We start from the raw sequence: 245,695 nt of genomic DNA, 5'->3' as shown, positions 1-245,695 counted from the left end.
GAGGGGAGCAGTGAAGAGACAGCCCTCCAGCTAACTCCTGAAGGAGAGTTGGGGGAGCCTTCCAAGCAGAGGTGCACCAGGGAAAAACTTTGCTTATGTGGAAGAAGTCAGTCCCATGCAGGAGGGCCCCCTCATTTAGCATGGCTTAAGCAGAGGCATGGCCACCAGACCAGGGTGGGGAGCTCTGGGAGTGATGAAGAGTGTAGGCAAGGAGGGTCTTGGCCCGGCATTCTGGAGAGGTCACTTGAGCAGGAGTGAGAAGGGCAAAACGTGGAGGGGAGACGGGATAGGGAGGTAAGGGGGACTGCTAGGTTGACTGCTGTTCGGTTGTGTATGAAGTTGAGTTGAGAAATAAGCAATAGGTATTTGGAACTTCTTTTCTGGCTGCTCTCACAGAGAGCGAACTGTATTTCCAGCGGCTTGGGAAAATTTAATCTACTCTGCCCCAGGAAGATCCTTGAGATTAGGGAGCTGGTCCTGGGAGGTGATGCTGCCTTCTTCCAGGAGGCGGCGCTGCGTGACAAGCCTGGATCCCAATGCAGACAGTCACCCCGGAGGAGGAGAACCCAGCTGGTTTCCTCAGCCACAGGATCTGGGTGGGGGATGGCCATGGGCCTATGCTCTGGGGAGTACCGACAGAGGACCCCAGGGTCCTCACAAAAGTAGCTCTACACCAAGCCCACTGCCACTTGCCTCAGGACTTCTGGGAACCTGTCTTTGTAAACAAGGGGTTTGCTGTGGAGCCCCATGAAACTTCAGTAGTGCCACTGTGGGTCAGCAACCTGGCTCTTCCTTAAGTAAGAGCACCTGTCATGTATGACGGACACTTGTGCTTTCTTAGTAAATACCCCAATTTAGGAAGGCTCCCATCATCCTACTAACACACAGAGGGACTGACCTGGAGCTGAGCTGATCACCCCAGGAAGAAGAGAGCAGCCTTTCTTTCTTTCTTTTTCTTTAAAGTAGGCTCCTCACCCAGTATGGACCCCTGTGCGGGGCTGGAACCCACAACCCCAAGACCAAGACCTGAGCTGAGATCAAGTGTCCGACACTCAACTGGCTGAGCCACCCAGGCACCCATCCACCCCTTCCTTTCTAAACTCGAGCGGCATCCTGCCTTGTGGGCTCTCTCTGCAGTCCACCTCCTGGCTGAGGCCTCACTGAAATTCCTGCTGCAAAGGGAAGGCAGTAACCTGGCCGGGGCCTGAGCAGGGATGGGCAGGGCCTGGACACTCGGTCTCTGAGATCTGCAAGTGCTGGGGAAAGAGTAGTCCAGGGTCAGGCTCTGTAGTCAGATGGTCAGATGACCCTGACCAGACTCCTTCCTGGTTCCATCACTTGTAACTTATAGGAAGCAAGGAACTTTGCCCCTCTCTGCCTCAGTTTTCTGATCTGAATAATGAGAATTTTCGTAGTGGTAGCCCATAGAGTGGTTTGGATATTAAATGAAGTAACACACATGAAGTGTCTTCCCCAGGAGGCAGGGGGCGGGCAGCATGCAAGCAGCACACTCCCCAACACTAGCCGCTGCTGTGTTGTTGCACAAGGACAAGGTTTAGAACCAGAACAACACATAGGAAAATCAGCCTGACGAATTCCAGAAAGGGTGCCAAGAGGAAGAGGGAGGCTTCCCTGAACCTTTCTTCCTCTGGCAAGGAGCCCAGGGCAGGGAAGAGAGAGGAAGTTTAGGGAAGGGAAGGCTTGGGTTTAGGCCTAATCTGGGAAGGCTGGCGGAGGAAACAAAGGGGTGCGTGTGTCCTTTACCTTGACATACCTCACCTCTGACATGGTTAAAAGGCGGTCCCAGTGTAGACCAGTTAATAAAAGCAAGGCTGGGGTGCCTGGGTTGCTCAGTGGGTTAAGCCTCTGCCTTCAGCTCAGGTCATGGTCTCAGGGTCCTGGGATCCAGCCCCGCACGGGGCTCTCTTCTCACTGGGGAGCCAGCTTCTCCCTCTCTCTACCTGCCTCTCTGCCTACTTGTGATCTCTGTCAAATAAACAAATAAAATCTTTAAAAAAAAAAAGGGGGGGGGGAAGCAAAGCTGGTGACCGACTGTCTGGGTCAGGCGGCCTTTGGCTATACCCACTCCATGGGGCAAGACGCAGAGCCATCCTCTAGTTCATTCCATCCAGGTTCCCTGAGAGCACTCCTCACTTCTCTCCCAGGGCTCTCCAGAGCCAAATCCATGGTTGCAAGAACAGAACTCTTCCTGACCTCCAGCCCAGGAGGGTTCCTAATTCTCCCTATCTCCCTGAGACGGCATGCGTGACAAAGCACAGGTTCCTGTCTCGAGTCCTGTTGTCTGAGAAAAGACTTTTCCCTAGAGGGTTCCTGGGATTCAGTCACAAGGGATAAGCCCACTAGACCGTGATGGATCCAAAGCAGGCCAGAGCTGCTGTGGAGCCACAAGGAAAGAGAAAAACATAAACAATCTGTAAGAGTAAACAAGCCTTTCATGATTGAAGAAACCCAACTCACCAAACAAACCACCAGCAACTACATGACATAGTGTCAGATTTTCTGGTTTATTTATGAACATTTATCAGATGTTCCAGAACCCTCCCTATCTCCTCTCTGCCAAGTCACAGGCCCTTTTGCCCCAGGTCAACAGCCCCTGAGAGCTTACCTAATGAACAACCCCTCCTCCCTGCCAGGGAAGGGCAGCCTAGAGGCTGGAAGGGCCTGCTCACACGGGAAGGAGGACAGGTGCGGATCCCTGAGGGATGACTGGATGCCCTCACCGTTCCTGAGATGCCCTAGCCCAGGAAGGGCATGAAAACAAGGCTTCTTGTCATTTTTCCTCAGGCTGAGGAACCAGCCAAGCTGGGTTCTTGCCATGCTTCCTCACCTAGTTAGGACCACCAATTGGCGAAGGCAGCCTCCAAGTCAAGCTCTGGCTGGCTCTGCTTCCCAGCGTGACTGCGCAGAGAGCGGGGGCAGCTCCAGCCCGCTTCACCGTGCTGGCCCTCAGCTACATCAGCACCCTGCAAGTGTGAGGAGTAGATGAGCAGTGGTGGGGGCGTTTTCCTAGGGCCACCTTGGGCTTCACCTGGGCCCTGCCCAAGTTCACTGGTGAAATGAAAGACACTGTCTGAGCTCCGGCCGAGCCCTCCCACCTCAGCTTCTCGTCCCCCCTGCCCCTGGCCCCTCCACCCCGGGGCAGGGAGCCCACGCACAGGCTCACAGGTTATTCCGCTGGAGCGCCTCACAGAGGTTCTGGTTGGCATCAGGTTCTTCCGTCAGCACCTCCACAGCCTCCCACTCCCCGGATCTGCTTGACCTTTTGATGGCATCCACCACACTCTGCATGTACAACCCATCCTCGAACGAGGCGGCCATCGAGACAGGGGTGTGGTCCCAGGTGCGGCGGTCCCCCTGCCCCTGGAAGGACTGGCGCAGGGCCTGCACCATGTAGACCATGCCCTTCAGGTAGAGCAGCGGGACATCCTGGGGCCCCTGCTCGGGCAGCCCTGCCCCCACGGCCAGCGAGTCCCTCAAGAGCAGCTCCTCTTGCATGGCAGAGTTCTTCTGCCCATAGAGGTCCGCTCCTCGGGCAACGAGGCGTCCTGCAGAGCCCACCACCATGACCTCGTGCACAAAGGCGCCTGGCATGTTGAAGTTAAGTGTTACTGTGCTGCACACCCCCCCGCCCATGAGCATCTGGAAGAAGCAGAAGTCATCACTGGTGACATGGCGGATGCCACGGATGGCTGCGTTCTGCCTCACGAAGGTCTTGAGCAGCCCGTGTACTTTCTCGGCTCTCCGGCCGGTAAGGTGGGTCAGCAGGTCCACAATGTAGGTGCCCATGGTGTGCAGGCCCCCGCCGCCCATGAGCTCGTCACAGATCCAGCCATAGTTGGGGCTGAGCAGGCTGCCTGAGTAGATGCGGGCATCACAGATCATTACTGCACCCACGTAGTGCTCCGCGATCAGCTGCTTCATGCGCACAAAGGCGGGCAGGAAGCGCAGCACGTTCCCCACCAGGCTCATCAGCTGTGGGTAGTAGCGTGAGGCGGTCACCATCCGGAAGGCATCCACTGAGGTTGCTGCCTTCTCACAAACCACATTCTTCCCAATACCTAAGAACAAAACACACCAGAAAATCTCAAAGTTCCAAGAGATTTACACTGGGGGGGAAAATCTTTTCCTGAAGGCACATGAGCTCTGAAAGCCTCCTATTATCAGATGGTGGCCTGGGACAAGAGGAAAGATGATGGCTTGGATAAAAATGGTACACTGTGACTGGGACTGAAGAACAAGTTATAGGCTGGAGAAAGACAAGTAAATTCTTTTTTTTTTTTTTTTAAAGATTTTTATTTATTTTTTTATTTTGAGAGAGAGGCAGAGAGGCAGACAGAGAGAGAGAGGAGGAAGCAGGCTCCCTGCTGAGCAGAGAGCCCGATGCGGGACTCGATCCCAGGACCCTGAGATCATGACCTGAGCCGAAGGCAGCGGCTTAACCACTGAGCCACCCAGGCGCCCAAGACAAGTAAATTCTTAAGGGAAAATGAAAGTAAAGGCAGAAGGTGCAAACCAGGAATCGGAAATAAATAGAGGAGGTATGGTGGGTAATTTACATGCCAACCTGGTTAGGCTGTGCTGTCCAGCAAAAACCAGTCTGGACACTGTTGGGAAGGGGTGTGTGTGTGTGAGTGTGATTAGCATTTAAACCAGTAGATTTTGAGTACATCAGATCACCCTCCACAATCTGAGTGGGCCTCAAAATCAGTTGAAGGTCTTAGGCAAAAAGACTGAGGCTCCATGGAGAGGAAGGAATTCTGCCTCCAGACTCAATTCTGCAACATCAGCTGTTGCTGGAATTTCCATCTTCTTGTCCTGCTCTGTAGATTTCAGATCTGTCAGCTCCTACAATCATATGAGCTGATTCCTTAAAATAAATTTCTCCCTCTCTCTGTATACCTTCATTGGTCCTGTTTCTCTGGAGATCACTGCCTAATATATGTGGGCTGGACAGATGGACATGCCTATGTACTTTCATACATTTATTAGATCAGCTCGGGGCAAAAGCATCTAATCTCTATTCTAGGGGACAGGCTTTGCCCTCTCAGTTTTAACTGCAGAAAGATTGTTCCAAAGATTATTCTCTGAAAACACTGGTCCAACAAGTTAGTGTAGTCAAAAGGTCAGAAAATGTTTGGTTGGCTCTAGTAGCAAGAGAAAGGGAATAAAAATATTCCTTTTGCCCTAATGACTGCTCTGATTATACTATAGCTGGGATGTACAGAGAGAGCAAAACAAGGCTAGAAAAAGACCTGGAGAGAGAGAGCTAGAAGACTGAGCAGCTTCCGTATTAGGAAGCAGAAAGAATCAATACTCTTCCTTGTGTTAAGATGAAAGCTCATGAGGGTATGAGTAGTCACAAGACACCAACACCAGGATACTCCTGTGAGCTTGGGGTGGTTTGAATGGAAGTCCTATGTTAATACCACCACAGATGCAGGGTTGGGGGCAAAGCAAAGGGGAGGTCCTTGCACTCAGGTCTGGCAGGAGGGCACCCTACAAGAAGAGTAGCACGTGACTGTTATCATCATCTGCTCCTAAGTCTCCAAAACTTCCCTATATACATGGATTTTAGGGTTAGGGACTGGAGAATCACAATCTTGGGTGACAATCTGGCCACGTGGCTACAGAACATATATGGCTGATCAGGGAAATAATGAGGAAATTAGATTCTCAGACACAAACACCCCATCTGAGGGCTGCAGCTCTGACCAACCCAGAAACTACTTCTAACTGATTCATGGCAGGGATTGAGTGGACACTGCAGCATGGAGCAGAGGGGAGACAGGGCGGGGGGAAAAGAACTTTTGTGGCTGCTGGGAGTTTGGTGATGATAAAACCAGGATAAGGAACCTCTGTTGCAGGTCAAGAGAGGTCAGGGAAGGAGGAGAGACCTCCCATCTTGAGCCCGAACAACAGGAATGCTTTTGAACGTAAAACCGCATAGTATTATCTGTATGGGAGTTAAAGGCCATCATGAGTTAAACAGGTTCCTGCAGGTCAACTACACATGATCTTTAACTTTAGAGAACCTGGGTTGCCCTGAAAGACATATTTATTTAAGTTATCTAGCATTCCTGCTAGGAAGCCAAAGGAGAGATTAGAGAAGCTAGGGACTGCTTTTTCTTAACAGGGAGTGGGAAAAGCATGGATGCTGAATGCTTATTAGTTCATATTTTTTGGAGTGTGAATAAATTTCAAGCTATAACCCTTTCTCTAGCTCATATTCCCAGATTCCCAGGACTGAGGTGCCAGTGAACAGCAGAGGCCCAGTGAGGCTGCCCCAGAATATCTCTTTGTTCCCTATTAACACAGCACCGGTTCAGAGCTCTAGTACCACGGCACCCTGGTTAGCCCATCTAGAGACATGGGACTAGAGAAAGGAGACTTCAAACACTAGGCAGAGAAGTAGCTCAGGAAGAGCACCACTTTTCCGTGCTTCCTAAATCCAGGAAGTCTGCTTTGGTGGCGAGGGTAGGGGTGGGTGTACAAAAACGTTTCTGCTACTAGAAAAACAAAGTTGAAAGCCACAAGACTGAATGACTCTTGTCTTCTCTTTCTCAGGTCACTGGCCCTGCTAGCCCCCTAGGTCACACCAGACTGGGGGTACATGAGCAGAATTTGTGTGCCAGGCCCTGTGCTATGCCCTGGGGACACAGCATTGGGTTTGGTCTTTACTTTCAGAGGACTTAAGGTTTAGTGGGAAAGGTAGCTATTAATCAGATTACCATATAAATACATGTAGAACTGTACTTGTGATAAATGCAGTGAAGATGAAATAAATGGTAAAATGAGAACATATACCAGGAACCTGAACTTGACTGGGCAGGGAATAAGAGAAGATGTCCCCAGGGACCAGGATTCCAGAGATTAAATTATTTGGGCTCTTTGAAGAACAATATCTCTTTTTATCTCACAAGTCCATAGGAAAGGGTTGGCAAATTCAGTGTTTTTCTAATGAAGCACACTAGTGCCAAGAACTGGACACAGAAACCTACCTTTCAGTGACAGATTTAAGAAAACATTCAACTGTGGCAAAAGTGTTGGGGCATTTTGCAGACTAGAATACATTTTTCCGAACCACTTCTAAACTGAGAAATAAAACATGTTAGGGTCCCTCCCTCTCCTTTAAGGAACTCATGGAAAAGCTTTAGGGGTAACACTGAAGGCAAAAGAAGATGGGGGAAAAAAAAAAATAGAAAATAAAATGCCACAAAAAGAGCTGTGATATGAAAAGGATACCTCCGGAGGCTAAGTCCAAGAGTGAATTTTAGAAAACCATCAGTAAGAGCAAGGGCAAGAAACAATCTTTATGGGGGCACCCGGTGGCTCAGTTGGCTAAGTGTCTGCCTTCGGCTCAGGTCATGCTCCCAGGGTCCTGGGATCGAGCCCTGTTTCAGGCTCCCTGCTCAGTGCAAGTTGGCTTCTCCCTCTCCCTCTCCTGCTCCCCCTCCTGGCTAGTGCTCTCTTGCTCACTCTCTCTCTCAAATAAATAGATAAAATCTTAAAAATAAAGAAAAGAAAAAATCTTTATGGCCTCAGAGGTGAAGTAACATCTAAAGATGAAACAAGCTGGGGAAAAAAACAAGCTTACACCACTAAGACTTAATGAGATGTAACCCTAGTGTTTCTGGGCTTTGGTTTCTTTCACTGAAAAGGAAGGCGCTGGATTAGGTCAGTGGTTCTCAAGTCTTTAGTGTGTGTCAGAATCACCTAGAAGGCTTCTTCAAACACAACTGCTAGGCTTCACCCACAGAGATTCAGAAGGTCTGGGATGCGCTCTGAGAATCTGGATTTATAATAAGTTTCCACATGATGCTGAAGGTGCAGGTCTGAGAATCACATTCTGAGAACACTGGCCTGGAGGTTCTCCTCATAGAAGTCACAGGCCTGAAATTTCTATGATTTTATGCATGTGAATGCCAGGAGAAAATACAGTCCTACTGGCCAGTATGAAAAATTTTAGAAGAATATACAGTCTGTCATATGTCCCCCCCCGCAATGTAATCTTTATGTACAACGTGGGGCTCCAAGTCATAACCCCGAGATCAAGAGTTGAATGCTCTACCGACTGAGCCAGCCAGGTGCCCCATCATCATACACGTCTTCACAGATGCAAATCTCTATTGGTATTTTTTAGTCTCTAAGATTTATCTTTTATAATGCTTAGCACAGTACAATGCAAGGAGGACCCTTAACTAAATAGAGTCTTTAGGGGCGCCTGGGTGGCTCAGTGGGTTAAGCCGCTGCCTTCGGCTCAGGTCATGATCTCAGGGTCCTGGGATCGAGTCCCGCATTGGGCTCTCTGCTCAGCAGGGAGCCTGCTTCCTCCTCTCTCTCTCTGCCTGCCTCTCTGCCTACTTGTGATCTCTCTCTGTCAAATAAATAAAATAAAAAAAAAATAGAGTCTTTATCATTTATTTATTTATTTATTTACTAAGATTTTATTTATTTGACAGACAGAGATCACAAGTAGGCAGGGAGGCAGGCAGAGAGAGGAGGAAGCAGGCTCCTCGCTCAGCAGAGAGCCTGATGCGGGGCTCGATCCCAGGACCCTGGGATCATGACCTGAGCCGAAGGCAGAGGCTTTAACCCACTGAGTCACCCAGGTGTCCCTAAATAGAGTCTTTAGATGATTGTGGTAAGTTTCTCACAGGTTCAAGATCTGATCAGATCAAAGGTGATCTAGAATTAAGAGTATGTCAATAGCTATATAGCTAAGTAATTATATCACTTTCCCCCAGTTTTTAAAAAAAAGACTTGAGGGGGCACATGGGTGGCTCAGCCATTAAGCGTCTGCCTTCAGCTTGGGTCATGATCCCAAGGTCCTGGGATTGAGCCCCGCCTCGGACTCTGCTCAACAGGAAGCCTGCTTCTCCCTCTCCTACTACCCCTGCTTACGTTCCCTTTCTCTTCCTGTCTCTCTCCGTCAAATAATGAATAAAATGTAAAACAAAACAAAACAAAACAAAAATAAAAAACTGAGGATTGTTCTGTCTTCTCTGTCCTGGAAGCAGCTCTCCTGCCACAGCCCCTCAACCTCTGAAAATGTCCGCCTGTGCAAGGGTGTCTCCAACTCTTTCTTGGTCAGGAGCACCTCTCAGGTGTTGAGCCAATCACTGTCTGGACTAGCCACTGGAGACACTGACAGATGAGAGCCTCGGCAGCTTGGCTGCCCCACATCTCCTGACCTTACTTATTCCTAGCCATAGCTTTTGAACCAGCGCCATTTCAAGGGGTATCAACATAGAAGTCAAATTCATCGGGCTGGGGCTGCCACGGTAGGGGTGGCTGGCTCTGGGGATGGAACTGAGATTTTGCCTGGGAGCCTCATCAATGGTTATGCCAGGAACCCCTCTCTGAAGCAACAGCTCTTCTCCTACCCCATTCTGGGTTTTGCCTTCTTGGGGGGCCTTGGGGCTCTTCTTTCTCATCCTCTTCACCATGTGAGGAGCTTTCACCTCTTATGTCTCACCTGCTCTGTACAATCCTTTTCCTTTATCTACCTAGGCGCCACCTAGGCTCCCCTATTTATTTATTTATTTGTTTGTTTGTTTACTTATTTTTAAAGTGAATTTGGGACACCTAGGTGGCTCAGTGGGTTAAGCCGCTGCCTTCAGCTTGGGTCATGATCTCAGGGTCCTGGTCCCCTGCTCGGTGGGGAGCCTGCTTCCCCTGCCCCGCCTGCCTCTCTGCCTACTTGTGATCTCTGTCTGTCAAATAAATGAATAAAATCTTGGAAAAAAAGAAATAATTAAAAAATGATTTTAAAAATAAAATGAATTTAACTTAGGGGCAACTGACTGGCTCAGTTGGAAGAGCATGCAACTTTTTTTTTTTTTAAGATTTTATTTATTTGAGACAGAGAGAGATCATAAGTAGGCAGAGAAGCAGGCAGAGAGAGTGCGTAAGTGAGAATTCTCAATTTAAACAAAAGGAAAAGGTGGGGGCACCTGGGTGGCTCAGTGGGTTGAGCCTCTGCCTTTGGCTCAAGTCATGAGCTCTGGGTCCTGAGATCCATCCCTGTGTGAGGATTTCTGCTCAGCAGGGAGCCTGCCTCACCTCTCTGCCTACTTGTGATCTGTCTAATAAATAAATAAAATCTTAAAAAAAAAAAAAGGAAAAGGAGGCACCTGGTTGGCTCAGTCGTGAGGCATCTGTCTTCAGCTCAGGTCATGGTCCTGGGGTCCTGGGATGGAGCTCCATGTCTGGCTCCCTGCTCAGCTGGAAGCCTGCTTCTCCCTCTCCCACTCCCTCTGCTTATGTTCCCGCTCTCGCTGTCTTTCTCTCTGCTAAATAAATACAATCTTTTTTTTTTTTAAATGATTTTATTTATTTATTTGAGAGAAAGAGAGTGAGTGAACATGAGAGGAGAGAGATCAGCAGGAGAAGCAGACTCCCAGCCGAGCAGGGAGTCCGATGTGGGATTCAATCCCAGGACTCCAGGATCATGACCCGAGAGCCGAAGGCAGTCGCCCAACCAACTGAGCCACCCAAGTGCCCAATAAATAAAATCTTAAAAAACAAAACAAAACTGAGGGGCACCTGGGTGGCACAGTCGCTTAAATGTGGGACTCTTGATTTCAGCTCCAGTCATGATCTAATGGCTCATGAGATTGAGTCCTGTGTAGGGCTCTGTGCTCAGCAGGGAGTCTGTTTGGGATTCTGTCTCCCTCTGGCCCTCCCCCCACCCCCATGCTCTCCCATGCACGCTCTTTCTCTCTCTCAAATAAATGAGCCAATCTTTTTTTTTTTTTTTTTTTGTAAAGATTATATTTACTTATTTGACAGAGAGAGAGATCACAAATAGGCGGGGAGGGGGCGGGGAGCAGGCTCCCTGCTGAGCAGATTCCTGATGCGGGTCTCAATCCCAGGACCCCGAGATCATGATCTGAGCCAAAGGCAGAGGCTTAATCACCCACTTAGCACTACTTAATCACCCAGGTACCCCAATAAATGAACAAATCTTAAAAACAAAATGGTGAAAGGACAAGGGAGTGAACTTTGAGGTTACAATATGCTCAGCAACTCCTCTGGGGTTTGAGTGGGCATTACCTGAAGGGAGCTCGCATGAGCTCTCCGAGACCCACCAACCTGGCCCTGGGACTGTGTGCCTACAACAGAGCAAGGACTCTCATTCACACTCTTATCTCCTACGACAGAGCTGCAGAGAGAGAAGACAGAAGACAGATGACGCTGGTTCACCAAGGGCTGAAACAGAAGATCCCAGAAGTCTCTGTTCATCCCTGTCCTTCCTGTTTATATGAAAAGCAAGTCCAGCGTTTTCCTGTACCACAAACCAGAAAACACAGGCCTTTGGCCAAAGAACCCTGGAGTGTCCTCTTTCTTCCTATGCAGCTTGGCAATAGTTTCGGGGGGGACCCTAAATTCTAAGAAAACCGAGAGCCTCTACTACTCTGCCTCTGGATACACCTGGCTTCACCAGCCTGCATTTGTGCTACGGGGATGGCAAGCAATCAAACGGCCACGGTAGCTTGATCCCCTGGCACTAGCCCTCTGTTAAAGGGTTGGCTTAGGCCAACTTCTAAACTAAATCTGAAAGTCATTACCTGCCCTCCTAAGAATCTAGTTAGTGTCTACACACATCCTTAGACACTGCTCTCTGAAAAAGACAAACCATCTACAATATTTGGCCAAAATGTACATGCCCCCAAATTAACCACCAGCCTCACATTCTTGCAAACTCCAATGACCATTTATCTTTATGAACACACTGGGCCAGAGATGACAGACCTTCTTTTCTCCTCAGAACAAGGGAGACAAGTAGCAGAGGCTTGGATTCTCCACCATGGTAGTGGCTAGGAGGAGTGGTCAAGCCTCATGGCATACGAGCCCCTGGGCCCCAAGATCACTGACTGCATCAGGGAAATATTTTGTTCCTACCACTTTACATAACACAACTTCCCTGTCAATTAATTATATGTTACTTGAATTGTGACCCAAGTCTTTTCTCATCTACTTTGTAACGTATGTGATCGCTAGTCTCTTCAATTGAACTGTAAAATCTGAAGGCAGGTAGGGCTCTGATTCAACACTGCTCCGAATGTACAGAAAGACATCAGGACATTGCCTGTGTAGGCAGTGCCTGAGAAGGCAGTGTAAAAAAAAAAAAAAAAAAGTAACTGCTGGATAAATATTTACTGGTTTGTTTTCCTATTCAATTAGATTCTGATTTACATAAGAAAAAGAGAAAAGTCACCTACAGTTGTCGGGGAAGAGTAGCCCAAAAGCAATTGCAGGAGAACAGCTCAGGAAGCCCTGCCCTGTCTACTGCTTCCCAAGGAGGCAGAGATGTGAGCAGACAGCCCTGTGGACCCTGTCAGAGAGCCTCCCTGCCTTCCCACACACAAGATTGCAAAATGCGGCAGGAAGGGTGTGCACTTGATCTAGCGAAGGACTGACAAAACATGGGAAATGGCAGCCTTGCTACACACCTTCCTGTCCTCTCTGTGGTGCTCTGTGCCACGGAAATGGAAGAACAAACACATCAGTTACAATATGTTTCCTACTGCCCAAGTCTTGGAACTCTGACTTCAAACAGGCCAAACTGACATGCATGAAATGTCTGTGTGCTGCCAAAGCGAGTACCACATTGCACGGCATGTAATGATCTCCAGCTCGTGTGAGAGGCCAACTCTTAAGATGTTTGCTTCATTTTTGTTCAGGGAGTTACTTATGGAGGTGAGGAAGGCTGGAGCATTTCTTCCCACAGCTGTAGCACGCCCCCCAGTGTGCCCTCCCCAGCACAGAGGAGAGCAGTGACATACGAGGACCACCCAGAGGGAGACACAACCTGCCCTCGCTACGGCCTGACTGTCCATACCTAGAGCCTTCACAGATATCTGCCGGGTCAGTGGAGGGGGGATATTGATGCACACAAGATCCACGTCTTGATGCAGCAAGACATCATCGGTCCGGCTGGTGTAGAAGGTGATGTTCATCTCCTCGGCAAGCTGCTTTGCCTCCTCCTCAGTCTTCCCCCACAGGGCCTCCACGGTGAACCCTTCTGCCCTCAGCAGTGGGACCAGAACCCGGGCGGAGCTGCCGGTCCCAAACACGCCCACTCCTGGGAGCATCTTCATGCCGGTTTCTCTGTTCACCAACTCATCTCCTCACAAGAGCCTCCAGCATGAATACGAACTTCCCACAGTCCTGGTCAAACATGGCTCCTGGAACAGCAAGCATTATACTGGCTATTAGTGGACGGCACCCTCAGCTGAGGCTACCTTCTGGACTTATTCGGAAGCAACAAGTTCTCTGCCACAAAAGCACAAATGAAACACTGCTCTAGAATGAAAAGCTGCAAACCTTTCTCCACTGAGACTTAAGGATATGAGCAATATCCATCTACTGGCAGAAGGAAGAACGAAAAATGAGGAAAGCTGAGTTCAAATCTCTCTTCTGTTCTGTTTCTTTATGTTTTGTGTTTTGTGTGACTATGGTCTAATCATTTATCCATCAGGGCCATAACTGTAAAAGTTCATGAAGCTATGATATTATATTGGGAAAGGAAAAGATGGGAAACAAAAACCAGTACAAGCTGGAAGAGAACTACCTAGGCACTACACAGATTATAACTTAAAAATTTATGGTAGCATAGGAAAGTATTCATTATAAACAAAAAATAACAATAACAACAACAACAAATGATTTCAACTACCAAACTGGCAACAACAAGTTTAACATGTTATTTTTTGTATAAAGACATTTTTATATAAAGACTCTACCACTGGGGCGCCTGGGTGACTCAGTTTTTAAGTGTCTGCCTTCAGCTCAGGTCATGGTCCTGGGGTCCTGGGATCGAGCCCCGAGTCGGGCTCCCTGTTCAGCAGAGAGGGTCTGCTTCTCCCCATCCCTCTGCCACTCTCCCTAGCTTGTGCACGCGCGCTTTCTCTCTAATAAATAAATAAATAAAATCTTAAAAAAAAAAAAAAAGAAAGAACAAAACTAAACAAAAGTCTGGACACCGAGGAGGGCATGTGATGTAATGAGCACTGGGTATTGAGTCGCAGGCCTGTACCTCTGAAACCAATAATATAGTACATGTTAATTAACTGAATTTAAATGAAAAAACTTTTTAAAACTTAACAACAAAACAAAACAACAACAACAAACCTAAAGAAAAGTCATCCTGGAAACCAAGATGAGATTTGGGTGTGCTCAGGGTACCTGGTTTCCCCCTACAGCAGCCCATCTACTAACCCAGTGGTCCCAACTCTGGCTGTGTATTAGGTACTGGTAACTCCAGACCCACCGAGTCAGAGTAGAGGGATGAGGCTGTGTCAATTTCTTTTCAAGTTAAATTCTTTTTTTTTGTGATAAAATACACATAAGATTTACCATCTTAACCACTTGTAAGTGTACAGGTTCAGTGATATGAAGTGCGCTCATATTGTACAACTGTTAACCACCATCTACCTCCGAAACTCTTCATCTTGCAAAACTGAAACTCTGTACCCATTAAACACTAACTCCTCATCCCAATCCCTCTCGTCACCCCAGGCAACCACCATTCTACTTTCTTGTTGTTTTAAAAAGTATATATATATTACTCTAGGTACTTTGCAGAAGGGGAATCATACAGTATTTGTCTTTTTGTGGTTGGCTTATTTCACTTAGTGTAACGTCCTCCAAGTTCATCTATGTTGAAGCATGTGTCAGAATTTCCTCACCTTTTAAGATCAAATAATATTCCATTCCATGTATATACCATATTTTGCTTAACTATTCATCTGTACACAGACATTTGGGTTGCTCTCATGTTTTGGCTATTGGAAATAATGTTACTATGAACATGGGTGTTTGAATCTCTCTTCAGGAACCCCCCGCCCCAAGACTCGGCTTTCAATTCTTTTGGGTTTATACCGGGATATATAATTGCTAGATCATATGGTAGATTCTTAATATATTTTTAAAGATTTTATTTGTTTATCTGATAGAGAGAGATCACGAGTAGGCAGAGAGGCAGGCAGAGAGAGAGGGGGAAGCAGGCTCCTTGCTGAGCAGAGAGCCTGATGCAGGACTCGATCCCAGGACCCTGAGATCATGACCTGAGCCGAAAGCAGAGGCTTAACCTACTGAGCCACCCAGGTGCCCCAGATTTTTAATATTTTTTAAAAAGTATTTTATTTGTCAGAGAGCGATCAAGCGTGCACAAGCAGGGGGAGCAGTAGGCAGAGGGAGAAGCAGGCTCCCTGCTCAGCAGGGACCCTGATGTGGGATTCCATCCCAGGACCTTGGGATAATGACCTGAGCTGAAGGCAGATGTTTAATCAACTGAGCCACCAAGGCGCCCCCTTATAGTAGATTTTTAATTTTTTGAGGAACCATCAAACTGTTTTCTAGTGGGTCTGTACCATTTACTTTATTTTTTAAAGATTTTATTTATTTATTTGACAGAGATCCCAAGTAGGCAAGAGGCAGGCAGAGAGAGAGGGGGTGGAAGCAGGCTCCCCGCTGTGCAGAGAGCCCAATGTGAGGCTCGATCCCAGGACCCTGAGATCATGACCTGAGCTGAAGGCAGAGTTAACCCACTGAGCCACCCAGGCACCCCGCTTTTTTTTTTTTTTTAAGATTTATTCATTTATTTTAGAGAGAGAGAGAGTGTGTGCAGGAGGAGGGACAGAGGGAGAGATGGGGAGAGAAGCAGAATTACCACTGAGTGAGGAGGCTGATGTTAGGCTTGATCCACAATACTGAGTTCATGACCTGAGCTGAAATCATGAGTTAGATGCTCAACCGACTGAGCCACTCAGGTACCTCTGGAATTGTTTTCTTAATTTCATATTCAGGTTGATCATCTCTTTTGCTTCTAGTGTAGATACAAATGTACTATGTAAACTACATGTCTATCCTAGGGGTTGGTTTGTCAGTACAGCCTGCTTGGCCCCTACCTGAAGGACACCTGTGCTTTTGTGAACCAATGATATAAGTATGACTTGGGCTGCCTCTAATTCCAGATCCCTATCAGCTTCCTGGCCTTGTGTCTCTACTCTCTGGGACTGTAGATCTTGGCTTGCCCCCTACACTCTTCTGGTGGGTTTTATCTCAGTCATCACTCTTTCTAATAATGATGAATAATGTCTATAGACTCTCAGCTGTTTTCTTCCTCTTTGCTGATAAATCTGCCCTTACAGACTTCCTGTATGGCTAGAAACAGGTCACAGAGTATCTTTATAATTATCATGTCCTGGACTTCTTCAGCTATTGTGGTCACCTTCTGCATTTGCAGTTTTGTTTTTGCTTTGTTGTTGTTTTGGCTACTTACCTATCATTAATATCCTGGGAGCTTGAAGTTTCTGCATAAGTTTTATGGGTCATTAATTACCATCAACTTTAAGGGCCAGAGGAGTGACACAACTACTATAAACAAGGACATCCATGTTCTCTCTAAATTCATGCCCAGGACAAACTTCCTCCTCTCTCCCATCTCATTTCTTTATGCTCGAGTTATATTTGGGTGTATGTATGCATTGGTGGCTTAAAATAACAGAATGGATCAGAAGACAATTTAATAACCTCTGTTTTACTGACAGTGACTTAAAGGGTAGCTTCACCAACACCCATAAATGGGCATCAGCTGGCCTCTGAGGAAGCCAGATGGCATGAAGCTAGGCAGGCTTGATCACTAGGTATTTCCTGTTCAAGCAGGCAGAGCTGGTTTCCCTTATTTCAGTGACTACCCTTTCTAACCTCTAAAACTTCCCTACTCCCTGCCTTTAACATCCTTACATATATACCTTTTTGGGTTCTCCAGAGATCTCCATCAGGTCAGTCTGCCTAGCTCACATGCACTCTAATCACCACACGCTGATCAGGAATGAAGGACTTTGCAAGGCTGTGGGGAAGATAGCACAGAGGGGAGATGCACGGAATCTGCAGTCACTTGGCCTGGCTCAAGTCCTGGCTCTACCACTTATCAGCTAGGTAACCTCAGGTAAGTTTTTAAATCATCACGCTTCTGTTTCCTCAACTGTAAAATGGGACAGTTGAATCTACCTGATATGGGAGTTAAAGATTAAATGAGTTAATATTTGTGAAGCTTTTATAACAGGGCCTGGCCCATAGTTAAGTCTCTGCATACATCATTTTTGAAAAGATTTCTCCAACTTCAAAAGCCGTGTAGGAACATAAAGAATATTCTGAGCTATGGGACGCCTGGGTGGCTCAGTTGGTTGGACGACTGCTTTCAGCTCAGGTCATGATCCCGGAGTTCCGGGATCGAGACCCGCATCGGGCTCCCAGCTCCATGGGGAGTCTGCTTCACCCTCTGACCTTCTCCTCGCCCATGCTCTCTCTCAAATAAATAAATAAAATCTTAAAAAAAAAAAAAAAAAAAGAATATTCTGAGCTAAAATGCAGCGAAGTACGATAGTGTAACAGACAGTACATCTAAGTCCACACAATCCCGTTCTGCAGATGACGATACAGAAGCTCAGAGAGGCTAGGTAACCTTTCTAGGGTTCTGCAGCTGGCTGTATGTGACCGAACGGCCATAACCAGCTGTGAAACCCTGGGCAGGCTACTTAGCTCCCCTGACCCTCTGCAAAAACACAAGTTTTATATGTGTGGAACAACTCTTCTTTCATTCTTTTGTGCTAAAAAATGAGCCAGGAAAGTTCATCCTGTTGTCTGGCTTGGCAAGTGCTCGCCTCAGATCCACCACTCAAACCAGTGCTGATTGTTCATAAATCACACCTTTACTGAGGGCCCAATGGGAAGGCTGTGGAGACAAAAGAATGAAAAAGAGCCCAGATTTTGGGGGCAAAAGGTCAGAAAGGTGTGCAGGAGCCAGAGCTGGTGGCACCAAGCACTAATCTTAGGAATTTGGGCTTTCATAGGTGGGTGTGCTTAAATGCTGGTGTGCCCCACCTTCCCCACCTGATCCCCTCTTGGCCCTGCTCTCTCAGAAGTCATAAGGCCAATTTCTAAGGCTCCATGCTATGGGTTCACCCAATGGGAAGCACCAGGAGGAGATCAGAGAGCAGGAAGAGAGATAAATGGATGGAAGGATCCATCCATTCTCTGCCTTCTCTCTAGCAGGATGTGGTTCTGGCAGGGCCTGTGTTCCTTGACAGGGTCACAGTACCTACTAAGGACCCCTCTCCTATAGCAATAGCTTTTACTGGTTCTGGTATCTGTACCCTCTTCCCACTGTGCTAGAGGCGGTAACACTGACTCCTAGCGGTAGCCAGTTCCTGGGTGTCCCACCATCCCTTGTAGGTTTGTTTCCTTCACTGTTCACACCACTGTAAATAGCCCCTTCATTAAAGACTTTTCAGTGAACCCTTTTAGTGTGCTGCCTGGACTCTAACATAGAAAGCAATTAAGAACCACTCAAAATTTTTAACGTGAATTAGGTAGAAAAGAGTTTAACAGACTGTAGACAAAAAGTCAGTTAGGGTACAAGTAAAAGATAAGGAGGGTTTGATGTAGGGAATGAAATGGAGCAGACTGTGTGCATTTGTCAAAACACTCAGAACTGTAAGAAGAGACTTACTCCCCACCACGGAGGGCAAATCCAAACTGACCCCCCTGGAACACAGTCACATCCATTCCTTTATCTATGGCTACTTTTGTAATACAACAGCAAAAGTAGATGACACATTAATCAAACAGCCCACAAAAATAAAAGATATTTACCATCTGGCCCTTTACAGAAAACGTTTGCCAATTCCTGCCATATCCCATGGGTTATGAAGCTAGGAGCTCCAAGTGACAAAATGTGGTCATGAAGGTAGCCAGGATTATGATAAAAAGAACATCCTAGGGCGCCTGGGTGGCTCAGTGGGTTAAGCCGCTGCCTTCAGCTCAGGTCATGATCCCAGGGTCCTGGGATAGAGACACACATTGGGCTCTCTGCTCAGCAGGGAGCTTGCTTCCCCCGACTCCTGCCTGCCTCTGCCTACTTGTGATTTCTGTCTGTCAAATAAACAAATAAAATCTTAAAAAAAGAAAAAAAGATAAATATAGGGAAAAGGCACCATCTGGTAGAGCTTCTGGTAATGTTTTTTAAAGGAGGTACTCTCCACTGACAGGGGGTATTTTCCCCTCTTTCTGTCTGAAATGCAGCCAGTGTGGCTGGAGTTGCCATAGTCAGATGACCACCAGGAGGCAACCTGAGGTTGGAACACAATTTCCTGCAGACATTGGCACAGAGATGGTGAATCACCCTCAAGGAACTCCCAGACAGCCATGTAAAGACATTTGTTACTCACTATAGGTATCTGTCATTCAGTATAGGTAGAGCAACAGAAATCTGTGTGTGGCACAGACAACAGCCATCCTTAACAGGTCCACAGGTAGTGTGCAAGCAGGAAAAGGTTTCCTGGAAGAGAGGATGTGACAGGTCCAAGGTGGTCAGAAAGACAAGAGGTCACTCAACCTCTCCAACACATCCAATGACAAGACCCTCCCTTTACTGTTGGCTTGCTTCTTTTCTGGGGCCATTTCAGCCAGAAAACTACTCTGTAGATGGATCTGAAGTCATTGGTCTTTTTTTACATTGTGGAATTACCTGTGATGACTCTTTTTTTTTCTTTTATAAGATTTATTTCAGAGAAAGAGGGAGTGAGCACGAGTGGGAGGGGCAGAAGGAGAGGAACAGAATCTTAAAAACACACTCCAGGGACACCTGGGTGGCTCAGTTGGTTGGACGACTGCCTTCGTGTCAGGTCATGATCCTGGAGTCTGGGGATCGAGTCCCGCATTGGGCTCCCAGCTGCATGGGGAGTCTGCTTCTCCCTCTGACCTTCTCCTCGCTCATGCTCTCTCTCTCAAATAAATAAATAAAATCTTTAAAACAAAACAAAACAAAAACCACACATTCCAAACTCTAGCATGGAGCCTGACTGGGGGGGCTCAATTTCACCACCATGAGAATTATGACCTGAGCTGAAATCAACAGTTAGGACACTTAACCCACTGAGTGACTCAGGCACATCTATCTGTGATGTTTTTTGTTTTTGTTTAAAGATTTTTATTTATTTGACAGCGAGAGAGCAAGTGCACAAGCAGTGAGAGCAGCTGGCAGAGAGGCAGGCTCCTCGCTGAGCAGGGAGCCCAATGTGGGGCTCGATTCCAGGACCCTGGGACCATAACCTAAGCTGAAGGTCGACGCTCAACCGACTTGAGCCATGCAGGCAACCCCTATCTGTGATGTTTCTAATGAAACTTTTCTGTTTCCTTTATACTTCGTAGGTGGTCATAGGTCATTTGCACAATGGCCACAATAACTACCTTTTTTTCATGCCATCACATAGTGAATCACCTCACAATGACTCTGGACTTATGGCATAAGAGCAAAAACCAAGAGGTTTGAAAAATACATGTGTGTGAAGGCTTGCTCTCTTACTGCTCTTGGGTTCTCTTGGGCCACCACTATGTGAATAAGCCTAGGCCATCCTTCTGGATCACAAGAGATATGTGACCAAAGTCATCCTCACTGACACAAAGCCAACTGCCAGTTATACAAGTGAGACCACCCCCAGGCCATCCAGTTCCAGCTGAGCAGACCCAGACCAGAACTACCACCCAGATTCCCCAAAAAATCATGAGAAAATCAAATCAGTACATTGTAAACCTTTAACTTACACAAGGTTATATGTCAATTACATCCCCATAAACCTGGGGAGAAAAGAATCATGAGAAATACTTGTTTTGTTTTGTTTTTTTTAAGATTTTATTTATTTATTTGACAGAGAGAAATCACAAGTAGGTAGAGAGGCAGGCAGAGAGAGAGAGGAGGAAGCAGGCTCCCTGCCGAGCAGAGAGCCCGATGCGGGACTCAATCCCAGGACCCTGAGATCATGACCTGAGCCGAAGGCAGCGGCTTAACCACTGAGCCACCCAGGCGCCCGAGAAATACTTGTTTTAAGCCACTAAATTGTGATGTTTGTTGTAACTGTTTGTTATACAGCAAAGCTTACTCATACACTCCTATACAGACAGAACTCCATAATTCCCTCAGGTCTTCTTCATACTCTCTATCAGAAGGGTAGCCAAGATCAAGGCTGCTCTGGTTTGCCCACTCTCGGGTTTATCAACAATCCCCTGAAATAAGACCCCCCAGAACTAAATGCCATATCCTGAGCATACCCTGCCTTGGCCTTCTTCCTCTGGTTACTATACTCCTATCACGCAGTTTGCCTTCATTATAGACTTTGGACAGCCATGGCATCCTGACACATAGTAGGATCTTTCACATGGCCTAATAAATACTCTCTACTTCTGTCATCAGGTTTTTATAATTTCTAATTGTGGTTAAATACATATTAACATAAAATTTACCATCAAAACCATTTTTAAATGTATACTTTGGTGGCACTAAGATCATTCATATTGTTGCACAACCATCCTCACCATTCATCTGCCCAACTCTTTTTACCTTGTAAAACTCAAACTCTGGATCCATTAGACAACATCCTATACCCCTCAACCCCCAGCAACCACCAGTCTACTTTGTCTCTAAAAGTTTACTCTAGGTAGACTACCTCATATAACTGGAATCACATAATACCATACTTTTGTGACTGGCTTATTTTACCTAGTATCAGGTCTTTAAGGGTCACCCATGTTGTAGCATGTGTCAAAATTTCCTTCCCTATTAAGGCTGAATAACATTCCATTGTACAGACACCACAGTTTGCTTGTCCATTCATCCGTCCATGGACACTTGGGTTGCTTCACATCTTAACCACTGTGAATGATGTTATGCACATGGGTGTACAAATTAGTTTTTTTAAATCAAAGTTTATTTATTTATTTTTTTTAAAAGATTTTATTTATTTATTTGACAGAAAGAAATCACAAGTAGTTGGAGAGGCAGGCAGAGAGAGAGAGGAGGAAGCAGGCTCCCTGCTGAGCAGAGAGCCCGATGCGGGACTCGATCCCAGGACCCTGAGATCATGACCTGAGCCGAAGGCAGAGGCTTAACCCACTGAGCCACTCAGGCGCCCCATCAAAGTTTAAAATTTTCCTCTAATAAATGTCATTTAACTTGGGCACTTATTTACCAGTTGAGATCTTTTTCAATATTTATTCACTATTTGTACCAGCTTCCTATCAGTTACAAACTTGATCAGCACGCTATGTCTTCAAGACAAAATAACTAACTTACAATATTATATTGTTACCAAATGCACATACAGAGTCTGAACTGACCAAATCTCAAGGCCAGCAACCAACTGTTCATAGGTTAGGCACCCAGCACAATTAGTCATCAATAAATTTTTAGATAATGTCCTTTATAAACCCATATACCTTTCAGTGTTCACCAGTTGTCTTTCCCTGTGTCCAGAGGCCATTTGTTTAATAAAATGTTCTAGTCTTCACTATCAGGCTTACCTTTGACAGTTGGGACAACTGTTGCATGTCGCCCATCTTGGGGCATCTCCCTTTGCTTCATAATGCCTCAAGATTTTACTGAGAGTAAATGGGGATATAGCATGGTCACCTGCTAGTTTTCTCAGACCACAGCGATATAATTCAGATGGATCAGGAGAACAAAGCTGTTCTGAGAAGTGAGTATTCTACCTTCCCTGACCCTGCTTTTTCCAAATAGGTTCCTCTCCCAACCCCACAGCTAGGTCTTTGATAAAAGGAGGAATATAACAGAGGTATTGAGTAGTTCATGTTTTCACTATCAGATTATTCTCTATTTACCCTAAGTACCTCTTGATATATTTTTAAGAATTCTTTTGGGGGTGTCTGGGTGGCTCAGTCATTGAGCGTCTCCCTTTGGCTTGGGTCAAAATCTCTGGGTCCTGGGATCAAGCCCCAAATTGGGCTCCCTCCTCAGCAGGAGCCTGCTTCTCCCCTCTCCCACTCCCCCTGCTTGTGTTCCCTCTCTCGCTGTGTCTCTGTCAAGTGAATAAATTAACATCTTAAAAAAAATTTTTTTTTAATTAACTGCATGTTTTTTAAGTGTCATTACTTGTTCTGAGATTGTGTCTCCCTGATCCTATTAGAAGCATCCAGCTCTTCAGAAGCTTGCAGATGGATAGAGTGTGGGTGGTTCCAGCCAAGCTATTTAAAAATGTATCTATAATAGTTTGCCCTGTAACTATTCTTTTTTAAATTACAAATTATGCTTTCTATTTTTCAGTGTCAGGTTTTAAAAAGAGCCATTAGGGATTTCTATAGACAAAGTTACTGCCTTGTAATACTATCTCTACCCTGCAAGTCACACAAATGCAGTCCAATGATTTTCAGCTGAAGTGTTTTTTTTTTTTTTTTTTTGGTTTGTTTGTTTTTAAAGATTTTATTTATTTGACAGAAAGAGAAAGAGAGCACATAAGCAGGGGGAAGGGCAGATGGGGAGAGAGAAGCAGAGGGAGCAGAAAGCCTGATGTGGGGCTCCATCCCAGGACTCTGGGATCATGACCTGAGCTGAAGGCAGACACTTAGCCAACTAAGCCATTCAAGCACCCCTCAGCTAAAGTATTAAATCATTAGTTCAATGGGGGAAAGGAAACTCCTAAAGAAATGGGTGTTTACAAAGTTTCTAGAAAAACATATCAGAACATTTTTTTAAATTTTTAAAAAAAAAAATTTTATTTGACAGGGATCACAAGTAGGCAGAGAGAGAAGAGGAAGCAGGCTCCCTGCTAAGCAGAGAACCCGATGTGGGGCTCGATCCCAACTTTGGGATCATGACCTGAGCTGAAGGCAGAGGCTTTAACCCACTGAGCCACCCAGGTGCCCCAATAAATAAAAAATCTTAAAAAAAAAAAATAAACTGTATACAAAAAGGTAAAAAATAAAATTAAACAGGTCCAAAGGAAGTAGAAGTGTAAAACATTCAAAACCTCAAACTGCAATTGTGCAACTATCTTATGCTATATATTCAAGGCATCATGGCCAACAACCCAACAGTACGGGTCATAAATACTTTAGCTACCTGGTATTTGTCAAATACTATTAAAACGTTGCAACATCCAAGGGCCAATTTTCATTCTCATCCCACTTTGATGCTGACAGCAGCAGCATCTGATACAGCATGTTTGAGTCTCTTTGAAACACTCTTTAACTTCCAGAACACAAATTTCGCCTGTTATTGTCTCTGGCTACTTCTCAGTCCACTCTGCTAGCTTCTCCTGATAATGACTGTGGTAACCATGATGATCCTAGTTAGTCTTATGGCTTAAATATATATACTGTCTATTTTCTGAGGGCTCCCAAAGGTTTTAGCAAGTCCTCATTTTTTTTTTTTTTAAGATTTTGTTTGTTTATTTGACAGAGAGAGATCACAAGTAGGCAGAGAGAGAAAGAAGGGTAAGCAGGCTCCCCACTGAGCAGAGAGCCCGATGTGGGGCTTGATCCCAGAACCCTGAGATCATGACCTGAGCCGAAGGCAGAGGTTTAACCCACTGAGCCACCCAAGTCCTCTTTCTTAAGCTTCAGACTTGTTTAAGCAACTGCCTATCAGATACTTCTACTTGGGACTTTTTTTTTTTTAAGTAGGCTCCAAACCCCATGTGGAGCCCAATGCAGGGCTTGAATTCATTACCTTGAGATCAAGACCTGAGCTGACATCAAGAGTCAGATCCTCAACCAACTGAGCCCCCCAGGTGCCCCAGATGTTTATATTAACAGGCATCCCAAACTTAAAATGTCCAGAATTAAGCTTCTGGAATCCCCCATCCCCCACAATGGCTTCAACTCAGAAACTGGTAACACAAAATTTCCAACAGTGCAACTTAAAATCTTGGAGTAATCCTTGATTCTTATTTTTCCTCTCCCACTTCACTTTTGATCCATTAACAAATCTTGCTGGCTCTCTACCTTTAAAATATATCCTGAATCCAAGCACTTCCCACCACTCGTGGTTGCTATCACCTCAGTTTAAGTCACAACCACCTCTCTTGCCTACACTATTGCAAAAGCTTAACTGACCTCTCAGATTCTACCCTGTCCCTCTACCCCATACTATAACCCAATCTATTCTCAACATAGCATGGAGAGTGACTCAATTAAAATGTAAGTCAGGGGCACCTGGGTGGCTCAGTAGGTTAAGGTCATGATCTCAGGGTCCTGGGGTCGAGTCCCGCATCGGGCTCTCTGCTCAGCAGGGAGCCTGCTTCCCTCTCTCTCTCTCTCTGCCTGCCTCTCTGTCTACTGTGATCTCTCTCTCTGTCAAATAAATAAATAAATAAAATCTTTAAAAATAAAATAAAATAAAATGTAAGTCAGAGCAAGTCACTCCTCTGCCCAAGCTCTCCACAGGCTTCCCATCTCTCTTGGAATAAGTGCCAAAGTCCTTCCACTGACCTACAAGTCCCAGACAATCTGTCCTCATCCCCTTCTTCTTCTTTTTCTTTCTTTCTTTCTTTTTTTTTTTTTTTTTTAAGATTTTATTTATTTGAGAGAGAGAGAGAGCATGAGAGGGGAGAAGGTCAGAGGAAGAAACAGACTCCCCAAGGAGCTGGGAGCCCGATGTGGGATTCCAGGATCATGACCTGAGCTGAAGGCAGCCGCTTAACCAACTGAGACACCCAGGTGCCCCCCTTCTTCTTTTATCTTTCTTACCCTACATTCTATTTTTCTTCCCCTCGCTCACTCTGCTCCAGCTACATGGTTCAGTACTGAATGCATCTCAGACATGCCAGGTATTCTCCAACCAGGGCCTTTGTATTTGCAGTTCCCTTTTCTGTACAGATACCAATTGGCTTACTCTATCTCTCACTTTCTTCAGGCCTGTACTTAATGTTACTGTATGAGAAACAAGTTATTTCCTATTTTATTCATTGTTGTATCCCCAGTGCCTAGAACAAGGCCTGATATATAGTGGCTGCTCAATAAATATTGCTAAAAATTTTCAGATCTTGTTCCTGCATGGTTAGTTAATAAACCAAGATATATATACTGAACTCATCAAAACTGTATACAATTCAGTGGTGTCTTGTGATTATGTTCACCAATATAATACAGATTACTTATGTCACTAATCTAAGTAGTTTGGAGTAAAATATGATTAAACAGTTCAGGAAAGAAAACACGCATATGATAACAGAATAGCTTTGCCTGTCACTTGGGATTAGGAAAATGAGAAGCTACTCAGTCTTCAACTACAACTTGACCTGCTAAGAGGGTGCACCCACCTGAACTGTCCCTCCAACTAACATCCCTCCTCCACATAACATGACTCATGCTTTCTAGTCAGCTCCATCCCCCTGCAGTCAAGTTTCCTCCAACAGAGACGCGTACTGTATGGAAAGGGCCTTGTGACCTCAATGACCCAGCACTAAGAGATTATGCTCAAATACCAGCAGACAACTGTGAAGGGAAGGCAAGTGAGAGGAGACTCAAACAGGTGACAGTTCCTAAGGACCCACTCTGCCTGCAGTGAAGCCTGCCCACCCCCACAGCCAGTCCATCACTACACTTCACCAACTGGACTCAATGTCCCTGAAATTCACCCACTGCTCTGGTTCCTGAACACAAACCTAATGTTTCTCCTGGTCCTGACCATTTCCTTCCCTAGACTTTAAGTGCCCCTAGGATAAAGCCCAAATTCTTTGATGAGGTTCAGAAAGCATCTCCCAGTATGAGTGGGCCCCTTCTTCAACTCTCTACCTGATCACTTTCCCCTTACACTGGATTTAACATGCTAGCAGCTACCATATCTAACTCCTTTAGTCTTGGTCTGAGATTTTGGTCCAAGCTGTCTGCTGTGCTTGAAACAATCTTTCTTGATTTACTCAGGCTAACTCTTTAAGGTCTCCCCTCAAACACCAGTTCTTTAGAAGCCCATGCCTAGGCGGGTTAAGCGATTCAGCTCACAATTCACACAGCAGCCTGGGCTTTGGTTTTCAAAGTGCCCATCACACTTCACTGGGATCACCTACGTAGTGTTTGTCATGATAGCAGGATCTTGCCTATCTCTTATACAATGCTGTCACTAGCACAAAACACAGTGGTTGACACGAAGTAGGTGCTCAGTAATGACTGAAGAATGAACCTAGGAATGAGTAAGTTCGAGAATGAATGAATCAGGAAGTTAGGTTAAAGCCTATCTAGGTGGTGCACTGACAAGAAGGCAACAACTTTTCCTGCCTAATTCCTTATTGGTGTTTCTAATTTTAAATAAATATATTTTTTAAAGATTTTATTTATTTATTTGAGAGAGAGACAGTGAGAGAGAGCATGAACGGGGAGAAGGTCAGAAGGAGAAGCAAAGTCCCTGTGGAGGTGGGAGCCCAATACGGGACTTGACCCCGGGACTCCGAAATCAGGACCTGAGCCAAAGGCAGTCGCCCAAACAACCAAACCACCCAGGTGCCCTAAAATAAATATTTCAAAAATTACTTAAAATATTTAAAAATCTTATGAGTATAAGCTACTTTGCTCTTTTTTTTCCCCTTTCTTTGAAGTAACCTCTATGGCCAACATGGGGCTTGAACTCACGACCCCCAGATCAATAGTCACACACTCTACAATGCAGGTCCAGGCACTCCAATTACAAGCTACTTTGAAAGATGCCCCAAAACTGATACTGTGGAGAAGTATCAGTGCCTAGGAGAAGGGCACTTGTGACTGAAAACCCAGGGGCAAAAGGATCTATATAACATGAGACCATAATTCTTGGGCATGATAAAAGAGATAAAACTGTGAAAGCCAATTTTAATTGTTGTTTCGCAAAACTCAGGGCCTGTTGCGGAAATAAGCAGGAATGCCTTCTATGTGGCCTTCAACATCAGTCAGGTATCAAGAATTAATTAGGATGATGCATCTAATTGTCCCCCAGCCTGCCTTTTGGCACCCCGACATCTGGAATTGAACCAGTGTGGCAGACAGGCTGTCAATGTCAGAAGAGAAGAGTCAGACCCAAAGAGTAAAGACAACCACACCCCCCATCATCATAGCCTGGGCTGGAGAGGAAAGGGGACAGCGGGGGTGGGGTGAGGTATTGGCCTGCAGCCTGAGTTTGAAACTGCATGTCCATAGCCAAAGGAATGAATACCTACAGCAACAGCATGAATGCTTTCAGCAGCACTGCTTTCAGACAGATTGAAAGTGTATCTTTAACTGCATTTATGTTACCACTGAAAAAGCCAAACTAAAGAAGCAGGTGTTGAGTTTTACAAATTAGTTATGATAAATGTTTTGGTCCCTGGGTTTCAAAGATGCAGAGGCTCTCTGGAGAAGGTTTCCTCATTTTCCTAGGATTTGTTTATTTTAACAGTGCCTCCACTGAACCAGCGACATGGTCACAGATCCCTGCCCTCTCATTGAGAGCAAAACCACCAATAGGACAAAGGAAAGAAATGCTATTCCCTCAGCTCTACAAGCTGACATGGTGGTAAATTGTTAGGCAGCTACCACAGGATGAGAGCATACCCAGCGCTGACCAAAGATGCCAGTTCCCTGTCCCCCTGCCCAGTCCGCACTGTCCGCCCTGGAAGGCACTAATGAAAGACCTAACGACCTGTCCAATGAGGCAAAAGTACCCAAAGTACAAAAGGGTTGTACTAAATTGGGTCATAAAGAAAAAATTTAACACCCACAGAAGTATCTAGATTGCCTTTAGGTCTAAAAGTTAGCTTCAGCTGATGATTACAGTAGGACAAAGTACTTACTTACCCACTATATTAATTTTTCATTGCTTTTGAAAATCCGGCAATAACAATTTTTTCCCCCCTAAGACTGCTTTAACAATGAGTTCCACATTGACATCCCTCTGAAAATTCCATCCTCAGCTGTACTCTCTACCGGAGCAATGTTAAATAATCCTTCAATTTCACTATAACCTTCATGCAAACATTCCTAACTTCCAATTTCCAGCCTCAACAACTTGTTCCACCTATAGCTCTACTAAATGTATCTGTATCTACCAGAAATCCTCACTGAGTGACCTACCAGCTGCTCCCATCCTGAACTGTCTTTCCTCTCAAACACGAACCTCATTCTATCACTCCCACCCCTTTTAATGGCACACTATTCAGTAACCAGAGTTCTCTTCTCATTTGCTCCCCAATATTTAGAAGTGCCACAATGAGTCAGGCATTGTGCCAGGAGGTGGGCACAGAGCAGTGATCCAGACAGGCGAGGTCCCTGGAGTTTAGTTTCCATTTCCTCCTACACCCACAGCTGAATACCAGGACTGATTCGACACAGGAACACAATGAGTGGTCAGAGATCTTTCACTGTGGCAGGCACGTGAACAAAGACTCTGCCTTTACTTTTAAACCACTGAGGTAAAGCACATTTGGCCATGATGCATGTGAAACAGTCAACCCTAGAGGGAAGAGTATTACATACTTTCGTTTTGATCTAGGGCCCAAGAAAGAAGAGGGCGAGTTTTTAATGATGATAAATGTTTTTCAATGTGCACACCTAATTTACCTAGTTTTCCAAGTGCTTTCAATCTTCTACTTGGATAAAAATACTCCTCTTCTGAGAAAACTGGTATTTCTGTGGCAGAAAGAGACAGTCTAGAGGGTCACCCATCTGCTTTCCTTCTGGATTTCAGGTATAGGACACCCCCCACCTTTTAAAAGATTTTACTTTTGAGTAATCTCCATACCCAACATGGGGCTCGAACTCACTGAGATCAAGAATCATATGCTCGGGACGCCTGGGTGGCTCAGTGGGTTAAGCCGCTGCCTTCGGCTCAGGTCATGATCTCAGGGTCCTGGGATCGAGTCCCGTATCGGGCTCTCTGCTCAGCAGGGAGCCTGCTTCCCTCTCTCTCTCTTCTGCTTCCCTCTCTCTCTCTCTCCTGCCTCTCCATCTACTTGTGATTTCTCTCTGTCAAATAAATAAATAAAATCTTAAAAAAAAAAAAAAAAAAAAAAAGAATCATATGCTCTACCAACTGAGCCAGCCAGGCACCCCTTGGACATAGGACATTCATAGGGCACTCTGGAGCACAACAACACAACAGCTCTGACTGGCATTCTCTACTCTGTGTTCCATGGCCTCTGGTCACCAAAAAGATTAAGTATTAAGTAGTTACTGGTGACTGGAAACGCCCAATGCCCTTCACAAGCATCTCCTTCGCATATGCAGCAAACTGCTTACTAGCTAGGCCATGACCACATTCAGCTGTGATTTCATTTAACAATCTTCCTGCTGCTCAATGTATATCTAAAATAATCTCATCTCAGGTCTTTGCCACACTATCCTCTTTCTTCTTTTATTTTTTATAATTTATAATTTTATACATGAATGTATAATGAAGGAGGCTGGTTATAAAATAAAATGAATATGAGACATGCATTCCTGAAACAGCCATTCGTTTTATGTTTTAGGATTTTCTGATTATTGTTTAAATAAATACAATGTCTTGTCCGCCACTGAGACTCTAAGCTCTTCTGGGACCAGGACTGGGTTTTATACAGTATTAAGGAGATAATAAGTCTCAAAAATTTCACACTTCAAGGTATTTTGGTAACATATTCAGAAGACTTTGGAAATTACTTAGACATTTAAATGTTTTTTGATTAACAATCTTAGTATATCAGGGCTATAAAAGAAAGAGAAACAAAGGAAAAGAGAAACAAAGAACATTTTTAAAAACCACCAAGACCAGAAGCAAGTCCCTGCCTGGAGGAATAAAACAGCCATTTAAACACAATGATTTAATTTTGAAAATAACATCAGATAAGGAATTCTATGTTCATTTTCTCCACTGCTCCAAAATAGAAGCCATTGGCACAGGAATGTCAATGCAAAAGCCTGCAAAGTAACAGGAAATATGACTGATGTCTCTACCACTCCCCTTCTCCCTGACAATCAGAGGATGCCTGACAAGACAAATATTCTATCTCACATGCTCCCAGAGCCACTCCCAGAGAGGCCCCCCAGAGATAACCATTTCCTAGCAGTAACCACCATAAGGCTGCAGAAAACATTAACCGCATGGAGCATTCTCTAATATGCTTTAGAACACCGTGCTACAAAAACATCCATCAAAACACACCAAAGATACGCTAAGGGTCGTCAAGATTATCTGTCAACAAGCACCAAACAAACAAACAAAAACCCAAAACAAAACCCCCCTAAAAACAAACAAACAAACAAACAAACAAACCAAGTCTTAGAGGTACTTAGCTGGCTCAGATGGAAGAATATGCAACTTAACCTCAGGGTTTTAAGTTTGAGCCCCATGTTGGGTGTAGAGATTACTTAAAAATAAAAAATCCTAATAAAAAAAAATAAGTCTTCAAAAGCCACATATGCTGTGTACAGTGTACCCTTCGATTACACACGTGTAAATTCATTCTCTAGGTAACCACATTACTGACTGGTTCGGACACCTGGGATAGGAAACAGCAGTGTGGTCTTCTGCCAGCCCTCTCCCTCAGCACTTTAATAGAGTCACAGCGTGAGAACGGGTGAGGGCCTGCGAAGAGAAGTGGTCCTGAATCATCTTTTACACCAGCAAAAAACTCTTAGGAAGGTTTTTTTTGTTTTTTTTTTTAAAGATTTTATTTTTTTTATTTGTCAGAGAGAGAGACAGAGAGCGAGCATAGGCAGACAGAGTGGTAGGCAGAGACAGAGGGAGAAGCAGGCTCCCTGACGAGCAAGGAGCCCGATGTGGGACTCGATCCCAGGACGCTGGGATCATGACCTGAGCCGAAGGCAGCTGCTTAACCAACTGAGCCACCCAGGTGCCCCAGGAAGGTTTGTTTTTTAAAATACATACTCATTGGGGCGCCTGGGTGGCTCAGTTGTTAAGCGGCTGCCTTTGGCTCAGGTCATGATTCCGGAGTCCTGGGATCGAGCCCGCCTTGGGCTCCCTGCTCAGTGGGAAGCCTGGTTCTCCCTCTCCCTTTTCCCCTGCTTGTATTCCCCCTCTTGCTGTGTCTCTGTCAACTAAATACATAAAATCTTAAAAAAAATTATATATAAATGTATGCATATATATATAAAATGAGTGTGTATATATATACACTCATTATAGGGGCCCTGGGTGGCTCAGTTTAGTGTCCTACTCTTCTTTTTGGCTCAGGGTCCTGAGATCAAGCCCTGTGTAGGGCTCCACGCTCGATGGGGAGTCTGCTTGAGATTCTCTTCTTCTCCCTCTGCCCCCTCTTCCCCTGGTCCCTCTCTCCCCATCTCAAATAAATCATAAACACACACACACACACACACACTCATTACAGAAAATTACTGTTTTTCTCATTTTTCAAAAGATTTATTTATTTATTTGACCGAGACTGTGAGAGAGGGAACACAAACAGGGGGAGTGGAAGAGGGAGAAGCAGGTCTCCTGCTGAGTAGGGAGCCCAATGCGGGGCTCGATCCAGGACCCCAGGACCACGACCCAAGCCAAAGGCAGATGCCCAACGACTGAGCCACCCAGGCACCCTCTCATGTTCTTTTTAAAAGTTTTTATACTTAGTATACTTGTGATCAAACTGTATTCATAACTTTGTAGCCTGATTTTTTTCACGTACCTATTTTGACATAAGCATTTTTTATGTTAACCACAGTTTTTAAGGGTTATGTATTTCATGACTACATGAACCAGCTTTTCATTTCTCTAGTGTTAGACAACTATATTATATTCAATTTATTTTGTTATAAATTACACATTTAGATATTATAGTACCGAAGTTATAGGATTTGCTTAACAGTACCATTCAGTTTCCCTTTTAAGATATTTATTTTTAAGTAATCTCTATACCCAATGTGGGGGTCAAACTCACAACCCTGAGATCTAGAGTCACATGCTCTACCAAATGAGCCATCCAGGCTCACCAGCATTCTAAGTAAAATATAATTGTGAAAGTAAATAATAAAAGATTTTGAGGTTGTCAAGTGATATGGTAAATCTCAAAGCCAAGTAGAAGTGTTTCCGGTTCTATTTTGGGGTTATCTGCTCTCATGAGAAACTAAGAGTTGACAGTTTGAGAGCAGCACTGTTACCCTCTGCCAGAAAGGAGGACGGCATTTTAGATACTCAGTTCCATTCGTGGCAGGTTTCATTCCTGATACTTCCGGGTACACAGTGGATAGGATAGAAACCCTTATTAAATAAGAGTGAGGTGGCAGGAGTGGGAGGGGAGAGGGGGGATGAGCAATTTCTGTCTATGCTGGGTCCCAAAAAGTGTGGCCTTGTGTCACTGGCTACTCTGAGAAATGCCAGTATCTAGGACAAAGGTAACTCTCCTACTTGCAACTCTTTCCTTCTAAGAGAAGGACCTAAAGAACAGAGTTTGCGTGTATTCAAGTAATGCAGGAATATTCACCTTTTCCTTCGTAATGGTTAATCTCTATTGTCTGGGTGTTTATTCCCATCACTGTGAGACAGAAATATTTACTTCATTTCTCATTTCTTTTCTCTCAGTTTAAAGAGATAATACTTCAGTGAGCTCATTCCTGACCTAATGGCTAATTCACAGTAAGTGTTAGTGGAGGAAGTCTTACTGCTTTCATTTTTTTCTCAGTATCTCTTCCCATTCTGACTTTCAGGAGCCCAAGTCTATTTCAAGTATCTTTCAATCCCCACTTTTTAAAACACCTGGCATTTAAATTTTTCAAGTAATTTGGATATTTGGACTCTCTTGGAATATAAAGCTGCTACCTTTTAAGAAAAATAATGTCCCCTTACAATACTGTATATGAATTCTCAAAACTAAAACTAACAAAATCTGAATTTTTTTCCTAGATGCTGTCCAGTTCCAACAATGAATTTATCCTGGAATTGGACCTCCTAAAATAAATATGTGTGAGTGACTTGTCCGACATCAGAAAGGCTCCTCTCCTACTTCTCAGTGGGCTCTGATTGATTCTTAAGTTTTCTGAACACCAACATTTGTGTTACAACTTATGTCAGCTGGCACTGCATCTCCAGCTCATTCTCCTCTTACCATGTAACTAGAAAATCAGTTCAGTGAAAGTAGATCCTGTTAGCATTACTGGTTTATCTGGTATGTTGGCCTGTTAAATACTGTTGATTACTTTATTACAGGTCAGATTTGATAACTGCCTTCAGCTGCCCTAGAAAACGGAGTGGATATTAAGTAATTATTGGTGAAAAGTTTCTTTTTTTTTTTTTCTTTTTTTTTAAAGATTTTATTTATTTATTTGACAGAGAGAGATCCCAGGAGACAGAGAGGCAGGCAGAGAGAGAGAGAGGGAAGCAGGCTCCCTACTGAGCAGAGAGCCCGATGCGGGACTCGATCCCAGGACCCTGAGATCATGACCTGAGCCGAAGGCAGCGGCTTAACCCACTGAGCCACCCAGGTGCCCGAAAAGTTTCATTGCTATAGCGACAAAGAAACACTTCTAGAGTCGGTGAGTCCATCTTTCTCTTTTGAAAGCAAGTGACTTTCTGATTATAGGAGCTCAAAAATTGCACACCCATCAATGGAGCACACTCTTCACCTTCATACAGTATCTCCTTCAACAAGAAAGTATTTTCACTTACATTCAAAGCAGCCTCCCAGGTCCAAAGACAGTAATTGTTCCCTTCCATCTTACCTTGATTTTGGCCTACTAGTCTGTCTTCTATCTGGGCCAGCACTAAGGTAACGAGGGTTTCTATAAAGAATTCAGTGATCTTCATAAAGCTTTCTGACAGGATTTGATTAACAGTGCCAATTTCCCCCACAGATTACAAACACTTTTGATAATACTGCATTATATCTCTTAAGGCATTTGTACAAAATATTTCCACAGATTAAAGAAAAACCAATAAAATGTATAGCCACATTAAAGATATGGTATGGCATTAATTTATAAACCTCAGACAAAATTCTGTTACTTAAATTAATCTGACCTATTATTATCACCATATTTTTTCATTTTTTTTAAAAGATTTTTTTATTTGGGCGCTTGGGTGGCTCAGGTCATGGTCTCAGTCAGGGTCCTTGGATTGAGGCTCTCTGCATCAGGCTCTCTGGTCAGCAGGGAGCCTGCTACCCACCTCCCTACCTGCTTCTCTGCCTACTTGTGATCCCTCGCTCTGTCAAATAAATAAATAAAATCTTTAAAAAAAAATGAAAAAAAGAAAAGAAAGTGAAGAACATCTCTTTAAAAAAAATATATATATATATATAAAGATTTCTTATTTATTTACTTGAGAGAGAGAGAGCTGGAGCAGGATGAGGGTCAAAGAGAGCAGGGACTCTGAATCATGACCTGAGCTGACAGCAGATGCCTAACCAACTGGGCCACCCATGTGCCCCTAACATCACCATTCTTTAAAGGTATCTTATCACTCTGAGGGGGAAAGAAACCTGCTGAAAAATCAAATATACATTGAAAATTAGTTGTTGTTGTTGTTTATTTATTTGTTAGAGAGAGAGAGAGAGAGAGCACAAGCAGGCAGAGGCAGAGGCAGAGGGAGAAGCAGACTCCCTGCTGAGCAAGGGGCGGGGAAATAGGACTCAATCCTTGGGCCCTGGGATCATGACCTGAGCAAAAGGCAGCTGCTTAACCTACTGAGCCATCCAGGCGTCCTTGAAGATTAGTTTTATCAGAAAGAAAGAAAGAGGGAGGGAGGGAGGAGTATTATCAGAAGAAAGAGGAAGGAAGGAAGGAAATTAGTTTTATCAAGCTAGTAAGAAGTTGATTTTATTGATTAGAATCAGGGACCATCTTTTTAAAAATTATACACTTCTTTTTACCATACTACAAATCTTTGTCTTTTTTTTGGCGCGGGAGGTGGGGGGGTGGGGAGAGGCGGGGAGGGCTGTCATTCCTAATCCTGCTACTAGCGGATTCTAGTAAGACTTACAGCAATTTTCCCAGCAAATAAAAATAACTGATCAGACCCAGATCGATCATTCCACAGGAAAAGTAGAACAACCAGGTGGTAAGAGAAAACCTGACAACAGAATTTTTATCCGTAAAATGGGGAGCCCACCAACAGAACTGTCTGCTGAAAATTTTCACCTCTATAGTCCAGCCTTTAAAATTCCTAGTCCAAAACCAGTACTTCTCCACATTTTTCTGTAAAATGGATGGCCTTAATTGAAACTCTTTTGTTCCCTGGGTGTATATAGCTTTTCAGAAGAAGAGGAGTTTCCTTAAGAAGAATCAATCTAGCTTCCCCAACACAACCATCTTCTCCATATCGCAGTAACATGTCTTAAGTGTTCTTTATAATTTAAATAGCTCTTCCCTTCAAGTGAAGGGTCATACACCTTCTGAGACTGTGCCCCAGAGTTTACAAAGAAGACTGGGCCGTGCCCCAACTCGGTTCTGGATACTCAAAAGGACACCCACTTTCTTCTATAAGATGAGATATATCTTTCTTGCTGTCTAGCCAACGCAGCTTTAAACTTTTCCATTCGTCTCCCATTCTTCAGATTCTGCTGCAGTTTGGGAGGTAAACTCCTCACACAACCATTCACAAGTCCTGATCTCCCCGCCCCCATTTCCTTCCTCCCCATTCATGTGATAACGTCTTGATGGGAACACCTTACCTCACCTTTTGTCTCCGCTAGTCCTTCTGCTTCCTTCCTGAGCTTCGAAGCTAGGCCAGGGTCACTAAAGACGTGGCCTGTGGGCATTCGGTGACTGGCAGAGCCACTCGCACTCTCTGGAGTGTCCCTTCTCCTATCTACCACCTGAACCCTCTTTCCTTAAATAAAGATTTACCCTCTAAAAGTCCCATCTCCCTCTGAAAGACGAAGGACCAGCGCCCTTTGTCTGAAGCTTCCACACCTCCTTGTCCTTGTCCGCAAAGCGTCAGTCCACACAGGTAGGGTCTGCTCGGGGCAGGACAGGGGAGCCTAGGTTTCCGCGTCCCGTAAAGGGATGAGTTATGGCCGAGGTCCTTCCAGGAGCTAAAATTCTACAATTACACGACAAATCTATAGATCCTATTTCTGAGGCTGGGAGGACCAACTCCGGGGCGACCCCCCAACTCGACGACCGCGCTGGCAGTTAGAACGGCCCCCTCCAGCCCCGGCTCTGAGCAGCCCCGCCTCCGACCTCGGGCGCCGGGCCGCGGAGGAGGCCCGGTCAACGCCCGCAGGCTGCCGCGCCATGCCCTCCTTCATCCTCACACGCCGCCGCGGGCCCGCCTCTCACCTGGCATGCTGGCATCGCCCGTCCCGCGCTGCACTGGAGACCATGGGTCTAGACCGGTCTCGGCCACCACCCGCCCGCCAAGAGGGAGGCTGGCGGGGACGCGCGGGCCCCGTAGTCCAACGCAGAGGCACCGGGTACGCGCCGCCTGGTTTCTAAGGAACCGGGAGCTCTGGAAAGGGAGGGGCGGGACGGCTGGAGGTCTGCGCATGCTCCCTGTAGGGGGTGGACCTGCGCTGGGAGGGGCCGTGATAGAAGATTGCGCATGCTCGCACATTAGGGGCGGACATTAAGTGGGTTAGCCGAGGGGTTGGTCCTTTATTTCCGGCGGTGGAGGCGGCCGGCCGAATGCTTCTTTTTTTCTTTTCTTTTTTTTTTTTTTTTTAAGATTTTATTTATTTATTTGACAGAGAGAGATCACAAGTAGGCAGAGAGGCAGGCAGAGAGAGGAGGAAGCAGGCTCCCTGCTGAGCAGAGAGCCCGATGCGGGGCTCCATCCCAGGACCCTGAGATCATGACCTGAGTGGAAGGCAGTGGCTTAACCCACTGAGCCACCCAGGCGCCCCAATAGCCTCTACTTCTTTAGGGCCCTTCCATCCCGCATCAGTAATAAGGAGGTTCTGGGAACTGTAGTGGGCCTTGGTCTGGAGCTAAGGAGGGACTGGTGTTGGACCCAACTGTTGTTGTAGAACGGTAGTTCTCTTGAACTCGCCGGACTTCTTGGCCTCCTGATTCCTGCGATAATGACTCTCTTCTGTATTCTGCCCTGTCTGGGCTTTTCTTCTCTGCATGTTCTTTGGTTGTTCCTTAAATTTAGTGCACCTACTGTGACCTCAGTCTCTCAGCTCTCTTTACTGGAATCTGTCTCCCCAAGTAAATACCATTTTGTAACAAGACTGCTCTTTACTTCACCATTACTCTGTCTGCCAGAGTAATGAAACGTGTCACCTATAATCCTTAGCTATGTTAAGTAGGCTATGTTGCAGAGGTAGGATTAGGGGTTATTTGGGCAGGGGGAGCCTCTCCTCTGCTATTGACTCCTGGTGAGAGTCTGGACCCCCCACTCAGCTAGTATTAGAACGGTGTGCCAGCCATCATTCCAGAGCAGCTTGTGATGACAGAACATGTCAGTTGAGCTGAAGCTATTGTTCTTGCTGAGAACTGGTGGCCAGCAATGCTATCCCTGGTTTGGAGGGAGACAGGACTTCCTGCCACTGCTGCCACCTTAGGAGCATGAAGTCTCCAAGAGTGATGGGTAACCTCTAATCTCCCTCTTATGAGGTTTTAATCCCCTTAATCTTTTCCCCCGGATTCTGAACAGCCATACAGACTCAAAATGCTCTTGTGTTTGATGTTTCTTACCATCTCAAGATTCATTCCGGAACAGGGTTTTTCAACAGGGGCACTGTTGACATTCTGAGCCTGATAGGTCTTTGTTGTGGGGTGCTGTCTATGCATTGTAGGATGTTTATAGCATCCCTGGCCTACCAAAAATATCTTGAGTCATTGCCAAATGTTCCGGGGGGGGGGGGTGCCAAAATCACTCCCTGTAGAAACCACTAGTCTAGAGAGAAATTAAAGGTACTCTGGCTTTATGGAACCAGGACTTTTTGCTTAACATTCCATTCCTCCCTCTTCAGTGTTCCCTAAGAGAGTCCTGTCGAGTAATAGTCCTATAAAATAACCAAGTGAAGCACACATGTACTATATATCCCTCTATGTCAAGCCTCCCCTACATGTGCTATAATTCTCTGTCTCCACGGGGTAGAATTAGTCACTTAAAAAAAAATTTTTTTTTTATTAACGTGTATTATTAGCCCCAGGGGTACAGGTCTGTGAATCGCCAGGTTTACACACTTCATAGCACATACCTTCCCCAATGTCTATAACCCCACCACTCTCTCCCCCCACCCCCCCAACCCTGTTTGTTTTGTGAGATTAAGAGATTAAGAGTCTCTTATGGTTTGTGTCTCTCCTGATCCCATCTTGTTTCACTTATTCTTTTCCTACCCAAATCACATTTTAAGGGTGGGGAAACTGGAGCTGAGAAAGGTTAATTTTCCAGTTACCCAGTTAGTAAACAGCAGAACCAGGATTTTGAGCATGAGTACTTTCTCTTCAGAGTGACAAGAAGCTAACTTCAATTAAGCCTCAGAAGCCCTCTGACTGTCCAGTGTTTGGGACGTGTGTGTTTGGACTACATTAAAATCTTATTCTGAGGGGCTCTTGGGTGGCTCAGTTGTTAAGCATCTGCCTTTGGCTCAGGTGAGTGATCCCAGGGTCCTGGGATCGAGCCCCACATTGGACTCTCTTCTTCCTCTCTCATTTCCCCTGCTTGTGTTCCCTCTTTTGCTGTCAAATAAAATCTTAAAAAAAAAAAAAAATCTCATTTGGAGGACAGGAGGACTTGTGACCACCTTTTTGAAAGTGAATTTTCTCCTTTTTCTTTGTCTCAGAAGGAAGCTGTTTGCGGGGAGAGAGCTGAAGCCCAAGCGCCTATCCTCTTTCGGGTCTCACAAACACCTGAAGTCTTGAGGGTCCCTGAGGGGTACCAGGGGCCTGGGAACTTGAGAGGTGGGCTGAGTAAGGGCCAGACCCCCAGGACAGAGCAAGCCACACAAGGGGTGCCAACCCCAGTAACACTCAAAGCAGAGACCAGACACTCATGACTACTCATGGATGTGTATTTTAATAAAAATAATTCTGTCAAAATACAACAGGAGTTTTTTCATCTCTCAAGTACAATTTAATAGGATGTTTTGTGTTAGATTTCTCTCTAAACCCTCCCACACCCACAAGTTTCATGCTAATGCCAAGTAACTTGCAAGGACAAAGGCAGAACCAGTGTGCACAATGTGGAGGACATCTGTTTCAGCTGTAGTTATTAATGGAGGAAAACCCTATGCAAAGAGGCGGCACCTGAGGCATCCAGAGTCCATGAACTGGCCACAGGTCTGGTGCACAGGACCGGTGGTCAAGTAGGGCTCTGCTGCCTGGCTGCCACATGGCATGCATACCTGAGTTGTGTGCAACCAAAGGAACTTTCAGCTCTGACAGTTCTCTGCCTCATCTTCTTTGTGCTTGCTTAAGGGGTAGGAAGGCGCTGGGTGGGCTGGGCAGTCCCCCCTTCACCATCTCTTGGTGTCCCTGTTCTGGCGGCCTACCCCCAGCCACAGATTCATGTGGGTAAGGATCAGAGGTTCTGGCTTTCTTTGCAGGGTCTGCCAGGGTCCACTCTGGAAGGAGTGACCATTTGGTGGCACAAGGGGGAAAGGTAAATAGGGAAGGCTGGTCCCCCAGGGCTGGACAACCCAACAGAGCCAGGTCTTCTTCCTGTCCCCTTAGGTCGGGTCCAGCCCTTCACTGGGGCTCCTCCCAGGTGCCTTCCCCACTGTTGGCTCCCGAAAGCAGGCTGGTAGGACTGGGTGTGCATAAGGGGCTCCTCTGGCTGGCAGGCAGCCCTGAACTATCAGCAAGATAGTGGACTCAAGCAGCTTGGTTTTGGTCCTCTCCACGGCTTGTGGGGCAAAGGCTTATGTCCCAAAGGCAAGCTGTCCAACTGGGACAGAGAGCCCCTCTGGAGAGGAACAGAGTAAACAACTTGGACTCAGCTGAAACAGTGAGATAAGGCACAGAAAATGGGGAGGTGGCCATGGGTACTGAGAGTGAGCCAGGAGGACACCCAACCCCAAGCAGCACACAGCTGTCCCAGACCCTCTTGGGCCCTCTCTCAGACACTCCACAACTCAAGCCCATGCACCCGTCCCCATCCCTGACACACCCCTGAAAGTACCAGCTGCTCAGACACTGCTGGGGGCCTCACCAGCCTAAGCCCTCACCTGCCATTTAGCTTCAGGACTAAACAGTGTTGCACAACCCCCAGGGATGAGTTAGTCCAAGCTCTGCCACTAATTTGCTGTGTGACTTTGGCTAAGTCATTTAATCTTCTGGGCCTGTTTCCATATCTGTAAAGGAGAGGACTGGTGGAGTAGATGTTCTCTGAACCCCACTCCAGCTGCAAAAGCCTCTGGTTTAAATTTCCAATCCTGCTCAGCTCTGGCCATTTTAGGAGCTTGATGTTTCCAACCTCTGGGTTTGGGAGCTAGACATCCTCAGCCTTGCACAGGATGAGTTTCCTTTACAGACATGACAACACCTCCCCAACAGGCCACGGTCTGGGGTGCCAGCTGGAGCCCTGGTAGGGACCAAGAAAAAGCAGCAGCTCGTAGGATCATGTCCCAAGGCAGAACTCTGGGAGAGCACAGGGTGAGGGCTCCAACCCCGTCACCAGCAGTTGGTCCAACTCAATCACTTTTCCTGTCCAGCTGTGAGCCCGTCAGGCAATGAGTATCTCAGGCTGTACCACCATGCCTGTGTCCACTGCCAAAGAGCAAGAGCTTACCCAGCCCCTGCCCAGGCATGAACTAGAAGTTCAATTTCTGGCCTTGCCCCTTTGCAAGGACTGCCTGTGTGCTCCCTCTCACTGAAGCAGGTAGGGAAATCGCGACCCCTCCTGGTGCTCCTCTGGGTAGGCCTCCTCCCTTCTTCCTCCTGGGCAGTCAGTCCTCTCCACGGATGGCCTGTCCAAGTCCTAGCAGTCAACTCAGCCCTTCCTCTCCTGATTCCCTGATGGCAGTACCAGGACTGTTTTTGCCCCACCAGCTGGGAGGATCCATCTGAAACAGTTGGTGGGACACCTGCAGAGCCCATGAGGTCCCTTCCTCTGGCCAGCAAATACTCATAATAGTCTTTTCTAAGAGTGGCCGGGGCCAAGCTGCAGGGAGCTGCGTGGCACAGCTGCAGTGAAGCCTGACCTAGTAGGTCAAGAGTTCCATCCCCTCCAGCAACCGGCAGCCCAAGAATCTGCCTCCACAAAGTCCTAGCTTCTCAAGAGAAAGCACTGATTCCATGAGAGCTGTGCAGAGACGGTGAAGATCCAGGCAGAAAGAAGGCAGCCCCTGTACTCAAGGACTTCTGTCCTGGAATGGACACACAACCTCCCCACAGCCTGACACACAGCAGCTCTTGGGTCAAAGGCAGGTAGTTTCCAGGCAATCAATTTAGAGTAAATGAATTATTTGGCCATCTTAACGACAAGGGAAAATAGGATGTTGAAAGGGAGAGAAAGGAAGGGCAAGGCAGGCAGTGAGAGGCAGGGTAGAATGGTAGATAATGTGCTGGCCAAGGACTCCCTACTCCCTTGCTTTGCTGAATAGCCCGGGGCCAACTCATGCCTTCTCTGAAGCCTCAGCCCTGTAGTTCTCCACTCAGCCCAGCTCTCAGGGGCCCAGGGACCCACACCTCTCAGCTGCTAACCAACTTAGCCTGATCTGCCCACTAACTGGCCCCCAGTGCCTACTGGGCTTCCCTGGGCTGCAGCTGGGCCTGTGGCTCAACAAAGGGGAAGCCTGAAATAAACTTATTACTTGGCTGAGGTGACAGAGATGATTCTTTTTTAATGAGTTGGACTCAAATAAGAACATATGGTGTCTGGACAGCCTCACCCAAGAGGTGCTGGACCACTAACACTACGATAAATACTGTGTCTTTTTTAATATATATATTTATATATATAATCTCATTTTTTTTTTTTACTTATGAAAATAATAAGCTATCACCAATTCGGATAGGCTTCATCACTAAATTAGCAGAAACCAGCTCAGCACAAGCTCTCCAGAGATAAATACTGGTGGCTCAGTCAGGAGGAAAAAAAAAAAAAGATTAAAAAACCCAAACCCTCCTCAAAACAAAACCCCCCTTTCAAAGTAGAAGGCGCTACATGAGAGTAACCAGCCAATACTGTGTCAGAGGCCGCTGCACATGAAAGGGAGAGAGAGACTGAGGGCAAGAGTAGGGGAGGAAGGAAAGGAAAAAGGAAAGAAGGAAGGAAGGAAGAAGGAAGGAAGGCGGAGAGGGAGGGATGGCAAGGAAGGGAAGGAAAAGGAAAGGAAAAGGAAAGGGAGAGGGAAGGAAAAGGAAGACAGGAAAGGGAATGGGGAAGGCCAGGCAGGAGGAATGGACTCTGCCCATGGCTTCTAGGTCCCTCCACCAGATGCCTATGGAGGGCAGGGCTGCTCTAGCTTTGGCTAGAGAGGGGCTGAGAGGGGCCAGGTGGGGCCAGCCAGCGTGGTCAGCTAGTGCAAGTAGTCGTCGACTCTGGCAAAGGAGCAAGATCCCAGGCCCGCTCGGGCCATGAGCCGTAGACATTCAGATGCCTGACCCAGGGCGAGCATCAGAGGGGGCTGCTTTGGCAGGTTCTGAGACTCTGTGGAGGAGAGACAAGGCCTGGTCACTGCTTTGCCCAGGAGTTGGCCTAGATCAAAGTTCCCTTGAGAGCGTAGGGGCAGTGGACAGAATCTCTGGGAACAGTGTTCATGTGTCCCTGTGTCTGTCCCAAGCATCAGTCTATGACCCCGCAGCCATGCCAGGAACCTGAGGACCTTAGTTCTCTTCAGAGCCATGAGCTGGCCAGGCCCACAGTCATCGGCCAGGGTCTGTCATGATCTAGCCAGCCAACTCAGCTGGGCAGAGGGAGGCCAGGATTTAGGTTCAGCCATGGAAGCCCAAGTGCTATGGGCTACCAGAGAATGTCCAGGCAGAGCTCACTACCCTGATTTGGACAAACATCAGCAGCTCCTAGGGAGAGAGGGGAGGTAGGCTAGCTCAGGCACTCACGGATGAGCTTCTGTTTTGGTAATATCTACTTACCTAAAATGGCGCTGTTGAGGGCAGCACACACAGGCTCCCTCTGGATGGGGTCAAGCTGCTGGCCAACTGGGCAGCTCCAGGGGTCTGAGTATGCCAGCAGGCTAAAGGCATCCTAAGGGATAGGGCATTCTTGAGAAGAGTGTGGCACATACCACACACATACATATCTCCATGGCTCCAGGGGGCATACAGGGCCCTGCATGGTGCCCAGTGAGGGCACCACACACCCTGAGCATAGGGTCAGGAAGGACTGTGCCCTCCCCAGAGCCTAGAGAGGGCTGCATATATCCTGGAAGTCCTGTTTCCCATCGTGGACTTGACGAGAGCCCACTCTGTCCTCTTGCTGCTACCCCCAAGGCCCTCCCAGAGTCGACCTGTCCCCACCCCTACGTGGGAAGCCACTCTATGAGCGCCTGGCTTGTTCTATACCTGCAGCATCTCCGTGTGGGCCAAATTCTTGCCGTACTCCCGGCCCAGCTGCTCGCTCAGTGCCTGCAACTCGCGACCAAACAGGATAATCCTTTCTGTGGCAGCCTGGTTGCCCCCACAGAGCTGCCGCCGAGGATGCCCATCATCTGCGCCCAGAGCCCAGCAGAGAACAAATCGTGAGGGGTAAGGAGACAAGGGGAGGACTGGGGCGGGGACCCCAAAAAGGAGAAGGCAAGAGGGACCTTGGGGCCAAGTTAGGTGGACCAACCGTAGCTGAGGGGCTTTTAGTCCACCTAGCACATGACGTAGGAGTCTGGATTCGACTTTCCCACTTCCCACCCGCTAGAGTGCTCGAGAGAATTCCCACTCTCACCAAGTCGCTCCAGCCTCAGACGCAGCAGCCCTGGTCTCGGCATCAGGCCACGGGCCCTCCCACTCCAAGCACGTGTTCCTGACTACGGTGCCAGTGGATCAGGTCCACTCAGAGCTTCTCAGGCTGACAGAGCCTGCCCATGCCAACCCAGTCCCAGGGGACAGAAGTCATCCAGGCTGAGCCACTACCACCCCTGCAACACCATACCAGGCCATGGTTCTCACCCATGCTGGACTCATCTGTCTGTAGGTCCTCATGCTTGTAGGCACCGTTGACGATGCGCGTGGCTACACTCTCCAGCACACCATTGGGGTAATGCTCTGCTTCCATCTCCATCTCACTGTCACTGTGGAGAAGGGTGCAGATAGGAGCTGGCCAGGCAGATATGGTTGGGAGCACCCTGGCTGGGCCTCCATTCAGGCTTGCCACAGGTCGCTGTGGGTAAACCAGGCTCTAACACCTGGCCCCTACTCTGACATCAGCTATCCCCAGAGGCCTGTCACCTGATTCTAACTCTTGTCCCAGTGCTGCCTCTGTGGCTCTCCCCTCCTTGGCCTTTGTGTGAGTTGACACACCCCTTCCACCCATTCCTCTCCCAGCCCCAGGTACCAGAGACCCTTGAGAAGTATCTCTAGGCACCAGACTCAGGTCCAACCCTGAGGTATGCCTGGAGGCAGCAGAAAGCCACTGGTAGTCTACAGCCTAAAATCTCAGCTGCTCCATCTGTCTGACTGCAGGCCACACCCAGTCAAAGCTTCTTCAGTGGAGAACCTAAGGGTTTTTCCAGGCTCCGCAGGAGCAGTGCTTATTGACAAAGTCAGGGCTGAGCAAAATGACAGCTGGATCACAGGCAGGGCCAGAAGCTGGAGCCAATGCCTGGCCTGGCAGGTCAGCAGCACCACTCCAGGCAGACCTGGGATGGAGGTGGGCGGTTAAGGGCAGGGGTGGCACTCGGACAGGCTGCAGTGAGCCCAGCTGGTGCAGAGCAGAAAGGAGGAGGAAGAAGCAGAGTAGGACAGGCACCTGGTCTCCTGGTTACTGGTGCTGCTGTGGGGCTGGGACTTGGTGGAATCTGTTGAGTTGGACTCGGAGTAATTGACGGAGGATGGGGATGAGGAGGACGAGGAGGACGAGGAGGAGGAGGAGGAGCTGGGTGCAGGGTATTTACTGTGGTTCTGTTTGCTTTTCATGGATGCGACGCCATTGCTGCAGCTGGGACTGTCTGCTCCTGGAAACCAGGGAATAGTCACAAGAGGAGGGGTGGTTTACCATAACGGGGCCCGAGGAATGACCACAGTGGTCCCATTTCCCTTCCCCCAAATCCAGGAACGAGCCCTGAGCCCAGCCCAGGGAAGGGCATGTGGGTGGCCTTTCTTCTCCACACCAGTTCTTCCCCGAGCCCTCTGGAGAGTGGCTGACCTGTGTTGTGCATGTGGGAACTACTAGGGCCGTGTCGGGGGCTGAGGCTGGGGGAGCCAGGGTAGCTGTCCTGGGACTTGGGGCTTCGGGAGCTCAAGCTGCGGACCTCACTGTCGGTCCCATTCACCATCTCCACAAATTGTCGGCACCTGCAGAGGGAGCAGAGCGGCAATGCTCTGGGCTTGGTCTAGGCTGTATGTTCCCACCACCAGCTGAGAGGGACTGGGTTAGGGGGGAGATGGTGGTGCCCAAAACTTACTTGAGCATGAAGAGCAGGTTAGGGTTATGCTCCAGCAGTCCTGGATAGAAGCGCTGTGTGGTCTCAATGGCCTCACCCACACGGCCCTCCAGCACCAGCTTCTGGATCTCTGCAGAGAGCAAGAGTATGGCAGTGAGTGAGGGGCTGCAGACTTTCTTCACAGCCACACGCCTGCACACTACCAGCCCCAAGCATGGACTAGCCAACGGTCACGGGCTGGCTCAGAGTAGCATGTCTGGTTGAGATGCTCAGAGAAGCTAAAGAAAGAACCTGGCCCCCAGCCCCAGAATAGACCCTGGTTTCTGCCAAGTGTCAGGGAGTCTTCAAAGAACAACAGGGGAAAACAGAGGCAGGACTCAGTGCAGAGGCAGGAGAGCAGATGTGGAGGCCTCCTCCTACGGAAGTCAGTCGCCAGGGACCTGGGCACGGGGAGGGGTTTTGGCTGTGGGAGCATGATCTGGGGCTGGGCACCCAGGCAGCTTGGTGGCCCTAGGGGCTCCTCTTCAGACAGACTTCTCTCTTTTCAGGCCTCACAGTGGGGTGGCAATGGGAACACAATGGTTTCTGGGCCAGGGCCCAAGTCTTGGCAGTCTTCAGGGGCTGCAGCGTGCTCCCTGCTGGGAGAGAAGGCCATCCTCCTCATAAGGGCATCTCTGACGTTGACACCTCTCAGGCCATCAGCATCTTGCTCTTGCTCTGGGGCCTGGTGCATCTTGCTGGGAGCGACTTCTGGGTCTGAGGCTCTCATTCGTAGATCCCAAGTCTGGGATCCCTTTCCGTCTGTCTGGCTGGGCGTAGCTTCTCTGGGAGACACAGACACATGCACATACACAGAGACGACAGGCTCAGAGAGACGCAAGCAGGCACACACAGACACACACATCCACAGACGCCCATTCTCCTTCACTTGCCTCTCCTCTTCCTATCTCCTTTCTGGGCTCGGTTTCCTCTTTCCCAACACCCTCCTTCCACAAAAGAGCCCCAAACACACAGTATATAGGCCAGTATGTACATTAACAAAGTTTCCTTTGGCTCCTTCCCGTGGTTGTCTGCAAAATGCAGGACCAGAGCGGGGTGCGGAGAGAGGTGCTACCACAACAGCCACAGAGGACCAGCCTTCTCCCTGTCTAACTACTCAGTCCTTCCTCTGGCCGGGAGCCAGCACAACTACTAAGGCTGAGTAAATGGCAGAGGCAGGACATTGGTCTGAGAAGATGCAAACACACTCTTCAGAAGACTATGAACACGAGGCTGAGTAGGATCCAGGATTCAGGGGAAGGAAGCAAGCATGGAGGAGGGGGATCCAGCCATGCCAGGCCCCAGCCTCTGCCGGGCCACCAGAGTGTGCAGCAGGGAGGCTGCACGGAGGCATTCATTCCCATGCTGCCAGGCCGTCCATCTGGGCAGTGTTGTCTTGAAGGAGGGACAGAAGCAGAGCCTGGGGCTGGGCTGGGGCTGTGGGCTGGTCTCATGGTAGTAAGGACCAGAGCTGAATAGACTCCTGATAGGTTACCCAAGGCTGGCATGAGCCTGAGAGCAGAGTTAGGGACGGGTGAGGGAAGGAGGGAGAGGGGAGAGGAAAATCAACCTTACTTTGTCTGTTCTTTATGGATGCTTGTTCTTCCTGAATCGGGGTTTCAGTCATTCGGGCAAAAGCCGTGGCTGTGGCACAATACCCATGATGCACCAGGTAAGATGAGACCATGCTAGAAGAAAGGAAATGCTCACGGTGACACTCTAGAACTGCATTTCTCATTGATCACCTGATGGAACAAACTATCTCCCTATCTGGGCTTCCTTACACATGTGAAGGTGCAGCCTTCACAGAATGAGAATAAAGAGGCTGCAACAAGATGGAACACCCACCCTCCGACCCCAGCGCTCACGCAGTCAGGCTAGGGAGGAGCTAGTCACCACAGCTGTCCTCACAGCTTGGAGGAGGGGCTGCAGTTTCTTTGGAATATGCTGTCCACAAGCAGGCGAGTATGATAACAAAAATACACGCACAGGCACGTACCGTCTCCTTACAGCAGCGGCTGCCTCTTGTGAACTGTGGCGAGCCCAGAGATGGCTGACAGTCTCTCAGAGTCAAGTGGTCTAGGAGCTGCCCAGACCGAGGCGATGTGTGCCGTGTGTGTGCCTTCCAGACACACAGCAGCTCCTCTGTAGACGGCCCCACATACCCAGCATAAGCATTCCAGTTCAGCAGGCGAACCTGGCCCTCAGGAGTGCTGTCTCTAGTGGCTGATGGGCAGCTAGCCCATGACCCAAGTCACTCCACAATACACCCAGCCAGGGGCCCAAGAAGCCAAGAAATAGGCAACCCAGAGGCCAATAGGAGCACAGCCTCTGGGGAAAGGCCTGGAGAAGCGCAATGCCCAGTCGCCATTTAATTGCACCGGCAGCTGGCTCAGCGGTGGCACATGTGTGTCTGTGTGCATGCACACACACGGAGAGCAGAAGGGTGAGCCCTCACATCAGATGTCCACAGACCTGAGTACCTTGGTGTAACATGTATCCGACACCATTACTGTAACTGCCAAACACCAATGTGAAAGGCACAGAAGTTCAGCTGTGCGTCTCCTCATGTTTTAAGGGTTAAGTGAGATGACACATAGAAAGTGCCTAGCACCATCAGTGAAATAAACCTCTGATAATGAAATTATGTATTTATATTATACTATGAATAAAGATAACTTATGAACACAAGGGCAAACATTTTGGACAAAACATGGTTCAGAGGAGTCCACGCGCAGGTCAGATACCACTAATATATATGGTCCACTGACTCATTAATCCCACTTCTTGAAAGGACACCAAGAAAATAATCTTAAATATGAAAAGCACTTTACTTACAAAAGGGTTGCCCACACAAGCAAAACAGAGGAAATAACCCCCCACCAAGGCGGGTAGGTGCTGGCAAACACCACATATGAATACACACCGGCACACGCACATGTCCAAACACACTGCAAGCTGAGAGTATCATTCCCTCCCTAACATGGCTGGGGAAGCTCCACCTCTCCCCTTGCCTGTCCCAGCAAGCCTGCTTCAGGGACTGGCATTGTACTGGCCAGCTGTCCAAGGAAGAGCTTTTCAACAGCTCTGAGCACTAAAACCAAAACAGTGTGGCTCTAAGGATCTGGCCACATAGTCCCCGCCGCACCCCTCGCCTCTAGCTGCCTCTATACCCATCCTTAAAGAAAGGAAGACTGCACGAAGAACCCAGTGTGCAACCCAACCCCACCCAAGGGACCCTGCTACCTGGGTGCCTTTGCAGGCCAATAATCAGGGCTAGTGGAAGCCCAGCCCTTCTCTGCCCACACTCGTGAGTCAAGCTAACAAGCTAGCCCACCTCTGGCAGAGTGGGTCCTGGTTATTGTCTCACTCAGGCCTGCAGCTGGCGAGAAGAGAGACCCAAACCTTGCCTCCCTTCAGATTCTCAGCAAGCCTGGCTTCCAGGATGGTCTGAAAACTAATCATCCAAGAGCCAGATAGGCTGGCCTCAGGAGGATTCTCTTCCAGCCATCACTGCCATGGATGCCTGGGACTTAGATGGATGATGACCCTGAGAGATGACCTCAGGCCAGAGTCACAGCATGATGGATACTCCCTATGGTGCAAAAAAAGTCCACAGACGAAGAGACCACCGGGCATCCTAGTACATCCTCCGCAGAATGACCTGGAGAAGGAAAGCAGCTCTGCTGGTGATAACTACATGCAGAGCCTTCCAACCCAGGTGAGGGAGCAAAGGCTTAATTAGGAACAGATCTGGAGAACTGAGCAGAAGCTGCTCATCTGGTAAGAGGGAAGGAGGACCGCTGCAGGCAGAGTTACCCCAAGAGTGCTTTCCAGAAAGAATGGTTACCCACTGGAGTTCATAAGAGCAGCTTGAAGCAGTACAGGGGCCTATGGGAGAGTGAAGCCCCTGTGATGGGCCAGGGCTGGAAAGGGCAGGAGTGGGGAACTCACCTCTGCAGCACCGCCTGCCACTCGCCAAGCCGAGCACTAATGGGGAAGCAGTGCACAGTGCCTTGGACCTTGGCACGCCACTCCCGCATGTAGTCCTCAATGTCAAACAGGAAGGGCTGCTGCCCAAAGTTGGCGTCCACAATCTCCCCGGGTGTCTGCAGGCCTACGGTGGGGTAGAGGTTGGCCTGAAGAGGAGAATGAAATGTCAGTTGGGCCCTGAGGGCAGTGGGGCAGCAGGGCCTCGCCTTACCTCTGGTGCAGAGAGGGAAGGCGCTGGCTCCTGCGGGCCACTACTCCAGCTTTTGAAAGAATTGCAGGCTGAAGGAGGCAGGGCTGAGTCACATTCTGCCCACCTCCTTACCAGAGACACCATTCCCCAAAGCTTAAGGACAGAGAGCAAAAGAAAAGCAAGCCAGGCTCAAAGTGCCTGCATCAGAGGCTATGCGCTCCCCAAAAATCCAAGGTCCCCGTTTGGGGGTCAGGCAGGGCACACAGAGGTAGACCAAGCTCCACAATGCTACAGGGATGCCCATGAAGATCTGATACATGGGTGGACAATGGCTCCTTTCCAAATGATCTTGGACCAAGGATCCCTTTGCCACCAAAAAAAAAAAAAAAAAAGGCTGTATGACAGGGCAGGAAGGGATGAGGTGATAGAAAAGGAAGGTGGGGAGGAAGACAGCTTGGCCAAAGTGGGTAGGTGGTTTGGACCCCCAGAGGCTGGCAAAGGGTAAAGAGAGGCCACTGTCCCTCCTGTCAAAGGCACACTAAGAGGAGGATCTTCTGCCTAGTGAGGTGTGGGCATGCCCCTCTATGTGTGGTGGGGCTCCCTGCTTTCCCTCTATCCCCTGTCATAGCCAACTTTTGCCAGAACACTCCCTCACTCACTGTTTCCTGTGGCTCCCTGCTGCTACCGAACAGTGTCTTGCTGGCCACCTCCCCACTGTCACTGGGCCCCCGTCCTCTCTTCCATTTTCCATCCTCACGCCATGTGTCATTCCTGAATAGCCTATGTCTTTACGCATGCTGGGTTCAGCCTGCCACAAGCTCTGAATCCTAAGACTTCCATACCATAGGCAAAGCCTACCCGCCCCAAGCAAGCTTTCCCTGACCGTCACCACCCTCGGTGACACTGCCCACCTTACAGCAGCCGTACACTTCCTAGCACTTGGCAACTGGCTATATTCATGTCTGCTTATCTCATGTTACATCTCCACAACTAGACCATTCCCTAGCTGAGACCAGAATTCTCCTGTCTTTCTCTTTGCCTAGGACCAAAGCCCCTCTCTGGGCCTTCCAGGTGGGACAGGAGGATTCTGATCCAAAGTTAAGAGTCTCTAACAGGATCCTGAGTGCTGCAGTCTGGGCTTCAGAAGGCCACTCAGATCACAAGGGCCTTTCCCAGGGCATCACAGGGGTGCTCCAGATCCTAAGGCAATCACCAGAGTCAGCAAACCTCTTCTCTTTCCAGAGCCCAGCCAGGGCGCACAGAGCCCAGCCAGACTCCCAGCAGTCTGGGTGGAGGCCTTGCATGTGACGAGATCTGTGATGACTCATAATAATGAAGGACTGGGGTGCAGAAGATGGGGATGATCTGTGAACTAAGCCAACAGGAAACCTCACCCTTTTCTAAAAAGAGAAAACCCCACAAAGCTCACCTCTTTGGCTCGCGCATACCCTGTGTGGTAGCAGACCTAGTTCCCTAGGATAGCAGCCTTCCTTAGGAATCTCTGATGAGCAGTCACCAGGACCGGGCTCACTAACAGTTGAGAACGATGCTCTATATACACCAGTCCACTGGCTGTAAGGCACACAGAACTGGCCCAGACCGGCTGAGCCATGGAGCTACCCTCATCTCCACCCAAACCATCCCCCCAGCTGCCTTTGGAAATGCCACAAATCACTGTCACCTGCTAAGAGTCATGGAGGAAGAGCAGGCCTTGCTGCTGGAGAGAGAGGAAGGCCACGAGATACCCCTACTGGTACTCTCAAGCTGACAGCACAGCATACATCCCTGTTTGGGGAAAGGGCCAGGCTCCACACCCTGCACTTGCAGGTTCCACCATGCTCCATCCCAGTCAGCGCCCAAGAGCCCAGAGGGAGGAGACCCACCAATAGTACTTACCGGGAGGTCTGTGAAGGCTATACCTGCAGAAGGAAAGAACAGAAATGAGGCCACTTGGTCTCCTATGCGTCTGTGGGACCGCAGAGGGTCCATCACAATGCCTGGGGAGGGGCTGGTCAGCACACATCTCTCCTACAGTAGAGGCCAAGCAGGTGCTGGGGCCTGGTAGGTTTAGACCCTGGCATTCCCTTTGCTGGGTGGCCTTGCTGGAAGTAAAGTCAAATACTTGAATATTTGCCCACACATCTTCCACTCTCTCAGGGAAAAAGCCTGCCAGGAAGGACTAAACCCAAATAATGTACCCTGAGGCCTCCGCAGGCCTGATCCTTCTTTTGATCCAACAGGTATTGACGGAGATTTACTGTATACGCCAAGCCCTTTTCCATCCATCACTGCATCTGATCTGTATACCAGCTCTCAGGAGCAGGCGTTCTTATCCCCATTTTACAGATGAGGAAAGTAAGCCTCAGAGGTGAAATGATTTGCCAACAGTCATAAAACTAGCAGAAGCGGTACACCCAGACTCTTTCCTAGCCCGAGGCTCCAACATCATCTCTAGGCTGACAGAGAAGTGGACACAGGGAGGGTGGCAGCTGCCCATCTCCAGCCAACTCCCATCCAGAGTCTCCAGAGCTTTCAAGTTGACAAATCCTAGGTTAACAGGGGCCTATTTACCCTCTGACCCTTCTGCCAAGGGAGGGGGCTGCTTCCAGGTTCTTCGGCCTTGAGCTGGAAGTGAGAGATGAGAAAAGCTGCCCAAATATGTGAGCAGAACAGGCACCTCAAATTATCCACCAGAGCATTCATGTTCTATAGATCGAGCAATGGCTCATGGAGAAAGGTGAGCCTTCCAAGGACTCACAGCCCTTCCATTTTTTGAAAATTCTTATATCTTCTAGAAGCTCCTGAGCTTTTGGACTGAGAAGTTTCCAAGCCACTCCTTAGAGGTCCCAGTCACCTTCCCTAACTCCTGCCCAGAAGAGAAACCGAAACCCAGAAAGAGAGAGGAACAGGTGAGGGTTTCATGGTAGGTCTCCCAGTGAACCCGAGGCCAGAATCCTGTCAGGCAGCTGGCACATACCCTGTGCCTGCTCTATGCTGGGTCCTGGTCTCAGGGCCTCCCAAGGAACCATTTCATCCTCAGAACAAGCTTAGAAGGCGTATACAGTCTTGAACATTAGTTTACAAAAGAAAAACCAACGTGCAGAGTAACTGCTTACATTCTTTGCCAGGCTATTTTGCTCCTGAGTGAGGGAAGTGCACAAACCCCACGATCTGCCTGCCTGAAGCCACTTCTCAGCCCCACATGCAGAGTGGCAGTTACAGAGCTGGCAGAGCGGAGGCTGGAAGCCCCTCTGCATCCAGGAGAAGACCTCAACGTCCACCCTTCAGGTCTGCACAGGAGCTGCCCGTGCAGAGCTCAGTGTGGGCAGGCTGCAGCTGCTATACTCTCTGCTCATGCAGAAGACCCACGGGCCCCGGCAGAAGGAGGTCCAGACTCCATCAGTATCTGCAGAGTGACCGTGGCAATTGACCCAATCTTTCCAAGCCCATCTGAAATAAGGGGGTAACACTAATCCTGACACTTCAAGAAAGAAAGGAGAAACTGAGATACCTCTATAAGAACTGCTTCCAAAACTGTGAGGTTTTAGTACAAGCTGGTTGCAGTTGTGCCACAGGGTGAGGCAAGTGCCACACTTCTGGGCAGGGGAAGACCCAGCCTGGCGTGCCTAGCTCTACCTCACAATGGCACTCAGGAAGGACAAGGCCTTGAGGTGCTTCCAGGAAGATGAGGATAGAGGTTACTCCACCCCCTATTGCGCCGGACAAGGACAACATGGCTCCCCCAGACCTGCAGGTCTCTGGGAGCCTCCACAAGGCCAATGTGGTGAGATCTGGGAAAAAAGTCAGGCAAAGATCCAGGATACAAACAGAACATTCAAACTTGCTGATAAGAAGTGCTCTGAGCCAAACAGACATAGGTCAGGGGTTAATGAGGCTGAGGGTATAAAGCCTCTAAGAGCACATGGATGTATAAAAATGACTGTAAATGTGTGGACCCCTTGTAGGTGAGACATCATTTCCTGTCTCCATTCATTTGCTCATTCATCCTTCCATCAAGTATCTGCTAAGACTTCCCAAGAGCCAGGACCTCAAAGTGTTGCCAGCTCCATGCAACTAACAATGACACAGACAACTGACCACTGACACAAGGGCAAACGCCGTGACAGAGGAACGATGGAGCAAAGAAAGCAAAGGAATGGGGGAGGTCAGAGGGAAGAAACATGCTTCTACTTCTCTAAAGGGGAGAAGGTAAGGGTTCGGGTTCTGAAGATTAAAAAGCAGTGACTGATCCCAGGTGAGATTCTAAAGCACATTACTGATAAGCTGGCTTATGGAAAGGAAACAAGGTCATTAGAAGATTCACCAAGTAGTCTATTAATCCAAGTTCATTGCCCTTCCATTAAATTCTGTGATCTAGAAAATGCAGGGGACGGGCCATACATTTTTCAGTAAGGTCTCAGTAATATCGATGTGGCCAAGACAGAAAAACAAGACTTTCAAATGACCATAATTAAGTGATTCTTAAATAGCTACACCCTGAAGGACTCAGATCTCAGCCTTGTTCTCTTCGAATATTTTTTCAAGACCTTGATGAAAACATACATAAACATGTTTATCAAATTTTAGGTTAGTACAGTGCTGACAAGGCTATCAAATATTTGAGAAAGAACAAGCAAGATCACAGACGATCCTGACAGGTTGGAAAAATAAACAATATCCTCTAAATGAGTGAGATCTTGCATGAGGTCTATAAAACAGGTGGAAGTGGGAGATAAGAGTTTAAAAACAATGTGAGGGTTTGGGCTGGCATAAAGATGTCTGAGAGCTCCTTACAGACCTAGGTACCTGACTGACAAAGAGCCTGGGGGCTTGGCATGCCCACAGGGCCCAGATGAGAGAGATGAAGGTGGAGAGAAGACAGCAGGGTATGCCCCGGACTTCATCCCATTGCCCTGTACCAGGCAAATGTGGACAACCTGGAGGGATGTGACAAAGGCAAGAATCCAGAGCACAGACGAAAGACTGAGACTGGGACAGGAGAAGAGGGACATGGGTAAAGAGGCCACAACTGAAGCCCCTGGGACTCTAACAGCAGAACAAGAGCCAGGAAACAGCTGGAGTCAGAGAGCAAAGTGGGTGTAAGAAGCCATCTTGAGACCCTGTCCTTAGCTGCCAGCTCACCAGCTGGGTGCCACCACCAACTACAGCCAGGTGGCTACAGATTTCAGAGGATGTCTCCGGATGTGCACCTGTTTCACCTCTACAGGGTTTATGCTATGCTCTTGGCTGCCCACTATGGGCAGTGGCATCTGACTGTCCTGTTGAGGAATTCTGACTCCTGGAATGCCTGGGTGGCTCAGTCATTGGTGTCTGCCTTCGGCTAGGGTCATGATCCCAGGGTCCTGGGATCGAGCCCCATGTCAGGCTCAGCAAGGGGCCTGCTTCTCCTTCTCCCACCCCCTATGCTTGTGTTCCATTTCTCACTTTCTCTCTGTCTAATAAATAAATAAGGGGGCGCCTGGGTGGCCCAGTGGTTTGGGCCTCTGCCTTCAGCTCGGGTCATGATCTTGGGGTCCTGGGATCGAGCCCCACATCGGGCTCTCTGCTCAGCGGGGAGCCTGCTTCCCCCTCTCTCTCTCTGCCTGCCTCTCTGCCTACTTGTGATCTCTGTCTGTCAAATAAATAAATAAAAATCTTAAAATAAATAAATAAATAAATAAATAAATAAGATCTTTAAAAAAAGAAAGAAAGAAAAGAAATGCTGACTCCTGGCCTCTCGGTCCCAGCCACCAGCAAACCCAATTCCCACTCATGCAGCCTAATTCAGCTGATGTTCATCTCATGGAGAACCCACACAGAAGTCATCTCTGCCACCTTCTTACTGCCCCTCAAGCCAGAGGATGTAGGCTTCCTAAAAGTTAGGTTCCTTTTTTTTTTTTTTTAAAGATTTTATTTATTTATTAGACAGAGAAAGACAGTGATAGAGGGAACACAAGCAGGGAAAGTGAGAGAGGGAGAACGAGGCTTCCCACCTAGCAGGGAGCCTGATGCAGGGCTCAATACCAAGGACCGTGGGATCACGACCTGAGCCGAAGGCAGACACTAAACAACTGAGCCACCCATGCACCCCTACAAGTTACGTTCTAAGGAAAATATCCAATTCCCTTTTCTTGCAAGGCCTGTGGCCAGCCTAGCTGATAGGATTCTGCCAGATCAGAGACCTCTGCAAATCCAAACAGGCAGGCCCAGCAGTTAGGCACTACCTCAGGGCCATTTTGGCCAAGGGCTCCTCTCACTCAAGAGTCAAATACCAAATACCAGTCAGCCTCAGTAGGGCAAGACACCACAATAACCAATGTCTCCCTATCTCCCAGGCTCTTATCCTAAATCTCTCCACATGTACAGGGTTGCTCTTCCAAGAGATCCTTCAGGGCCCCCATCACTCCCCACTGACTGCTGCTCCTCCCGGCTTCCTGATCCTGGCTAACAGCACCACTATCCAGCCTCTTTCCCATCCTCTCTTCTTGCTAGTGCACCCCATCTGTCACTAAACCCTCCTGGGCCACCCTGGCCTTTGTCAGGCTTGTTCCCCATGGCCTGAACCAATCGCCACGACCTTGCCTTAGGTTATCTACCTCTTCCCCAGGCCCTCCCTCACTCCTGTCAGTCTCTCCTTTGCAGTTGCACTGAAGGACTCTTTTATTTTATTTTATTTTATTTTATTTTATTTTATTTTATTTTAAGATCTTATTTATTCATTTGACAGAAAGAGACACAGCAAGAGAGGGAACGGAAGCAGGGGGAATGGGAGAGGGAGAAGCAGGCTTTCCGCTGAGCAGGGAGCCCAATGGGGGACCCAATCCCAGGACCCTGGGATCATGACCAGATAAAGACAGACACTTAACGACTGAGCCACCCAGGTGACCCCGAAGGACCCTTTTAAATAGAACTCTGTCCAGGTTGCTATCTGTTAACCTGTGAAAAGGCCAGAAAAGACCTGGCCCCATCTGACTCCAGCCTGTCTGTTTACCTCCCATACGAGAGCAGACCTCTTGTTGCTCCATAGCAATCAGCATCCTGCACGTTGGAAGGGCCAGCCAAAGTCAGGACCCAGGCCACCCACGTGCAAACCACTACCACCGGCAGGTATATACTTCTTACCAAGACCAAATCCAACTCCACCAAGTGTTACACAGGCCGGGGCATGACCATGACCCTGGTCTTTTCTCAGCACCAACCCTAGGCTTGACAAATACTGCTAAATGGATGGATTAACAAAAGAAGCACCTCCGCTACCTTCCCTTCACTTCACAGGGCTCCAATGCCTGGAAACGGCGTCAGTTCCCCAGAGCTCGGCAGAGGATCAGTGACCCTGCTCTGGTGTTCCAGCCTGCCTGTGGGCCGCTCACCAATCAATGTGGCTCTATGGGGTATAGTCTCTAGGTCCCCTAGGCACCCACCAAGGCTGTGGCCATTCTTGGTGTAGAAGCAGGTGCTGTTGATGAGGTTGACACAGCAGCCAATCACATCTCCTGTGGTGAATGTGGGACCATAGGGCTGGCCAGTGCCAGAGGAGCAGAATGAGTGCCCATCATCGCCATGGTAACCATAGGAATGTTTATCCCAACCTGTGGAGGAAGAGAAGAACAACAGGTGAGTGGAGGTAGTTGAGTCAGCCAGACACACCACCTGGGTCTGAGCTCCTGTTCCCAGCCTGCTACCACCTCAGTCAGTACTCCTGGCCTCTTAGAGCCGGCTGTGGACAGGGGTAGGGCTACGCCCAAGGAGCAGGGAGTCCAGCACATCAATGCACTTGAGGAGCTGAAGCAATCAAGGGGCCCAAGCTGTGGTTAACAAGAACCAAAACCATGAGTGACCTGGAAGGGACTTACCAGAAGGCCATGTGTATGACAAGGAAGCGGTCAGGGAAAATGTTATGAAGGAAAGGGGCTTAAACTGACCTTTGAAGGGTTTTTAAACATATTTTTTAACTGAAGTATAATATACATGTAATAAGATTCTCCCTTTTTAATGGACAGTTCAGCAAGTTTTAACAAGTGTTACCACCATGATCAAGACATAGAAATTACCGTTGTTCCAAGAAGTTCCCTCATGCCTCTTTGCAGTCAGCCCCACTCCACCCGCCCCAGTCCCTGGCAACACTGATCCGATTTGTTCCTAAAGTTTCACCTTTTCCAGGATGTCACAGAAATGAAATCACAGAACACAGAGGGTCCTGTGTCTGACTTCTTTCACTTAGCACAACACATTTGAGATTCACCCACATTGTTTAGGTGTACCAGTATTTTGTTTCTTTTTATTGCTGATGTAGTCCTCCATTATATGGATATGACACAGTTTATCCATTCATTAGTTGATGACATTTGAGCTGTTTCGATCTTTGGCCATTGTGAATAAAGCCAAAAAATACTTACATACGGCCTTTGCGTGGACATATGTTTTCATTTCTCTTGAATAAATACTTAGAGGTGGTATTGCTGGCTCATAAAATAAGTGTATGTTTAACTTGATAACAAACTGCCAAATTTTTTCCTACGTGGTTGTACTATTTGCATTCTCACAGCAATGTATAAGGCCCACTTTCTCACAAACACCTGTTATGGTCAGATGGTGGGGGTTTTTATCTTACTCTTTTAGCCATTTTAGTAGGTATTAGTAGTTTCAATGTCATTGCAGCTTTACTGTGCATTTCCCCAATTACCAAGGATCTTTTGAGCATCTTTTCATACACTGAATCATCAGTTTGTTAGAAAAACTATTGAACTATGCAAATTTTTAACCAGGTTTTTTTTTTTTTAAACAGGTTTTATTTTATTATCATTTTTTAAAAGATTTTATTTATTTATTTGTCATAGAGAAGCGGGAGCGAGCACAGGCAGACAGAGTGACAGGCAGAGGCAGAGGGAGAAGCAGGCTCCTTGCCAAGCAAGGAGCCCAATGTGGGACTCAATCCCAGGATGCTGGAATCATGACCTGAGCCGAAGGCAGCTGCTTAACCAACTGAGCCACCCAGGCGTCCCTTAAACAGGTTTTAAAAAAAGATTTTATTTATTTATGAAAAAAGAGACGGGGGAAGGGCAGAAGGAGAAGACTCCCTGATGAGCAGGGAGCCAGTTAAAGGGCTCAATCCCAGGATCCCAGACACTTAACTGACTGAGCCACCCAAGCGCCCCTTTAAACCAGTATTTAAAATTGGGCTGTGTGTCTTATGAAGCTTTAAGGATTCTAGATATAGTCTGAATACAAATCCTTTTATGTGTTTCACAAATATTTTTTCCCAGGGTATGGTGTGTCTATTCATTTTTTTAACAGTATTTTTCTTTTCTTTTCTTTTTTTTTAAAGATTTTATTTATTTATTTGATAGACAGAGATCACAAGTAGGCAGAGAGACAGGCAGAGAGAGAGGAAGCAGGATCCCTGCTGAGCAGAGAGCTGGATGCAGGGCTCAATCCCAGGACCCTGAGATCATGACCTGAGCTGAAAGCAGAGGCTTAACACACTGAGCCACTCAGGAACCCCTTAACAGTATTTTTCAAAGGACTGCTGGGATTTTGATTGGGATTGGGTTGAATCTATAGATCAATTTGGAGAGAACAGATAGCTTAATAATAATGATTATTTCAATTTCTGAACATGGTATATCTCTCCTCTTATTTAGGTCTTTAATTTCTCTCAACAAGGTTTTGACCAATTTTTCCCTACTCTATTTTTCATGCTATTCTAAGTGTTATTTTAAAATTTCAATTTCCAGGGCGCCTGGGTGGCTCAGTGGGTTGAGCCGCTGCCTTCGGCTCGGGTCATGATCTCAGGGTCCTGGGATCGAGTCCCGCATCGGGCTCTCGGCTCGGCGGGGAGCCTGCTTCCCTCTCTCTCTCTGCCTGCCTCTCCCACTACTTGTGATTTCTCTCTGTCAAATAAATAAATAAAATCTTTAAAAAAAAAAAAAATTCAATTTCCAATTGTTTTTTGCTATTACATCAAAATATAATTGATTTGGGGATGGGAGTATAGGATCAAGGTTTCTTTTGGAGTGACAAAACGTTCTAAAATTAGATGAAGATGATGGTTGCACAGCTGTGAACATGCTAAAAATCACTGATTTGTATACTTTAGATGAGTGGTTTTTATAGCATGTAAATCTTATTTTGATAAAGCTATTAAACATATACACACATATATTGGACTTTTTATATATTCACCTGGTCTCCTGCAACCTTGTTAAACACACCAATTAGTTCTGGTAGCTTTTATGAAGATTCTTTGGGATTTTTAAATATATTGTCTGAGAATAAAGACAGTTGCATTCTTCCCATCTACTCTGCATGTCTTCTATTTCTTTTTCCTGGCTTACTGCACTGACTAGGGCCTCCGTACATGTTGAGTAGAACTAGGAAGAGCAAAAGTGAGACCTCTGAAGTATACCACAGTTTTGTACAGGGAAAAGAGTGGAAAAGGTCACTCCGGGAAGGTAAAGGCATGGGCACAGATGGCACCAGAGGGTGTGGGCTGCAGAGGGCCTGTCTGCCTGCTTGGCTAAGGAAAAGGAGTAGAGCCCACAGGGCTATGGCAAGCCAGGACCTGCCAGGGTAGGCGAGCCTGACAGGCTGGCAAGCAGGTCTACTTCCCAAAGCAGCCCCTTCAAATAGCTTTCCCAGTCTTTGCTGCCTCCTTTGGGTCTAAGCAGCATGCCTATGTGAACATGCTTAAACATACCCCTCCCTTCCCAAGTGACGTGGGTAGAAGTTCTCCGCTGGGAGGGAAGCTCTCTCCAGAAAGGCAGAGAGGTTGAGGATCTGAGTAGCTGAGAAAGGAAGGCAGGGCTCAAACATTTTCAGTATGTGCAGATGTGTGTGGTGGGGAAGGGGAGGTTAGGCCAAGGGTAGCGGGATGTGGGCAGACTGTAAGCAGAGGTATGGGGGTGAAGCAGATGGATGACAAGGACAGTAGTTGGCAAAGGAGACAGAGGGCATGGATGGAGAGGCGGAACTGATCAGGCTGCAGAGCCCAAACTCTGCCCTGCATTTGTACTACTGGGCTCAAGGACAAGTTGCTTCTCCTCATCATATTATCCATCTCAAGCCTTATGTACCCTGAGCTTTCATTTCTTTTCAGCCAGGAACCCTCTGGTTAAACAAAGCTTCCCCAGAACCCACAGTGGGGAACACACCAAAGCTGAATGGCTCTCACTACTGAGTACAGGACTCAGAGACCTGCTGCTCCCCTCTCAATAGCTTTCTACCACATCACAAGGAAACTATCTTGAGAACTTCCCAGGGCTGGCTTCAGAAGGCGCAATGCCTAGAGCCAGGCTCTGTTCCCACATTTCCCATTCTTCAGAGATACTGGAGATAGGGGACAAAGCTCAGGGGACAAAGTGCTATTCTGGGCATCAACAGGCCCAGGCATGAAAGGAGTCTTTCCACTGCTGGTGGGTTCATAGATCATCTGACTTCAGGGAAGCACTCTTCTGGGGCACAGCGATGCCCATTCCTGCCCAAGGGCTGGCTGATGAGGCTACCAGAGGCAATGGCTCTCCTCGGGCCTCCATACAGGAGGCCATAAGGCTCTGCAGCAGCACCTGCAACTACAGAAGGCCACAAAGGAAGGGGGTCCAGCTGAACAGCAAAGTGACAATTATCCCTCCAGGTCTGGCTCAGACTGTGCTTAGGGCCCCAGGCCTGTCCACCAGCTTCCCCTGCCTCAGGATCCTCATCCACACGCCATACCAGTCACAGCCATCCTCCCTGGATCTTTCCGATGGAGCATGGGCGCTCCCCACATGCGACACAGTAACTGACCACACTGGGGCAACCTGTGAGGAGAATGTGGCAATAACGCTGCGTATTTGTCACAACAGGTACTGCCACTTCCACCTCGAGACCAGGGGCCTTGCTCACCAGCCCACAATGCTGAGAAATAGCTGAGCTGGGATTTGCACCCAAGCCTTCAGGTTCCAAAACCCACGTCTTCCCTGTCATGGGTCCTATCTCATTTGGTGTGGTAACCACCGGGGCAGTAAAACCGCCCCCAAGCCCTAGACCCTCCACAGAAGGCAGTGGTTAGATGCACTGGTTTTAGGGCTCTGTGGACCTCAGATCTCTGACTTGCAGTGACTCAGGAGGCCTCCAGGCCAGAAATGGGGAAGGGCCAGATCTCAGCCCTAGAAGAAGACAGAGGCACTGGTGCCTCCTGCCTGAAGGCTGCAGCTGCCTGTCTTGGCTCTCCAAGGTGTCCCCACCTTTCCACCTCACCAGGCAGCCACGGCCACCAGACCAGAACACACATTTCCACCCAGTGCCCACTGGAAAAGGGTTCCGAACCAAGAAGTCACACTTCTCACATACAAAGAACATGCATATGATCCAGACAGAAAGATAGGAGCCCTTCACTTTAGGCCACAGGCCTAAATTCTCAGCATGGAATCCCCCAGGACAGGCTGTTCTGCTAAGTACCCTACCGCTGCAAGAAACCCAGACTTCCGCTCCAGGGGCCTGGGATGCCAGGGACAGAAGTGTGGCTCTCAATGGTGCTTGAGCAGCAAAGCTTTCCCTAAAGCCAAGCTCACCACTCACCACCTCCTGAGGCCAGGTGGTAGTGGGGGAACACTGTCGAGGAAAGCCACTGCCCATTCTAGCCCTCTGCAAGAATCCTTAGGGAGAGCAGCTTGCTGTCCTATGGGTCCTCTCAGAACTCTGCCCACAGCTGTTGATGTTCACTGGGTCCTCCCTTTGTACCAGTTCATCATGATCCAACTCTAAAGCCTGCCCCTTCAAGTTTTCCATAACATTACTTGGCCCCCTCTCCCCCAGCACACTGCTCACATCCCTGATCAATACTGATTCCTACTGAACCTTTCAAGTCACCAGTCACTGTTCCTGACAATGCCCCCTAACTATCCTCTCTGGCCAAGACATGAGGTCCTTGGGGCATGGGCCATATGATCTCATCACCATTTCTTCCAGGCCTAGCACATCAGGAGTCTGAGAAGTAGTACATGTATGTACACACACACACACACACACACACACACATCTGTGTGTTCACGTGCAATGACCAGTTCTAGCCCATTTTTCTCTCACACAAGGATGCCCCCGCCGGACAGATTTTGTATGCAGATTTTCTGTCTAGAAGATAGAAAACTTGAACTACAAGATTTTCTTTCTTTTAGCTTTCTCAGATTAAAGCAGTAAGTACTCCAGAAATCCTAATAAAAATGTGGCCATTTGGGGGCGCCAGGGTGGCTCAGTTGGGGAGCATCTGACTCTTGGTTTCTGGTTTCAGCTGGGGTCATGATCTCAAAGTCATGAGATCAAGCCCCAGGCTGGCCTCTATAATCAGCAGGGAGTCTGCTTGGGATTCTCTCCAGATTCCTCTGACCCTACCCTCCATGTATTCTCTCTCTAAAATAAATAAATAAATGTATTTTGTTTTAATGTGGCCATTTGATTTATCAAAAGTAGTAAAATCACCCAGAACTATTTCCTTAATGGTTAAGCCAAATGAATCAAGGATAAGTGGGAGATATTTTTGTCTCCATGTATGGGAGCTCAATAACTATCACCAAAACAACAGATGCTTACATTTCCAAAGGGCTAAAATAGAAATTTAAGTATTTTGAATGCTTTTCTTAAAAAATAAATTATGTAATTATTTTGACAAAACTACCATCAAGCTATAAATACGGATTTTAAATTTTAAAAACACGAAGAGCTCAATTAAAAAAAAAGTATTTAGTTAGAATCAATTCAAGAATCACCTCAGGCTGTCTGGAAAATATGTAAGTTTTCCTGTTTTTGTTTCCAATTCCCAAATGATTTATCAATTATATAGATTTACCCAAAGGAAGAAAATTTAGAGTCCCCATGGTACACTGAATAAAGCTTCCCCAAAAATGTCCATGTCCTAATCCCAGAACCTGTGAATATGCTATTGAAGATTTTGCAGAAGAGATTAAGGGAGGAAAAAGTGATTAAGATAAGGCTCTTGAGGGCGCCTGGGTGGCTCAGTGGGTTAAGCCGCTGCCTTCGGCTCAGGTCATGATCTCAGGGTCCTGGGATCGAGTCCCGCATCGGGCTCTCTGCTCAGCGGGGAGCCTGCTTCCCTCTCTCTCTCTCTCTCTCTCTGCCTGCCTCTCCATCTACTTGTGATTTCTCTATGTCAAATAAATAAATAAAATCTTTAAAAAAAAAAAAAAAAAAAAGATAAGGCTCTTGAAATGGGAGACTGGACTGTCCTGTATTACCTGGATGGGGAAACAATGTAATCACAAGGGTCCCTGTAAGAAGGAGGCAAGAGGGTCTACTCAGGAAAGGTGATGTGGGGGTGCCTGGGTGGCTCAGCCATTAAGTATCTGCCTTCAGCTCAGGTGATGATCCCAGGATCCTGGGACTGAGCCCCGAGTCGGCCTCCCTACTTGGTGGGAAGCCTGCTTCTCCCTCTCCCACTGCCCCTGCTTGTTTTTCTCTCACGCTCTCTGTCAAATAAATAAATAAAAATCTAAAAAAGAAAAGAAAAGAAAAGCTGATGTGAAAGCAGAGACCGTTAGATGCTATGCTGCTGACTTTGAAGATGGAGAGATGGGGACACATGTTAAGAAATTCAGGTGGACACCAGAAGCCAGAAAAGGCAAGGAAACTTATTTTCTTCTCTAGAGTCTCTGAAAAGAAGGCCACCCTGATGACATCAGGAATGATCAGTGTAGAAAATAAACACCTCAGCTCTTTGTCTCTTGCTCATCAGAGTGCTATGAAGTTAAAAGCTTTTGCAAGAAAAACACAGAGCTATAATGTATCTTCAATTGAAGCCATGATTTTATAACCAATGTTTTTTCCAAACACAATTAAGAGCCTGTATGTGAGGAGAAGGTACAAATGTGTGTGTGTGAAAGCTAGCTTGGGGTGAAAAATGGAATGTTAATCACTTCATTTAGTAACAGTGGCTGTGGCAGTGGCTTGGCTTAGGGACACCATGCTACCTTTCCATTCTCTGGAAAGGACAAGCAACCAATCCACTTAGACGACTAACAAAGGCCTGCCTACTTCATGGGGCTGATAAATTAGGGGCGGGGAGAGGTGTGAATGCAACAGAGAAGACATAATATATGTATTTTTAAAGATTTTATTTATTTATTTGACCGAAAGAGATCACAAGTAGGCAGAGAGGCAGGCAGAGAGAGAGGAAGGGAAGCAGGCTCCCTGCTGAGCAGAGAGCCCAATGTGGGGCTTGATCCCAGGACGCCGGGATCATGACCTGAGCCAAAGGCAGAGGCTTTAACCCACTGAGCCACCCAGGTACCCCGAGAAGACATAATATGTAAGCAAACCAGCAAGCAAACAAGAAAACACCTGATAGACACAATCTGCTCTGAAGGAAACAAAGCCAGGTGATGGGCTAGAAACGGGATTGGGGATGGCGATAGTGTAGTCAAGTTAGACCTTGCCAAGCTCTGACCCTTACACGGAGGTGTGCTTAACGAGAGAATCAGAAAAAGAACTTTGGGGGCAAAGGGAATGAGCTCACCATATCTGAGAAACAGGAAAAGACGACCAGTGAGGCTGGAGCTGAGAGACTTACAAAGAGTCAGAGCAGAGTCAACAGGACCCACTGGATGCGCGTGCTGCTGGTCTGAGAGCAGACAAGGATGCTGCTCAGGTTCTGTCTGGGACAAATGGGTGGATGGTAGTACTGCCTACTAAGAGAAGGAGCAGGCCTTTCAGACACGTTAAGTCAGAGCAGGTGGGTGGCTATACAAGGCCAGTGCAAGACTGTGGCTCATCCCAGATGCTCAAGGCTGAGATGGGGAACACTCACTAAACAAACAGTGGTATAGACAGAAAATTTAAAATGAAGTCACTGGAGGATTTTCCTACTGTGTTGTCCTGATACAATGGCTTTCTGTTTTCCCTTTGGGAGAAAAATTCAGGCCAGTCAAAGACTAGAAAAAGCAGAACAAACACAGAGAACGGCACCAGAAGCCCAAAATAGATGAGGAGATGTTAAAGGGCACGAAGTTACTCTCGATGGATTAAGTTACCCCACTTGCAATGAATCCTCTCCCCAGGCCTTGAGAGGCTGTATGGCAGAGAGAAGTTAGTACTACCACTGCTGATCTTGAGGAATCAGGCAGACAGGAGAAAAAAACAAAAGGCTACGCCTGATTGCAGTTGTACATTCTGCAGAGAGTCTGTTGTCAGTCTCAAGCTAGGGTCCTACAGAGGGCATGTGGCCTGTCAGGAAGAGACACTGTAGCCCTGGGTACCAGGGCAGAAGTGTGGCCTGAAGGGCTTCTGCAGGCTGGTCCTGGATACAGCCTTGTCCTTCCAAGATGGCAGGCCCTGGGCAGTCACTTGCCTCCTTGGACCTTGGTTCCCTTCTCTACCAAGTAAGGGGGGATCAGTTGGAAGGTCTTGTCAAATAGCTCTAAGGTTAACCTTAAAAAATACTGAGTCTCCAAAATAATCAGAAGGTACCATAAACCCCATCTGAAGGTTGAGGAAACTGAGGCCCTGAGAGGCTACAGGAGGGCTAGTGGTCTTGTAGATAACACTCCCAGAAGCTCAGTTCTCCTTTCCTCTGAGGGACACTCAGGTGAGAACCAAGCAGGTGCCCACAAGGGTGAAGCTACTACCTCCTCCTTGAGGTGGCTCCCAATCCAATCTCAGGGAAAAAAAGCAAGATGCTCTGAAAGTAGAACACTTGAATTCCCCAAAGACAGGGCTCCATTTAAAAAAAAGAAAAGAGGGCGCCTGGGTGGCTCAGTGGTTTAAGCCGCTGCCTTCGGCTCAGGTCACGATCTCAGGGTCCTGGGATCGAGTCCCACATCGGGCTCTCTGCTCAGCAGGGAGCCTGCTTCCCTCTCTCTCTCTCTCTGCCTGCCTCTCTCTCCATCTACTTGTGATCTCTCTCTGTCAAATAAATAAATAAAATCTTTAAAAAAAAAAAAAAAAAAAGAAAAGAAAAGAAAAAAAGAAAGAAAGAAAAGAAAAGAGAAAAGCTTGAAGTAACCCCTACAAGGTTTTTGGACCCCAAGCTAAGCTGACCTGACCAGTACTACTTCCTCCTGGTATCTGGCTGAATTCCATCAACTGTGAGAAGGGACTGGGCACAAAGCCTTCTAGCACCCCTCCCTGAAGGCTGCAAGAACAAACAGTAGGGTAGGTGAGCAACGAATGCTAGGATTTGCCTGCAAGCCCCCCTTCTTTAGGGGATAGCACTCACCTTCTCTCAAGTAGCTCCTCCCCGTACCCATCCTGTCTGCAGTGGGAACTGCTAATCCTAGTAACTCCTCCTCCCTGACCCAAACTGGATCAGTAAGAGAGCTTCCTGGAATTTATCTACAAGGATGCTGGGAGGAGAGTGGGTCTCAAAGCTCTGGGCTGCCATTGTTCCCATCTTGTGTTGAAGGTTTGACAGCCTAAAGCTAATAAGCACAAAGCAGGTGCAAGAGGCAGAGAAAGAAAGTCTCAGCCTTTGAGTCCCTGAGACCATACTCCTCTGTTTTACCCTGCCTGAGTTCTGGCAGACCAACCTGGTTAGAGATGGGTTTCTCTCCCTTAAAGCAACCAAAGTCCTCTGGCTAAAGGGCCCATGTCTAAGCATCCTTTTGTTCACCTTGCATAATACCTGGTCCACAAAAGATGCTCAAGAAATGTTTGTTGAAGTAAAAAGGGAAACATGGTCGAGGGCTGGCGGGAAGTCTGAAGTACAGGATTTCAATGGTCAAACCACTTCATGACACACTGCCAGTGGACAGTCCTGGGCTTGACTGTGACAAGTTTTGTTGTCATTTTTCTTTTTTAAGAAAAGAAAAGCAATCAGAGCTGTCTGCCTGCATCCTGTCCCCAGTTATACAGATTAATGGTGAAGCCACTTCTGGGCCCGGGAAAGAGGCCTGCAGATAGGCGGTGGACCTGGCTCTATACCTAAGTCAGTTATTTAGCTCCTCTGGGTCTGTTTCCTCTTCTATGAAATAAGGCAGCTGATACAAGTATCTCTGCCCGCTCTGGAAAAATCCATGAATCTAAGCCCCCCTTCCCATTAAGAGGGTCCAGCAGCTATGATGACTGTCGTACCTCTGCCTTGGTAGCCTCCCCTCTAGCCGTACCACCCTCTGTTTCAGAAGACAACTCCAAACAGAACCCCTGCGGCCAAAGCCAGCACCTTCTAAGTTGGTAGAAGGAGCAATAATCACCCTCTCTGGGTGTGCCTGGTGGAGTGATAAGGCCAGGAATGAGAGCTGTCACCCTTACCATAGGACTGTCTACAGAAGCCAGCTGTCTGAGAGGACACTGGGATGTGAGGTCCAGAAGGAAACAAGGGAGCACAGCTGCCTGGGTCAGGCCCTGTAGGAAGTCAGGTCCAGGTAGTTCTGAGGCAGAGGATGGCTGGAACTGCACAATGGAGACAACACTCTGACCGAAATGCTACAACTAACCATTCTTCCCTGTCTAAAGAGAGTAAGCCTGGTCACTCCCAGAGAGAACGAATGGGGAGCCAGCCTGGCACCCACACAGAAAAGCCTGTCGTGTCAGACACCTATCAGATGCCAGTGACGCAAGGAAGGGGAAAGCCAAACCTCACTGGGGCCAGGAGGCCCAAGGTGCCCACTTCAGACGCTCTGGCACCACCCACTTCCCCTTCCATGATCACTCAGGGCGGCACAGTCTCCCTCCCAGAAGTGTGGGGGTGGCTGCGGGAAGGAAATGGTTCGTCATCTCGGCGCTCCCAGACGCCATCCCTGGTTACAGTGCCCTGGAGGAAGGAGACTCCCGCGGGGCTGCCAGGGACTCCAGCACGATTGCTCCAGGCACCCACCCCATGCAACTTCCCTCCGCAAGACACGTTAGGGGCCTCCGTGCAGGGGAACTAGGAATGGAGAGGACTCTCCCCACTAAATACAAAGATTTCTCCATCATCACCACGTTAGCACAGAACCTGGGAAGGGGGCTGGAGCTGTGCCTGCCCATTAGCTTCTGGCCCTGGCCCATGACTGACCAGCATACAGAGGCCAGCCCATACCCCACAAAGCTAGCCTAAGCCTTGGCCCCCATGCCACCAAGCCAGCCATCTCTCCCCAATAAATGGGTCCCAGTCAGAGCGGGGCTTTGAGTTTGAATCCCAGTTCCGCCACCCAGCCCTCTGGGTTCTCTCGACTGAATTCTCTCAGGGTGGATGAGAGGATCACACGAGAGCGGCTATGGAACGGCAGCCTGCAGGAGGAACTCACCCTCAAGTTTCCCTCCCTCTCCATTCCTAGCACCAGCTTCATGGTCAATCCTGGGCACTTGAGACTTCCTGCTTCCTTTATTCCCGAGGGAGCAAGGCGGGTGGACCACCCATCTGTCCGAATAGCTCAACAACGGCAGTCCCAGGCCTGCTCCACTCTTGCTTATCCCCGGTTTCCTGGAGAGGCCGCTCGGCTGGCCTTCAGCGCACTTTACAGACCTCAGCAGCCATACCTGGTGACTCTCAAAAGGTCACTCGTGAGACTGGCTATGGAGGGAAGGTACTGGGCTGGCTGGGCCAGGGTGCTTGTTGAGCCTGAGGCTGCTGCGGAAGGAACACATGTGTTCTGGGAGACCTCCTGGCAGGGCTGCTTCTCAAGGATGGCCACTTACTCAGAGCCATCCCTCCCCAGAAATGCATCAGCCAAATGTTTCTCCCCAAACCTCAAGTACCTTAAAAAATCTGACAGACCCATTGCCCGGAGTAGCTCAACAATGGGTAACAGGAAAGCAAAGGACAACTTTTTACTCAGCAGAGGCAGCGTGGTGGCATCAGAGAAGGCCCATCATAACACTCACATGGCTGCTACCCCAAACTCTCAGAACCCTGGGACCAAGGAACAGGATCTACACAATCCTAAGGCTAGGTCTCTGGTACCTCCAGGCAAAAGGGCTCAAGGGTACCCTGGGAGTCTGCTCTGCATGGAAGCCAAGGTAAGGAGCAGGAGAAAAAGGCTCTGCAAGTAGATGGCGACAGCGGAGGCTGATACCGGGTGAAGCCTGCCCTCACAGGGGGATCCAGGCCCTCTACTGAGAAGAAGCAGGTGTCAGTTTGAAACCATGGGCAAGGCCAGGGGGTGCATAGCCAGCACCCGCATAGAAGGGGCCTTCCAAGAGTCACACTCTTTCCCTGCCCCCAAAGAAATCAATACCTGATAGCCAAGGGAGGCGCAGGGAAGCCAGGGGGAGTCTAGCTAGGTCTGTCTAGGACATGGCTCAAGTAGCATCTGCCATATCTAACAGTGCTACCTGCCTTTACCTCAGGCTCCCACAGGACAGACTCGGTCTGTCACCCATGCTGAATCAGGCTAAGGAAAGGGGTGGCACTGTCCCACAAAACTGAGAGGCAATCTCAACCCCTAGGCCTTTGTATCTCTCCTCTAGAGTTGGGTTTGCCTTTTCCTTGTCTCCAGTGAGCTCCTTCTGAGCCTCTGGGAAAGTCGGTGGATGGGTGATCCCCAATAGTGCAGGGGCCTGTGACTTCGCACACACTGCCAGATCCTGAGAGATGGGCATGCGTAAAACCCTTCCCCAGAGGAGGCCCAGGTATGGTGGTGCAGTATTTCCAGGACACCTAGATACAGACTCCTGCCCAGCACGAGGGAAGCAAGGTATTGAGCAGTAACTAGTCCCCACTCAGCTCCACCCTGAGGTGACCCCAGCCTGCAACCATACCAGAGGACACTTGAGAATCTCTGTTTTCAGAGACTGACAAACTCAGGTTTCAGAACTGGCCCTTCTGCTGTTGATGAAACCTCTTACCTCAAAAGACTTAACTTGTCCTGCAAAACAGTCTTAAATTGAGAATTTTCACCTCTGCTACAGAAGTGGGAGCTGGTGTTTGGAAGAAGAAAATAGGATACTATAGACAAGAAATCTCCAGGACCAGGAATAATAATTTCCATGCCTGACTTGAGTTGCCTCACTTCACAAGGCTGCCAAGCTGTCTTGATATGTTAAGGTAATACAGGTCTCCCTGTGGCTAAGGGAAGAGGTCCACAGAAAAGGACCAGGACTCAGCTGGCTACAAGGCCCAGCACATTGCTGCCCCAGGGAGGGGGAGCCCGGGAACAGAGGGCCTCTCACATGAAACAAGCTGCACCGCAGGGACCACGGCGGCTCCTGTGGCACCGGCACCATTAACTACCACGGGAACCACCAGGGATTCCAAACAGATACCTGGCCTTTGGGCCCCAACTGCCAAACCACCATCTGCTCTGGACATCCTAGTGGAACCCGGGTTATCTTTCCCTCCACTCCCAGCCAGGTCATTTCCCTCATCTCTGCTATCTGCTATGCTTCTCCCATGGCACATGCAAATGAGAAATACCGGCTATTTGTAGAATCTGTCCCACCCAGTGGAAGCAGGCCCTAGCCCGAGATCAGGACACAAACACTCCTGGGGGCATGCCCCTAACAGACCATTCAGGGTAGGCTTAATTAAAGTAAGTTCTAGGGGGAGGAAGAGATGTTCACTTGAACATGACCATCCTGTGGGAGCAAGGCAGACAGTTCCCTTACTACCCTCTCACCCCCTACCAGTGTCTAGTTGCGAGGTGCCATCTGCTTCAGGAGATACGCATCCCTCAACCCCCAGTCCTCAGCTGTGGAGCTGCTTCTTTTCCGACAGTATGAAGGAAGTTTGCTTCAAGGGTTCTCCTGAGGGGTTGTAGTAATTAAGGTCATACATGCCACACTAAGACAACAGCTGCCTCCTGCACAGAAATGGCAAAGAGGAAATTACCAGCTACCCAGCTCTGAGGCAGACGGGGCTACCAATCCACACAGCTTGAATCTCCCTGGCCCTCTCTGAGGTTCGAGGCACAAAAGGAGAATCTGTCTTATCCTCAACCCCTTCAAAGCCCTCAAGATTAGGAGAAGCCCAAATCCCTCCCTCTGTCCACGCCTCTGACTTTTCCCCCTGCTTCCTCAATCCAGGGATCGCAGCCCACACTGCTCGCTGCCAGCTCAGGGATGGGAGGGTCGGGCTGAGGGCACTCACCTGTCTGTAGACTATCTGCCCTGCTTTCAAGCCGTTTGTCCATGAATTCTGACATTCTTATTTTGGACCACATGTGCTCCTTGGTTTCACATTTAATGGAGGTCAAAAACACCTTACAAAAGGTAAACCTCAAAACTTCTGACCATGCAGAAACTTCTGACTGTGCAAGCTGAGACAGGCCCAGATGTTCCTTGGAAAGTCTGACCACCAGCCTCATACTGAAGGTACTCTGTTCTTGTCTGCTCCCAGGACCAAGTGAGACCCCAAGAGTGGCTACACCCTGCTCCTGACAGCCCCAGAAGCAAAGACGTCCTTGCGGAGCTAGTACAGGAAAACCTACAAGAAAACACTTGAAACATCAACATCCTGTTTGTTTGCTATGCCATCTTCATCCTCCATAACTCAACTCCAGTTAACATATACTAACATGGCTACTCAAATACAGAAAACACAAGCACTGGAAACAAAATGTAGTTTCAATTACATCTAACTCCACTCTGATACACATTCATAAAAGAACTGTATTTATTTAGGAATGAGGGGTGGCTCAGTTGATTAAGCGGCTGACTTCAGCTCAGCTCATGATCCCAGCGTCCTGGGATCGAGTCCCACATCAAGCTCCTTGCTCGGCAGGGAGCCTGCTTCTCCCTCTGCCTCTGCCTGCCTCTCTGTCTGCCTGTGCTCACTTGCTCTCCCTCTCTCTCTCTGACAAATAAATAAATAAAATCTTTTAAAAAACTGTATTTATTTATTTACTTAAGTACTTCAAATGTATAGGTTCTTCCTTCCACAGTTAGAAAAAACACTTTTTCTCAATTACAACAAAAGCTAACATGTATATACCCCTTTTTTATTAGATACTCTTCTAATCACTATACAGGACCTCACTAAATTCTCAAAGCCATTCCATATGTGAGTTACATACAAGTATCGTTTCCATTTTACAGATGGGGAAAAGAGAGGCACAGAACAGTTAAGTAACTTACCTCAGGTAACACAGCTGCCAGGATGCAAATGCAGACCGTGTGGCTCCAGAGTCCATGCTCTTAAGCACTGAGCTACATACTGCTCCACAAGCTGACCACAACCCTAAAGATGTGTTTCCTCACATGACTAAATGTGAGCCCAGAGCTGATTCAACGACACTGAGCCCTAACAAACAGAGAAGGGGGGACGGTCACTCCTCTTTCAGGTAGAAGGTGGCAGCAGAGCCCCCATGCACAATCAGTGCCACAATAGTTAGGGCAGAGTAGGGAAGCTACCATCCAAATAAAGGCATCTCCCAGCCAAGTGCAGGCTGCAGGCCAGCAGGGACCTGACTCAGGAATGGTTCCAAAACCACACTTGGTTTACTGAAGCCACAGTAGTAAGGCAGAGCTCAGCAAGATGCAGAAAGAGCCCACGGGCATTATACTCGCTCTGGAAGCGTGGTGATAAAAAGATGTGGTCCAAGTCCCAGTGAGGGTATCGTTGGGTAAATATGAATAAGTCACACAAGGCAGAGAGGTAAATGTCATGAGAGAAATGTGGTCAGAACCAAAAGAGTTAGGCGGTATTACACAGGGGGACATAAGCAGGAAGGATACCCCCACAGTAAGAAGGGCACCTATGAAGAGGCAGAGCAGAGAATGTCTGCAGTCTATCTTGGGCCTCACAAACATGCTGGTGTGCAGCCCCTGTGGAGGGTAGAGAGGGCAGAAGATGCCAAGCAAGGCTTACAGGCCTGTGTCCCTGGCAGACAGGCAAGGGACAGGAAGTAGAGAGCAGAGACCTGAGATAGAGCAATGAATCAGGAGGCCATGGAAAGAGCCCAATGGGGAGGTAATGACAGTAAGGACAGAGAAGGGGACCAGATTAAAGACATACTTGGAGAGCGGCAGAACCATGGGATGGATGTGGAAAGGGACAGGGTGAAGATTAGTCTAAAGAGTGCCACCTGGGGGCTGGGTGAACAGCAACTGTCAGTGGACACAAGGAAAGCAGGAGGATCTGGGTTTTGCAGTCGGATAAACTTAGTTTGAGGCAAGCAGGTTCACTGTGTGCTGGACTGTAAACAAAGCACTGAGGTTTCAGGAGATATGACCTGCTCAAAGACAGAGAAGAGCCAGAGAAGTGAGTTGTATAACTGCCTGGATGGCTCACAAGCTGCCCTTCAACTGCACTTTCAGGCCTTGGCAATGTACAGTCAACCATTCACAGGCCACAGTGTCTTGGGGCCCCTCAAAGAAAGAGAGAACTGCCTCTACCGCCTCCACACCTACTTCACGCAGCTACCATAAGGTCTACTCAGCAACAAGATGCAAGCAACCAGAGAAACCAGCAGCCCCTGGCAGAGGAGAAAAGAAGGGTGGGGTGGGGTGAGGGGACTCTGTGTGTGTGTGTGTGTGTGTGTGTGTGTGTGTGTGTGTGTGTGTGTGTGTGTGTGTGCAGGCGCTCGCGTGTGTATGACAGACAGAGGTTATCTCCTACAGTCAAGAAGTAGAGAGGGGTGGAGGCTCTCTCTCAGTCAAGTCCATCTTCTGTTGATACTGGTTTCACTCAACCAGATCAGGAACTATAAGAAAAGGGGCTTCAGTTCTACACTTGGGCCTCTCCTTTCTCGTAAGTTTCTCTTCAGGGACCTGTGAAAGGCTGGACTAAGCCAAAGACCAGGTACTTCTTGCAGCAGCACCTGGGCAGGCCAAGGCTAGACTTCCCAAGTTACCTTCTTCTTAGAGTCACTCGGACAAGGGCGGTTCGATTTACACTCTTCTACTTGCTCTGAATGACACTGAGACTTGGCATCTAAAATGGCCATCACCAGGCCATTTTATTAATAAAAGGATTCTAAAAACAAATTATCAGCAAAATCCTATAAGCACAACATAGTAGTTTGCAGTCTGTTCACCTACTACTCAGAAGATACCAAGCTGGATGAACTACTTCCACAGGGCCTGTCCTCCCCATCTCTCGAATCCCAGATACCACCATGCTCTTCTGGACCGCCGAGACAGTCCCTAACTGGCAACCTTGCACCTGCTCCTGTCCCCTCCAACCTGGACAGATCACACCACCACTTAAATCCCTCAGTGGCTCCCTGTAACACCCAACCCACTGTCTCCCTGACCCAGTAACAACCATCAGGCGCAAAGCTGCTTAAACCCTCCAACCTGAAGCCCTCAGCCCTTAAGCACAAGATTGCAGGTGACATTATTTTCAAAATTTCTTTTACCCTCTAATAACAAATTCATAAAAATAGACTGATATATAAATGAATAAGAAAAAACAAATGTACAGAAAACTCGATGGTGGACTGGGAACAAACTCTGTACCTACATATTTCACAAAACCTGATGTGCTAGAGTATAAACGAGCATTAAGCAAACTTTTTCTTTTTTTTTTTTTAAGCAAACTTTTTCAAAGTACAGACCACATCATATTACTGGTCATGATGGAAAAAGGCTAGGCTCAGCCAATTAAACAAATAGTGCCCGATCATGTGAAAATTATTCAAGCATTCTATTGTCTTAAATACAATCTGGGTCAGGAAGAACAAGAATAAAGAATATAATAACTATCTTAAAATGAAAAGCTCAAACTAAAACAGCATATCAAATTCATAAAAAGAGAGGGCACTAGGGTGGCATAGCTGGTTAAGCATCTGTCTCTTGGTTTTGGCTCAGGTCATGATCTGAGGGTTGCGAGACTGAGCCCCAAGTCAGGCTCCACACTCACCGTGAGGTCTACTTAAGACTCTTTCTTCCTCTGCCCTTCCCCCACATGCACTCTCTTTCTCTTCTCTCTCTCAAATAAATTAATTTAAAAAATTTTTGTGAGGGGCGCCTGGGTGGCTCAGTGTGTTAAGCCGCTGCCTTCGGCTCAGGTCACGATCTCAGGGTCCTGGGATCGAGTCCCGCATCGGGCCCTCTGCTCAGCAGGGAGCCTGCTTTCCTTCCTCTCTCTCTGCCTGCCTCTATGCCTACTTGTGATCTCTCTCTGTCAAATAAATAAATAAAATCTTTAAAAAAAAAAAAAATTTTTTTTGTGAGGGGCACAGGGGTGGCTTAGTCACTTAAGCATCTGCCTTTGGCTCAGGTCATGATCCCTGTATCCTGAGATTGCATAGGGCTGCATAGGGCTCCCTACTCAGCAAGGAGTCTGTTTCTCCCTCTCCCTCTGCCCCTCCCACTACATGTGCTCCCTTACTATCTTTCTCTCAAATAAATAAATAAAATCTTTAAAAAAAAATTGAGGCATAAAGTAGTACTTAGAGAAAATATGTAACAATAAACACCTATCTTTATTCTTTTTAAAAGATTTTATTTATTTTTGACAGAGAGAGACACACAACGAGAGAGGGAACACCAGAAAGGGGAGTGGGGGAGGGAGAAGCAGGCTTCCCGCCGAGCAGGGAGCTGGAGATGGGTTCGATCCCAGGACCCTAGGATCATGACCTGAGCCAAAGACAGATGCTTAATGACTGAGCCACGCAGGCACCCCTGCTGAAGGAAATTAAAGAAGATCTAAACAAATGGAAAAACATTTCACATTCATGGACCAGAAGATTTAACATTATTAGAATGACAATACTTCCCAAACTGATCTACAGATTCAGTGCAATCCATTAAAATCCCACCTGATTTCTTTATAGTAATTAACAAGCTGATTCTAAAATTCATATGGAATTGCAAGGGAACCGGAAGAGTCAGAGCAATCCTGAAAAAGAAGAAAAAAGTTCAAGGACTCACACTTCCCAATTTCAAAACTTACTACAAAGCAACAGTAATCAAGACAGTATGGTATAGGCAAGGACAAATATATAGATCAATGGAATAGAATTGAGAATCTAGAAAAAAAAAATCCATACATCTTTGGCTCAAATGATTTTCAACACAGGTACCAAGATCATTCAGTAAGGAAAAAATAGTTTTTTCAACAACTGATGCCAGGACAATTGGGCAGCCACAGGCAAATGAATGAAGTTGGATCCTTACCTCACACCATAAAAATTAAATGGATCAAAACCCTAAATAAAATTTGTTACCACATGACCCAGCAATTCCACTCCTAGGTATACAACCAAATGAAATGAGACATGTGTCCACACAAAAACTTGTACACAAATGTTTACAGCATAAATCATAACAGTCAAAAAGTAGAAACAATCCAAATATTCTTTTAAAAAAAAGAAAACAGGGTGCCTGGGTGGCTCAGTGGGTTAAGCATCTGCCTTTGACTCAGGTCATGATCCCAGGGTCGGGGGATCAAGCCCTCTATTGGGTTCCCTGCTCAGCAGAGAGCCTGCTTCTCCTCTACCTGCCGTTCCCCCTGCCTGTGCTTGCTCTGTCTCTCTCACTCGCTTGCTCTCTCTGTGTCAAATAAATAAAATCTTTAAAAAAAAATCCAAATACTCACCAACAGACACATGGGTAAGCAAAATGTGATATACCCATATAACAGAATATTATCTGGCCATAAGAAGAAGCGAAGTTCTAATACACACTACAACTTAGATGAAGCTCAGAACATTACGCTAAGTGAAAGAAGCGGTATGCAAATATAACACCTGCTGTATGACTCCACTGATATGAAATGTCCAGGAAAAGGAAAATCCATGGAGACAGAAAGTAGATTAGTGGTTTCCAGGGGCTGCAGGGAAGGAGAATAAGAGAATGATTGCTAATGGGTATGGGGCTTCTCTTTGGGGTGATGAAAATGTTCTGGAACTAGATAGAGGTGATGGTAGCACAACTCTGTGAGTACATTAAAATCACTGAAATGGGGCGCCTGGGTGGCTCAGTGGGTTAAGCCGCTGCCTTCGGCTCAGGTCATGATCTCAGAGTCCTGGGATCGAGTCCCGCATCGGGCTCTCTCCTCAGCAGAGAGCCTGCTTCCCTCTCTCTCTCTCTGCCTGCCTCTCCATCTACTTGTGATTTCTCTCTGTCAAATAAATAAATAAAATATTTAAAAAAAAAATCACTGAAATGCATACTATAAAGGGGTGAATCTTATGGTCTGGTCAGCAGAGAGTTTGTTTAAGATTTTTCTCCCATTTCCTCACCTTCTGCCCTTCCCCCACACTCTCCTTCTCTCTCTCAAATAAGTAAATCTTTAAAAAAAAAATGTTTTATTTATTTAAGAGTAATCTCTACACCCCACATGAGGCTTGAACTCATGACCCCGAGATCAAGAGTCATGTGTTCGGGGCGCCTGGGTGGCTCAGTGGGTTAAAGCCTCTGCCTTTGGCTGAGGTCATGATTCCAGGGTCCTGGGGCCGAACCCCGCTTCAGGCTCGCTAGTCAGTGGGGAGCCTGCTTCCTCCTCTCTCTCTCTCTCTCTCTCTCTCTCTCTCTCTCTGCCTCTCTGCCTACCTGTAATCTCTGTCTGTCAAATAAATAAATAAATATTTTTTAAAAAAGAGTCAAGTGCTCTACTAACTGACCAGCAAGGAGCCCCCCCTGCTTTTTTTTTGTTTTGTTTTGTTTTGACAATATTAATTAGAGCCATTTTCCCATAAAGAGAATCCGATGGCCTAAGCAGAATATACGGAAAGTGATGCCACAAGAATGAACTTACTTGAACAAGCTAACAAGAAGGGAAGGGAAAGTCTTTAAAATGTCCTCCCCAAAAGCCCAGCTGGCCCTGATAGATTCGCTGACAAGTTTTTTTAAACTTACAAATCAAAAGTAATCTACATACACAGTCATGAAAATAAGGAACTCCTCCCAATGACCTAGCAGGATTCTTCTTAACTACACAAGATAATACTGAGTTATCTCAATATACACCCATAAGGCACATATAAATATAACTGTCCACTTATGATGAAATGCTTCCAGTTAAGTATTTCAAAATACGGAAAGGAGTCCTTTTTTTAACCAAAATCTATCACCTTCCGAAGTTCCATCACATGTCTAAGTTCTTATGATTCCTACTGCCCAGGCTGCCCAGCTTAGCCTCCACCCCCTCTGGAAGGTCTCCTCTACAACAGTTCACTCTTGAACTAGTTACTTATTAGCAAATCTGATCACATTTTGCCTACGTTCAGAACACTCCTGCAATCCCCACTGCTTAAATAAAGAAGTCCATGCCCCTTGGTATATGTGCTGCCGAAGCGAGCACAAGTCCATGCCCCTTGGAATGGAACATAAGACTCTTCCTTCAACTGGGTCATTCTGACTGGCATCCCATCACACAAGACAACTTACAGACCTACTCACAGGCCTTACTGTACCACCACACAGACCCACCTGACAAACTCCTGTATGTCTCTCAACACCAAGCCAGAACACCCCTGTAAACCCACAGTAACCACCACTCTCCCTCAGACACAACAGTATCTATCAAGAAGATACATCAACACTCAATTATCTCACCTGAAGTTAACACCAAAGTCTCAAATTCTAGACCCAGACTAGGCTACCATCATCACTCACCTCCCACCAACCATATATCCTAACAGTGCCAATAGCCTTCATCACAACCAAGGGTCTCTTGGAAATCAGAAGCCACAGCCAGAAAGGCTTTAGCTGCTGCCATCCTCCATCTCATGTCCCCAGTGGAATACATGCTAGTAGCTTCAGGTCCAATTGTTACGAACGATGATACTTTCAGTTTTGGATAATGTGTACCTCCACCCCCTGCATATGTATGTACACATACCAAAAAAAGCAATCCCAGAAAATGAAAAGTGCCAAAGGGGATTCTGATCTTCCAAATCCAGCATTGGGATAAACAAGCCCACCATCATTCCTAAGAAAAACGTCTTCCCTCTACCCCTACATCTATCTTGTGCTAGGTCTTTTCAGCCATTCAGCCAGTCCTGTCTCCTGGGAAAGCCAGAGGCATCCATCCTTCCTAGAGAGAATCCCTATCTATCTGCAAACTGATTCCTACTTTTTTTTCTTTTCTTAAGATTTTTACTTATTTATTTGACAGAGAGACACAGTAAGAGAGGGAACACAAGTGGGGAGCGGTGAAGGGGGAGAAGCAGGCTTCCCATCAAGCAGGTAGCCCGATGTGGGGCTCAATTCCAGGATCCTGGGACCACGACCCGAGCCAAAGGCAGATACTTAACAACTGAGCCACCTAGACACCCCTGATTCCTACTTTCTACCTTAAGGAATAATCAGGGAGATTATCAGAAATGACAGGAAGATGGGGGGGGGCACCTGGGTGGCTCAGTGGGTTAAAGCCTCTGCCTTCGGCACAGGTCATGATCTCAGGGTCCTGGGATCGAGCCCCGCATTGGGCTCTCTGCTCAGCGGGGAGCCTGCTTCCCCCTCTCTGCCTACTTGTGATTTCTGTCAAATAAATAAATAAAATCTTTATTTAAAAAAGAAAGAAAGAAAGAAAGAAAGAAAGAAAGAAAGAAAGAAAGAAAGAAAGAAAGAAATGACAGGAATAAAAGCCCTCAGAGCCGGCAGCCAGAGTGAAATGAGAATAGGTGTAACTCCCAAAGGGGCCCTTTTCTCCTGCCAAACAAGAGACGCACCACTCAGGACGTAAAAAAAGGTGCCAACTCTCCAGATACATTAGTGTGGGGACCAACACCTCATCTACTGTCTCCAAGCCCCTTCTCCTATAGGCCCACATCTTGGGCCTAGACAGGGTCTAACTGCATAAGGGCCCCAAATGCACTTCCCCACAATATTACATTCTCAATATCAAGGCACATGACCAGCAGCTGGCCTCCAACTGGTGCAGAGGGAGTCAAAAACTCCATCTTATGAGTGAGGCAAACAGATGTGGTTCCAAATGGCTCTATCTCAAAGAGACTCAGGTCAGACCAGGTAGACCTTGAACCTCCCCCTCCCACCTCATCTGCTCCACTCCATGGATCTCAAACCAAATGAGCAATGCAAAAAACGGTTCTTACTAAAGAAGGATGAGCAGTGAAACTTAGAATACCAAGCCTAGTGCATGGTAAAAAGCTGTATTCCAAATCCATCTGATAGATGTGAGGACTTCTTGATACAAGGGCATCTGCTTTTGCTTATTTTAATTCTACTTAGACTTTTTAAACAAATAATATATTCACAAGAAAGAAAATGTGAAGATTTTGAAAGTGAAAAATTTCTTTCCCAGTCTTATCCCTAGTCACCCTATCACTTCCCAAGGGATAGCTGATATTACAAGTTTTTCTATAGATTTCCAAAGATGTTCAATGCATGCATAAGCAGGTACAGATATGCTCAATTTGCCTTTTTAATTTTTACACACGTCATAGCATATCATACACTGTTCTACGCCTTATATTTTCCACTTAACAATACACTCTAGAGATTACTCTAAATCAGTACCTAAAGAACCTCCTCATTCTTTTCATGGCTGCATAGTATTCTTTTCTGTAGATTAATAAAAATTCATTTAACCAATGTTCAAGTTTGCTTAAAGTGACAGTTAATAACAGATTATAACAGTTACTTCTACATAATAAGCCTCTTCTTCCCTGCCACCAAAGCAGTACAAAAGTTCAAAGAGCACATTTGGCATAAGAAAAAGATTAAGGGGCATCCAAGTGGCTCAGTTGGGTAAGCCACTGACTCTTGAGTTCAGCTCCATGATCTCAGGGTTTTGAGATCAAGCCCCTTGTCCCTCTTCTTCCCCCTCTGCGCCTTCTCCCTGCTTTGCAGGCATTCTCTCTCTCTCTCAAATAAATAAATAAAATCTTGGGGGGGGGGGGATTATAGCCACATGTTACACAAAGAAGTCAATATGCCACACACATCCTGATTAATAACTAAAGGCCAGTTTTCCCTGAGATCAAAGCCAAAACATTTCAGACTCCTTACAAGTAGGTGAATCCTGAGCAAGTCTAGATTTCAAGTTCTTGAAATTGGTCAATTAGAAAAAAGATATCTGTGTCTTATATTAAACATAGATGGGAAAAGATGTAACATTTAAGTGTTGCTCTCTCTTTGGAAAAAGGCAGCTGCCTTCTCTCGGTGTCTGGGGCACAAAAAGTAGAGAGAACCAGGGCAGAGACACAGAGACTTTGCCTGCCTTCATGTCAATGCCAGGGGCTTGCACCATGTCACTTAGGCCACTGAAGGAACAGATGGACTTCGGACCATCTTCTGATGGAGGTTTCTATCCCTTCAACTGTACATAGCCCAAGTGGTTGAAAGGGTGCCTGGGTAGTATCGGAGGACCATGTGCAGGGCCCAGAGCATTCCACAAATCTGAGGTTACTGACTGCAAACCCAAGTCTTACATACTTCATATTCATTAAAAAATTGCCTCAACCACGTTCCAGATGGGAGGCCACTTAAAAACCGATTCTTAATAATGGTAAAGTAACAAAGAAGCCAGAGTTGGCAGCAGTCTCCTTCTCCATATATGCCAGAGTCCCAGGATGGTCAAATGCCAATGGGAGTGAGGGCTTCTAAGGCGTATCTCCACTAGGAGCAAGCTCGGGTTGGTTTTGACTGCCAACAGTTCAAATTCCAATTAATTTTTGGAATGGAAGCCCATACCATACCATAATTTTTGGTATGGAACCCCATACCAGCCCATACCAGCCATGGCCATGTTTTAGGATTTTCCATCCAATGACTTGGCTTTAGGTAAGATAGTCTCCAACCTCTTAGCTGCCACCATGATTCTCATCACAGAATGGATCAGAAGAGCAGAACAAATATTCTCTTAACCAATGACTCACCAGGAAGTCTGTTCATGTTGACGCCTTGAGCTGAGAGTCCTATTCCCATGTACCTTCAAAAAATCACACACACAAAAATTTGGTTAGCAAATGATTACGCATCTCCCTTCTAAAACATTCCTTGGTAAAAGAAAAACAAGAAAAGCAATGAATATAAGACTCTTAACACAGTTCTTGGAGACCCTTCATATTTTGATTTTCTAATGAAAATCTAAAAAATCATCTAAATGCCTTAAGTAGCTGGAGAAACAAGAGGTAGTATCTGTAACCAGGAACTTCAGTTTCAGATGAAAGTTTCCTGAAATCACTGTTTCCAGTCCCTTGGTTTCTGGCTCCAACTAACGCAGCGGAATCTATCCTCAAGAAGTACCTAAAGTAAGTATTTGAATCCTATGTAGTGCTTGGCAGAACGACGCAAGATCAAGCCCACGGGGATAAGCCACTATTCAGCAAGGACCAAGACATGGAAAAAATACAGCCAGATTGGGTCTGTATAGAATCATCAAGACCCCAGGGTTCTTCTCTGGGTATCTCCAAACTCACTAACGTAACCTAATACATGCACTCACCACTGGCCTCCCTGATCATCCAATGTTGAGGCAGGGTGTCCTTAAGTCCTAAGGATCCCCCTACCCCCACTCCTCCCACCCAGGTATCTAAACACCTAAGTTATCCACAGCAAAGCAGGGCCCATGCTGTGTACCTCGGTCAAAGATGTCTCAGTGGAATTCATGAGTAGGAAGGCCAGAAAAGGAAATGAACAGAGTTTTTTAGTCTGCTTGTACTGTGCAAGGAAATAGTGAGGTCTTTCCCCTAGAACTAAGAGAAATAGGTCATTACCTTCTAACAGTACAACAGGAAAAACCCACACATGATGGCTGATATTAACCATCTGTGAGTGCCAACACGTAGTTGAGAAGCTCAGAATACTAAAAACACCAACCAAGAGGGCTGAGATATAACTTTATGGTTGCATAAAAACCAAATGTACTTAAGGCCACTAAACTTATACTTTAAGATAGTGAAAATGGTCAACTTCATGTAATATATATTTAACCATACACACAAAAAAAAAGTGTTTAAGATTTTATTTATTTATTTGACAGAGAAAGAGCATGAGAGAGAGCGCAACCAGGGGAAGAGGTAGAGGGAGAGAGAGAAGCCAACCTCCTGACACAGGACTTGACTCCAGGACCCTGGAATCATGACCTGAGCCAAAAGCAGACATTTAACCGACTGAACCACCCAGGCGTCCCCACACAAAAATGTTTTTTAACACAGGGTTGCCTTCTTTCGACCATTTCCAAGTGGCTGCACATTTACATTCCAACTGTTGCCTGTTGTAAATGATTCTGCAAGGAATACTTCCACATACATGTCCCCATCTTGGATTATTACTCTTTCCCCGACATGCTCCATGCACCTATGTACCTGTTTCCTAACACTACCTGAGTTCCGACAACATGGCACTCCTGTCTCTGCAAGTCCTTCATCTACAGCAAACACCCTTTTCCCTTCTCTGGCTGGCTGTGCCACTGCCTTTTGGGAGAGCAGCAGCAGGAAGGCTCTGACCCACACATCTTCCTCTGAAACCCCATTAAGCTACCCCATCATGCTGGCAGGAACCAGGATGACACGGACCAACACATGACCCTGGAAACTTGGCCTGCAGGAGTTAGGGGAAAGAGGAGGGAAGGGAAAGGAACAGCACTTCAAAGAGGGGCTTGCAAGGTTCAAAGGACTGAGACTTTCAAACTGCCTGAACTCCTGCCAAAAATGGACCTTGAAGAAGCATCAGGGGCAGAATCAGTGTAAGCCCGCTGGCAGGATTCTTATTAGATTAAAACATGTACTTTTCCCCAGAAAAAACAGCAGCCCAAATAATCAGCTTCCTTACTTCACTTGGTAGAGGCTGCCACAAGCTGGTCTTCATTCTCTCTCTCTCTTTTTTTTTTTAAGATTTTATTTATTTATTTGACAGAGATCACAAGCAGGTAGAGAGGCAGGCAGAGAGAGAGGAAGGAAAGCAGGCTCCGTGCTGAGCAGAGAGCCCGATGCGGGGTTTGATCCCAGGACCCTGGGATCATGACCTAAGCCAAAGGCAGAGGCTTTAACCCACTGAGCCACCCAGGCGCCCCAGTCTTCATTTTCTTAATGCCTTGACTGACCAAGCAGCAAACAACCTTAACTGCTCTGCAGTCATCAGTCTAAATAATCATGTACAACATAGCCAGGGGTTTCCCTGACTTGGATGTCAGCCCACTCATCCTGCCCTGTTTGGAAGGGCTGAGTCCCTGCCTAATATCACATGTGATCCCATTCCTGCCATACAGGTTTCCTGACACTAAAATGAGGGTTTGTGTTTAGAGCACATTTTTCCTGGATAACCCTTAGCCATTTAAGGTTAACGCAAATAGGGAAGGTCAACCAGCTTGGCCACCAGCAACAAGGGTCTAATTCCATAAATTTCCATAGGAATAAGGAACTACTAAGGCACATGTACTCAAACACAAGTTGCTTAGGCTTCTGCACTAGGGAAGCCATTTCCACATCCAGCAGCCAGCCCTCAACACCTACCTATAAACTCTCTACCCCATAGGTGGGATAGTGTTTACCAGGTCTGCAAGCCTTTACATAAACCTTAAGGTCAACTCCTCCTCTCCCAGAGGAGATCTTATACCCACACTTGGGTGCCATGTCACCTGCAGGTGTCAATGACACAGAGAGCAACTCCACAGGAACCTAAGTTGCATATTCATATGATGCTGGAGTTGAGTCACTGTTCAAAAGAAATGAGTCCCAACTCTTCAAACAATGGGTGATATTAAGTCTTTTCTAAAAGTCTGATGTCTAAAATAATAAAAACACACAGCCTTATACCTTCCAGCAAGTCTTCATGCACTTGAAAACTATTCTCCAATCAGTCTGAGATAAGCAGGGATATAAAAGCTGTAAGGACACGGTGAATATACTGAAAAACACTGAACTGAACACTTTAATTGGGGAATTGTATGGTATGTTAAGTTACATCTCAGTCACACTCAACAAAGTAGGAATAAACAAAAATTATCTCAACATAATAAAAGCCATATATGATAAGCCCATAACTAACATCATACCCAATGGTAAAAGACTGTAAAACTTTTCCTAAGATCAAGAACAAGAAAGATGCCTGTGTTTGCCACTCTATTCGACAGAGTGTTAAAAGTTCTAGCCAAAGCAATTAGGCAAGAAAAATAAAGGGCACCCAAATTGGAAAAGAATAGGTAAAACTATCTCTGTCCACAGATGACATGATCCCATATGTAGCAAACTCTAAGGATGCCACAACAATGCTATTAGAATAATCAAATTCAGCAAAGATGAAGGATACAAAATCAACACATGAAAATAATTGTTTTTCTATACACTAACCATACACTAACAGTGAATGACAAAAAAAGGAAATTAAAATAATTCCACTTATAATAGCATTATAAAGACTAAAATGGGGGCACCTGGGTGGCTCAGTGGGTTAAGCCTCTGCCTTCAGCTCGGGTCATGATCTCAGGGTCCTGGGATTGAGCCCCACATCAGGCTCTCTGCTCAGCGGGGAGCCTGCTTCCTTCTCTCTCTCTCTGCCTGCCTCTCTGCCTACTTGTGATCTCTCTCTCTGTCAATAAACAAATAAAATCTTAAAAAAAAAAAAAGTCCATCATCACAAAAAATCACACTAAAAAAAAAAAAAAAAAAGACTAACGTGCTGGGAGTGGGCACACCTGGGTGATTCAGTCAATTAAGCACAAACCTTTGGCTGAGGTCATGATCCTGAGGTCCTGGGATCAAGCTCTGTGTTGGACTCCCTACTTGGTGGGGAGTCTGCTTCTCTCTCTCCCTCTGAACCTACCCCTTTCTGGTGCGCTAACACACTTTCTCTTTCTCTCAAATAAATAAATAATATCTTAAAGATGAAATAAAATGAAGTAAAATTTAAAAAATAAAATAAAATAAAATAGGGGCACCCGGGTGGCTCAGCAGGTTAAAGCCTCTGCTTTTGGCTCAGGTCATGATCCCAGTGTCCTGGGGTCGAGCCCCACATCGGGCTCTCTGCTCAGCGGGGGGCCTCCTTCTCCCCCTCTCTCTGTCTGTCTCTCTGCCTGCTTGTGATCTCTGTCTGTCAAATAAATAAATAAAATCTTTAAAAGTAAATAAATAAATAAAATAAAATATCAGGGTGCCTGGGTGGAACCCCGTGAGTAAGATATCCAACTCTTGGTTTTAGCTCAGGTTGTGATCTTAGGATTATAAGATCTAGTCCTAGGGGCGCCTGGGTGGCTCAGTGGGTTAAAGCCTCTGCCTTCGGCTCAGGTCATGATCCCAGGGTCCTGGGATCGAGCCCCACGTCGGGCTCTCTGCTCAGCAGGGAGCCTGCTTCCTCCTCTCTCTGCCTGCCTCTCTGCCTACTTGTGATCTCTGTCTGTCAAATAAATAAATAAAATCTTTAAAAAAAAAAAAAAAGATCTAGTCCTAGTCCTGCATTGAGTTCTGTGATCGGTCTGCTTGAGATTTTCTCTCCTTCTGTCCCCGCCCCCTCTCTAAAATAAATAAATCTTAAAAAAAAAAAGAATAAAATACTTGAGAATAAACTTGACGAAGGAAACAAGACTTGTACATTAAAAACTATAAGATGTTGCTGAAAGAAATTAAGAAGACACAATAAATGGAAAGACATCTGTGTTCACAATCAGAAAACTTAATATTGTTATGATGCCAATACTACGCAGTGCAATACACAGATTTAATGCTATCCATATGGAATCTCAAGGGACAATGAACAGCCAAAACAATCTTGAAAAAGATGAAAAAAAGTTAGAGGACTCACACTTCCTGACTTCAGAACTTACCACAAAGCTGTGATAATCAAAACAGTATTGGTACTAACATAGAGACAGACATATAGACTACAGTAACACAATAGCACAGAAATGTACCTTCCCATACATGGTCAACTGATTTCGACAAAGATGTTAAGACCATTCAAGTCTTAAGTAGAAAATAATAACACTTGGTGCTGGGACAACTGGATATCCACATGAAGAAGAATGAAGTTGGGCCCTTACCATACAACATATGCAAAATTAACTTAAAACAGATCAAATAAACAAAGATCTAAAACTGTAAAGCTGTTAAAAGAAAACACAGGAGAAAAGGTTTACATTGAAATTGGCAATGATTTCTTGGATATTAAACCCAAAGCACAGGCAACAAGAGAAAAAAGTAGGGACACCTGGGTGGCTCAGTTGGTTAGGCCACTGCCTTTGGCTCAGGCCATGATCCTGGGATTGAGTCCTGCATTGGGCTCCTTGCTCTGCAGGGAGCCTGCTTCTCTTTCTTCCTCTGCCTGCCACTCTGACCACTTGTGCATGCTCGCTCTCTCTAACAAATAAATAAATAAGTAAAATCTTAAAAAAAAAAGAAAAGAAAAAGAGAAAAGTAAACTACATCAAAATCTTAAACTTTTGTATCTCAAAGGACACCATCGGGGCACCTGGGCAGCTCAGATGGTTAAGCGTCTGTCTGCCTTCAGCTCAGGTCATGATCCCCACGGTCCTGGGATTGAACCTCACTTTGGGCTCCCTGCTCGGTGGGTAACCTGCTTCTCCCTCTCCTTCTGCTGCTCCCCCTGCTTGTGCTTTCTCCCTTTCTCTGTCAAATAACAAATAAAATCTTAAAACAAACAAACACCATCAACACAGGGAAAAGCAACCCATGGTATAGGAGAAAAACAAAACCAAAGAGAAAATCTATTAAAAACGGACAAGGACTTGAATAGTTACATCTCCAAAGAAGAGACAAATCACTAATAAGCACATGAAAAGTTGTTCAGTATCACGAATCACTGAGGAAATGTAGATCAAAAACACAACTTCCTACGCTTAAGGACAAACAAACAACAGAAAAAAGAACAAGTGTTGGTGAGGATATGAAGATTAGAACCTTTGTTCATTGACGGTACAGCAGCTATGGAAATAGGTATGGCAGTTAATCATATGGTAACTATAAGTTTAAAAAATTAGGGGTGCCTAGAGGGCTCAGTTGTTAAGCGTCTGCCTTCGGCTCAGGTCCCTGCTCAGCAGGGAGCCTGCTTCTGCCTCTCCCACTCCCCCTGCTTCTGTTCCCTCTCTCACTGTCTCTCTCTCTGTCAAATAAATAAATAAAATCTTAAAAAAATAAATAAATAAACCATGTTGGGGCACCTGGGTGGCTCAGCTGGTTAAGCATCCAACTCTTTTTTTTTTTTTAAAGATTTTATTTATTTATTTGACAGAGATCACAAGCAGGCAGAGAGGCAGGCAGAGAGAGAGTGGGGAAGCAGGCTCCCCACTGAGCAGAGAGCCCGATGTGGGGCTCGATCCCAGGACCCTGGGATCATGACCCGAGCCGAAGGCAGAGGCTTAACCCACTGAGCCACCCAGGTGCCCCAAGCATCCAACTCTTGATTTCAGCTCAGGTCATGTTCTTGGGGTCATGAATCAAGCCCTGCAATGGCCTCCATGCTCAACGAGGAGTCTGTCCGAGAATCTTTTTCCCTATCCCTCTGCCCCTTCCCCTGTTCATGTTCTCTCTCTCTCTCTCAAATAAACAAATAAAATCTTTTAAAAATTACACTTTAAAAAAATATTTTATTTGTTTATTTGAGAGGGAGAGAATAAGAGAGAGAGAATATGAGATGATGAAGGTCGGAGGGAGAAGCAGACTCCCTGCTGAACAGGTAGCCTGATGTGGAACTCAATCCCAGGATCATGATCTGAGCCAAAGGCAGTTGCTTAACCAAATGAGCCACCTAGGCAACCTACACTGTTTTAAAAATGCTTAATTTTTAAAGAAAAATTACCATTTAATCCAGCAATTCCACTTCCTGGTATATATCCAAAAGAACTGAAGAGGCACTTGAACAGATATTTGTACAATCATATTCATAGCAGCATTATTCACAACAGCCAAATGGTGAAAGCAAACCAATCCAAGTGTCTATTGCTGAATGGATGAACAGACAAACAGAATGTGACACATATATACAATGGAGTATTACTGAGACTTAAAAAGGCATAAATTATGGGGTACCTGACTGGCTCAGTTGGCATGAAACTTGGGGTTGTAAGTTTAAGCCCTATATTGGGTGTAAAGATTACTTAAATGAATATAACTTTAAAAAAAAAAAAAGGGAAGGAAATTCTGATATATAATACAACACGGAAGACAAATTCTAGGGGCACCTGAGTGGCTCAACTGGTATCTGACTTCAGCCAGGTCATCATGATCTCAGTGTCCTGGGATGGAGCCCAACATGGGGCTCCCTGCTCAGGGGAATCTGCTTGCCCCTCCCCCTGCTTGTGCTTACACACTTTCTTTCTCTCAAATTAAAAACAAAGCAAAACAAATAAAAAATGTTAAAAAAAGAAAAAAAAGACAAGGGGTGCCTGAGTGGCTCTGTTGGTTAAGCATCTGCCTTCAGCTCAGGTCATGATCCCAGAGTGCTGGGATTGAGCCCATGTCTGGGCTCCCTGCTTAGTGGGGTGTCTGCTTCTCCCTCTCCCTCTGCCTGCTGCTCTCCCTGCTTATGCACTCTCTCTCTGCCAAACAAACAAATCTTTTTTTAAAAGACAAATTCGGCTTGATTCCACTTATACAAGGCATCTAGAATAGTCAAATTCATAAAAACAGAAAGTAAAATGGTGTTTGCCAGTGCCTAGGGGGAGAATCAAGAGTTACTGTTTAATGGGGACAGTTTCAGTTTGGGAAGATGAGAAAAGTTCTGGAGATAGACGGTGGCGGTTGCACAACAATGTGAATATACTTAATGCCACTGAACTGTGCATTTCATGATTCAAATAATAAATTTTTTATGTTACATAAGTTTTACTACAATAAATAAATGAATATATGTATCAATGCAACTGCCCTTCCTCCCCAAAAAAGGTTCAAGTTCACTATCATCAGCTATAATATTTGTTATTACATAAAATCTCTTCCTCTCTTTAGGCTGGGGGATTTAGAATCCAGGAAGACAATACCCTCACCTGTTCATTCTTTCAGAGGTGTCACCTCTGGCCAAAAACGCAGCAAGTGGGTATATGTTTATTCAGTTCTGATAACCCCCAAGCCCCCAAATCATCCAAACACAGGAGATGGAGCTTAAGTTTACAGGTTCAAGCCCTATATCTTATGCCACAATGAACAGAACTGATGCAAGGCCTGTTGCCTACCTCAGGATACAGGAGCTATAGGAAGGAGCCCTCAGCCCTCAGAGGAAAAGCACACAGCCACAGCAGTACTGGGCACATAATGAACATTCAACAAACTCCTATTGTTCATCCACACGTGGTCTGGTGAACTTTATCACCAAAGTCACAGGATCCTTCCCAGCCACACTGAAAGGGAACCTATGCTTCTAGCTGGTGTGAAAACATAACAGAGCTACATAATAGGTTAAGTGAGCTCTGAACTCAGCCACAACACCCCCAGTACTACTCTCCCCTCTTGCAGACACTAGACTTCAGCAGTGAGATTAAATGACCCATACTCACGAAGCTAGTGACATTATAGGCATAGGGGAAGTCTATTTCTCCATCCACTCATGAAAAATCTAAGGAGGCCTGAGGTTCCTTCCTTGTCAATCACCAACAAAGGACGCCTGTAGTGCTTTGCCAGGTTGTGGACTCACGTGGTCCCAGCTCTCTGATAGGCCGACAAGAATGAGGTAAAACAATAAGGAAAGAGCATAATGAAAATCCAAAACCTACATATGTTCTCCTGGGCACATACTTAGATGCAAATTATCTTCGCATCTAAGCAGCAATAATAACACTACCTCTCCTCTGCAGATCTCTGGTGGCATTTGAAAATGAATGGGTTGTTAGGAGCTGTTGAGTCCTGGCTAAAGTTGAGTAATTCAGTAAAAACAGGTGTGATAAGTTTCTTTATTTTATAGAGGCCCTTGAGATCTTCTGTGCCCAATATGGTGCTGGGGACACAAGGGTAGGAGCCTGAATTCAGTCTCTGCACTCTGACAGTTTCCAGTGGCAAGTCAGGGGCAGGGTGCACTGACTCAGGGATTTCCAGAGGAAGTAAAGGCTGAGCCAAGACCTGGTAAGCAGTGAGGGGGAAAAAAGGAGCACGTTCCATGCAGAAGCAGCAGAATGTGCTGAGGTGCAGTGGCAAAAACGCAGCCCCAAAGTCAAGGAATGGAGAGAAATTAGTATGGCTGGGTCACAGCTTGGGCAGACCTAAAAAGAGCCAAAGCTGGCACAGGAAACTGGCTATCCATGCACAGCTTGCATGCTAGCTAAAGGAGTCTGAACTTCATGGAAGGTCAATAGGAAGCTGCAGAAAGGATTTAAAAAAGGGCGGAGCTGATCAAACCCACTAATGTTTGTAAAATGGATTGAAGTGGCAAAACTAGAGGCCACCCAAATCATCCCAGCCAGAGATGACAGGGCTGGACAAGGACAGAATATAAATATATATATATATATATATATATATACACATTATTCCTTAATTAATCTCTACTCCCAATGTGGGGCTCGAACTTACAACCCTGAGGTCGAGAGTTACATGCTCTACTGACTAAGTCAGCAGCCAGGCACCCCCAAGCCAAGTGCTCTTTAGAACACAGTGAACTTATGCAAGGGGGAGGAGCTGCTCTGGACACAGCCCAGCACAACCAGTCACCACAGAAAGGGCAATTCTCTGAGACCCACTGGCAAACTCTGGAGCCCAAGTGCTTGGCCTGTCAGCAGTAGCCTTTCTCCAGTTCTCCTCCAACCCTAACATTTATACTGTGTGCAAACAGCCAAACAAAAAACAAAAAACATGCATCAGACCAAAGTATGAGACAAGCCCAGATTCAAATCTCACCCCTGACACTGAGTTCACCCTATGCCCACATCAGCTTGTCAGACTGTTCCTCAGCTATCACCATCAGTCCAGAGAGGCCTCAGGGTAGCCACTGAACAGGATCCTGGGCATGGTGCCGGGAGGGCTGCTGGGGGCTACTGGACAACTCCACTGTACTTTAGTTCATGCACTATAGACTTTTCTACCATTGGAATTGGGTAAAATAGGACATTTCTGATGGTCTGAATCTTGGGACTTCTAAAAACAAGCACCTCGGGGTGCCTGGGTGGCTCAGTGAGTTAAAGCCTCTGCCTTCGGCTCAGGTCATGATCCCAGGGTCCTGGGAGGGAGCCCCGCATCAGGCTCTCTGCTCAGCAGGGAGCCTGCTTCCCTTCCTCTCTCTCTGCCTGCCTCTCTGCCTACTTGTGATCTCTGTCTGTCAAATAAATAAATAAATCTTTAAAAAAATAAAGATAAATAAAAAAATAAAAACAAGCACCTGTTTACTGGGGAATCGCTGAGGAAAAAGGAGGTGAGCATCTGCCTCTTTCTTGGTAATATGTCAGATAATGCTAGAAAACTAACAGATACAAGCTGCCTTGGTCACCTAGGAGGGAAACATGAGGGGTTCCCACTCCCTAAGCAGGTAACTGGAATAGACAGAGCTTACCTCCCCTATATTTAACATCTCCACTAGGGCTTTCTTTTCGAGCAGGAGGATATATCTGAGGAGCTTGGGGGCAAAGTTATTAGCCCACATCATGACTTAAAGTAGGGTAAACCCCTCTGCTTTACTCCTTTCTTCCATATGGCAGCAAAATGGAGAAACCATTTTTCATAGTGATGAGACAACCAGTTAGGTATAGAGGGACAATAGATGGTAAGTTCTTCATGGCAGTGAGACCAAGAGCTGGCCTCTAACTTCTCAGTTTCTACTTCACTGCCAAAACCATAACACAAGCTAGAGCTAGAAGAGCAACTCCAACTCTCTGTGGGGCTCCAGGGAGAAAAGGGCAGCAAGTGAGCACAGCTCCAGCCAAGCTGGAGTGCAGGACGGAGGATGAGCAGCAGCTACGGCAAGACCCTTAGCTGACCACACGGCCAGGTCCGCCCTGAAGCTATCACCATACACCGCAGGCAGCGGGGGCAAACTGGGGCCCTGGAAAATGACCTACAGTGAAAATGGACTGGTGGTTTCTGGGGCCCATGCTGCCCTCCACCCACCTCTGCTGACTCTCCCACAAAATCAACAGTCTGCTGAAACCCTGCAGTCACGCGGAGAGCTGAGCACAGTCAGCTTGGATTCTTCTTTTTTCTCTTTGGCTTTCCAGATGTTCTATAATTACTTTGATAGTCACAGAAAAATCATTTTCCAGAGCCAGCTGATGGCCACATACTTAGGAGGCTGTTGGCTCTCGCCCATCAGACTCTCCCTAGATTATCCCAGGGCACATTTCAGTGCCAGAGGGGCACAGAGGGGGACCTAGTTTTCACCGTCAGCTCCACAGTACCCCCACTTGTCTTTGACAGGAGTGCAGAGGCTGCAAGGGAAGAGCACACCTTCAGAAACAGGAGGAAATTGTCAAAATCCCTGCTTTGGTAGAGGAGATGGGGCTCTGGCTCACACAGTAGCAGGTGAGTCCCAAGCGCGCAACCCAGAGCACACAGCAAGGAAACCCTCCTGCTCAGCACAGTGACACTGGCTCAGCACAACTCCAGCTGACTAGAGATTCTTCTATGGCCCAGACAGGTCTGGTGGTGAACAGAGGACAGGACCTTAGAAACCCGGCCTCTGGAGTCTCATACCCTCCAGGGACATACCACAAGGCCTGGGGCAAGGAGACCTCGCTTTGCTCTTATCACCCATCCAGTCCTGAGAGATAGCCTGGAGCACTCTCCACTCTACACAGGCAACCTCTCTGGCAGCAGAGGTCCAGAGACAACATCCCAGACTCTTGAAGCCTGGTCTCAGACACTCCAGCCTAATTCAGGACTGGGCGTCTCGGATTTCACCCCACATCTCAAGTTCCCTATCAGAAGAGGAGAGGTTGGACTAAAGGGCTCCTAAGATCCTTCCCTGCTCTGACCTAGAGACTTCAATTCTTGGCAGAATAAGGTCCAGATACGGTTACAAATGTGCTGTACCCAGATGCAAGCCCAAGAGGGGGTAGACCCTGAAACAGCAGTCAAAAAGCCACCAAGACAACAAAAGAAAAGGAAATTACAGACCGATATATACTTTATAGATGCAAAAATCATCAACGAAATTGTAGCAAACCAATTCCATCCAGCAATGTATTAAAAGGATTACAAACATGACCAAGTGGGATTTATCCTACGAAGGCAAGGTGGTTCAACATTAAGAAAATCAACCAATATAATAAACCACATTAACAGAACTAAGGAAAAACACACTCATGATCATCTCAATTTATGCAGAAAAAAAAAATAATAATCCAACACCCCTTCATGACACAAGCACTCACAAAAGTAGGAATAAAAGAGAACTTTTTCAAAATGATAAAGGGTATTTATGAAAACCCAATGGTGAGAGGCTGAAAGCTTTCCCCACAAGATTAGAATAAAACAAGTATGCCTACCTTTTACCCACTGCTATTCAACACTGTACTGGATGGAAGTCCTTGCCAGAGCAATCAGTCAAGAAAAAGAAGTAAAAGGCATTCAAATAAGAAAAGGACAGGTAAGGGCACCTGGGTGGCTCGGTGGATAAAGCCTCTGCCTTTGGCTCAGGTCATAATCTCAGGGTCCTCGGATAGAGGCCTGCATCGGGCTGTCTGCTCAGTGGGGAGCTTGCTTCCCCCTCTCTCTGTCTACCTCTCTGCCTACTTGTGACTGACCTCTCTCTGTCAAATAAGTAAATAAAATCTTTAAAAAAAAAAAAAAAGAAGAAAAGGATAAGTAAAACTATCTCTATTTGGAGATGACATGATTTTATAAAAAATCCCCAACAGTACACAGAAAGCACATTAGAGCTAAAAAATGAATTCAGCAAAATTGCAGGATATAAAATCAAACAAAAGGCAGTTGTGTTTCTATACACTAACACTGAACAATCTAAAAAGGAAATTTTTTAAAAATTCCATTTATAGGGGCGCCTGGGTGGCTCAGTGGGTTGGGCTGCTGCCTTTGGCTCAGGTCATGGTCTTGGGGTCCTGGGATCGAGTCCCGCATCGGGCTCTCTGCTCGGCGGGGAGCCTGCTTCCCTCTCTCTCTCTCTGCTTGCCTCTCCGTCTACTTGTGATCTCTCTCTGTCAAATAAATAAATAAAATCTTAAAAATAAAAATTCAATTTATAATATAGCATCAAACAAGTAAAATACTTGGGAATAAATTAAGCCAAGGAAGCAAAAGACTCCTACACTATAAACTACAAAACAATGCTAAGTTAAATTAAATTTAATTAAAGAAATTATATTAAGGAAGACAAATAAATGGAAAGACCTCTTGTGTTCATGGATCAGAAGACTTAATATTGTTAAGATAGAGAGTATTGTGAATAGTCTCCAAACTGACCCAAAAAGTCAATGCAATCCCTACCAAAATTCCACAGTGTTTTTTGCAGAAATGGAAAAGTCAATCCTTAAAACCATATGGATATACAAGGGACCCCAAGTGTCTAAAACAATCTTGAAAAAGGAAGAACAAAGTTAAAGGATTCACACTTCCTGATTTTAGAACTTACTAGAATACTGCAGTAATCCAAACAATGTGGTGCATAAGGTAGACGCAAAGACAAATGGAACAGAATTTAAAGTCCAGGTATAAACCCATATCTATCACGAAATTACTTTCAACAACGGCGCTGAATCCATTCAATGGGGAAAGAACTGTCTCTTCAACAACTGGTGCTAGGGGCACCTGGGTGGCTCAGCTGGTTAAGCAACGTACTCTTGATTTTGGCTCAAGTCATGATCTCAGTGTTGTGGGATAGAGCCCCACCTAGGGCTCCACACTGGGCTGGGAGCCCGCTCGGTATTTTCTCTCCCTCCCCTATTCTCTGGGGGCGGGGAGGGGGGCACAGTTGGTGCTGGGACAACTGGACTTCTACATGCAGTTGAATGAAGTTGAACCCCTCCTTCATACTATATATGAAAATAAACAAAAAATGGATCAACAATCTAAATACGAGAGCCAAAACTATAAAATTCTTGAAAGAAAACAGGGAAAAGCTTCATGACCTTGGATTTTGCAATGGATTCTTAGATGAGACACTAAAAGCATGAGCAACAAAAGAAAAAATTAGATAAACTGGATTTCATCAAAATTAAAACTTTTAGGGCACTTGGCTGGCTCCATTGGTACAGCACACAACCCTTTGATCTCAGGGTTGTGAGTTCAAGCCCTACATTAGGCATGGAGCCTACTTCAAAAAGATTTTTTTTCATTAAAAAAAATATTAAAACTTTTGTGCATCAGAAAACATTATCAAGGGGCTCCTGGGTGGCTCAGTGGGTTAAAGCCTCTGCCTTCGGCTCAGGTCATGATCCCAGGGTCTTGGGATCGAGCCCCGCATCGGGCTCTCTGCTCAGCAGAGAGTCTGCTTCTTCCTTTCTCTCTCTGCCTGCCTCTCCACCTACTTGTAATCTCTGTCAAATAAATAAATAACTAAAATCTAAAACAAAACAAAACAAAACAAAAACCACATTATCAAGAAAGTGAAAAGATAACTAGAGCATGGGAGAAAATATTTGCAAATCATGTATCTGATAAGGGTTTAATATCCAAAATATGTAAAGAGGGGCCCAAGGGGCACCCAAGTGGCTCAGTTGGTTAAGCGACTAATCTTGATTTCAGCTCAAGTCTCAGATTCATGAGATAGAGCCTTGTATCAGGGACTCTGCTTTTCTCTCTCCCTCTGCCCCTACCCCACATCACACCCTCATGCACTCTCTAAAATAAACAAATCTAGGGGCACTTGGGTGGCTCAGTGGGTTAAAGCCTCTGCCTTCGGCTCAGGGTGTGATCCCAGGATCCTGGGATTGAGCCCCGCATCCTTCCCCCCTCTCTCTCTGCTTGCCTCTCTGCCTACTTGTGATCTCTGTCAAATAAATAAATAAAATCTTTTTTAAAAATAAATAAATTAAATAAAATAAACAAATCTAGGGGCGCCCAGGGGGCTCAGTCATTAAGTGTCTGCCTTCAGCTTAGGTCATGATCCCAAGCTCCTGGGATCAAGCCCTGCATTGGGCATCCAGCTCGGCTTCTCTCTCTCCCACTCCCCCTGCCTGTGTTCCCTCTCTTGCTATGTCTCTGTCAAATAAATAAATAAAATACTTAAAAACAAACACAGAAACAAACAAACAAATCTTTTTTAAAAAGAGGGACTCAAACAAATACTTCATCAATGTTCACTTCTATGTACCATTATTCACAATAGCCAACAGATGGAGGGAAAAACCCAAGTGTCTATCAACAGATAAAAGATAAACAAAATGTGGTTTATACATACAGCCATAAAAAGGAATATTTCTGATATAGATCACAACACAAACCTTGAAAACATTATGTAAGTGAAATAAACACAAAAGGACAATATTGTAGGATTCCAGTAATTTGAAATATCTAGTATAGGCAAACTCATAGAAACAGAAAGGTTGCCAAGGGCTGGAGGAGGGGGAAATAGGGAATTATTGCTTAATGGGTACAGAGTTTCTGTTTGAGCTGATGAAAAAGTTTTGGAAAATAGACAGTGGTAATGATTGCCTAAGATTGTGAATGTAATTAATACTACCGAATTGTACACTTAAAAATGGTTAAGGGGTGCCTGGGTGGCTCAGTGGGTTAAAGCCTCTGCCTTCGGCTCTGGTCATGATCCCAGGGTCCTGGGATCGAGCTCCGCATGGGGCTCTCTGCTAAGCAGGGAGCCTGCTTCCCTTCCTCTCTCTCTGCCTGCCTCTCTACTTGTAATCTCTGTCAAATAAATAAATAAAATCTTAAAAAATAAAATAAAATAAAAATGGTTAAAATGATACATGTCATATATATATCATACACTGCACAGCACACACACACGTGCACACAGTCACCAATAACACCCCCCACGGCCCTGCATGCCAGCATTAGCCTCATCTGACTTTTCCAAATGAAACAAGGAAGCCTTGGCACAAGGCGCAGTGGAAAGCATCGGAGTATTCTGGCCTCCTGTCAGGGCCAGAAGAAAGAAGTCCTTCACCATAAGCAAACAGCAGATGACAAGGGTGAAGAACACCCACCTAGCTCTTTTTATTTTCTATCAATTTCTTCTTAGAGAGAAAGTGGATTTCATGGGCTGGCAAGCCCACAGGGACTTTTTTTTTTTTTTTTTTTTTTTTTTTTTTTTGAGAGGGAGAAAGAGAGCAAGCAAGAGCACAAGAGCAGGGGGAGGAAGAAGCAGACTCCCCAAAGAGCAGGGAGCCTGACATGGGGATCGATCCTAGGACCCCAGAATCATGACCTGTGCCTAAGGCAGACACTTAACCGACTGAGTCATGAGGGTGCCCCGGGCACTTTTAATAAATACTGCTTAAGATATATGAACCAGGGCGCCTGGGCTCAGTGGATTGAGCCTCTGCCTTCAGCTCAGGTCATGATCTTGGGGTCCTGGGATCAAGCCCCGCATCAGGCTGTCTGCTCGGAGGGGAGCCTGCTTCCCTCTCCCCTCTGCCTGCCTCTCTGCCTACTTGTAATCTCTCTCTCTCTCTGTGTCAAATAAATAAATAAATAAAATCTTAAAAAAAAAAAAAAAAAAGATATGACCCAATGGGCGCTTAGGTGGATCAGTTGGTTAAGCGTCTGGCTTCAGCTCAGGTCTGGGATCCGGGACCTGGGATCCAGGCCCTGGGATCCAGGCCCACGGCGGGCTCCCCGCTCAGCAGGGAGCCTGCTTCTCCCTCTCCCTCTGCCCTTCTCTCCTGTCCATGCTTGCTCGCTCTGTCTCTCAAATAAATAAATAAAAATCTTAAAAAAAAAAAAAAAGATATGAGCCAATGACCATTGCACCTGAACATATTTTTTTAAGATTTTATTTATTTATTTGTTTGTTTGTTTATTTATTTATTTATTTGTCAGAGAGAATGAGAGCACAAGCAGGGGGAGCAACAGGCTGAATATCTCCAGGCCCACAGAGCTCTGGTAGGAAGTAATGAAGAGGAAAGAAAAAAAAGACAAGCTCCTCGGTCTCAGAGCTGAGATAGCTCATGGGGGCTGAGGGAAGGTACCAGCTCTGCTGCCAATCCTCTCGGTCACCAATGCCTCTGTCCCTTGCCCCAGACCCCCGTGGAGCTACTGAAATCTTACCTGATAGCTTCATCTTGACATCTAACACCTTAGCCACAGCTCAGCAGGCTGGCAATCTTGTTCCTATCAGAATCTGCCCTAGATAAAGAAATCATCAGCCTCCGTAACAGAGATCTTGGGGACTATGGTTACAAAATGGTCCCTGGGAGACATTTCAGGAAAAGCACCAACTGATGTTTAGGTCTGAAATAAGGGTTAATATTTGGTGCTAGGAATTTTATTTCATACTCTGATGGGCCTGCTTAAAACCACAGGCCATCAGGACATTGGCTGCTGTGTGTACATGCTGCTCCTCCAGCAACCACACCCCCACTTGGCAGAGGATGCAGTTACCCACTGAGCCCATATCTGTGCAGGCCCCTTACTGAGAGATGGTCCATAACAGAGATGAATGAACCAAGCTCGGCACCACCCAAGAAAAAACAGGCTTGAAGGAAAAGGGGCCTAGAGTCAAAATGTGCTTGTAGGCAGGAAGGTGGTTCTGAATGTGAGTCTGGAGACCCTCATACATCCACTGTCAAGAACACCATCAAAACACCCAGAGACCCCACAAGACAGGGAGGGGCAGAACAGTCCCCATGAGTAACCCTAAGTAGGTTACTCACACACTCTAGGTTCTGGCTTTTTCCCTAAGAGTCTCAAGCACCAAGACTTTCCAGAGCCTGTCACATTCAGAAACCAAACATACTGCCCTTACCAGAAGGTATACCTATTGGTTCCCCAGCTTAATATGAGTCTCGACACAGTAAATGCCCTTACTCAGACATTACCCTTAATCTGCTAGTTACAGGTATTCATCCAGAAATGGGCCTGGAGTTTACTGGTTTGTAATTTAGCATCTTTCATTATTTTCAGCAGGGGATCTTATTCAAGTAACTAGCCCACCATTACCTGGAAACTCTAAGGCCCAATGAGTTTGAAAACATCAAATTCCATGTATTAAACCCCTTTCTGCTTAAAATATCTGGAATGGTTTCTGTTTTCTGCACTCACCTCAACTGATATACATAATGGCAATAAACTACATTTGTTTAAACCTGCATCTCTCTATATATTTTTTTTTAATATTTATTGATTAATTGAGAGAGAGCACATGCACAAGTTAGGGGGGCAGAGGGAGGAGAGAGAAACTCAAGCAGACTCTGTGCAGAGCCTGTCCCAGGGCTCGATCCCATGACCCCAGGATCACGACCCGAGCCAAAACCCAGAGTAGACCACTCAACCAACTAACTAAACCATCCAGGTGCCCTGTCTCTCTGCTATTTTTTAAATGTACACTGTGTCAGGTGTTGAAAAATGTTATGTATTATTTACATTTTGGCACATAAATAAATAAAAGCAAATATAACTACTAATAAACTCCTAGAACAACAGCTATTATTAAAAGAGAGCATTCTGTAAAAGAGCCAATGTCAATTTCAGATACATGGTTTTGTATACTGGGTGATAATTAGTTCTACCCAGCAAACCATCCCCTCTGCCTCCCTTTGGTTCAGTTGCACCTCGGCAATGTCCTCCAGAAGAGACAAGCTGAGCCCTGACAGCACCTGGGCACAACTGCCTTTCTGCTCTCTCATCTTCCAACTGCCTCCATCCCTTTGACCAAAAAAACATCAGCTGCCGGGTGCACTGCACATTAAGAAAACTCCTGGGGCTCTGTCTAGATAAGGATGAGCACTGTTATCAATCAGTAACATGTGCCACAGAAGCTGAGTGGGCAGATGAGGTATCTGAGCCTTGAAACCTGCCCTCCCCATAACCTTAAATAAACTTCCCTGGAATCCCAGGCCACTCCTAAGGTTCAAGAGGTAGGAGGGGAAGAGAGCAAAAGACTTACCCAGCCCCTCCCCCATTGCTCTACACAGTCCAGAGCTGTTCTTTCTGGCAGCCTCATGAGAGGGGCTGGGTTCTTTTCTATCACCAAGTTTTCCAGCCTCATTTCCAGCAACAGAATCATGACCTCATATTTCAACAAAATGCCAGGATCCTGGAGCTACAAAGACATTTCATATGGATTTTGAGCAGAATTTCTGGAGAGGAAGAGTGACAACCTGAAGAGAGGTGACATTATCCACCCCTCTCTAGAGATCCATCCTTTCTTTGCAATTTGACCCCTGCCCACAGAGACCCAAACTGGGAACCTTTATTCTTTCCTAACAGCCCCAGAATAAGATGACAGACACCCCATGCTTCCCATGCAGAGCTACTGAGTCCATCCTCCTGTGTTCCACACCAATGGGCTCCTGCTTCCCCTCTAACAGGGAATCTCTCTTACATAGTGACCCATTTAGGGAAAAGAACAAACATTCCAGAAAACAAAAAAAAAAACAATGAGGGCAGGAATTGGGGAGAAGGGCTGTGCAGTGAATTTCAGGAATCTCTCCAGAGGCTGATGCTCGACTAAGGAAGCCCCCAGTTACAAGAAGGCAGCCATACTCCCCACTCTCAGCTTCCAGCTTGGAGCCTGGGGGTGCAAGACACAGTGAGCAGGGAAGTCCAGATGTGCTCAGCACAAGAAAAAGTCCTTCCAGAAAAGTGGACATCGTGTAGACTCCAGTATTCTCACCCTGAATCAGAGCTACACCTCAGTGAGCCCAGCTAGACCTGGGCTTTAATCCCCAACACAGGTAGGCAATACAAACACTCGAAGATGTTCCAGACTCTACATACTCCATGTCTCCAGAAATGGTGCAATGTGTTACCAGGGAGAGATGCAGCCCACAGTTCAGCATCTGCCCGTGATGCCATCAGAACTGGAGGGCAGTCAGGAAGAACAGGGCACAACCACCATCTGTACCTGCCTTGGGCAAAGACAGAACCTACTTCTCAGGACAGGCAGGACAAAGCCTCCTCCCCCAGGTCCAAAGATGACCACCTACTTTGCAATGGCACTGCACAATACCATTGTGCATGGAGCGAGGGAACCCAGGGGCCAGCCACAGACTGTCTCTAGGCTGGAGGGCCTGAGCTCAAGTTGCTTTACAGATCACAAACATGGCAGGTGAGATCGTGAATGAGCGAGCGGCTCTCTGGGTCTCCATGGAAAATTATGGACAGTGTCGTCTTTCAGGTGGGACTTGGCAAAAACCAAATACCAAAGACCAAGCAAAGGCGGAGTGCTTTCACCCCCAGGAAGCCTCTCTGGCCACCAGTCTTCAACATCCCTCCTCTGTATCTTACCATACAGGAAAAAGACCAACCAAGAGAGAGAAGACACAGGCTTCAGGAAAACCATGCCTGGAGTGTGGGACCTAAAGCTACTGGCACACGCTGGACAGGGCTCTCAGCCTGAGAGGCTGACTGAACCAGAGCAGCAATCTCTTCTGTCCCATCCACTCTCAAAAGTTTGGGCAGATCCAAGTCCTCAAACACTGCTACCACCCTCAGGATAAAGCCCATGGTCCTTAGCCAGAGCATACAAGATATTTCTGATCTGGCCCTTGCCTACCTCATACTCTGTGCTCCTCAACTTTTTATACACTACTCCTTCTGCCTGGATGACCTGCTTCTCAACAAAGTGAAAACCTGGAACCCTCTAATTCATCCTTCCAAATTTAGCATTATCACCCCTTCTATGAAGGTTTCCCCAAACTTTCAGGTACAGAGAAAGCCCAACCTCTGGGCAACCCCTGGGTATAGCACACACTATGGAATGGCCTTTTCTAGACCACCCTGTAAGGCTGTATGTGTAGGCATATCTGCCTCCTCCCTAGATGAGCCTCAGGCCTGTGCTCCTGAAGGCCCGGCCTGGCACCGAGACTAAACAATGGGTGCCTCACTGTGGTATACAGAATTAATGATGAGTGCTTTGCTGCCTGGCCAAAGGAAGTCAGCTGCAAGTTCAAGCAAAGGCAGGCTGGCTGTGGCCAGCACCTGGGCCTGGGCACTAGTTGCAGAGAAGAGCCACCCCCCCACACCTTAACTCCATCCTGTGCTCCAGCCCAGGCTTGCTGGTCTTGGGTAGAGCCACCCATCACATGTCAGGAGGCTGCTGCTGCTGGGATGATGTTACAGTCTATTTTGAGGGTCACACTGGAGCATCTGTCAGCCTGGCCAGCCACACCCTCCATGTGTCATCACTAAGAGCTGGGGACACCCACAAGTCCACAAACTCTGCCTGAGCGAGTCATTTCCCCAAGGAACCCTCAGCCTCAGGGCCTCAGTGGCTTTCTAACAAGATCAACCTGAATGCCCTTATCTCCTGGCACCACTGGCAGGGCTCTGATGTCTCCTCACCCACCAGACCCAATTCCTGCCGTTCCCAGCACTGGTGACTCGGCAAAATGCAGCTGAAGCCCATCAGTTTGTACCAAGCTCTTAGCTTAAATGTAGCCCCCCCTTCTTTAGCTCTCTCTTACATTAAGGAGTGCCCAGAAAGCCCAGGACCCTGACTTCAAGCCAGGTACTAAGCAGGTTCATTTTAGGTCCAGCAGGTCTCACCTGCTGATAAACTCCTACTCATCCCTCAAAACCAAACCCACACTCTGCCTCCTCTTGCAGAGAATATTTCCGTCTACTCTCTGCTGAGTGGCCAAAGGCTTTCAAAGCTGGTCTGTGCTGGCTTTACCTTTATTCTCCCTGTACCCAGCCTAGCACATAGTAGGTATGACTAAATACTCAATGAACCCCTGAAATGAAACTACCTAACTAGACTAGATTAGTACGTTCTACAAAAATCATCAAAACAAAGGCCTTTCTGGAAAATGACATTGATAAATGGGTTCATAAACATTTTTAACAAATGTACTCAAAACTACAGAAAAACAAATTTACAGATTCAGTAAATCAAGCCCAGTACAGAGTATGCCACATTTCTCTGGCCCCATTCAGCACTAAACACCTTGTAGCTCTGTCTCTTAAGGACACTGTGATCCCCTAAGAATCCAACTGGACATTCCTTCACTCTACCCAGGGAAAGAACTCAATGGGGAAAGGCACCAGCAGAGACACATATGTCTAGGATCAGGCAAAGACATCTAACAAGTTGGGCCACTCAAAGCCGTAGTGCCAGGACGGGTCACCAAACATTCTAGGGGTTCAGGACTAACTCACAAAATAGACACATTATCAGGGTGCCTAGGTGGCTCAGTTAGTTGAGTGGCTGACTCTTGATTTAGACTCGGGTCATGAACTTGGGGTCCTGGGATAGAGCCCTGCTTCGAGTTCCCTGCTTAGCAAAGACTCAGCTTCTGCTCCCTCTCCCTCTGCCCCTCCCCAATGAGGTCATATTCTCTTTCAACTAAATAAATAAAATCTTTTTTTAAAAACTATTTATTTATTTATTTTTAAGATTTTATTTATTTATTTGACAGAGATCACAAGGAGGCAGAGAGGCAGGCAGAGAGAGAGAGGAGGAAGCAGGCTCCCTGCTGAGCAGAGAGCCCGATGCGGGACTCGATCCCAGGACCCTGAGATCATGACCTGAGCCGAAGGCAGCGGCTCAACCCACTGAGCCACCCAGGCGCCCTAAAAACTATTTATTTATTTGACAAAGAGAGAGAGCCCAAGAGAGAGCACATCCACTGAGCCACCCAGGCATCCAAAGACGATCTTTTTATTAAAAAGAAAAAGGATTTGGGAGTGCCTGGGTTAAGCCTCTGCCTTCGGCTCAGGTCATGACCTCAGGGTCCTGGGATCGAGTCCCACATCAGGCTCTCTGCTGGGCAGGAAGCCTGCTTCCTCCTCTCTCTCTCTCTCTCTCTGCCTGCCTCTCTGCCTACTTGTGATCACTGTCAAATAAATAAATAAAATCTTAAAAAAAAAAAAAAGGATTTTCTGGGACATCTAGGTGGCTCAGTCCGTTAAGTGTCTGCCTTCAGCTCACATCATGATCTCAGGGTTCTGGGATCAGGTCCCACATTCAGCTCCATGTTCAGCACGAAGTCTGCTTCTCTCTCTATCCCTCTCCCCTACTTGTGCACACATATGCACGCACTCTCTCTCAATTAAATAAAAATAAAATCTTAAAAAAAAAAAAAAAGGATTTCTGTCTCTCCCTCTGCCCCTCCACACCCTTGTGTGCACTTCTCTCTCTCTCTCTCTCCCCCTCCCTTTAAAACAAAGACATATTTAAAAAAATAAACTCTAAAAACAAACAAACAAATTTAAAAAGACATATTAGGGTGCCTGGGTGGCTCAGTTGGTTAAGCAACTGCCTTGGGCTCAGGTCATGATCCTGGAGTCCCAGGATTGAGTCCCACATCGGACTCCCTGCTCAGCAGGGAGTCTGGTCTGCTTCTCCCGCTGACCTCTCTCCTCTCATGCTCTCTCTCTCTCAAATAAATAAATAAAATCTTTAAAAAAACAAAAAAAAACCCACCACATTATCATCTGCTCCAGCCACTTTTCAGAGACGCCGTAAGGCTGGAACTCCAGCATACAGGAAAGCTATACAACACAACTGGTTAACACCTGGGTCACAGACCAAACCTAGGTTAGAAACTCGCCTGCACTATTGATGGGAAACAAATAATGAGCTGATCATTTTCTGCCGTTCGCCTCCTCGAACCCACTATCTGGCTACATTCTAGCCATGAGACAGCTTTCAGAGATTCCATAAAGAGGCCACGAGGAGACATTCATATACTTGCTATCTGACGGTGGTCAAGTGAAGCAGGCCACTACAAACACAGACGACATGAGGCCTTATTAAAACTGAGGTTTCAAAAAAAAAAAAAAAAACAAAAAAAAAAACTGAGGTTTCCAGGTCAGCCTATTGGTTATATTAACCACATATAAAAATGCTGGCTACAGAAACTGACAGAAGATAAGATGCCCAACTTTCTTTAAATCTGCAGGCAAAAACTATAGTAAAGACAACTAACAAGACACAGGGCCTCTTCAGCAAGATCCGCTTACAACGGAAATGTGAAAAGCCAGTTGAAGGAATTCAGGTCTCTACATTTAAACACTCCCCTTCTGAAAAAGTATTCTCTTTTCTCACTAGCTCAGCGGTTATCTATGATTAGGACTACATAGAAAACAATTGATTTTCCTCCCTAAAGTCCAAGTAATGCTCCTCGGTCTCCTTGACAATATAAGACTCCAGCCACTGCCATTTTAGTCTCTACCAAAACTATTTTTGCACTGTTTAAGAGGCCATTCTCATTCACACTAGTTCAAACACTTTGTGCTTTGATCAGATGATGGGAAAGGAAAATAGAAACTTTAAAGCCCTCCAATAGTATGTTTCCTATCTTTAAATTAACTAGACAGGATAAAAGTTAAAAGATGTAATAGCATGCCATGATCAGAATTTCAGAATCATGGAATCCCGGGGTTAAAGGCAGCTTAGGTGCTGGCCTAGCTCTCCACAGCACAGACAAAGAGACTGAATCTGCGCCATCTACCCATGGCCACACGACCATCCCAGGCAAGGATGACACAATTTCACTGAGGAAGCAGGCAAAGCTCTTGACTATAGCAGTCCTCCCCCAGCACAGCCCCTTGGGTGGGCATTTTGCATGCACCACAAGAGGGGCAGTCCCTAAGAGAGAGGAAGTATTTTGAATGCTCAAAAACACATATTCAGGATTGGCACGAAGGTCACTGGTGTAGTTGGCAAACTTCCCACATCAGACCTAGGGTCTGATGAGGAATGCCTTTCCAAGACAGCCGAAATCATGTTATTTCATAAGTTAAACACCTGCTATGTCACAATCAATGGGAAAAAAGAGAGTAGGAGAAAAAGGGAAAAAAAGAAAAATGAGAAATCTCCCCCTCTGACTTCCAAGTGTCTGCTTAGATCACCCTAAAATAAGGAGCCTCCTTAATGCTTACTTTAATGAGGACCTTCTTAAAGCTGGTCCAACTGGTGTTCAAGTCCCTGGACTGAAAAACAAGTTTATGAGCAGCGAGGTCACCTGATTCTGACCATGTGCATACTGTTTACCCTGAGATGACAGGCCAGTGGCTGCCACAGCTATGATGAATGCTGTTAAGACTCTACGATCCCTTTGAAGCCTTACAGAGGCCTCTACATGACTAAATGCCATAAAAAAGAACCCTGAATGCAGCAAGAGTGTGAAAGGAGGGAAGTCACAAATGCCAGAGGACAGTGAAGAAAATCCCATTCTGGATACTGAATTGTTAATGTAAACTTGTTACTGGTTTCCCTGACTTGTGAGGTATCTCATTACATAATCACCTTAGAAGTGTAATCACTAAATCTCTTTAGAAGTCCCCTCCTCTACCTGTTGATGGCAATGCACCTACTTGCTACTAACAGCTGCCGCTTAAAACCAGGCCATACCAACAGTCAGGTAACAGAGGCAGCCCCACTATTCAACCCTCTGTAGCCCAGACCCATAGAGCTCAGGAGCTCACATCAGTCACAAGTGTCAACCAGGAGACCTTGAACTCTGACCACAAGGAACAGTTCAGTGCTGGGGAAAAGAAGATGGTAAGAAGGGGCTTACCCATCTCTTCCTTTGCTGACAATCTTCACCTCAAAGTAATAAATGCCACAGGCAGCAGGTATGGGGTGAGTCGCACGCACTGAGGCAGCATCTTTGTGATTTTTACCATGACCTAATAGGAGAGAGCAAGGAAGAAATTTCAGCAGAAATGCAGATAGAAGCCTTGTTCTTTTCTGCTCCATGGCAACTTCACCCCTTCATGGCCAGGGGAAGCCCTTACATAGTTCAAGGAATAACTAGAGAACAACTGAGCAAACACATAAGCCTCCCACTTTTGGCTCACTTCCTCCTGGGAAATGCAGCCCTGCCAGAGACACTTTCTCCCATACAAACCAAAGGAGGGTACAGGCAATGTGGATGCATGTGAGAGATTCCCAAGTGCTGCTGGCAGTCTCTCCAGAATATAGAGAGCCCACCTGGGAGATCAGGGGAGGAGGAGGCAGCTCTGGAAGTCCATTCCCCTTAACTTTAATAAAAAACTCCAAGCTCTGTCTGTGATGTCTGGCAGGTGAGCAAGCCCAAAGGCCTCTGGCCAATGAAGGGGATGTGACCACCCCCTTCTTCTGACACTCCCAAAACTAAGCAGTGATGAAAGGCCCAGCTGGCATTGGAGCTACCCAGGATAACCAAAAAGGCCCTCGGGTGGAAGGTCCAGCCCTGCACTGGGTTTGGACACCTGTTGCAGTTCTCTTGCCATCGGGTGTCTCAGGGGCACAGCAGTCTAGAGAGTCGACCCTCGGCCTGGTCAGCCTCAACACCATGGACACCCCGCAGGGGCCAAGGCCTAACCTGGAGCACCCAGGCCAGGGAAGGGACGTGATATGGCAGGGGTCGGGCAGCACAGGCGCCCGGCAAATGCTCCGGTCATACCCCAACCACCCTGGGTAGAAGAGGCCGATACCTTTGTAGTGGACGCGGAGGTTGCCCTGGGAGAGGCCGATGTAGTTGTACTTGTCCTTGGGGCTCCAAGAGCGCGGCAGTGGCGTCTCATGCTGGTTGACCGCGGGATACAGGCGCTGAAGGCGCCGGCTCAGCTCCTGCTCCCCCGGGGACGGCAGCCCGCCCCCAGCGCCCCCACCAGAGGAATCTCCAGCCTGAGGGCTCCCAGCTCCCGGGTCCACCGTCGCCGCCGCCATCTTGGAGGGAGCTGCTATTGTGTCACTGGGGGCGGGGAGGAGCGGGACCAGATCCTCCCCGCTCAGCCAATGGCCGACGAGCCTACCGAGGCCGCAGGGAAACCGAGTCCGAGTCCGACACCTCTCTTTGGACATTGCCAGCCCTCGCCACATTGAGGACTCCATATCCCACAATGCAGAGCTTTCCAGAGGCGGGACAACCCGGGCTCGTAGGGAACTTTGGGAGATGTAGTATATATCTGCTCAGTCATAAGCCTGTTCGGCGAGACTTCGAGAAACCAAAAACTACAATTCCCGCTGGCAAGGCGGATCCAGGCCCTCAGTTCGCCGCCCTCCCCCATAGCCTCTGTTTATCACCCCGCCTCAGTTCTGATAGCTAGAGTCAAATCCACTGTAGTGATTGACTGAGGGGACCCTACTCCCGGGTCTGAGGCCACCTTTGCTAATTGGCTTCCCTCCCAGCCTGCCTGCTCGGGGAGCGGGGGTGTGGCACAACCGTGACCCCGCCCCAGCCTCTGGGATGCTGGGGCCTGGTCGCCATAGCGACGGGCTGTACACTACCACAGCTTCCCCCGCGGCGGATGCGGGCTGCCCGGCTGCCTGAGGGTCATGGCCTTCCAGAAGCCGCGGTCCTCCAGCTTCGCGACCACATCGAGGTAGGCACTGACCGAACTGAGGGTAGAGAGGAGGGTTTGAGAGCTTCCAGAAAGAGAAATGCCTCTGTCCATTTGTCCAAGGCTTCAGGCCCCACAGAATCTGTGGTGCAGAAACTGAATCCGGGCTAACTTAGCCCGCTGAGGACATTACGCGCTAGCAAAAGGGCCGGCGCCCTTGATCATTAGTAAGAGCCAGCATGTGTTAAGCATATATTATGTGCCAAGTGCTTTATATATGGCACATTTAACCTCACAACTCTATGAGGTAGTAATATCTCCGTTTTACAAATGAGTAGAAGCCTGGAGAGATCATGTGTCTTACGTTTATAAGTGGTGGAGCTGGGATTTGAACCCAGCCATGTAAGACTTCTGAACCTGAGCTCTTAGCCACAAGGATAAACTGCCTCTTCACCCATTGGTTTATGGCAAAGATGCTTGTCGAATCGCTGTCTATTCAGGGATTGCAGCCTCTGGGCACTGCAAAATATAACAACAAGATCTATTAGCCAGGAAAGCCACAAAGTGTACATATTAAAACAGAAACTTGGGGCGCCTGAGTGGCTCAGGTGGTTGAGCATCTGTCTTCGGCTGAGATCATGATCCTGCGATCCATGATCACGGTCCTGCGATCAGCCCCAGGTGGGCCTCCCTACTCGGTTGGGAGTTGGCTTTTCCTTCTCCCTCTACCTCTCCCTCCTGCTCATGGTCTCTCTATCTTTATCTCTATCTCTCTGTTTCAAATGAATAAATAAAATTTTTGTTTTAATTAAAAAAATTTTTTTTAATTTGGCTAAATATCTTTCTAGCTTTGGGAACTTAGAGAAGTCTAAGTCCCAGCCCTCGGGTCACCTGAGTGGCTCAGTGGGTTAAACCGATGCCTTCAGCTCAGGTCATGATCTCAGAGTCCTGGGATCGAGCCCTGCATTGGACTCTGCTCAGCAGGGAGCCTGCTTCTCCCTTTCTCTCTGCCTGCCTCTCTGCCTCCTTGTGATCTTTGTCTGTCAAATAAATAAATAAAATCTTAAAAAAAAAAAAAAAGTCCTAGGCCTCTGCTTCTGTATCTCAGACATGGGGATGGATACAACCCACTTCACATTGTTGGGAAAACTTAGAATAAGTAAAGCTGCCATTGCAGCTCTTGCATATACTAAGTATTCAGCAAATGTTCAATGAATATAGTTTCTCCCTTCTAATCAGTACCAATGTAAAAACCTGATCTTACCTAAACTTTAATCCTTCAAGGTTTGCTGCCCCAATAAAGAAAGCCTACAAAAGTCAGGAGGGGCGCCTCGGTGGCTCAATCAGTTGAGTGTCTGACTCTTGATTTTGGCACAAATCATGAATTTTGGGGTTGTGGGATCCACCCCACATCAGTTCTGTGCTGGGCATGTAGACTGCTTAAGATTCTCTCTCTGTCCTTCCTCTCCTCTCTCTCTTAAAACAAACAAAAAAAAAAAGTAAATTATTTGCCAGAGCTAAAATGAATCTACAAGAGCCATACAGCAGGCTTGAGAAAGAGTATAATTACCCAGCACAGGAATGATAGGAAAATACAGTCATGTTTGAGAGGGATATGAAACAGATTCAGGAGAATAAATGTTTATCTATTTTAAGAAGGAAGCATAATGGGGGTACCTGGCTGGCTTGGTTGGTGGAGTATGTGATTTTTTATCTCCAGCTTGTGAGTTTGGGCCCCACATTAGCTGTAGGGATTACTTAAAAATAAAATCTTAAGAAAGAAGAAGAAGAATGTAATTGCTGAGGCTGAATTTGGTAGCAGTACATAATATCATTGATTCCTGTCCATATCCTTCACCGGTATTTAGAAATGAATACTGGGCCAAGCTCTTTCCCTTAGAGGCACAGTATGGGTGTCCTCCTCCAGCTCCCCTTAGAGCAGAGCCAGGATGATGAAGGATAGGCCAGACCTTAGTACTACAAATATGTCAGCAGATCCTCTTAAAAGGGACCTTCAGATTGTGTATTTCCCAGGGTGCCTGGGTGGCTCAGTCGGATGAACCTATGCCTTTGGCTCGGGTAATGATCCCAGAGTCCCAGGATCGAGTCCCAGGATCAAGCCCGTATCCATAGGGGCTCCCTGCTCAGCAGGGAGTCTGCTTCTCCCTCTGCTTCTCCCCCTTGCTCATGCTTGCTCACATGTGCTCTCTCTCTCTCCCTCAAATAAAGAAAGTCTTTAAAAAAAAAAAAAAAAAGAAAGAAAGAAAGAAAGAAAGAATTTGTCTCTGTTTCCTTATGAGCAAACTAGGCTGAGAGAGGTTAAATGACCTGCCCCGGGGTTCCTGTTGGAACCCCAGATGTCGGCTCTATGCCCTTCAGCCAGTAAGTATGTGCAAGATAGGAACTGGCGCAACAAGCTCCTGGCCCTGTGCTTCTTGTCCTATAGCACCTGCCTTTGGTATGACACCCCCAGAATGTGTCAGAGTCACAAACATGAAACTCATCCGAATACTGAATGAAAGTGTAAGCCCACAGAGTTTTGTGGGCTCGTGGTGAGGCTTTCCTGTCACTGCAGGAATTGGGGAATTGGTGAGATTCTCAGCATGAGAAGGTTTCTGGGAATATAGGGAAATGTTTTGGGCCCAGGGTCAGGAACTTGTTGGCAGCATCCCTGGGAATCTGTAGGCAGTACTGGGAAGACCCAGAGCCTAGATCTGCAACAGAGAGAAGAGGCCATCTCTCTCGTAGATCTAGGAAGGGTGGAGGTACTATTCCCACTCAGGGCTCAGGGCTCTGTCACCTACCACTGTCTTCCTCTTTTCTGTGCAGAACACACATGCGGCCTTCAGGAGGGACCATAGATGACTCCTTCCTCACAGAAATCAAGAACACCCAGAATCGCAAGCTTTCTCAGAAACAGAAGACGCTGGTTAGTGCCAATGTCTTGTTGGAAACCCTGATGTCAATTCTCAGACCCTATCTGCCTTCCTCTCTGCAACCCAAAAGCACCATGCATCTGAAATACGTCTCCCAGAGTGGCTTCTCCCCAGTTAAGGGAGTGCAGCTCATGGAGGCCAGGCCCATCGGGCTCTGAGGTAGGTGTGTGCACACTCCTGCAGCGCACCTGAAAAGCCCGTCCAGACCTCTCCTAGCAGAGAGAGATGCAGCTGATGTCCATGGATATGCTTCCCCTGCAGCTCAGCATTCTGGAATGGATCTCATTTTTTCATTCAGCCTGACATGTGCCAGGCATTATGCTACGTGCTGGGATGGTCACAGATCTGCCAAGGTCCTTCAGGGCTATGACTGTATCTTTTTTATATATGTCCCTGGTTCCTGAAAGGATTCTTGAGTGGTAGGCATATGTTGAGAGCTCTATAATGCTGTGAGTAGATAAGTGAAGGCAGGAGTGAAGGGTTGTTCCCACTTCGTGTTGCTGGCTCTGGGTTGGAAGCAAAGACTCTACTAGCCTCAGGAAATGTCCTTCCTCCATTCCTGTTCTTTTAAGTTTTTATATAAAAGTGAATGTTGTCTCTATCTTGGGGCACCTGGCTGGCTTAGTCAGTAGAGCATGTGACTCTTGATTTCTGGGTGGTTAGTTCAAGCCTTAGACTGGGCGAAGAGCTTACTTTTTAAAAAAAATCAATGCTGTCTCATTAAGTACATTTGGGTTTTTGTTGATATGATCATAGGATTGTAATTATTTAATTAGCAAACAGCCATTATTGGAATCAAATGAAGAAACACATTTTTTAAAAGATTTTATTTATTTATTTGATAGACAGAGATCACAAGTAGGCAGAGAGGCAGGCAGAAAGAGAGGAGGTAGCAGCCTCCCTGCTGAGCAGAGAGCCAGATGATGAGCTCAATCCCAGGACCCTGGGATCATGACCTGAGCCAAAGGCCGAGGCTTTAACTCAGGCGCCCCAAGAAACACATTTTTTATTTTTTATTTTTATTTTTTTTTTAAAGATTTTATTTATTTATCAGAGAGAGAGGGGGAGAGAGCGAGCACAGGCAGACAGAATGGCAGGCAGAGGCAGAGGGAGAAGCAGGCTCCCCGCTGAGCAAGGAGCCCGATGTGGGACTCGATCCCAGGACGCTGGCATCATGACCTGAGCCGAAGGCAGCTGCTTAACCAACTGAGCCACCCAGGCGTCCCAAGAAACACATTTTTTAAAAAATTTTAAAGATTTTATTTATTTGACAGACAGAGATCACAAGTAAGCAAAGAGGCAGGCAGAAGCAGGCTCCCCACTGAGCAGAGAGTCAGATGATGGGCTCAATCCCAGGAGGATTTAACCCAGAGCCACCCAGGCACCCCTATTTTTTTTTTACTTTTTTGAAAAAACAGTTTAGCGGGGCGCCTGGGTGGCTCAGTGGGTTAAGCCGCTGCCTTCGGCTCAGGTCATGATCTCAGGGTCCTGGGATTGAGTCCCGCATCGGGCTCTCTGCTCAGCAGGGAGCCTGCTTCCTCTTCTCTCTCTCTGCCTGCCTCTCTGCCTGCTTGTAATCTCTCTGTCAAATAAATAAATAAAATCTTAAAAAAAAAAAAAGAAAGAAAGAAAGAAAGAAAAAACAGTTTAGCAAACTTATAACTCCAGCTCACAATGGAGCTTTATGGGCTGTGTGGTGGTTTTCTTTGTGTGTGTCCTGTGTGGGTAATTTGGGGACACATGGGCCCCACACATTGTTAGACTGGAGACTCCCAATATGGGGATCCCGACTCCAAAGAGGGAAAGGGGTTCAGTGCGACTCTTCGCGGAGACCAAGCGCGGGGCCACGGCTCCAGAACACCGGAGGACTTGGGGCACATGTTCCCCACTCCACTCAGCTGCCACCCACGCAGTGTAGCTGGGTCCCAGCCCTTTCGTGCAGCCGCAACACCGCCATTTTTTTTTTTTTTTAAAGATTTTTTTTATTTATTTGACAGAGATCACAAGTAGGCAGAAAGGCAGGCGGGGGGGGGGGGGGGGAGGGCGGAAGCAGGCTTCCTGCTGAGCAGAGAGCCCGATGCGGGGCTCGATCCCAGGCCCCTGAGATCATGACCTGAGCTGAAGGCAGAGGCTTTAACCCACTGAGCCACCCAGGCGCCCCAACACCGCCATTTTTAACCACCAGGGGGCATTGTTCCCTCCAGCCGACCTGCAACTCCATTCTCCCCGCCCCCCACCCGTGGCCTCCCTTCCCATTTCCACCAGCAAGAAGAAGCAGAGATCATGGGGCGCCCGGGAACACCTCTTCACACCCACCTACTGGTGGAGGCCACCGGATAATGATAACCAAGGCCTGGAAGCCGCATTCGCCCAGGAGTCCATGTAGGGTGACCACGTTTTCTTTCCACAGAAAGGGCAGATCGAACACAAAGACTGGCCTTTGAAAGTCTGAAAAACGTATTAATTAGCTAGGGTCAGGTGCTTATCTGACAAATTCCCAGGTGTCTTTCAGAGTTACTTGGCACTTTAATAAAAATCACATCCAGGGGCGCGTGGGTGGCTCAGTGGGTTAAAGCCTCTGCCTTCATTCACCTCAGGTCATGATGCCAGGGTCCTGGTGACAGAGCCTCTGCATCTGGCTCTCTGCTCAGCGGGGAGCCTGCTTCCTCCTCTCTCTCTCTCTGCCTGCCTCTCTGCCTACTTGTGAACTCTGTCAGATAAATGAGTAAAATCTTAAAAAAAAAAAAAAAATCACATCCCCCCAAAAAAAAAGTCACATCAATTTTGACAAATTTCAAAAAACACTTTTTTTTCTGGTTTGATTTTTTTTTAATTTTTTAAAAATTTTAATTTTTTTAACATATAATGTATTATTTACCCCAGGGGTACAGCTCTGTGAATCATCAGGTTTACACATTTCACAGCACTCACCATAGCACACTCACCCCACCCATGTCCATAATCCAGCTACCCTATCCCTATCCACCCACCCCCCAGCAACCTTCAGTTTGTTTCCTGAGATTAAGAGTCTCTTATGGTTCATCTCCCTCCTGAACCCATCTTGTTTCATTTTTTCCTTCCCTATACCCCACAACCCCCACCCTGCCTCTCAAATTCCTCATATCAGAGAGATAATTGTCTTTCTCTGATTGACTTATTTCACTCAGGATAATACCCTCTAGTTCCATCCACATGTTGCAAATGGCAAGATTTTGTTTCTTTTGATGGCTGCAGAGTATTCCATTGTGTATATATACCACAGCTTCTTTATCCATTCATCTGTTGATGGACATCTAGGTTCTTTCCTAGTCTGGCTACTGTGGACATTGCTGCTATAAATTTCTGGTTTGATTTTTAAGTTTGACTTTTCTCATTTTCCTAATTTGTCTATTTATACTTTTATTTATTTTTTATACTTTTATTTATCTTTTAAAAGATTTTATTTATTTATTTGAGAGAAAGACAGGTAGTGATGGAGATAGCAAGAGATAGCAGATTCAGAGAGGAGAGGGAGAAGCAGGCCCCCGCTAAGCAGGGAGCCCGACATAGGACTTGATCCCAGGACCCTGGGATCATGACCTGAGCCCAAGGCATGTCCTTAACTGCCAGAGCCACCCATCTTTGTTTTTTGTTTTCTGTTTTTAATTAGAGAATGCACAAATGGGGAGAGGAGCAGAGAGAGATGGACAAGCAGACTCTGCACTTAGTGCAGAACCTGGGACAAGGCAAGGGGCTGGGGGCTGTAGGCTCAATCCCACCACCCTGAGATCATGACCTGAGCTGAAATCAAGAGTCAGGCACTTAACTGACTGAGCCATCCAGGTGACCCCATATCTCTTTACAAACAGAAAGAAAGCTTAAAGCTTTCTTTTCTAATAGCAGAAGTATTTTAAGCAATTAAAATAAATACCAGGGTCGGCACCCCGGGTACTCAGTCAGTTAAACATCTGCCTTGGGCTCAGGTCATGATCCTAGGATCCTGGGATGGAGCTCCCCCCTCCCCCGCCCCTCCTGCCCCTGCAGTCAGGCTCCCAGCTCAGTGGGGAGCCTGCTTCTCCCTCTCCCTGTGCCTGCTGCTCCTGCTTGTGTTTTCTCTCTCTCTCTGTCAAATAAATAAAATCTTTAAAAAATCTTTAATAGGGCGCCTGGGTGGCTCAGTGGGTTAAGCCGCTGCCTTCAGCTCAGGTCATGATCCCAGGGTCCTGGGATCGAGTCCCGCATCGGGCTCTCTGCTCAGCAGGGAGCCTGCTTCCCTCTCTCTCTCTGCCTGCCTCTCTGTCTACTTGTAATCTCTGTCTGTCAAATAAACAAATAAAATCTTTAAAAAAAAAATAAAAATAAAAAAAAAATAAAAAATCTTTAATAAATAAATAAATACATTCATACCAGGGTACTTGGCGGGCTCAGTCAGTAGAACAGACTACACTTCATCTCAAGGTCATGGGTTCGACCCCCCACATTGGGGGTAGAGATTACCTAAATAAAGGGGTGCCTGGGAAGCTCAGTCGGTAACGCATCTTACTCTTGTCAGAGCTCAGGTCTTGATCTTAGCATTGTGTGGAACCTAGTTAAAATTAAATAAATAAATAACTTCAAATTTTTTAAAAATTAAAAAAATAAAATAAATACCTTGCGAGTGCTGCTCTGACCATGTCCCAAACATTTTGAACGTGAAATTTTAAAGATTTTATTTATTTATTTGACAGACAGAAATCACATGTAGGCAGAGAGGCAGGCAGAGAGAAAGGAGGAAGCAGGCTCTCCAATGAGCAGAGAGCCCGATGCGGGGCTCGATCCCAGGACCCTGAGATCATAACCTGAGCCGAAGGCAGAGGCTTTAACCCACTGAGCCACCCAGGTGCCCCTGAATGTGAAATTTTAACATTCTTTTTTATTTATTTATTTTTAGTAATCTCTACACCCAATGCAGGACTTGAACTTATGACCCTGATATCAAGAATCCCATGCTCCCCCAACTGAGCCAACCAGATACCCCAACATTATTTCTATACATTGTATTCTAAGAAGTTAATGGGTCAAGAAAAATAGGAATTGCTTACTAAATTTCCAAATACTTAAGAGGTACAAAGAGGGCTCTTATATTGAATGCAACATTGAATTCTAATTCAATTTTCTTTTATTTTCTTTCTTTCTTTATTAAAGATTTTGTTTTTAAATAATCTCTACACCCCAGCATGGGGCTTGAACTCACAATGCTAATATCGAGAGTCTCACGGGCTACCAATTGAACCAGCCAGGCACCCCCAATTTTCTTTTAAATTGGAAAGTAATTTTTGTGCATTGTAGAAAATTTGAAAAATGTTCAATTATAGAAAAATAACTACCTAATGGCCTATCATTAGAGGATAATAATTGCTGATAACCTTTTAGGTTATTTCTTCTGTCTCTTCTGGACATCCATTTTTACCTAGTTGTGCTTATTCCCTAGTTTCAGGCTTTACTTAACCCTTAGAAATACAGCATTAGCATATTTCTGTGTTAGGCCTTTATGTAATCATTTCATGACTGCTTCTATTTTTAGACACTTAGGAGTTTTCTAATTTCTAGACATTTAGGAATTTTCCAATTTTTTCACAGTCATAAGGCTTTGAGGACTGCCCTTCTGCATAAAGCTGCTGCTCCATCCCTGTTTCCATCCACACTGGCCACCCCAGGTCCCAGCCTCAGGAAGCCTGCTGTCCTTGGGCATTCATCCCTATTCCTAGCTCTTTAAACCACCTGCCCTTTCCCTGAGGTGTTGGTGCTACCAGGGATGCCTTTGCGCCCCACCTCTAACCCTGACACACACATCTTCTCCCAAATGACCTCAGCTCCTCTCATATAGTACTCTTATGTACTGAATGAACATCACAGACATCACCACCTCCTACAAGATGATTAGCTTCCCCTGGTCCCTTCCAATCAAGTCTTGTCCCCTCCTGGTAATCTGCATTGGCTTCAGTCACTACCCACTGACTTGCGATCATCAGTTCATTTGTCATCCCACCTCCGTCATACCCCCAGCTTCCTTCATGTCCCTAGAACCCAGTGGGTTGAGAAGGTACTATGGCTCCAGGAATGCCTGATGAACAAATGGATGACTGAATGGATGAACTATAGAGGTGAGATTTGCTGGATCAGAGGCTTATTTTTCCCCCCTAAGTTTTGAGTATTTCACTAAAAGATTAAAAAAAAAAAAAAAAAAAACCAGCCTATGGGGCACCTGAGTGGCACCCTCGGTTAAGCGTCTGCCTTCGGCTCAGGTCATGATCCCAGGGTCCTGGGATTGAGCCCTGCACTGGGCTCCCTACTCAGCAGGGAGCCTACTTCTCCCTCTCCTCCCTACTTGTGTTCCCTCTCACTATCTTGTTGCTATCTCTCTCTCAAATAAATAAATAAAATCTTAAAAAAATAAAACAGCCTATGCATATTAACTGTTTCCACTCCCTACCCCTCCTCAAGGTTCAAAATCAGATCCCACTGCTTGAGGACACTCCCACCCACCTTCCCCCCTCAGGGGGTACAGCTCGTCTCCTCTTAGGGTCCACAGTTACCCCTGCTGCATCTCTGCAGTCCTGAGTGTCAGTCCAGGCACAGGGCTGGGCCTGCCCTCCTCTGTCTTTCACTGGACTGTGCTGTGGGGCAAGGGCTGATACGGATTGGTACTCACATCTGTTTTCATGGTACAGATATCCAATACTCACTGACATACCTACAGAAGAGAAGGATAGCTCACCTTTACTGAGTTCCAAGGAGGTGTCTGAGTCTGCATAAACCAACTTCATGTTTTCTCACTGCATCTTCATGTTAATATAATGCAATGGGAACTAAAACCAACCCCATTTTACAAATGCAGAGACTGAGGTTCAGAGCCATTAAGCCTGTGGTCACACAGCCAATAAGGGATATCTGGCTTTTTAACCTAAACTCTACCTCTAGGGCCCATGGTCTTCATTATGAACTATATTTAGAGACGTTGGGGAGGGGTACCTGGCTCACTCAGTTGGTGAGACATGTAACTCTTGATCTCAAGGCCATGAGTTCAAGCCCCATGTTGGGTGTGGAGCCTACTTAAAAAAGAGACAGAGAGATGTTGGGGGGAAAATCAAGAATAGAGGGAGGTGGGGTTCATGGGTGGCCCAATTAATTAAGCAGTTAAGTGTCTGACTTGTTAAGTGAGCCTTGGTTTTGGCTCAGGTCATGATCTCGGGATCATGGGATTGAGCACTTTGTCCAGCTCCATACTTGGCATGGAGCCTGCTTGAGATTTTCTCTCTCCCTTTCCTTCCCCCTCTGACTCTCCCATGCATGCACGTGTTCTCTCTCTCAAATAAGTAAATAAAATCTTAAAAAAAAAAAAAAGAAAAAGTAAGGGCTCCTGGGGGGCTCAGTTGGTTGAGTTTCCAACTCTTGGTTTAAGCGCAGGTCATGATCTTGGGGTGGTGGGATCGAGCCCCACATGGGCTCTGTGCATGGGTCTGCTAGAGATTCTCTCCCTGTGCCTTTCCCCCATGCTTGCACATGCATGCGTGGTCTCTCTATCTCTCTCTAAAATAAATCAATCTAGAAAAAAAAAAAAAAAAAGGTAGAGGGAGGAGGATGGAGAGGAGCATTAGAAAAGGGAGAAGTGTTGTCATGGTAACCCCACCTGTCTCTTCCTGCAGTCCTGTCAGTTCTCCATTGGTGACCAACTGTCCCCATGGCCCACATACACCACTGATCAGACCATTCTGCATAATCGAAAGCCCTGTTCATATGATTATCGGAAACGAGCAGGGTAAGCTGGGGTCAGCCCCCTGGTGGATGGGTTGGTACAGACCCAACATTGGATCCAGAGGTAGCATGGGAGTGTGTGCTGCCCCAGACTAATGATGCAAGAGCCCTGTGGGGTGCCCATCACATCTCATCCCACCATCCCCTGCAGTAGCTGGCAGAAGCAGCCCCTGGGCATTACTAAGCCGAGGTACCTGGAGCAGCTAGAGAACTACCTGCGCAAGGAGCTCCTCCTGCTGGACCTGAGCACAGATTCTACCCAGGAGCTGAGGCTGCAGGTTAGAGTCATGGAATAACTGTGGGGAGGGTGGGAGAACAGGTGGGAGGAAATCTTACTCACTAGGACTGAGCAATTCAGACTTCAGGAGAGACCAGTCTTGGGGCACCTGGGTGGCTCAGTCCTTAAGCGTCCGCCTTCGGCCTCAGTTCATATTCCCAGGGTTCTGGGATGGAGCCCATAGGGCTCCCTGTTCAGCAGGAAGCCTGCTTCTCCCTCTCCCCCTCCCCCTGCTTGTGTTCCCTCTTTTTCTGTGTCTCCCTCTGTCAAAGAAATAAATAAAATCTTTAAAAGAAAAAAAAAAAAAAGAGAGACCAGTTTCTCCCAGCTCTTTGGGTTCCCCATTCCTGGTAAGGGGAACGTGTTCTATGACAAAGTTAGTGAGCAGGCAAAGCTGCCAGTATAAAACCAAAATTCTCCTGAGGTTTGATTTTCCTCAGCTGAGTCAGGTAGTAGACTGGATGTTGTTTCCAGTCCCTTCAGCTCTGTGATCTTCAGTGACTAGCATGTGTTGTTGGACATCAACCAATAGAGCCTGAATTCTGGCAGTTGGACAAGAAGGGGTCACACAGTGTTCACTAGCCTAGGGATGACAGACCCAAGCTTGAGGAGCTTAGCCCAGATACCTAGAAAAACCTAGATGCAGATTAGATTCTAATACATACTAAGGAGGGAATCCCCAAATTCGTGCTCAAACAAGGATGATGACAGGGAACCCCTCACTTCTGACTTAGTTACTGACAGAAGCATTTCCTGAGTGTCATCTGTGTGCCAGGCCCTGAATGGGGCCTTGAATGCAACCTCACAGTCTGAAGGTACTTCATTAAGGAAGCAGAACTTCAGAGAAGACATATAGCTATGAAGTGGTGGGGCTGGGTTACAAGCTCAGGGCTGATTCCAGAACCTGTGCTAATTCCAGTACATAATGTTGCCTCCAAAAACTTCTGTGTCCAAATGGAACAGGAAATCACACCTCTCTTTGGTCAGAATACAAGGCTGGGGCATTTGATCTCCTCCTGCCTCCATAGGTCTATAAGATAGCAAAAGGTGAGAGGCCAACTAAGGCACAGGGCTTGGAGAAGGCTGGCTGCCTGGAGAGCCAGAGTGAGGTGGCCCTCACCCAGGTTATTTGCCAGACTTCAGAGATAGTGAGAACAGTTGAGAGGGAAAGAGCTGCCCCTCAGCTTCCTGGCACTGAGAGCCCCAGGTGGTGCCCTGGGGGATTTGTTTGAATATGGGTGACCTTGCAGCTTCATGCTACAATACTTCTAAGCTTAAGAGAGTGACAGCTAAAGGCCAGGAGGTGACAGGTCCCCTTTTTTTGCCAGCCTTACAGAGAAATCTTTGAGTTCTTCATAGAGGACTTTAAAACATACAAGCCATTGCTATCCTCCATCAAGAATGCGTATGAGGTGATGCTGGGTAAGACTGCAGCCTCTGTGCCCGGATCCAGTCTGGAGGGCATGGAGAAGATCCTACTCTGACCTTCTGGGGCTGTGCAGAAGTATTGGGGCAGCTACTAACTGGGTCTAGAGGTCACCAAGCGTTGCTCAGCTGTTTTTACTTATACTGTCCTGTGTGATAAGAGCACCTGACTACCTCCTGTCCTTGGGAAACATGGCAAGGCAATATCTGTAGGAAAGAAATCAACTTTACTATTGAGAGTAAGGCCCAGGAGGGAGTGAGTACCTCTGGGAAGTGATGAGCCTCCCTAACCAGACATGGGAGGTTCTGGGCATGGTACAGCTGCTGGACTAAAGGCTGTAGGAAGAAAGGGCATAGATGAAACCCCACTCCTCAGACAGACTCTGTCTTTGGTTTAAAAGCAAATGCAGAAAGAAAAAAAAAAGAAAAAAAAAACAACCCCAGGGACGGGGGGAAGGCAAATGCAGGGAGGCATGAAACAGGGTCCATGCTTTGAACAAGGCATATGCGTAGACTCCTGGAGTTTGCAAGACATAGCCACCCACTGTGACCTTAGGATCAGTGTCTCCTGACTGTTTTCTATGGTCCCAAAGGGAGTCTCCCACCTGTCCCTGCCTAGCCTACCAGAGGGAGAAGATTCGGGCTCTGGAGCCCCTGAAGGCCAAGCTTGTCACTGTGAATGAGGACTGCAATGAGAGAATCCTGGCCATGAGGGCTGAGGAGAGATATGAAATCTCCCTGCTGAAGAGAGAGAAGATGAATTTGCTAAAACTCATTGACAAAAAGAACGAGGAGAAGATCTCATTGCAGAGCGAGGTGAATGGGAGTAGTGTGGTGACCAACTCCCTGAATTCCTGCTGCCCCCACCCCAGGGGTGATCTGAGGCCCTGGGCACTAAGGTGACTCCCTAACTCTCTACCCTGCTGCCTGGATTGATATACTGATTGGCCACCTTGTCTCCTTCTCCCTCCAGCTTTCCTGTTTCCAGGCCCTGATGGGGCCACTCAGCACCCATCCCATGCCCTTTGATGGCTAGCTATGTATAGCCCCTGACCTCACAGCCACCTTCCCAACAGGTATCCAAACTGAGAAAGAATTTAGCTGAGGAGTACCTGCGCTACCTCAGCGAGCGAGACGCCCGCAAGATCCTCATTGCAGACCTGAATGAGCTGCGGTACCAGAGGGAGGACATGTCACTAGCCCAGTCCCCAGGTAAGCCTGAGGTGGTTTCTCTCCACTGAGGAAGTACTAGAGAGGAGTCTTGCCACTCATCCCTATTCATTCAACTCTCTTAGTGTCTGTTCATCCATGCCCATTCACAAAGTGGGGATGTTCCTGCTGCTGCCCAGGTCTATAGATCTTTTTGAGCTGAACTGAGAATCATAGACTCATTGTTTAAGTAGGAAGCCATTGTGGCCTGCTGGGACAGCCTGGACTCCCTGAGAGCAGGACAGGCCTGGTACCCCATGTCCTGGGCTTCTCTATTTAAGCCTGAAGTTCTAAGCTGTTAGCACTCTGGGAAAGACCCAGGGCTTCCCAATCAGGGAGAAAAAGACGTGGGACCAGGCCCCGAGGGACACTCTAAACCTGCCCTGGGCTACAGGCTCTGGAACCAGGGTAACACAAGATGGCGGGTACTCTGGCAGGCATCTGGGGGGAGGACCCTGTGAAGTTAACACTGGCTCTGAAGATGGCCCGGCAAGACCTGACCCGCACACAGATGGAACTCAACACCATGAAGGCCAACTTTGGAGATGTGGTGCCCAGGAGGGACTTTGAAATGCAGGAGAAGACCAACAAGGATCTGCAGGAGCAGGTATAGGTACTGGTGGGCGGGTAGGGCAAGGTAGGGTCATGTGGGTAGGTAACAAGCTGTTCCACAGCTGGACAGCCTGAGAAGTGATTATGAAGAGGTCTGCAAGGAGCATGAGATACTGCTGCAGTTGCACATGACCACACTGAAAGAGCGGGACCAGTTTCATTCTGAGCTCCAGGAGATCCAGCGTACCTCTACGCCACGGCCTGATTGGAGCAAGTGCGAAGGTAATGATGGCCACTGTGCTCTCAGGGACTGCTCAAGCATGTGATTCGAACTCCAGCTCCCTCTTTCCACATGCAGATGTGGTGGCTGGGGGCCCAGATCGCTGGCAAAAGCTGGCTGAGGGCAAGAACAGTGACCAGCTGGTGGATGTACTCCTGGAGGAGATTGGCGAGGGGCTGCTCCGGGAGAAAGACTTCTTTCCTGGTCTGGTAGGGGTCCCTGGGGCTTAGGAGGTTTGAGGCCAGATTCAGAACAGCCAGGCCTTGCCGCTAAGACTTGAGGTTCTGGGGGAACCATCTGGGGCTCTCCCTGGGCCCAGAGATGAACTGACACTCTCCTTTCCAGGGCTATGGGGAAGCCATCCCTCCTTTCCTTCGATATGATGGCTTTGTGGAGAACAAGAAGCCAAGCAAGAAGGATGTGATAAACCTCCTCAAGGATGCCTGGAAACAACGTCTTGTTGAGGAGGTCAGATCTCATGGGCCATTTTGGCTTGGTATGGCCTTGAGAGTCTTCCAGGGGGTTCCACTGGGGTGTTAGAGAGAAGGGCCAACCCACCATGGGGTAGGCTTACCAAACAATCATCTCCCACCCACAGAAAGAGAAATTCCCAGATTTCTTCTTCAGTTTCCTGGAGCATCGCTTTGGACCTAGTGAAGCCATGGCTTGGGCTTACACCATTTTTGAAAATATCAAGCTCTTCCGCTCTAATGAGGTCATGAGTCAGTTCTATGCAGTCTTGATGGGAAAGGTGAGGTTGGGGCTGGCCCTCCCTTTGTCCCAGGCATAGGCCAGCTCTATTGCCACCACTCCAGGAAGCAGCAAATTAGTCAACGCTTCCTTCCCTGTAGAGGAGTGAGAGTGTATACATCAAGCAAAAGGAGACAGTGGCACAGCTGCTGAAGGAGATGACAAATGCCGACAGTCAGAATGAGGGGGTGATAACCATGGAGAACTTAAGGTGAGAGTCTGGTCCAGCTATCCAAACTCCTGTCCAACATTTCATCTGGCCAGGCTCCCAGATATGCAGGGGATAGGGGAGCCTGGCAGGAAGGGCTCACAGCCTCAACACTTGTCCTTTTTGAGCACTGGTGGGGCTGGCAGAGGGGTACAGGAAGATGGGTGAGCAGGCCTCAGCCAGGTCTCTTGGCCCTTGTGTCTCCCAACAGCACAGTCCTCAAGAGCAACTTCCCCTTCAAGAAGGAAGAGAAAATTCAGGAGTTGATGGAGGAAGGAGGCTGGCATCCCAACAGCAGCAATGCAGACTTGCTGAACTACCGCTCGTTATTCATAGAGGTACCCACCTCTACATCTGTATATGTTGGGCAGGGGTTGTCCAGGATCTTGCCAAGCCCTGCCCTAGCCTCTGCTGGACCTGGACCCCAACCAATGTGTTCTCACCCTGCCTTGTGGCCCCTCCCAGGATGAAGAGGGCCAGAGTATGCCCTTTGTACAAAAGCTGTGGGAACAGTACGTGGATGAAAAGGATGAATACCTACAGGAACTAAAACAGGAACTGGGCCTAGAACTGTGAGTAACTCCTGAGCCCTTAGGCCCACTTAGCCATAGGCAAGTCCCTATGCCACAGGGTGGCATCTCAAGGCCTTGGGTTTCCCTCTGCACTGCTGAGCTTGCTGCTGGGCACTATATACAACTCAAGTTCAGCAGAGGACACCTTGGGGGTCTGGGGTGCAGAAAGGAGAGGTCAAGGCCTACCTCTCTTTCTTTGTGGGGGCAGCTATGATGAAGTAACCCTACCCAGGCTACGTGAAGCCCTGATGAACATTGATCCCGGGCTAGACAAGCAGACCCTAAATGGCTACTTGAGCCGGGCCTTCCAGCTCCCCATGACAGAACTGCCTGAGGAGGGTGAAGAGAAGGAAGAAGGCATTGTGGTACGGCTCAAGATTGCCCTGGAACGGCTTCAGATGACTGACATCAGGCGCATGGGGTCTCGAGAGCAGGAGCCTACAAGCTAGGGCCACTGTGGGCAGCCTTAGTGCTGCTAACCTCTAACTTTTAGTATAAAATTATTTGTCTGAACCTGTTCTCCAGGTTATGTTGGGGAGTTGAGGGGAGGGAAGGCGGGGAATTGATCCTGGCCTGGCTGGCCCCAGGATATATACCAAAACACAGCACATTCTGTTTGTGACACTTTATTGATGCTGGGGAGGTGGGGAGGAGATCTGGAAGAATAGGTGGACCAGTCCCCTAGGCGGGGACTGGACAGGTGTTGAGGCCTGGCCACTACTGCGCAGGGAAGACAGAGTTGCCACTGAATGCACAAGGGATGAGCAGCTGCCGGTACTCCAGGGGCAGATGCCGCTCCACAAGCACATGCAGGGAGACTTGGTCGTTGACCAGGCCCTGCCTGTAGCAGAGGGGGATAGAGATAGAATCAGGGCCAGCACTCCCACACCCAGCACCTCCCTGCTTCTGCCCACTTACCGTCGCATCAACAGTTCCAGGTCCTCTGGCCTCACAGTCTTGCGGCCAGCATGAGCAGAAAATACCTCCAGGTCATCACAAAGATGCTGGAAATACTTGTCCAGGCTGCCAAAAGGGTTGGGGTAAAAGACTCAACAGTCTATTGATGATCTGAGGGGCTCCTCTCCCCACCCTGCGTGTCCAGGACTCACCACTTCTCCACCATCTCAAGAGCCTTCTTCTCCATGGGCATCTTAGCATAGAAGCTAAAGAGTTTCACATAGTGGCTCAATCCAGTCTTGTGGGGATCTTGACGGGCCCTGGGGCCATGGGTTCGGGCCCTGGGGGAATGCCTGGTAGGTAGAGGCTCCAGAGGCTCTGAAGATAAGCTGGGGGCAGGAGTGGATAGTTAGCTAAAATGCTGCCCAAAGTGGCCCCTAATCAAATACAAGTCTTTTCTTTTTTTCTTTAAGATTTATTTATTAGACAGAGAGAGAGATCACAAGTAGGCAGAGAGGCAGGCAGAGAGATGGGGGGGGACAGGCTCCCCGCTGAGCAGAGAGCCCAGTGCAGAGCTTGATCCCAGAGCTCCCGGCATGACCTGAGCCGAGGCAGAAGCTTAACCCACTGAGCCACCCAGGTGTGCCTCAAAAACAAGTCTTACTAGCTCCTGTGAAGACTAGGGCCCATGTGCTCCTTGGCTAACCTGGACAAATAGCTCTAACTATCTGCTGGGGGGCAGTGGGGACCGAGGGCCACACAGAGGCCTGGTCTTTCCCTGTGGCCCTGATCCTCTAATCAGGACCCAGAGTCCCAGTCTAGACTCATTGTATAAGCTAGTACTTGCTCAGGCCCTTGACCCTCAGGCCTTTGCATGGACATTCTTTCCCCTCAGCCTGTTGCTGCCTATCCGATTCTGCTAATCATCCCCCAGGAAGCCTTCTCTGACTATATACTGACTTAGGCACTTCCCCTACCCAGCTTCCTCTAAGAACCTAGAAGCATGCACTAGGACAACACATGTACTCAGTGAGCCCCACCCAGCCCACCTCAGGGTGCTCTCTTGAGTGATCATCTGCATATCAACAGGAAGGGGGATAACTCTTTGGTGCTCAGTGCCAAGCTCAGAAGCCTGCCCCTTCCCAAGAGGTCCATGCAGTACAAGGTCATGGGATCTTACACTGTAGTGCTAGGCGGTGGGGCTGGCTCAAGAAACTGAGGTCGCCTGGCCTGAAGAAACTCAGTGGTGCTGGAGGCCAACTCTGGACTTGCTGTAGAGAAAGTGCAGGATTAGAGGGGGCTCAGGCTTGACTATCTCAACCCACTGTTAAGGCCCACAGGTTCCTTGTCCTGTTCCTCAAGAGCCCCATCTAGCTCTGGTCAGTCAAACAATGGGCCCCTCAGAGTGTCCCTGACCCAACACCACTTGTGCCCAGAAACAAAACCTAAGGGTACAACTCCTCAGATTAGAGACTGAACACAGCTAACCTGAACACAGTCAACCACTTACTCCCCTGTGCCTGCACTGGGCTCTTTACCTGTCCTGCCAGAGATGTCCTCATCTTCTGAAGATCCTTCTGGCTCCTTGGCCTCAAGAGCTTCTGTCATTTCTCCATGTCCCTTAGACTTTTCTGTCCTGACAGAACCTTGTGTTCCTGTTGAGCCCATCACTTCACTCACACTCAAACTTTCCTCCATCCTTTCCTCTGCCTCCTCACCAACTCCATCCTGTAAGGGCTCTACTCCATCTTCTCCAGAGATAGCACTGCTATTGTTTGGGAGGCTCACAGCAAGGACATCAATTTTCTTTGCCTTTCCTGCCAGAAGTTGAGCTGGTTTTCCAGGATCTGAATCAAGGGAAAGAATATAGTTTCGAGAAGCAGTAGCCCAAGGCTATAGCTCTGAGAAGAATAAGGGTAGTGTAATAAACCCAATCTAGCTCACTAAGGAAAAATGTCCAGAAGCAGACCCTGGGTATTTGTTTGGATTATCTTGGTCCAAAACCAACTCTGCTCTGACATGTAAAAGGAATCAATACCCAGGGGACTCTGCAGGGCACACATACAGGCCTGAGGAGGGAAAAGCACCAGTGCCAGTTTTCATCCAAGGCTTATTTCTGGGCCATGTGCCCCACATACTCACTGTGGTTCTGCAGCCTAGACCCACTGCTCTGTGTCCTACGACTGACAGCCCTCTCAGAATTTTCCGCCTCAGTGTGAGAGAGAAAGGGCAGGGAGTGGTACACACTGGGGGAATGGCCAACCAAGGGCTGGGAGAAGGGCTGAGTGTCCTCCAAAACGGTATCCGTTGGCAGGGTGGCAACAGGGGTTCTGAGGCTGTCACCTGGAAATGAAAGGCCAGTTGACACTGTTTTCCAGGCCCATTTGCTGCTAACCAGTCACCAGGGCCTGGGAAGCAGACCCCATGAGTCTGCCCCAGGTGCCCTTCCGAAAAAACTACCTAGACTTATCTCCTTCCACAGCTCTCTTTACTTACCTTCCTGCTTCTTTGTCTGGCATTCCCACCCTCCACAGCTTGTCTCACCAAAACTGCTCACCTATGCCTCTACACTTCTCACTCTACTAAGAACCCTCCTCTTAATCTATCTAGTGAACTTGACTTGTTTCCTGGAATCAGGCTGCCTGGTCAGTCCTGACTGGCCAGCTGCTCCTGAAACCTGACCGTTACCTATGTCCCAAGAAGCTCCAGCCACCACACCACACCTTTCCTACCCTCAGCCCTGTAGCTTCTCGGGAATATGGGATCCTAGAAAATACTGGGCCCAAGACTACTAAAGATGGCCCAAGTCCACTAAAACATGGACCTTGGAGAAAGAAAGCAGAAACTCCTCATAGATCTACTAGCAAGCTTGCACACTGTCCTTGACCTGACAGAGAGAGGAGTAATCCTGGACTCAGCAGCACCTCCTTCGGGAGGGTGTGTGTGTGTGGGAGAGGGAAATCTCAGTCTTACCTGGAGAAGCCAAGGCCAAAGAAGTATCTCGCAGATCCTGCAAAAATGCACCCACATCTACAGCTCGGCGGGTAGGAGGTCTGCGAGCCAAGCCAGGCCTCTGTACTGACTGTGGTTGGAGAGGTGAGGCAAAGGTCAAACTGAGGGAGCTGGTGGGAGGGAGGAGGCACAAAAGAAAGTTAGGTATCTAAGGCCCAATTTTCAAGGGAATTCCCCCATCTGCCCTGGGGATCTCATTTCTTAGAACAGAGCCATGATGCCAGAAAGCTAAAACTTGCAGGGATCAGTATAGTCAGATTCCATCCCAATCAATACCTCCCTCTCCTAACCTTTCCACCAACCCCAGGATAGGCAACAGCACCTGGTGAGGGAGGAGGCACTGGCATTCCCACGAGGCTCTGCTAGAGAATTTAAAAAGAAACCATGGTAAGTTACCAGGCTCATGAGAGCCCTCTCTCAGACCTCATCAGCCTCTCTAGAGGGCAAGAGAGGGTGGCCAAAGATGGTGTTCAGGGTCTTACCTTGGGAGAGAGGCAGTCCCTGGTCCATTTCTTGCTGAAACACTGACAATCTCAGCCTCTGCTTCCTCCTGCCAGGAGCCAGAAGACCTAGAGCCAGGGTTGTGGGGGGCTCAAGCTCAGGAAGTTGCAGCTCCAGGCTACAAGGATGGAACTTATCTCAGACAGGCCAGGAAGCCCAACACTGGCTTCTGGGGCCCTCAAGAGACTCCCTTATCAGAGCTGCCCAACAGCCCAGTGCAAGGGAAGAATTCACTGTGCACCTGCCCCGACTGCTTTCCTGTCTAGAGGACCGGACCACTTGCGGTGTCGGCACTGGCTTCACCACAGATTTTGGCGTCATGATGGAAGATTCTGGGGCTGCAGAGACAGCAAGCAAAGGGCAGAGTTGGCAGGGCAGGCTGCACTGAATGAGGGATACCAAAGGACTGGTGTCTAACCCTGATCAGCAAGTTACTCACCAGTTAGAATTATGTTTTTCAGCAGAGTCCGGGGTGTCTGTTCCTCCAGGTTCCCACTGGTATGAACATGGGCCAATCTGCCAATAGACTGGGTAAAAGCACCAAGGGAGTCAGTCCGTTCCTTTGCCTTGAGATTCCCTCAAGGCCCCTGAAGGCAGCAAGAGCCCTGTAGTGGTCAGTGGGCTGGGCACTTACCCTAGCTCTATGGGAACCTCGCCTCACATTCATCTTTGTTGGGGTGCTCAGCCTCCTGGAGGAAGGTGTTTCAAGTAGAGCTTTCTGGGCACTGTGTAAAGACCAATAGCTCAAGTTAAGTAGGGAGGGGGAACTAGGGGATGCAGAGATATGCTTTTATCAGGGATTTTGGCCTGAAGCCCTTTTCCCTCAAGGCCAGGGACCCAGAAACCACTTGCCCCTCTCACAGACTCTGTTGCAAGCTCTGTGTCAACAATTCTGTGGATGAAGGGAACCTAAGGAATATGGGAAGAAAGAAGGACTATAATGATCCAGCCAGAGGCAGGGGCTGAGGAAAGCTTTACAGAACCGGCTCTGTTAGAAGTAACAAGAGGAGCAGTTAGAAGAGTTAAAATTAATTATTTATTAATTATTTTAATTCCTGGCATTAAAATAACAAGCCAAGAAGGATATTTAAATATTTGGAAACCTTTTAAGTACTTGCCAGGGTTTCACAACAACTTCTACATTGGTCACTCCAGCCCTAGTCTTCATTCCAGTCCCTCTCAGATTCCCAAGGCACAACTCCCACCTTATCACTTATAGGTCTAAAACCTACAGTAAGGGGTGCCTGGGTGGCTCAGTGGGTTAAAGCCTCTGCCTTCGGCTCAGGTCATGATCCCAGGGTCCTGGGATTGAGCCCCGCATCTGGCTCTCTGGCTCCGTGGGGAGCGTGCTTCCCCCTCTCTCTCCACCTGCCTCTCTGCCTATGTCTGTGAAATAAATAATAAAAAAAAAGTCTTAAAAAAAAAAACAAAAACCTACAGTGAATAGCGTCCCAGGGGCCTATAAAAGAACTGCACTGGAGTGCATGGGTGGCTCAGTGGGTTAAGCCTCTACCTTCGCCTCTGGTCATGATCTCAGGTTCCTGGGATGGAGGCCCTCATCGGGCTCTCTTCTCAGCGGGGAGACTGCTTCTCCCCTCCCCGCCCCTGCCTGCCTCTCTGCCTACCTGTGATCTGTCAAATAAATAAAATCTTTAAAAAAACAAAACAAAAACAAAAACAAAACTGCACTGCCCCAGTCTGGCAGATACAAATTTCCACACCCTCTGCACCAAGAGCTCACCATAGCCCTCATCCACTGATACTACCAGGAGGTCAGGCCAAATTCCCTGCTCTCTAGCAAAGCATCTTTCTATTTCCTGCCTCCAGAATTCTGCCCAGGCTGTGCTCTCTACCTCCTTTCCCATCTTCCAGCTGGGAGCTACAGGGAAAGGGAACTGAATGTGCAGGGAACGGTGGGGACCACAAACGAAGCAGTTCAGGGAAGACGCCTGGGAAGGTGTTGCCCAGAGAACAGGACAAAAGGCCAGATTCTGAGCGCCCAGAAGCAAAAATACCCAAAGAAGCGAGCAGAGTTGAGCTCTGTAGTCCTGAGAACTGTCAGCTTGAGTCTCGCGGGTAGGGACAGAAACAGCTGACCTGAACCCGGTAAGCGGTGGACCCAGTTCTCAGAACCCTGGGCCCTGAGGCTCTCCGAGACTCCGTTTCCCTCTCCAAACTGAGGTCTGACCCCCTAATCCCTATGGCTGCTCACACGCTCGGGCAGCTCCCCGCCATACCCAATTCTAGCACTCCGGCGTCGCCGCGGGGTGTGCGTATCCGCAGTATCCAGCACGCGCCGCAAGAGCGTGCGCGTCGTAGGCTCGCTGTCGCGATTGTAGCGCTCCGCCATCGCCTCAGCCATCCGCCTCCCAACCGCTAAGGTAGCCGAAGCCGCCGCCTTCCCGCCGCAGCATTTAAGTCAACTCTCGCGAGGCTGCCGCACGGCCTCACGGGAGTTGCAGTTCTAACCCTACTGCTCAGAGGCGCGAAGAATGTGTTGCGATGGTTGTAACCTGGTTTTGGAGGCACTTTTACTTGGGAGTGCACCTGGACAAACGTGTCAACCCGTCAAAGCCTTGGTTTCTTCATCTGTAAGTTGAGTATGATATGCACTTATAAGGGGATTGTAGTACTTAAGTGAAATATTTATTTTTAAGTGTTTACTTACTTAAGTAATCTCTACACCCAAGATGGAACTGGAACTCACCACTCCAAGATCAAGAGTCCTTTGCATTACAGACTAAGCCAACCAGGAGCCCCTCAGTGATAGGATGTTTAACTCAATGTACGATATATAGTAAGCTCCATCCTCAGTAAGTAGCAGTCATTAGTATTAGAATGTCTTATTCCTAGCTCCCTCTGGAGTTGAGGCGGGATACCTAGCCCAGGAAAAAATTAATTTTACCCTCAATGTGACCTGGTCAGTTCGCAAATTTGCATTTGCATCTCTGCCTTTGAAGAGATCAGTCTGTGGGCCAAAGACTAGTGTGCTACTTGTCAACCAGCAGAAATGTTATGATCTCCAAACATGTGCAATTTGGAGATGAATTTTGGCTCTCAAAAGTTCTGGTAACGCTAAAGACTCTTACCATATTTTCACCAAGACAGCCTCCCCATCTTTTTAAAATTTTCATGGAAACTTAATTAGAACTTGAGTTCTGAGTCTCCCATGGAGTTATCCTTTTGCTCCTAGATCAGGTGCCTACATGTTTTACATAACTGATTACATTTTATATTTGCTACTTGTTAAAAAAAAAAAATACTGGGTGCAGGAAGTGAGAGGGAGGAATGAGAGACTAGCAAGAACCAGACCATGTGGTGTCTCACAGGCTCTGGAAAGGAGTTTGGACATTATTCAAAATGCAATAAGCCATTGGAGGGATTTAAGCAGAGGAATCATATATATGGCATAATATATGGCTTATCACATATATATATATGTCTATCCATATGAACAACAGATTTTGTAGAGAAGACAAGATTGGAAACAGGGAGGGATGTGACAAGGTTCTACCCATTCTCCTGAGGTGACAAGATTGAGGGTGGGTAGGACCTTCAGGATGGGGAGAAAGCTATGCATTTTAGATGTTATAAGTGTAAAAGATTAAGTGTAGATTAGAGGTGATTTTATTTACTGGAAGGTAGAATTTTTTTAAAAGATTTTATTTACTTGAGAGAAAGAAAGCATGAGCTAGGTGAAGGGTGGAGGGAGAAGCAGATTCCACACTGAGCAGACACCCTGATAGGGCACTCAATCCAGGGACTCAGGGTGACCTGAGGCAAAGGCAAATGCTTAACAAACTGAGCCACCCAAGTACCCTGGAGGTAAAATTTTACTGAGCATAATCTTCACTGTGTGTATATGAAGAAATGATATAAATTTGATCTCTCATTAATATTTTATTTTTTTTTAAAGATTTTTATTTATTTATTTGTCAGAGAGAGAGAGAGCGAGAGCGAGCACAGGCAGACAGAGTGGAAGGCAGAGTCAGAGGGAGAAGCAGGCTCCCTGCGGAGCAAGGAGCCTGATGTGGGACTCGATCCCAGGACGCTGGGATCATGACCCGAGCCGAAGGCAGCTGCTTAACCAACTGAGCCACCCAGGCGTCCCTCTCATTAATATTTTTTGAGTAAGGTAGGTTTTGAGACAGGAACAGAACTCTACTGGTAATAGTAGGACGATAAAAATACACAATAACAGATAACAGTGATCTTTTGCTTAATTTTGTCTCTACTGCACACATTTTATAAACATTTTTTTTAAAAGATTTTATTTATTTATTTGAGAGAGAAAAATCACAAGTAGATGGAGAGGCAGTCAGAGAGAGAGAGAGAGGGAAGCAGGCTCCCTGCCGAGCAGAGAGCCCGATGCGGGACTCGATCCCAGGACCCTGAGATCATGACCCGAGCCGAAGGCAGCGGCTTAACCCACTGAGCCACCCAGGCGCCCCTCATTTTATAAACATTTAATCATATAACTAAGTGTGTATTCATGTTTTTATTGTTGTATATTCATCCAAATGAATGCACATCTTTCACCATGGACTGCATTCCTAAGTTTGAAGGGGTTCAAGCTGTGGACCTCAGCTGCATAGACCAAGAGCAGTGGGATGTTTTCTTCTTATGGGTCTGTGAAGCCCTTGCCAATAACCACAGAGCACACTGACTGTAAACAGAAAACGCAATGGTGGTGTTTGGATGTAGGGACCAAATAATTCACTTCCCATTGTCCTGTACTTTTCCAAAACATTTTAAGTTTGGGATTCTTTTATAATAAAGCACTTTAAAAAAAATAACAGTTAACTTGGGGTGTTGTATTTTTTTCTTTCATCAGCTTTTAAGTTGCCGGTCTTTGGCAGCTCTTCCTGCCCACGGGTCCTGTCCCTGTGCTTTAAATAAACCACAATTCTGCACCAAAGATGTATCAAAAATTCTTTCTTGGTCATCGGCTCTGGATCTCACCCACCGAACCTCACCTATATTCTAGAATTTATCAATTCTAGGGTCCTGGGATGGAGCCCCAAGCCAGGCTCTCTGCTCAGCGGGCGGGAAGCCTGCTTCTCCCTCTCCCTCTGCCTGTCTCTCTGCCTACTTGTGATCTCTCTCTGTCAAATAAATAAAATCTTAAAAAATAATAAAATAAATTGCCGGTCTTTTTTGTTTTTATGTCGAATAAGTAGAAATAGTATACACTAGGGCACCTGGGTGGCTCAGTTGGTTGGAGGACTGCCTTCGGCTCAGGTCCTGATCCTGGAGTTCCATGATCGAGTCCCACATCAGGCTCCCAGCTCCATGGGAAGTCTGCTTCTCCCTCTGACCTTCTCCTCGCTCATGTTCTCTCTCACTGTCTCTCTCTCAAATAAATAAATAAAATCTTAAAAAAAAAAAGGCTTCAATTTCATTCCCATGGTCTGTAATCAGGAGGGAAAAAATGAGAAGGGAGAGTCTGGAGAAAGGGTGAAGAAAGGCAAGAAGTGGGAGAAAGGGGGAACTAAGCAAAGGAGGACTAGCTTGTAGGTAAATCCCCAGAACAACTGCCCGGCCTTTCCGCTTCATTTTCCACAGCCTCTCTTGCCCTTTAGAACATTTTCTTCATACAAGTGGTGGGCTGGAGAGGTATCTTATTACAATACAAATTCTGTCCATCCTCTGGTTCTTCAACAGCTCCCAGTCATCTGCAGAATTAAATCCCAGATCTTTTAATTTAGCCCAGTTTGGTATCTTTCAGCGCTTCAGCTACCCTGCCAGTCCTCTTCCAGGCTTTTTCTGGGGGCCTAACCTAGTTATTTCCTCAGGACCAGCTACTCCCCCCTCACTCAAGCTTTTCACCATTTTTTCTTCCTTGGCTTCTGCTTCCCATTTTCTTCTCTGTCCTATTCATCAGTTTGTAGCACTTATTTCTGTGATCAGACATCCATTCGGGTGCATTCACATCTATTAACCACAAGTCGGACCCTCATCCTATGTAGTCAGGCCTGATCGGCTGCGCTCCTTCCTCCAGCAAGGTTCCCAACTCAGTGCACTGTACCCTCCACACAGTAGGCACATTCTGGTGACTGTGTTTAGGCGAGTATGTGAGTCAATTCAAGCAGCAGCTGAATTAGACGAGTCCTCAACGCAGAGAAAGGGGCTCCTGAGGTCTTTCTGGGTACTGAAGCTCAGGTTCCCCCACCCAATCCCTGTGGGAATGCCATCAATTCACACCCCCCAGGATTGGGGGAAGCGCTTCCGGCGGACACACAACCTCACCCAAATCCCAGTCCCCGTAACCCATCCTCTCCCTTAGGCGGCGCTCCAGGCCGCAGTCGCCGAGCTCAGCGCACGGCATTACGGGAGTTGTAGTTTCCGTAAGCAAACGCCCAAGGCGCTTGCGCACTACAGAGGCGCGCACCGCACGACCTCCCTCCCCCGCATCAAGATTCTGGGTCCTTGTGAAGGGCGGTCCAGGCGACAGCGTTCCAACTGAATACGCCTCTATAGTCGGCCGGGGATAAGCCGGGTGGTAAGAATCTGTTCTGCGTGGGCCGTCACGGTGCCCTGGAAAGCGGCCGGAATAATCACGCCCCCGCTCCGGAAGTGAGCATCTTCTGGCGCGGTGCATTGTGGGGGGCGTAGTCCTCCTTCCCAGGCGGTCCTTCGCGGCGTCCCCGGGGCCGACTCCGGAGCGCAGGCGGGCGGCCGGGCGGGCGGCGCAGCGCGGGCCGGCGGGAAGCGTATTCTGGGCACGGGGCGCCGGGCCAGGCCGGCCGCGCCGGGCGGCAGTAGTGGGAGGCCGCCTAGGCCCCGCGCGGCGCCGCCCGTCGAGGGGCGGGCGGCGGCAGACCGACCGGGCCGTCGAAGGGCTCAGGAGGCCGGTGGGCCGGGCCGAGCCGGGCCGCGCGGCGCAGCCATGCCAGGCTTTACGTGCTGCGTGCCGGGCTGCTACAACAACTCGCACCGGGACAAGGCGCTGCACTTCTACACGTTTCCCAAGGACGCTGAACTGCGGCGTCTGTGGCTCAAGAATGTGTCCCGCGCTGGCGTCAGTGGGTGCTTCTCCACCTTCCAGCCCACCACGGGCCACCGACTCTGCAGCGTCCACTTCCAGGGCGGCCGCAAGACCTACACTGTGCGGGTCCCCACCATCTTCCCGCTGCGCGGCGTCAATGAGCGCAAAGTAGCGCGCAGACCCGCGGGGGCTGCAGCCGCCCGCCGCAGGCAGCAACAGCAGCAACAACAGCAGCAGCAGCAGCAACAGCAGCAGCAACAACAACAACAGCAGCAGCAGCAGCAGCAGCAGGCGTCGCCCTCAGCCTCCACAGCCCAGGCCTCCCAGCTGCAGCCGAACCTGGTGTCTGCCTCTGCTGCTGTGCTCCTCACCCTTCAGGCCGCTGTAGACAGCAGCCAGGCTCCGGGGTCCGTTCCCCCAGCGCCCACCACTCCCACCGGCGAAGACGTAAAACCCATCGACCTGACCGTGCAAGTGGAGTTCGCCGCTGCAGAGGGCGCAGCTGCCGCAGCCGCCGCGTCGGAGCTAGAGGCAGCTACTGCAGGGCTGGAGGCCGCAGAGTGCCCTATGGGCCCCCAGCTGGTGGTGGTGGGGGAAGAGGGTTTCCCTGATACTGGCTCCGACCACTCGTACTCCTTGTCGTCAGGCACCACGGAGGAGGAGCTCCTGCGCAAGCTTAATGAGCAGCGGGACATCCTGGCGCTGATGGAGGTGAAGATGAAAGAGATGAAAGGCAGCATCCGCCACCTGCGTCTCACCGAGGCCAAGCTACGAGAAGAACTCCGTGAGAAGGATCGGCTGCTTGCCATGGCTGTCATCCGAAAGAAGCACGGAATGTGAATGGGTCCGTCCCCCTTTGGCTTGCTGGGCTCCTGGACCCCTCTCAGCCTACAGGGACCTTAGGCCGCTGCTGTTGAACTCCCCTATACTCCTGGGGCACTGGTTGACAGTACTGAAGCTTAGGGCAGCTGGACTCTCTTGCTGGTGACCTGACACCCTCTCTTGTTTTCTCCTGAAGCAAGGTCCTGAAGTCTGGGATCTCAGACTCTGCACAGGTGACACCAGCAATTATGACTTTGTCCCCCACTCCCCACCTCACCTCCAGTTTATGTTGCAGGATGTGCTTAAGCAGAGGCTTCAGAACCACTGACCTTGAAAATGACCCACTCAGGATGCAGGTCGGATGCCCAAGACTATGGGTTTGGGAAGACAACTGCTTGAGGTTGGCCAGCATTGAGACAACTCTTCCGGGTGTAGTGATAAGAGATCCAAGTAACATCAGTTCTCCTTTTAGTGCTTTTCCTTCCCAGGTGCAGCCTGTGATTCCGATGGGGACTGGCAGATCTGTGCCTCTGCCTATAAGGACCTCCCTCCCTCCCCAGGAGGCCATCTACAAGGGGATCTAGGTGACCTGCTGATGATCCAGCTTGCCAGGGACTTAGGTTTATCCTGTTATGTTTGCTACTGGTTACAAATTCTATTTTCTGTACAATTAGTCAGACTAAAGTTTTCACTGTGTTTGTTTGGCAAAACGAATTAAACAGAAAGTAAGGTTTTAATTTGAGTTTCGCCATTTTATTTTTATAAAGGCTCATTTCAGTATTTTTGAAAGGTTGGGAAATAGACCCTCTAAACAAGCCTCTACCTTAGGTCTCAAGGACCACACTGATCCTAAGACTAGCAATGCTTCAATGACCATGTTTGTCCATAAAGGGACCCTGAGCACATGGACCCTGGCTCATAAGGTTTCACAGAGTTCCTGGCCCAGCTTACTCGGAAAGTGCACCGAACGGTCCCAGTTTGCTGTGGGTTAGGAGAAGGAGCAACTGAGAACTAAACCAAATTGTGACTGCTCACTTCTCTTGACGGTTTTGAATTCCTCATGAATTTTCAGCTGCGGTTGAATTTCACGCGCCATTTTATCCCTGGTACAGTGGCACACATGGGCTTGCAGCTACTTAGTGAGGATCATGGCTGAAAGTAGCCATGCTTCCTGCACACATAAGAACTCTTGTATAGATACCTTGGCCTTGGTATGTTTTCGTTGTGGAAAAGTTGGGATTTGTGATCCCTTGATTCATTTCTTGTCTGTTTCTATGCTTTTTTTAAGATAAGGTAGGGGTGAGGTGACATTTTTTATCTCTAGGTCCAAATAATTTAGCTCAAAGTCAATGGGGGAAAGGCAAGCTTGTAAGTCTAGCCCTATTTACTATAGGTGTTCGGGCACAAATGGACACTTACTGGGCTCCATAAAACATGACTCCCTTCTCTCTTACTTTAGAAAAAGCCACTTCCCAGGGGGCTTTCTCTGTATCTGTGAACGGAAATAACAAATGTTTCTTTAGTCTCTGCTCTCCTCTTGGCCCCTTGGCACTGACTTGAGAAGTCTCTGGTGGGGAAGTGGGGTGGAGTATAGGTTGTACAGGTGCCTGATTGGGGAAGGAATTGGATCTCTGCCTTCCTAGCATTAGTTCTGGCTTATAGTAATGTGGTGGAAGCACAGCATTGCCCTTCCAGGCCAGCTGGGACTGAAGCCCTTTGTGAGCAGCCATTGAACCACTCTCCCACGTCCCCACTCTCCACTAGGAGTGAGGGCTTTCCCAGGCTCAGTCTATGCTGTTAAGCATATCCTAGCTCCTGTTTGTTGAAGGCACACTATTTCGGCTTTGTCTCACTTGCACCTCTCAGCAGCACTCCTAGGACAGGTGAAGGCCAGGCTCTGGCCAAGACTCTTGGTGTCTGGAGGTTATTTGCATACAGTCTATCCAGAGTTTTCACTTCTAGGGTGTGGGGGAATGACAGAACAAGGGAGGTCCCAGATGGACCACCAGAGTTCTCACTGGCTAAGTAATAAGTATCGAATTAGGCTAAGTAGTGCAGACCTGGTCTTACCAACCATCCCCAGGAAGTGAATGTTGTGTGTGTATATTGGTGAAGGTGCAAAACTTATGGAAGAACAGGAATACTGAGATCTCTGGCCAGAAGGGAAAGCATGGAGCTGCCAGCATATTTCCCTTACCTGTGGCCCACCTGGGTTAGCTACAGAGCATTTCCCCAACAGGCCTGACTTAGACACAGGCCTTACTTCAAATGTTTGTAATGCCCAGGAAACGATGGAAATGGGATTATTGACAATCTGGTCGCTTAAGTCACGGGGAAAGTTTGGGAGAGCCAGTTCGTTTTTCTTGTTAATAAAAATGAAACTCTTAGCTGCCTTGCCTGCTGCAAAAACCAACAAACAAAAAAACCCAACTTGGAATGTTTTGGAGAGCCCACGTGGTACAAGTGTAAGAGTAATCATGTCTCCAGCCGAGTCCGACTTGAGCATTTGCGTCTCCAGCCCAAAGGAAAGCTTCGACTGCTCGAAATCAGGTTTGGGCCTGGTAGGGCGCTTGAATGCTGGGACAGCAGACACTACGGGTTCCGCCCTGGCTGACTTTAGAGCACCGCTCGGAAGAGTGGAAGGGCCAGAGGTGGGAGGGGTGGCTAGAGGACCAAATGGGAGGAGAGTTCCGGAGCGGAAACAGCGCAGGGGCCCCGGGAGGGGCGGCTGGGCCTGCTTGGGGCCAGGCGGGACTCCCACGGAGGCGGGGCCTGCTTCAAACCACGGCGCAACCTAGGCGGGGCCGGACCAGCTGGGACCTGGCGACAACTAAGCCCTGACCCCAGCCTGGCGCCAACCTCGGGTGTTCCAGAGGCTTCCGCTAGACCACAATTCTCAGGGGCTCGCCCTGGCAGCCTCCCTCCCCGGCTTAGCCTCACCTCCCGCTCTGCGGGCCGTGGCTGGTCCTCGGCGCATAGCACACCGGGAACTGTAGTTTTCTCCTGGCACACTTATGCCAGAAACGAACTCCGAGGGACTGCGTTTCCCAGAGTGCAGCGGGGTGGCGAGGGAAGGCAGGGGGGAAGGGACAGTCGGTCGCAGACCGCGCTGGGTTGCCGCCGCCGCCGCTGCCGCCATCGTGCCAGCCCCTCGGGTGAGTGTCGGGGCTAGCGCGCCGGGGCGGGGGCTGGGCCGCTGGAGCCGCGCTCTGGGCCGCTCGGAGCCTCCGCTGCCAGTCTCCGGGCGCTCCCCCCGCCACCGGCGGCCCGAAGCCGCGCGGGGACGGGGCCATGTGTCGCGCGCGGCTCCGCCTCCCGCCGGTCCTCTGAGGCGGCGGCCGGGGGGAACAGAGAGAGACAGCCAGGCGCCTATCCGGCCGTATCGTGTCCATGGCGGGTGCAACGGACTGCGCGGCGGCCGGGCCTTTTTTTCTCTGGTCCAGACCAACCCAGATGGGGCTCTCCGGGCCCCGCCCCGTCTGGCCTAGCCCGGCCTGCCCGAGTCCTACAAGCTCTGCAGGCAGGCTAGCGGGACGACCCCAGCCCCACGTCCTGCCACCCGCCAGCGAAGGATCCGGGGATGGGCAAGCGCCACCCGGCTCGCTCCGGAGTCAGCATTGGGTAAGGGCGCTTTCCTGCCGCAGCCCGGGATTAGGACTCTCACCCGGTTTCTGAATATAGACGGGCTAGGATGTAGGTGAACTCTTCCCCTGCTTGTCTGTCCGTTGGGAGTGCACAAAACCTAACTCCCACTCTGGAATTGATGCGTGGGTTCCTGCGTGGAGGGCAGGTCAGGGAATCAGGGGCGGGAGGGGGGTTCCACATGGGACTTCACCCCCCGGCAGCCTTGGAGGATCTGGCCTGATGCGATGAGCTGCTTCGGCCTGGTAGGCTCAGACCCCGCCCTTCTACTGGGGACCAGGCCCCAGCTGTGGGTAGGTTGGCCGGCCCATTTAGTGAAGGAGGGGAGAAAAGAAGCCACGGAGGTGAGGTTGGATGTGTGAGCCCCCAATACGTTATTAGACCCCAGGGGTAGCGTAATCCTCACATCTGTCCTTCCCAGAGTCATCTGCCCTCCTCCCACAGAGGAGAATGATTCCAGGAGAATGGTGGTGACAAGGTGGGTTTTAGTGGAGGAGAAAGTAGAATCCAGTCCCGAGGACCATTGCCAAACGAGAGACTGGATTTGAAGCTACATTGATGGTGTGCACATTTTGGGTGTGGGGCTCAGATTCAGACTCTGTGGGACCCTCCTGAAGCTTGGGTGGGAGAACTAGAGCTGAAAGCTGCAGAAAGTCAGACTCCCCTCACTTGTTCACTTCCTGCTAGCTGGAGTAACCTGTGTACAGGCAGGAGGCTGCTTGAGCCTTGGGAAGTTGCCTTCAGTGATCATTCCAGCTACCCCTGTGAGTCCTGGGAGAAGAGAAATATCTAGCTTTAAAGTATCTAATGGGCTTTATAAAGGCATTTCTGATTGACTGATGATGTATTAAGGGACCAGTCCAGAGAGAACCTTAGGACTTGGGGAAGAAACAGCTTGTGGAGCCTTGATTTCTCTGACCCAGTATAGCTTCTGAGCCATAATTCTTGCAAAGATTAACACAGCAGCTTAAACTCCGCAGGCCTGGTCTCAGCAGCAAGCAGTTCTCCTAGGAAAGTTGGGTTAGGCCCATGAGGCAGAAAGCTGCCACCCTTGGACTTTTTCTTCCTTGAGTATTTCCTCAGGTGATGTTTTTCTGGTCTTTGGGCTCTGGCCTTTGGAAGTTTTCTTTTTCCTACTTTGTCTAGTCATTCTCCTGGTTAAGGAGGACAGGCAGAGATCTGTCCAGACCTCCTAACCAGCACTTCCCTTCTCTCTGCACTCAAAACCTCCTTGTCCACCTCCTGGCCAGTAAGCACATGGAAGTCGGGTTCATTCAGCAGGCTTGGAAGGGTCTGGTTTGCTAGTGGAGATGGGCAACAAGGAAGGATTGCCCGCAGGACACACATAGGATCCCTGTGATAGAATCTCATAGTACTGGAAGCAGTTGTTTAAGGATCCTCTCTAGATTGTCAGGATTGGTTCTGTCTAGGACACAGGTTTCAGGTGCGGTAGGCTTATTTCTGTGGATTAGTTTGCATATTTTACAGCCTTAGGTGACTTGATGACAATGGTTTGCTTCAAGGTCAAAAGATACTTTTCCTTCTTGATACTGTTCCTTCACCACTGGCAGCAGCATCAAGAGTAGGAGGAATTCTGGTCTCTCCCTCTCATTCCAACCCTAGAAGTTTTCTATAACTTCTGTGTCTGGGCTTAGCTAGGCATTGGTAGGCATCCTGACCCCCAGAAGTCCTTGACCTTTCTGGGACTTGGCAGGCCATCTGTATCTCAGAGATAAGAGGAGAGTCCTGAGGTTCTTCAGAATCTATCTGCATCTTCTATTCGGGTAGGCTGACTTGGAAGTGGGGCCTGGCATGGGGGAGTCAAAATGTGGCTGTATAAGCATGGCAGGCTGTGAGGGTGCCTGCGTTCTCTGCTCAAAACTAGGTCCTTTAGTGACATGGAGTGTACTTCTCCTCTTCAAGTCACATCTCACTTTATTCTGCTGTCTTTGCAGTTGGCGGGTTGGGGTGGCATGAGTGGTTTAAGAATGACCAGAATTCTCAAATTACAGAATTGCAAAGCACTTGTGTAAAAGAAAGTCTGGGATTCCCTTAGTGGGAATCCCTATTAGTATCTTAATCCCTATTAGTATCTTAATAGGAATTTTTTTTCTTTTCCTTTCTCACCAATGATTAGTATTATTCAGCAACCATTCTTTGGGCCTTTTGTGTGTTAGGCTCTGGGCTGAGGCTGAAGGTAGAAGGATGAATCTTACCCAGTGCTGGTGCTGGGGAAAGGAGTAATGTTGTTATGTGCTTAGGGCTGAGTTGAAGGGACCTACAGGGGCTCTTGGTCCTGTGCAGAAGATGGGGCTTTGCATTGATTAGAGCACTGAAGAAGAAAGGTTGTTAGTGAGCCTTTAAAAATCTTTAAAAAAAGAAAAAAATTGAGCAGGATTTCTAATGGACTTGGGTTGAGTTAAACCTCCTCGTGGAGATTTTTGGTTTTTCAGGTTTTTTTAATTTAATTTTTTTCTTTTTTTAAGATTTTATTTTGTTTTGTTTCAAAGATTTTATTTATTTATTTATTTGTTTGTTTGACAGAGAAAGAGAGAAGAAGCATGGGGAGCCTCAGAGGGAGAGATAGAAGCAGGCTCCCTGGTGAACCATGAGAGACTATGGACTCTGAAAAACAATCTGAGGGTTTTGAAGGGGCAGCGGGGGAAACCAGGTGGTGGGTATTGGAGAGGACACGGATTGCATGGAGCACTGGGTATGGTGCAAAAACAGTGAATACTGGGCGCCTGGGTGGCTCAGTGGTTAAGCCGCTGCCTTCGGCTCAGGTCATGATCTCAGGGTCCTGGGATCAAGTCCCGCATCGGGCTCTCTGCTCAGCAGGGAGCCTGCTTCCTCCTCTCTCTCTCTGCCTGCCTCTCTGCCTACTTGTGATTTCTCTCTGTCAAATAAATAAATATAATCTTAAAAAAAAAAAAAAAACAGTGAATACTGTTACGCTGAAAATAAATTAAAAAAGAAATGTTAAAAAAAAAAAAAAAGGAGCAGGGAGCCCCATTCAGGACTTGATTCCAGAACTCCGAGGTCACGACCTGAGCCAAAGGCAGATGCTTAACCAACTGAGCCACTGGCATGCCCCTAAAGGAATTTTTATATGTTAAAGTAGACTTACAGGATCCTGGGGGTTGGGCTAAGATTGCTTTTTGTGCTCAGAAGAGTATTAATATTAAGTCCTTATATGTTGCTGGTATCTATTATGTGCCAGTTCCCTAAGCCCTGAGACTAGAGAGGGGACTATCTCAGAGGAGGAGAACCTCCCTCTTATGAGGCAGGTATATTTGACGTGCCTGGGAACTTCAGCAGACTGGGGAAATTATGGAATGATTTTTTCTTTTTTTTTTTTTTTTTTAAAGATTTTATTTATTTATTTGTCAGAGAGAGAGTGAATGAGAGCGAGCACAGGCAGACAGAGTGGAAGGAAGAGTCAGAGGGAGAAGCAGGCTCCCTGTGGAGCAAGGAGCCCGATGTGGGACTCGATCCCAGGACGCTGGGATCATGACCTGAGCCGAAGGCAGCCGCTTAACCAACTGAGCCACCCAGGCGTCCCGGAATGATTTTTTCTTAAAGCCTCGCATACTTCATCAGAGCCCCTGGGTCTCACCAGGGCAGAGACTGCTGCCCCCCAGGAGTGATGTCTTTGTGTAGAGACATTGGTTCCATTGGCAGAGGTGGTTTCAGTCCTAGGTGAATGCAAGTTCTCCCTTGGTGTAGTTCTACTTTGATCTGCTGAGCATGCACTCGGGCTTTCTCTCCCGAGAGGTGTAGAACTTGCTGATTTCAGAGGGCAAGAAAAGGCCAAGGCTCCATTCCTCTCTGTCTCCTTTGTTACCTCTGTACTTTTTGCTACTTGACATTGGCTCCCAGCTGTCCTAATCCCGGCCATTTTAGTGGACGTTTTAATGCTGGCTATGCTAGTGACCTTGCATCGTCTTGAATTCTTAACCTCTTGGAATTTTGGTTTCCTTGTCTAGAAAATGATGATACTCATACTAGCTTTAAAGCTGTGAGGCTCAAATGAGAGCACATTTGTGACTGTTTGGCTTACAGAGAAGGCGTTCCATTTAGCACCCAGGGGACTCCATGTGCATCCCTTTATTCCTCTGCTCACCTCAGTCTGGGAGTGTCAGGACAGTGTTCGCCAGGCATGGTCGTAGCAGACCACAAGGATGGTCACATAGGAGCTTCAGGCCCAACTGGAGAGCCAAGTCCATATATACCTGATATGCAGTTTCATACTCTGGGGTTGAGTTCATGGATGGGAGCTGTCTAGGACAGGGGCCCAGAGATCTCTGAGTGATGTGGGAAAGGGAGGCTACTCAGGGACTAAGTACAGAGCAGAAAGACCAGAATGCAAGTCTCAGGTTTCAACTTTTGAGCTACCCAGGGCAGCCCTAAAGCTCTGGATCCCTCCTCTAGGCAGAAGAGAAGGAAAAGCCTCTCAGAGTGCTGGGGGCACCTAGGCCTTGGGTCTGCCCCGGGGAAGCGTTCTGTCACCGCCAGCCATTCAGGCACCAGACCTTGGCTGATTGCTCTCCAGACTTCAGGCAGGAGAGTGATGGATTAGGCAGTTACCAGTCTTCTGTCTGGGCCGCTCTATGATGTGGTATCCGTGTAGGAAGCTGAGGTAACCACCTTTTTTCTAGCTCTTGACCTGGGGCTTCACTTAGGACTTGACTGACTCCTTGTAGCTGGGTCTTGCTCTGTACTCTCAGTTGATTACTCCCAATAGCCCCACAATTACTGGTGGGGAGACAGGGTCAGAGGGTGATAGAATGAGGGAGAGGAGCAGTAGGCTAGACCCCAGACGTTGAAGCTGTGGTTGTGTGCCTGCTGTAGAGCCACAGCTGTGCCTCAGGTGACGGGGCGGGGGGGGGGGGGGGTTGGTCCAAGCCCCACTTGCCACACCCTCAGACAAACAGGTGATTAGTGACAAAGGGTTGTTTCCTGATGACTTGAACAGAAGGTCTAGTTGGAGGGAAGTGGGTCACTTGGCCACTTAAATTCAGCAGGGTTTGTCCAGAAATCTCTCCTCCAGAGATGCAGGGCTGGGCCAGGTACCATGGGAACAGGGCTGCCTAGGTTAGGGAGAAAGATCATAAATGGATACATTAAGTGTGACTATTTCATGCAATGATAAGTGGTAAGAAAACAAAACGAGATGGTGAAATGAGTAGCTGGGCAATTACTTTAGACTGGAAAGAGAAGGTGTCGGTGAGGAAGTGACATTTGAGCTGACACATATGTGGCAAGGAGCCATATTCTTGAAGATCCAGGGAGAATAGTAATCCAGGTAGAAGGATAGATAGTTGCAAAGCTCTTGGGTGAGAACAGGCTCAGCATATTCCCAGAAACAGGGAAATACCTGACTGTAGAGGAGGGGAGAGAGCAGGTGGCAGGAGATGAGGTTGGACAGCCAGGAGGGCAGGTCACCCTGGGAGCCTTGAAGGCAGGCTGAATGGTTTAGACTTGTGAGGGAGAATAGAAAAGGAAGTAACTGCGAACATTTGAGGGCCATAGGACCTATGAGGATAACTAACGGCCATGGTTGATGCCGATTTCAGGGATCCCACTAGAAGTTCAGCGTGTCTTCTGGCATTCCCTACAGGCCTTGGTGATGGGTACTCAAAAAAAGACAAGCATGGGTCTTCCTGTGTATCTGTTTGGAGTTTGTGGCATCTTCTTCCCTATCACTTTCCTGCCCCCGTCCCTGCCCCAGGCCTAGCTAGGATAGGATCTATCTCTGATTTGCTGAGATGGTAGAACTGAGCTGTGACTTTGTGGGTTTGGGAAAACTGTGAGATCATCCCCCATGAAACGCCTATTGTTGAGTTTGGTGTGGAAATCTGGCCTGTGCCTTTGTTTAGAGGCAGAAGCCCTGGTTCAGTCCTATCTTGCCCCTCTCTGAGAAAGTCAAGGTTAGAGGTCAGGGCTTCAGCCTTATTTGCCCAGGAGCACTTCTCTCACCTGTGTGTTTGCTCATTTTTTATCTCTGCCCTATTGTCTCTGGGGGTGCTTGTCTCCGGAGTCAGCCAGACCTGGTTCCATCTAGTTCCACCATCCATTAGGCTCATGTCCTTGAGTGAGTTAGCTAACCTTTTCTAAGCTTCATTTTGTTTAAGTGTAATGTGGGAGTTGAGTCACAGGGTATTAGGAGCAAATGTTCGTAAAGCTCTTAGCACATTTCTGTGTCTGGTACACATTAGGGAAAATGACATGTTATCAGCTGGACACTGCTATTTAAGTTTTGTCACTGGGAAAGACCCAAAATTTGAGGATAAAAATTAAAATTTTCCGTTGTCTAATGGGCTCTTCTGGGCAAGAGGTTTTAATCTGGGGTCTATGGCTGAACCTCAGGGAGTGTGAACAACTTGAAATTATTCACAAGGCTGGGTCATCTCTACCATTGTGCAAATTTATTGGGAGAGGGCCACAGTTTTTGAGACATTCTTAGAGGGTCTTTGCACCCACAGAGACCTAAAGGTCAGTGAAGGCTGATGCTCAGTGGGCGAGAGGTCATCAAGGTCATTTCTGCTCCTCGAGGAGCCTGGCCTCAGTCAGCCTGCGGACTGTTGGGGTGAAGCAGGAGATGGCGTGGTCAGCGGCCCTCTTGGAAGAACTGTAGGAGAAGCCGTCATGAAGGTCAGTCCCCGATCTGATGTGAGGCTGCTCTAAGCCTTGGCATTTTTCTTTTCAGACTGTTCTTTCTGCAGTATATGTATTAGAAGCAAGATCAGGGCTTGCTGGCCATCCTGGAGAGCATCGTCCTAGCCTGACCCAGACCCCTCCCTGTGTTGCATGGGGATAGATGGGGGGCGCATTGCTCCCTACTTCTTTTTCTGGATGCAGGAATGCTGCCTCCTAGCCATGAGTTGAAAGCTTGTGGGAAATTTGGAGTCAGAAACTAAATCCTATAGTTTGCTGAGCCACTTCCTGTGCTGGTGTGGCAACACCACCACTGGAACCCTCTTAGCCCAGAGCTACAGTGTTTCGGCAGAGGAATGGGCCCTGGCTGTGTTGATAACAGTTTTGCACATGGGGTTGGGATCAACATTTAGTCTGGGAGGGAGGACCCAAACAGATGGAGTCTGAACAGTGAATTGAAGGAAGAGCAGGAACTAATCAGGCAGATGTGGGGTGGGAGGACATCCCAGCGGGAGGATGCATGGGGTAGGGGTGGGGCAAAAACCAGTGAGCAAGTGCACAGTGAGGTCTGGTCATTTGTGTGTGGAGCTGGATGAAGGTAGGAGGGAATGGTAGGGACATAGGGAAGGGTGTGGAAGACCACCTGTGTAGGAGCTTCAGGGTCTAATCCAGAAGTGAGGCTGTTATAGAAAAGGGACATGGCCAGCTTTGTTGTTTAGAGCTTGGGGACAAGGTTAGCAGGAAGAAAGCCCTGGCTTTAACCAGGGGACCCAGTATCAGTTGGGCTTGGGGCAAGACAGATTGCTAAACCTCAGTTTTCCTATCTGTAAAGTGGGATGACTGTGGGATCTGACCACATGGCTGTCATGATTACTACAAGGAAATAAACACAACAGGGTCAAACAGGCCAACAGGTTGGTATTGACTTCAGGGGCCCTACTTGGAAAAGTCCTTTAAACCATATGGTTTTGAAGGTTCCTTTTCACACTTTCTAGGAGCCCTGAGCAGTCTCATTCCTTAGAAGAGCTCACTTTGCCCTGTTCTGCCCCACCAGACCAGAGTGCCCTCCTGTCCCTTTAGTCCTCCACCCTCTTCACTCCACCACTACTTCTGCCAAGTAGTTTTAGTATTGACAAGTTATCACACCTTAAGAACAATATTGAAAAAGAAATAAACACCCCCACATTTCCTCTGCGTCACTCTTCTACCACATGGCACCACTTTTCTTGTCTTTGGATCTGCTTTTATTTAGCCTTTTTTCTTGCCACACTTCATCTCCAGATTCCTGGTTTCCTGCCCTTCCCTCTTTTCATATGCCCAGACACTTGCTTATGCTTTTTCTTTCAGTCAGCCATGTACTCTTTCTCCAAGACCTCTCTTGAGGGCTGCCCCATCTTGGTGAGTGAGCAATGGCCCTCATCCATTCCTCCAGCTTTCCTTTTGCCCCAGAGCTCTTCGGGACTGAGTAAGATAAGACATCATGGGGTAAGATATTGTAGTGCTGGGCCGCAGTGAGTGAACCAAACATAGTGAATACTAGGGTAGAAGGGCTAGAGGTTTGAGATGTGGCAGAGAGATTGGGGAGTGGGTATAGCCACAGTTTCACCCCTTGGAAATGTGACCAAGACAGCAGCTGAGACTAGCTGTTGATCCTATGCTTTTCCCACTTGTTGATTTGTTTCTTGGCAGAGGATAAACTGGGACACACCTTGTGTTCCTGTGTAGCAGGCGTGGCTGGGTCCAGGCTTTCTCTTCTACTTGTTTTAGACTTTCCTGGACATTTCTTAGTCATCCCAGCACTGAGCTCCTATTTTTAGTGCCACCACCTCCTATGGGACCTAAAATAAAGTTGGCTCATCTTCCTGGCCCCTCATTGGCTGGAGTTTTGGTCATAGGATAGGAGATTGGCTAGATTGGGAATAAGCCACTGCCCCCGTACACTATCCATCCCAGCTGGCTCCTCTGGCATTGGGTGAGGTCATAGGGACTGGAGCGAACTAGCAGGTTCCCTTAGTGAGGCTTTGCAACCACTGGCAACATCAGGGCTCCATCCCCTTACAGTGGAGGAAGGTGAGGCCCTTCTTACGGCAGTTACTTGGATCAGATTCCACCACAATTAATCGTAGTCTGGTAGGGTCGAACCCAGCTCCTTACCTCTTTGGTTTAGAGTCCTGTTACCAGGAGATAGGGAGATAGTCCCAACTACATAACAATGGACAAGTCTGGTGTCATGGGATTCTTCAGTGAGATGTGGCCTTCCTATGCCAGGCTAACAAAGCCAGAGTGCCTCTCATCTGGGGCTCAAGTTTGCCATCTAGTACCCTCAGAGCTGTGATGTTTGTAGCTATGAGGGGGTCTCAGGGGGTCTCCTTTCCTCCTTTAGAGACCAGAGGGGGCCGCCCCTTCCAGCAGAGACAGTGCTGGGATGAGGAGTATGAAGAAATGACATGTTTCCTTCCATAGCCTCCATTTCCGCTCCCAACAACCCTCAGTATTACTCTCTGATCTTTTGAACTCATAGCTGCAGCTCTGAAGTGGGTAGGGGTAACTCTCTGTTCATGAATATATGGAAAGATTTTCCAATGCTCGAAGAAGCAGACTGCTCCCAAGACTAAAATGGAGGGTCACTTGCTGTTTTGTTGCAAGTGGGGCATTGAGGAGCCGTCTTCGCCTCTTTCACTGGGTCTTCCTCCACCTGCCAGTACAGCCCTGGGGTGGTGTTGATGGGACTGAGGACTGCAATAGAAGACACTCCACACAGAGACATCTAGTTTCTGACCTGCAAAGTGGGAAGAATGACAGTAACTCTGGCCTTGAAGGTTGCTGAGAAGATCAAATGAAAAGATGTGGGAGAGTGATGTGGTTAGCTCCTACTTAAAAGCCACCCGCCTCCCAGCCCCACTCCCCCACCCCGCCATTAGGCATTGAAGGGCTTACTCTGACTTGTCTTTGTCTTGGCTCCACCCTCAGCTCCCATCCTATATGCTTCATATCCCCGTCACCTCTTTGTTTCATCATTCAGAGCTCCTCAGAGGAGGGGCTGAGTGTGGTCCACCTCTGGGCTCCCTGCGCTGGTCTGTATTGGGAGGGGTCTCCTGCCAGTTCGCCAGGGCTTGTCTGTTTCTTGGGAATACAGACCTCAGCAAAGGACTTTCTGCTCAAGGAGGGCAAGAGGGGTGGGGGTCAGTGAGGAAATAGCAACTGGCTACCTCCCGCTACCTTGGTACCAACACTTCCCTCTCTGTCTCGCTGGTCTTGCAGGTCTCAACGAGGCCGGGTGACGCTCCAGAATGGGAGACAAGCCAATTTGGGAGCAGATTGGATCCAGCTTCATTCAACATTACTACCAATTATTTGATAACGACAGAACCCAACTAGGCGCAATTTATGTAAGTCTTCAGCTCTAGGGCCTGAATGGGACTCCACGGGATCAATTCAGATATTGGGCTAGCCTGTCCAGTTCACACATTCTAGCAGCCCTCACTGGATTCGGCTATACCTTTCTATTTGAGTTTCTGTCCGTGGGATAGGGGGCCTGAGGCCTAGCCCAACCACCCGCTCTGCACATTCCTTTCAGTCATCTTCCATAAGAGTAGGGGTCCAAGTATCCTTGGCAGGGTGTTCAGGGCTTGCCATTCCATGGTCCTGGGAATGCCTCTGGTTCCAGATTGGACAGCAGCAGGCAGATGCGAGGACTCATGATGCTCTCTGGAGGCGGCAGCTATGGGCATCATAAGTGCAGAGCTGTCTCCTGGAGGCCCTAAGTCTAGTTTCCTGTACTCATGGTAAACAAATGAGGTTACCCTGGGGAGGCCGGTGTGTCTTTTTTTTTTTTTTTTTTTTAAGATTTTATTTATTTATTTCAGAGAGATGTCGCAAGTGGGTGTGGGGAGCAGTAGAGGGAGAGGAAGAAGCAGACTTCTCACTGATCAGGGAGCCTGACTCAGAGCTCGATCCTAGGACCCCAAAATTGCGACCTGAGCTGAAGGCAGCCACTTAACTGACTGAGCTACCTAGGGGGCTGAGGGAGGTTCATGTGTCTTTCAAGAAGCCCTTCTAGGCAGGCATTGCTTGGTACTATTTTAATGATGTTCGTATACACCAAGCACTACTTGTATCTGACCTGTCCAAGACTCAGTCACAGAAGTTGATGGATTGGGCCATGCCTAGCAGGTCTGCGCAGAATGGAAGTGATAGGAGTCATCTAGCATAGCCTCAGAGCCTGACTGTGAGTAAAGCACTCCTTATCTCTAGAAAGTCAGGGTCAACTGTGAAGAAAAAAAAAGGATTTTACCAGTGGAAGGTCAAATTCAGCACCTTAAATTATTTGGTTGTCATCGTAGGTAGAGAATTTTAAAAACTTGAATTGACCTGACCCTGGAATCCTGACATTTCTGCCTCAGTGCCTCTCAAAATCAATTAAAGCAGTCCTGACCCAGAGAAGAGAGTCAGCAAGGTCCTAAAGGAGTGCTTTATCTTTGTTCTTTCCTTTTTTTTTTTTTTTAAAGATTTTATTTATTTATTTGATAGAGAGATAGAGTACAAGCCGGGGAAGTAGTAGGCAGAGGGAGAGGGAGAAGCAGGCTCCCTGCTGAGGAGGGAGCCCAATGCTGGGCTTGATCCGAGGACTCTCAGGTCATGACCTGAACTGAAGGCACATGCTTAACTGAGTGAGCCACCTAGGCACCCTTATCTGTGTCATTTCATATAATCTTCAGCACACGTCCCCTTTAATGATCAGGAAATGGGTGCCTGGGTAACTCATTCAGTTAAGTGTCTGCCTTTGGCTTGGGTCCTGATCTTGGGGTCCTGGGATTGAGCCCCGCATTGGTCTCCCTGCTCAATGGGGAATCTGCTTCTCCCTTTCCCTGTACCCCTCCCCGTAGTTCCACTTGTGTGCTCTCTCTGTCTCTCTCTTTCAAATAAATAAAATCTTTAAAAATATATAAATAAATAAAATCTTTAAAAATATATAAATAGCCTAGGTGGCTCGGTTATTAAGAGTCTGCCTTCGGCTCGGGTCATGATCCCAGGGTCCTGGATTCGAGCCCCACATTGGGCTCCCTCCTCAGTGGGAAGCCTGCTTCTCCTGCTCCCACTCTCCCTGCTTGTGTTCCTCTCTTGCTGTGTCTCTCTGACAAAAGAATAAAATCTTTTAAAAAAATTTTATAGGGCGCCTGGGTGGCTCAGGTCATGATCCCAGGATCCTGGGATCGAGTCCTGCATGGGGCTCTCTGCTGAGCAGAGAGCTTGCTTTCCTCTCTCTCTCTCTCTCTGCCTACTTGTGATTTCTGTCAAATAAATAAATAAAATATTTTTAAAAAATTATATATATATATGTATGTATATATGTATATATATAAATCAGGAAACAGACTCAAAAATAAGTGGCTTGCCAAATGTTATAGCTGGTAAGTGGCAGAGGCACTTTTGAGTTCTGCCCCTGAAAGCTGTGGCAGGGGAGATCTGGAGGGAAGGGGAGAAAGCTAATGGATTGCATGTTGATGGAAGGGAGGGTCCCAGGCTAGGCCTTGGGAGGCCTTGTCAGCTTCCAGCTTCCATCCTTCCCTGATCCTATGGATGTCCCCATGGGAATGGCCTCAGTAGAACTTAGCCTAAGGTCTAGAGATGGTGATGAATATAGGTTGTTTTCCTTATTTCTTGTGGGCTTTCTGGTGCTGACTGACCACACAGCAGGATGATTTTTGCCAGCCTGGGGCTCAGGCATATCAGAGGCCATATAACTTCTTGAATAAAAACTGGTAACGAGCTTACTAAATACATTTATATTTTCTTAGTGTTTCAGAGCCTGGGCTCTGGGAAGATAGGGAATAATTAAAGAGATTGTTAATAGTGTAAAGTATGGAAGCTACCTTCAGTTCTTTTCTTCACCAATAAGGAAACTGAGGCTTGGACTCATTTTTTCCCAAACAAGGCCCTAACCCTATGTTTTCTGGGTTTCAGATTGACGCATCATGCCTTACGTGGGAAGGACAGCAGTTCCAGGGGAAAGCTGCTATTGTGGAGAAGCTGTCTGTAAGTAAGGGCCAGGGCCGTGCTATAAGCGGCTGCTTCCCTGCCCTGCTGGCTGCAGCATGCCACACACTCTTTCTTTTACAGAGCCTTCCGTTCCAGAAAATCCAGCACAGCATCACGGCACAGGACCATCAGCCCACGCCAGATAGCTGCATCATCAGTATGGTTGTGGGCCAGCTCAAGGTAAGTAGTGCTGCCTCGTAATACTGGTGGTAGGGAGGAGTGGGCAGCAGAGAAGAGCCCTGCACCCCAGCCTTCTCTGTGGTGTGACCTGCTTTTCAAGGACACCCAAAGCATCTAGAGCTGTGTAATTCAGTACAATAACAACCACTAGTCACATTTTTAAATTACATTTTAATTTTAATTTTTTTTTTTAAGATTTTATTTATTCGTTTGAGAGAGATACAGAGACAGAGAGAGAGGAGAGTATAAGCAGGGGGAGAGGCAGAGGGAGAGGGAGAAGCAGACTCCCCGCCGAGCAGGGAGGCCGGTGTGGGCCTTGATCTGAGGACTCTAGGATCATGACCTGAGCCAAAGGCAGATGCTTAATCATCTGAGCCACCCATGCGCCCCTTAATGGTAGTTTTAAAATTATATTAATTAAGGGGCACCTGGGTGGCTCAGTGGGTTAAGCTGCTGCCTTCAGCTCAGGTCATGATCTCAGGGTCCTGGGATCGAGTCCCGCATCAGGCTCTCTGCTCAGCAGGGAGCCTGCTTCCCTCTCTCTCTCTGCCTGCCTCTCTGCCTACTTGTGATTTCTCTCTGTCAAATAAATAAATAAAATCTTTAAAAAAAAATTATATTAATTAAAATGAAATAAAGTTACAATGGAGTTTCTCACTTGAACTATCCATGTTTTAAGTGCTCATAGCCGTTATGGTGGCCTGTTGGACAGTGCAGACATAAATTTTTTTTTTAAGATTTTACTTATTTATTTGAGAGAGAGTATGAGAGGGGAGGAAGTCAGAGGGAGAAGCAGACTCCCCACGGAGCTGGGAGTCCGATGCAGGGCTCGATCCTGGGACTCTGGGATCGTGACCTGAGCTAAAGGCAGTCACTTAACTAACTGAGCCACCCAAGTGCTCCCAGTTTTTTTTTCTTTTTTTTTTTTTTTTAAGATTTACTTATTTGAGAGAGAATGTGTATGTGGGGGGAGGGGCAGAGGAAGGGAGAAAGACAGAGTAAGAGGGAAGATACTGAGAACACTCCCCACTGAGTGCAAAACCTGACACGGGGCTTGATCTCACGACTCTCACGACCCATGAGATCACGACCTGAGCAGAAATCATGAGTCAGGTGCTTAACCAACTGAGCCACCTAGGTTCCCAGACTGTTTGTGTTGTTACAGAAAGTACTATTGGAGAGAATTGGTCTAGAGCCTTTTCGGAAAAGGGACAAAAGATGTAGGAGCAGGGTCGAGCTGTGGTGTCAAGCTGTTGGGCTTCTGTACTGCCCTGAAATGTAGGTAGGCTTTCTGCTGGCAGCGGGCCCTTCAGGGGCCAGCTGGGTGCTGAGTCGCAGTCACTGTTTGAGTCCATACTCCCACTCCCTGAGCTGGTCGCTGGCTCTTCCACCTGCTGAGCAAAGCAGATTCCCAGAACTCCTGCTCCTCTTTGCACTCTTCCTTCCTTCTTCTTAAGACCTGTCCTCTTCAAAGCCTTAAGCTCCTTGGTTCCCCCTTGACCAGGTCTCAGTCTCCTGGACCTGTGTCACCATGGGGCTCTGAAGGCCTGTATGCCTTCTCCCTATGTTAGATGGGGCCTCCTGAGTTGAATACAAGGACACAGAGAGGAGGCCTCTAGGCCTCTGCCATGGACCCAGAGGGACCTGCCTTCTGGTTTCCTGTCAGTTTTTACTGCCTGCCCAACGTGCCCTGTCCAGAGTTTGTGCTCAAATAGGCCCCTTTGAGTGAAATAGTCTCTCCGGGGGGGGGGGGGGGGGGACCCTCAGTGCCTACTTTCTAGGCTAGGGTCAGTAATCATTGCCCATTCCTACCTGGCTTCAGGTTAATTCTGGTGTTTTTGTCCCAACTCAGAATCCCCAAAAGACTGATTTGCCTTCTTGCTCATGATAACTCTCAGAAAACCCAACAATGTTAGATACTGAGCTGGGTGAGTGGGCTCCTACCCTAACTAGGCTTCATCCCGGTCATCTGCAGTTTGGCTGAAGGTGTTTTGCCTTTCTTTTCTCGTTGCAAATGTTATATATGACGTGACAGGAAACATTGCCTGGTGGCATTGCTTCATTTTTGGCCTGTAGAGGTGTGATTATAGTGTGAACTCACTTTTGAGCCTTTTCTCAGTCACCTGATCACAGTCAGTAGTAGGAGTAGTTTCTCCTAATTGGACTACCTGGCATGGTAATCAGACAGACACTAAGATTGTTTGTTTTTTTTTTAGGTACTCTAAGGTCTGTGGTGAGCAGTGCAGAAGTCTCTCAAGTTGATCACTATGCCTAGAGATAGGAGCTCCAAGCTCTGTTGTAGTAGCTCAACAGTGACTTACTTGGTGGTTCAGGTGCATGCAGCAGCGTGAGCTGCCATCTGTGCCCCCTGTGTGCCCAGTATATTATATCAGTTCATGTTCACAAGTATCCTGGGACTATATTGGAAGTTAAGTCCAAGACAGTAGGGTCTGATCCCAAAGTCGGCATTGTTTGTCCTGTTCCCCTACCCCTGAACCACCTTCCTGTTCTTAGGCTCACTAACTGAAGCATTTTCTTTCTCCTTACAGGCTGATGAAGACCCCATCATGGGGTTCCACCAGATGTTCCTCTTAAAGAACATCAACGATGCTTGGGTTTGCACCAATGACATGTTCAGGCTTGCCCTGCACAACTTCGGCTGACCTCCTCCCAGCCAGGCACTCATGCTGTTTCCTCCTCCCTCCTCTTCCTGATACTATTCACACTCCTCCAGATGCTCCAAATATCATACACAAACGAGCAGGGCCGCGGTGGGAGCGGGTGCAGTGTGCTGCTGCTACCGAGGTACTGTGCATGATGTTTGGATGCTAGACTAGTTGCATCTGACAGGAGAAGTTTGTGTTGTACCAGCGCATGCCTTGGAAAGACTTAAGTAATGCAAAAGGTTGTCTTTTTTTTTTTTTTTTTTTTTTAATCTACTGACAAGTTGCTCTAGTAACCCAAAGAAGTGAAGGAGAAAGCAGCTGCCTCACCGCCCGATATTGATTTGTTCGGATGTTTCAATGCCTCATGATACAATAAAACCACAAAATTTTCTTAACAGTTTAAATTGTTTTAATTAGTTTAATAGTTGGCTGGGCATCAGTAATCACCTTGCCCCATTGGCTCTCTCACGTCTCATCTTCCCACCTTTCCCCCAACTCAGCAATACCTGTGGCAAAGAGAAAACTGCTGAAGTGGCATTCCCAGTTAGCTTCTCTCAGAAGCCCTGTAGGGCATAATATTCCCCACCTCAGCTCCACTGGGCTTGGAAAACTGAGCTGCAGACAGCTCAGGTCCAGCCCAAAGCTTCCTCTGCCCCAGAGCCTTTGCAGTCAGTTCTGACGACTCCTACATTGCGTAGGATCGGGCCTCTGGTAATAGAAATGATCTAGAATCCCCCTGAAAGTGACTCATCAGGTTCAGGTGCTCTGGACTGAGGCCTCAGCAAAACTACCCTATGGTTTTGAGGGAGAGGGTCCTGTTTTACCCCCCAGAATGGTCAGGATCACATCCAGGGTGCCCCATAAACCCTAAGCCAAGCAGAGGGCAGCTCAAATTTTGTACCACCTGCTTTGGATGTCATTGCCCAGAGGGAGTGCCCAGAACACCCAGCCTCCATTGTCCACAGAGCAAGGCCCAGTTGGGTTGGAGTATAGACTTAAGAGTTAGGAAAGTCTGAGTTTGAGGGATTTGTGCTCTGGGATTTCTCACCCCTCAGACCTCTCTAAGGCATCTCTAGGCCTCCTGCTTCCTCCCTCACCATACACACACCTTCACATTGTCTTCAAGTCCCAGGAAATCTTAACTATTGGGGCAGTTTCTGCTTCTCAATTTGGGGAACAGAGGCCTTGCCCATTGCAGAACTAGCCCTTGAGCCCTGAGACCTCTGGTGATATAAGCCTGGGTGGCAAGATAGCAATCAAGCTAGAACGAACCCAGGTCTTGGGCTGGTGCCCTCTTAGGGGTTTCAGGATTGGTGAGGGCGCCACAGTTAGGCAGACCATAAATTGAGGAGATTTCAGTGGGACTGATTTAGGATGCTGTGTGTTTGGGGAGTGGGGGTTGGGACAGAGTAGATGCCTGGTGCCTCTTAAACCACCCTGTATTCTGCAATACAGCTTCTTCCATGTACCTGTGCCTGAAATTTCTGCAATAAAGAGGTGTTTGTAAACTCTGGTTTCTTTTTCCTGTCTGGGGGTGTCAGGCCTGGGTGGGTATGGATGCTGGGGGACATGAACAATGTGATGTTTGTGTTTTGACCATTTGCCCTTGTAATTCCTGGGCCTATGATTCCCCTGAGACCTTGGGTTGCCCTGCCCCATTTCCCCAAGGGGAAACCTAGGCTCATACCGATTCAGGTTCTTTGGGAGGGTCTTAGGGACTGTAACCTGAGCGGCTGAGTTGATCAAGTTTCAGGCCCATCAGGAGTCCATGTTTGGGGAATGGACAAAGGATGTCCTGAGGCTAGTAGAGGGGTTTGGGCTGTTCAGTACCTCGATATTTGCTCTGCCTCAGCCGTGAGGAACGCCCGTTGACCAAGGGGTCCGGTGGGGACGAAGCTTCCGCCCCCAGCCCGGAACCTTTCTTCTCCACCCTGCGCAGGTTCCGGGGGCCGGCTCTCCGGAGGGCCGGAAGTGGAGGCGGTTGGTGGGGCTGGTGGGGTACAGGGACGCGGCGCGGGCGGCGGTTTGCGGACTGCGGGTGGACCGAATCGAGTGACCGGTGTCCTGCTGTCTGGCCCCGGCAGGGCTGTGCGCGGCTGCACAGTGCACTGCGGCAGCGAAACGAACGCGGGGCGGACGAGGCGCCCGAGGCGGGGCCCATGGCCTCCTCCTGCGCGAGCATCGACATCGAGGACGCCACGCAGCACCTGCGGGACATTCTCAAGCTGGACCGGCCCGCGGGGGGTGAGCCGGGACAGCGGGGGTGGGCCTTTGGCTGGCGGGCAGAAGGGCGGCGCGGGCCTGGGCCGCCCTCAGAGTCCTCAGGTCCCGCAGGTCCCTCAGGATCCATACTGCATCTTCCCGGCTGGTGAGGTAAGACGAGGGTTGGAGCGGTAAATTCCTGAGCTTGCCCGCCAAGGTTGCAGATCTCTTCTTATCCTGGGGCCGGGCCGTTCTTCGCCGTCCTTCAGCGTCTCTGCTGAAGGTGAGGTTCCTTCTCTGAATCCGCAGGGGCTCCTTCGTGTCCTGGGACTGACGTGTACCTGGGACTAGCTCAGGTTCCCCATCCTTCTACCTTATAGTTCAGAAGCCTGGTCTGGGCTCTGTATGCAGAGTTTTGGGTCTAGACCTAAGCACTGTGCTGAGGAGCACTGTCACCCTCTGCAACTTGCCCTTCACTCTGGAATATAGACAACAGGCCTGCTGTTCTAAAACTGATTTTCAGGAGGCGGGTGACCCGCCCCATTTTTGTGCCCTTTCTGGGATTTAACCAAATCACATACTGCACGGCCCTGATTGGATTAGGCTACAAACATCTGCAAGCCCTAGTTTATTTCCATTCACTTAAACTTTACTTGGGCTTGCGCTGATACCTCAGAGCTGCTCCTGCCTCCAAAGAGCCCCCAGAACATAGAGAACTAATGAGGTTGTAATATAATGCTGTTGTCACTGAGACAAGGAATATTTTGGTACTGTGATGGAGACCACGTATGTGAGGTTAGGGCTGGAAAGTGCCTGAGAACACATTTGAGAGAGAAGACAATGTTTAGGCTAGGTGTTAATAATACAAACAGGTGATTCAGTGTCAGGAATGGCATTCTGCAAAGAAGAAATAGCATGTGTGAAGGTACCAAAGTTTCCTGACAGGTTTAGGGACCTGTGAAAAGTGGTAGTGGTTGAAAGACTGGTGATTGTGGTGTGGGGTCTGCAGTGGCCACAGCTAAGAATTGGTGCTCTTCAAACCCTGTACTTAAACTTGCTGGGAGGCCCATACTATACTAGCCGCTTTTGAAGCAGACACTAGTGCTCACATAGGGTGGGTTTAACTACCCCTTGCCACCTGAGGAAAATCCATCTTCTTCCTGAAACCACTGAGCACTTTGCCCCAGACCTGGAGTCTGTGGTCCCTTTACTTGTAAGCTTGGCTTGGACCTCTCATGCTCATCAGCCCTGTGCAGACTAGACTACTCAAAGGTTTGGTAGAGTCTGGCATGGCTGGTATTTTGCAGCTTGTTTGTTTGTCCTCATGATAGCCTGCCTGGGAAGGAGAGTGGCCAGCTTACCCCTGAGCAGCTAAAATGGCTCTGATCCAAATGAAGTGGCCTGGAGGTTTTCCACTTAATTTCTTATATACTGATTGGTACTTAATTGTCCCATTTGCCAAATAGTTCTTGCTTGTCTCCTCTGGAGGCACTGGAGGACCATGTCCTCCAGACTGTTTTGTGACCAGAACTTTGCCATGTTTTTCTTTTCTTTTCTTTCTTTCTTTCTTTTTTTTTTTTTTTTTTTACAGATTTATTTGTTTATTTGACAGACAGAGATCACAAGCAGGCAGAGAGGCAGGCAGAGAGGAGGGGGGTAAGCAGGCTCCCTGCTGAGCAGAGAGCCCGATTCAGAGCTCCATCCCAGGATCCTGGAATCATGACCTGAGCTGAAGGCAGATGCATAATGACTGAGCCACCCAGGCGCCCCTTGCCTTGTTTTTCAATGTGGGCCCCTAGTCTCCTTGTCACCTGGGAGCTTTAGGGTGGTGCCTGAGCCTGTGAGGGTGTTTGAAATAGCTAATGGCAAACAAATGAAATGCTGCTTTTCCTGACTACCCATCCTGTCCTAGAGTTTCTCTCCATTTTGTCCAACTCCTTCGTTTTCTTCTGAAGTTACCTGCCCAAGGTGGCTTCTTCTGAACCACTTCTTTGAGGGGCAGGTTGCTTTCTTTCTTACTCCCACATCTTATCAGTGTCCTTTCATACCTTAAGAGCCCATCTTCCCTTCTCTACCATCTATCACTATCTTGGTTTAGGACTGGTATATCTTTTTTTTTTTTTTTTTTTAAGATTTTATTTATTTATCAGAGGGAGAGAGAGTGAGCACAAGCAGACAGAGTGGCAGGCAGAGGCAGAGGGAGAAGCAGGCTCCCTGCTGAGCAAGGAGCCCGATGTGGGACTCGATCCCAGGACGCTGGGATCATGACCTGAGCCGAAGGCAGCTGCTTAACCAACTGAGCCACCCAGGCGTCCCAGGACTGGTATATCTTAATTAAATTCTTAACTATCCTACATGCTGCCTTCAAGCAGTCATTCTTTTTTTTTTTTTTTTTTAAAGACTTGATTTATTTGACAAGCAGAGATCACAAGCAGGCAGAGAGGCAGACAGAGAGAGAGAGGAGGGCTGAGCAGAGAGCCCGATTCAAAGCTTGATTCCAAGACCCTGGGATCATGACTTGAGCTGAAGGCAGAGACTTGAACCCACTGAGCCACCCAGGTGCCCTAGAGCAGTCATTCTTTTCACAATAGCAGACTGTATTACCTTCCCATTTAAAACTGTGTGGCTCTCAGTGCCACAGGGAGAATTTAAGCACCCAAGCTTCATATCTGAGACCTCTGTGACTTGTTCTCCCTCCCTCTTTCTTATATTTATGCGTTCCAGCCACACTGGCTCTGATCGACCTCCTTAATGAAGTCTCTACTGACCCTTTCCATGCCTTCTCTTAGTACAGAGTCCCTCTGTGCTAATTTGGACTTAAATATTAATTGGCTTCACCAGGTTCTTGATGGCTTTACTCTTCCCTTAGGTAGAAGAGCCACATGCATGTCTTTGGTCTTGGCAGAGATTGTGTTAACCATCAGTGCTTATGGAACAAAAGATGAACCAAGCATCCTCCTCCCCACAGACATGGCTCCCTCAGTTGAATGTTCCCAGAGCACCTCATGGTTCTTAAATGAAGTTCTGCGGGAGGAGAGGCCAGTGGGCAGGTGGAACAACCTCATCAGAGTGGACCTTTCTGTCTCCAGGTCCCAGTGCAGAGAGCCAGCGCCCATCTAATGCCTACAATGGGGATCTCAACGGGCTTCTTGTCCCAGACCCCCTCTGCTCAGGTGATGGTACTTCAGCAAACAAGCCTGGTCTCCGTGCCATGCCACCTATTAACCTTCAGGAAAAGCAGGTCATGTGAGTGTTTGGGAAATGGCAGTGGTGATTTTGGGGTCTTTGGGGTGGTGCACTTAACCACGGCATATTTGTACTAGGATGAGGGGCAAGGACAAACTCAAGAGCGTGGGCTGGATCTGAAGTTTGGCCTGCCATTTTAGCATGGAAGTAGGCCCATGACTGAGGAGGGAGGTGAGAGCAAAGGGAGCTGTGGCTTTGGGGACCAGTGGGTCAGGCAGAATTGAGCATCTGGGACTTGACACCTTCACCAGAGTGTTTGTATTCTCTCCCCTCCCAACCCTGCCCCTTGAGACTTGACGGGAACAGGAGTCAAGCTTGTGCACTCCTCCCCCTAGCTGCCTCACAGGAGATGACAGCTCTACATGCATCGGGATTTTGGCCAAGGAGGTGGAGATTGTGGCCAGCAGTGACTCTAGCATCTCAAGCAAAGCACGGGGCAGCAACAAGGTGGGCACCACGACATTGTGGCATGTATGGTGGATGCGGGCACAGTCAGCCTCTCCCTCCCTTCTCCCATGCCGCCAGTTACTGTGAGAATCACCTTGACAGGTAGTGTGCCTCAGTCTCAGGAAGCCAGGGTTAGCTGCCAGATCTCTGTGGGAATCTGGCCCCTAGAGTTATGACTAGGCTGACACCTGTGGCCTATCCTATCCCGGGGTGCCAGAAACCAACTGGGCCCTGGCAGATCTACCTTAGCCCTCAGCCTCTATGACCTTCTTCACCCTTTGTTCTCAGGTGAAAATCCAGCCTGTGGCCAAGTATGACTGGGAACAGAAATATTACTATGGCAACCTTATTGCTGTGTCCAACTCCTTCTTGGCCTATGCCATTCGGGGTGAGTAGGGGCAGGATTGAGGAGGGAGGTGTTCTGCTCAAAGCCCCAGAGATGCAGATCCAGTGTTGGACCACTCAGTCCTTAGGGTACGATAGAAGGCTTGTCTGTTCCGCTCCCACCTCTGACAGGCCTTGGGGAGCCGAGGGGGAAAACCGAGTTTGCGACTGGTAGTGGCACTGAGGCAGGCAAGGGCAGGGCGTCTCTGCTGCTGCCTGGGCCTGGATAGTTCCTCAGGGCCTCCTCCTCTTCTGATTCCAGCTGCCAACAACGGCTCGGCGATGGTGCGGGTGATCAGTGTTAGCACTTCAGAGCGGACCCTGCTCAAGGGCTTCACAGGCAGCGTGGCTGATTTGGCCTTTGCACACCTCAATTCCTCCCAGCTGGCCTGCCTGGATGAGGCAGGCAACCTGTTCGTGTGGCGCTTGGCTCTGGTTAATGGCAAAATTCAGTATCCTTTCCCTGGGGTGGGATGGGGGACTGTAGAAAGGTGGGTGGGGCAGGGGCTACCAGATGTTGTCATCCACCTGTTTAGCCCTTAACACCGTGCTCAGAGAAGAGATCTTGGTCCACATCCAGCAGCCAGAGGGCACACCACTGAACCACTTCCGCAGGATCATCTGGTGCCCCTTCATCCCAGAGGAGAGTGAGGACTGCTGCGAGGAGGGCAGCCCCACGGTGGCTCTGTTGCATGAGGACCGGGTAAGGGAGCCAGGCATAGGAAGAGAGAAGGGCTCAGAGCAGCCATGGTGTGGGCAGGGCCTGAACGCTCACCTTGTACCTTCCAGGCTGAGGTGTGGGATCTGGACATGCTCCGCTCCAACCACAGCACCTGGCCTGTGCGTGTCAGCCAGATCAAGCAAGGCTTCATCGTGGTAAAAGGCCACAGCACTGTAAGCCTGCCCCTGACTACTCCCCGCCCCCGCCATTCTTCCCCCTTTCCTCATGCCCCTCATCTCATTCCCGAGCCCCCAGCTGTGCAGGTGGCTTTGCCAGCACTCTGCCCCGGGAACTCTGAACACAAAGTGAGCCTTAGCTATAGAGTGTACATCTAACCTGCTGCACCCTGGGGGGCTGGTGTTCTGTACAGCTCCCATTTAGGGAGGCTTTCGTACACATGTACACATCTGCTCTGGGCCAGCTCAGCTCACTACCATTTTCACTGGAGAAGGGCTTATTCCCACCCCAAGTCAGGTGACAAAGCAAGGCTGTTTGGTTTCTTCCCAGTGCCTGAGTGAAGGGGCCCTCTCACCTGATGGGACTGTCCTGGCTACTGCAAGCCATGATGGCTTTGTCAAGTTCTGGCAGATCTACATCGAGGGGCAGGATGAGCCAAGGTACTCAGGGACTGAGAGACCAAGACCCCCCACCCAGGTGAGGGCAAGATCATTCACTCAGGTTCCTTATCGGCCTTCTTGCAGGTGTCTGCATGAGTGGAAGCCTCATGATGGGCGGTCCCTTTCCTGCCTCCTGTTCTGTGACAACCACAAGAAGCAGGACCCTGAGTGCGTGAGTGGGCAGGCAGGTGGGTGGTGAACTGGACCTTGGTTCTCCAGTAGGGGGCCCAGCCAGTGATTTGATGCCTTGCTGCTTTGCAGAGTCCCTTTCTGGAGGTTCCTCATCACTGGTGCTGACCAGAATCGGGAGCTAAAGATGTGGTGCACAGTGTCCTGGACCTGCCTGCAGACCATTCGGTAAGCAGAGGCTGGGCAGGGGCAGTAGGGTGACAGATGGGGGTTCTTTTCACTCTCTGTCTCATTAATCCTGCCTCCTGGGCCCCACAGCTTCTCCCCAGATATCTTCAGCTCAGTGAGTGTGCCCCCCAGCCTCAAGGTTTGTCTGGACCTCTCAGCCGAATACCTTATTCTCAGCGATGTGCAACGGAAGGTAGGCTGTGGTGGGGCAACCGGGGCAGAGCTGGCATCGTCAGGGAGGCAGGGGTGTTGGGCCTCTAGCCCTGCCGTGAGTGCCCCTTGTGTGCAGGTCTTGTACGTGATGGAGCTGCTGCAGAACCAGGAAGAGGGCCGTGCCTGCTTCAGCTCCATCTCTGAGTTCCTGCTCACCCACCCCGTGCTGAGCTTCGGTATCCAGGTTGTGAGTCGCTGCCGACTGCGGCACACTGAGGTGCTGCCTGCTGAGGAGGAGAACGACAGCCTAGGGGCTGGTGAGCTGCTCAGGGTTTAGGAAACATGTTTGTCTGTAGGGAAGTATGGATGCATAGAGGACCAGGGCTTAGTTGCCCACACTGTCTTTGTAGATGGGACCCACGGAGCTGGTGCCATGGAGTCTGCAGCCGGTGTGCTCATCAAACTCTTCTGTGTGCATACTAAGTGAGTGTGTTGGGGAATCCTGTCTCTGCCCTGTCTGTACTCCTCCACACCCTCGTGATGCTGGCCTCTTTGAGCTCTCCTATTCTCACTCTTCTCCGCCTGCAGGGCACTGCAGGACGTGCAGATCCGTTTCCAGCCGCAGTTGAACCCCGATGTGGTGGCCCCGCTCCCCACCCACACTGCCCATGAGGACTTCAGTGAGTGAGGTGTAAGAGGGAGGCAGGTTAGACTGACCAAGGTCTGAGATCTGACTCAAGTGGCAGCTTTCCCCACAGCATTTGGAGAGTCTCGGCCTGAACTGGGCTCTGAGGGCCTGGGGTCATCTACCCAAGGATCCCAGCCTGACCCCCGACGCATAGTGGAGCTGCCTGCGCCCGCGGACTTCCTCAGTCTGAGCAGTGAGACGAAGCCCAAGCTGATGACCCCTGACGCCTTCATGACACCTAGCACCTCCCTGCAGCAGGTGTGCTGGGGGGAAGGGGGTGGGGCTCAGGGCAGGCCGACCAAGGAATCCCCCGCCTGTGGGCCATGGCCTCAGTCCCCTGCCTCTCCCCAGATCGCTGTGTCCCCCAGCAGCAGCAGCAGCTCCGGCTCTAGCTCCAGCTCCAGCTCCTCCTCTCTTACAGCTGTGTCTGCCATGAGCAGTACGTCAGCTGTGGACCCCTCCTTGCCTAGGTGAAGCGAGGGTCACAGTTGGGGGAGGGCAGGGGCTGGTGCCAGGCTCTGGCTGCTATATACCTCAGCCTTCCTGCCACCAGGCCACCTGAGGAGCTGACCTTGAGCCCCAAGTTGCAGCTGGACGGCAGTCTGACGATGAGCAGCAGTAGCAGCCTGCAGGCAAGCCCACGCAGCCTCTTGCCCAGCCTGCTCCCAGGTCCAGCTGACAAACTGACTCCCAAAGCACCTGGGCAGGTGTGTGTGTGGGTGTGTATGAAGTGCAGGGTGGCAGGTATGTGGTAGCAGGAAGCTTGGGGGCCCTTTCCTCCCAGAGTGCCTGAGGGCTTTCCCTGAGGTCATCCCAGCCTCCCCTGGTCCCTGGAGGGCAGCTTCTCATCCTGTGTCCATCCCCACTTCCTCTCCTCCTGGGCTGTGGGATTTTTGATGTGCATCCCCCTTCTCCACCGTCCCATCCCTGCAGACGGCAGGCCTCATCTGTGCTCCCGCATTCCCACGTCCCACTGTCTAAATCACATCTTCGTTCCACCTCAGGTGCCTGCTGCTGCCTCTGCACTGTCGCTGGAGCTGCAGGAAGTGGAACCCCTGGGGCTACCCCAGGCTTCTCCCAGCCGCACCCGCTCCCCTGATGTTATTTCCTCAGCTTCCACTGCCTTGTCCCAGGACATCCCTGAGATCGCATCTGAGGCCCTGTCCCGTGGTTTTGTCTCCTCTGCTCCTGAGGGTCTTGAACCAGACAGTATGGCCTCAGCTGCCTCAGCGCTCCACCTGCTGTCCCCACGGCCCCGGCCGGGGCCCGAGCTTGGCTCCCAGCTTGGCCTGGATGGAGGACCTGGGGATGGGGATCGGCACAGTACCCCTTCCCTTTTGGAGGCAGCGTTGACCCAGGAGGCCACAGCCTCTGACAGTCAGGTCTGGCCTACGGCACCGGACATTACTCGTGAGACCTGCAGCAGCCTGGCAGAGAGGTGAGGAACGTGGGAGGGGAGTGGGCGCTGGTGGGAGGGGTTTCAGGTAGCATCATCCGCTGTTGAGTTGGCCTGTTCCTTCAGTCCCAGGAACGGCCTCCAGGAGAAGCACAAGAGCCTGGCCTTCCACCGACCACCTTATCACCTGCTGCAGCAACATGACAGCCAGGACGCCAGTGCTGAGCAAAGGTAGGTGCCACCCTATGCTGTCCTCTCGTGAGGGAGGGCTGGTAAGTGGGTCGGTGCTGATTTTTCTCCCTCCCCTTTCTCCAGTGACCATGATGATGAGGTTGCTAGCCTTGCCTCTGCTGCAGGGGGCTTTGGCACCAAAGTTCCCACTCCACGGCTACCGGCCAAGGACTGGAAGACCAAGGGTTCTCCTCGAGCCTCACCTAAGCTTAAGAGAAAGGGCAAGAAAGATGACGGGTACGGGGTGGGGTCCTGTGGCCAGGGAGAGGGGTGGTTCTCCGGCTCCCCTGCCTGACGCAGCCTGAGGTGCTTCTTGTCCATGGCAGGGACTCAGCTGTGGGATCCCGGCTCTTGGAGCACCAGGTCAGTGAAGTAACAGCCTTTCTATTTCTGGGACGACTCCTGCGAGGATGGGGAAGAACTCTGGGCCGTTCCCTGGTCTGGTGTGTGGGAATGTGTGAGGCGGGCATCATCTGACTCGGTGCTCTTGGCAGGTGGCAGACCCTCCTGAGGACTGGCCAGCCCTAATTTGGCAACAGCAGAGAGAGTTGGCAGAGCTGCGACACAGCCAAGAAGAATTGCTGCAGCGTCTTTGCACCCAGCTGGAAGGCCTGCAGAGCACTGTCACAGGCCACGTAGAACGAGCCCTGGAGTCGCGGCATGAGCAGGAGCGTATCCTTACAGGTTATGGCTCAGTGTGGCTTAGGGGTGGGGACAGCAGCAGCATTCTTGGCCCAGGAATGGATGTGGGACCTGCCCCAGGTCTGTTCCTTAGCTGCAGTGCAGAGCGGCGGCTGGAGCGGGCACTGGCCGAGGGGCAGCAGCGGGGTGGACAGCTGCAGGAGCAGCTGACACAACAGCTGTCCCAGGCGCTGTCTTCGGCTGTAGCTGGGCGGCTGGAGCGCAGCATACGGGATGAGATCAAGAAGACGGTGCCCCCGTGTGAGTTCGGCATGGAGACTTCTGGGTGGGCCAGGTGGGAGTGGGGCTTCCTGTCTGTCAGGCTGCCTTTCGTGGCTCCACCTGTTCCTCTTCATCCTGCCCCAGGTGTCTCCAGGAGTCTGGAGCCAGTGGCAGGCCAGTTGAGCAACTCAGTGGCCACCAAGCTCACTGCCGTGGAGGGTAGCATGAAAGAGAATATCTCCAAGCTGCTGAAGTCCAAGGTGCTGTAGGGCCCAAGATGAGGGAGGCTGGTGGTTGCTGGGCCTGGTCATGTCAGCTTGGGCTTAGCCTTTCAACTCAGCTCTCCCTCTACCCCCAGAACTTGACAGATGCCATTGCCCGAGCAGCTGCAGACACATTACAGGGGCCAATGCAGGCTGCCTACCGTGAAGCCTTTCAGAGTGTGGTGCTGCCGGCGTTTGAGAAGAGCTGCCAAGCCATGTTCCAGCAGATCAATGATAGCTTCCGACTGGGCACACAAGAGTGTGAGTGGGGTCATATGCCTCAAGGTGGGAGGGGCTGTCCTTCTCTCCCCGGCCAGCCCTCTCATGCTCCTGTGGTCACCTCTCAGACTTGCAGCAGCTGGAGAGCCACATGAAGAGCCGGAAGGCGCGAGAACAGGAGGCACGGGAGCCTGTGTTGGCCCAGCTGCGGGGCCTGGTCAGCACACTGCAGGGTGCCACCGAGCAGATGGCGGCCACTGTGTCTAGCAGCGTTCGGGCTGAGGTGCAGCACCAGCTGCACGTGGCTGTGGGCAGGTGTGTGGGCGGGGTATTGGGCAAGGTGCTGGGTCTGGAAAGCACCAGACTAGACTTCCTGTCTGTCTCATCTCCCTCGCTTCCCTTTGCAGCCTACAGGAGTCCATTTTAGCACAGGTACAGCGCATTGTTAAGGGTGAGGTGAGTGTAGCACTCAAGGAACAACAGGCTGCCGTCACGTCTAGCATCATGCAGGCCATGCGTTCAGCTGCTGGCACACCCGTCCCCGCTGCCCACCTCGATTGCCAGGCCCAGCAAGCCCATATCCTGCAGTTGCTGCAGCAGGGCCACCTCAATCAGGCCTTCCAGCAGGTATGCCGGCCAGTAGGTCGAGGTAAGGGTCAGGTGTCTTCTGACAGGGTGCACACACATACCCGCCAGGCTCTGAGTGCTCCAGCCCCAGTACACTGTTCTTGGTTGCCTTTGGCTTCAGGCCGTTTCCCCTACTTTCCCCTCTTCCTGGACCTTTCTTTCTATCTAACGCCTGCCTTGCTTCATGACCACCCTTCTCAGGAAACCTTTCCTGATCCTCTAGAGTAACAACACAGCTCTCTATGACTGTCTGTGGGCCCCTGAGCACCCCCCCCCCCCCGAGCCCTCAGTACCCTACTCTGGTCATCCACGGCCAGCCAAGTAGGTATTCCCTTCTGATCTTGGCTGTAAACACTGTTCTCTTCCTAGGCCCTGACAGCTGCTGACCTGAACCTGGTGCTGTATGTGTGTGAAACTGTGGACCCAGGGCAGGTTTTTGGGCAGCCACCCTGCCCACTCTCCCAGCCTGTGCTCCTTTCCCTCATCCAGCAGCTGGCCTCTGACCTTGGTACTCGAACTGATCTCAAGCTCAGGTGAGTGGACTCAGGGATCAGGAGACAGGTTGGGGTGGAGGTGGTGGAGCAGTTCAAACAGAGACTCTTGCCTGACTCTGCCTCCTAATTTTTCTCCCCCAGTCCCTTCTGTGCCCACCTATCTCTGGCTTTGAGGCCACCCTTTGTCAGCAGTCCCTCTGGGCGTCGGTGCCACCAGGGGGCGCTCGCATTTGCCGGAGCCCACCTGTTTCTTGTCTCTTTCTTCCACTACAGCTACCTGGAAGAGGCTGTGATGCACCTGGACCACAGTGACCCCATTACTCGGGACCACATGGGCTCCGTCATGGCCCAGGTGCGCCAGAAGCTCTTCCAGTTCCTTCAGGCTGAGCCACACAACTCACTTGGTAAAGTGGCCCGACGTCTCAGCCTCATGCTGCACGGCCTTGTAACCCCTAGCCTCCCGTAGCTAAGCCTGCCTTGCTCAGAGTTGGGGAGGCACTGAAGGCCAGCGGACAGGCCTAGGCCAAAGCAGGGTCATGTCTACCCTTTTACCTGCTCAGGCTCCCACCTTGGGGGTGTTTGAGGGGAGAGCACTGGCTGTGGTCTACAGGTTGTGGTAGCCAGCAGGTTTAGGCTGGGCCCAGGGTGGGTACTGTGCCTTCTTGGGTTCTGCCATGCCTGGAGCATGACCCTTGAGATCGTGACACCACTTGAGTTGCATTTTCCATGTTCCTTTTTACCTCCAATTTGGATCTTTTTGTTTTTGAAAAATATTGAGAAATTCAATTAAATGCTTTTGGAATAAAATGGAGTATGTGTGTGCTTTTGGTGTAACTTTGATAGGGGTCTCTGTTCTCTCCCCTCTCTCTTCCCTGTGTTGGAACTCTGTCTAGGCTAAGCCTGGTGCCTGGACACCCACTCTCATCTACATAGCTGCTCTCCCAGGTCCCCTTTCCATTTCTGAGACAAGGGCCCTGAGGTCAGCTCTGCAAGTGCCTTGTCGCCAGCTCTTCTCTCTGGGGTCCCTCCCCTCCTTTGCCAATCTGAGTACTAGGGCGGGGCTGCCCAGCTGGCTTTGGGCCCCGCCCCGAGCTCCCATCCAATCACAATCCTTTCTTTCGGGGGCTGGGCCGAAGGGCTCTGCTTCCAAGCTGCTAGCTCCAGCACTAGGCTCCCAGCCGGGGAGGATGCGGGGATGATGCACGGCTACTGCTCCTGTCACCACTGCCAGCGACTGCCCCGAGCTTCCGGTGTGCTGGGGCTGTTGCAGCTGTTGCTACCGCTTGGTGAGTGCGGGAGTGCTGGACCCGGCTTAGCGGTGCGTGGCACACCCTCTCCCCAGTCTAGGTATAGGGCGTGTGAGAGCTGAGGCCCATCCTTCCTGGGCCCTGGGAACCAGGCTGGAGTGGAGGTGCAACGTTTTCAGGGAGGGGTAATACGTGCCAGTGGCTTCAGGATGCAAAATGGGCATGACCTGATATCTAGTCATGGGGAAAGGACCCCAAAATTCCACATCGCCCATTCCAGTAAAGGGAGACCTAGGCTCTCGTGGGACCCCTAGTCCAGCCGTGGGACCCCTGAAGCCCTCTCTTAGGGTCTGATCTGGATCCTGATCCTGCCTCTCCTGCTCTCCCTGGCGGAGAACACCTGTCTTTGGGTATGGGGGTGGGATGGTCAAGTGAAGTTTGTCCAGCCTGCAGGACAGTTAAGGGAGCCTGTAGCCCTCATCTCCATGTTCTGACTTTTAAACTTGGACCATCCTCACCTGACTTGTGACCCTAGAAGCTCAGAGGAAGAGCCAACCCTTGGGACAGGACACCTTACCCCCTCTCCACATACCCTGTACGGGTTGTGCCTAGGGGGCAGTCAAAGCAGGTGGATCCCCAGATGTGCCCGTTGGTTCCCTTGGGTGCCTCTGACGCTGAGTCACGTCCCCCGAGCACATGCAGGTAAACAAGCCCCTGGGGGCTTGGCGCTGAAGGGGGGCGGGGCTGCTCATCCTATCAACCACTCTCCACCCCCACCCCTAGTCCTTGTATCTCCCCTGGCAGCAGCAGCAACGGGCCCAGGGGGCTGTGACACCATATACCAGGGGTTTGCTGAGTGTCTCATCCGCTTGGGGGACGGCATGGGCCTTGGAGGCGAGCTGGACACTGTCTGCAGGTAAGAGCAGGTGTAAAGATACCTGCCTAACTGTGGGAACCCCCCACCACCCTGGGGCCTGAACCTTTTTCCTTCCCATTACAAAAGCCTCTTTACCCCACCTAATTACCCTAACCCCAAGCCTTTAACAGGTCTTGGAATGACTTCCACGTCTGTGCCTCCCAAGTCCTGTTGCGCTGCCCAGAGGAGGCTGCTGCTGTGTGGGAGTCCCTACAGCAAGAAGCTCGCCAGGCCCCGCACCCAGACAACTTGCATGTTCTCTGCGGCACCCCTGTGCGTATCAGGGAGCATGGCATAGGCCCTGAGACCAACCAGGAGACGCTGCAGGCAAGAGCATCTGCACCCACCCCATCCCCAACGCCCCCACTGCTGGCAGCTGCTCTGGCGCTCGCCTGCCTCCTGGGGCCTCTGGCCTAGCCAGTCTGGTGGAGCAGCAGCACCCCTGCCTCCTACCCTGCTCTGGTAGCTGCGCTTGGGGCTCGACACAGTGCCCTTGGCTTTCATTAAAGGTATTTATATTTGTACTAAGCTCCTTCCTTTCTTCTGGCCATTGCCAGCCCTGCTTTGTTGGGGCGGAGCCTCCAGAAGCTGATCTCTGGGGATGGATGGGCAGGGCCCATGGCCACCACAGGGGACTCAATCTTTCTACTTAAAGATACTCATTTTCCAGGGCTGGCTGTGCAGAGTTTTCCATCGTGTGCAGGTTCTAGGAGCTACAGTGGTGACCTGAAATCTTCTGGAATGCATTGCCTTCCTCTCTTCTCTTGGGCTGGCATTTCTTCCCAAGTCTGCCCCTCCTGTCCTGGCCCCCATGGGCATGTGAGGGGGTGAAGTGTACCAGCCCACCCCATCCCGTTTGTTTCAGCCTCCATGTTCCTGCCATCTCTGCTAACTATGTCTTAGCCTTCAAGACAGCTTAAGTGCTCTGTCCTCTCCCTCTCTGGTGTCCTGGTCTACCTGAGGGGAAGCTGTTCCAGGAGATGGGGAGTCCCTGTTTGGGTCTATATTCAAGTCCCTGAGGTGACCTAGAGCTGCAGAAACGGGTTATGATGAGGGTTCCTCTGGCCTCTCATGTACCCAAGCTTCTCCTTTGAGAAGAGGTATGCAATGTGACCTCAATAATCCCAGAAGATTTTCTGGAAGCATGGAATGAGTGTGTGATGTGTGAGGAAACCCTGTTCATCCTGGTGGAGAGAGGCAAGAATCCACATGGGCAGAATCCTGAGGGAAGGAGGAGTCCTCAGAAAGGGTGAAATGCTCTCTCAATCAGTCCTCTACCACCACCTCTAGGACCTTACTCCAACCCACCACCCCATGACTTGTGTGGGCAGTGCCATGGCCTCACTGACTTCTGCTCTCATCCCCTCTGCTTTGGTCTCCTTTTTTTTTTTTTTTTTTTTTTAAATTTAGAACCAATTCCAAAGTTAAAGCTCCTTTTCATTGTCTATGCAGCCCTACCTAAGCCAGTTCTGCCCACAGTTGATTCAGTCCACTCCTGCGACTCCCCTCTGTCTGAGCCTGGAGCAGGGATCTATCTACTCAGTCCTTGGCATCAGGGAGGGCATGTTATAGGAAGTGATAAGGGAGGTCAGGATGTGGGACTTAACAGGTGGTGGAGGAGAGATGGGCTGAGTTGGAGAGGACTTTACAAGAGGAGCCCAAAGGAATCAGGGTAGGAACCCAGAGCTTGGTAGACTAGGTTTACACTAAAGCCCATGCTGGGGGACTGCTGCCTCCAGGACTGAATAAGCCTACTTGAACCCTTCCTTGTTTGGCTCCAGGGTGACAGGAGCCTCCAGAGACCTCCATCCTTGTGCATAGCAGCCCTACTTCATCTGTTCATCCCAAACATCATCCGATTCCAGTTAGCTCAGATACCTCCGTCAACTCTGTCTGCCCAACGTTTGCTCCTCTGCTTCATTCACTTTTATCTCCACTTTTATCTCCCAGCCAGTCATTACTAATCTTCTCACATGGCCTAAAGGAGAAAATTCAGGAGGAAATTCCTCCCACATCTGCCCCACTCTGACCACCAGAATTTTCCAGAAGGAAAGGCCAGGCTTTTATCCCTTTAGGTTGTTTTTTTTTTTTTTTTTTTTTTAAGATTTTATTTATTTGTTTGGCAGAGAGAAAGAGCGAGTGCAAAAGTGGGGAACAGCAGAGTGGAGAAGGAGAAGCAGGCTCTGCTGAACAGGCAGCATGATGTGGTGCTCAATCCCAGGACTCCAGTATCAGACCTGAGCAGAAGGCATGTGCTTAACCAACTAACTGAGCCACCCAGGCACACCCCCCACCTCACCCTTTTGGGTCTTTGTATATTCATTCTCTGTACTCCGAATACCTTTCCCCATACCCTCCTGGTGAACTCCTTTTCTTGCTCAGTATCACTTCCTTCCTAATCCTGACTCCACACCTGAATCAGAAGCCTACAGGTCCACACAGCTTCTGTCTTCTGTCTCAGTACTAATAACACTGGTTTGCTACTATCTCGGTCCAGGTCAAAATTCTCCACTCTGGACTCCCCAGGGGTCCTCTCTATGTCTCTAGCATCCAACTTAGGGCTGGGTATAAAGAGTACACTTGTAGAAGTATGTGGAATCAAAGACAGAATCTCTAAGCCCAGCACAGGAAGTGTTATAGTCACTAAGAGCTTGGACTGAGAATGACCTCAGCATTGAGAATGCGTCATTTGGGGCAGCCCCCTAACCTAGCTTGGGCATACTTTGGAAAGGATGATGCTGAGAATCCAGACCGGGAAAGTCTTCTCACACCCCCCTCTTGGTGGGTGGCCAGGAGCAGCCTGCTTCTAGGAGCTGGGGCCCAACTCCTTTGGCCAGCCATCCAGGGGATTACCATCCTCCTGCTGTGACCTACTTTACACTGGTTTTTGCTCCCTAAGTCCCTGCTCTTCCCTGGAATGAGTGACCTGGAGTGTGTGCATGGGGGTGGGGACGGAATCTGCTTTCTGGCCAGGGGCTTAAGAGCTTTGTATGTTTATCCCAGAGCTGGAGGAGAGGGGTGAGCTGATGGCCAGACAGGGCCCTGGACACATCTGCACAGGCCAGAGCATAACGGTGATATGTCTCACCATTATGTATGTCTCACATTTACAGCTCTGTAAATGGAATAGCTTTTTGGAATAGCTTATTGCCCATGGGAGAGACTGGGGCTGAATGTCCTGAACCCAGTCCCTCTGCATCAACATGCCTCTTATCTCAGGACCCTGTGTTCTTTGCCAGAGTCCAGACAAGCATCTACCAGTAGCAAGGGCCCAATAAATACTTGTTGGATTAATTTGCTGAATGTCTGTAAAATTGAGGTGTTGTGTGTGAATTTCTGAAAATGATTTTATTTATTTATTAGAGAGAGAGCATGAACAGGGGGAGGGGGAGAAGGAGAAGCAGACTCCCCGCTGAGCAGGGAGCCCAGTGTGGGGCTCCATGCTGAGACTCCAGGATCATGAACTGAGCTGAAGGCAGACGCTCAAGGTCAACCAACTGAGCCACCCAGGTGCCCTATTGTGTGTGAATTTCTAAGCCTTGCCAACCCTAGAATTCCATATTACTTTTAACCTTCACAACAACTCTGTGGGGTCAGGATTATGATCCCCATAAAACAGAAGAAAAATGAGGCTTAAGGAGAAGAGATGTCTTGCCTAACTAAGGTAACACAGCTGTGACAGTGTCAGAGTTTGGGCTATGATCCCAGGTTTGTGGGACCCCAAAGTAATGCCCTTAATCAACAGACTTTTGAGAGAGATTTTTTTTTTTTCTTTTGGAGTCAGGGGGAGCAATGATTTTTAAAGGTGTTTTTTAATTTTTAATTTTCTCAAATTCAGTTAACCAACACATGGTACCTCATTAGTTTCTGATGTAGTGTTCAACAATTCATCAGTTGCAGGGGGGCCTGGGTGGCTCAGTGGGTTAAGCCACTGCCTTCGGCTCAGGTCATGATCTCAGGGTCCTGGGATCGAGTCCCACATCGGGCTCTCTGCTCAGCAGGGAGCCTGCTTCCTCTTCTCTCTCTCTCTCTGCCTGCCTCTCTGCCTACTTGTGATCTCTCTCTGTCAAATAAATAAATAAATAAATAAATCTTTATTTAAAAAAAAAAAATTCATCAGTTGCATATAACACCCAGTACTCATCATATCACGTGCCCTCCTTAATGCCCATCACCAGGTTACTCCATTCCCTCCTCATGCCTCCCATCTCCCAAAGGTGTTTTTTTAAGTAAAACTTTTTATGAAACTCTGCTATATAAAACAGATCGTGATGTTTTATTGGTTTTAATTTATTTTTAGATTTAAAGTATAACATACAGTAAATTTAAAGATAATTTCAGGGGCACCTGGGTGGCTCAGTGGGTTAAAGCCTCTGCCTTTGGCTCAGGTCATGATCCCAGGATCCTGGGATTGAGCCCCGCTTCGGGCTCTCTGCTTGGCCCGGAATCTGCTTCCCTTCCTCTCTCTCTGCCTGCCTTCCTGCCTACTTGTGATCTCTGTCTGTCAAATAAATAAATAAAATAAAATAAAATAAAATAAAATGAAAAGATAATTTCATGTATAAAGTAAATAATAAATATATTTTTAAAGATTTATTTATTTATTTGATAGAGATCACAAGTAGGCAGAAAGGCAGAGAGGGAAAAGCAGACCCCCTGCTGAGCAAGAGCCCAATGTGGGGCTCCATCCCAGGACTCTGGGATCATGACCCAAGCTGAAGGCAGAGGCTTTAACCCACTAAGCCACCCAGGTGCCCCAATAATAAATATTTTAACAATGAAGTAGATGGAAGGAGGTTACAACACCCTTATTACCTCCGGCATCTACTACCCGCCCCCCCCCCCCCCCCCGCAATTGGGATTGTTGTAAAGTAGTGAGGTAATTCTGATCTTCTAGAGAAATCTTAATGGTAACATTTAAAAAAAATTTACTTGATTTGCAGTCTCAGAATACACTTACATTTAATAACAACAACAAAAATTAAAACAAAAAACCGTTACTCCGAAGTTAGCCCAGGACTAACGTCACCTTCACTGATCCTCTAGTTAGCCATTTGCAACTCCTCTGTGATGGAGGCCAAATTTAACACGCCCGAGAGCCTCAATTATTTTAACTGCAGTTAAAAAAAAAAAAAAAACAAAAAAAAAAAACAAAAAAAACAAAACCGATTTGCTAATGAAATTTTTTTAAAGTTTTTTTTTTTAATTTTTTATTTTTATAAACATATATTTTTATCCCCAGGGGTACAGGTCTGTGAATCACCAGGTTTACACACTTCACAGCACTCACCGAAGAATATACCCTCCCCAATGCTAATGAAATTTAAATCGATCCTTTGCGGAGTTCCAGAGGCACTTCCAAAAACTTCTGTTGAAACTCAATACGTGCCCAACTTTGCACTATAGAGCGTCCTTCTGCCCTAACTAGAAGTTTGACACTTTCTCCCTACCTCCGGGGTAGGGAGGTCCTAACCCGCGCCCAAGGTGCAACTGCTCTAAGGGTTACTTAAACTCACCTGGAGGAGAGAGTAAGTCCCCGCCAGAAGACGTTGATTGGCAGGCCACGCTCGGAGCGGCGATTAAATTCTTAGCCAGTCTCTGCCCAGGTCCGTCCCCTCCCCGCCCCAAGGGCGGCCTGGGTTTGTTTTGGCGTAAAACGCGCGCACTGATGACGTCAGGACGCTGACGCCTGAGGATGGCGGCGGCGGCGGTAACGGCGGCGGCGACCCTATCCGAGGTCTGGAGAGGGTCAACACAGCCGCCGAGACGCCGAAGACCCCGCCGTCCGCGCGAGGTGAGGCGGCCCGGCCCAGGGCGACGGCCCGACGGGCGGGAGGGGCTGACGACCTGCGGCCACGGTCGCTTCCTGGCGCCCTGGGCCTGCCTATTCCTGGCCAGCCTGGAGCCCTCGGCCGGAGTCCGGTGTGCCGGGGCCTACGAGACTGGGGAGCAGGCCAGGCGATGGCTGCTCGGGATCCCTGGTATTCGAGGCTGGACGGGCCTCAAAACATTCTGCTGTGCTGGGTAGCCCGTCTCTGGGGCCGCGTGGGCCTGGTGGACGTGGTCGGCTTACCTGCCTGCTGTTCAGCTAGCTGGCGTTAGTCAGGGTGAACTAAGCAGGTTGTCCTCACTGCCTTCTCGTGTCCGGCACCTACTTCACATCCCTCCTTTGCGACTGAACGCTAGCAGTTGTCGGGGCAGCTGGTCGCTTTCCTTTTCAGGCTGGGGAAAAGGCTTGAGCCTAGCCGGGTTGCCTGCTCCGCAAGCCATCATCCTTCAGCTTGTAAGGGGAAGCCAGTTCCCCACGCCCTCTCCCTCTCCACGAAGCTGCTGAAGTTAAAAATCCCCACCTGAAAATTTGAATTAAGTCCTTCTCTACCTGAAACTGGATTCCTGGTGCCTATAGGATGAAGTCCAAGCTTCATAGCAAGGCGTTCGGGGCTTCTCATTATTTGGTAGAGGCCTAACCTGGAAGTCAACACCAGGGCACTTCTGCCTTCTGTTTACAGTTTGTTGTTAGGGCATGTGAGCCCGCTGTGCTCAGTGTTTTGATACCCTTGTACTTTAGATAAGCATTTTGTAATAGTCTTCTTTACTCCCATCCCAGTCACCAGAATGGAAAATTTACATCTGTCCTTTAAAATCCACCTTTGATTTCATTTACTTTTCCAAGGGAAAACCCTCCCTTGCTTCACATGTAACCATGGCTCCTCTGTACTTTTATTCATGTGACTCTGTTGAGTATGTCATGTTGTGTCATGGGATGGTGGGTCTGGGTCTCCTGTCTACATCTGAGTGCCTGGCTTTGTGCCTGGCGTAGGAGCTGAATGGACTGGGATAGGTTGCTGGTTTAAGACTAGGAACAGATTCACTGTATTATTGAGCCCCTGTCAGGGGCCAGGATCTGACAGGAGGACAGCAAATGTGTATCTCCTGTTGGCACATGCATACATATTTATGTGGTAGGTGGGGCAGCCTTGTCAACTTTGATGGTTTAAAATCTCTTGGCGTCGTTTTTCAAGATACAGATTCAAGACTCTCACTCTCTGATATTTGGGTTCAGAACATCTAGAATCTGCTAGGAATCTGTATTTTGAAAAAAACACCTCAGTTGACTTTTACTCTGCTCCCTGGTTGAACATCTTGGTCATTGCACTAGACATCTGTTGTGTCTTCTATGTCCAGTGGGAAGGGCTGGCTGTGCCATGTAGTCTCATTGCCCATACTTGGGAAGGCAGTATGATTTGCTGGTTAGTAGTATGGGCTTTGGAGTCAGAAAGACTTGGATTCAGTTCTTGTTTGTGAGATTTTGAGGTCCTTTGAGTCCTATTTTGCTCATTCCAGAATAGCAGTAATCAGGCCTACTGTGTGTGGTTGCACAGAGGAGTGAGAGTACATACAAGATGCTTAATGCAGTTCGAACTCAGGAAATGGAAGCCACTGTTATTACTAATGACTGTTTTTCCCAGAGTGTGTCCCTTGTGAAAAGGCGATCTGAGGAAGCCTGTTTGCTCTCCAGACTGAGCCTCATGTAGAAAGCTGCCTTATATGACTTCCTCAAGGTGATTTCTGCTTATCAAGGAAAGCTCTGACAAAACTGTGCTTCTCCTCAGGGTAGTTGCACTTGGTCATTCCCCTAGAAGATGTTTGGAATGCTGACTCACTAGAGGGTGGGTTTGCCACATAAGCATTTTGTCCCCGTTTAATTGCTTGTTAAGATGTATAAATGAGCTAGAGAAAGTGCAGCTCTCAGGAAACCTCTTGGCCTCTGACACTGAGCTAGAGTTGGATCTAGAACCTGGAATGGAGTACCCCTGCTGATCCTACCAAGGAATCTGAAATAGATACTGGGGATCTCTGTCAGTCACAGTTTGTAGTTAAATGAGAGACTTTGGTTTGGCCTTCTGTCTTACGTTACAGGTTTTAGTGTGTTATGTGGGCAGATTTATCCTCTTCAGAGCTTCCCGACTGTGTGATAAGAATGGGCATTGGTGTGCCAAAGTACTGAAGCCTTAAGCTTCCAGATAGCCCAGAACAGTTGTCCCTCTCAACCCCGGGGTGCACAGAGAAAAATTTGGGAAGTACAGCCCTGGAGAAACGGAAGCAATTCTGCTTATCAAGAACTAGAGAGAGACTTATTTATTTGAACTCCCTTTCCTTCCAAGAATCTTACTCAGTGACTATTAAGTGGATTTGTGTTGGCTAGGTCATCCCTGATCTAATTCTTGGGACAGCCTTCTGTTGCCGTGGTGTTGGATATGATGCTAAAGTAGAAAAATGTGTTTTCATTTTGGTGGGGCGGGGGAGGGTGGAATTATCTTAGAGGGTCTCCTTCCAGACTGCCAGTCTTGAAGTGGCCTCACGGGGCATCATAAGAGAGACTCTTGGTGTGGAACCATTTGTGCATAAGTTCCTTGAGAGCAGAGATTGTGGCAGGCTTCTTTTTGTCTGTCACAGCTCCTGGCTGAGTTCTTGGCCCACAGCGGGAGCTCAGTAAATATTTGTGGGTTGAACCTTGGGATTTTGGAAGGAGAACCCAGGTACATTGCCAGAGTCTGTATTTCTGATGATGGGATGGCCAGTGGGTGGGATGTCTTAGATGGAGCTGGGGCCATGATGAAATGAGGACAAAGCAAACTTTTGAACTTTTTTGCTTCTCTCAGCCCTAAGGCTGGAGTCTCTGCCCACCAGTTATTACCATGTAAAGCTTGGTACCTAGCTGGAGTCCTTGAGTAGTGTCCTGAGTTACATTACTATAAGAAGAAGTCATAACAATTTTTATTACAAAGTAATATTTAAAGTTAGGAGGTGCCTGGGTGGCTCAGTCATTAAGCGACTGCCTTCAGCTCAGATTATAACCCCAGGGTCCTGCAATCCAGCCCCGCATCAAACTCCCTACTTGGGCGAGAAGCCTGCTTCTCCTTCTCCCACTTCCCCTACTTGTGTTCCCTCTCTCGCTGTCTCTCTCTCTCTCTGGCAAATAAATAAATAAAATCTTTAAAAGAATACTTAGAGTTAAAACATAGGAGTGAATGATGCACAGTGTCTTTAGACACAAACACTAATAATTTGGTATGTATTCTGACCCTTTAAAAAATTCATATAATAGTCTCTGTGTTTCTACAATATATATTTTTGTTAAGTTTAAAAATGTAATATATGGTGATGATTTAAAAAAATAGCAACAGCACAGGAATATATGAAATGAGAAGTGAAAGTCAGTCTTCAGTCTTCCTTCCTTCCTTCCTCCTGTTCCCTTCACATTTACACACCCTAGAGGCAGTCACTGTCAATAGTCTGTCTTTTCCCTTTTCAGGATATTTTTCCACATATATGTCTGTCTTTTTTTAAACCCTTCATCGGACGTATGGTTCAGCTACTATTTCAACTACTTATTACATCGTGGATTGGGTTCTGGCACGAAGCCATTCAATAAAATTGACTGGTATCTTTCTTTGTCACTATATATGGATTTACTTCATTCATTTCAATAGCTTCAGAGTGTTCCATTATATGAATGGATCTTAATTTATGTAATTATTCCCTTACTAATGGATATTTGGGTAATTTCCATTTTTTCATTATTATAAAGAACATTGCCATGAACTTGCCTCTACAAATATATCTTTGCATACTCATGGAAATGGTTTTATAGAATTATTTCTGAAAATGGAATTGCCAGATGCAGGGTCTGTTTGCTTCAGAAAGCAGACTCACATAGCTCCCTCTAAGGTCGCTGAGGTCCTTGTTTGGGAGTTTTCATGTAAAGTGACAAGCTCTTTTGCCTGGTGTCTCTGCTTGCCTCATGCTGGTTAGAAGTGCTGTTTAGCAGTACTTATTTCTGGGATTACTGGGAGATTACTGCCTACTTCATTTTGATAGGTAGTCTTTCAAAACAGGGGAGCATGATACAGAGATCTTTGCAGGTGAAAGGTTGCAAAGCTCCTCTGTGGAGAATAATCTTAGGGTTCACTACTGGAGAGGGCAGGGTGCTTATGGGCCCCTGCCTGGGACACAGCCACACACTCGACTTCTGTGGCCAGGAAATTATTTCAGGATCCATCCTAGGTCTCTGTCCTCTTTCTCCCATGGGGTCAAATTGGCAGCTTGTGGACTAATTTGCCTTGGAGTTCGGTTAACAGTCTGTAAGGCAAACAGACCTGAGAGCTCTAGCTTCCTTTGTTACCGAGAACATTTACACAGGCACCAAGGGAGCACAGCTCTGGTTTAATCACCCAAATGGCCTCTTCCTGCCACTTGAAAATTTCTGAGGTTCTGGGACTGTTGACTTGCAGCTAATAGAAAGCCAAGAGCCAGACCACCTTTCATTTGTTGTAATGAACATGAACGCCTGCTCTGAGCCCAGCACTTTGCTGGGTGCCAGGGAGCTCTAGAAACCTGAGAAGTGGCCTCTTTCTTCAAGGGGCTAACAACTCTAGTGTTCTGAGGCAGTCTGGAGTACCGCAGTGAGCAGCGTGACCCGGACTGTACTTGGAATGGAGGTTTCATAATGCAGCCCTTCAGAAAAGGTCCTCCGTAAAGGCTTGTTGATTCATCAGCTGAGTGTTAGGAGGAAGGATAGAGACCTTGACCAGATGAGGCAGAGCTCTGCTGAGCCTCCGGCACTTCCAGAGTCTCTTTTGTGATGGAAGGAACTCTGACTGGAGAACTGGGAGGTTGGGGTCCATGCTTGGCCATCACTGTCTGAAGTGGCCGTGGTCAAGTTTCTACTTTCCTTGGCCTGTCATTTGGTAGTGTGAACAGCAGTGCTGAATGCTTGTGCCAACCGCCACACTCTAACATGCTTGCACTCCTCGAGGAATGCTTGGGATCAGGCTGGGAGTTGAGGGAGTAGAGACTGACTCTAGAGAGTTCTGCAGTTCTTTCTGCAAGATGTGTTAGGATTGATGTCGTGGAAGGGGATGGTGCCTTGTGATAGCTGGCATAGTATAACCTCTTGAGTCTTCTCTCACACCCTAGTCACTGTGCTAGGAACATACAGAGAGGAGCAGGGGCAGGAAAATACTCTGCCCTCATTCCCAGAAGTTTTGTCAGATTCCTTCCCTGTCCCCATGTCTGCCTTTTCACCTGACCTGTGAGTGGTGGGAATTTAACTGATGTGATTGCCGCGTGGAGCGGCTGTGGGGCTGGAGCAGCCTGGAGGCTGTCGGCTGTTACCCCTTCCCAGAGCTAGCAGCTTCTCTCCTGCACTCCTCCTCCGCAGTTGGGAAGATGGAGTACCAGCATCAGCTTGTCTTGGAAGAGTTTCTAATTGGAACAAATGTGGGAGAAACTATGTCCTAGGAAGGAAGTAGGAAGGTCAGAGAGGGATAATCCTTGGCTCTCTCACTGCTGACTCGAGATCCCTGTGTAGGCTTTGTTTGTTTAAAGTGAGAAGTCAGGCCTTTTCTTTTGTAAACCTTAGTGTTTCTCATCAGGGCCGGACTAGATGTGCAGATTTAAACAAAAAGACCCAGTGCATATGCCTGGAAATATTTATTTTGTGGATCTAGGGTGTGGCCTCACCAGGAAGAAGACCTCTGTGTGGCTGTGCGGGGTCACCTGGCAGTTTGTCTTCTCTCTGGATCGTGGTAGACATTGCTTGGGATCAGGAGCCTGTGTTCGGCCTCAGGAACCCTAGCCCAGGAACTGTCCTTTTCCTGAGCTGCAGCCCTGTACAGCCTTGAGAGTCTTGTGTTTTCCCCAAAAGAAGAGATGCAGAATTCTAGTTCCCAGTTCTGGTCTTTAGCCTCTGTGGAAAGGAACCTTGTTTCAAATGCCTTTGTTTAAACCTGATTTCCCAAGCTACTATGTGGGATCTGCTGGGTGCGAACTGCAGCACATAGGGAAGAGCCTTGGGCTGGTGGAGCAATCTTCCCCCCTCACACGAGGGAAGATAGCTCATTCTGCTGAGAGTCATGTTGACATACTGATTAAAATCTGAGCCCTTAATCTGTGGCCTCCCGACTCCTCCTTTTTATCTAATTGAGGTCTTGGGTATGTTTCAGTGATGAGCTTGTTCCTTGAGTTAGCCACATTGGTCAGTATCACCACGTTAGAATCTGGCCCTTGACTCTCTGGAATCTGGTGGCCTCTTTGGGTTCTCTGTGACCTCCAAGCTGCCATAGCAAAACCTGCCTGAGTCTTCTGCTGCTGCCTTTAATGGGATCATTTGCTGGGGTTGGGGGTTTCAGGTGTTGCCCTGTTGGCCCCAGGCACCACCCTTGGTCAGCCATGGAATCTCTGTCATTGACTCTTTTTAAATGTCAGTTTCAACTTTAGTGTCATATGGATGTTACACATGGACTGCAATACACCCAGAACTTTCCCACAGCTTCGTGGATCTGCCCCTCCTGCTCCATTGCCAGTCCTTCAGCCCAGGAGCCCAAGTGAGGGACTAGAGTGGGGCCCTCCTTTTCACTCCTTATGTCTTACCTTCTGTCCTTGTCTGTTTTCCTGCTGACATCTCTGCATTCCCCTCCTGCTGTCTGGGTCACCACCTTCCTCAGTGGCCCTTTTAACCTACTTTGATCTTCCTCCAGTTCTGCCTCACAATTTTTTCTAAACACAGACCCATTGCCTCTTTGTAAACCCTTTTGTAGCTCTGGTCACCTCCCCGGAAGGTCCTGCTTCCTCACTCTAACTTGTGGTGTTCTCCACAGCTCAGTTCCTGCTGCTTCCAGAACTTCAACCCACCCTACCCCCAGTCCTGTCTTCATACTACCAAACTACATGTTACCAGGTGCAAGGTATCACCCTGGGCCTCTGAATCTTTGAGTGTGTTTTGCTCTCTGCCTGAAACACCATTCCCACCTTTCCTCACCTGACTCATTCTTACTTTAAATTCAGTGTGGGGGTCACCTCCAGGAAGCTTTCCCTAACCCGTGTGTCACTCTACATGTATTGTTCTTTCTCAAGCCTAACACCGTGCTATATTAAAATAATCTGTTTTTATGCTTTTTTTTTTCTTTATTTATACTCTGACCTTGGTGACCATGTTTTACTTAGGTGTCTGTGTGTGTGTGTGTGTGTTAAAGTATAATCTGCATTAGACCATGTCTTACTCATTCCCCTATCCCTAGCACCTAGTTGATGTTTGTGAGATAAACTGAAATATATATGGATCTCTGCCCCTAGTTTCTGGCACAACTAGTTTCCCCTAGTTCCTGAAAACCCTTGTAATCTCCTAAGTGATAAGAGTATGAAGAGCGTCTCTTCCTCTGATATTTGGGCTTTGACCCCAGTTCCTGATACGGCTCCTGAAACCCTTGCAATTTCTTGGATGATAGGAGTGTCTTTTGCTCTTTTTTTTTTTTTTAAAGATTATTTATTTATTTATTTATTTATTTGACTGACAGAGAATACAAGTAAGCAGAGAGGCAGGCAGAGAAAGAGGAGGAAGCAGGCTCCCGGCTGAGGAGAGAGCCCGATGTGGGGCTTGATCATGGGATCATGACCTGAGCCGAAGGCAGAGGCTTTAACCCACTGAGCCACCCAGGTGCCCCAGGAGTGTCTTTTGTTCTAATGAGGTGACTCTGAATGGGCTCCCAGGTGACTCCTAGATGGAAGCTGATCACCAGAAAGACTCAAGGCCTGATTAGAAGCTTGGAATTTTCAGCTCTGCCTTCTCTTCACTTGAGAAGGGAGTAGGGCCCAAAATGGAGTTAATGATCAGTCGTGACCATATGATGAAGTCTCCATAAAATCCCAACAATAGGGTGTTTGGGGAGCTTCTGGGTCGGTGAATACATGAGAGTCCTGGGAGAGTGGGGCACCCAGAGAAAGCAAGGGAGCTCCGTGCCCCTTCCCACATGCCTGGCCTGCCCTGTGCATCTCTTCCATCTGAATGTTCACATGTATCTTTTTATAAATGGTGAGTGTAAATGTTTCCCTGAGATCTGGGAGTTAAGAAACTCAAGGAGGGGATTGTTGGGACCCCAATCTATGGCTGGTTGGTCAGAAGCACAGGTGATAACCCAGGCTTGTGACCACTGAAGTGTGCTTGAGGGAGGGAGCAGTCTTAGGGGACTGAGCCCTTAATCTGTGGTGTCTGATGATATTTTTGGGTAGACATTGTCAGAACCGAGTTACATATAGGACATCTGCCTGCCATTACAGAATGCTTGGTATGAGGACTTACCATACATGTGACTAGAGGTATCAGAAGTGAAATGTTCTTGGGGCGCCTGGCTGGCTCCAGTCGGTGGAGTGTGTGACTCTTGATCTTGGGGTTGTGAGTTTGAGCCCTGTGTTGGGTATAGAGATTACTTAAAAAAAAAAAAAAAAAAGAAGTGTTCTCTGTGAAGGTAAAGGAGAGACATAGAGTGAAGAAATACACAGTATGGAAGAACTTTATTTCCTTACACAGGAAGGAAAAAAGCTGTTTTTTTTTTTCTTTTTACAGTGTTTAATAAGTGTTTGATCTGAATTGATAATTTTACCCCTAATTCTATATGTCATAATCAGTACGAAATTCTCAGCTCTCTCCTTTCACCCATGGGCCTCTCAGAAAGATTTAGAGAAGGATGGCCAGGGTAGAAGTGACTTCTGGAAAGAAGGACCTCGGCACTAAATTAAAAAAAAAAAAAAGAAGGACCTCGGCACTTCACCTTATGAAGGTCCTGCCAACCATAGGGTTTTCATGGTTGGAGCTTGTCTGGGAAGCAAATGGAGGAGCTCTTGGATGATCATCCCAAGGAAGCAGAGGACCCTAAGCCACAGGCTGAGTCACATCGAGATAAAACTGTTAGCGTCCTTTCTGAGCTCAGGGTCCCCTTTGTCTCTTGAATGAAGCCCTGACTAATTTGGTGGCTACCTGGTGGCAGTGTGCCGAGGTTTGTGGTCCTAAGTTCACTGGGGTTGATTTCAGCCTGCTCGGGAATTGTGTGGCATTTCGGCACACGATTTTGGCATCCGTGTGGTGAACTGGGAAGTAGAAGACCCTGGAACAGGGTGTTAAACTGCCAGATGAAGATGGTGCATCAGCAAAGTAATGGGAACTGTCTAGGAAAGAGTAGAGTTAAGGCAGAGAACCGTGGCAGGGGTGGTAGTATTGGCAGTAGTTGTAGGAAGCAGTCAACCCCTGCAGGAGCCCTAGAGGGCTGGGAAGGATCCATGAGGGGCATCTTGGAGAAACGGCTTTCTGAGCCCTGGTGGGTGATAGTGTTGGAGATCAGGCCTCCAACATTCTACACCCCCGTTTCAGAAAAGATGAGTCAGAATAATAAGAGGAATGATTTTAACATTTAAAAAAACATTGAAATTCAACTAGGATAAGGGACCCAGGCAGAGTAGGGAGGAAGGTGGGGGCAGTGACAGCTGAGCCTGGTGCATGTTCCTGCCCCTCGCTTGGGGTTGGAAGGCAGCACAGGAATCAGATCCAGGGAGATGTAAGTCAAGACCATGGAACTCAGGGAGGCCTGAGTGGCTCAGTTGGTTAAGCTCTGCCCACTTTTGTCTCAGATCATGATCCTAGAGTCCTGGGATCAAGTCCCCCATCAGGCTCCTTGCTCAGTGGAGTGCCTGCTTCTCCCTCTGCCAGTAGCTTCCCCTGCTTGTACCCCTGCTCTCTCTTTCCAAATGAATGAATAAAATCTTAAAAAAACAAAAAACAAACCAAAAAACAACCATGGAGCTCAGATCCAGCCTTTCATCTGGACCCTTCAGCAAGCCTCAGGGGCCAACACCATCCTCCCTTCTAGGGAATCATATTAGGGTCAGGTCTTCAGCTGCATTTATTGAGGGGCAAGGGGGAGGGGATGAGGAGGATGGCTGGTATCCTTTCCGAGATATCCCTGGCTATGCTGACTTGCCCTTTCTTCCGTGTGCATAGGTGTAGACGGGGCACTGCCTGCAGAGCAGGTCCTGCCAACCTCGCTGGAGAGGATGCCCCCGTGTCCGTGATGGGCTGTGGGACAAGCAAGGTCCTTCCTGAGCCGCCAAAGGATGTCCAGCTGGACCTCGTCAAGAAGGTGGAGCCCTTCAGTGGCACTAAGAAGGATGTGCACAAGCATTTCATCACAGAGGTTGACAGCGTTGGTGCTCTCAAAGCTGGCTTCCCAGCAGCCAGTCAGTGTGCAAACCCCTGCTCTGGGGCCCCCATTAGCAGCCACACAGAGCCTCCCTCAGAACCACCACGCAGGGCCAGGGTGGCTAAGTACAGGGCTAAGTTTGACCCACGTGTGACAGCCAAGTATGACATCAAAGCCCTCATCGGCCGAGGCAGCTTCAGCCGAGTGGTCCGTGTGGAGCACCGGGCGACCCGGCAGCCCTACGCCATCAAGATGATCGAGACCAAGTACCGGGAAGGGCGGGAGGTATGTGAGTCAGAATTGCGCGTGCTGCGCCGGGTCCGTCATGCCAACATCATCCAGCTGGTGGAGGTGTTCGAGACGCAGGAGCGCGTGTACATGGTGATGGAGCTGGCCACTGGCGGGGAGCTCTTCGACCGCATCATCGCCAAGGGCTCTTTCACTGAGCGCGACGCCACGCGGGTGCTGCAGATGGTGCTGGACGGTGTCCGGTACCTGCACGCGCTGGGCATCACACACCGAGACCTCAAGCCGGAGAATCTGCTCTACTACCACCCAGGCACTGACTCCAAGATCATTATCACTGACTTCGGCCTGGCCAGTGCCCGCAAGAAGGGTGACGACTGCTTGATGAAGACCACGTGCGGCACACCCGAGTACATTGCTCCTGAGGTCCTGGTCCGCAAGCCCTACACCAATTCCGTGGACATGTGGGCACTGGGGGTCATTGCCTACATCCTGCTCAGTGGCACTATGCCCTTTGAGGATGACAACCGCACCAGGCTGTACCGGCAGATCCTCAGGGGCAAGTACAGCTACTCTGGGGAGGTGAGTCTGCCCTGCTGCAGGGATGGGGGGGGGCAGTAGTGTTTGACGGGGATGTGCTCTGAGAGCCATGTTCATGGGGTCAGGCGGGTCATGTAAAAAATGATAACGCGAGACTAGTAGGGTGTCCCCAAAAGTGAGCCCTGTGACCTGGAAGCAGATAATGTAATTGGGATAGGAGTCCAGGAAGCACAGGCAAAGGGTAGGAAAGTGAGGCAGAAAGGGAGGAAGCCAGTAAAGGTCCTCTGGAGGAGTGGACTGCCACTGTGGGCCGCTGGAACTCCCGCTGGGGACCCTGTAAATAATCACGTGGCACATGCCTCAAAAGTGTACCACTGAGGGACAAGAAGGTGGGTGGGTTTTATTTTTATTTTTTTTAAAGATTTTATTTATTTATTTGACAGAGATTACAAATAGGCAGAGAGGCAGGCAGAAAGAGGAAGGGAAGCAGGCTCCCCGCTGAACAGAGAGCCTGACGCTGGGATCATGACCTGAGCGGAAAGCAGAGGCTTTAACCCACTGAGCCACCCAGGCACCCCGAATGTGGGTGGGTTTTAATCCACTGACTCCTGTAAGAGTTGCGAATTTCTTTGGGGGGGGAGGGGCATTAAATCCCTGGCCCTTCAGGGCTGTCCTGAATGCCAGCCAGTGCTGAAAAAAGTCTTCAGGCAAGGAAGCAGGGAGACGCGGGCACTGGCACTTGGGGAGCTGTCTGCCTGCACAGGGGCCCCCACAACTGCAGGTGGGCTCAGAGGTGGGATAGAGCATGTGGGCCGAGGTGCTGCAGTAGCTGCTCTGCAGCGTCTGGGACAAGCTAGAGTGACCATGCCCCGTTGAAAGGCGCCATTGCTGCTCATCTCTGCCCAGTTTTGCCACACAGCCCAGAGGATCCTCTGCACCCAGACATTCCAGTTCTTTTAAAGAAAAGCCAGAAAGTTTGATCTTAAAATGTTGGAATTCCATTTACATATTTAAGTAATACCTTGTGTGCCCACGAATAGTTACCTGCAGGCCACGTTCAACCAGCAGGCCATCAGTTTGTGTTTTGGATCTGCGGATTGTCCTGATACCTGAGAAAATCGGTCAGGTTTCAGCACTTCTGGGAGCTGAAAGAAGGCACGCAAGAAGGAAAAGCTGGTTGGTCCTTAGGCAGGATGCTCACTGGGGGTGATGAGGCTGACCATAGGCAATAGCAGGTGCTATGAGCCTAGTGGTGGGCTCAGGAGGCTGGTGAGTCACAGAATGTGTGGCGGCTTAAACGGGAGGTGAAGTAAGCTTTGCAGGCCAGCAGGTTTCTGCCAAGGCAGCGAGGACCCCTCCCCAAGGGCCCCCTGCAGAGTGCTCCCCACAGTGTTCCCCGCAGATGCCCCCCCTTCTTTTTTTTTTTAAGATTTTATTATTTATTTGTCAGAGAGAGAACGAGCAGGCATGGGGGGAGAAGCAGAGGGAGAAGCAGGCTCCCTGCTGAGCAAGGAGCCCGATGCAGGACTCAGTCCCAGGACCCTGGGATCATGACCTGAGCTGAAGGCAGAAGGTTAACCAACTGAGCCACCCGTGCATCCCGGCTGGTCCCCTTTCTTTGGGCTGTGCCCTCTCCCCACCCTCAATCCAGCCATCTGTCTTCTTCTGGGTGATGGTCATTTGTCCTTCTGAAGACCATCCAAGTGACCAGGGCCCTTCCAGGAAACCTATATGAGAGCATGTCATGTTAAAGGGTGGCGTTTTGATCTGACTTCTGCAAATCAAGGACCACCCACTTTGAGCTCAGCAAGGTTTGGAAGTGTGTATTCCTCACCTAACAGGAAGTCCCATGGCAGTTAGTGCCTTTCTAGGGGCACTTTTCCTGCCGCTGACACTCCCAGAGTGGTGTCTCGTGTATACTAGGCCCCGTCCAATGGACTTATTTCCTGAGGCCTATGTCTGTGCAGTTCCCTGTCAGGCTCAGTGGTTTCTGTGGACTTGAATAGAAGAAGGCTTTCTAGAGGAGGAAGGCCTTGAGAAGGAGGAGGCTCAGAGAAAGGGACGCTGCTGACTATGCTCAGAATAAACAGGAGACTGGAAGTAATGGAGCCCAGGTTGCTGAGGCTGGGCCAGGCCTGGTGTTTGTTGTCAGTGTTCGTTATTGGCTCTGTAGTGCCAGAGGCTCCTTGGGGATTGGAAGCCTCAGGTGGGTTCGAGCCCTGTGGGTTCTTGATAGTGAAGCAGGAATGCAGCAGAACGTGTTGTGGAAGACTCGCAGGAAAAAGACTGATGGGGGTCCGTTGGAGTAGTATGATTTGGGGGTGAAGGAACTGGCTCTCCTGGGGCTGTTTGAGGCGGACCGGAGATTCCTGAGAGTGGGCTCCACGTGCTGTTTGGAAGAGGTCTGGTGACCGAATCATCCTGCAGTTCTGCAGGAGCATCCGCTTCCGAGGGCAGAGTGAGAGAGGACTCACTGGAGCGGCTGCCCTTGGGTCCAGACAGGGTGTAGGCTCCTGCCTTCACATCCCGAGGTGGGTCCCAGTGGTGGAGGGAAGTACACCAAGTACCTGGCTCCTGCCCCACAGTCCTGACACTGTAGATGCTCCAACCCCTAGCCCTGGCCCCGCTCTCTGCCCCATTTCCTACACCCCACAGGCCCGAGATGTTTGCTCTGTTCACTCCCCATACTAAGCTATCGCTCAGGCTTTTCACTTGCTCCCAGCATCGGCCTTATAAATTTGACCAGCCGTGAAAGGTTCAGTTCAAAGATGGCTTCCATTTAGAATAGTGGTGACCACTGTGTAGTACCAGACACAGGGCTAAGGGTTCTGTATCCAGCATGTTTACTCTCTACAACAGTGCTGCCAGGTGGGTGTCATGCCCCCATTTTACAGATGAGGAAACTGAGGCTCATGAGGTTAAGTAACCTGTCCGGGGTTTCATAGCTAAGAGCCTGACAGGCCTGGGATTTGAATCTAGGCCATCTTGGTGTCACAATTCTTGGACTCTCCATCGCCACAGTCTGTGTTCCCAGACATACATGCCTTAACGTGTTGCTGGAGTCCTTGCTGCAGCACAGTCTTGGGCTGCTGTCTGTGGACATCTCTCCTCTCAGGCCTGTAAGGCCCTTGAGGACAGCTTGTGTATCAACACATATGTTCCTGATACTTTCTCTCGGCTTCTCCTGAGGGAAGCACCCGAGTTGTTGGTGATGTCTTAGGAAAGGATGCAAAAGTGAGCGGCTGGTGGGCAGACAGGCATGGCCCTGCTGGCTGGGAGTGTTCTCTTCTGGGGGCTGGGCTCCAGGAGGAAGTGGAGAGCCTGCTGGAGAGGTGGTTAGTGGTCTGCTCGCCAGACCTGCTTAGGAGCAGCTTTGGGATCTTGAAAGAGGAGGGAGTGCTGGGAAGGAAAAGACTGTGACAGATGATATTACAAAGGGAAATCTGCATTTTCCCTGGTGGCTGGAGTGGAGAGGACCAAGCCAGGGTCGTGTTGGAAGTGGTGGAGAGACCCTTGTTGGCCAGAGGTGAGGAAGGCCTCTGTGAGTGGGAGAGCAATCTAAAGACACAAAGAGCCACACTGAGAGAGGGAGCTTCTTGTCATGAGAGATTCCAGGAGGGCTGGAGCAGTTATTTCTGAAGGAGTGACACCGAAGGTGAGTCATTTCTGTAAGACCCATACCCGGAGGCCTGTTACGGTCCCACTGACTTGGAGAGTCTGTAATTAACTGTCCATGAAATGTGATGTTGCCGGCCTAATGCCATTGCTTTTGTCAAGAGTTCTATTCCCAGAAGCAGGACAGACGAAGAGGCTCTTGTGGGATTGATGGCAGAGTGGAGCCATCAGCAGCTTTGCTGCCGGGGGTTGGGGGGGGCAGATTTAGCAGCCTTTAATTGTCGCCATCTGCTGGGGCTGTCTCTGAGCTGTGGGCAAGCCCGGGCCACTGCACTGGGAACGGATGGGCTTGGGCACAGATTCTCATGGTGCCTTGTTCAGGAGAGCGAGTGCTGCCAGGCAAGGGACAGAATCTTGGTGGAAGAGGAAGGCCACCTGCAGGGACAATCTGCCACCGCCTGAGGGATTGTATTGGTGAGAGGTGGCTTTCCAGGGTTGGGGCTCTGGGCTGCAGCCTGACCAGCTGTCCACAGGGCGCCACGGGGCGAGAGCTCAGGGGCAGGGAATTGGACCGTCTTGTAGTTCTGATAGCCCTGCCACAGGGTGAGCGCCCAGAGCCAGAGATCACATTTACTTCCCCGCTTAAAGCGATCCTAACACTTGTCATTCTGCCTTGGGATGTTGAAGATAAAGGAAGGTGCAGAGGATGTTCTGTGTCCTGTTGCTCTCTAGGTGAAGGGGGTCAGCACCTGTGAGGGGGTGGTCAGGCAGCCCGGTTCATCTGCCCTGGTTGGGAACGGCCAGCTGAGTAGGGAGAGGACCTTGACTCAGAGCCATGGGGAGGACTTCCCCAGGGATGTGGGGGAGCTGGAGACTGGACATGGTGTACAGGCATCAGATGGAATGCAGGGGAGGCAGGTGGCATGTTTCCAGGCTCATGCTTGGATCCCGCTGGGCGCCTTTAACAGCCTCACGTTCCCACCGCCAGTGGATGGGGGCTGTGACGGACCGTTAGCTCCTCAGTCTTCTCTTGCTGCCTCCTGCTCCCAGAGTAAGTGGGTGGATTCCCATGTCTGTCTCAAAAGCTGATTGATTCTGAATTGATTTAGAATTCTTTCCTGTGAGGTCTCCCTAAGCCCTTCCTCCTTGCATCTCTGCTGGTGGCTGTTGGGTGTCAAGTGCTGGGTGATGGTGCTGTGCAGTGCCAGGATCCCACAAGGACAAGCAGATGCCCCCATACTTGTCCAGGAGAGATCCCTCTGGAAGGACCATCCCTACTTCACTAAAGCTCCTGGTATTCAGTAGGAATTCAACAAAGAAGTCTCTGTCCTTCATTGTAGGAGCAGATGCTGGCAGTCCAGATCCCTGACTGGTCACTGGGAGGTGGCATGATTTGGTCCAGTGGGCATGGCCTCTGGACCCTCACTGGTCACCGTGCTTGGACACCTCTTGAAGGAAGGCAGGGGTGGCTTCCTCCTGATGGCAGGTTCTTTGTGGAGAAAGGCAGCGTCCCCTTCCTATGCCACCTGTGGTCTGCCACTCCGCTCCCTGGAGCCCTGTCCTCTAGGCTTCCCTCTGCCACTGCTGCCCTGGTTACACAGTCCCCAGAGCGCAGTACTCTGCTATGGTGGCAGAAACAGATGCCCGTGTCTCCACATTGCCACACTCAGCTGTTCCTAACAAAATGCCTTGCCCTGACCACCTCCAGCTTCTTATTAACCCAGGGTCAGAGCTTCTCGCATCACTGCTGTCCCCTCTACCCCCAGGCTTCTCCAGCAAAGGGCTGCACCATGGGTTGTGTTCAGAGCAGTGCCTGGTGTGCATGCCAGCCCCTCCCTCTCCTGCTCTTCTCATTGTGTGTCTCCACCTGGGTAGCTCTGCCCACACGCACGCCCTGTCACTTCGAGGCTCTCAAGTTCCTGTGGGAGCTGCCATGGCTGTTGTCTCTCCCACGGTCTGACCTCGTTAAATCCGATGATGGCCTCCCACGCCCATCCCCTCCTACCCCCACTGAGGTGGAAACAGACTCGCAGGTGGATGGGATGGTTAAAGGGGACCTGATCCGACCGGTCTACACCGGCCCTGCCTCTCCAAACACCCCTTCCTTGGTCAGTTTCTCCCATAGCACAAGGTCCCTTTCCTTCCTTCCTTCCTTCCTTTCTTTTTATTAAAGATTTTATTTATTTATTTGACAGAGAGAGAGAGACAGGGAGGAACACAGGCATGGGGAGTGGGAGAGGGAAAAGCAGACTCCCAGACTGAGCAGGGAGCCCAGTCCGGGGTACAATCCCAGAACCCTGGGATCATGATCTGAGCCGAAGGCAGATGCTTAACAGCTGAGCCACCCAGGCACCCCAAGGTCCCCTTCTTGTCCATGCCTGCCTGGCCTCAGTTTGTCTGTCTCCCAGTGAAAGTGTGGGGTCCAGACCCGAGCTTTGCTCCGGTGTGGCCTGGCAGGCTCATCTCTTCACTCATCCTGCCATCCCATGTTGACCACATAGGTGCCCTGAGCCCAGTCCTGTGTAGCCGGGGTTCAGGGACACAGGCTTCTGTGAGGATGACATGCAGGTAAGAGCCACCAGGGCTCCAGACTGTCTCAGAAATTAGAATGGGAGAAAGGTTTTTGGTTTTTGCAGTGTTTTTTTTTTTTTTTTTTTTTTTTTAAGAACTAGCTTGGCCTCAGCAGAATCCGTGAGTGGAGGGAAAAGAGACCACTCTGCAGCAGGCTCCGAAATCCAGAACCGCCCAGGGCTGTTCCAAGACAGCGTTAAAAGTAGACATTATTGAGTTGCCGACACTGGTTGCCAACATGCCCCTGACTCCAGAGTGAGCACACAGCATCCTGCCTGACTCTTGGGTTGTGCCCTGTCTTTCCCTCCTGTCCTTGTCCTTCACTTTGTGGACTCGGCAGGGACAGGTGGCGCAGGAGTTCATTTTATTTCCCATCTCAAGTTTCAGAACACAGCTTTACTAACCTTTAAGTTGTCGTGCCTTTTCTTGTTTTATTTTTATCTTCCTTCTCGGCCTCTTTTTAATACTTTATTATCTGGGGCGCCTGGGTGGCTCAGGGGGTTAAAGCCTCTGCCTTTGGCTCAGGTCATGATCTCAGGGTCCTGGGATCGAGCCCCACATTGGGCTCTCTGCTCAGCAGGGAGCCTGCTTCCCTTCCTCTCTCTCTGCCTTCCTCTCTGTCTACTTGTGATTTCTGTCTGTCAAATGAATAAATAAAATCTTAAAAAAAAATAACATTCTAGGGGCACCTGGGTGGCTCAGTGGGTTAAACCGCTGCCTTCGGCTCAGGTCATGATCTCAGGGTCCTGGGATCGAGTCCCGCATCGGGCTCTCTGCTCAGCAGGGAGCCTGCTTCCTCCTCTCTCTCTCTCTGCCTGCCTCTCTGCCTACTTGTGATCTCTGTCTGTCAAATAAATAAATAAAATCTTAAAAAAAAAATAACATTCTATTATCTTCCTTCTTTTTCTCTCCTCAGGCTCTCTCCCCTTAGGTCCTCTATCCTACCGCTCAGCCCCCATCCATCTCCTCCAGGTGCAGGGTGGTGGGTTCTTTCTGGTCTGGAAGCTCAGGCACCAGGATGGTGAGTGTCCTGACCAGAGGAAGGGATTGCTGGCTCTACTGCCACACGGTGTCCAGCTCTGCTGAATTTTTTAAAACCCTTTGCCTCGTGGGCCATGTCTGAGTGTGCTGTTCCTGTCATATTGATAGTTCTGCTCTCCTGAGTAAACCCCAAGCTCCATTTCCCAGAAACATGTTCTTTGCTCTGCTCTCGTTCAGGCCCACGTAAGTACAGGAAGGAGGCCCTTGAGGGTGGGAATGCTGGGTCTGAAAATACATCTTGAGACAAAGCTGAGGGAAGACTGAGTCATGGGAGCAAAGCCCAGGCTGCTTTCCTCTCTTCCTTCCCCTAGCAGCTCTTTGGTGTGGCTGACTTCTTTGCCAGAGAACCTTCCCCAGAGTCTTCATGGGCTAGAAAAGAACCCATAGAGGTCAAGAGGTCCAGGCCACTTAAATGTTAGATGCTGTGCTTTTGTTCCTCATGTGCGGCCAAGTGAGGAAGAAAGCTGGGGAACTGTCTTCTTAGAATCAAAGACTGTAGCAACTGGCAGACACTTAGGATCCATTGTATCTGGCTCCTTCATATTAAAAGTGAGGAGGCTTGTCTCCTCCAAGGTCTATAGGGAAGGTAGACCTAGAAGCAGTTCTCTAGGCTTGCAGCCTGATGCTTTAATTTGTCACTCAAATATCATCCAAAGGAGAAACTGGGACTTTCTCTCTCCTCACTTGAGAGTGGCCAGACCTGCCTGCCAGAGGGAGTCTAGGGCAAGTCCTGTGAACTGGGTTTGCTGCTGGAAAGAAGCAGCTGCTTCTCTCTCGGTAGCCTAGGCCAAAGAGCTGGCTCCATCCTTCGTTCCCTTAGCCCCTGAGCTCTAGGCAAGACTTCTGGTAGAGACTTGGGAAGTATTCTTTCCAGGCCCTTGTGACATTAGAGCTAGAGCAAGTAAAGGGGGCCAGGGAATAGGGAAATTCATCCTCTGAGCTGGAGTGGAAAGCCCTTGGTGATTTGGTGCCTCCCTTTGAAGAGAAGGTTGGATTCTGCTGCTGAGGAGTGACTGGTTGCTCAGAAGCGGGGGATGAGGAGGGTGACATTGCTAGGAAGTGCTCTGGGAGAGTTCCGAACCCACTTCTGGCCTCTCTGCTATTCCAACATCCAGAATAGGTACTCTGGGGGCGCCTGGCTGGTTCAGTCAGTAGAACCCGAAACTCTTGAGTTTCAAGAGTTCGTGAGTTCCAGGCCCATGTTGGGACCCACACTGGGCCTACGGCTTAGTTAAAAAAGAGAAAAGTAGGTACCCTAACTACAAGAAGCTAAGGATTCTGGGGGCTACAGACTAGGGAAAATGAGAGCCAACTTGATGGTCAGAAAGAGGGTAGAAGTGATGTCTCTCCTCGCACAGCCTCTCCTTGTCCTTTCAGGATGGGGCCCAGCCCTTCACCCACACAGCTCAGAAGAGGCTCGTGGAAAGGAGGGTGTAGGCCTTCACCCTGGGTATTGAAGTTGTCCTCTGATCCCACAGCAGAGGGAAAACTGAGTTGAGGCAAGGCAGACAGGCATTTGATGTTCCCTTCCATGCCCTGTGTTCTGTGTCAGCCCAGAAACAGGCAGAAGCCTCTGGGAGACTAGTCAGGTGGTACCTGGAGCCTCTCCCTTCTGTCAGCTACTTGAGCCTCCCATGTGTCCCTGACTTGGCTCCCAGTTTCCTGAGGTGAGAGTTCTGTTCTTTATCCAGAGCCAGAAGCTAGAGCTGTGGAAGCTGAAAGACTTAACTGTTTATCATTATTCTTTTTCTCATGCCCAGAATGCTACCCAGCTAGTCAGTCATAGGCTGACAGACATACTCATGGGGCTCCAGAGGCCCACACATGTTGGGGATGCTGATGGGTTGGTCTGCGGGTGTCGAATACTTTCTTAGGACATACGAAATTGGACTTGGGGGTGCCTGGGTGGCTCAGTGGGTTAAGCCGCTGCCTTCGGCTCAGGTCATGATCCCAGGGTCCTGGGATCGAGCCCCGCATCGGACTCTCTGCTCAGCAGGGAGCCTGCTTCCTCCTCTCTCTCTGCCTGCCTCTCTGCCTTCTTGTTATCTCTCTCTCTGTCAAATAAATAAATAAAATCTTAAAAAAAAAAAAAAAAGAAGAAGAAATTGGACTTGGCCAGAAGCATGGCCCTGAGTGTGGGTGAGGGTGGAAAGCCTTGCATTTCCGTGCTGCATGCTGTTGGAGGACTTGGCAGGGCCCCCAGGGGCATTCTGATGAGCGTTCTGAGCCCCTGTCTCGCTGTCGGTGGGCTGGGTGGAGGACCACTTTCCTGTGTTTGGCCCGCCTGCCTTGCTGCTAGTTCCTCAGTGTGTGAGGGTTAGGCGGGGTGCCGTCGCCACAGCCTGCTTCTCACGTCAGGATGGCTCAAGTCATGTTGGCTTGGGGGTCTCACCTGGCCCAGCTGCTCACAGCTCTTCAGAGATGAGGAGAGCTAGGGCCTGCCGTAGCGGGCGGGGCTGGCCCTCAGACAAATGAGTTCGTCAGCATTCTGCACACAGCTGCGTGTACCCCATAACTGGTGAGGCAGGCATCTGGGGGAGCAGAAGGCGCAGATCAGTCTGGCTCACTTTGTCGTTAACTGGCTGGCCGCTCGGTGAGCAGCAGGGGTTGATGCCTGGTGTGAGCCTCTGCCGCTCTGGGAATGGATGTGCTTACGGCGCCAGGAAAGGGCTGGTGAGAGGCCCATTGAAGACCTCCCTGGACAAGGGATCCAGTCTGCAGAGGCCATTCATCTGACTGGGTGTGGATGTGAAGCACGGGTGCCTCTGCTCCATCCTGGCTTGTGAGTCCAGCTTCGCCATTGTTTATGCTGCAGTCTGCAGAGGAGTTGCCTCTCTTCTGTCTTGGCTGGACCAAGGGCAGGGGCAGAACCCGTGTGCCAGTTCTGTTTGGCTCTCCTGCACTTCCCGCTCTGTCTTCGGGCTGGCCCACCAAGCGGCCGGACTGAGCTGCGCTGTGTTTCTCAGTGATTGTCCTTTTTCTTCTTTCTCACCAGAAGAGCTGGTAGGGCCCCACAGGTATTCTCAGGACCCAGCCTGCTCACCTTCTAGGTTTTGCTCTGTCCGTCAATGGTCCCATTATGCTGCGTCTTTCCATCTCTTCTAAGTGAGTGAAGGGTTACAGTGAGTGTCTGTGGTTTAGATTGACTGGGCCCTCACAGTGGCTTCTTGTGTTCAGGGGGCAGCAGTAAGCCACAAGGCTTTCTTGAGCTGTGAGCCGAAGTCCGCTGTGGCAGCTGTCTAGTCCAGTCTCGCTGTATGTTAGCCTCAGTACCGGAGCCCTGGGCTCTGGGTGTATGGGGGAGCGCTGTCTGCCCCTCTGTGCCCCCTCATTACTCTCAGCAAGGTACTCATGGGTTTCCCTGGCTGCATGTCCCGAGGCCCTGAGTGCACTCCTCCTGAAGATCATAATCTCCCCAGGAGTCACTCGGAGCAGCCCCTGTTTGGTGGCTGTCTGGGAAGGTGGTCTGTCGTTTTCTACCAGTTCAGTTTAGTGAAAGTTGAGATTTGCCTTCCAAAAAGCTACATCTGCAACTAGCCCCACTCCTTCCTCAGGACTCCAGAAGAGTGTTCTCCTTGGTGCCCCCCTCTGTCCCCGGTATATAGTGGAGAAGGGCACTGGGGGTCAGGGAAGCTGAAGTGGTGTGTCTGGATGGCTCAGTCAGTTGAGTGTCTGCCTTCAGCTCAGGTCATGATCCCAGGGTCCTGGGTCGAGTCTGACATCAGGTTCCTCTCTCTTCCTCTGCTGCTCCCCCTGCTTGTGCTCAGTCTCTCTCTCTCTTTCTGTTAAAAAAGTGTATAAAATCTTAAAAAAAAAAAAAAAAAAGGAAGCTGAATTGGGGGTAGCAGTAGTCAGTGTTAAGTGTGTTAAGTGTGACTGCTAAAGGGATGCGCAGCTGCCCTGAATGCGGGCTCTGCGATACTCCTGAATCCCTCAGAGAGTGAGTTCAGGCATTCCCCAAGGTGAAGGGTATCTTTGGGTGGAACAGGCAGACCTCATTTGGCGGGAAGGAGGGTGATGGTGTCTTTGATGTCCCAGCCAAACCTTCCACAGCAGGCTCAACGAAGGTCCTAGCCACCCACCCTTTGGGAATATCAGAGCCCATGGCACAGTGTCCCCAGAAGACAGGGACACAGAGTGGTACTGTGTCTGCCCTCCTCCAGCAGAGGGGCTTGAGGGCCTCTCTATTCCTAGCACCAGGCACGGGGGCTCATCCAGCTTTGCATGGTCTAATGGGAACGAACAATCAACTTGCAATCACTGGAATCATTACTTAGCTCTGGGGGCTAAGAGAAGTCTGAGTAAGTGTCCTTTACCCTGAGAACCTAAGGAGTCAGCCAGGTGAATGTCCATACAAGCTGTCCAGATTGAGGCCCTGGGACAGACAGCTGCTTGGTGTGTGGCTGAGATAAGGCAGTCACGGGGGCATGTAGCAGAGCAGGCTTTGTGCATTGTCTCCCCAAGGACACAAGGTACCAAAATGAGGCTGTGTAGAGCACCACCAGGCCCTCCTGTGTGGCTCCAAGAGGTCATAAAGACTGGAAAGGTCACCTGGTCCCGCCTGTCCCTCAAGAGCCCCCTACCCTCTCAGCAGATAGAGAAATCTAGTTGCCTTGAATTATTTCCTTTTCTCCTCATAGCTGAGAGGCGGAGGTTGATGAGGGGAATACCCTAGTCATCCATCGCCTCTTGGTCAATCAGGGAGGGTGGGTCCTCTCTTTGAAGACTAGGAAGTTGCCTGTTAAGTGGCCTGGTATGGACATCCTGGGTTGGGAGCTTAAGTCTGGCCTAGAGTATAGTGGAAAGTTTGGGTCATTCTCTTTAAATCCCCCCTGAACTCACAGTAATCCTGGGGTAGGTGGGGCATCTTGACGGGGGCCACCTTCCTGAGCCAGGCTTTGACTCCAGGGCACTTAGAAGTTGGCTGCTTGGGGAGAGGAACATTTCCTTCTCCTATTTGTCGTGCGGACTCCTTACTCAGAACAGCCTCTGCTTGGTGGCCTAAGCCAATGTTGGGTAAGAGGGGGAGACTTGGGAGGAGCCAGGCAGGGCTTTTCTCCAGAGGGAGAGTGCAGGAATGCTGGACGGTTCTCAGTGCCATGGTGGTAGCCTCATCAGGATGGGGAGAGCCAATGTTGAGTGCTCTCATTCTAATGTCTGTCCTTGGCCTCTAGCCCTGGCCCAGTGTGTCCAATCTGGCCAAGGACTTCATTGACCGCCTGCTGACGGTGGACCCCGGCGCCCGCATGACTGCACTGCAGGCCCTGAGGCACCCGTGGGTGGTGAGCATGGCAGCCTCTTCATCCATGAAGAATCTGCACCGCTCCATCTCCCAGAATCTCCTCAAACGTGCTTCCTCACGCTGCCAGAGCACCAAATCGGCCCAGTCCACGCGTTCCAGCCGCTCTACACGTTCCAACAAGTCACGCCGAGTGCGGGAGCGGGAACTGCGGGAGCTCAACCTGCGCTACCAGCAGCAGTACAATGGCTGAGCCACCCGGCTGCGGTGCCGGCGTGCCACGGCCCCAGCCCCTTCCGTGTCCCTTCAGCAGCCCCCGTCCTCATCCTGGGCCTGAACCTGGTATGACAGAGTGGAGAGAGCCTAGGGGGCTGTGAGCCCTGTGAATGAGGAGCCTGGCCTGGCACCAGTGCTCTTTTTGGTGGGCAACTGCTCTGCTAGAGGTTGGGGAAGCGGCTGGACCTGGCCTTCCCTTGGCTCTTCCCCAAGACCAAAAGGTGTGAAGTGCCAGGCAGAGGGTATCCTGAGGTCCCAGGACTCTTTGGGACAGTCACTTCTGAAACCCTCTTCACTGAACCTTTTCTGGCCCCCCACATTCCATTGCATCCTGATCTGTGCCCCAGTGAGGGGCCTAGGGAGGCACAAAGCTTGTGCCTTAGCTGGACTCTCAGCCCCTGGCTAAGTCCAAACAGTCTCCCACCTCCCACCCAAGGTCGGCCTTCGTTCGTGGTGCCTCTAGGGACCTGTCCTGGCCCCAGGACTGGCTAGAACCTCTGGTGGTGGGGCCATGGCATGGTCCTTGGGTCTTCTGAACTATGTGGCCATGTTGGTAGCAGGCTTCTCCAGGCTCCAGCCTCTCTCTGCCAATGAGAGACCTCCTGCCCACCAGCCTACTGCTCTCAGTGCCTTCTTTGCAGAGCCCACTCTACACTTCTCTCCCCCTTGGATGCCCTTTCTATTCCCTAGGTGCCTCCTTCTCAACTGTGGGGGATTAAAGGGAGCCCCACTGCTGCTACCTGGGGAATGGGGGCACCAGGGCCAAGGCAGATACCAGGGGCTTCCCAGGGATGGCCCCATTGATTCCAGTGTCAGCCTGGTTCCACCCTTGGTACTGCCCATTGCTCCCCTTCCCTTCAGGCTCTGCTGTTCCTGCCTCACATCTGCGTGAAGGCGCCATCTAGTGTCTGACATGAGTATGGGCAGCCTAGGACTGACCATGTGCTTATCCTTTGTCCTCTAGAGAAACTGGGAAGGAGCTGCTGTATTGAGGAGAGGTCCCAGGCTGCTCAGCCCTCCCCTTCTGCTGAGCTGCTGCGCAGCTCCAGTTGGAACTTAGCCAAACTGTGTGACCTGTCTCTGAACCCTGAGTGTCTGGGGCCCTGGCCTTCTCACAGCCTGTTCCTCTTTCCTTTCACAGCATTACCCTTCCAACTTGGGCTCTGCTGAATCTCAGGCTGGAGGGAGCCCCTGCAGGAGGTGGTTGGAATTGGTGGCTGCTTTCCCAGAGGCGTGAGCCAGACCATCCCCATGTCACTCATGGTGCCTCTCATAGAGCCTCCTCTGTACCACCCCACCCCAAACCAGGCTGGAACCCAAGGCCCCTTCCTCCACAGCTGTGTTCAGTGGGTAGGAAGGAGCTGGGGCCCAGCTTTAGCCTTAGCTCGACTGCAGGGCTTCTGCCAGCAGGGAGGGATTGGCCCTCACTGTTTCTCCCAGTGGGTAGCCTTGGGCCAGGCCCTCCTCTTTCTGCATGTGCCACCTCCAGTCAGAAAGAAAACCAAAGAGACCATTCTGGGCCAAGCGAATTGTGCCTTATACATCTTCTCTTGTACCCAGTGCTTGTGGCACAAGGCAACAGAGAGCCAAGGTTCTGTGGCCTCAGAATTTCCCCCATTTTCCCAAGTGTCTCGGGGGCCTGAAGCCCTAGGGATTTATTTCCTCTCTTGTCCAAGGTCGGCCTGGTCCTAAGGGTAAGACAGAGGGCATTTGGAGACTTGGGCCTTTAATAGGCCCACCTGGGCCTTTATGCCATGGACCGTGGCTGGAGAATGTGCAGTTATTTATTTTGTGTACTCCGGTTGTAAATGTATCCTTTGTACTCAATAAACAGGCTGCCCTCCCCAGGGAAGGCCGCCCACCCATTCTGACAGTCCAGGCTCCTTGCTGTGGACCAGGGGTTTCCTAGGAGGAGGAAAGATGGGGGGCGGTGCGTGGCCTGGGCATGGCTACGCTAGGAAGATCCGAGTCAACACCTGCCATGCCAGAAGTCTAAGTCCCAAGTGGGAAGAGGGACTCCCAAAAGCCCTCCTTTCCCTTGAAAGGACAGGAAGGCACAAGAGGACAGAGCACGGGGTCTTTATTGGATTGAGATGGGGAGAGGACCTGTGGCCGGCTCAGTTGGAGGCTACAACCTGGTTGATCCAGTTGCTGAACTTACTAACCCGAGTGTATATGGCAGGCTGGCGCACATTGCAGTTGCTGGTGCCCCAGGAGACGACGCCAATAAGCACCCATGTGTTCCCCTTCTGGCAGACCAGAGGGCCTCCGGAGTCTCCCTGAGGAGGGAGAGGAGAGCAGTCAGCATGGGGGTCAGGGGGTGCCCCAGGGCAGTGCAGAGGGCGGGCCAGGGTGCTGATGCTCACCTGGCACGAGGAGGCCCCTGCGCCGCCCGCACAGATCATGGAGTCAGTGATGCGTGAGCCCCAGTACTGCCGGCATTGATTCACGGTGACCAGGGGCAGGGCCACCTGCTGCAGGCGTGCTGGAGTTGTATTGCCTGGGGGCCAGAGGGGCTGGTGAGGCCCTGGATGACTGCTTCCCACCCTGGCCCTGTCACCCAGATCTTTGGCCCAAGTTCCTACCCACGCCGCTGAGACGTCCCCAGCCAGTGGTGGCACACTTGAGGCCCGCAGGCAGTGCCTCATTGGAGGAGGCCACGCAGACTGGTGAGATGCGTTTTGTGTACTGGGCTGGGGCGGCGAGCTTCAGTAGAGTCAGGTCATTGTTGAGGGTGTTGGGGTTCCAGGAAGGGTGTGTGATGGCCTGTGGAGCCAGGGAGGATGGTCATGGGCATAGGCCCCCCATGGTTGATGGTTGCTGAGGAGGCTAGCCTAGGGCCTGCCCTGAATTCCTCATCCCCAGAGCCCCCCATCTGCCCCAGCCACTCTTTATTGCCATGTTTTTAGTCTAGATACTCACCTTTGAGATGGACAGAACCTGCAAAGGCTCCGCACCGGATGATCGGTCGTACTCACCCAGGACAACAACGTGGCGGCCAGGGCTGCAGTGAGAAGGGGGTTGGGCAGCCGCAGGGAGGGCAGAGTGACAAGAGAGGGGCATGCAGGCGAAGGAGGTGGGGAGAGGTGGGCTCCGGGGCAGGTAAAGTGGGAATACTCACCTGACATTGCAGTGGGCAGCAGTGACCACCCAGGACTGGCTGATGAGGGAACCTCCGCAGAAGTGGAAGCCACTTCTGTCCTAGGGTCAGGGGTCAGAAGTGGGGGTGCGCTCAGGCTGCATCTAGGCATGAAGAACCTGGTACCCTGCCCCACCCCCGGGGTCCATGTACCTGCAGGGACACCTGCCAGGGCCAGGAGCCTGGCACTGCGTTCTCCCCGTTGACAATCCTCTGGCTGGAGCTCAGTAGTGGCTTGATGGCAGGAACTCCGCAGCCTGGCCATTGGGCTGGTGAGGACCTGCTTCCCACACCCCCACACCCCCACCCAGCTCTCCCCACCTCCTCCTGGGTGCCCCCAGGCTCTGGCCCTCAGAGGTCCAAATTGAGTGGGCTCATTACCCCTTCTCACCCTAAGCACCTCTAGGTATCTTGGTTACCTATGTCCTTACCTCTAATTCACCTCCAGATTCTATCCGTCCTCTAACCTCTCTCCACCCTTACTTCCCATTGCTCCCCAGATTCACTCTCACCCTCCAACTCAGGGCATTTTTCTCCCTGACCCCTGGGATAGTCTCCTCCCTGGCTTTGCCACCTGCTCCAGGACTCAACAGCCAGAGGCTTCTCCCTAAACTACATGTCCAACCTTCACTTCTCAGCCTCCTAAACCCTCCCTGGCTCCTAGCTCTGGCCTAATCTTGTCCCATTTGTGAAACCAGCCCCTGGCCACCTCTTGCCCCCACCACCCCAATCCTGGCACTTCCTTTTTCCTTTACCCACTCTGTCCACCTAATCCCTTCCAGCCAGCCCAGCCCCTTCCCCAAGCCCCTGGGCAGGAAGCCTGGGGCTGGTTTTGGAAGCTTGGTTGCTTTAGGGTTGGTCATCAGGGCTATTCCAGGCTCACTCACCCCAGGAGGAGCCGAGGAGGACCAGGCTAAGGGTCAGACTGAGCAGCAGCATTGTGGCAGGCATGAGGTTGAGAGCTGGGCCTACTTTTATGGTTCTCCTCGTCCTTGGGCAAAAGTCCCAGGCCTGAGGCCAAGCCAGGTGTGTGGGCTCAGCCCCCTCCCATGTTCTGGTCAGGAGGAGGGTCTCTAGGTCAAGGTCTTGGATTCAGGCCTGGACTTTATCAGACAGAGACCAGGTGTGAGGCTCTCATGTCCACCCCCCAAAGCCTGGTCTCTAATTGGTTCCCTGAACCACCTAACATCCCAAGCATTGAGTGTTAAATAGCAAGGACTTGTGGTTAAGTTAGGTCTGTGTGGACTACATGGTGGCTGGGATCAGCGAAGTTTCTTAGGGCTGTCAGGGCACCAGACTCAGAGAAGCCTGCTCAGCACCCAGGGGTGTTCCTGATGGGTGGAGGGAATGTCCAGCTGTGCCAGCTGTGCTGTGGAGGGCCAGGGCCATGCGGCCAGGACAGGGGTTCTGGCAGGTCACAAATCTCATAGCATCTCAGTGATTTCTCACCAACTTGGAACAGGAGTCAGTTTGTCCAAAGAGATGGTAACTCTTCCATCAGCACATAGTACGTTTGGACCCAAACCTTCACCTGGCTCCAAAGCCCACACTCCTGTTGAGGAGACGACACCTGGTAGGGGCCTGGCACACAGGAGGGTAAGGTGTGAGCACTTGGTGACTGGCTGACCCTGGATGGGGGTTATGGGTCCCAGGGTGACAGCTTCCAGGCCTTGGGGTTCCTGTGGGCAAGTTCTTGGTGTCCACAGCCCAGCTGTTGTAGAGTTCTAGGCTGAGCCTGCACTAAGGAAGAGAAGACAGCCCCGTGTGCAAAGCTGCAGTAGGTAAGTTGGCTGGGCTCCTAGAGGTGTGGGGGGCACCAACTGACTCTAAGTAGTGTCATTTTTTTGACTCTCATCAAAAAAATAAGATGCGCAAAAAAAAAAAAAAAGACACGCTAATGGTTGAACAGAGGAATGGAGGGATGGAAGTGTGATCAAGCAAATATAACAATAATAACTGTAAAGTTGATTGTGGGTATAGAGGTGTTCAGTGCAATTCAGCTGCTATGTTTAAAAATCTTCATAATAAAATATTGGGGAGGGGGGAACACAGTCAGGGGTCCAAGGATGTCCAGCTCAGAGCAGACCCTCCCCAGGGGTTGGCAGACTAACAGTTCCGAAGCTCCAGTGGAGTCAACTGTTCTCTCTGAGGGCACGATCTCCTGCCAGCACATAGCCTTTGGGCTGGCCTTCAGGGGGCACTCAGCAAAGGTCTGCTGGATACATGTGTCATGTCATCTCTCTCTGCATAAGCCCTATGATCCATCAGCCTAGCAAACTCGGTAGACCCCCACCCCCCGCCGCCCCTTTCACAGATCAGCACGTCCAAATAGAAGCCCTTAGGGTGGGCCTGGTCATGGGAGCGGTTGCACAGGTAAAGGTGTTGCAGGAGTGAGGAGTGTTCTGTAAGAACTTGCCCTAGGAGTCAGGGAGCAGCTCCTCTATCAGCTGTAAGGGCTAACTCAGTGGAGTCCATGCAGTCTCCTTGACTGAGAGGTGTGGGCTTTGCTGTGGGACACTGATGAGCCACGGAAAGGGGGCAGTGTGGGGGGCCTTCTGGGTTTTACAACAGTCCTCAGACTAGAGGACAAGAGCAAGGCACCGGAGTGGTAGGGGGAACTGTATAGTTTGGAGAGTCAGGAAGGGGCCTTCCACCTTGAGCTGCAGTGCTTGCCAGGGCTGGAGTTCTGGAGGAATAGATGCCTATGGCGATGGGTAAAGGACACCTGTAAGGCCAGGCCCTGGAACGATGCAGGGAGTGGCCCCTGCAGGTGTACATGAGCCACAGTGTCTGGATGGCTGCTTGTCCCCCCTCCACCCAGGAACAACACAGCCATCCGTTCAGGTGTTTTTGTATTTCCTGGGTTTATTTCTCTTCGTTCCAAGCCCTAAGCATCATCCTACTTCATTCTACCTCCATGGCCTGCACGGTTTCCTCAAGCAGTTCCAGGGTCAGTGGCTTCACTGTCCTGGACAGGACAGCTGTGGTCCCAGGGGCAAAGCGGTACTGGCTGGGCCTGCAAGAGGGAAGGGATGGGCTCTCAACTTGGGCCCATCATGTGGCCTGTCCTCTTCTTGAAGCCCCCTATCTCCCCTGCTACTGCCCCTCCTCCCTAGTGGTCCCCCATCTCCCATGCTCCTACCTCTCCATGGGCTTTGTGGGTGAGCTTAATGTTCTCAGAAGCTTGGCGCCGGTCTCCATTATCACACATGCATCCACACTGCCTCCAGAGCCCAGGTCACCCAGGATCCCTGCAGTGATGGCTTCCACTAGCAGCTCCTGGGCGGCCTCCAGCTGTGATAATAATGTGTGCGTGAGGCCTGATGGACTCTTTCAGGCTACAGCCGAGAGGTTTTGTTCATCTCGAAGCCAGAGTATTTAGCATTTGCTCATATCCAGACTTCTCTGTTTCCCTATGTTCCCATCCACCCCAAGCTCCCTTGCCCTGGTCTCTGCCTCCCTTTCCAGAGATGCTGTGTTCCCAGTGCACCACTTCACAAACTTCTCTGAGTCACTTACACACTTGTGGTTCTGCTTCCAGTGCTGTCTACCCAACCAATGTGGTCTTGGTCCCCAGTCTATCAGCTCATTGCTTTTTCCGTTCTGGGCCTTAGACACCTCTGAAGCAACACAGGGCATCCACTTTCATCCCAACCCAAACAAAATCCAGACTCCAGACCCCACTTGCTGTTCCTTTCTCCCTCAGCTTCAAAGGGTCCTGAGCTTTGACTTCTCCAAGTGGTCCAAACTTTGGCACAGTTGGAATAGCTCTTCACTCTGACTCCACTGTCCCCTCAGTCTCCACTCAGTCGTCACCTCCTCTAAGAAGCCTTCCCTGACCTCTAGACCAGGCCAGGATACCTCTGTGTTACCCTAGCTCCCACGTGCCCTTCCCATCAGTGAACGCGTAGTGGGGACAGGTATTGCTCACCTTCATGTTCGCCTGGAACCGATCCTCCAGTACCGCCAGAGCAGCATCCTGGCCGGAACCTGCAAGTAGGAGGGGCATCGGAGGTCAGTCGTGGCCATCGCGTCGCCGGATGAACAGGAGGCCAAGGGTCGCCCGGCTGGGATTCGTGGGGAGGGGGAGGAAGAGCTCACCCAGGGCTGCGAAGGGCAGACGGCTGTAAGAGCCGTGGGGGTGCACGCTGTAGAGCTGCGGTCCGGTGAAGTCTACTCCGCCCACTATCAGCGACGCGCCCACGTGGCCCCGGTACCTTTTCAAGGGGTGGGCGTGGTCAGCTCCAAGCACCGGGCTCCTGGTCCCGCCCCTCCGTGACACCGCCCGGGACCCGAGCCCCGCCCGTTCCTGCGCTCTGGCGCCCGGGTCCTAACATAGCTCCTTCCGGTTGCCGGGCTCCTCTTAGGTCAGCCTTTTCCGGTCTCCGGGGCTCTCGCAACCCCGCCCTTCGTCCTGTCCCACCTCCTCTCCGTCCCACCCTTCCTACCACGGTCACTCCTCAGGGTCATCATCTTAGCACCCCCCGCCCCCAGCACCGGAAGAGCGTCTGGCGCAGAACGCGCGTGACTGTGGCCACGCGAGGCTCGCGGCCCGTGGACAGGGCGTGTAGCTCCATGTTGGACGCCGCCAGCCGCGTCGTCATTTCGGCGTCCGCGGCTACTCCAGCCCCACAGCAGCTGAGAAGGAAGGGAGGATCGGTGTGGGTGGGGCTAGGACCTGTGGGGACCCGGGATGGGAACGAGGGGGCGGTTCTTTGGGGGAATGGGTTGGGATTTCTCACTAGATTTTGGGGGCGATGAAGTGGATCTTCTCGCAGTTCTTGTCCATCACAACCGAATCGCTAGTGGCCCGCGTGTCCGCGCCCAGAATGACCCCGTCCTGGGGAGGGAGAGGGTCTGCTGGCTCAGTGCCTGTCCGATCCCCCAGGAGACCCTTCTGATCCCCTCCCCCCCAGTCCCACGCCCCCGCTCACTTGGAACACAAGGCCCGCGATGGTGGTTCCGGTCTTGTGTGGATGAGGGATCCGGAGGCCCGGGAGGATTCGTTCTAAGGATGCATTTCTGGAAACGGAGTGGAGTGGCCCAGGTTGAGGTGCCTCTTCACATCCTCCAACTCTGTCCTAGACTCCCTTATCTCTAGGGGTGGGAGCCTGGGAACCCAATTGGCCCAACACACTGCCACCTCTCCATCCCCACCCGAATAAAGGCCTTAGGGCTTCCACTCCCAGAAGTCCCTCCTCTCGCCCCAGCCACCACCCCCATCACCTCTGGCAGTTCTCGAAGGAGAAGCCCCTTCGGGGCTCTAACTCTGGCTTCAGCATCTCTAGGTGGGCAGGGTGGTCTGCGGGTTGGAGGGCTATGGGCGACTAGCGCAAAAGGCCAAAGCCAGGTCCTCCGTCAGGCACCCTCCTGGCCGGTCTGACCTTCTCGCTTTCGCTTTCACCTTTTCCTCAGAGCCTGGCTGGTGCCTTCCTCATCTTCTCTTTCACTTTCACCTTCACCACTGCTCCTGGGCAGCTTGGCAAAGGGGAGAGGTCCTTGCCTGGTTTTCCAGCCTGCTTCCTAGTCCTCTGAACAGAGGGACAAATGCCTCTGGCCCTTGTTCAGCAGCTCCTCACCCTTCCACCCTGAGCCCCTAGCTTTCCCTGCCCATATCCCAACTCTAACCTCAAGTCCTTCAGCACTAAGGGTGTCACACTGGCCAGGTTTCTCTTACTGGCCTCCCAGCAGCACCAAGCATGGCCGCCTTTTGTCCTTTGGCATCCTCTTTCTCTCAGCTCTTTTGTTGCCTTTGCCTCCTTCCTGAAACCTGGAACCTGAAACACCAAAGCTCAGGCCTCCACCATGTTGACACTGATTCTTCCAGCTTCCCTATCTCAGGTGTTGTCTTCCCTCTCACTAGAGGGGTTCTGTGGGGCCGTCCATCTAGTGGCCTGGAGGCATGCTGGGCTCTGCCCATGGACAAGCCTTATTTGACTTCCCAAATGACCCTTCATCTGTCCACATTTTTCTCCTAACTACCGCTTTAGTCTCAGCTAGCATCCTCTCCTGGACACTGCACGGCCCTCTGGCTTCCCCAAGCTTCCTGCCCCTGAGCCCCCACCCCAGGCTACCCTTTACCTTGCAGAGAAGGGACTCTTCCTAGATTGCAAATCTGGTTACAATTTTCCCCTGGTTAACCCTTCAGCAAGTGCATATTGCTCCTAGGCTCAAAGCCAAGTCTTTATAGTAGCCACATTACCCTTCTCACCCCATATGATCTCAGAATAGGCACCAGCTCCTCTAGGAAGCCTTCCGTGACCCACAAGACTCAGGCCCTTGGTGCTCCCTAAATTGTTCTCACAGACCACTTAGCTCCATTAATTAAACCTTCATTAGAGAAATGATCTGATTAGTCACTGTCTCTCCCCCAGATTCTAAACTTACGTACTTCTGTCACCCACTTAGCATTCAAAGGGTCCTGTCTAGGGAGGCACCTGGGTGGTGGCTCAGTAGGTTGAGTGTCTGACTCATGATTTTGGTTCAGGTCATGATTTCATGGTTTGTGGGGTCGAACCCTGCGGGGGCTCCATGCTCAGCGGGGGGTCTGAGATTCTCTCCCACTCCTTTGCCTCTCTCTCTCTCTCTCAAACAAATCTTTTTTTTTTTTTTTAAGATTTTATTTTATTTATTTGACAGAGAAAGATCACAAGTAGGCAGAAAGGCAGGCAGAGAGAGAGAGGAGGAAGCAGGCTCCCTGCCGAGCAGAGAGCCTGATGCAGGACTTGATCTGAGGACCCTGAGATCATGACCTGAGTCAAAGGCAGAGGCTTAACCCAGTGAGCCACCCTGGCACCCCTCTCAGAAACAAATCTTTAAAAAAAAAAAAAAAAAAGGCCCTGTCTAGAGGTGGGATCCACCTGCCCTTTGGGGAGTGGGTGGGTGGGACAGCTCACTTCTCTGCCCTGCACCGTTGCCTCTAGGTGCCCCCATCGCACAGCTATGTGTGCAGCTTCCTCCAGTCCCCTGATCCCAGAGCAGAGGCAATGTACATAAACAGCTCAACCAGGAGAGTGGGAAGCTATACATCTCAGGGTTCCCAATTCAATGCCACGCTTCTCCAAAGTCCATCTTGCCCTTACCTTCCACAAACCACCAGGCCTAGGGCTATTGCTCAGCGAAGCCTGGTGTGTGGACACTAGTGCCTCCTCCTGAACCCACAAGTTACAGGTCAAAGCTCAGAGAGCAAAAGAAGGTCTTTATTTGGGGGGCGGAGGCCCTGGGCTGGCAGCTGGGGGCACAGGGGTGCTACGTCGGTAGGTACCCAGTAGGATGGCATTGATGTGCTCCAAAGTCTGGTTACTGAAGACCATGTTGAGGTGCTGTGTCCCGTGCAGAGGCAGCAGGTGCACAGGCTGGGGCTGGCGGCTCTGCCAGCGGGCACAGAGCTCAGTGCTGCGTGTGGCCACGGTGTCATCACCATCTTCATAGAGTATCCCTACAGGGTCTGTGTAGGGAAAGCCGTGGTCAAAGATGTAGGTGCGGGGTGTGGGCAGGCCCACGCCATACAGACAATATACTTCCACGCCAGGTGCTGGGAGGCCTGCCAGTAGGTCACGTGACTGGAGCCACATGTACCAGCCTTCCTCAAAGTGCACGTCTGCAAAGAAGCGCTGGAAGTCATGGCCTGTGTAGTTGACTCTGGGTGTGGAAATGAACACATGGTCTTCAGGCCATGCCTCGCTAGAGGGAAACATCCAGGGGGAAGTCGTTGTTATACGCTGTTCCTCTCTCAGCTTGATGCTGGACATGATTGGGATGCCCTGGTTGTCACCTGTGAACACAAAGCCAGGTGGGTCAGGGAGCCTGGCTACCTCCGGCCCACAGCTTGCCTCCCAGCCCATTTCAGCTGGACGCTCAGTCTTGTCCCTGCCCAATTCCAACACTGCCTCCAAGCCACAAACTCTGAGCATGCCAGCATTCAGTGGGTGTTCAGTGTGTGCTTATTAAATGAGAAGCCCTGATGGCACGTGGGGCAGAGCTGAGCTGTAGAGCCCCAAAAGGAGGGAGAAGTTGGTTTCTGGAATATGGGTATATATGTGTGTAGATGAGAGGTTGGTGCGGTGCTTCTCCCTCAGCCAAGTGTCTGGTGGCCGCTGTGGACTGAGGCTACTCGGGGTCAGAGCCATGTTATTGAAGAATCAAATCAGACTGAGTCTCTGTTTGGTCCTTATTGATGGAGTCTGATGAGTGTTTTCCTCAGCAGATCAATGAGCTACTGGAGGGAAGGTCAAGTCTGGCTGTGCCCAGCATATAGTCAGTGCTCAACAGGTGACAGCTGTGTCAGTTCTCAGGGAAGGGCAGAGGGGCTTCCAGGGACTGGCCCTGCCTTTGGCAGATCTGTTCTCAGTAAGCAGATCTCTGGAAAACGGGCTCCTGGAACCAGAAGCCTGCCGAAATCCGAGTGGGCAGGCCCTGAGACTACAAGGGACAGACCTAGGTCCATGTGTCAGATTGATGGGGTTCACTTCCTCTCTTCCTCTCCATTTACTTTCCTTTTGTCACTGAAACACCAGATCACCAAAACAGACTTCTGGCAGGAGCTACCAGGCCAGGCCAGGCTTACTGCTCTCAAGGGGCCAGTGACAGGGGCCAGGCCTCAGGAGTGGTAAATAACACCCCCCACCCCCAGCCTGGCCATGTGAGCAAAAGCAGGAGTGAGGGCAGGGCCGTGGTCAGCTTCATCCCCCTTCACCCCAGGCCCCTCATTAACACGGGTGGTCTGAGGCCCTCTCACCTGAGGCCAAGACCAGCATGGGCTTGATGGAGCCCCCCCAGGGAGCCCCAAGAGAGATGAATCCATCGATGAAGCGGTCCTTCCAGGCCTGGGGCTGGCGCAGCAAGAAATAGAGCAAGTGCAGGCAACCAAGGCTGTGACCAATGAGGAAGACAGGCTTCCCATAGGCAGCGTGCATCTCCTCCACCAGCCCGGCGAGCTTCCGGTAGTACTCCTCCTGCTGGCCTGCAGCGGAGTGGGGTGGGGGGTCAGGGCAGTGAGGGGTCAGGGCCCACCTGCCCCAAGCCCACTGTCTACAGAGACACTCACTGGGCTCCAGCCGCCAGTCGTAGGGGGCAGCGCGTACCGTCTCATCCCGCACATACCCATTGTTGACCAGATTTTGCACCAGCGTGTGCATGTAACCTGTGGGGAAGGCAGTGGCATTGGAGGCTCTGGTCACGGCTCCTGTGGGCTGGCCACGGCCGCAGCCCACCCTTTCCCCAGTAAACACACCTGCCAGCTTGTTGTTGTCCAGGTACTCAACAGAGTAGGTCTTCCCGAAGCCGGGGACACGGATCTGTACACCAGGGGCATTGGACACGCGCCCAGAGCTGCGGTTGTAGACAACCCTGGGGGCGGTGGGACATTCAGCCCGCCAGCAGCCAAGGGGCTGAGCGTGGGGGCCGGCAGAGGGGAGGGCTCGTACCTGGTATTATCAATCCAGCAGTCCACCCCAAGGGGTAGGAACATATTGAGATCCAGCCAGATGGTGAAGAAATCCTCTGTCTTGCGGTAGCACATCCAGTTCACCACATCTGGTTTATCCAGCTTGGCTTCCAGCTGATTCCCCAGGCAGCCAGGCACTGTGGGTACTAGCCTTCATTCTGAATTCTTTGGATTCCTCCCCTGTGCTCCTCTCCCCACTCCCCTCCTTCCCCCCCCCCCCCCAATCAGGCTGTGTGACCAGCTCCGCCCCTCCGTCTCCCACACCCTCAACCTCCAGGAACTAAGGACTTGATCCTTTCCTTTAACACCCCCACCCCAACCCCCCAGCAGCCTAGAGCCCAGGTTCTCCTCAGGCGTGGAAGGTCCAGGGGCCAAGGCCACTGGCCCCGGTCTACAAAAGGCAAACACCTACCCTGGCCTCTCCATTAATGCCGAAGTCCAAGGTGAGAACAAATAGGTATGGGGGAGTGGGGGCTGGGCCTAGGAGAAGGAGGCAGGCCTTGATGGGCCTCTTCTGATTTCCTGGGTTGGGCATCTTGTCTTTGCTGGGATGGGGGCTGAGTGGCTATAGCTGACCACAGCTTGTAATACCCAGGCCAAGCCCTCAGGCTCACCCGCCCCCAACTCCACTGGCCTGGGGTAGATAGCTGAGAGACGCAGAACAGTGTGGTGGGGGAAGGGGTTCATTTCTTTGCAGAAGCCTTTGGACCCTCAAACACAGGCAGGTATGAGGCAAATGCAGGGGCAGAAGGGCCTTGGCAGGGTCTGCTACCGGGGGGCTGGGGCCCAGGCTCCCTGAGGTCTGGCCTGGTGCATCAGGGGCCTGACGGGGGCTTACCGAGGATGACGGGCCGTGTGTGGTTATTGAGCTCAGCCTTGGGCGTGGTGTGCGGGGGGAAGAGCACATTGAAAAGCCAGAAAGGGGTGGCAGGGGGGAGCAGCAGCCCCAGCAGCAGCAGCCCCCACTGCCATGGGGAGCCCGGCGGCCCCATTCCAGCCCTAGTGTCTATTGCCCAGTGAAGCAGTCCTGGGCTGGCCTTATCTGGAGTGGGGGTGGGAGGGGCCCTAAGGCCAGTGGGAGGGACAGCCTGGCCAATGGGGGTGGCCAGAGATTGCCGGAAAGGGGCATAGCCTCAGGGAGCCAGCTCTGGGCCTGGTTTCAGTTCCGCCTTCTTCCCTTGGTGCCAGGGGAAACAGAGCCGGGGCAGCAGGAGGCCCAGAAGTACACAATGTTTTATTGAAAAAAGTCAGGCTCCAGCTGGCCAGTTCCATTCGGCTTGGCTTGGTGGGGGACCCTGCCCACAGGAGCCTGAGCCAGGTCTTCCTGCAGGTGGGCGGGGCCAGACCCCCCTCCCCTGTTGCCCTTCCTCTCCTCTCTGATGGTGACATCCAAACAATAAATATGCAATAAATAGCGTTCCTGGGCAGGCTGCCTTCTAATCCCATGTGAGCCCCCCTCCCCCTAAGTCTTCTCCAGCCAGGACAGCCCTCCTAAGGTGCTGGATGGGGAAGTCCCCAGACCTCTCAGGGTCCTGCAGAACTTCGGATCCATCGTCATTATCAGTCCACGCCTGGGCTTCCACAGAGACCTAGCAGAGCTGGGTCCAGGACAGGGCCAGGCAAAGCAGGGCTGCTGGATAGGTGCTAGGAGGGGGCTATTATCCTGGACACCTTCACTCCAAGCCACAAGTGTCTAGCCGGCTCAGGAGTAGATGGTGATCACTTCACGGCCACCGCCACGCACCAGCAGCACACGCTCGAGGCCCTCGGTCAGCACCTCCAGGAACTCCATGTCTGTAGGGCATCAGGTCAAGGAGGCAGCACCGGCACCAAGGGGCACCCAGGGAAGTTTGGCCTATTAATCAGAGCTGGGGTAACCTCGCACTCCCCGCGGGCATCTAAGGAGAAGAGCTCCTGGCCTGACCTCAAGTGTTGTCTACCTCCCCACTGCTTCCCTCTCCACAAGAGGATACAGTTCTCATCACCTTCGCTGTTCTTGGGTGGGCCAGGCATGTTCAGTAGAACCAGGCGGGCATCGTGGGAGCGCGTGACAATGACTTCGTTGAGCTTTACGGCAGTGTGCATGCGACGCACGTTGGACTGGTCCCTGTAGGAGATGCAGCTGATCACAGGCCCCACCCCTGGTCCACCAAAAACCTTCTCCGACCCAAGCACATCTCCACTCCCAGACTCCTCTATGGTGGGGTCCATTTTTGCTACACTCACGGCTTAATATGCACCAGCTCCCGGAAATTGTCAGGGGCATGGCTAGGGTCCCAGGACTCAGCCGCCATGTACTTGTCCCGCGTCCATGTCATCTGGATTTTGTCAGCACCAGTGCCAGACTCATCCTCCTCGTCTGAGTACAGGCTCTCCAGCCGCAGGGCTGAGTGTCGGTCCTTGACCAGCTGGGCCTGAGGAAAGTCAGCCTTGGTGCCACAGGAAAAGGGCGGCCTGGCTGGCCCAACATGAGCACTGGGCCTCCGGGAAATGGGTACTGACTCAGGTGAGGGTAGGTGGGGTGAGTCATTCCAATTCCCCAAACCAATGGGGTCTCCGAAGCCTGACCTACCACCCGCGCCCCTGCCCCAAACAAGAGAGCCACCAACTTCTCGCTCCCGCTCCGTCTTCGTCAGCCGCATCTGCCGCAGCATCTGGGAGCGCTGTTCCATCATCAGTGTCCGCTCATAGGTGTATGCAGAGATATCGCTGTTGTGCTGGAGAGAGAGAATGGGCCACAAGGAATGGGCTGCATGCGGCAGGGCAGCCCTGGGGCCACAGGGGCAGGTGACTCACCATCTCTACCACCTCCACCTCCGCCTCAAGGCGCAGATGGTACAGGAAGATGGCCAGATCCTTCTTCATCTGGATGCTGTTGTCGTCCATTTGGGCCACAGTGAAGATGCGCATTCGGCACTTCCTCCACACCTGGGCCCCAGGAGCAGGTAGGCGCTTTAGCCACAAGCCACCCCACCAAGGGCCCAGCCCTGCCCGCCTGCCTCCACCCCGCCGGCCCACCTTGTGCTGGCGTAGCAGGAAAGGCAAAAGCATGAGCATGCCCCCATCGTGCACGATCCACCAAATGTCAATGTGGCCCTCCAGGTAGCGCTCATGGTTGCTGGGGTAGAAGGCGATGTTCTTGGGGACGAGTAGGGCCAGGTGGGCCGCCGTGGTGCAACGCACGGTGTCTGGGGAAGAAGGCCACTGCTGAAGGCCAGCCTGTGGCCCTCGGGCCTCCACCCTTACTTGATCCCCAGCCCCTCTCCCACAGCCCAGGACCTGCCCCGTCATGCACCGATAAAGGTCTTCCAGGCACGCGGGTCCTCGCTCTGTCGCCAGCCGTAGGGCCAGCCCAGCACCACAGAGTTGTGCCTCATGCCGCCCAGGCCACAAGACTGGATGAGGTGGGCCAGCCCCTCTCGAACCTTGCTGGCTACGACCACCTGGCAGAAGCCCTTCACCTTCTCAATCTCCATCATGTTCTTGATTGTCTGTAGGGAAGACACCAGGGGCAGAAGACAAGGCCATTAGTGTTCCCTCTGGTGGGCTCCCTCTCCACAGAGTGTCCCAGGGGTGAGGGTCAGGGAGGAGAAGGGGATAAGCCGCCCACCCAGAGGCCATATTTTCAAGGCGGGACAGCGATTCCCCCTTGCCTCAGCTCTTGGGGCAGCAGTGCTGGCCACCTGGCTGGCCAGGATTAGTCCCCTTCTCCTAGGAGTTAGCAGGAGCCCCGACACCTCCAGTCTGGTGCAGCACCCTGCCCCCTACGGCAGGCACCTGTTCGGCTGCCTGAGCCTCGCCATAACTCTCCAAGAAGCTGCCCTGGATGACAGAACCGACGATGGTCAGGCCCTTGCCGGCCTTCAGCTGGGAGGCGAAAGTGAGGAGCCGCGGGTACTTCACGTGAAGGTCCTCGTCCAGCTTCAGCAGCACCAGCAGCTGAGGCCTGCAGGGCCCAGATGGACAGCCTGAGACCTGGGCCACAGGTTTCCAGGGAGCCCCTGTTCCTCCTTTCTCAGCTCACAGGCCCCCACAGGTTTGAGAAGCAAGAATCCAGGGGCACTTGACAACCCTGGGACAGGGAACATGGACTTGGGAGGGAGAGCCAGCATCTCTTGACCTCCCACCCTCCCAACAGCCCGAGGACCTAGAGTGGCTCTTGCCAGCCCGGGTGTGAACTCACCGCCAGTTCTTGGTGTGGGGAGGCCCCTCCTCTAGCCGCAACAGTGCATAGCGGGCAGCACTCAGGGAGAGGCCTCGGATCCCGTCACCCCACTCCTTTTCAGCCCTGCGGAGACCACCATGCGCTGGTGAGCCCCTGGGCCCACCCGCGGGATTCCGTCCATGTGTATGTGAGCCAGTTCCAGTCACAGAATCCCGGCCCCACACCCACGGTGGCTAGTAATAGATGGCTCAGCTCCCTCAAACCCGACAGACAGACCACCCCACCTGCCCTGACCAGGTGGCAGCCCCGCTTACCCTTGGTATTCGATGTACTTGTAGATCATGCCCGCAATAAGCATGGCCACCAGGGCGTAGTACCAGGAGGAGACAAACATAAGGGCCAGGCAGAGGCTCATGCCCAGGAAGGACAGCGCCCTGGGCCAGAGTGGGTAAGGACCAGAGTCAGGGAGATCAGTAGGGTCCCCAGCCAACCCTCCAACACCCCAATCTCTTACCAGAGCAACGCTACCCAGGAAACTCAAACTCCATCCTGGGCGGCGCTCCCCTCTTCCCCCACAATTCTTGTGTCAGAGGACTTGGATGATGGGTCCGGCTGGTGCTTACCAGTGATAGTACTTGAACCGGGGCCGCCAGTTGGGTGTCCTTAAGAGGGTCTGCACGGCACAGGCCAGGTTCACAAACAGGTAACACATCAGAAAGAACCTGCAGCACAGGGAATGGTTGGTGCAGAGCAGCCTCCTCGGCAGCCAGAGGCCTGACGTACCTGCCTTTCCTCAGGCTGGGCCTGGCTGAGGAACCGGGAGTGTGTGGTGGCCCCGCCCTGTGTGGTCAGGTCTCCTCAGCCACAGGGCCTGAGGCAGAAGGGCCCACTGTAGGGGTGTCCACAGAGTCAGCTCTCAGAGGACCAGCAAGTGTCTACAGGCAGATGAGGTGGGAAGGGGGCTCCAGGGAGGGGAGCAGTGGAAAAGGATGGCGCTAAGGAGCGCTCAGTGTCAGGAGAGGACAGACAATGCTGGCCAGGTGACCAGTTGGATAAAAGGCTATTGTGAATGTGGAGAGGAGAACCTCCAGGGAATATGAAAGGGCCATTTTGCATACAATGAAGTAGGGACCTGTGGGGACTCCGGTGGGTGTGGGAGGCTGGGACGCGGGAGCCCTCCAGCTGAGGAGCACAGGGCTGAGGGAAAGGAGCACCCTCTTCCACCTTCAGCTGGCAGAAAAAGGAATAGCAGACAAGAAGCCAGGACAACTTACTAGAAAAGGCATACCAGGGGGTAGAAACCCCTAGAACGGAGAAGTGGTCAGTCCCTTTGGGGCTGCAGGGAAGAACCACCTGATAAAGGCTGATACACCCTTTGGCCTGGGCACTGGGGGGTCACCATCTGATGAAGATGGCAAGAACGGTTGTAGGTGCACACGCAGGCACACGCGGAGCTGGGCAGCAGAGCCGCCAGCAGAGCTGGGGGCAGTGAGAGAGAGCGATTCTGGCAGGCCTGGCTTTGGCTAAGGGGCTGTTTCAGGGGGAAAGGAGGACCTGTCACACCAAAGGCTGAGTCGGGCAGTGAGGGGTAGGTCTGTGGTAACCAAACAAGCACGGGCGGTGGAACGAGATGCCTGAGGAGAAGCAGAGTAGCCACTGGCAGAGGGGCACATGGTGACCACAGGAGCTCCGGCTCAGGGACCCCTGGAAAGTGCCACATGCTGACCAACTTCTACACGGCACCGGGGGCCTCAAATGTCCAGCTGACTCCAGAACTTTAAAAGCAAACAACTTTGAAAACAGATGGGTGGGGCAGTGGTGACTTCATCAAGGCACTCGGCATTCAGTGCATGCCCTACTGGGTGCGGAGGGCTCTGGCTGCCTGCTCTGGGAGTCTCCCACAGAGAAGTGTGGGACCTGCTGGTCTCTAAGATCCTGTGTAAGGTGGGCTCACTCTGGAACCGTCTCCATGCAGAGGCAGGCTGAGCTCGACCATGCACACTTCTCCCCACACAGCCTGACCCCGCTCCCAGCTGGACCCTCAACACCGGACAGGGTTACACAGGAAGGTGCTGGGGGCCCCTAGATGACAGGTGGTGAGGGTACAGACTCCTTTCCCAAGACCATTCCCCTGCCCTCCCCTGGCCCCCAGCTCACATGGATAGAATGGGGGCCACCATGTCAAGCGAGGCGATGAGGATGCCCAGCTCGGCAATGAGTGCCGTCAGGAGGAGTGCCCACGTTGGTTCACCGTTTGCTTTTCCATGGCCAAATACCTGCAGGCACCAGGGTCAGTGGGGTCAGCAAGGGAAGAAGCTGGTTCCTCACCCCCATGCCACACCCTGGGCCACAAGCCACAGCCCAGCCTCCATCATTCCCAAGGCTCTCTTCCAGGGCTTGGGTCACGCCCACACCTGCCCTGACAGGTACCACAAGCTTCTCCGCCCTCCCATCTCTCCAGGACACTCTGCTGTAAATGAGCCATAGAAAGGCCATGAGGATTCTGGGCCCAAGTAGCTCTGCCAGCAGCAGGGCAGGGCTGGGCCAGGGCAGCTCTCAGCAACTTCTCACAGATGGCTACACAGCCCCAGGGCCACGAGAGGCCCCAGCATGATGCAGGGCATCCATACCCCTACCTCTCTCCCCTGCCAGTGTGAGTGGCCAGGGGCACGCAGGCTGTGGGGGGTGGGTCAGATGGGCTCACCCTGAGGAAGGGAATGATGTTGTCCTTGGCAATGGCCTGCAACAGGCGCGGTGCCCCTGTGAGGCTTTGCAGGCCGGCACCACACGTTGAGAAGAAGGAGCCGATGACGATGACCCAGGGCGAAGGCCAGGCCAGTGTGCCCACCACCAGGTTCCTGCTGACGCCATCGCCGTACCTGCAGGGGCCAGGCTCAGGCCATGCTCCATGCAAGGAGCCCCCAAACCCTGCTGGGGGGGCTGCCCAGAGTGAAAGATGTCAGCAGTCAGGAAGGCTGGCTACGGTGGGCAGAGTTCCGGCCCCTCAGCAGAGAAGACTAGTTCCTTAGGCCCTGTCCTTTCCCTCAGCCCAGTCCTGGTCCTAAAACCACCATCCTCTCAGAAGAAGAAGTCCTGGTGGGGCCGGACTCACCTGGTGGCACAGACCACCACTGGCAACCAGCAGCCTGAGGACATGTGTGGGACCACGTGTACGAGGGGAGCTGGTGTCAGGGCAGGCAAAAGCTGAGCCCCCTGCCACAGGGAGGGGCCCGGCTCACTCACTTGTCCCGGAGTACCACACCCTCGATGCAGGCGCCAAAGAGAACCACACTGCTGAAGTCTGCGGTCGTGTCAAGGAAAGCGAGGCCTCCGCTGGCTCTGCCGCCCCCCTGGGTCCCCACACAGAACCCACACTCCCCTCACCCCAGCCTGAGGCAGCAGGCAGCTGGGACAACCCCAGTTGAGGGTCTCGTGTCACCCATCGCGCGCACGCATGTGAAGAATGAGGTGTGTATGTGTCCACGCGTGTGCTGGCCAGCCGGTGACTTATGTGCAGATGAGGGCCTCCCGCCCCTCTCCCCACCCACCCGTGGCCTGGGAAAGGATACACACAAGGGAGGTTGTAACAATGGCTAGAATGGTCCCCACAGGGATGGACTTCTGGGCATCACGGAGGTCCCCGGAACGGTTTGAGCCAGCCATAATGCCTCCAAAAACAACAGGACACCCTCAGGGGCTCCCCCGGAGTGAGGGCAGGGCCAGGTGGGCGGGCGAGAGGTACTCACCTGTTACGGAGGGAAAGAAGATGCCAACCAGCACGGTGAAGGATGTGGCGATGTCAGCCACCACGTACAGGGGCAGGCTCTCCTTGAAGCCGAGGGCATCTGTGGAAGGCAGCCCATGCTTCTCCACAACCTCGCCCTTTTCCAGGTAGGCGCTCCACAAGTTTTCTGTGGGGGCAGCGGCATCAGGACTGTGGCCCTGCTTACTTCCCAGGGGCAGTTTGAGGCAGCCCAGTCAGAAGCTGCAGCTGTAAGGGGCTCTGGGGTTTCGGGATGTTGGCGGGCGGCGGGGGGGCAGCATTGGCCACAGGGAAGGAGCTGTCTTGACAGAAAGCTGACAGGCAAAGGTGGCTGAACCACCATTGACCAGAGCCTCCCACTGCCTGCCTCCTACACAGAAGCCCTTTATAGCTCCTGTGAGAATCACAGGCAGCATCAGAGGCGGGTGGCTGAGGAGAGAGGGGCTGCCAGAACTTTCTGGGGGCTGCTGCATGCCTGGGACACTGGCCAAACTGGCTCTTTTCACCCAAAACCTAGCTGCCAGGAACAAGGCTGAGAGGACACCGCTGGGCCGGGAAGGCAGCCAGACATGCCCCCCATTCCTGAGCTGGCCACACAAGGACAGCTCTGTGCTCCAGTCCCCTTCCGCACTCGCTCCCTGCCTCCTACTCTGCCCGTGTGTCCCGTGTGTCCAAGCAGGAGGATGGGAGGGAGGACGCACGCACCCTGGAGCACACCGGCAGCTGCACCGGGGATGCCAGGGATCTCGGTCACATTGTTGACCAGGAAGTAAGGGTCACAGGAATCAGTGGTAAGGTTGGGGCTGTGGCAGAAGAGGTTCCATAGCTGGGTGGCCACTGTCTCATTGTTCATTGTGGTTGTCTTGGCACACACGTCAAACTGGTCCCGGGACAGGGTCCTGTTGCCCAGCATGCACACTCTGTGGGGAAGGATAGGAGGGGCAGAAACATCAGCACCTGCTCAGCTGGAGGCCCAGTGTGTTCCCATCCTCCAGTCTCTGGGACTTAAAGGCCACGTCGTTGGGAGGGATGTCAGGGCGATGCGTGGAGGTATTCCCAGGTTACTTACGGAAACACAGGAGGGTCAAAAATTGACTTGATGCCCCCGGCATAGATGGACAGGATGGAGATGATCACACAGGCCAGGAAGAGTGAAGCAAATTTGTTCACATACTTGACACCAACAAACACCACCAGGGTCATGAAGGTCAGAAAAATGGTCCCATACACCCGCATATTGTTCAAGGTAGCACTTGATGTATCGTGGGTGCCTGTTGGGTAAAAAATGGCAGCCGGCGGAGCAATGTACGTCTGAAACAAGACAGATAAAGAAAGTTCAATCTTCCTTTTTGGAAAGTGAATTCTGTCACTTTGGTTTTCTTTTTAAAAGAATATTTAGACAAAGACAGTCATAAAAGACCATATATTTTATGATCCCATTACATGAAATATCCAGAATGGGTAAATCCGATTAAAGACAGAAAGTAAATTAATGGCTGCTTAGGGCTGGGGGGAATGGGGAACAAGACTACCAACAAGAATGGGATTTCTTCTTGGGGGGATGAAAATGTTCTAAAACTGACTGTGGCTGATGGTTGCACAACTCTGTGAATATACGAAAAACCATTAACTTGTATACTTAAAATGGGCAGAGAACTGCATTGTATGTGAATGATATCTTAATAAAGTTGTAATTTTTTTAAGATTTATTCAGACACAGGAGTCAACCTGAATAGCTAAAGAGCCAACAAATAAAATTATGATAGTACTGGATTATGAGCCAAAGAATAAATACCCAGGAGTCTGTAGTGATACAAATACATGGTTAAATAAATAAATCAACGGGGAAGAGGACACATTCCGCTTACAGAAGAAATCCAAATAGTAAATGCAGGAATGCGGGAAATGGAAAACAAAAAACAACCCCTCTCCCCAACCCGAGAAGATGCAGGAGCAGAGCCCTATTACAGGCAAAGGACCTGGAGGTGGGGATAGTGAGGCAGTTCCTCTAAACATCTATCGTCTGGATCCCCAGGGACGTGTACTCTGTGCTCCCCACAACCCCTCCATCTCTGCTCCACCAGCTGGGGCAGTTCAGTGGGGAGGAGGAAGCTGAGTCAGAGTGCACCTGGGGCTCATGGAGGGGGCACAGGTCCAGTGGCTGTTCACCCTTTTAGGGACAAGGATAACATGGATCTGAAGGGCCTTGGCACAGAGCCCTGGGGAGAAACAGGCACAGAGCCTACACAAGCCCAGGAGGTAGGCTCTGCATGATCACCGAGATCACAGAGTTAAACGCAACAGTTTACAGACCACCTGCTATGGCTGAAATGGTGCCTAGGTAGATGGAACACTCAGGATCAAGGTGAAGGCAGCCAGGCCCCTCCCCTGCCTGGCCGAAACTGGCAAGGGCTTGAAGGGGAGACTGGGTGAGCAAAGATCCTTCTCCCTTGAGAAGGCCCTCCACATAGTAAGCCCCAGCCCCTGGCCAGAGGTGATGGGAGCATGAGCAGCCTGGCTTAGGGAAAAGGGACTAGTTGGACGAGAGCAGAATTGGCCAGGGCTTAGCCTAACTCACCAGCAAGATCTCAATGGCACCTAGGATGTACATGGCGGCTGCAAATGTTGTTCCCAGGTAGAAGCACAGGCCCACAGCGCCTCCAAATTCTGGCCCCAGCGAGCGGGAAATCATGAAATAGGAGCCCCCAGCTACAAAAGAGAGTCAAGTCTGGTTCTTCTGCAAGGGGTTCCCCCCGCAGGACAAGCCCTCACAACCACCCAGGGTGACAGGGAATGTTTTTCCCACTTACAGATAAGCAGAGGGTCAGGAGGCTTGCCCAAGGCTGTACAGTTCATAAGTGGCTGGGCTGGGGCTGAACCCCTTCCCACAGGACTCCAACATTCAGCATGGGCCAGTGAAATTCAGACACACAGCTTTGCTAGAACAGCTCTGATCCACAGCAGTGCCCATGCAGCCCGCTGTCCCCCAACCCCCTGCACTCAGGCCAGTCCTCACAGCCTCCTCTAGCCAGGGCTGTCCTATCTCAGCATGCTCACCCCTCACAAGGGCTGTGTCTGTTAGTCAGACCCCTCCAGACCAAGGCAAGGGCTTGGTCCAGTTTTTTTGTCCCCAGGTTCCAGCACAGGGCTGGCCACCAGGCTAACCCTCCTGCCTTGAGACTGTGCTTCTGTCAGAGCCTAATACTGACGGAGTCAAAACTGGGCCCCTGGGGCTAGTGAGGGTGCAGGGGACAAGAGTGACTCCATGTTTCTTGTTCAATCTGCTCCTAATAAAATGCCTCTGGTGAAAAATCTGGGAATAGGGCTCCAAAGACTTTTAAAAAGTAAATCCTTTCCAGGGCTCTAATCCTATCTCTAGGATCCTCTCCTAAGGGAGCTATCAAGGGCCTGAACAGAGATCTGTGTGCAATGCTGTTCATGACAAGTTTACAATGGTGAGGAACCAGAACTCGAGAGCAGAATAATCACATAAATTAGGTAATATCTTATTGATCCTGTTTAAATAACCAAATAAACTGTTTCTAACTCGGGATGATGGGATTATGGGTACTTTCAATTTTCCTTTCTGTATTTTTCTTCACTTCCAAACCTTCTTATGGTAATCATCATATATTGCCTCCCCCCCCACCTTACTTTTGTACTAATATTAATAAAGCTGTTATTTAAAAACAAAAATCCACACAGGGGTGTGGGGGAGAAAAAAAAGTCCAGAGACAGAACCCAACTTGAATAGTTAAAGAGCCAAAGTGGAACAGTTTGAACAATAAGATAAATAGTGATAGCACTGGATTATGATCCAAAGAATAACATAAATATCCGGAAATCTACGTTAGTATAAAAACTGGTTGAATAAATAAACAGGGTCTCTGAGAGCGAAGTCCAATTTCGTCACCTGTCGTGAAAATGAAAACCCTCTACCTTGTCTATCTTATAATCCATAGTGTCTAGACTCCTTGGTGTGGGCCACCCCGTAGGTCCCATCATCTTGTCAGCCTGAGTACCCTTTTTTTAAAAACTATTTTGGGTGCGCCTGGGTGGCTCAGTGGGTTAAAGCCTCTGCCTTTGGCTCAGGTCATGATCCCAGGGTCCTGGGATCGAGCCCTACATCGGACTCTCTGCTCAGCGGGGAGCCTGCTTCCTCCTCTCTCTGACTGCTTCTCTGCCTACTTGTAATCTCTGTCTGTCAAATAAATAAATAAAATCTTTAAAAAAAAAAACAACTACTTTTAGACTAAACAAACAGAACATAAAACATAACAACAATCTCAAAATCCCTCAAGCAAGGGTGCTCCCAGAGATTAAGACCTCACCAGACAACGGCCTGGGGGGAAGGAGGGCATGGGCACGGGCTTCTGGACCCCTTCCTCCCACCAGGCCTGGGGTGGTGCGTACCCACCTGGAACCACACCATTGGTGGCGATGGCGCTCATAGAGATGGCCGTCAGCAGGGTCTGTGGGAAGGAGGCCTAGGTGAGCAGCTCGGCGGGGTGGGCTCCGTGCGGTGCCTGCGGCCCCTACCCCCGCGAGGATACTCACACAGCAGCAGCAGATGAGCACTATGAGGAGGGCCTGCAACACACCGGCCGTGCCCACCATCCAGGTCAGCCGCAGGAACAGGATAACCCCGAAGATATTTTGCAGACAGGGCAGGTACACCCCCATGAGGGTGCCCATGCTGGGTGCCTGTGGAGCAGGAGGGGAGGAGGGGAACACGGAACATCAAAGGGGCCCAGAGGGAGCACGGAAGGCCAGCCCCCGGTCACTCAGAAGACTCCTTATCCCTGGGGTGTTCTCTCAGAACGGTAGGTTGGAATCCCGAGTGCAGTCCTGGGAAGCACGGGGGGTTGGTGTGACAGCTAGGATATCTATGCTGACTTCCACATATGAAGACAGTTTGGGTTTTCAAAACCCCACATGTGAGCTTTTGAGCCTCACTTCCCTCTCAAGGTGTGGCCCCCTTCCCTTCCTCTCTTCAGTTAAACTTCTAGAAAGAAAGATCTGTCATGGACGCCCAACTTCTCACCCGGCAGATCCCATGTCATCCACGTTAGAGTCCAAGAAGTTATCCCTGGGACTTCCTCTGCCAACCCCCAACTCCAGTCCTGGTGGATACCAAGGGCTGCCTCGTCTCTCTCTCAAGCTGCCCTGAGATCAGGCTACCTTCCCTTGGCCTAGTCCCCTGAACCTGGGGTACCACACCTGTGGCACCTGGGTGGCACCCCAATGTGCCTGTCAACCTCTCCACATTCCAGCCCACTCGGCTACCAGAGCAGGTCTCTGAAAACCAAGCCCAAACTCATAGTCCATGCTGAAAACTCTCTGCATTGTCCATCCTGTAATTCAGTGTGGGCCAGATTCCCTGGTTTGGGCCACCACATGAGCCCCGTCACCTTCTCTGACAGCTTCAGCCCCTGATGACACTGGTCCCGCACAGCCTCTGAACCAGGACATGTGCTGGGCTCTGCCAGGAAGGGTCAGCCCTGTCTCACTGCCTAGCTAACTCCTCTTCAGTTGAACCTTCAGGTGCTTAACGGTTGCCTCTTCCAGGAAGTTCTCCTGGGTTGCCTTAGGTTGAGTTGCATCCCCTCAACACATCTGATATACATGGTAACTGTTCACTCAAATGTCTCATGGCTACACTGGGTTATAGTCGGTTTGCTCACGTTTCTATCACCAGTAGACCCTACAGGTACCCAAAAGGTGACCCTGAGCCCAGTGAGTAGTGCCTTGAAAGGCCCCTGGGATAACCTGCTGGGAAAATCCTGCAGAAACAATAGAAACTCAAGCTGAAGGACAGGTGAGGAAGGTCCAGTGGACAAATCCAGACAGAATTTCTCAACTCTTTAAGGGCAGAGTAGGGGTCATCCAGGAGGTCAGGGCAGAGGCTGAAATAAGAGGCAAGGCTAGCACCTTCCTGAAAGGTTCCCTTTGAGTGCAGCCTAGGGCAGTAGGGCCATAAGAGCTTTCACAAGAGCCCCAGCAAAGCCTGCTGCCCTGGAGCTGGGGTGTCAGAGAGAACCATGTGGCCACAGGAACTCTACTGAAGGGTCCAGGTCTGGGGCAAAATCTATGTGCAGCCTAAAAGGGCCTCAGAAGGGCCTGGAAAGGCCAGAGTATGAACAAATGGTCCCTCAAACTTTAGGTGATAAGCACATCTCATCTGGGTTCTGAACCCTTCATAGAGGGCCTGGACCACTCACTGGATGGTGGCAGCTCCCAGCCCCACCTCCATTCTAAGCTGAGTCACTCTGGGGAAAGGGCAGTGTGGGAAAGGGCAGGGCCGGAAATGCTTTCTGCATCCCCAAATAACCTCTGGCAGCCTCCGAAGGTCATTTGGCCAGAGGCAGAGCAGCTGCCACGGAGAGGCTGTCTTGGGTCTGGTTGGAGGCCCACCCTTCCTGCTTTAAGTCTCCTTTCCTGAGGGCCCTGCTCAGACCCGTCCTGGGTAAGGATCACAGTTCAGTGGTTACAACTCCCTAGATTCCTGCTGACCCACTGCAGACTGGACCAGCCTTCTCCTTCCTCCATGGAAAAGCCACTGAAACTGAGACACGCTGCCAAGCTCTCACATCCCAACCCTAGAGCCGAGTGAGCTGGGCAGGTAAGCTGAGGCTGGATCCCAGCATCCTGACAAGGCTCCTCATAGGCTAGGGGACCCTGACCCTTCACTAACACAGACTTCCATCTGACACTCTTGTTGAGATGTGCGCTAGTCTTTCTCAGGGACCTTTTAACTTCCAACCATCAGGTCCCTGGATTCAGCCAGAAGGAACAGGGAGGAAGCTCTTATCAAGGATCCTACCACCCACTGCAAGCAACACTCTTAGAGGCTGACACACCCCTGCAGGACTGAATAGGGAGAGCTACAGATACCCGGGCTTCTCTGCCATGGGTGGTCCAGAAAGTGCCAGCAAAATCTTTTTTTTTTTTTTTAAGTGCCAGCAAAATCTAAATCACAACCAGCAGTATAGAGAGGGGGTCAGGTCTGAGTGACCTCAAGACCTTAGCTGCCCTCTCTGAAGTGGGGGCTGGTTTGCCTCCTGGAGGAGCAAGGTGAGGGGTGCACAACAGTCCTGTGTACCCTCTCCTTGGGCCACCCCAGCAAGGCCCAAATTTCACAAGCAGGTCTGAGGCTGCGTCCCCAGTTTATCATAACCAGGAACAACTTCTATTAGTGCTGACCTCCAGCAAGAATACTACAGCTAGTGCCAAACATAAAATTTATTTATTTATTTATTAAAAAAAATTTTTTTTTTTATTTGAGAAAGTGGGGGAGAGCACGTGTGCATGCCTGTGCATGAGAGTAAGGGTTGGAGCAGAGGGAGACAAGGACTCCACGCAGAGCCCGGAGCACGACACAGGGCTCAATCCCAAAGGCCAGAGATCATGACCTGAGCTGAAATCAAGAGTCAGACACTTAACCAACTGAGCCACCCAGACAGCCCTTAAGCTTCTTTTAAATCACAGCTGCTTCCTAAACCTCAGGGAGTCAGGTGGAGACTCAGGTGGAGAGGGAGGGCTCCTTGCCTTCAAACTGAAAATATGGAATAAAAACCCAACCTTCACTTAAACTGAGCCCCATCCTATAGGGCAGCTGAGCAAGGATGTGTAAACTCATCCGGAGTGGAGAGGATGGCTGGAGGGCCAGAGGCCTGGATAGTGACCAGGGATGGGGACAGGAGAGGGAGAGGTAAGCTCCAAGAGACAGTGTTATGTTCCAAACATGCCCCTAACTTTGGCACCTGAGGAACAAAGGGGCTGTTGGAGAGGTCTGCCAATGGAAGCAACACAGTGAGGGGCAGGTTTTGGTCACTTGATTACATCGCCCCAGTGTACAACCAGGTTCCTGATTCCTACCCTTAACCATCCTGATGGAATGCCAGGGCTCTGGCCCTCTATAGTCATCTATCACACAGTAAACCCACAAATCTGTCTTCTAGTGTACGCATTCATCTTGTCTAGCTGAGTGACCTCAGACGAGTCACTTCATGCCTCTAACACTTAGTCTCCTTGTCCGTAAAATGAGGATGAAAGTAGCACCTGTTTTATACCTTTGTTGTGAAGATGGCAGGCAAGTACCCAAGCCCACTGCTTAGCATGACGCCTGGTACACAGAGAAGGCAGAGAAAAGGCAGCCATCACTCTCACTATCGTTCCTGGGGTCTTCTTGGCCCTCTGCCCCCATCAGAGGGTCCTCTTCAGGCCACCACTTAAAGCTTTCTTGAGCCCAAGGCACTCAGTGCCCTTCATCCATGCTCACCGTACCTGCTACCCACACCCCCTGGGATGCTCACAGTTGCCAATTCCATGGTGTTGAGTCTGTCTGTCCTCCTAGGACTGGCCCCCCTACTGCCCCGACCAGCTCACCTTGGCTGCTCTCCGGCGGGCGCCCTCCCCACTCTCAGCTTCCTCATGCTCCTTGGCACCCTGTGTGAGGTTGGTGTAGCTGACGAGCTTGCCCAGAAGAGATGATACCTTTGGGCGGATGTCCAGCTCCTCCTGTAAACAGAGCCACAGGGCAATCTGGCAATGGGCCCTGAAGGTGCCAGGCTACTCGTGTGTAGCCAGCAGCCTGGCTTCTGGCCCCTTGCCAAGCCCTCAAGCAGGCCTGGGCCTGATTCCACTTTTTGCCTGGGGAAGCCCAAGCCAGCCTACTGGACTGGTGTGCGCACCACACCCTACCACGTGCCACTCAAAGGCCCAGTCCAATGACTGCTTCTCTCTGCCTTATCTTGGCTACAATCACTACCAGCCCATTTGTGAAAACTACCTGCCTCGGGTAAGGGCAGGGCAGGGCAGGGCACAGCTGGCAGAAGAGTGAATGACACACTTCATCCTGAATGTTCTGCCTGTCTACTTCCCAGCCACAGAGTGGCCCTCTGGTACTCACATCTGCCCACAATGCTCCCACACACACACAAAAAAGCCATCCCAGCGAACCAAGGAAGTCAAAAGAGGATGTCTGGAACCAAGTTAAGTCTCTCTTATTTGCCCAGACCCTGAGCCTCTCAGATGGTCTTCTCCTCAGGCCCCAGGCTTTGTAACATACCTCAATCCCTAAGGTAGGATCCTGGCCCCCTAGCCCATCTTCAGGTGGAGCCAGATCAAAGCCTTTGCTGCAGAAACTTGCCATTTTTCCAGGTCAGGAGGCCTCCAGGGCTCAGGCTCCCCAACCCCCGCTTGAGTCTAGACCTTCCCTATTCCTGCGCCCTTCTCAGCACCACGCCTCTACCTGCCTGTTGCCCATTTAGTCTCTCCCTGTCTGTCATCTCACAAGGAAAAACTGGTTTGAAGTGAGAAGTGAAGATGCAGGTCTATTGGGGCATATGGAGGCTGACAAGGAGCCCATGAGATTCCACGGGGCAGCTGAATGTATGGGTCAGCGTTTAGAGGCCTAAACCATGCCTTAAATCCAGATCCAACTTCTAAGCTTGAGTCTGAAGAGGATAAAGTTCAAGTTCAGAGGCATAATATTGGGAATGTTTGCAGAGAGGTGTCCACTAAGCCTGCAGATGTGGAGACGGAAAGGAGATCCAGTAAGAAGGACCAGTACTCTATAAATATGAAGACAGAGTTAGAAGAGCCAACCAGAGAGAACAAGGAAGAGTTCACAGGAGATGGAAAAATGAGAAATCCTGTAAGTAAAGGGAAGAAAGGAAATTCCAAGATGAGAAACCCTGACAGGTGGTCACCTGGCAAGGGGCTACATAGAAATCAAAAGTACATACCCCTGGAGGTGATAATGGTGTAGGGCTGTGAATGGACTCTGGGAAAGCAGTTTCGGTTCAAAGGGCCAAGGGAAATAGGCAGAAAAGGGGAGACTTTAGGAGGAGCTGAGATATTAGGTGACACAACTGTCCAGACTGCCTGCTTAGCATAGGCTTGAGTTCTGAAGGGTCCCTGCACCACCCCCACCTGCCTGCCACACCTGTGGCCCAGAATGGCTGCTCAGCTACCTCAAATAGTGCCAGGTTCCTGTCGTAGTAGTCACTTCCTCTGGAAGCCTCCAAGGGACAAAGAAAAGGGCTGCTCTCTCTGTGGTTGCCATGTCCTATGGAGAGAGAGGGACAAAAATCTCAGTCAAGGTCTGCCTCTTGAGTCCCCAGCTTGCCTGCACCCCAGCCCTACAAGCCAGCCCACAAAACATATCTCTGTGGAGCATTTTAGGGGCCAGTGTACCAGGCTGGGCCTGTTTCCCCATCATACTTTGCCGTGAAGAGCCATAATTAGCAGAGTGACCTACGACTAAAAGCCAGCGCAACACTTCCTCTAAGGCAGCTCTGTGAAGGGCCCCGACACACTAGCTCAACCACGTGTTAAGGCCGAGGGGCGGAGCCTGGTGGGAGGGGCGTGGCCAAGTCCTGGCCAGCCCTCCGACCGTCCCAGAGCCTCCCCCCACCCTCAACCCCGACTCCCATTTTCCAGGTCCATCTGAATACCCAGCATGCTGGGCGTCGAGGGCTCAGGGTCCTCAGGGCCCGACTGGGCGCTGCCCTCCAGGTAGATGAAGCCACACAGGGTGCCTTCAGCGGCCATGGCCAGCAGGCCGCCTGCTCGCTATCCCACCATGCACTGGGCGGGGGCGTCCTGGAGGGCAGCCCAGGGCATGCTGGGAGGAGGCAAAAGGACTGTCCAGACGGCGGAAGTGGTGCAAGGAGCCACGTAGGGTCGCCTAAGAAAACCCTAGGAGAAAGCCGGGCCAGGTGGGTGGTGGACTGAGCAGGGATTATAAACGGAAGCCTGTTGGTCTCCCTTCTAGGTCCCAGCAACTTGCCGCAGAGCGAGGCTGATACCAGCCTTCACCCAGCATCCCGCTTCCAAGCTCCAAGTAAACCTCGCGGAAAGGAAGCGGGAAGACCCTTTTTTAAATAAGCCCGCCTCGACCCGAAGCTCAGCTGCTTTTTCTGGTTGTTCAGCATTCAAATTCTCCCATTTCCCAGACTTTATCCTTTTTCTGTCTCTGTGGGTTACATTCCCAGTTTTCCATCGAGTAGGCAGAGGACACCAAGTACGCTTTTTCTAGTCGTTAGGTGCTTTTGTCCCCCTCTAGACAGTATGTCAGCTGCGGCGGTGGCTGGAGGCCTCATAGCAAATGGAAAGCTATCATCTTGGGTCACAAAAGCCATATTGGTGTTGGATGGCAATAACCGTGGCAGTGGGGTTGGCCTAGTATCCATTGATGTAGGTGGCAACAGAATTGTCATCACCGACCCACTAGTGGTGTCCCAGCCATGCACTGGCCAGGCCTGGTTTTGTTATGTGCCAACCCTCCCTGGTTCAATAACCCCCCTTCATTTCTCTTGTCTGCAGCTAAGAATGCTGAATGATGCTTCTTCCATCTGAAACATTCTCTTGCCATCGGCGTAAGATTTAACTTGCCTTCTCTGAGCTGACAACATTCAGTAGTAGGTGCTGCACTGTGGATTCTTTATTGTCCAGAGACGGACAGGTAAAGTGTGCTGATGAAAATTTGGGAGCAGTCAGCTCTTTGTTCCCCCAGCATGTGAAAGGGATGTATCACCTCACGTAGGAACCTGAACTATCTAAGTGAGACAAGCAGCGCAGTCCCACGAGCTACACAATTGTATGTAGGTCGTGCCAACAGCACAGTGGACAAAGAAAGCAAGCAAGAGTTCAGGACAGCCCACTGGGTCATGTTAAAGCCTCATGGGGTCATTTAGCTCCTCAGACACTCTATGAAATTTGCTGTACCCTTGATACTTGTTCACAATCAGGATAAGGAGCTACAAGAAAAATCAGAAAACCCAGTAACACTGCTCATTCCATTAACAGCCCTTCAGTGAGAAGCCTCTGAAAAGTGAAAAGTGTGACCAAAAAAAGTGTCTCTTCTGAGTAAGTCAGATGCTTCATTTTGTCAGAAAATGGCAGCTGTAGAGCGCATCTTCTTTCCTTTCCTGCCCTGGCTGCCAGGAATCTCCAAGCTAAAGTTACTCCTTAGGTACCGTCACCATCTGTCTCATCTCAGAGTCCTTACCCTCTTCCTCTTCATGGTTATGATCTTTCTGACTGTTCCAGTGCTTTGGGGAGACACTTTTGTTGCATTTATCTCTTCTGACCCTTTTGTGAAAGTAGGCTGGAAATAAATTATAAATTATGCTAAGCTCGTGCACTGCAGCCTCTCTCACCATTGTTGCCTATTTCTCTGAAGAGACAGCACTGGTATCCAGAAAATGCAGAGTTGAGCACATAGCAGTACCCTCTGCCAAATGCTTGTGAATAGTCCTCCTAAACCCACCTGGTCCTTGTCCCTCCAGCCATGACCCAGAGTGGCTGAGAGCCTATCCAAGGGTTGCCTTTAGTATTCATAGCAGCACTCCCATAGATATTATTTATTTCCTTTTACTAACAAGGAAAATAAGGCTCAGAGAGATTCAGAGACATGGTCACCCGGTGAGAGGAGTCAAATTTGGGTCCCAGGATCCACCAGAATCAGGTGGCAGCTAAGCTACAAGTTTCCTACTCCTACTCTTCTGGGCCCTGGTTCATCCCAAGATCCACCTCAGGGTACAGGTAGCCTTTAACCAGAGAAGAGTGGCTGGGGTTTGCAGTTAGCCCAGGGTGCATATACTCACAGTTCTTGGCGCTCACATGGCTGGCAGCCTGGCTTGGATTCCAGACCCTCCCTCTGTGTGACCCAGGGCAACCTCCTTACCCTTTCTATCCTGCTTTAGTTTCCTCTTCTATGAAGTAGAGATAGTAACACCCACTCTTGCAACGACCCAGATGCATCAGAAAAGGAACAATCTGGCGCCAGACACCCTGCAGTCATTCCTTGGATTTCCCCAAAGATTTGTTTAAGGACAGCTCCCAAGGAACTGTGGGAAGGTGGGGAAACCTTAGCAGTGCCTGGATGTCTGTACTGCCCTCAGCTATTCCAGAAATTCCAGGGCAGGTCTGGACACGCCTGCCAGGCCAAAGCTACTCAGATACCAACCTGAGACCCCCAATGAACCAGGGCATGGCGTAGTCCTGGGGACTTCCTGTGAGGTCCACATAACTGTGTGTTCCTGCCAACAGCTATGAACACACCAGCTACAAGTGGGGATCCAGGTGAGAGTCCTCATCCCTGTGCTCACAGGGATCTGCCAGGGGTACCCCTCTAGAACCTTCCTTCCCCCTGCCCACAAGCCATAGTGAGGTGGATGAGAGGCCCATTTACACCCCTTGGAGCTTACGTATGAGCCTTGAGAGAGTCAGGTACCAGGTTGGAGTGGCCCCATGAGATGGACCTGAGGCTGTTTTTGTGCTCCCTAACCTTTTGCAGTCCCTACCAAGAAGGTTCATAATCACTCACCAGGGCGCAGAGTGTCCCCCATACTGCAGACACAGCCAAGTTCTGGCTGAAAAGGAGCAAGAGGAGAAGGAGGGGGACTAGTGGGAGGAGCTGGCTCAGCTTGGAGGGACCTGGCAGGAATCAGCCAATGTGGCTCCAGGTCCCCCCAGTCACCCTGGGACGCCAGGGCGGGGCCAGAGGCTTGGCTCAGCTCTGCTTGCCCACTGGTCCAGGCTGATCTGGGGATGCAGCCCTGCCCAGCCTCTGTAGGAAAAGAACGTCCCAGGGCTAACTGGGAATCAGGGGACACTGGCTCTTGCTGACCACTGGAATAAGGCTAGGGGCAGGGGTGGAGGTGGAGTGTGTGCATGCACACAGCTGTAAACCTTCATGTCTAGCAGCCCACTCCACACACAGCTGTCAGGTTGATACAACGTCACACTTGCACAAGAACATATATATGCTGCTATTTGCACAGACATGCTTTCTAAGAGAGTCCTAGCAAGGAGAGCCCCTCACCCCCAGGGATTCCTAGGGTGGAAGATGGAGAAAGGGGCTTGGGAGAGGCAGGAACCTGGAAGAAAAGAAGCGGGACCACCTTTAGGCCCAATTCTAACACCTAGGCTTAAGGTTAGGGCACTGGAGTTTCTAAGCCTGGGTTTGAATGCCTTGGGGCAGATTTAATAACTGCTCCACTCCTCAGTTCACTCCTTCCTAAGCGTGAGTAACAGGACCTATCCCCTGGGCAAAATTGGGAGGATTAAACGAGTTAATTCATGTGCAGCCTCCAGACAAGCCTGGTTCTGCGGAGTGCTTCACAGATGCCCAGGGGACCTCCAGCTCTGAGGTGGAATCAGCTGGAGTGCACTCACAGGCAGTTACCCCTAGACCCCCTCAGGCAGGCACAACCTTCTTTGCTGGCTCTGGGAGGAGAGAAAAGAGAGGGTAGTCTCAGGGCCTGAGTCGCTGAAGCGCAAATGGGCAGGCGAGGCGAGAGGAGGCTGGGAGAGGTTCACAGAAGGTCTTGGGAGTGGGGTCCGGGTTGCGGCTGTGCTCCCAGGCGGGAAGGGCCAGAGATGGGTGCTCCGCGCTATTCTCGATCCGGGCGGCCCCGCCGGCCTGGCTTCCTTCGTCGGCCACGTCTGCAGCTCCCGCCCGCGGCCCGCAAGGGAGGAGCTGGGATGGGGAGGGCGGCCCAGCCGCGGGCGCCGGGGGGCCCAGGAAAGTAGTGTCTGCGTGCGCGGAGCGAGAGAGGTGGCGGAGGGGCAGACTAAGAAAAGTTGGGCCCCCATCGACGTGTGCTCGCACGGTTCGGGGGTCTCTGCGAGCGCCAGCCACGCGTGGCCCGCTCCCCTGCCCCCCCACCAAAGCCCCCACCGGGAGCGCCCTCACCGTCCGAGTCCTCCCGCTCCGCGCGCTCCCCGTAGTCCACCCAACTGAGACCCTCGAGGTTGTCATAGTCGCCGCGCCTCGGCCCGTCCACCGGCACCACGGTGAAGTGAGGCATGGCGCGCGCTCGGCCCCGCCGCCCCGGCTGCCTGCCGGGCTGCCCCGCTGCCCCGGGCCGCCGCGCCCCGCCCGCTCGCATTCCTCCCCGCTGCGCTCACTTCCTCCGCCCGCCCCCCGGGCCGCCCCTCAGGGGCGGGGGAGCAGGAGGGGCTCGGGCCAGCTCCTCCCCGAGGGGGGCCTAGGCGAAGCGACACCCACCCCCCAACCCCAGCAGTGCCACTAGCAGCTCTACGCCCTGCAGAGAGCCCAATTCCTGTGTGACCTTGGTTGAGGGACCGCCCTCTCTGAGCCTTAGATGTGATTCTTGTAAAATGGGGAAATGCGCTCCATGAGAGGGGGCTCGGGGGTGCACGGGCTTCTGAGCAGAGGACAGTTCTGTTTCTCAGGAAAGAGTAGGCAGGTTCGGAACAGGACCGCACAGGCCATCCCAGCCCTACCCTGGGCTTCCCAACATTCCTGGGTATCCCCACCCCAATCCCATCATCTTCCTCTCCCCCTTCTCTTCCATGTCTCTGTAAACCGAACCCGAAAAGATGCCATCCCTACACTGTGCCCCTCATGGCAGTTTCTCCCTGTTGGAGGAGGCTGGAGATTTCATGCCCCTTCCCCAAAGGCTGCTGCCTCTTTGGCGGGAAGGATACCTATGCCCCTCCCCCGCCCCATTGACCCCTTTGGGACACTACATTGGGTTCTTATAGTCAAGTTCTTTTATCTTAATTTTCTCTTTTACTGTTTACCTCCTGGGGGTTCCTTTACCAAATTGTTTACTTCTTTGCTCTTAACTTTTTTCTTTCACTTTCTACCCCACTGCTTCAGATAACTTATCCATGTTGGCTTTCCTTTAACATCTTTATCTTTCTAGGCTATCCTTTCAGTTATTTCTCGAACAGAAAACCCCAGAGCCCAGAGACTGACTTGTCTCCTTTTTCCTCCCCCTCTCTCTTGTGGCTCAGAGAGCTTTAGAACATCAGAGAAGAATCAGTGGTGTCTCTCTGACTGCTGCCTCCTCTGGGCTTCAGCTCTGGGGTGGAATGAGGAATCAGTGTCCCTGGGTCCTGCAGGGGGTCCTCCAAGCTGACCACCACTTTGGCCCTTACCCCAAAGTCATCCATCTAGAGTCTGTCGACTCGACCTCCTGTCCTTCACGCCACCTTCAGCTGTCCATGGTGGCAGCCTTCCTATGGACTCCCTGTTCTCTCCCAGTGCTCACGGTAGAACCATCTCTTCTGAAGGGAAAGCACGTGCTCTTCTCTCTTCCCTTAGCCCACAGGGCCCTGTTTCATCTGGCCCCTCCAACCTCCCCAGCCTCAGTCTTCTGACCTCTTTCACTTCCCTAAACTCAGAGCCTGACTGCACTGCACATTACCTGCTCTTTGCTCAGACAGAATGCCTTTCTACCCCCTGCCCCCACTCTTGCTAGCCAAACTCCCTGGTATTGGGGAGGTCTCACCCTGGAGTACCACCTTCTCCCCAGAAGACATCTCTGACTCACATGCGTCCACCCCACCTCACCCTCCTCTGGATTGGGTTCTTCTTAGGCACTTGCCCTTCCCAGTACCCTCTGCAAGGACACAAATGTTACTGGGGATCTTTGATTAACATTTTTCATGCCCACTAGGCTGTGGCCTTCAGGACCCTTTTGGTCTTGTCACCTTGGTATTCTTAGTCCCTCTCCCCAACACATCTTTTGAATAAAAAATGAACAGGTCCCTGCTCTTCCTGTCTTCCCTAATGCTCTGTAAATGTTTCTATACACCCTAACATGCAGCCTCTCCTCAGGGGTGGGGTCAGGTACTGTGTGAGAAGATAGGCCACTGTAGCCCAACTGACAACCTTGGACTCTAAGGGACTCTGCGGCTAGGATACAACTTCCCCCATACCATCAACTGTCCAAGTAGCCTTTACCGTCAGGGTACTTCCAAGCAAAAAGAAAAAGACATTGGGGAACACAGACATTTCAAAAGAAAACATCTATCAGGAAAAGTTTTCAAACACATGAAATAAAAATTCCAAATTAGCCTAATAAACATTATAAAAATAAGGGAGAATATTAACAACATGAAACAAGAAAATATAAAAAAGCACAGGTAGAAAGATATGAAAAATATAGTTGTTCTGTGGTCTATTGCTACATAACAAATTACCCCAAAACAAGGACTTAAAACAACAATCAACAAAAATATTCGCTCATATCTCTGTTAGCTGAGTAAAGCTCATCTCTACTCCATGTGACATCAGCTGGGGCCAAAGGTTCCCTTTCCAAAATGACTCACTCGCATGGCTAGCAAGTTAGTACTGCCTGTAGGCTGAGAGCTGAGTGGGGCTGTGGATCAGGGGATTGGGTCCTCTGCATGAATACTTCTCCGTGGGCTGCTTGGCTTCCTTATGGCACAGTGGCTGCAGTCCATGAGTGAGGGTCCCAAGAAGCAAGGAGTAGAAGCTGACAGTTTCTCTAGGCCTAGGCCTGGAAACAAGCACAGCATCATTTCAGCTGTATTTTACATTATTTATTTTTTATTTTTTGAATAAATTTTTTAAAGGTTTCATTTATTTACTTGACAGAATGCAAGAGAGCACAAGCAGTGGGGTACAGAGTGCAAGGGGAAAGTAAGCTCCCTGCTGACAGGGAGCCCAATGCGGGGCTTTTTCCCAGGACCTGGTATCATAAACTGAGCCGAAGACAGACAATTAACCGACTGAGCCACCCAGGCCCCCCGTCTGCTGTATTTTACTGCTCAAGCAATAACCAAGCCCAGATTCCAGAGGGAGTCGGGTGACATTGAATCTATCTAGGGATGAGAGAAGTATCAAAAGAATATGGGACCATGTATTAAAGTTACCACAATAATATTTGGAATGAAGAACACAGTAGGTGATCTGATAGCAGAAAGTTATAGCTGAGAATGAATTAGTAAACTGAAAAGACCAAATGAAGAGTCCTCCCAAAAAGGAATCCTCCCAAAAGAAGAAAGAAAAAAGAATGAAAAGGAAAACAAAAAGAGACGGGAGGATGGAAACAGAAATCCTAATATCTGCACCGTAGGAATCCCCCCAAAAAGAGTAAAAATGGAGGAAAAGTACAACATAAATGGGCCTTGAAAACATGCTAAATATAAGAAGCCAGACACAGGAGGTCAAATCTTGTATGATTCCATTTGTAAGAAATATCCGGAATAGGTAAATCCATAGAGATAGAAAGCAGATTGGTGCTTGGGGGAATATTGGGCTGCTTAATGTGTACAGGGCTTCCTTTTAGGGGGACTAAATGTTTTAGAACAAGATAGGTGGTGGTTGCACAACATTATGACTGTTCTAAATGCCACTGAATTATACACTTTAAAATGGTTAGTTTTATGGTATGTGAATTTCACATCAATAAAAAGATTGCTAGAACTATAGGGAGAAACTGACGAATACACTACCACAGTGGAAGATTTCAACACAAGATTTCAACTCATGGTCACTAAGAGGTCAAGGAAAAAACAAGGGTATAAAAGATTCTAATAATACAATTAATGAACTTGAACAATTGGACATATATACAGTTTGACATCCAACAATTGGAAAATTCCATATTTTTGTTAAGTATACTTGGAATATTTACAATCACTGATTATTGGTGGTGAGGAATACCTCAACATAACTTCTGTTTCCAACCATGATGGCATAACAGGGGCCAAATTTACCGCTCTGTGTAACATAAGTAGAAATCCTGACAAAATGTATAAAACAATGATTTTCAGACATTGGACAATAGGTAGTGCAGGATTGTGATCCCAGATGAAAGGAAAATAAAAATGATGGGAGGGGGGCGCCTGGGTGGCTCAGTGGGTTGGGCCTCTGCCTTCGGCTCAGGTCATGATCTCGGGGTCCTGGGATCGAGCCCCACATCGGGCTCTCTGCTTGGTGGGGAGACTGCTTCCTCCTCTCTCTGCCTGCCTCTCTGCCTACTTGTGATCTCTGTCTGTCAAATAAATAAATAAAATCTTAAAAAAAAAAATGATGGGAGGCCTATGAGAGCACTACCTTATTGCCTAAGAGATAATTTCCATGCTGTAACGCGGGAGTGGGAGGAAGGGTGGAAACCTAGATGGAACCCAGTGATCTTGCTGCATTGAGGAGAAAAAAACGTCAGCTTTTTGGAAGGCCAAAGCAGCTAGATTCACAGGATAGAATACCAGAGGAGGAAGCTACACAAAAAGAGAGAGGCCTAGAGATCTGTAGCAGATCCCCTTGAGTCTACCAGAAGATTGATCTGCACACATGTAAGAGGAAGCTGTCAAGGCCAGAGAAAGAACCACTGGAAAGAAGTAGGCTCCACAATTCCTGTAGCTCACATGGTTCATGTTCCCACCATCTACAGTGAAAGACCTTTTAACATATGAGACATTAGCTAGAATCTTCAGAAGGACATCACCTTAGTAAAGAGGCTAGTTTAGCCCTAGATGAAAAAATTGGAAACAAGGACTTGAACAGATGCCCATATGACACTGTTCACTGCACAGCTGAAAGATGGAGGCTACCCTAGTTTTCTTCGACAGATGTGTGGATAACAAACTGATCTGCCCATCTAATGGAATATTATTCAGCCATAAAAAAGGAATGAAGTCTGATATATAGTACAATGTAGATGAACCTTGAAGACATTTGGTTCAGTGAAATAAGCTGGATGCAAAAGGACAAATGTTGTATGATTCCACTTACAGAAGTTAGCTAGAATAGATAAACTCATAGAGACTGGAAAAAGAATAGAGGTTATTGCTTAATGATTAGAGTTTTTGTCTGGGATAATGAAAAAGTTTTGGAAATACCAATGATGTTTGTACATTTGTGAGTGTAATTAATGCCACTGATTTATACACTTAAAAATGGTTAAAATGAGGGGCACTTGGCTGGCTCAGTCGGTGGAACATGTGACTCTTGATCTCACAGTCAAGAATTCGAGCCCCGTGTTAGGTGTAGAAATTACTTAAAAATAAGATCTTTATTTTATTATTTTTAAAGATGTTATTTATTTATTTTAGGGAAAGAGAATGAGTACATGTACATGCGTGAGCAGGGGCGTAAAAAGGAGAGACTTTTTTCTTTCTTTCTAAAAGATTTTGTTTATTTGTCAGAGAGAAAAAGAGAGGACAGCCCAGCCGGGGAGGGGCAGGCAGAGGGAGAAGCAGATTCCCTGCTGAGCGAGGAACCTTTGATCCTAGAGCCCTAGGATACCTAAGGCAGACTTTTAACCAACTGAGTCACCCAGGCATCCCGAGAGAATTTTTTTTTTTAAGATTTTATTTATTTGAGAGAGGGAAAAGGAGCAAGGGGGAGGGGCAGAGGGAGAGAGAGACAAAATCCTAGGCAGACTCCCTGCTGATTGCGGAGCCCCTACTGGGAACTTGATCACACGATCCTGAGATCATGATCTGAGCTGAAAATGTGAGTTGGATGCTTAATAGACTGAGCTACCAAGTAACCCTAGTCTTTGTTTTGTTTTGTAAACTGTGATATAATTGACACAAAAAGTGGTGTAACTCGGGTATTTTCTAAGTATCTGAGTTTGATGATATCATTTTCTTGTTTGCCTATTTAAAGGGTCAACCTGAGGATGCATCTTTGAAAATTAAGTTTAGCCTTTTCTGGTTTTTATTTTGCTTTTTAAGTAGGCTCTATGCTGCACGTGGGAATTGAACTCAAGACCTGGAGATCAAGGTTGTGTGCTCTTCTGCCTCAGCCAGCCAGGAATCTCCAAAACCTTTTGGTTGACAAAAAAATATCCATAGAGGGGCGCCTGGGTGGCTTAGTGGGTTAAAGCCTCTGCCTTCAGCTCAGGTCATGATCCCAGGGTCCTGGGATCGAGCCTCACGTCGGGCTCTCTGCTCAGCATGGAGTCTGCTTCCTCCTCTCTCTGCCTGCCTCTCTGCCTACTTGTGCTCTGTCAAATAAATAAATAAAAATCTTAAAAAAAAACCATACAGAAAAATTCACATATCAGGACACCTGGGTGTCACATACTAGACACCTCAGGGTGGCTCAGTTGGTTAAGTGTCTGCCTTTGACTCAGGTCATGATCCCAGGATCCTGGGATCGAGTCCCACATCTGGCTCCTTGCTCAGTGGGGAGCCTGCTTCTCCTTCTGCCTGCTGCTCCTCCTGCTTGTTCTCATTCTCTCCCTCTCTCTGGCAAATGAATAAATAAAATCTTTTAAAAATAATAAAATAAATTCAGGGGAAAAAAAAAGAGAAAGAAAAATTCATATACCCTATGTGTATATAGCATGCTGAATGTTCACAAAATAAACATACCTATGCAACCAGCACTCAGATCAAGGTATAGAACTTTACCAGAAACCCAAAAGCCCTTCCTCATGCCCACTTTCAGAAATTACCTCCCCCAGGCTGTTACAGTATAGATCACTTTTGCCTGTCTTTGTACTTCATATAAAATAATGAAATGATATGAGATGTATTATTTTGTGCTGACTTTGACTCAGCATTACTTTGAGAGATTCTTCCAAGTTGTGTGTAACTGTCCTTGGACATATGTGTCTTCAACTTTAGTAAAAACTGTCAAACTGTCTTCCAAAGCAGTGGGTGTAAGTATGCTTTTTTCTCCACATTCTTGCTAACACTTGGTACTGTTCATCTGTTGAAATTTTTAGCTGTCTTCACTATGAGTTTTACTTTGCATTTCCTTAGTGGCTAACAATGTTTAGTACCTTTTCATATTCTCCTTGGCCATTTGAATATCCTTTCTTATAAAGTTCCTATATCTTGTCCATTTTTATACTGGACTGTCTATGGATATAAATCTTCTGTCAGTTATATATGTTGAAAATTTCTCTTACTCTGTAGCTTGCTTTTTCACTCTTTTTAATGGTACCTTATGGTAAACATAAGCTATTAATTTTAATGTCATCCAATTTATCAATATTTTCCTTCTGTTGTTAAGGCTTTTTATGCTGAAGTCACCAAAGTATGTTTCTACATTATCTTCTAGGAGTTTTACTCTTTTGCTTTTTGCATTTGGATCAATAACATCTTCAAATTAATTTTATGTATTTATTTATTTATTTATTTATTTATTTTAAAGATTTTATTTATTTATTTGACAGACAGAGATCACAAGTAGGCAGAGAGGCAGACAGAAAGAGAGAGGGGGGAAGCAGACTCACTGCTGAGCAGAGAGCCCGATGCGGGGCTCGATCCCAGAACCTGGGGATCATGACCTGAGCCGAAGGCAGAGGCTTTAACCCACTGAGCCACCCAGGTGCCCCTCAAATTAATTTTATATTGTGTTGCATTCTGTATGGTGTGAGCTAAAGGACTAATATTCTCCCCTACCCCAACTGTCCCGGGTTGTCCTTGTTCTCCTTCACCTCACATCCAGCTCTCCGTCCTAACTTCTGGCTGGCTTATCTGTACAGAGTAAGACCCAACACCAGATGCGCAGGTAACAAACAGCCTTGCACAGATTTTTCCTTTGGTTCCTACATATGCAAAAAGTCCAACCCCTATAATAAGTCTCTTATTTTATATCATTCCTAGTGGATCTACTTATCTGATCAAACACCAACTGAAAGGATACGCTTAAAGTGACAGAACTCATTCTACCAGATAGCAAGACTTGTTTGAAAGTTACTGAAATTAAGACAGTGTGGTATTGATACCACATAATATTGATTTATTTATTGATAAATAAATAAATGGAAAAGAATTAGAAAACAGACCTATACATTATATGGACATGATTTACAACATAGTAATTGTGTATAACATATACATACGCAGAGAGTATAATTTCTCTTTCTCCCAATTTTAAGTTCCCTTGTGAGGAACTTAGATCAGGCTCTGGCCTGAGTGGATTAAGAGAGGAAAGGTGGCTAAAGATTGAAGGGGTCTATAGTAAGCCAAGCAAATGGTGCT

General features: G+C 49.5%; 14 protein-coding genes and 4 long non-coding RNA genes across 53 annotated transcripts; 11 read left to right on the top strand and 7 right to left on the bottom strand.

Annotated features, from left to right (window-relative positions):
- Window positions 1-2,506: 2,506 nt before the first annotated feature.
- GFOD2 (Gfo/Idh/MocA-like oxidoreductase domain containing 2) lies at window positions 2,507-37,255 on the bottom strand. Of its 6 annotated transcripts, none has more exons than XM_082711810.1 (4): window positions 37,033-37,230; window positions 12,866-13,211; window positions 3,177-4,079; window positions 2,507-2,984 (listed from the first exon to the last, which is right to left on the bottom strand). In XM_082711810.1, the coding sequence occupies exons 2-3, from the start codon at window positions 13,122-13,124 to the stop codon at window positions 3,181-3,183; spliced, it is 1,158 nt and encodes a 385-aa protein (XP_082567936.1). In that variant the 5' UTR covers window positions 13,125-13,211; window positions 37,033-37,230; the 3' UTR covers window positions 2,507-2,984; window positions 3,177-3,180. The 6 variants fall into 6 exon arrangements, with proteins under 6 accessions (XP_082567936.1, XP_082567934.1, XP_082567935.1 ...); XM_082711808.1 differs by adding an exon at window positions 19,260-19,369 and having other exon boundaries at window positions 2,507-4,079; window positions 37,033-37,203; XM_082711809.1 differs by adding an exon at window positions 31,691-31,853 and having other exon boundaries at window positions 2,507-4,079; window positions 37,033-37,186.
- Window positions 37,081-39,743, top strand: LOC309853599. Its single transcript, XR_014305824.1, has 2 exons — window positions 37,081-37,166; window positions 39,486-39,743. It is a non-coding gene; the product is annotated as an uncharacterized lncRNA (long non-coding RNA).
- RANBP10 (RAN binding protein 10) lies at window positions 39,700-109,819 on the bottom strand. Of its 4 annotated transcripts, XM_082711794.1 has the most exons (15): window positions 109,542-109,819; window positions 108,641-108,752; window positions 83,049-83,101; window positions 77,022-77,101; window positions 57,840-58,007; window positions 52,315-52,337; window positions 50,190-50,374; window positions 47,811-47,923; window positions 46,218-46,326; window positions 45,959-46,107; window positions 45,563-45,767; window positions 44,764-44,885; window positions 44,167-44,312; window positions 43,738-43,849; window positions 39,700-43,294 (listed from the first exon to the last, which is right to left on the bottom strand). In XM_082711794.1, the coding sequence occupies exons 4-15, from the start codon at window positions 77,062-77,064 to the stop codon at window positions 43,164-43,166; spliced, it is 1,506 nt and encodes a 501-aa protein (XP_082567920.1). In that variant the 5' UTR covers window positions 77,065-77,101; window positions 83,049-83,101; window positions 108,641-108,752; window positions 109,542-109,819; the 3' UTR covers window positions 39,700-43,163. The 4 variants fall into 4 exon arrangements, with proteins under 4 accessions (XP_082567920.1, XP_082567917.1, XP_082567918.1 ...); XM_082711791.1 differs by lacking the exon at window positions 77,022-77,101 and having other exon boundaries at window positions 109,542-109,813; XM_082711792.1 differs by lacking the exons at window positions 77,022-77,101; window positions 108,641-108,752; window positions 109,542-109,819 and adding an exon at window positions 104,141-104,222.
- Window positions 109,820-110,284: 465 nt separating this feature from the next.
- TSNAXIP1 (translin associated factor X interacting protein 1) lies at window positions 110,285-126,885 on the top strand. Of its 5 annotated transcripts, none has more exons than XM_082711787.1 (16): window positions 110,285-110,432; window positions 113,220-113,319; window positions 120,991-121,103; window positions 121,254-121,377; window positions 122,705-122,798; window positions 123,421-123,617; window positions 123,878-124,013; window positions 124,448-124,617; window positions 124,685-124,844; window positions 124,921-125,051; window positions 125,188-125,310; window positions 125,441-125,593; window positions 125,694-125,803; window positions 126,012-126,138; window positions 126,266-126,372; window positions 126,581-126,885. In XM_082711787.1, exons 1-16 carry the CDS (start codon window positions 110,386-110,388, stop codon window positions 126,819-126,821), a joined length of 2,133 nt encoding a protein of 710 aa, XP_082567913.1. In that variant the 5' UTR covers window positions 110,285-110,385; the 3' UTR covers window positions 126,822-126,885. The 5 variants fall into 5 exon arrangements, with proteins under 5 accessions (XP_082567913.1, XP_082567912.1, XP_082567915.1 ...); XM_082711786.1 differs by having other exon boundaries at window positions 121,251-121,377; XM_082711788.1 differs by lacking the exon at window positions 110,285-110,432 and adding an exon at window positions 110,978-111,071 and having other exon boundaries at window positions 121,251-121,377.
- Window positions 126,886-126,982: 97 nt separating this feature from the next.
- Window positions 126,983-133,204, bottom strand: CENPT (centromere protein T). 10 transcript variants are annotated; one of them, XM_082711795.1, is made up of 13 exons: window positions 133,020-133,204; window positions 131,417-131,507; window positions 131,222-131,309; window positions 131,024-131,120; window positions 130,764-130,900; window positions 130,604-130,643; window positions 130,243-130,391; window positions 129,412-129,612; window positions 128,808-129,116; window positions 128,450-128,540; window positions 127,482-127,658; window positions 127,291-127,395; window positions 126,983-127,213 (listed from the first exon to the last, which is right to left on the bottom strand). In XM_082711795.1, the coding sequence occupies exons 1-13, from the start codon at window positions 133,142-133,144 to the stop codon at window positions 127,090-127,092; spliced, it is 1,734 nt and encodes a 577-aa protein (XP_082567921.1). In that variant the 5' UTR covers window positions 133,145-133,204; the 3' UTR covers window positions 126,983-127,089. The 10 variants fall into 10 exon arrangements, with proteins under 10 accessions (XP_082567921.1, XP_082567923.1, XP_082567925.1 ...); XM_082711797.1 differs by having other exon boundaries at window positions 130,604-130,640; XM_082711799.1 differs by having other exon boundaries at window positions 129,517-129,612; window positions 133,020-133,203.
- Window positions 133,205-133,233: 29 nt separating this feature from the next.
- On the top strand, window positions 133,234-135,926 carry LOC309853600. The gene is made up of 2 exons (XR_014305825.1): window positions 133,234-133,373; window positions 135,617-135,926. It is a non-coding gene; the product is annotated as an uncharacterized lncRNA (long non-coding RNA).
- Window positions 135,927-137,415: 1,489 nt separating this feature from the next.
- Window positions 137,416-139,329, top strand: THAP11 (THAP domain containing 11). Its single transcript, XM_082711811.1, has one exon. The coding sequence runs from the start codon at window positions 137,672-137,674 to the stop codon at window positions 138,608-138,610; it is 939 nt and encodes a 312-aa protein (XP_082567937.1). The 5' UTR covers window positions 137,416-137,671; the 3' UTR covers window positions 138,611-139,329.
- A 1,966-nt stretch (window positions 139,330-141,295) lies between these two features.
- Window positions 141,296-158,180, top strand: NUTF2 (nuclear transport factor 2). 4 transcript variants are annotated; one of them, XM_082711783.1, is made up of 6 exons: window positions 141,642-141,747; window positions 148,720-148,888; window positions 152,153-152,280; window positions 154,856-154,927; window positions 155,012-155,110; window positions 157,660-158,180. In XM_082711783.1, exons 3-6 carry the CDS (start codon window positions 152,182-152,184, stop codon window positions 157,771-157,773), a joined length of 384 nt encoding a protein of 127 aa, XP_082567909.1. In that variant the 5' UTR covers window positions 141,642-141,747; window positions 148,720-148,888; window positions 152,153-152,181; the 3' UTR covers window positions 157,774-158,180. The 4 variants fall into 4 exon arrangements, with proteins under 4 accessions (XP_082567908.1, XP_082567909.1, XP_082567911.1 ...); XM_082711784.1 differs by lacking the exon at window positions 141,642-141,747 and adding an exon at window positions 142,073-142,213; XM_082711782.1 differs by lacking the exon at window positions 148,720-148,888 and having other exon boundaries at window positions 141,296-141,747.
- A 1,498-nt stretch (window positions 158,181-159,678) lies between these two features.
- EDC4 (enhancer of mRNA decapping 4) lies at window positions 159,679-171,531 on the top strand. Of its 6 annotated transcripts, none has more exons than XM_082711774.1 (29): window positions 159,679-160,020; window positions 163,068-163,224; window positions 163,560-163,671; window positions 163,960-164,059; window positions 164,318-164,507; window positions 164,611-164,758; window positions 164,845-164,949; window positions 165,284-165,393; window positions 165,478-165,561; window positions 165,655-165,750; window positions 165,841-165,943; window positions 166,040-166,220; window positions 166,314-166,386; window positions 166,492-166,583; window positions 166,662-166,849; window positions 166,943-167,061; window positions 167,145-167,298; window positions 167,596-168,029; window positions 168,114-168,218; window positions 168,303-168,455; window positions 168,545-168,581; window positions 168,713-168,890; window positions 169,005-169,160; window positions 169,266-169,381; window positions 169,480-169,645; window positions 169,732-169,918; window positions 170,011-170,230; window positions 170,600-170,763; window positions 170,998-171,531. In XM_082711774.1, exons 1-29 carry the CDS (start codon window positions 159,936-159,938, stop codon window positions 171,188-171,190), a joined length of 4,206 nt encoding a protein of 1,401 aa, XP_082567900.1. In that variant the 5' UTR covers window positions 159,679-159,935; the 3' UTR covers window positions 171,191-171,531. The 6 variants fall into 6 exon arrangements, with proteins under 6 accessions (XP_082567900.1, XP_082567899.1, XP_082567898.1 ...); XM_082711773.1 differs by having other exon boundaries at window positions 159,717-160,020; window positions 166,650-166,849; XM_082711772.1 differs by having other exon boundaries at window positions 159,717-160,020; window positions 168,713-169,160.
- A 274-nt stretch (window positions 171,532-171,805) lies between these two features.
- Window positions 171,806-173,411, top strand: NRN1L (neuritin 1 like). 4 transcript variants are annotated; one of them, XM_082711781.1, is made up of 4 exons: window positions 171,806-172,010; window positions 172,584-172,673; window positions 172,755-172,887; window positions 173,019-173,411. In XM_082711781.1, exons 1-4 carry the CDS (start codon window positions 171,920-171,922, stop codon window positions 173,302-173,304), a joined length of 600 nt encoding a protein of 199 aa, XP_082567907.1. In that variant the 5' UTR covers window positions 171,806-171,919; the 3' UTR covers window positions 173,305-173,411. The 4 variants fall into 4 exon arrangements, with proteins under 4 accessions (XP_082567907.1, XP_082567906.1, XP_082567905.1 ...); XM_082711780.1 differs by lacking the exon at window positions 172,584-172,673 and having other exon boundaries at window positions 171,815-172,010; window positions 172,779-172,887; XM_082711779.1 differs by lacking the exon at window positions 172,584-172,673 and having other exon boundaries at window positions 171,816-172,010; window positions 172,776-172,887.
- A 4,262-nt stretch (window positions 173,412-177,673) lies between these two features.
- LOC309853952 (uncharacterized protein) lies at window positions 177,674-187,178 on the top strand (the record flags this gene model as incomplete). The annotated part of the gene is made up of 3 exons (XM_082712546.1): window positions 177,674-177,738; window positions 178,566-180,746; window positions 180,815-187,178. 2 exons carry the CDS (start codon window positions 177,674-177,676, stop codon window positions 178,987-178,989), a joined length of 489 nt encoding a protein of 162 aa, XP_082568672.1. The 3' UTR covers window positions 178,990-180,746; window positions 180,815-187,178.
- On the top strand, window positions 178,555-204,319 carry PSKH1 (protein serine kinase H1). The gene is made up of 3 exons (XM_082711752.1): window positions 178,555-178,681; window positions 188,720-189,746; window positions 202,106-204,319. Exons 2-3 carry the CDS (start codon window positions 188,790-188,792, stop codon window positions 202,421-202,423), a joined length of 1,275 nt encoding a protein of 424 aa, XP_082567878.1. The 5' UTR covers window positions 178,555-178,681; window positions 188,720-188,789; the 3' UTR covers window positions 202,424-204,319.
- LOC309853590 lies at window positions 189,755-196,529 on the top strand. The gene is made up of 2 exons (XR_014305823.1): window positions 189,755-193,359; window positions 195,986-196,529. It is a non-coding gene; the product is annotated as an uncharacterized lncRNA (long non-coding RNA).
- A 190-nt stretch (window positions 204,320-204,509) lies between the features above and the next one.
- CTRL (chymotrypsin like) lies at window positions 204,510-208,344 on the bottom strand. Its single transcript, XM_082711763.1, has 7 exons — window positions 206,473-208,344; window positions 205,739-205,842; window positions 205,568-205,647; window positions 205,369-205,450; window positions 205,032-205,212; window positions 204,813-204,946; window positions 204,510-204,725 (listed from the first exon to the last, which is right to left on the bottom strand). Exons 1-7 carry the CDS (start codon window positions 206,534-206,536, stop codon window positions 204,564-204,566), a joined length of 807 nt encoding a protein of 268 aa, XP_082567889.1. The 5' UTR covers window positions 206,537-208,344; the 3' UTR covers window positions 204,510-204,563.
- Window positions 208,345-208,430: 86 nt separating this feature from the next.
- PSMB10 (proteasome 20S subunit beta 10) lies at window positions 208,431-211,220 on the bottom strand. The gene is made up of 8 exons (XM_082711762.1): window positions 210,812-211,220; window positions 210,520-210,607; window positions 210,328-210,425; window positions 210,083-210,223; window positions 209,687-209,802; window positions 209,517-209,575; window positions 208,728-208,879; window positions 208,431-208,601 (listed from the first exon to the last, which is right to left on the bottom strand). The coding sequence occupies exons 1-8, from the start codon at window positions 210,865-210,867 to the stop codon at window positions 208,490-208,492; spliced, it is 822 nt and encodes a 273-aa protein (XP_082567888.1). The 5' UTR covers window positions 210,868-211,220; the 3' UTR covers window positions 208,431-208,489.
- A 1,543-nt stretch (window positions 211,221-212,763) lies between these two features.
- On the bottom strand, window positions 212,764-216,143 carry LCAT (lecithin-cholesterol acyltransferase). 3 transcript variants are annotated; one of them, XM_082711749.1, is made up of 6 exons: window positions 215,869-216,143; window positions 215,011-215,167; window positions 214,818-214,933; window positions 214,632-214,727; window positions 214,323-214,547; window positions 212,764-213,359 (listed from the first exon to the last, which is right to left on the bottom strand). In XM_082711749.1, exons 1-6 carry the CDS (start codon window positions 216,020-216,022, stop codon window positions 212,785-212,787), a joined length of 1,323 nt encoding a protein of 440 aa, XP_082567875.1. In that variant the 5' UTR covers window positions 216,023-216,143; the 3' UTR covers window positions 212,764-212,784. The 3 variants fall into 3 exon arrangements, with proteins under 3 accessions (XP_082567875.1, XP_082567874.1, XP_082567876.1); XM_082711748.1 differs by having other exon boundaries at window positions 214,632-214,933; XM_082711750.1 differs by having other exon boundaries at window positions 214,323-214,727; window positions 215,869-216,099.
- Window positions 216,144-216,244: 101 nt separating this feature from the next.
- SLC12A4 (solute carrier family 12 member 4) lies at window positions 216,245-237,876 on the bottom strand. Of its 2 annotated transcripts, XM_082711663.1 has the most exons (24): window positions 237,666-237,876; window positions 232,936-233,030; window positions 231,347-231,478; window positions 227,516-227,662; window positions 227,376-227,430; window positions 225,537-225,667; window positions 224,028-224,269; window positions 223,664-223,878; window positions 222,942-223,106; window positions 222,765-222,863; window positions 222,439-222,496; window positions 221,900-222,074; window positions 221,353-221,471; window positions 219,819-219,917; window positions 219,510-219,629; window positions 219,214-219,318; window positions 218,808-218,976; window positions 218,326-218,521; window positions 218,049-218,218; window positions 217,827-217,958; window positions 217,640-217,747; window positions 217,257-217,444; window positions 217,004-217,137; window positions 216,245-216,824 (listed from the first exon to the last, which is right to left on the bottom strand). In XM_082711663.1, exons 1-24 carry the CDS (start codon window positions 237,859-237,861, stop codon window positions 216,733-216,735), a joined length of 3,342 nt encoding a protein of 1,113 aa, XP_082567789.1. In that variant the 5' UTR covers window positions 237,862-237,876; the 3' UTR covers window positions 216,245-216,732. The 2 variants fall into 2 exon arrangements, with proteins under 2 accessions (XP_082567789.1, XP_082567788.1); XM_082711662.1 differs by lacking the exon at window positions 216,245-216,824 and having other exon boundaries at window positions 216,831-217,137.
- LOC309853582 lies at window positions 233,040-234,804 on the top strand. The gene is made up of 2 exons (XR_014305815.1): window positions 233,040-233,682; window positions 234,290-234,804. It is a non-coding gene; the product is annotated as an uncharacterized lncRNA (long non-coding RNA).
- Window positions 237,877-245,695: the final 7,819 nt, after the last annotated feature.

This window comes from Mustela nivalis, assembly GCF_964662115.1.
Source record: "Mustela nivalis genome assembly, chromosome: 18".
NCBI classification, from domain to species: Eukaryota; Metazoa; Chordata; class Mammalia; order Carnivora; family Mustelidae; genus Mustela; species Mustela nivalis.
Note: the sequence above shows the minus strand (reverse complement) of the source record. Positions and strands in the feature narration are given on the sequence as shown.

Excerpts from the sequence above, each read along its gene's own strand:
- GFOD2 (XM_082711807.1), bottom strand. The coding sequence starts at position 13,124 with ATGAAGATGCTCCCAGGAGTGGGCGTGTTTGGGACCGGCAGCTCCGCC. Across the intron at positions 4,080-12,865 it reads GATATCTGTGAAGGCTCTAG|GTATTGGGAAGAATGTGGTT; the intron begins GTATGGACAGTC and ends TTTTGTTCTTAG.
- RANBP10 (XM_082711791.1), bottom strand. The coding sequence starts at position 109,776 with ATGGCGGCGGCGACGGTGGACCCGGGAGCTGGGAGCCCTCAGGCTGGA. Across the intron at positions 45,768-45,958 it reads TTCCCACATGCACAACACAG|GAGCAGACAGTCCCAGCTGC; the intron begins GTCAGCCACTCT and ends CCTGGTTTCCAG. Across the intron at positions 44,886-45,562 it reads ACCAGTAACCAGGAGACCAG|TGACAGTGAGATGGAGATGG; the intron begins GTGCCTGTCCTA and ends CCTTCTCCACAG.
- TSNAXIP1 (XM_082711786.1), top strand. The coding sequence starts at position 110,386 with ATGGCCTTCCAGAAGCCGCGGTCCTCCAGCTTCGCGACCACATCGAG. Across the intron at positions 121,104-121,250 it reads GATTATCGGAAACGAGCAGG|TAGCTGGCAGAAGCAGCCCC; the intron begins GTAAGCTGGGGT and ends CATCCCCTGCAG. Across the intron at positions 125,804-126,011 it reads ATAACCATGGAGAACTTAAG|CACAGTCCTCAAGAGCAACT; the intron begins GTGAGAGTCTGG and ends GTCTCCCAACAG.
- CENPT (XM_082711795.1), bottom strand. The coding sequence starts at position 133,144 with ATGGCTGAGGCGATGGCGGAGCGCTACAATCGCGACAGCGAGCCTACG. Across the intron at positions 130,644-130,763 it reads GGGACTGCCTCTCTCCCAAG|CAGAGCCTCGTGGGAATGCC; the intron begins GTAAGACCCTGA and ends TAAATTCTCTAG. Across the intron at positions 129,117-129,411 it reads GTCTAGGCTGCAGAACCACA|ATCCTGGAAAACCAGCTCAA; the intron begins GTGAGTATGTGG and ends CCCTTGATTCAG.
- THAP11 (XM_082711811.1), top strand. The coding sequence starts at position 137,672 with ATGCCAGGCTTTACGTGCTGCGTGCCGGGCTGCTACAACAACTCGCAC.
- NUTF2 (XM_082711782.1), top strand. The coding sequence starts at position 152,182 with ATGGGAGACAAGCCAATTTGGGAGCAGATTGGATCCAGCTTCATTCAA. Across the intron at positions 154,928-155,011 it reads CTATTGTGGAGAAGCTGTCT|AGCCTTCCGTTCCAGAAAAT; the intron begins GTAAGTAAGGGC and ends TTTCTTTTACAG. Across the intron at positions 155,111-157,659 it reads TGGTTGTGGGCCAGCTCAAG|GCTGATGAAGACCCCATCAT; the intron begins GTAAGTAGTGCT and ends TTCTCCTTACAG.
- EDC4 (XM_082711772.1), top strand. The coding sequence starts at position 159,936 with ATGGCCTCCTCCTGCGCGAGCATCGACATCGAGGACGCCACGCAGCAC. Across the intron at positions 163,672-163,959 it reads AAGCACGGGGCAGCAACAAG|GTGAAAATCCAGCCTGTGGC; the intron begins GTGGGCACCACG and ends CTTTGTTCTCAG. Across the intron at positions 166,387-166,491 it reads CTCTTCTGTGTGCATACTAA|GGCACTGCAGGACGTGCAGA; the intron begins GTGAGTGTGTTG and ends CTCCGCCTGCAG.
- NRN1L (XM_082711781.1), top strand. The coding sequence starts at position 171,920 with ATGATGCACGGCTACTGCTCCTGTCACCACTGCCAGCGACTGCCCCGA. Across the intron at positions 172,011-172,583 it reads GCAGCTGTTGCTACCGCTTG|GGGGCAGTCAAAGCAGGTGG; the intron begins GTGAGTGCGGGA and ends GGTTGTGCCTAG. Across the intron at positions 172,888-173,018 it reads GAGCTGGACACTGTCTGCAG|GTCTTGGAATGACTTCCACG; the intron begins GTAAGAGCAGGT and ends AGCCTTTAACAG.
- PSKH1 (XM_082711752.1), top strand. The coding sequence starts at position 188,790 with ATGGGCTGTGGGACAAGCAAGGTCCTTCCTGAGCCGCCAAAGGATGTC. Across the intron at positions 189,747-202,105 it reads AGTACAGCTACTCTGGGGAG|CCCTGGCCCAGTGTGTCCAA; the intron begins GTGAGTCTGCCC and ends CTTGGCCTCTAG.
- CTRL (XM_082711763.1), bottom strand. The coding sequence starts at position 206,536 with ATGCCTGCCACAATGCTGCTGCTCAGTCTGACCCTTAGCCTGGTCCTC. Across the intron at positions 205,451-205,567 it reads GCTGCCCACTGCAATGTCAG|CCCTGGCCGCCACGTTGTTG; the intron begins GTGAGTATTCCC and ends TTCTCACTGCAG. Across the intron at positions 204,947-205,031 it reads GGGACGTCTCAGCGGCGTGG|GCAATACAACTCCAGCACGC; the intron begins GTAGGAACTTGG and ends TCTGGCCCCCAG.
- PSMB10 (XM_082711762.1), bottom strand. The coding sequence starts at position 210,867 with ATGCTGAAGCCAGAGTTAGAGCCCCGAAGGGGCTTCTCCTTCGAGAAC. Across the intron at positions 210,608-210,811 it reads TCCTTCGAGAACTGCCAGAG|AAATGCATCCTTAGAACGAA; the intron begins GTGATGGGGGTG and ends CTCCGTTTCCAG. Across the intron at positions 208,880-209,516 it reads GGTTCCAGGCGAACATGAAG|CTGGAGGCCGCCCAGGAGCT; the intron begins GTGAGCAATACC and ends TTATTATCACAG.
- LCAT (XM_082711748.1), bottom strand. The coding sequence starts at position 216,022 with ATGGGGCCGCCGGGCTCCCCATGGCAGTGGGGGCTGCTGCTGCTGGGG. Across the intron at positions 215,168-215,868 it reads CACACGGCCCGTCATCCTCG|TGCCTGGCTGCCTGGGGAAT; the intron begins GTAAGCCCCCGT and ends TAGTACCCACAG. Across the intron at positions 214,548-214,631 it reads CGACTGGCGGCTGGAGCCCA|GCCAGCAGGAGGAGTACTAC; the intron begins GTGAGTGTCTCT and ends ACTCCGCTGCAG.
- SLC12A4 (XM_082711662.1), bottom strand. The coding sequence starts at position 237,861 with ATGCGAGCGGGCGGGGCGCGGCGGCCCGGGGCAGCGGGGCAGCCCGGC. Across the intron at positions 227,663-231,346 it reads CCCGCCGGAGAGCAGCCAAG|GCACCCAGCATGGGCACCCT; the intron begins GTGAGCTGGTCG and ends CCTGCTCCACAG. Across the intron at positions 219,918-221,352 it reads GTGGCCCCCATTCTATCCAT|GTTCTTTCTGATGTGTTACC; the intron begins GTGAGCTGGGGG and ends CCTGTGCTGCAG.